General features: G+C 42.3%; 2 protein-coding genes and 1 long non-coding RNA gene across 6 annotated transcripts; 1 reads left to right on the plus strand and 2 right to left on the minus strand.

Annotated features, from left to right (window-relative positions):
• Positions 1-8,344: 8,344 nt before the first annotated feature.
• slc35b3 (solute carrier family 35 member B3) lies at positions 8,345-14,288 on the minus strand. 2 transcript variants are annotated; one of them, XM_063873979.1, is made up of 10 exons: positions 14,216-14,288; positions 12,874-13,110; positions 12,576-12,697; positions 12,244-12,398; positions 10,878-10,985; positions 10,702-10,799; positions 10,381-10,473; positions 9,961-10,072; positions 9,762-9,831; positions 8,345-9,247 (listed from the first exon to the last, which is right to left on the minus strand). In XM_063873979.1, exons 1-10 carry the CDS (start codon positions 14,282-14,284, stop codon positions 9,097-9,099), a joined length of 1,215 nt encoding a protein of 404 aa, XP_063730049.1. In that variant the 5' UTR covers positions 14,285-14,288; the 3' UTR covers positions 8,345-9,096. The 2 variants fall into 2 exon arrangements, with proteins under 2 accessions (XP_063730049.1, XP_063730050.1); XM_063873980.1 differs by lacking the exon at positions 14,216-14,288 and adding an exon at positions 13,804-14,047.
• On the plus strand, positions 13,792-156,967 carry LOC134858102 (uncharacterized). 3 transcript variants are annotated; one of them, XR_010164928.1, is made up of 5 exons: positions 13,792-14,240; positions 14,420-14,502; positions 23,450-23,555; positions 76,884-77,019; positions 156,879-156,967. It is a non-coding gene; the product is annotated as an uncharacterized LOC134858102 (long non-coding RNA). The 3 variants fall into 3 exon arrangements; XR_010164930.1 differs by lacking the exons at positions 76,884-77,019; positions 156,879-156,967 and adding an exon at positions 25,897-26,891; XR_010164929.1 differs by lacking the exons at positions 76,884-77,019; positions 156,879-156,967 and adding an exon at positions 24,927-25,054.
• An 834-nt stretch (positions 156,968-157,801) lies between these two features.
• Positions 157,802-224,594, minus strand: ofcc1 (orofacial cleft 1 candidate 1). Its single transcript, XM_063874057.1, has 23 exons — positions 224,580-224,594; positions 224,194-224,264; positions 223,651-223,826; positions 220,632-220,736; positions 219,911-219,994; positions 217,664-217,888; positions 216,909-217,006; positions 215,501-215,587; positions 215,177-215,238; positions 213,777-213,897; positions 209,782-210,024; positions 206,369-206,517; positions 206,065-206,179; positions 205,059-205,353; positions 198,773-198,864; positions 196,913-197,058; positions 185,496-185,747; positions 182,801-183,053; positions 182,138-182,301; positions 179,092-179,251; positions 163,109-163,306; positions 158,043-158,166; positions 157,802-157,905 (listed from the first exon to the last, which is right to left on the minus strand). Exons 1-23 carry the CDS (start codon positions 224,592-224,594, stop codon positions 157,832-157,834), a joined length of 3,309 nt encoding a protein of 1,102 aa, XP_063730127.1. The 3' UTR covers positions 157,802-157,831.
• Positions 224,595-288,358: the final 63,764 nt, after the last annotated feature.

The raw sequence follows: 288,358 nt of genomic DNA on the forward strand, positions 1-288,358 counted from the left end.
ATAAAAAGCAGCGGCGATAATGCATTTCACAAATGTTTAATTAGCCCGTATTAATCAAAGGCTTTCCTCTTCCCTTTCTCCTCCATCTTTTCCTCTCCCCTTTTCTTTCTCTCTTCCCTTCCCTTTTTCTTTTTGTGATAGATCTGCAGCATGACCCCCAGTTAATTGAAACCCAGGAGACTCTTCTTGCATAAAATCAGATTTATCTATCCATAAAAGGATTTCGTTAAAAATAGTCCAAATCCAGTGGCTCACAACTAAAAGCCTGCAGCTACCGAGGCGAGCCCGGCTCCAACCCCTTTCGCCCTCTCTCAGTCGCCACGGTGAAACAAGTGCTGCCTACTGCTAACTAGCTAGGGACCCATTAATTAATTGCAGGAAAACACAGACATTATGTCTGTGGGGCACATTTTTTTCTCCCCAAAAAGAAAGAAACTGTGTGTGTGTGTGTGTGTGTGTGTGTGTGTGTGTGTGTGTGTGTGTGTGTGTGTGTGTGTGTGTGTGTGTGTGTGTGTGTGTGTGTGTGTGTGTGTGTGTGTGTGTGTGTGTGTGTGTGTGTGTGTTGTCCCTCATCCACAGCTCTTGTGAACTGTCTCAAATGTCCCCCAGACTATAATAAGAGGAAACTAATGATGGGCCGTAGTGATAATGAAAAACCATGCATCCAACAAAACACTGATTCTGTGAGACAGGTCAGATGAACAGCTGGCAGAGAGACCGTCCACTCTGTCTTTTTACCAAGAAGCAGGAAGTGGTCCCTTACTGGTAAACAGAAATGAGTCTCCTGCAAATATTTAAGAGTTTAGGCAGAGGTAATTCACTCTGCACAGAAAGTTAATCGTGCAGTTTGGGGAACACATATTGTTTTAAATTGGAATGAACAACTCCAGATATGAAGTCATACATTTATTGCCTGCATGTTTATTGCCACAGTGGTCGTTTGGGACTGATAGTGGCCCGTGTCCAAATACCTCTGGATTTATAGCACCTCGGTCTCCCCCTTTCACTCCCCCATGGTGAACGAGGTGTTTGGATCAGCTCCAGCGATATTGGTGCTGCCACGCCTTCTTTAAATATCTGGGAAGCAGGGGAGGGTTCAGGAGCTGGGTATACTAATTAAAGCGGCCTGGGAGAGAATGCACAGGAAAAAGCAGGGACGTCCAGCCTGGGGGGGCCTATTATTGATGCAACACCCTGAGGACAAAGTCACATATGGGCCTCTCTATCTGTAGGCCCTCCTTTTTAATTCACTATCATTAAGCATAACCTCGCTCCCGTGCAACCACTGGCATTGCGGGAACACGATTACACTGTGACGTGCATGTGCCTGCTTGTGTGGATTCGTGTGGGTGCATATTTCTGCATTTATTTGCGTGTGTGCGCCTTGTTTGGCTCTGAAGTGATACATGATGCGGCTGTGTTGTCTCTCCAATCAGTGCTCCAAGCCTCCCCCCTTCTTTGCTTCTACAGGAAATTAATAGGCGGTTGCCACTGATGCGTTAAATTGCTTTGCGTTGGGCACCGCAGACAACTGGATTATTTATTCTTTGTATTCTCCATATTGGAACAACTGCCTTCTGCTTTGCTATTGTTTTTAAATGAGATCTTGTTTCCCAGTGCAGCGTTCAGAGATACTGTATGTAATTGTTCCAAAGCGTCACATAGTTGGAGGTTTGGTATTCTGTCGTCTGATGTTTGATCAAACATTTATTTCGCCTATTTTATGAATACCTTAGAAAATGATGCCCAAAATATGAATTCAAAAGTGATAACAAAAGGAGATTTGCTTCCAGTCCAACGTCTAAGTGGTGCCCTGTCAAAGGTTTATGGTTTCATAAAAGGATAGAAATGATCAAATCTAATAAGTATTACACATATTTTACTGTTTGCCAAGCGTGGATTTACTGGCTTTATATTTATGTTGGCATTATTAAAAGAAGTCTATTCTCAGTCAGTAGCATAAGCCAGCTGTCTGGAGCACCCACCGGTTAAAGTGTGTCTGCACTAACACAACTTGTGGACTCAAAATTAAGAACTCAATGAAGGGCATGACAGTTCTTCTCCAAATGAACAACACCCTCTCTGTGCACACATTAGTTCTCCATGAGACATTTAAAGACTAATGAAATCACATATTTTCAAGCACACCGACTGCCCTCTCAAAACTATTGAGAGGTTATGAGGCTAAGTGATGGTAATTCCAAATATATCCAAAAGCTGTACTGCAAAATGTGCACTTTTATAATAAACTTTATGATAATTATTTTGAATACATGTAATTGTTTTTCAAGTAGCTTTTTTTTCAGTGGTAAGGATTTGATGCAAACTGCAGATTGATCAATAATGAAGACGCTAATTCAAAGTCTTACCAAATATTAAGGCTGATATTTTATTTCCTATAATGGAGAAAGATAACGATTTAAACTCTTGTTTAAAATGCAGCATCTCAGTGCTCAGTGCTCTCAGTACCCATGTGGCTCTGCTCCTCTATATATGTAAGGTAGGAAGGAAAGAAAGCCTGCTGTTTCCCTCTGGAGTGGAGGTCTCCTCTCCCCCCGCTGGACCACTGTCACCGGAAATCTCCTTCAAGCCCCTGCTGCTGCCTGGTCTGGCATCGCCTCACACTGCCTCCGCACATATGCATGTCATGTGGTGTCAGCGCCAAGGTGTACTCTGACGTTATGGGGCCTGATGGTAGCATATTCCCCGCTGATAGCGATGATTGCCAGGTATATCGCTGAGTGTGTGTGTGTGCCCTCTTAGCCCGCCCTTCACGTTATGGGTCTTTGCCCGAGCTGACTGCTTTGCCCCCTGCTCCTATGTGAGTCCGCAGTGAGGATTCAACATGGCAGCTGCAGGTTTATGAGGCCGCCGACCCTACACCCGTGTTCTCTATGCTCTATTTCACCTGGCTCTCCATCCTTTTGCCCCCGTTTCTTAACCTTCTTCCACTAACCCTCCCATTTTTCCATGTGGCTGAGCTTGGAGTAGAAGGGGGTGACTCAAACACTGTGGCTTGTGTACAGAGGATCATGGCTCTGCGGATATTTTGCAACCCCCAGTTCAATTTAAGGAACGTGCAATATGGTATCCAATAGGGATGCACGATCAGGAAAAAAAGACTCTAGAATTGCCACGAGTCACGACATTGGAGGGAATAATCATTTGTCTCATCATCATTGAAAAGGATCTGCACCAAAGAAAGATATTTTATCAACACCATAAAATACGAGTTGTAGGTGTGAACATGCAACAACACAAAAATCCCTCATTCAGATTAATATTGAACTATATTTTGCACTAGCCCATATTACAAGTTTGATTAAATTACGATTAATTGTGCAGCCATAGATCCAACAGTACACACTATGATGTGCTATATACACAAACACCACACAGACATCATCCATTTGCTTGTCTTAGTGAAGAAAAAAAGACATAACATAGAAGGAACCATGATATGTAAATACATGGCATCCACAAAAGTTATTCAGATAAGGCCTAGGATGAGCTTTTTCCACTTGTAATAAAAACAGCACTGAGTAATATTCAACTTAGCTGTAATTTAGTATGACATTTAGTAGATTTTCCTCTCGCACACAGCGCAGGCCAGGCAGCACCCATGGGAATCTCCTCTCCTGGTACACAGTTAACATTCTGCATTTGTCCGGCACTCTGTAATTTATTGGATCTCATCTGTCCAGGCTTTGATTTATATATTGATTTGAAAAATAAATAAAAGTGATAGGAACCTGCATTGGGGTGTAATGATGGACTGTGTCGACATGCAGGAGTAGGGATATGAAACATTGGGAGGAAATTAGATATTATGCCCCCAAGACAACTGCAGCCAGCAGCACATTCATTATTGGCTGGATATTTATTATTAAGAATTTCTCTTCATGAGTGACTGCAGCGGAATATTTCGGCCCTGCTCGAGCTAACAAAACGGTGTGTGTGTGTGTGTGTGTGAAGGTGTGTGTGTCTGTACAGTATCTGTACGTGTTTGCATGCGCGTGCACAAATGTTTTCTGCCATGTTGTCAGAGGATGCTGACAAGCTGAATACAGGAAGGTATGGTTTGTCATGTGTTAAGCTCTTTATATGACACACACATATGCTGCTGTACAACCTCCTCAGGTAAAACTAAGAAATACACGCAGTAGTACATGTTTAAAACGCCATGATCTTGGTTAAACTATTCAAAATTAAACCCTCCAACTCCATATTTCCACCTGACAGGACCACATTCATGGAAACTGTGGGGTAGAAAAACACTAGACAGCTGTTAAACACCAAAGCTCCTTGCCAAGACTTCCTCCAGTTTTAATCACAGCACAGTGAATTTTAAACAGCAGTATAGAGGGGCCGCTGTCCAAGCCCCCAGAAATTGTATTTCATTTTTTTCCCTCCCACCTCTCCGCTCTAATCCACTTCAATTATGTTTCCTCCCATTTCTCCTGATCACTTTACAGCTCAGCAGCACCTGTGCTAATTGTGGCGGCGATGATCGCTGATATGTTTTGCATCCTTAAAGGAGTTTGAGAGGGGGACGACAGATAAACATCTCGCCCCGGGGCTTTTTGGAAAGCGTGGCTCAGTCTAGCAGATGGCCATCATATTATATGAGAGCTCCTCGCTGAGGCTGGGGTACGGGTGGGTGGGGTGTAATGAGTCCGAGGTAGCAGGAGGAGGAGGAAGAGGTGGGGAGGGGGGCTGATGTGGACAGGGAAGGATAAAGGGAAAGGAGGAGAGATGGGATGGGAGAGAAAACTAAGGGGAAAAAAGGAAATGGACAGACCATGGACAGAGAGAAAGGTAGAAAGGAAAGATGAAGAAATTAGGAGAAAAAAGGGCAATAGTTTCCTATATTTGGCAAAACATTCATATATGTTTTACTATCTAGCTGAGAGTAAGATGAGAAGATTAATCCCACACACACATAAATACAAAGATGTCACTAGGAGTCGGTTAGCTTAGCTTAGCATAAGACTGGAACCGGTGATACAGCTAGCCCAGCTCAGTCCGAAAGCATCAAAAGCAACCTTTCCACACGTCAATAGTTCACTTGTGTTTGTGTTATGTGTTTTACTTAATTACCTCAAACTCTACGAATAAAGATGAGTAAAAACTATGCGTGGTTGCCTGGTAACCTGATGGTGAAGACAACTCTAGTGTGCCTAGCAAAACAGTAGCATTGCCTCATAACCACAACACAGTGTCTAAAGGTTTCTTAAAAACATGAGCAATTCCAACATTTTTCATGAAAACTGTTGGAATTGGGTCTCAGCTCAACGCTAACAACCTCATCTTCTCTGCAGTCTTTCTGTTTGTTTGTGTGTAGGTCCTATTTAGCAAAGGACGACAGGGATTGTGTTTGTGTGTGTGAGAGAAAGAGCAGGTGTGTGTGTGTGTACATGTCTTTGTGAGAGTGGCCGCGTATCCCTCACCTAGCCACCTCGCTGCCCCCCCCTGAACCGATTGCCCCCATAATGAATGTGCTGCCAGCCCTCCCTGCTGTGGCTATCCGAGGCCCGGCCACATATTATATAGCAGCCCATCTGAAGTGGACCGCATATTATATAGCAGCCCATTTGCTGGGATGATGAGCTCCGGACACCTCCCATTATTTATTAGGAAGGGCCACAGTAGAGGTTGGATGGCCTAGAATACAACATGTGTGTGTGTGTGTGTGTGTGTGTGGTGGGGGGACGAACAATATGGTGGTAGTTGGAGAATGAAAAGGTAAAGAAAAAAGTACAGATGCTGGCCTTTCTACATTTAAACTCTTATTTGTTTCATCATACAGGTTTTTTCTGAGTCATTCACACAGTCACCGCCTTCTAAAAACACCTAAAGTCACTTCTGCTCAAAACGTTTGTGTAAAACAATAAAAAACAGCTGACTTCAGAGACAGGCAAATTCCTATGTGGCTTTGAAAAATGGCTGAAACCCTCAGCGTTCTAACAGGGGTCAGCCTGCTTTGTTAGGTGTGTTCTCCTGGTGCTAAAAGACAAATGATGTACTTTGCCTTGGGTCAACTGGGCTTTCCCATCCCATAATGACCTTTCAGGGAGCTGCAAGAGAACAGCAGTTCCCATGGCGATGAAGCAGGACTTTACGGCGCACGTCAAACCTATATATAATGGCAAACTAATGTTGTTACACTGCTACATGACCTCTCGACCTTCTAACGCACTGCTTTACCTTTCATCCATCATAAAAAAACGTGTTTAGCACGGAGTCATGAAAAAAAACACAAAGTGTTTTCCCCAATTAGAATCTGGAGCCAAACAAGAAAATCATTTCCTGTTTTCAATCGAGTTACATGCTCCCCATATGTTCAACACAGAACAACTTCTGTGTGTGTGTGTGTGTGTGTGTGTGTGTGTATAGTGCTGCACTGCCAAAGGTTCCCTGGAGGAGAGAGGATCTCTGTCAGTTTGTCATCAGACACAAGCTGTCAAATTTTATGAAATACCAAATTACTAATTGGCCCAGCGTTGGGTTTCCCGCCTGGAAGTGAGACTGTAATATCGAGGCCTCTATTAGGATCACAGGGAGAGCCACACTCAGCGGGCTCCTGCTGAGCTGGCAAGTCTTTTCCATTTCACACCATGATATGGCAGCGAAACTCGCACACATGAAGAGAGCATCAAGGACAAAAGACTCCTCAAATGTTTTGCTAAAATCTCTCCTTGATTGGGCGGTTTAGGTTTGCAACCACAGTGAGATTTTCCATTTATTTTAATATAGCATTTGATTGACCTCTCTCAGGACCTTCTCCTCTCACCTGTATGTCCCTCCAGAGGTCAGAATAAATGGTCAGCTGCCGCAGGGCATTTGACAGCGACGGCCAGGTCCAGGGTTGAAGGACGGTGTCTCAAATCACTCTGCAGCCCTGCAGCTTACAACTCATTAAGCTGGGGACAAGAATTCTGTCATATTCTGAGGATTATTACTCCTAGTAAAATAGCACTTTAATAATACTTTACAGTTTACCAGAGGTGTCTTCACTAATTTGTATATGAAGAAAACTTCCTGTACAGAAATTGGAAAAAGTAACTGTGTTTTTGTGCACCCTAAGCATGGAATATGTTGCTGTCAGACTTTATCTGGGTGAACTGATCTCATCAAATGGGGAGGAGGTGGCTCACTGGGTTGTTGCGCTGATGTTCGGATGGGGAGAACTGGTTCAATCCCCACTGCAGTCAGCATGTCGCTGTGACCTTGGGCAAGAGACTTGCCTTACCGAAGTTGCTTCTGTGGTGATTGTCCACAGTATTGAGTATATGTGAATGGATTTGGATAAAAGCGTCATGTAATGTGAAAATGCATTTAAATAAAACAGATATGAATCAGATTCCTCTAAATGTCATTGTTTTCAGATTCTACCCTCGGTTACGATACAGACTTTTTATAGTTATTTTAAAATATGAAATTCCCTTTCTTGATTTTTTTGTTGCTCTCTGTCTTGTCCAGGTCTCCCTTTACGGGGTTTCATCATTAAGGTCGAGCTTCTGATAATTTAAGCACACATTTATACGTATATTGCAACAGGATAAACAGTGAGCTAGGCATCACAGGTCCCAATGATTATCTGAATTAAATACAAAATGCACAGTGATATTTTTAGTAATGCATGGATTCAGTGCAGGTGAGCTCTGCAGGAAAGACAGCAATAAAAAAATAATCAGACGCATCCCGTACTGTTACACAGTAATGTGGATTTGTGATTTGTAGACTATCTCCAAAAAGGCCTCAAAACAATATCCTTGAAAGTGCCAACAGAGGAAACTGAAGTGCACTGCAGTAGAGGCAGGTGTTAGCTTCACATCATCATATAACCTGAATGGAGACGATGAATGACACACACACACACACACACACACACACACACACACACACACACACACACACACACACACACACACACACACACACACACACACACACACACACACACACACACACACACACACACACACACACACACACACACACACACACACACACACACACACACACACACACACACACACACACACACACACACACACACACACACACACACACACACACACACACACACACACACACAGAGGACGGATCCAAATGAATTGGACAGCCTCGGCACAATAAAGAACTCTGCTGTTTGTTTTCTGTCGAGCAGTGCTATCTTTTTTTCAGGACTCCTAATCAAACACGCCTAGGGCCACTGGATGGATAAACACACACACAGTTTGGCAACATTTCAACTCTTCTCTCAAGCGGTGCAAAGGGGAGAGAATAAGGGTGGGTTGACAAGAAACACACACACATACACACAGAGAAAACGCTGGAGTTGAAGAGAAACGTCTCAGTTTGTTTTAATGTAAAAAGAGTGGCCCTTTCAGCCAAACACATGGTTAACAAATGATGGCAGTTGACATTTTTGATGTATTGATGTACATGGGAGCAAATGTCTCCATATCCCGCGAAATGTCACCACATTTTTCATGATTTAGAGCACAGTCTGATATAAATCACCAATAAACTAGGAAAAAAGCCACTTTAATCGAGACAATGATTATGTGAAACTAAGTTCTTTCTGGCACATGCGGAGGCAAATATGCTTTTTTATGTTGATTTTTTTGCAGTGGGGGGGGGGGGAGACAAACATTCATTTCAGACAGGATAGGTAAGTCACCCTGCTTGCTTTCTTTCTATATTACAATTTTTCCAACGCTTCTAAGTGTAAAAGTAATTTCCAGTGCAAAACTGTGCGATTTGGTTAGCTAAGGCGCTGGCTTCCCTTTAGAGAGTCCTCAGTGTCGTCCTCCAGGATGGGAATGTTTCCGTAGGGGTTCAAATGACCCCCTTAGCATTGATCCCCTTGTGAAAAACAGTTATAGTTCCTTCAGATTGCTGCAGTTTGAGGCAGTTCTACACCAGTGGTGTACTGGTAGATAGAGAGGGGATACAGCAGCTCCATCACCCGTCATAGTTTCATAGTTTCACTTTTCCTTGGCTCATTGAAGGCTTGAAGCTGGTGGGCCAACTCAACATCTGAACAGACTGCCAGCGCACAACTTCCACTGCTCCCAGAGGTTCCTCCTATACGTTTTGTGAAAGAAATCTGACTTTCTTTCCCGTCAGCACCCAGCTCCTGAGGTCCTTGAAGGAGGGAAGCTTCATTTTATCGCTGTTTTTACTGTAAACATTCAAGAAGATGCCGAAGAGCACCAGAAGGCCGCCCCAGATGTACCTGAGGAAGAAGAGATTGGATATTTAAAAACATGGCAGAAATGATATGCAAAAAACAAGGTGCTAATGTGATAACTGGAACAAAGAAGGGCAGGGTTCAACTTGATGGTTTGGGAAACACTGCATATGCTGCTAATGAAATATTTTAGTTTGAAAAGTGGAAGCAGCGGCCATGAAACAGACTGCGAGTCCAGCATGGTGGAGGGCACACACCAGCTGGAGGGTAGATGAAGTTGGCGAAAGACACACAAAGTTTTTCGTATCTTGTGTGTATGCATGTAAAAAGTAGAGACAGAGCAGGAGAGGTAGAGCAGAAAACGACCCTTTTGACAGCAGACCGAGGGAGAGGGAGCGTGAAGGACATTGTGAAAGAGCAGGGTTTGAAAATGGACTGAGGACATGAAAACTCAGGGCAGTGGAGGCAGATCAACTTTTATTAGTCAAAAGAGAGGCCAGTGCAGACTCACTTTAAACTAGGAGGAAAGTGACCAGAGTCCAAAAGTGACTGTACTTACTGAAAAGAGAAAGGTTTGGCGAAGAACATGAAGGAGAGTACGATAGTCATGGCCTTTCTGCCCGTGGTCACTGCAAAGGAGGAGAAACACTTGTGGTTTTAGGTCATTATTAAGAAGAAATAAAAAGTTCTAAATATGGTACTATCTAAGTTAAGACACAACTGTCTCTCTAAACTATAATCACAAATCAATGACTGACCTGTCACAGCAACCAGTGCACCGAAGAGCTTGATCAAGGCGAGCACGAAGGAGATGCCAAAGTAACCCGTAAGAGAGAACAGGAATGCGTAACCGTACGTCTTCACAGGATGCTGCAGGGAGGAGAGGGGTAAAAATAATTGGATGGAGAAACATTCCTTTAAACTATTGTCCGCTAGATGCTGCAGGAACATACCACAGTAGGTAGAATATAACATCTACATTATTTCAGGAGGTTGAGTTGAGGTGGAGACACAGGGTTTGATAACATTAATCTGCACATCTTAAGGGAAGATTTTACTTGGCAAACAATCAGATAACAGCTGTATGTAGCAGCGCAGGCTAGCTGGGGACTTGCACCCTTACCGTGAGCAAAGAGCAAATCGGACATTATGTGAATGCAGCTTTATGGTACACCCACCTCTGAGCAGAAAGCCACTGCTGGCCCCAGCCCCCCCACACAGAGCAGGCCTGTCAGTATGTAGACGAAACCAATGGAGTATGAGTAGAGCACCTGTCAACACAACCATATCGGATCAGTCGGTGATGTCACACAGACAAAATTGCAATTCATTCATTCATATTCTGCACCCAACGCAGTATAGACCCCCCAGAGCATTCTGACACCCCTGTTGGGCCAGTATAGTAGAACAGTAACTATTTGTGTGAACTTAACCTGTGTACATTTGGACTAGACCTTGTATACGTTATCATGTACTAATATATGCTTGTGACAGTGTACCATTTCAGAGTTGGAGCCGTTGTGGAGTTTCATGGCCTTCTCCTGCACGTTTCCGATGGCTGCGTCTGCACACAGTGCCAGGGAGATGAGGAGAACACCTGTAAGCCAAACACACAAACTCAGACCACAGCACAATTTCTTTTGCCATACTTTTTAAGTAAAGATAGATAAAATACCTGTGACGTTGAAGTTGGGGGCCACTTTGCTGTCAGCTAGAGTAAACCAGATGAGACCCAGACTCATGCAGAGGGCAGCCGACACATCGGCCACATTATAGCGTTTACCTGGGACCCAAAGAAACAGCATTAAAGACTAATACCTAATCAGAAATGTAAACGTCTAACAACTCAGTTAATTTAAAAAACCTTTTACAAAGTCACACAGAAAAAAAAGACATAGCAAAGGGAGAGAATTTTTCCGCAAAGAAGGACAGCAATCTTCAACAGACGAGCCACCTCAGAAATTCCAATTTGGACTCAGGTAAAACATGGAACTAAAAGTTTTCTCACTCTTGGCAAAAGTTTCTGAAGCGTTGTGCACGTAACAAAGCAACAGAAAAGCTTTTGTGAAAGGTTGAGAGAAAGGAACAACAGAATGAAGGAGTCTTCCAGAAACAGTCTGACGGATAGATGCCTTGAGCTTGACAGGGGGACGCAGCATCAGGTCGACCGTGGTCTGCTTTGATTCCCTGACTGGCCTTTGAAGGGCCTCACATCAGATGCACCCCCACACCCCTCCCTGCATCCCTACTTTCTTTGCATTCTAAGTGAATAAAATCTGTTTTCCACTCGACCCCTTCAGGGACCCTGGTGCTCTCATCTATCCATCTAGAGCGAGACGCAAAAAAACTACACACAACCCGTCTGACGCTGAGGACGGAGAACAGAGAGCGGGCCGGGTGAGGATGAAAAGACAGACAGAACCAGAACAACGGACTCAAGATAAAAATCAGGACTCAGTGATGAAAGTGTTTTATAGGAATTGTGAGATGACTGGAATACGTTTTTAAAAGGTACCTTATATAAAGTGAAACTCTCTCGACTGATGACTACAGTTAAATCATCTTAGTTCAAATAAAACATGTAATTGTCCCTTTAGGTAATTATGTAAACAGAATCCCACTATCTTCTGAATTAGAAGTCAAACCTTCACATAAAATAAGCTGATGCAAAATCCACATCTATCATTTTTCTTAAGGATGACCTGAACTGTTCACGATTACAAATATGGCTCTAAGGGATTTCAAGAAAGTAGGTTAACCTGAATTTTAAATTCATGATTTCAGTTTTTCTTAACCTTTGAATCATGTTTAAGATTTTCCACAAAGCCAACCCAGAGATCACACCCCACCTTGTTCAAACCACACATATAATGGATCACATCAAACACCAGTGGAGAAGAGCCAAGAGCAGATCAAATAATGTGGATTAAAGACACAGCTCCCATATTTAACGGACAGAACAGCACATATTAAATCACATAGTATCAAGGATCAAAATCCTGCAAAAACCAACAGCACTGGTTGTTGTAAATTCAGCTCACCTTGTATAAACACTCCTCCGATCATGACTGGGATGAGTTTACAGCACTTGAAGATGACCTGTGTGGGGTAGTTCAAGTATCCCAGAGAGGTATTGGACAGGCCCATAGTACCCACTGTAAGAAAGGCTATCATCATATAGGTCTTCCCTGGTATCCTGCAACACAGGAACATACAAGAAATGAGAAACTAATTCCTTCATGCATTTTATTTACCTTTTTAAGAAGTTATATATGCTATCATCACTTATCCTTTCAAAGACGTCAGCTTCAAATGGTAAATAGATTATGTATTTCAAGTGCATTTCTGATTTTTAAGCAGGATAAAAATGTACCTTCTGCGTTTGTCCTGCGTGAGCTGAAGCTCCACCAGACCGAACGTGGAGTAGAATCCAAACTGGATCAGAGTGAGGTACCATCCGAAAGGCTTGAATCCTTCCACGGAAAATATCAACTCCTGGATTGAGGACAAAATAAAATAAATCATCACAAACAAGCATTCTTTTAACTACACAGAAAGGAGCACATCTAAAAAAACAGCACAGTAACAACTGTGGGACTACATTTGTCTGTATTTATATATGCAAATCCTCAAACCAAGCCTTAACAACAAAGTCTTTCTTCCTGTGTTACCTGCAGGTATCCATAGATGAGGTAAAAGAGGAAGACTCCAGCCACGCAGATCATGAACTGTGTGGGCGAGCTGAAGTTGCTCAGGTTTATCCCCAGGACCCTCAGCTCCTCCACAGACTTGATGTGGGGCGACATCACCTCCGTGGACGATGGGATGGAGATGGAAATGTGCTTCCGTGAACTGTTGTAGCTCACCAGGCCATATTTGGCACTCATTGTGTCTTCGGCTGCTGGGAGCTGTAAGGAAACATAATGTATTAGAGCACCAATTACACAGGACAACTTCTTTCCTCATAAAGTGTCCTTTGGATCAGGAGGAACAGAGGCATTGCAGCATTATGTTGATGGGTGCACGATAAATAGACATTCATTATACATATAAAATAAGAGGTATTGAACTTGAGCATCGAGGAAATTATGTAAAAACAAAAAATGATCAGATGATGCCACTCCCAGTATTATTTGAATGGCTTTTGTTTGAGTATGTTTTGCAGAAGAGTGACATTTGCCATGCATGACATACAAACTGTTGATAAGCATGCATTCATAAATAGGTTTGTTCATTCATAAATAGGACTGTTGTTTTGATGTTTTCTGTAATCACATACCGTTTTTAATGATCAGTCACTACCGGAAAACGCAGCATCATTATAAACTCAACATCAACAGTATTAGATTTGTAGTCCGGGGTATAAAGTGATCTACATGTAGCATGTTTAGTGTAACTATGACGTTAGCTACATGAAGCAATCCCATGCTAACGATGTAAGCTAAAGCTGTCATCGGATTAGCTGTCATAGGTTAAGCATCTCTGCACGAGTGATAATCATAACAATCAAGGTCATTTTATGCGCTGACTGTTATTAGCGATTACTTTAATCCCTGTCTTTCATTTGTCAGCCAAACAACCAAGCTGCAGCAGCTCATTACCTCCAACAGCACTTCCGGGATTCTTTACGTCAGCTTATTCTCTTCTTCAGAGGCAAAAATCATTTCCGCGGACGTGTTGGCATCTTCTGTCGCACATTACGACCGTTTTCATACTCCTCCTTTACAATGACAAGGAGCTAATACACACCTGAGGAGGTTGTTAGCATGCTAAATGCTACCTGCACTTTCAGCAGGAGCAGCCAACAACTTCCGGTCCACCGCGACCTCTGAACTGCGATGCTATTGGTCAATGCAGTCACGAGACAATGCTCATCATTAGCCACGGTAATAGTAAAAATAAGCGTCTAAAATATGTACAATAATATGTGTCAACGTTATGACTCATGGAATAGGACGTTTAGAAAACAAGTGTATGCGTTTAGTTAAAATAAATGAAGGCTGCTTGTCTTACCTGTGTTGAAGTATCCATCTTACCGGTGAGTTGGCTGTCTCGTCCGCCATGCACCTGACCTAAACACATTTAGGTGATGGTCGGTTTTCCTGTTTAGCAAGTTAATTCACTCCTGTGATAGGCTTCTTCACACATGTGTTTCTTACCTGCCAAAACCATTGGAGAATATTATTATTTTAGTGTCAACCTATCTCTGTTATTAAGGAACAGCCAATGGACAGTCAGCCAACAATGTGACCTGCCAAAACCCTACACAGAAGCCTGAGGACATCTCCAGTGGATAAAAAGTAAGTAAATATATTGAGTCAAACACATTCTTTTAAAACTTTGAAGAAGCATACATTTCATTTAAATGAGTATTTCAACTGCGTGTCACCCTAACTCATATTGTACATAATTAAGAAAGTATTTAAAGTGGACTATTTTTGTATATTGTGGTAATACAACTCAATCTTAGTCATGTCTTAATGTGGAGCCACTTCCATATTCACCTGTTGATGATATGCCATGGTGCTTATCATGTTCATATATCATCCTATATTGTGGTTAGGTATACACTGGAGAGCAGCTTAGTAGCTCATAATGATTTTATATTGTTCAAATTCAATCACGCCTACAACCTCCCTCCACCTCCCCTATCTCCTCTCCCCATTCCTTCCCTCTCAGTCTTTCCCATCCTCTCTCCTCCTTTGAAGTTGTGTCCATATAGGCCATTCCCCCCCATACATTTCTTTCCCTCTAAATCCTTATTGCATTATTCCCAACTCTCCCTTCCTCCATTCTCTTGGCCATCTCATATCCCTGTCTCTCCCTCTTTGGCTCCCCCTGCATAAGGCATGAAACTCTCCCCCCCCCTCTCATTCCTCTCCTCCCTTTTCCAGCTTTCCTTTCTCCCTGCTGTCCAATCTCAAATCCCTCCCTGTGCCTGCCTTGTTTCTCTCTCCCTCTCCCTCTTTCTCTCCCTGTCCTCTTTCCCCAGCCAGAGGTTAATACACTCCAGGATGGCATTATTTCCTTCCCGGCCCTCTGACAATATAAAAATTCAGAATGGACAGCTCAATCCCTCTTCCATCTCAGATTTGATTGTAATGGTATTGCCTCCTGTCCCTGGGAGGCCCCTGCCGCCTCGCCAACCCGGCCTTTATGACACTAAATGGCCAGGCTACAATTTTTCCATCTATTCAAAAAATTCTGTTAATAACTCATTTGGAATGAGACGTCTGCGGCCAGGTCTCTCACCCCTCTGCTCATAGGGGTCACAATATACACAGGAAAAGATGCAGGTTGTGAATTGCAAATGTAAAAGGTTAATTAATCTCTCTGAATTTACAATCCCCTTCCCCCGGTTCCCCTTGCACTTCAATTGACAGTCCCAAAGAGACAAAAATGTCATATTTACAACCAAATGCTCAGCGAGGCAGTGTGTCCGACACACTCTCCCCTTCTCCCCCTTCCAACTTTACAAGTGTACCCATTCATCAAGCGTGATGGATTTATGTAATAAAACCCATTTCCTTTTTCCCATACGATCCTATTAAATAATAAAATAATTATTTATTGATTATTCAAAAAGGTACATATGCGCGGGTAATGGCTTTGTACCACACCACTGGACCTGCAATAAATAAAGCAGGCAGAGAGAGACAGAGAGAAATAAAGCAGAGAGAGAGGGAGAGAGGGGGAGAAATGAAATGACTTTTGAACCAGTGAAATCTGGATCCAATATGGCCTCTTGCAGCGCGGATCAGGAAGGACATTATTCAATCTTCAGGAGGCTCATATGGGAGCGCGACCTATGAATGGTTTTGATATACTATATGGACCACAGAAATGAAAATAGACAACCGGGTGAGTGTCCTGCACAGAGCCCATGTGTCTCAGATTTAAGCATTTGTTGAAAACTCATCCTTAAACCACAATATGTGTTAATAAAAACAAAAAAGGAGGTTGTATTTTACAGACAGGGAGAAAAAACAACCAATAAATCACATAATACAAAGGCTTTAGCAATCCCTCTTCATTAAAACCCATTTAACTTCCAGTTATCGTAGAGATGAGACTCAGGAAATACCCATTTTAATCTTCAACAGGCTTCAAAGTGTTTGTTTTGGAGCGTTTAGCTACAGAACAGGCCTTCTCTGGGTTTAGTAAAGGCCCTGCTGATAAAATAACAGTTTTTTCTCCTTTAATATAAACATCCACTCCCTTCTAATGATCCTTCATATTATTTATTCAATATTAGTATCATAAAAAATCCCCCTGACCCCAGCCGAGGATCATTTAGAAAAAAGAGACAGTTTAATGTCAGCCAGATATTACTTTGAGGGCTTCTTAATAACCCATTTGTGTTTGGTCTTATCCGCGGCTAAAGTGCACCCGCTCTGCGTTGTCTTCTTCCTGGGCTTGTCTCGAGCCTCCTGCATGCTACGGAAAACAGATGCTATCTCGCCTATATTACTTCTCAAAGCACTCATATCCTTTCCCATGTTATTTTCTTTGATCTGCTAGGCTTGCTGCTCTTACATTTTTCTTTCCCCCCTCGTCTCACGCCCTCCGCTCCTCCACCACCACCTCTCCCCCCCTCCCCCCTCCATCCTCTATCCTCCCTGCCTGCCAGTGACCAGGGAGCAGACACAGACCGGTTCACGGTGGCTGTGGATGTTTGAAATTCAGATCATCTGTTCCCTGTCATCAGAGGGCAAGAGGTGCACGCTGGGTCGGACCTCTTTGGATTCAGCCATTTAATATGCCTTCACCATCAGAGGGGGGCTTCATATCAGCATGAGGGTCAATTTACATTCAGTAAACAGGCTGGTAAATTCAAAACAGGAACTCAAACTGCAGTTGAAATAATACAAGCAGCTCTAAAGGATATCATATCACCTTTTTAGGATCAGAAACCCTTTTGGCTTTTTTTACTTAAGTGAAGGTAAAAAGAAACCAACCCTGGTTTCCTTGTTTTATAGAGTTGACATTTCAAGTTCAGGTAAAGGAACTGGCAACCACTTCAATAATAAAATAGTAATTTAAACCAATTTTAAAAGCCAAATATATGCACCTCAAAATGTGTTGCTTTTGGACATCTTTTTTCTAATACTGAGGGCTTTTCTCAGATAAATGGATAATGAAAATTACCTTCAGACTATTTAATTTAGCTTTTTAACCTATAATGTATTTTTCTGATTATATAAGTCCAGTCTTCTTTTTTTTAGTAAATGAGAATAAGTTGGAATGAAACCTATGCTTTCAACCGACCAGCAAAACAGGTCTTGCAGTAACTACATTTAAGGACCTGCATTTTCCTCACAAATGATTACAGTTTTGTTTGTAATGGATTTCTGCCATTATTAGACAGCTGACAGTGTTAGAGATACAGTAAACACAGAGGAAATGAAGGTCTGCCTTTGCACAAAATCACTGCAGTCTTTACATTTAACTTCAGCCCTATTAATAACCATTTTAAATGTGTATGAACACCTTAGTTTAGTGCCTCTTAATCCAGCAGGGGAACAAGTATTCGCAGTAGCGTCAGTACAAACACAGTGACTGCACTGAGTGGAGTGCTGATGTGGTTGCTTGCATACACACAGATACACACCCACTTGTGTGAAACAAGTGTGTCCACACACAGGAGTGCAGAGGTGGCACTGAGGGCAGGAACAGGAGACTGGGGACTCTTTGGCTTTCTTATGAGCAGCCAGGAGGGGGAAGCATCTCTCTTTGCAAGTGTTCTCACAAGAAAAGAGAAAGAGAAAGTAATTAAACAAACAATTTACCAGGAATTGTGCGTCTGCTTATCCAATCTACCATACTCGCTTTCCCACTAATACTTGTAGACAGAAAATGGGGGGAGGTGGTTGTCTCCTCAGAGTGACGGTAAATGACACACATGTTTCATTGCCCATTCATTTAACCTGCGCTGTGCTTATGAAGGGAAAGGGATTGAGAAACAAATTACGTAGTCTCATTTAATTACGAGTTTTGCTGTGAGCAATAATCCTGTTTTTTCCCTCATAACCTTTAACTACTTAATGGATTTGAGAAGCTATTACCTTTCAAGATTTTAGTTTTTAATTATTTGGAGTATTGTCACAGATATGAAATGTCAATCACACACCAGGATTAGTGCTGTGTTTTCGTCTGAATATTATTTACTCATGGATTGACGCTGGGGGAGGTCTCTTTGTTGACAGGTTTTGCAAAAACACTGAAATTGTGCAAATATGCAAAAATGTGCTCTGTGGCCCAGTTAGCTTTTCACTTCCTTTTGCAATTACTATAGGCTCATCTTAAATCCATGAGGCAGTTATTTACATAGATATTAACGTTATATTTATGATAATGGCAAGCTGTGGTAAATCTCAGAGTGATATTAGAAATGCGCTTATGTGAGTCTTGGATCGGATTATAATAATGACTCAGTTTTAATATGTACAAACTCAATTTTTACTCTTCCTCCTTTGGCGTTTATACTGTAGGTGTGGAAATATAACCCAGGAAGTGTGTATGTGCCACAGCAGAGGACTTACCTCTTACCTTCATCACATTTCGGAAACACTTCGACCGAGTTTGTTTACTTTACCCTGGAGGACATCACAGTCCTCTGCCAACAGACCCACGTGCTGTGACATCAGGCCCGCATATGCGTACATGAATACAGCCTCAAATACACAAGCCATGTGAAGTGCGCTTGATTTATTTTGCCACACACTCCCAAGACCGTGTCGGCATGTGTCCTGATCTCCATTCAGTGCTCATATGGCTGCATTCTGCATAACTGGGGAGTAAGTGGCTCTAAAATATATATTAAAAGTTGATTACTTGAAGAGTCTAGGAGGATAAATGACGCACACCTGGAGCACTTCAAATATTCAAAATCTTATTCAAATAGAGGTTTTCACCCAGGTTTGACACGGCTCTCAGGCTGGCTTCTTTAGACCCCCCATAGCACGGGGGGCATGTAATCATCCTGAGAGTCTCTCTGGGTGTCTGCGCTCTCATAAAGCAGGAAAATGGATCATGCGGCCCAGGAAGGGAAAATGAAAGAAAAGGAGAATGAAATTACAGACCTGGCTGACTGCACAAATCATGCATATCATGTTTTATGGCTTGCCAGAAGAATTCAACACCTGTGGATCACCGTAGCTATAATTGTACATGAACGCACCGGGATGGGGGGGCAGGGGGGTGTGCTGTGGTTTGTGTGTCACTGAGTAAGAGTAAGTGCCCCCTCGTAGGTGTCTGTGTGTATGCAAGTGTGTTTTTCTTGGCATGTCCGCTCCTCAGAAACAGAGGGACGATGATAAAGAAAGTTACGGGAACGCCTGTTGTTCACTTCTTTAGTACATCCTGGGTGAGCCGCCCACAGCCCACAGGGCTCACTCACACAGGCTTCATTTACCATTGTAATTACCCTGTTTATTTACCCTACCTGCTTTTGGTGGTAAAACGGGGCCCAATTCATCAGATCAGGACAATTTGGCCTCGCTCCGGCTTTGCCATTTACTTTAATTAAATGAGGCAATCAGTGAATCATAAATCACTTTCGGTCGGACCACTGGCTCCGTTTGAACCTCTTCTTTTTAAAGTGACACGCCTTGTGCCAAAAACCTACAGTAGACACACCCAGGCGAGCCAGAAAGAACTTTGCATGTGGGATTCTCTTTCTCCATCTCATGCAAATCCCTTATTTATTGAAGTTGTTGGACACTTTAAAAGCAAAGATGTTTGAAGGAAGGCTTAAACCTAAATAAGAAAACGAGATAGCAGATCGAAGAGTCTCCCCCGGTCTCCCTCCTCCCCCCCTCCTGGATGCTGATGCTTGAGTCAAATTGATTACACCACTCCATCTGCATCATGACCGGCCTCCTCCTGTGTTTGCCGCCTCTGCCTACAGCACAGAGTTAGTGTACAATTACATATAGTTTAATATATCTGCCTGAGCACCTTTAAATAAGCATCACAAGTCCACAAGGTGATTTGTCTTCCAGCCCCATTACTCCATTGTACATCTTGATAGCCAGGGATCGCTCCTAGCTATGTTTAAGCATTAAATAGTGTATTATTATTTCACATAAATCAAGCTGAGATGTGAGGGGGGTATTCATAAATTTTGCATTTCTCACAGACAGTATGTTAAAGCCTCTCTCCGCCGCTCTCTGAATTCTGAGACTAAAGCAATTCTGCTGCCTGCACTTGATAGTACATTAAAGACGGGCATATCAGCGAGGTATATTCAAAACAACATGTAATGCAGTTTAGATTAAGTTTCAGTTGCTGTAACACATTCATCACACCACTGTTTCCATATTAAGTGCCCTCGCCTTTGCCGGTGATTCATCCGCACACATGCGCCATTACATCGGAGGACAGGTGTATTGTTATTGTCACGAAGAATGGGGCAAAATACTAATAAAAGTCCATTTATCATAATATCTTCCCAGTTAACCGTGCCTACTGAGTGTCTTATCTGCGCCGGGTGGGATTCAATTTAAAGGTGAATGTTTCCCGTCAAGTGCCCCTGAACCCCCCCCCCCTCTCCCTTTTTGGATATTAGTCTTGTGTTTGTGCAAAACGTCTACTGAGGAAATGACTTCACTCAGGAAACTGGATGTCAGCTTCACACACGGGGCAGGAGAGCTGCCAGTGTTTCAGGCAGGCCGACAACACGATCTTTTCTCAGCTCCGCTCTCCAGTTGAGTGTAAAGCTACGAAAAGTGACAAAGGAGGAAATTGGACTTGCGTTTGTTTTGGTTACTCCAAGGACACTTCGTTTCTATTTCCCCCGTCTTTGGCCTTGTTCTCCGATCGGCGCTGATGTAGAAGTCAGGGAGTTCAAGGTGTGAGGTGAAACCTGGAGCTTTGTCAGAGGCTAATGGAACGGAGGTTATCTTTTCGTGTCAGGGTTAATGATGTGTTTCTGTATGCAAGTTGGGGCCTTGCAAGGAAAAAAGGGTGTTATTATTAGACAAAAATCAATGCACAGTAAAAATGTAATACAGATACATAACACTGTGAAAAACAGTGAAGACAAATCCTAAAGTTAAACCAGTTGTAATGTAAAGAAAATCCACAGTATAAACTTTAATTATCCAGTAATATTAAAACAAAATCATAAACTAACCATCCTAAATTGTTTAAATAATGCAAAAATCTCATAAGTTTGACTTCTGTGATTTACATTTTAACCGTACGCCGCAATTAAACCTAATTTTCACTTTTAAAACATGCTTTTCATTTCCTGCACATATCAGTTATATGACCCTCTGGCCCGGGGGGGCTTCGGTGCTGCTACAAAGTCAGTAAAAAAAAAAGAATCTTGTAAAAAAAGTCATAGCAAATTGGAAATTGTCTAGATGCCAGGACAGTAAGTTGAGGGTTGGGGGGGAAGAGTGAGGAAAAAATGTCTTTGAACTAGTTTTTGCTTGCAGGAAATATCGCTCCTGGGTTGATATTCTTTCTGAAGTGCTTCATGGCGATGAGAATTAAGAAATAAAGCGCAGCGCCAAGTGATTCAGTGAGAAGATGGCGCACACCCACAGGTATTCTGTTCACATGACATCACCCTGTGTATAATTGACAACTTGTGTTTTTTTAGGTAGGGTCGCTAAGTTTATAAAAACCTCTTTGAGGGAGAGGGTGGCTGAAAAGCAAATGGATGGAATCAATCAGCAAAAGCAGTCATAACGTGGGAAATTAAGATTATACTCTGTGTTAAAATGCTTTAATTGATTGATTGACGTTTGGTGAGTCATTCTCTTCGAATCGGAGCCACATCAAGGCCCATAAGAACGAGATCTTATCTGTCTCTACCTTCATTCCTTGGAGCAACGCGTCTTCTGACCTTGACATGTGCAGGCTGGCTGCATGTTCCCCACTCTTCAGCTCAAGAACTGGAAACTTTTCTCCTGTCATCTCTCCGTCATGATCACTCTCCTTCCCTAGCTTACGCACACACTGACAACAATACCTGGGAGGATAAATGCCCAGTTAAATAAAACAAACAGGATCCAGACATGCTCCATTCCAGCCCCGTCCGTCCGCCATGGACAGCAGGGATCGCTGATTCCATCGGTGGAGAAGGAGCACAAACAACAGGCGGAGAGGGAAGGATTACTCACATCTCTGGTGATGAAGAGGATTTTAATCAAGCATCAGATGAAATCACCTTCATTGCTTCCTTTGTTATCGTTGATGATACCTTAATTTATGCACTTTGCAGCTTTATTGTCATGCAAAGTCAATGAACATGTATAGATAAAAGGTCCCAAGCTTCCCCAACAGTGGAACATAAAATATACTATAAAGAAATAGAACTAAAATAGTGCAAATGCAGAAAAATGTAAGTAAAACAAATACAAATATAGTTGGATAATATGAAAACAGGATTAAAACAAATACTGTACAGTGAAATACAATACTGTATTGTATTGCTATATAAATAATAGTGAATATAAAAATATATAAGTATGTGTAAACCAAACAGATTTGTGTTCTATACATGAGTGTGTTTTCACACAGGTGAGGAATACGGTGTTTCTCTGTACTGTTTGAGTAAAATCTTCCAAAAGTGTTCCTTGATTTTTTTAAATGCGTAAACCCCCCCCCCCTTCTTTCTTTCTCTGTGCTCCTTTCACTCCGATGTCCTCTCATGTTTAAACAAAGCGTCTGCCCGTCTATCATCCTACCCTGGGCTCTGGGCGGGGCAGGGCTTCCAGTCTTTTGAAGTGAACTTGTCGTAGGAAATCTGCATCAACGCGGCTCAGCACAATCACGGGATGATTGTTTGTGGTGCACCACATCAAACGCACTGCATTATGGGATGAACTTTTGTGCGAGGGCCTCTCGTCACCTGTAAACACACCTGCAGATGCACACACTCTTCTTTGTGTTCCTGCAGGGTTATACAAACTCAGATTCATCGTGCGGTAAAAACTAAAATACTTAAGAAATGTCATTTATTTACTTACAGATATACAGACGCAGTTGCACACAGCTGTACAGAATGACGTTTTAAATGTGTATTGACAAGTAACACCCCCTCTGAATACACACACACACACACACACACACACACACACACACACACACACACACACACACACACTCTGCAGAAACACAACATTAAGCGGTTTTCTCTTCTCTGTTATCTCCAGCTTCCTTTTTGCCCTTTGGTTAAACATTCTCTTGGCATGCATGATCTCATTTAACTTTGATTTCCTCTTTTTTTTCCAGGACGGCATCCTCGGTGGTTCCAATTTCCAGCCCATTCCCCAATTTTCAACCCCAATGACAGACAACACACGCTTGAATGGCTGTTCAGCTAAAGAAGGGGCAATTGGTAAGTGACGATTTTAAATGCAGTTTAAGATAAAAAGAAGAGTTTGCAGCTGATAAGGATTTACCCGGGCAGCGAGCAGGAAGCGCGGGGAGATACTGGTTTCAGTTTGCAGTAGCCGCACACCACATGTGTGTGATTTATGTTATTGCGCTTTAGGAAACACTGCTGCGGATTAGCTAGTCTGTCAGAAATGACAAACTGATTTTATGTCAGCTCATTATACGAAGACAATTATTTCTTTTGACATAATCATTTATGTTGGTAATCCAGCCCAAAAGAACCCGGATTTAAAAATAAATAGTTACTTTTTTATTTTCAATTTAAAAAACACCAACTTTAAAACATTGTTTCAAATGTTTTTACAAGACTGTGAATAAAAATAATAATAGGAAAGAAATGCTAATTTATGATCATGGATTTTAAATTATGTTTTGTTAAAGTGAAAGTTCCAAAACTAAAAAGTTTGAAGGAGAAGTTTTTATTCTAAATCTGATTCAAACATTAAAGTTATAGGGCTGTAAAAAAATATCAAAATAATATATTTGTTATTTTAAGTCATGTAGCACGTTTCCGTAAATGCATTAATTATAGGGACGGTATAATTCCCCAAATAACTGTGGTACCGACTCCTTAAAAAAAGGGGGTTCCTCCTTCTTTTAACTCTAAAAAATATCATTGTTTTTTGTGTCATTCTATTTAATGTGTGTGTCGATGGCGCCCGTCAGAATCCCAATATTTGCTTGATTTGTTCCTGATTAACCTCTCGCGTGTGGAGAATGTGTCCAGCATGAAGCACTTTTTCGCAGCTTGAAAAGAGAAGCTCATTGTGGAGCTCTAAGTGGTTTGTGTAATCCCCTATAACCAATACCATGAAGCCAGAGCGTTCTGAAAATCTGTTTTCAGCACATTTTGAGTAGGAGCGAACCTGGGAATTCTCTCCCTCTCTCCCCCTCTCCCCAACTCTGTCATGAAACACAGCACCCCATTTCCATATCAATCGGATTAGTTCCAAGACCAGGGAAGTAGGAGTAATGTAAGTAACCGTACAAATTTAAATATAGGACATCAAAAACATTGTTAGGCATTCATTTATTTTTGAAGCAGCCCTGGCTCTCCGCGTCTCTCCTTGAAGATGAGATGAAAATGCATCGGTGTGATTTTATTTTCATTTTATTTTGAAAGGTGCTGAGCTCCGCAGTATTTCAGCGTTGCATGTGCACAGTGGCGTCCCGCTTTTATTGTGTGCTTAACCTCATTTGTTGAAATGAATACGTCAGATCAAGCGAGTACACTTGTTCGAAATGCAACATCAAAACAATTTCAGGTGGGCAGCGTTCACACCAGATGATTGTTTTTGAACGTTTTCTGCAGAAGCAGACCGTAAAAACGTCCACTCCTGGTCTCCTGTGGTGTTGATGCCAGCTGGCAACACAGATATGGTTTAACATACAACTCACAATGTATTGGGACATTTTGTTTTTCACATTGACATGGTGGAGGAGAATAAAATATGCAAACTTTAACATTCAAATTACTGGTCTCCTTGATGTTCATTGTTTGACTTCTTAGAATAGCATATCTAAGCTAAGGAAGTGGTCAATAAAATGTCTGAAGTGGGGGATATTGAGCACAAATGTACCTTTTTTAGAGTCAGCTCTGAATGTGAAAACTCCTGTGTTTATACTTTTCTGAAAATGTATAAACACCCTTCTGGAAAATGTGGAAATAAATCCAACCAAAATAAGAACCCTCTAAGCAATAGGACTTCATTTTGAAGACACTTTTATTATAGTATATAAAATATTGTGTATTTAAATTTCGGTTTGCGAAATATCTAGAACTTTTTGGGGCCTTTTAAAAATCACTTTTTTTTACCATAATAAAATGACAGTTGTCATCCCGAATACATTTGTTTTGAGTTAATTCTACACAGCCTTTTACAGAGAGTGAGTGTGTGTATACATGAGGGTGTGTGTGAGTCCCAGAGAGATTATTCAGCAGTCTGAGACTTGCTGAGTGATCTGACCGTCCGGATGAGCAGGAGGTTAGATGGATGTCTGTCTGTGCTTCCTCAGCCCTTTACGAGCCGTCTGTGTGTAATTGAAAAACTAGCTCGGCTGTGTTGTCCTGGGATTTGTCCCTTTTTTATAATGCAGCTTCAAAACAGGAAAACCAATAGTGGGAATAGACCCAGAATGTAATTAATTTCGTGGGGGGGGGGGGCAGGGGGTTGAAGCTGGGGGGACTATTATTGCAGGAGGAAGAATTCTAATCAGTTGCAGATTCCTTCCTGTTTGGTTAGCGTGACCGTGGCCAATTACCAGTGAACTCTGTGTTACAGTTTCACTTCCTGTGCTACCCAAAGAATGGACTGAGGCCGGCGCTGCTGAGCCTGGCAGGATGGAGGGAGACAGAGGGAAGAGAGGAGTGGTAGAAGGGGAAAGACAAAACAAGAGACGTGAAGATGAGACTGTAGGAGAGTAAACCGAGCGGTGGAAGGGGAAGGAAAAAATGGAAGGGGGGGAAATCTCCAGCCAGATCTAAGGTGCACAGACATGAAGGCACATACGTCCCTTATCCAGCTAATATATAACATGACATGTGGTTTACAAAGGAAATGAAAAGGATTTCGCTGCTGACTTCTCTTGCAGTTCTCAGGTGAAGCCGGAAACTGCTGAGCAACAGACCGAGCTCCAGTCACACACGCATAACTCAATCACAGGGCCGATGGTATCGAACGACACAATTTGGCATTGCTGTTTTTTCCCCAAATCGAATTAAACCACCGGACTAAACAACTGAATGTCAATTGCTACGGTGCGCCTGAATTTGCATAAAGTCTTTTTTTTCCTTCAGTGCGTAGAAGTAACTTAATATGCCATGGTACTTCCTGGGAAATTCTCCATGCTTATTAAGCCTGATAATGCTTTCGCTAAAGGCTCTCCAAGCCAGTAGTTTACATTATATTACAACAACATGCCCACAACGTCAATCATGCTCTCTTCTCAGGACGTTGTGTAATTTCCACATCAGAAACAGGAGATGTGATAAGAGAACACCACACAGATTTCCACAGACAATCAATTACGACCTGACCCGCCAAAATGTTTCCCTTTGGCGTGATCCCGCTCCTCAGTTCCTTCTTTTTTTTTTTGCTTCTCCAGAGGGGGTCTATTCCCATAGTTTCCCCTCTGTAATAGTTTTTTGGCATATTACTCTCCACGATCCACCCCAGAGGTCTCCCATAATTCACTTTTGATATCATTGTTTAGTTGTAGAATTAGGGGAGGGGTTCACACTGGGAACAGGGTTGGCAGTGGGACATTAATTCATTCATGGCAGAGTGACGTGTTAGGCGTTGCATTGCAGACATGAATTATGGTAAGATTCAGTATTTATAAATTCCTTAATCCCTTAAATTGTATTGATTTTTGAATAAAGTTTTGGGTTGAATTTTGTGTTTTATGTAATTATTGCTTAAATATGTGCCTTTTCCATACATCATCAATGCTGCAATGTTTAATATTTAACGGGATGATAATGTTGATGGATGAAATAAATACCTGGAGTGATAAAAACTAATCAATATCAGACGTGACAAATTCCTTTTTTCCCAGTAAAATGTGCACAATCTGTTTCTCCTTCCCAAAACAAATGACACAACATTTATTACCATTTTCCAGCAAAGTTGAAAACATCTCAAGGGTACGGAATACTGTAGCTGCTACAAGTGGAATAAACAGTTTAGAAGATGTTTCAGGGATGATTCCCATAACTGGCAATATGAATGTGAATTCCCTGGGAAGCCAATTCTGTACACACACACACACACACACACACACACACACACACACACACACGTACACACACAGGGAAAAACATGAGAAATGGGGGACGAGTCACACTATTCAGTGTGAACTGGAGGGTCCAAGTCGCTAAACTAATCCTAGTAGCACACAATCCCACTTCCTGCCTTCGTCTTCTGCTGCAGCTGCCTGGAATCATTTCACAAACACAAGGTATTCCTGGAAGAATTGATTCTGTTAGATAGCGCATTGATCACACACCTCGCCTGCGGACAGAAGATGGCTTTACAAGCAATAAGACGGGAGACAATTATATTATTTTAGTGAAATAAGACAGAGTACAAGCAGCGAGTGCCAATGGGAGGAGGGGCGGCAGGGGGGTGGGGGCGCACAGGCGGGCCCCTATGCGGATGCCGCGGTGTGTTTGTGCTCCATCCTCAAGTGGCACGGTAATCCACTAAAGTTTCCTCCACCCGCTTCTCTCAATGCAATCAGGATGCGAAGGCTCACCAGTGATTGCGTTCATTTGTAAAAGCATCCAAGCCAAAATTGAACCCCAAGGCTGATAAACTATAAAGATGCTGATCAGATCGCAGCTAAGGAGTCCACACTTGAGGGCACAAGGTGTCAGGGCTGGAGCCAAAAGAGCAATGACTCTGTATACCTCACTCGGAGCCAGGCGGCGGCCCCGGAATACAAACAAGAGGAGAGAAAAACACATAAAAACGACAACAAACAGCAGTTGGATTTTTCATCCTCCAGCATCTTTCGGGGTGTGTGTGTGTGTGTGTGTGTGTGGGGGGGGGGGGGGGGTATTATCTGTTCCGCAGATTAGCCGTTTTTCAGATTTTTTTCCTCTTTTTATCGACTCCATTGGTAAATTGGGTGCATTTATCGTTTGAGCTTTAGCATTGTGTTATATTGATGAGATTGGTGTGGATTTCATAATGCATCTCCAGGAAGCCCAACAGAGATACTGTTCAGGGAGATCATATGTTTCCAACCTTGCAAAAGAACATTATAAGCGCTTTATAAGAATGAAAACGATGCATAACTCTGCAGTGCAATCCATTCTGTTTGTGCGGCACGATCCTTATTGCCACAACACTTTTCAGAAGTACTGTCTGCTTTGAAGTTATTTCTCACAGCTATTGCACTGTCTGGCGCTAAATGGACAGCGTCATTACTTTAAACACACATACCTGCCTCTGCTAAAGCACAGAGATTGAGGACAGACAGACAGACAAGACAGACAGACAGAGAGAAAGAAAGACAGGGAGGATCTGAGGATGTTTTTTTTCCTCTCCATCCTCGTGGCCCCAATGCGTTAAATGTCAAAGAGCAGTCAGCGGGAGAGACTGATTCCAGGAGGCGATGTGAATGGGACGATTGAAGACCCGCTTTGATTGACAGCTCTTCCTCTCTTGCTCTGCCCCGAGGGTGATTGACAATGTGGTTCATCTCACATTTTGTGACTGAGCTAATCCAGTAAATTCCTACCAGACGCAGCACAACTCAGCAGAGACCCGCCACTCCTTTCCCAGGTGGAGTTTTTATTTTATCTCTTCCACCCCAAAATAAATATGTTTTTCCATCTGTGGCACTGAAAACAAACCAAGGAGGGGGGGCTATAATTAAGTGTAAGTACATAATTAAGCGAGTTTAGAAAAGTGTTAGTTTTCAATGAATTAAAACGTAGACTAATTACATGTGGGAATTAGCCTGCTGTTGTGTTAGTGATTAATATTGTCATAGGTTACTGTCTCAATATGCTGCCAGTTGGAGATGGGATCACCTTACTGGAACGATTGATCTCATGCCAAGTTCGATAATTAATTGACTCAACAATCACTGACACACAACTATCTCACACTTCGTCTCGCACGCCCACGAGGTGCGCCGCTCGTCCTCTCGACCTTGCACCTGTATTTTGATGCGTGCACATTTCCCAGAAATCGTGTCCGCTGAACTGCAGCTGGCTTTTCAAAGAAGACAAAAGAGGGAAACAAAATAAAAATAATACGAGACGGAATCACCGAATTCTTCTACAACCGTGACCCACATTACCACAGCCGCCCAATAAGAAGAGGAATGCGAGGGAATATTTGACGCTTTCATTAATCATCATTCCTAAATGATCTCTCTGTGAGGGGACGCATTTAAGCGTGATTAATTGCCGAGTGGGCCTAATCAAGCAATGAATTACCTGCCTAACCTTTCGCAGGAGGTTGTTGTTAACCTCCAGTCGAAGCGGAGCTACGCAGAGTGGTTAACTGTGTCAAGGAAAATTAGGAAAAGTCAATAATGAGAATCAGTTAAAGAGCACATGTTTAAAAAAAGGACACCCCTTGTAATTAGGTTATCAGAGACCTTGAAAGAAGTTGAAAGAAATACATATTTATAGGCTTTCCACTTCGAGATGTGGTGAAATGTAGTGGAGAAGACATTACATACACACTATTGCTTGCAACAAACCTCAATATTTGTCAAAGTTTGAAGAGAGAATATGTTTTGAATATATAAAAACACAAACCAGGCTTTCAGTCTTGAATGCACATGCTGTTTTTATCAGAAATCCAGCTCAAATGCACTGCAGACAAGCTGAGAAAACATTTTCTGTTTTATATACAAAGTTTTTCTCCTTATTCGCGTTGTCATTTGTAATTCCTCATGCAGTTGGCCGCTGTTTTCCGTCCGTTCAGCGCCCAGAAGACAATACCCCAGTGTGTACAGATCATGTGTTTACCTTACGAGCATGATGAAAGCCCCGCCAACCAGTTGTGACAATGGCAGAGTGAGATAATAACCCGGCGAGATGATTCCAGAACGACTTGTACACGCATCAAGCTCGCACGGGGCATTGCACACTCTAAATGGTATGCGTTTGAAGTCGGAGAAGCGAAGGAGAGTGCTAGACGACGTCTGGTCCACCTCACTGTGTTGGGCTACTGTTTACACTCAGAATAATGTGAATTCATCCATTGTGTGGACACTTTGTATTCATGACATTCAAATACAAAAGAAAAGTGAGACCGGATCCTCGAAAAGGGAATAAATATTGCATTTGAATATACTCAGCATTCGACTTCAGAGCCAATACTCATTAGAGGCAAATATTTGTTCACATGTACAAATGAGGCCTCATAATGGCATGATTTTTATGCACAATTCAAATCATTCCTTCAGCCAATACATCTGTCACGAGGCTTTTTTTTGTTGAATAATTACAAAAAAAAGAAATAGAGAAACATACTAATGAGAGAACCTAACTTGAGGGCTTTGCCGCTCCACTGACTATCATATTAATGTATTCCTGTGTGAATTAAACGCATCATCAAACACCTAAGTTCCCCTCCATATTTTCCTCTGAAGACGAGGGCTGGACACCGGTGTCTACCTTGCCCTCTGCAAAAATGAAGGGCATTCTTCATTATCGCACCTCTTGTGATTACTTGTTAATAGCCCTGTGCTAAAGGTCCCCCCATTGAAATTTACAAAAACATTTGGAGTTTAGATTTTGAATAGTGACACAGTTTCGGTCAGTGATTAAGTCATTAAGATTTGTTAACGTGGATTTAAAGTAATGTGGTTTTTACTTTGGTGTCTCATTGGCTTTGTCTGTCTGGTTTGAACTTCGTAAATATTTGTTAAAATATGTTGTTTTGGATCTTCAAATAATAGCTTTACGTCAAGTTATAAAAAACAAAATGTCTTTATATATTTTTGGGTAGATTTTCTTGTGAACACCAGCCGTCACTAGTAGAATTTCACCTACTCGTCTTCTGCCTGAAGCTCCAGTGTAATCTGTGCCTGACCTTTCCCCACCTCCCTAAACCTCTCTCTGTTCCTCCCTCCCTCGCTCTATGCTCTCACCCCCGTCTCCCCCCTCCACTCACCGCAGACTGACAGTCATCACAGCTCCTTTCTCTCAGTGGCTGACAGCTTGAACTGGCTCATTAAGGCAAATTGGGAAAGGGAGACTAAACTGAGCATGCAGAGTTATTTCAGAGGCCGCTTTGAGTCAGAGCAAACATGCCAGCTCATGCTCCATATAATGGCTTGTCCGGGGGTTGAAGAAATATGTTCGATTTAATTATCATAATAGACCATTAGTGCTTCTGTGCTAAATGGGCGACACGGTGTGCCACAGCAGTTTACAGATACGTTTTGATAATTTGCAATAATAACTTCTCGCACAACAAAGGTGCAGGAAGTACAAAGCAGGTGGGACTAAAGTTTGAATATTTTTGAATGGATTCGCCCATAGCTGTTCGAGAGCAAAGCAGGCAATGTGTGATTGATCACGTCCCACAGGGGCGACAGCCAGCACGCCATTTATACACAACAAGCGGTGTTGGCGACACTAAACTAAGCTCACACAACCTATGCAGATTGCACAGTCTTTCATTTTCACATGTGCATGCTAAACCTGGCTGATAAACGATTTGCCTAGCAGCACTTCCGTCCATATTTTATCACAGCAGACAATGCTCGGTGGCGTTGCCAGACTTGGTGTATATCCAGTATTCAGGCGAAAAAACCTCTCCTCACCCCCTCAACAGCTTGGCTCCCATAATTAACTTCCACAGGACTGATGGGGCCTTAGTCACAGGCTACAGGAATAGAAAAGTATGAAAATGAAGAAGACATGTTAAAGAGCAAAAGAACACACACTCATACTGTACAGACAGAGATTATATTTGACAGCGGGAGGTCTTGGGTCAGTCAGGCTTGAAACTTATTCATTGTTGCGCAGATAACCTCCGTCGTACAGCGAGCTCCTGTTGAGGGCAGAAATGACTGAAAGGATTAATGAATGTTGAGACTTAAAGCTCTGCAGTTGCTAAACACGTCGGAAACGCTTAAGCCGTGGCACGCCGGCAACATCTTAAGCCAATATTCTGAACATGGCAATTTTGCCAAAAAATGTGAGCAGGGTAGAGCGTTTATCCAGAGGCAACGGTGGCTGGTATATCTGGAGCTCCATTTTTTGGGGGGGCTTCCAAATTTGAAAGTGTCAGAAGAAATAAACAAACACAATCATTCCTAAATACCTATTTCTTAGATGGAGGGTGTTTTCATTCATTCATACGTTTCTTTATACGTTTTAAAACCAACTTTTAAATATTAGTTTATACTTAAATGTACATGCATGTTTATTAGGAAGAATACAACAAGCTGCAATTCATCAAATGTTTCTTCAAAACACAATGTTACAAAACAATATCAAAAGTATGTACCAGAATAACAAGTAAATATACAATTACACAGTTATTGTTTACAAATGCATGCATTCACACACACTGATACACAGATGACTGACCTGGTCGTTCTTTGCCTGCACACACACACACACACACACATGTGCATACACAGACAACAGAGCCGCCTCTGCTCTTCCTCAGTCTAACCCTAACCAGACAGATCTTCCTCTGGAGGCCCCGGGTGACTCCTGCTCTCCCTCTGATTGGACGGATCCTGTGCGTGCTTTTTGTTAAAAAGGGATCATTAATAGGCCGCGTACGACCTCTGACCATCCCTTCAAATCATTAGCCGTCCAACTGATGGTTCCTATTTACCGTCCCCATAGGAGATCTTAAGGAGGAACACTTGTTATTGTGAGGATGTGCTGACACTGCAGTCTTAATATTTAGTTCGAGTCTGGACCCTTTTAAGTGAAACAGAGAAAATAAAAGCATGACATTTTAACTATGGCCCGCCACTTCCATGATAACACTTCAATAAAAAATAAGTGGATTTATATTAATGAATGCTTCTTGACTATAAAGTAATTCCAGGATAATATACCTTTAATGGCTAAATATTGTTATTAATAAAATAACGTGAAGTGCCGGATAGCCTTTTAGTCCAACTAACATTAATAAATAAAAGTGCTGAATTAATTTAGTTTGACTTATTTTTGAGGAAAATTAACAATACACACCAACCTAATAATAGAGTGTTGGTATTTTAGTCCAACAAACATAGATCAAATCAGTGTTAAATCTGTTCAGTTAGTAATAATTAAGTTAATCCTTTTGTTCGATGGTGTGACAATGCAAGGCATTTCGCTCCTTGAAGAAATTTGAAATTGAAATGCTATAATATATGAAGAACAATTTGTAATCCCTGCTCACGTTTGTGCTTGCATACAAGTGTCCGTGTGTCCATCCACACACGTGTACCATGTTAGTGGACCTGTGTGTATATAAATGAGATATGAGGGAAGCTCATTCACTAACCTATATCACTTAAATCTGGCTTCGGGGGAAACAAAGTCCATTTGTCACGTCACGCTTTTCTTATCGCGCTGCTCTTCAGAGAAAACAAACAACAAAGCGCACAAAAGACCTCGACAGAGAAAACGCTGCCTCATCCAATGAGCGTCTTGCATTAGATATGATGGGCAGAGCAGGAGAGCTGAGCCTCTGCTCAGGAAGAGGAGGAGGAGGAGGAGGAGGAGGAGGGAGATGTGTGATTAAATGCTCCAGTGTCACTGTGTGCACGGCATGTGTTTGTGTGCATAAGTGCATTTGGCTGTGTGTGGAGGTGTGTTAGGAATAGACCCGGAGCAGTGCCGCACAGTCCCGTGCCTAAATCATGTGTACAAGCTGTTTCCAATAAACTGTTAAATTTGATAAAGAGGTCTGGTATTATATTACCAAGCCCACAGGGCACTCGGACCGCTGCTATCATGAATACATTTTGCCTGATAATAACGCTGTGACTTCAATCGCTGCCACAGGAAAAACTGCTGCCCTTCTGGAAATCAAGTCGCGAGGCAGGGTGACACCTGCATAAATGGACAGGTGATGAGATTATAATATATTTATGCTTTCTGGGTCAGCGTTAAGGGACTTCTACAAGTGAGCGGGAGTAACATGAGGGACTGGAGGGCCGAGATGGAGTGCCACGGGGGGCAAATCCTCACCTTGCAGAGGAGGCCTTTTATTCATGAGGGGGAAGCTGCAGAGATATACGGGCAGCATTTGGTTATAAGTCATTGTGGGTATAGTGGAGCATGCATGATACCAAAGATCATTCCGTTATTTTGGAGGGTTTACAGCTTGGGGAATCCTTATGTTTACAAGATAAATGAAATGGAGCCTTAAATGAAAACAAATGAATACTGTTCCTACTGAAAACACAAATCAGCTGCGATACAATGATTTCATTTGGGTGAATTGACATTACAGGATTGCCTTTAGCCCTAACCCATGACTAATTTTGACACAGCGTTGTGTTTAGGGTTACTAATTCTTTTATATTTCTGTTTAATAATATGGTTTAGTCTTTTTGAAAAACTAAAACTGTAAAAATTGTGGTTCCCTTTGGAATGTTGAAGAATATCCATTTTTGTATGATTTTATATAACTAATAATAGATAGATAATTTGAGCTTGGGTTTATTCTACTGGGTCAAAATGATCTCACTTTATTTAAGTATAAACAATCAGTCATATCAAAACGATCTTAAACACTAAAATTAGGTCCAAATATCCAATTTATTCTGGAAAAAATGAACCAAATGTTTGCAAACTGGCACCAAAATTGATAAATGTTCATATATAATATCAGCTTTCCTTTTTATATCCACAAATATACAAGATCAAACCTTTCAAAACTTACACAGATTTGGAAAAACATGCACACACAGACACCAAAACACGCAGAAAAAAGTCTAATCCTTCTTTCCCAGGGTTTAGGAACTCATTACTGTGTTGGCAGCGTCTGTTACTTGGTATTCCCGACTGCACCGGTCTGTCCCATATCTCTGGTCTCCATACTGTATCTAGGTAGCTAAGAAGGTAGGCAGGTGATGAATGTTCAGTAATTGTAAGAGTTCAGTGGTAAAAAGATTCAAATCCATGACAGTGAGAAATGGAGGAGAGCCCCGGGGGAAATTTCAGGCTGTGAGGAAGTGCATCCAACCTGTCTAAATAACAGATCACACCTTAACTTGGTCACTTGCTCAGAACGTGCTCTCTGATATTAGAAATGTGCCTTTATTGCAAATGAGCTTCGCTGAGCGGTCCGGTGCAGCGGCTTGATCGTGTTATACAAGAATAAAGTACTAACCTAGTGCACACAACAAATCATTTAGGATGATATAAATTGAGAAGAGACTTCAAACATGGAGTGAACATGAACACAGAGTTCTCAGGTTCTCCTGCTGCTGCTTTGAAGGGGTTTGAGGTTTACTCACTGTACACCATTTGCATAATTATGAGATGTTAGAAGGGCTGCTTTGTGTTTGCGGGGGTGCACCCGAGTCCCTGCATGCATACACTAGAGGAGGGGGGAGTTTGTGTAAGCATCAGTCATTGTTTTAAAAGTGCCTCTCAGGTCTTTGGAAATCCCAAGTCAAGAAAATCAAGACCCAAGTCCCTTTGTGAGTGTAATGACACATGTTTTGATGCACATGTTTAGCATACTGTGGCTATTCAAACTGCCGCTCAGAACTGTGACATTATATTCTTCAGGTTTCTCCCCTGCAACTTCATTGTTTTGCTCAGAATCGTAAACGTTAAAGACGCTTTTTGTTTTGGATTTCCCTTTCCTGTAGTGTGGTCTTTAGGATTATGTGCATGTAAATGGTCTGCAAAGGCAAAACTCCCAAAGTCTGGCTGCTCCAGACTGTACACAATACAGTGTTATTCCTCATCCGTGATACTGCACAACGATAACCAAGTGTGGTTGAATAAAACTCCAATAATATTGATCTTAAACAATAATCTGCACCTTATTTAGACATGCAGCTTTAACCCACGTCCCGATAGGCTCAAGACAAACACCCCACTTATTAAAGTGAATGTCAGATTTGGCTAGCATGCCTCGGATTCTGACTGGAGACTATAAAAGTCGAAATGAAACGCAACAAAGAATGGGTTTTGTTTGGCAAGCAGCTCAATGAATAACAGTCTGGTAATTATACTGAGCTGTGATTATTATCAGCATTGTTATCAAGGATTTTGTAAGATCAGTGTGTGATCCACGTGTGCATTTTTCCCCCGGAATACTTCCCCCCCGTGCCTGTCTTATAATCTGCCTGTCAGTATTTCATTCACCCTCCGTTTGACATCGCACCACTTAAGCAGTCAAACATGCCGTATCCCATCCAGCGTGGAATGCCAGGAAGACTTTTTGAAGCTTTTGAAGCAAAATTACTAACAGAAATTAATTGAAGCATTTTCTTCACCCAGTAAGAAGCGAGTGAGCAGAACTCTGAATGGCAATAATAACTGAGCAGTCAAGCTATTTTTACAAAGCCGGAATTATTTTCTATTTTTATAGCGATTATTATTTAATTTGCCCATCAGCATTAGGAGCTCTATTTCATCAACAAGTGGCTGTCACTAACTGTAAAACCTTTTCAGTGTCCTACTTCATGTGTTCTCACAGATGATAAATACCTTCTGTGGGTATGGTACTCCCAACAAAGTTTTATAACTTCATCATCAAGAATGCTGCTTTGGTTGCATAAATCATCAAGGATGCTTACACTGAGCGGGGCCCGAGGCTATTTCCCAAAGCGTAGGGATAAAACTTTTCGCTAATAATACAGGCAGCTTCATCACTTAGTCACAGCAAACCTGACATCAAATGACAGGATGAAGAAGTTTGAGGGTGATCACGGTTGTCGATACAGGAGCGCACACCCCCCCCCCCCCCCCCTTTAGAAAGGACGCAGATCTGCAAACAGGATGGAATTCGGAGAGACAAAAACAAAAACCTACTGAACTACTGTGTGTTGCCTCAAGCAACAACTTTGCAATAAACTAAGTTTAACTCAGCGGTCAGACAGACAAAATATAGCAAGAGGGAACATGAGGGGTCGTCTGCTTTACTGGAAGCAGGGCTCATAAAGAGCTGACCTTACCAAACAACAATAAATGAGCACCCTGTGTCCACTTCCTCCTAAGATAAGCTGGAGAAATACAGACCGGACGACTGGTATTAGCGGGACAATCATCGGGCCCTTGCGATATTAATGACATAATTACTGCAGGGAGACAGAATGAGGGAGAGAAAGGGGGAAACAGTGAGTGTAAAAAGCTAAAAATGAGGCAGATAGAAGTGTTTTAGAAAGAGAAGATGGATTGACATTCCCTTCAGGGGCTTGTATAGAGAACATTTCCCCTCTTTTTTTGGGTGGCTGGACCCTCCCTCATTCTTAATTGGAGTCCTCGCTTGTATCCCACCGTCCCGTACTCTGGTGGCGCCCCCCAAGGTGCAGGGAATTACCGTGTCTGCCTCCCCTCCTCTATATTTAGGCCATTTAAGGTTGCGCGGCTTTAAAAGGGAAAGTCAAAAGATGCCATTCTTCATGAATGTCTGAGGATATGAATAGGGTCGCCGCTCCTCTCCCTCCGTCCCCTCAGGACTTCACCTTTTCAAATATAACAAATGCCTCAATTAAAATCCCTTTCAAACACCATGCTTATTTTTCGATAACAATCGTCCGCCGCTCCCCTTTAGTTCCTCTGGAAGGGGGGGGGGGGAGGGGATGTGGAGGGCAGACGATGCTCCTGTGTAAAGAGAGAGGAAATGAAGAAGAGGAGACAAAGATAAACTTGGTAATACGGAGAAAGAAACAGAGAAGGGGAGAGATAGCCAGGTAGAGGTGTGTGTGTGTGTATGTGTTTGTGTGTGTGAGAGAGAGAGAGAGAGAGAGAGAGAGAGAGAGAGAGGGGTGTGTGACGGAGGGATGGATGCAGGGCCTAGAATGATGTGAGCCAGCAGATGGCAGGGTAAGAACAGTAATATGGCCAGTTCCACTCTGTCTGTCTGTAGCCAAACTGCAGGTCAGTGGGGAGTCAGCAGCCTACACACACACACACACACACACACACACACACACACACACACAAGAAAACATCCATGCTTAAAACGGAAGCAGTACAGAAGTATATGAATTATATATTAGCAAACGCACATTTCCCAATATGTTCCCCTGCTTTTGCCAGTCATGTCTTTCCTCATGGGACTTATTTTGGACATTTATTTAGGCGATTAATGTATTCTTTTCACACATAAAGTGATTTTTCCCCTCCTGATAAGTTAGTTGAAGTACTTCCACCCTGGTCGTTGAAAGGGGTTGCGGGTGGCGTGCCTGATGCCAGTTAAAGCTCTAATGGCTACAAGACAGTTTGTCGCCATTTGAGGCTCAAAGGGAAATGAAACTAATGCTGAGTAATGCCTTCTTAGGCCGTCATTAGCATCGGAATAGGGAAACGCATGAGGGCTCTGTGGAAGATGGCTGGCTTTAATAAAGGACTACTTAAAGACGGCAAACAACAGCAAACACGTAAATCTAAAAAACGTGGGGCCCCCGCTCGCTCGCTTAAGACCCGTGGACATTATCAGCATCTCGAGTGTACGGTGGTGGAGATTAACTGCCTGGTGTTGTTTAGCTTAGCTTCATCTTGGCTCAGTTCGATTAAGCTCTGGGGAGGAAACCAAAGACAGACTTTTTCCATTCAGTAATATCGACTAATTAATAATTATGTCAATTCCTGCTTCCAAGCTTTTGGTTACATGCTGGTTTGCAGCCACGATCACGACCATGTTTTTTTTTGGCGAAAGCATTCTGTTTACTGTGTCTGAAAACATGCCTCCCTGCATGCAAATACACACGACTAAATAAGAGCGAATGATGGTTTACTGTACATGTTGAGGATATTAAACTGGATCCGTCACTGTTAGCAGCTCACAGGCAGCCTTGTTGTGGAGAGCAGTTTGGTTTTCATAGAGCGCTCCAGCTGTTTCACATAGAAGGACATCAAGAGGCTCAAAGCTATCGGTGCCTTTGCTAAGAGGCAATATATTTGAACATTCTCCCTCTCTGTCTATATGTGTCTGCCTCCCGCCCCCGCTATTTGTTTATACTGGTCTCTCCCTCACTCTTCCTTCGCCAGTCTAAACCAATAATGTATGATATCTTTATCTTGAGAGTCACGGTAATATCATATAGCACACAGACATCCCCACTTGCCTTTTGGGCTTCTCTGCCTCCACTCGGAGCAGATACTCATCGTCAGGAGCGTCTCCTGACAATTTCCAAAATGCGATGTAATGGTTTGTTTATGATTATTTTCTGTAGAATTTGTCCCATTTCTTCTGACTGATGTTTATAGAAGAGCACACTGGCAAATTGGATGGTGAAATCCCCTGTGATTGTGTCCCTTACATATCCACCACCATGCCAGTAAATAAATCTCTCCGACTCCAATAAAATATCTTATTTCTTCACTATGAATCATACAACATGGCCCGGTCTTTGTTTCGGACCATACTGTGAGGCTGCAGGCTGTGGAATCTCTCAAAGAGAATTGTAAGATATATAGAGTAGGACACTGGTTGTTAAACACTGTCAGGGAACAATTTCTCAAACACAAAAATGATATGGCAAACTCATTTGGAGCGTGTATGTTAAATGATGCTGCCTATACTTCATTGCTACATGTTGAGATTATTCCCTTTTGGGTTGCAGCCGTTGCGATCAGTAGTCCTTTCTTTAGAATCACCCTTTTTAACCTAAAATATGGTATCTTTCAATGGCTGATAAAAGGAATAATCCTCATAACAAAGAAGCTGATAATCACCCACACCTGTGTTGGCTGCTCGTGTATTGTTAAAATCCCCCCCCCCCCCCCGTCTCTTCTTTTTACCCACTCCAGCATCACTCTGACGGCCTCATGTTATCCTCCTAAACCCAAACAGCAGTTTACTGCACTGCTTCTCACCTTGTCGGGTCACAATGCAGCAGGCATGTCGAGGCAGACCTCTATTTAAAGATGGTGAAAATGTTTGGGTGGCTCAACCCTTTCAAATTAAATGGATGGCATCCCAGGGAGGCCTATCAAAAATGATTAAAAAGGGTGGAAGACAGCATGTGTGTGAAGTGTCAGGACGAGTCGGCACAGGCTAACCGACCTGCACCGAGAGCCAGGAAGCTTATTAGCATTTCAGCGCATAGCAACCTGCCTAGCCCCGAGCACTGATCTTAACACGGTCTGTCCAAAACCGCTCTCTCTCTCTCTCTCTCTCTCTCTCTCTCTCTCTCTCTCTCTCTCTCTCATTCCTCTTTCTCCTCCTGCATGTGCAAAAAACATTCATGTCAAGTTGGTGGTTCACTCGAGTCAGGAATGCTTCTGTGCCTGACAGAGAGTGTTTGTACACAACACTCAGAGAAGTTTAATGCCGTCCAAATACCGTGCGGGGAATAAGCGTAGGTGATTCTCGGTTATCAGATCGTGGCACCAGATTGAAAGAAGTGTTGAAATACATTTAAAGATGTGGTTTTGATGAACTGTCTGAGGTGGAAATTGAACGTGACACAAGCTCATTAAAACTGTCAAATTCCTGTCGTGTTTGGGCTCAGCAGAAACGTCCAGCTTTTATAGAGGCAAACATATTCCCAGGCAAATTCAAAGTGCCACTGCCAACTTTTTCCGAAACATTCATTTGGAAGACCTTTTTACTATGGCTGTGTGTCAGACGCATAAAGTATGTTTAAGTTTCAGTTTGATCAAGTGCTGCAAGAGTATTTCAGTTAGAAAAGACCAGTCAGCCGCTGCAGGCTAAAACCACTATCTGGACAAAAAGTGGCACTCTCTTTCATTTTTAATCTCTGTCATTCCCTTTTCTCATCTCACCGTCTTTGTCTGAGTCGGTATTGACTTCACGACTGGGAAAAAAAAGAAAAGAAACTAGGCTGTAACCTCTACCGCCAGACATTCTTCACACAAAGGAAGTAAAGCTGAAGTAATTGGTATGTTTTAACCGTGGCGAGGGGGTATGGAAACTGTATTTCATCTCTCTTACTTGGTGATATAGCATCCATAATTGACTACACAGATTACTGTAATCAAGCTCAGGCTAAAATAATAATGCTCCTGTCAAATATCAGGTGTCATACTGAAAATATATGGCTTATAGACGTTATTAACATCACTCCTGAGTCACCTTTTGAGAATAAAGCAAAGAAACGTGACACAATAACAACCATTATGTCTCAGAAACATAAGCAAAACCCTGCACAGTATTCCCCCCCTCCTTTTTACCCTCCATCTCCCTTTTTTTCCTCCTCCGAGATGCTAGATCATCATCACAACTGGACCCGGACGCTTAATCAGTCACTGGGGCGCGCCATGTTTCGATATCAGGCATTTCATATGACTTTATTGACTCTGAGTTCTTATGCTCTTCTTCATCCTGACAGTATAAAGAATGGGCTGACGGCGCTCTTCAGAGATTGGAGGCCATTTTGAGGCTGAGCTCGGTGCTCAACAATGTGACTAATGGGAAGCCCTGGAGGACTTTCAGGGGTATCACTCAAAAACAAAGTTTGGAACAGTGAGAAAGAGTCTTCTGTTTACAGATGCATCGTCACAACAAGTTATTGAACATTTGAAACGTCCGATGCAAACAAGACTCAACTTTTTGTAGAAAGGGGCTGCTTCTAAAATTGATAATTAAACTGTCATAATGTGCGCTCACACACAGCGGGTATCCTTTGTCCCCAGACTAGCTCGTCTCACTGAAGCGACCTTGGGAGGGGGAGCCCGCCTGCCTACCTTATAGCTCCCAGCCCTCCACAAGCCCCCACAGAGCATCTCATTGTCTCAAATTAAAGATAAGGTCTGCCTACTCTGTGTACGGCAGCTACCCTACCTTTGGCATGTGGTCGTTGCTAATTACTTTGAGCTGTTAAGGGAGACATATCTGGGGAGACAGGCAGGAGGGAGAGACCTACAAACCCAGTTTAAAAGGAGAATCTGATTTTCCCAATGCTCCCGGTGGCTTTGTCTGACCTGTTGGGTGTGCATTGTTCTCTCACGGTGGATTTTAGTTTGGGTTGTACCTGTGTTTGCAATCATGCTGGAAAATTGCATCATGCGTAAATAAATTGGAGACGATGTATGAAGTGATGGTAGTCATCATCTGTTGTATTTGTCAATATGTCACCCTGAGGAAGCTGCTGGAGTCTCAGTCTCTCCTGTGACCTGGCCCCGATGTTAGTTAGCAACCTGGGAGCATTCAGCCGTCATAAATAGGTGTCATTTTCTGTAAAACAATATCTGTGGCTAAACCTGCTCTGGGTTGTGATTATTGAAAATGAAGAAAGAAGAAAGAAATGGCGAAAGCAACCATTAGTGAAAACAAAACAAAAGTGGCGTTAATCAATTTGAAACAGCAAATTAGCCGGCATAAATCATCGGCAGCGCCGAGGCAGGCCGTGGTGGTGGTGTCAGGGATCTGGTTTAGCGTACTCGCTGCCTGGTAAACTGCTCCATTTAACTCCCCTCCGACTCCCACTGGCTCATTGCTAAATAAGGATATCAATTAGGCTAAAGCACTCAGCAAAGGCTCCCAAGTTAACCATCAGCCGAGGCATGAATGGATCTTTGGGGATATTGACTGCTGCGGCAATAGGTTTGTAAGTGGGCTGACCAAGGGGTAATTAAAGCAGCATTATCATGTTATGCCGTTTATGGTTCTTCTGCGGCTCTATGCTGTCCATGCAAGCAGGGATGCAAGTGAGGGATCATTTACTTGTTTATTCTTGTGATTTAAATGTGTGGAAAGGTCAGTTCTGGGTGTGTTTGACTACGTATCTTAAGGATTAGTTCTGTTTTGTATCCTCATCAAAAAATCTGCATCTTACCTGAGCTGTTTTAAAACTAAAAAGTCAACATTTTAATGGAAATGTAATATATTCCCATTCAGTTTCTATGAAAAATGTCTTTACATGATGTGAGGAAATCACAAGGAGTGAGCTCAAGCCTCCCCACTTCAAGAGGTGGCCTTGATGTATGTGCAATTACAGCATAATTGCAGAGATAATTACTGTATGTGCAAGATTAATAACTTTATTAGCTAAAAATGGTTCACTTTTTAAAAGAGGGAAATCTATACGTCGGTCTGGCAGATCTAAATTTGCTCAAGAGAGTCAATTAACGGGTTGATTTTGTGTCTCATTACTCACGTGCTTCACCTTGGAAAGGCACCTTGAGAAGCTAAATTTAAAATGTAAAAAAGGTCAGGAAGTCCCAAGTACAATTAAGCCAGGAGTTTCTAAAGAATTCCATCATTATTGAGGAAATGATAAGTGTCTATTTTGGCCAATCTAACGAGAATCCTACTTTGAAATTAAAAATCTTGTTAACTGTCGGACCAGCCCCTTCAACATATCTCAATTACCAGAGGAGCTAAAGTTAAATACAGGCTGCACATTTCCTCCCCCAACCTCTTTTATATTGGTTTTCACTTTGTTTTTGACAGGGGGGGGTGGCACTATCAAGTGCCTGTGTTTTGACTGAGCAAGAATCAGCCCTTAAGCTCCTTTGAAACAATAATAACTTCTCCTCTTTAATTTAGCCAACCTAGCCGTGTTGCACCGTTTGACAGGGCTAGATTTGTTTGATCAAGACCTATTAACCATTTCCATTTTCTTATTAAATGCATGCTGCATAATTTGTGATTTTTCCAACGTGATGTAATTATGATGTATCATTTCCCTCAAATAAAGGCCCTGTCCTCTCTTGGTGTTAATTTGAGCGTGTGAACTTTATACTTTGAACTAATTGGTTGCTGTCGAAATCCCCTGAATGTGAGTAATTCGATCAGGTATTCCATAACCATTGTACAATTTAATTTGAGTAATTTAATTGGATTTGACTGCTCATTTCTGGGCCACTCTCCACTCAGTATTCAAGAACTGCAGAGCTGCAGAGGTATCCTAAGGCAGACACACACACTAGCTGCCACCAGTCTCTCACACCAACGGAGCTGAACTTCCCACAGTGTGTTGGAGTGCTAGCTAATAGAAGCACGAGTAAGACATAGTGATGTCATTATATTACAGAAGTAAACAAAGGAATGCAATGGAGGCGTTCTAGACAGGGGGGAGTATGTGTGTGAGAGAAACTTCTTCTGGAAGGATTTTAGCCTTTGCAGACCATTTACATGCACAACAACCTATAGCACCTCTACAGGAAAACCCCAAAAAGCAGAAAATGGCTTCTTTACGATGCATCATTAGAGGTGATACTCAAAGATAAAGTGAAACAACATGAAAGGTTAGCATCTTTATTACTCGGTGGTCAGCCCACACTATTATCCGTCATGGATCCGAGGTAATAAAAACATAATATGTTTACACACTTTTCTGTGCTTTACGCTAAATCGGAGGGATTGCTCTTCATTACTTGCATTAACGCAGCCAGTGACATCTCCTTTCATTGCCTTTTTTAACCAATTGAGCGTGTACCCTGCGCGTAATGTCATTCACACTGCACCACAGAGGACTTTATCTGTCCTCAGAGGGTCAGCCATCTTGCCTCAGTGATAGCCGAGGCCTGGAGACTTTGAGGTGGCAGAGAGCAAAAGCAGCAGAGACAGGCTCCCCTGACACCCTGATGTGCTGGGAAAACAGAGCAAGGGCCGTGCTGAGAGACAGAAAGGGAGCAGATGAAGAGCAGAGGAAGAAATGGAAAGAGAGAATCGCAGATTAGACAGAGAGATAGGGAGGGAGAGAGAGAGATGCCCATGGGCGAGACTGGCGCTGTCTTGCCTGGGCCCTCCTCCCGGTGCCAGAGACAGGGATGACGCTGCCACTCTGCATTAGCCTTATGTAGTATTCATAGCAGCAGGTCCTTCTAACACAATTTGTGACCTCCACCCCAGCAGAGGAATATTGGAGTTTAACAATGGCCGGCTCTGTAGGGAGCGAGCGCGTCGAGACCCCAGCGAGCAACTTCCCCGTCTATTATTTCTCTTTTTATATATTGTGTAGAATGTGTCTTTTCTGGGAATTCTACAATAAAATGACTGTTATTTATCATTACCAACCTCTTTATCATTTAGTCAATAAAAGGCCTCTCACTTTCTCTCTCTCCTTCCCTCCATCGCAGTCTGGGAGTCAGATATCTGTATTAGTCCCCCCCCTGCCTCGGGGCGAGCTGTGTCAAAAGCTAAATCATGATCAGCTATGGCTTTCTGGCTAAATTGTGTATGAAGGCCCCGGGCGGGAAAAGGTGCACATGCTCATTATTGGAAACCAAGAGAGAAAGAGAGTGAAGTTTGCACACACACGCACTCGAGCATGTGCGTGCAGACTCACAAACACACAAACAGAGGATAAACTGCAACAGCAAACATATGCTGAGAGTACTTTGGTCATGAGGATGTCCGCTAAGGGCTCGAGTAATGACGTGAATCCTTTGACTTTAATGCAGATCAGGGCATTAAATAGTTTCTACTGATTCAAATACTCTGTTATAGATCGAAACAGCCAAATCTGATGATAATAGCAGCTTACAGTGAATGCAAGTTTTCATTAAGACTCAGAAATTACAGGCCTGTTTAGCATACCCTGCGATGACATCACACATGCATTTACTGAAACCGACCGGATTCATTTTAAGCCATTTTTTTTTTTTTTGTTCCAAAGAAACTGAGCGTCACTGCCCTGTTTACGGTTCTTTGATATTTGATCCAAGTGTTGGAACATTCCCTTAAAGAGGTTTTACTTATCAGCCAAGTATCCCAAGGAGTAATTCACCTCACTATCAACATTTCCAATTTTCACTGCAAAGGAGGTACTGTAGTGGGCCTTCAGGTTTAGCAGCAAGGTGCCGAAGTTGGGATGGTAGATGGGCAATTTGACTTTAAGTCAGGTGACTGGGGCTTTTTCTAGAGTTATAATTAAGGCTTTACTTTTGTATTATAGCTGGGGAAACTTTGGAGAAACCAGATATCAGATGTATTTCTTTTAGCATTTGAATTAACGATTGTTGTCTCGTCAGGAAGAGTATTTCTACTATTGTGCCAAAATATATACCTTCTAAAATAAATGGCCCACAATAACTAGAATGATACTTCCCTTTATATATCATCAAATGTTTCAGATGTCTCCTGAAAATTACATTTACACTATATACACATTTACAGCGGCAAGTATAAATGGAGGCTGACAGTGACATGTTTGCTGGCGTTTACTTTATTTTCAGCTCATATCGATTAAAGCAGGATTCAACTTTTTCTGATAAAGTTCAGTTCAGCGCTTATGTAGCCTAAGCCCAACAGTGTGGGACATCAAGCATGTGTCTTGGGCATCTTGCTATATCTATATGCTGTATGTAAACCTTCTCCTTTCTTGGTTGACAGGGAGTCTAGACAGCAGTGAGCCATTAGGTTTTCTTTCAAAACATCACTTGGAAAAGTTAATTACAATTTCTAATAGACATGGGCTGCTTAGACAGACTCGTACAGTTGTACACTTTTTCATTGAACGTTGTCCAGATTTTTAAATAATCCAACCCCATATCTGTCAGACAGTGATACATACACACTCACACAGCATTATAAAGTTTCCAGGTTTGTTGAGGCCAGATGCAGCACACGTGTGCAATGGGAAACATCCACTATGATCAGTACTGTAACTTTAGAGCCATTACGCATCAGCTAGCTACAGTACAGGACTTAGTCTCCCCTTTAGGACATTATCACCTTGTCCAGTCCTCTGAGGGCCCTCCTCTCCCCTGTGGGCCAGCGCTTCCTGCTAGCGCTAATTAATTAAGAGGGCAGGTTGGCCACAGTGGAGAGCGGGCCCAGAGCCTTTTCATCTACCAGCAGACAGGATGCCTAGAGACTTATCGCCTCCTCTCCCAATAATGTCGCTGCACAGCCTAAAGAAGTCAGTGGAGATTTAGGAACCGGTATGAAAACTTTACTGTGGGAGGAATTAGCGTTTGCAACAAGACATTCCTTTTCAAGTCTTAAGCTCGCTATAACTACCTGTCTGCGTTGCGCGTTATCAATTGATTTTATGTCTGTAGTTTAATAATATTATAAGGACACCCACCTCTATAGACCTTACTGTACGCAGCGATACCTATAACCTAGACCTTTATATTACAATACACCACTTAACAGCGCTACATCATAGCATTTGCACGTGGTTCTCGACACAATATAACAAAAGTGTCGGAGGGAAATAGAGCTGGGAAGCAAGTGAGGGAAATAATACGACCACATTTAATGAAAGGTTAAATTTTCATTTACTCACTATTGACTGAGCTGAAGGGGCCATTATTTATTGTATTGGCATGATGTGGCCCATTAGTGCTGTATTGGAATTGGTTTGGCTTCTTTCTCCTTCCCTTTCTCACTGACTCTCTTGTTCAGCGTTGTGAGATCGCTCCAAGCTAAAGTGTGAGGAAAGACCTCTTTGTGCGTGTGTATGCGATTTCACATGTGTGTGTGTGTGTGAGGGAGACATAGGCCATGCGCAACTCCTCAAACTTTCCCCCAATGAATTCCTTTTGTTCATTAATGCATCTTCACATATCACACGGTGATTCTGTCATCGATCTGTTGTTCCCACGATCCCACTGACACATCAATGACAATCTAATTCCATTCAACGGATGTTATCGGCCGCTGTCTCCGCAAAGTGACAACACACATTGCGGCCGTGCGTAACCTAATAAAAGGGTGCTCGGCTCAATCCAGATTAAGTCACAAGACACTGTGGCTCCAGCAGCACGGCACGGCACATTCATTTAGAGAGGCTTTCTAATTAGGGTCGGTGGAAGGGAGGCAAGAGGTGTGAATGTTGCTTTGTTCGAGTTCATACAAACCCAAAGACCATTTATAAGCATCCCGGTGTACACAAGACATTATTGCAATAATGAGGCAGCATCTACATAATTCCACGCTTAACAAGAGGACCCTGAGGCCAAACTTTGCCAAATATTCAAACTCAAGATCAGGTCAATAGCTCTCAGGGTAATAAGGCTGTTTAGACCTCTTTTACATTCTTGGTTAGAAACTGTTCATTTAATCAGAATTGAAAACCCTGATCTGGAAAGTCAGGAGTGGTGTGACCTTGCTGTAAGTCTTGCTCTTTTACAAAACGCGTAAATTGCTCAATTTATTATATTAAAAATTAATGCACTATGGAAATCAGTAGAAATCAATATGTACAATTACCCTAAATGTGCAAAATAAGCCCCACCACTTAAGGCATGTTACTCTTGGTTTTAGAAAGCTAGCTAAGATTTTAAGTTGTTGATGTGTTCAAAGGCCCTGTAAACTGTGGGGAACATGATCACACATCTATACGGTTTCAAACTGTAAAATGTGGATGGAAAGTAGGTTGCTTCTTTTATAAACTCCATGTATAGCTAACATAAGGGGTCCTACCTCAAGGGTGAACATGCTAGAGCCATTTTTTGCTCAGCCTTTCACTTGTGTCACCAACTGCCAGAACATGAAACCGTAGGCATCATTTCCACTGCCGCTGTTGGGTGCCATTGAGCAATTTAATATTTAAGCTTGAAAGGAATACCTGTAGTGCTACAATCTAAATGCAGTGTAAATACAAGGTGCAGCTTCTCAAAATGAACATTTATGATAAATGCTATACTACATTTTTGCAGCAGAGTAAGAGTAAGTTGGGCCTTCTACATGCAGTATGTGTGAGTTTGATCAAGGAAAGTCAAATAAAAGCACTCTGACGGAGGGCACCAGATGGCCTGGGCTTTAGACAGACTGGCATGGCTCGAACGACTCCTCAGTGTCACATTCACATGGACATGCGTTCACAGAAAAGCTCATTTAAACAGGTACACAAACACACATTCTCAGCAGGGTCACCGAGGTCAATGTGCTAAGAATGGCAATGCCACTGTGAGTGCCATCTGGCAAAGCGGGGTCAAGGTTACACCTCCAGGAGCTGGCTGAGCTCATTCAGAGAACAGTGGTACATTTTAGTGAAGGTTTGCTCTAGATTTTGCGGTAGTGGAATCTTAATTGATTTGCATCCTGGTCTTAAACACATTAAAATGCACCCACATGTTCACCTACACAGAACACATACCTGAATGCTCTTCAAATCTTACGACACTGTCATTTCCCCTTGACACGCTTTCTTTCCCCCCGTTTCCTAAACTCTACATAAACAGCGTGGGGCTTTACAGCCTTGTTTTGTGTCTGTCGGCGCGCTGTGCCAGCATCCGACACAAGCTCCCTGCCACTTTCACAGGCTGTAAACATCTGGGCAAGGCCTTTCATCTGGTCAATGTGGCAAGGGGACCCAGGGGCTCTGGATTAGCGCCACGATAAAAACAGGCTCCTGCACTTGGTTTAGCAAGCTTCGAGCCCGGCGCTGTGACAAGCTCGTGTTTAAAAAAAGCCACAAAAAAAAAGGAAAAATCTTTACAGGCCAGCGTCACAAATTAATAGTTTCCTCCAGAAGGCAAACTTGTTCCAGAGTAAGCTCATTAATTTAGCGTTAAAAATGGCCAGAACTAAGAGCTATTATGTTCCTATTTATTTTCCTTGTAATTTAACGTCATTTTTACTGTTAAAAATAAATGGTAGTACATACTGTGTTTGGTTGTAGTACTGGAGGAAAACACGATTTCTTTTTTAGGTTATTGATGATTCAGGAGATTTTTTATATCAAAGGCATATTCCTCAAGTAAATATGAACTCAAAAGAGTGAATATACTGTAATTATACATCCTGTCAGGGCGCCTCTCCGTTATTGGATTGTGTAGGAGTGATAAAGATAGAAGACAAAAGGGATGACAAGCAAAAGTCATGAGACTCAAAACACTGCGATCCCATAGCATGCACCCCAGCCCACAGAACCCCCCCTCTGCCCCGGCTTTTTATTTCTAAACTTCACAGTAAATCTTCAGAAGCAAGGTGTCAGTCAGCACCAGTGTCATCACAAGAGATGATGTCATTCATCTACCCATATATGGTCATATGGACGCTGATATGTCTACAGTGTGTTTTATCTCAGTGAAAGGGCAAGTGATTTTCTTTCACCGCCGTGTCATGGTTGAGATGGACTGCGGTTCAACAACATTAATATTTAAGGAACCCTGGCAACCGGTCTCACCCTCATTTATTATTTGGGTGCTTTCTGACACTCACAGATTGTTGTCCCTTCCTCACACACCATCGAAATCTTACCCCCATATCGTGAAATAGCAGAGATGCTCATAGTTGATAGAATGCATCTATTCCTGATGGAGTTAGCTCTGATTCCTTACTTGATGAGCCTTTGCCCGGGTGGGGACCTGCAAATATGAGCTAATAATTTGCTATGCATTTGTATTAGGCAAATATGGACCGAGTGAAATAGCAGGCACAGTCTGTAGAGGTAATTGTCCCTCTACCTGCTTGCATGATGATCAGATGATTTCCCACTTGAGGATTGCCACATGGGAACATTTAGAATTTGTTTCCGTCGTAGTTTGAAATGATGTTCCCATATACAGCACGTGTGCATGGATCTCAGCGGCAGTACACCTCAATCTCACACAAGCAGACTCGCATACCTGGAAATGATTTTAAGGACTCAGGGGAATGTGGCCCAGCCAACACCCCAGCTCTGATGAAGCAGCCCCCTGCCCCTACCCTTTCCTTCAGCCCCAACCCTGCACCACCTCTGTGTCCTGTTTCTGAGGCCCCCTAATGCATCCCCAGACCCCTTACCCAGAGCCGAGGCTCTACAACATGCTGGAGCAAATCAAGTATTGACCTGCAGCAGTTATGTGCTGTAGAACATTATATTCTCATCCGGGTGGCGTGCTGACTGTAAAGAACACTCTGTTTGCCGTGAAACATGGCTTTGCTTATGCGCTCTGCTGCACGCCCAGGCGCCCACGACGCTCGTACATCAAGCGCCGGCCTTGTCGCTCGCTTTATTGAGAGGGAAAACAAAGGGTTGAGCCGGTTGGAATCATTTTTTCTTGGGACGATTTTTCAAAACAGCACCAAAAGCTTTCCTTTTGGGGTTTCGGGGTGGCCAAGGAGGAGAGCATGGGCGATAAAATTGATGAATGGCAGATTGATGGATTTCATTCCCTCACTGAGGAGCAAAACAAGAGAGATGCACATACGGTTTTTTATGTTTCTAGAGTTGGAGAAAGTTACTTATGACAGATGGAGGCACTTGCTTGCACATTTCCATACACAAGGGATAATAGCAGGTAGTTTTAGGGATAGTACCTGCAGAGATCTTTATTTATTGAGCCAGTTGGACAAATGCAAGGGACAGGAGGACAGGGAAATCGTGTCTTTGGGAAATCATCTGTATAGCCTAAATGTTGACATCTGTCTTTATGTGCAGAGATCTCAGACATGCAGGATGCAGTTATATTCTAATTGTTATTCTAAACCTTGTATAAATAGCGGATATATATAAGTGTTTTTTAACATTTACGGCGTTGCAGCTTGGCTAAAACAAAAAAACTGCTTACTTACCAAACTGAGATCGCACACCTTATTCAGTCTCAGCCCATCAAATCACACACAATCAGCAAAGCTAGCTGCACTACACAAATACAAACATTGTTCAATAAGTTTGGAAGATTCCCTATTTTCAACCCATATCCATGGTCCAACCCAGCTACTCCAGACCCCTGAAGAAGCTTTTAAGAGTTGACAGGAAGAGATGATGGGCAGTAGCAAAAACACAAAAATGACAGGCAAAATGTTGGAGAATCAGTCCATGCATGCACCTACAGATTTAAACATTCACCGTTACCTGCAGCTATACAAAGGATGGCATCTACCAAAATCCCAATAACCAGAACTGGCATAAACAAAAGCGCCAAACCAAAGTAGCATCAAAAAGATTCCTCCAAAACAAACGAGCCAAGCAACTACCGAGCCGAGCTCACCCAGCAGCCACAACTTAAATGGAGCATACACAGCCAAATAACTGCAGCCATGTCCCTCTAATTACCCCTCCTGAAACTCACTAATCTCCACACCTCATTTGTTAAAGCCCGCCTCAATGACTGCAAAAAATATGTAAGACCAGACGAGTTTAAATGTCACAAAAAGCATGTATATTTAAAATGCATTATGTTCCCTTAAAATGAATCTACTGTTGCAAATTAGCATGTGAACATAGTTTCTATGAGACGTTGTAAGAGCGGATTAACAGTATAACGTTTATTATACAGTATGACTGAGAAATATATGTTATACCCCCTCAGTTTGGATATTATTGTTATGTAACGGCCTGACAAACACTGAACAACAGGTTGGTAATAAATGCAAAAATATGTAATTTTGAATTAATTACCTTTGAATAAAAATATCATTTTTAATCACAGCCTCAATATTTCACCCCTGCGTTCTGTCTCCCAGTCGATACGAGGCCTTAGACTTTAATAATGAGCCATTAAACAATGTGTTTAGTAAATTGATCTGTGAAGAAACACACAATCACCAACAGCCACTAATGAGTTCCCATTTGTCTCAGAGAGCGGGGAAGAGACACAGCCCTTCATCCCTCTCTTTTCATTTATTCCGCTCTCTTTCTCTTCCGCTTTCTCCCCATCCTCAGAGTCCTGTTCCCCATCGCATCCAATACTAGCTGTTTCTGTCCATAGCTCACCATCGCCTGCTACATTTCTCCCACCCTCCCCCCTAAAGGACACAGGTGACTGAACCCATGACTGTCCTGGCGTCAGAGGATGATACATAACAGCTCAGCCTCGAATGACAAATCCAGCCGACACAGGGCCGAGAAGAGACATATTGATTTTTCAATGATTAATAAGTGGAAAATAATTGTGTTTCATTAAGATGGATGGAGTTTCATTTAGTCCTGTCGACTCTTCTTCACTTCAGCGCCAGGGAGGCAATCAAATCTACCGCAACCTGTTAGCCTGCTATGGCAACAAGGCCGGCCACATGTGTTTCTCCGTATGTGTGTTTGTGTGTTTGTGCGCTGCTGGGAGAAGGACAGCAATGTGACGGGGAGATGAGAGTCTATCTCTCAAAGGGTGCACATTCACTGGCAGCAACAGCAGACCCCATAGAGAGATCACATGTCGACCACAAGAGCTCAACGTGAATATTTCGACAACACTGATTGTGTTTACATGCATTCAGATTTCCCTCTTTGAACAACATTTCCCCCCTGGTTTTAGGTCAGCGTATTGGAAATATCAACACTTGGTCAGAGTAACCCTGCTTAGCTCATGCACTTATTATGGGAAACTAGAAACCATGGATGGGGATGATCTTGGGGAATCAAAGAGCTTCTTTCTGGACTCGCTCATCATTCTGCGGTTATGCAGATCACAGAAGAGGAAGAGAAACCAATTTCCTCACTGATAGGAGTTTTAACATACACTTAAATGTACTGCAGCTATGGAAAGTGGAACAACTTCTCCCCTCTGTCATACTCACGGCTCTAACCTACTGATTGTTGCAAGACCAGGCATGCTGCTTCCCTATGGGAAATGTGGGACGTCTCTAACTACAGGAGATAACAAAGGTTGATTGAAAGCAGATAACCTATAAAAGTACTCAGATAAGCAAATGTGTAGGCTGTACGTGCATTGCATTGTGGGTACATTTTGATACGCTTGTTGTGCAGTACTTAGCAGGTGGTAAATGAACAATGGCCGCCGGCCAAGCGCTCGCAAATTTTGTTAGTGGCCAGTGAATGTGTCTAACCTGGTTATCAGCTGTGTTGTTGGGAAATCATATGCAAACCCTGGACGCAGTGAAAAGGATAGTGTTGCAGCTGTGTATATTTCCAATTAAAGATGATTCTACATGAAACTTAATCCGACATCTTTTAAAATATGTTATTATTTAGCCCTAAAGACATTGTAATTTTTCCACCCTCGTAAGATAATTATGTCTTTACAGGGTACACAAAAAATAGTGATTCCCATTTCATTTATGAATGCAACACCACAAGAAGAGGTTTGTTAACTGTTTGATTGCGTAAAGATATTGAATATATCAAATTACTTTTCATGCAACCTCGATAAAGATCTTTAGAGGAATTTCTGTAGTATTAAAACACATTATACAGGAGATTGTACTGAAGGGATTTTGAATAATTTCAAACAGGCCTCCTCCATGAGACACCTTTTGTTTTAATGGAGGACTCACTGCGCATGTAGACATTTATTATGGGACAGATCAATGCAAATGCCCAAACTACTCTACATCACCCACTTCCTGATCAAGTGCTACATTTTGTCCATTGAATAAGACGTAATAACATTATCCTGGGGGATAAAGCCACACAAGATAGGGCCTTGTTTTAAATGAAGGCATCAGAGCAGACGGGGTGGTGGGGGGGAGGGTTGTCGCACCCTGGCCCTCCATCCCAGCATCCCTGTGTATCACTTTAATGTTCATATAATGACATCCCCTCCAAGTTTGTGTCATGGGCCATCAACAATCATAATTGTAAAGTGATTCATTGACTGATGTTGTCAACAGTGCTACTGTCAAGAGAAACTGATACCAGAGAGAGAGAATAGGGCCCTCTAATGAATATATCAATAACCAGTGACAGGTGAAGGAGTACTCCTGACGAAATTTCAAATAAGCGCTAACACCTCTCGTTGATGCCTTCATTTGTTTTGCTTCTGTCGAGGCGAGAGAGGAGAAAAAAACTCAATTTACTGCAAAATGTCTTGTTATAAATACATTTTTATTAAGATTTTTCAATTATTTGCAACTGAAAAAAGAGTTTGAATTGTACATTTCATTTCGCATGTTGTCTTTGTTCCTAGTGACAGTTTATTCTACTTAACAAGTGTCCGACCTCTCCACTCTGTATGTGCATATACTCATTTTGGATGCCATGTGGCAGAACAATAAGCGACACCCCCAGACTCTCTGAAACAGTAGCTCACTTCAACATTCGTTCATATCAAGGACACTATAAGTTCGCAACTCAAACTGCTGGGGGACCGATTTGTCGTCTTTGGCCCTGTGTGAGTGTTTGTGTTTGTCTTTGTGTCTGTGTATAATCACCTGCACACTTCACGGAGGAATGCTAGTGATACATCACCCAAATGAGGTCCAGTCGAGGCCATGATCCATCACCTAGTGGTGTCTAGTCTAACAGCCGAGGTAATGAGAAAGGAACCTATGCAACATTGATGGGGCGGGGGCGCAGACAACTCGTGGACAATGGTATTGATGGCTGACCATCACTATTAACAGCTATTTTGGGGTTTTGACACGGAGAAACGAATAGACTTGGTAGCCCATTTTGTTGTTTTTGGAAAACATAGGAAAAACTCCCCGTAATAATCCATGTGACCGAATGTGCAGATGTCCACACACACACTCTCCACTCTGCGTACACCCGCCACCCTCACCCAGACTGAGGAATAAAAACCTGGACGAAATGCAATTAAAGGGGCACTGTGGTGCACCATTGTCGCATCGCGCCGGGCTACCTCTCTCCGCCTGCTGCATTAATAGGGTTTCAATTGCCCGCGCCCGCTTCTTAATGGCTGATTTATTTCATTTTAATACCCTTGTCATGTGGAAAGGCCTCAACTGTGGGGCGCATAATAGGGGGCCATTTTCTTCTCTTTCTCTTTCTCCAGCGGGAATGCTTGGCTCTAAAGATCTCCATTTGATATGTGGGCCACAACCCTTTTGACTAAGGCAGTGGGGGTGGATGAGGTTGGGTGGATGGGATATATTTTAATATAAGAAGTGTGAAACATAAATATACACAACTACTTACTTCTGAAAGATAACTTGCATGCAGTCCAGGGGACATTATGGTTAACCTTATTACTACACAATCAGTAAAAGAGGCCGTACTAATTCCATCCTTGGAGTTTATTATATAGGTTTCAGTGCATGTAAATGGTCTGCAATGGCTAAAATCCCAAAGTTCCCTCCAGAGTTTCTTCCCACACACCCTGCCTGAAACGCCTCCATTGTGACATCACTATGTAATACTCCCGCTTCATTTGGCTTGTGTTGTACGTGATAGGCTAAGATGGGGACTTTTCCGAGTCATCTCTAAACAGTTGACTGATCACAACAGAGCTGGGCCAGCTAACCAATCAGAGAGGACTGGGCTCTGGTTTCAGACAGAGGGTGGAAAGAGGTGCTGCAGCACAGGCAGTATGATAAAAATAAAGAGCTTTCTGAACATATGTCTCATTAGAAGCACAAAATACAATTATGAAGCTGGAGCTGAGCGTAATATGTCCTCTTTAAAACAAGGAAACTAACGTACTGGAACGTAACTTTCTTCATGTTTGCAGTTAAATGTAGGAAAGGGCTTCCCGGAATAACTGCCTTTGTCCTTTCTGTGTTTTGTAGAACAATGGCAGGCTTTCTCCCAAGAGAAACTCAATTGACTGGAACCTCTATCATTTAACAGACTATTAATTGACTAATGTGCGTCACATCGCTATGCAGCATAGGTAGATGAGGACCATGGGGCCCTATCAGAGTGGATTATGGGAAATTAGCTGAAGCGGCGACAAAACAGGCGCGTTCCTGTCTTCTCTCAGCATCACAAGAGCGCACAATCAGCTGTGGCAGAGCGGATGTTGCTGTTCGAGATTATTTGCACAAAGAAGATTATTCTAATCACTTAATTCCGGTATTATGAGGCATCTGCTCTGTTAAGCTTTATATTTCCATTTCCCCAGACAACTGCGTGCAGACGAGACTTCATCAATATCATTACTCACTACATTGTTTTACTCAAAGAACGCCTGTATGATTAATGAATAGGCAAAAGACAGTGTACAGCCATAATTCTCACAAATCAATTACTCATGCTAAGGAGGCCCGTGTTGCAGATCAGCCGTAATATAGTTAATCATACACTTTCAATGGGATGCATTGGAGTCAGTCATTCAGTGTGTGGGTGTGATAATCAACACTAATGTATTAAGTGTTTACTGTATGCATGCGAGGGGAATGGTACAGTCCATACGTACGAGCATGCTCTGCAGAACATGCAGCTTTTTTTGTTGTTGAATACGTCCATGTAATTGCATTATGTACATTACATGTCGCTTTCCTTGGATATAACACAATAAATGAAGAAGACAAATGCATGTTCACTCAGATCCTCCTCCCCGGCACATGCTGTTTACAGCACCCGGCTGTGTGCTGCAATCTTGAATGTTGCCATTAGCATAAGAGGCTTTGAATTTGAATGTCTTTTTTGGCATCAAAGCACAATTGTGGCGATAAAAAAGAATCCCAACAAAGTTCTGTTAATTACAAACCAGTTGTGAATACATGATGCAGATGTATCACACACACTGACACTGACACACATCTTCTTACAAATGAACGGCCGCCCCAAAACATCAATAAAATCATTATTTCAATTATGCTCCTCAAGGTGTCAAATGAAGTATATCCTGATTATGGAGCTGGGATCCATCCATCTGGGCTCACTCTTTATTCTGGCCTAACGGCTCTAATTAGCTTTCTGTCCATAGACCAATCTTTCATTCATCAATCGATTGATTTTCCTGTCTTCATTACTACCGCGCTGACATCGTGGCGCTGAGTTGAAGCAAAGATGGCCAATCCTGTGCAAAAGGTTAAACATGTTAAGCTTGGCAACTAGCGGCAGACAAAGCCATTGTTTGGGACGGGTTTATAAATGAATATGTCATGGCCAGCTGTTTCTTTTTTCTGTCCGTGGGGTGCCATTTAATAATCACTGATTGAGGCAATAAAGAGACAATATGACTAAGTTACAAAAGTCCATTAAATTATTCAAAAACATGGCAATGATTTCAATTTCTAGGTAACAATTTGCATTCACTTGGCTATATAATATGACTCACTTATGATGTAAGTCAACCAATGGCCTTATACAAACCCTTAAAGCCCCGGGAGGCATCTGCACCTCTGAGGATTAAACCAGTGTTGTCTGGGCGGTGGAGTGTTTATCCACGTTTCCGTAATTTCACCGCTATATCCGACAATCGTACTTTTTCTTTATCCGTTTTGTCCTTATGGAATCCCTTCGTTGTGTCCTCGCCATGCTCCACCCACTGATGCGGTATCGTGCGACGCCAGTCACGGTTCAAAGCGGAGATTACCTTGGTTTTATTTAGAACAAGCGGGTAAACTTTAGTACAGTATTGACTTCTGCACTGAGCCTGCCTCGCCTGTCAACGTGAAAATAAACAGATGTACATTTTCTGTTTATAACTGCTCTGAAAGATGGATTACAGCGTACAGATAGCGGTAATTATCGGAAAACCATTAACATTCCGACACTATTCAAACCCTTAACACACAGTCTGCATCGTACTTTGGACATGGGATTTAGGATCTACAGTATACGGGGAACATGTGCTGAGCGGAATAAACGCTCGCTTAAATCCACTCGCCTTGCCCTTAGGTTATCTTTATCCTATATTTATTTTTGTCCTCATTTTCCCTGATTCCCTATGTCTCTCTTTCTTCTCCAAACCTAGGTGTAAGGGTTTATAGTAATGCAGAGTGTATGAGAACGGCTATAGCATGCATTGTCCCGGTTTGACAGCGCCTCAATAGATAATCTCTGAGTGTCTTGGATTTCGTTCAATCTATTAACCATAATGGCATATATTTAGTGCTTTCTAACTTCGCCTTGGGCTTCTGTCACCCAAACACAGCATTGAAAGTGGCAGCATGTTAAAAGCAAAGGAAAAGCACGCTATCTGGTTGCTTGTGAGACCTGAAAAGCATTTTGTTTACATTGGAGGAGAGACAATTTATTTGTAATTCGCAGCAATGGAAGCACTAAAGCTCCCAGTCTTGTGAATGTAGGCGTTTTTCGAGACAAACTGATAAACCCTAATAAACCTAGTTGACAGGAACAGTTTGAATGCATGGTACTATTGTATACCTGCAATGCACGATAACAAAAGCAGCCAGCATCAAATGGTAGGATGAAAAGCTGCAGTCTGCATGCACACACTTGAGGATTTCCTGGAATACAGAATCACAAAATTCTCAGAAGCTCAGCTTTTTCTTACGCTATCCCACTCTATCTGCAGACATGAATACTCACAGTAGGCTCAGAAGATCTCAATACACTTTACATGGTACTGTAGAATCAACCTGGTGTACACTACAGCATACAGTGCAAAGAAAGGGGAAGGGAAGTAGATGATTCTTAATATATAACCTACATTTTTCAAATCTTGTGGATTATTTACGGGCGCTCTGATTGATTGGTTTGCTGAAATATTACACTGTTAATTCACATTACACATATCTACTTCTACGGGTTATTACATTTAAAAGAGACCTGCAGAGAGTGGGTTTATATGCTCTTTTTTTTTTAAAGCTGGCAGAAATCAAACACAGGTGAAAAGTGAATCTTTAAATGGCGGTCACAGATAATGGCATCACATATTAAACATCTGGCAGCTTCAGGTCATAAATTGAATTAGTGTTAATCCAATACCTATTCTATCTGTGTCACCTACACACGCTAAAGAAAGTGAATATATGATATTACAGTATGTTTTGTTATTATTTGAGTTTGATAATAGGAACAGAATGGTCCCAGGGTCCGAATAAATGGACAATATAATATAAAATACAGTAAAAAAAAAAACGTTTTAAGTGAAATACATTTTCTCCTTGATTATAGTCACAGTTCTAAATGTTGTAGATTCTATAGGAATGTACAATATAGGATTTTCAGTACTTGGTTAAAATAAACAAAAGAAAGGATAAGGAAATTATTATTATTTATTATAATCTTCCAAACTATATCATAAGTGTATTAAAACATTGCACTTTGTGAATTATCTCACACCGCCGTCACTGTATATAGCGGGAGCAATGTAAACACAAAACACACAGAAAATGTCTTCCTTTCCTTTCTGCCCTCCCCATGTATGCTAAGAGCCGTGGTGTTGCGTGATTAGTGGCAACTATTTACAGTAGAGACGTTTGCTAATCAACCCGAAGAGTTATGCTGCAGATCTGGGACCAATTATGTCCACACACCGAGCCCATATTTACAACACACACACACCTATATAGACCCTAGCATACTTCCACACACACACACGCACACACACACACACACACACACACACACACACACACACACACACACACACACACACACACACACACACACACACACACACACACACACACACACACACACACACACACACACACACACACACACACACACACACACACACACACACACACACAGTTAGGAACACATCAATTACCCGGGCCAGCATTCTACATTTAATCTTCTTATTGGATCCTTGTTAATGTTAACCACTTCCTTCCCCTGCAGTTTATTTTGCTTTTGTGCATGTGGCCTCTGCACCCAGCAGAGTGTGCATGGACCAGACCATCCATAACCTGCAGAGACACACAGACAGAGGGACAGACACAGAGAGATTAGTTTTTTTGAAAGCATTGTTGCAAACTGAAGGGTACTTCTACATTGAAAATATTTGTAGCAGTTTTTTAACCCTAACCCGCAATCACAATCACAATTAGCTGAACGTGTTCACCGCTCGAGCTACCTTTATTACACTATTAGTGATGAAGAATGACCAGGCCAGGTTTCCCAGAAGAACCTTGCTAATATTGCCTCTTTACTTGTGAATAAGGAAAGGAAACAGTATCTTTAAGGCAAGAATCCGTGTGAAAGGTTGCCCGGATTTTCAGTATTTTGTTGGTTGAGCTCAGAATACTGATAGGATCTCAACTACACACCAAAGAAGTGTTGCGTTACAAAGAACCTACCGTACCTAGTTTAAAAGTATTCCCTCAGACTCACTTCCTGACCTGCCCTCCCTGTCGTGCTCCCATTCATTGCACAAAAGTTCCCACCACTTATCAAAAAACCCGACCGCTTAACCCCTCCTCATGGTGCAACATTTTTCCTTTCTAATTACATAATCAATGGCCTTTTAAAGGTACAACCGAATCACCATGATGGCGAGCCGCTGACCCTCTCCGCGAACCTTTGAGGCTTAGAAAAACGAGATTTGTACCAATCAGGCAGAGCTGACGCTTGACTTGGAGCTGCGGACAGAGAGTCAGGACCCCTAATTAGGAGTTCTAACCCCTTACTGACAGACAGATTTGTTTTTGCCTCACCCTGTGTTTGGCCAAGATCTGCTGGGACCCCCACATCAGCAGACATGCGTCGGGAACTACCAGCATCCCGCGATTGGCGTTCATTAACTGACTTGTTCAAACAAAACATAATCAAACCCCAAATGCTGCCTCGGTGTGCAATCCAAATAATAGAAATAATGGGTCTTTTCCTCCCCTCTTTACCCCCCGAAAACCAAGGAACATGGCTCATATAGCAGGGATTCTTAGCTAAACCTAAGATAATAGGACAAAGAGAAAGGGGAGGAATAGTCAATTTCACTTGAATGTCAAGTAGATTTGAAGGCTTCTTTGTATACTTTGTTAAAATAATGTCAATTGTAAAAGGACAATAAGAGTCTACATAATTGACTCGGTGCATTTGGTCTCAGACATGGGAGGCTTGTTGGGTAAAGAGTGAATCCAGGCCGTCAGTGCTTCTTATTAGGCATCTCTGGTATTTTCCAAACAGCTGCCTTTGATTATTCGCAGCAGGGGCTGCCACAATACTGCCATGAGATAGCATCAGCTGCCTCCAATGATGCAGCCAGGGACAGGCAACAAGGACAGGATGCAGATGCAAACACACACACACTCAGTCAGAGGGGTGTACGCACACACACATGTCAAGCAAAGACAAAGGCCAAGTGGCGTGGAGGAGGAGGAGGAGGAGGAGGAGGAGGAGGGGATGGCCTGCAGTGGCTCTTCAGGGCTTCCTGTCTTTTTTTTTCTGTCCCTTGGGGCCAAAGATACTTCCCATGGCTGGTCACGCTCATCCGGACCATTTCACATAGACTCCAAACCTTATTTGATGTCGTACATAACCCCAAAACCAGCCAGACTCACTTCCCCCTCCCTGGCAACTGTTTTTATTAAGCAACTAAGTGATGTTTTTTACGGAAAGTGCTCCTATATTTCCACCATCAACCCCCCATTTGGACATGAAAAGCCAATCATTTCATATTTCAGCATCAATTACTGCATTTTTAATACAATAGGCCATGATAGGGTTTTAAGAAGGCACAGATGTCTCCATGGGTTGCCTTTCATAATGTCTGATTAGAGATAATTTAAGGTGAGTTAGAAATGACGATAATTGTGACTCATTGCTTTTGCCTCGAACAGCCACGTCGAGATAAACAACAATATTTAGGAACCCGATAATCAATCGCAGCGTTAGATTATGGCGTACAATCTCCATTACAACTAAATTGTGGTTCTAGTCTGATTAAAATGCCAAGGTGAGGTATTCTATCACCATCTGTTGAATGGGGCTAAATTGAAAATAGACTTGAGTGAGTGAGCGGGGAGGGGGGGCTGCTGTTGATGTCTGCGTGGCGCTCGTAGCCTTTTCCATTTGGGATCAAACTGCGATGGAAGTTCCCCCCGCTGCTCGCCTCTACAGCAGGTGCTTCTTGGTGTGTGCCGCTCTCAACTCAACCCCTTTTACCCGCTGACATTTAGCAGACACACACATTCTGATCCCCCGCTGCCACGCTGCCAAATATTGAAAGGCAACGAGGAACATAAAGAGCACGTATTTACTTAGCGCTCGGCAATGACACCGCACGGGGGGTAGAGAGGGAGAAGAGAGGTTAGGAGGGAGAAAAAGTCAGCAGGGATGTATCTGTATCCATAGAAACCTCAATCAAATCCGATTTGTGACCTCACCATGTAGAAGAGTTCAGGGCGAAAAGCACTCAGCCATCAAGCCTCTCCGTTCACAAGAGCCATTTGGCGAATAATCAGTTTGTTATTGGTCTTAAATAGTGCCTAATTAAAACAGTGACCTCGGCCAGGCACCCTCTTCCTACACCTAACCTAAACAGGAACAATCTGTTTAATTGCAGCTGAGAAAAGAGCAGATCTGTATGGAAGGGGGGGGTGGGGGTTGGGGGGGTTAGGTGGTGAGAGGTAAGTGACCCTGTGTGAAACAAATGAATCCTCAGGGGGAATCTGGCTCAGATGGATATTTAAACGCAAACAGTAGTCAGTCCACTCGCAGCGGAGGGCCAGAACCACACGGCCCCCTTCGGTCCCTGCTGAAATCCTATAAAATCAAATCAAAGAATCTGACATTTTCACTAACCAGAGGCCCTGGCGCCGGTTCCGCTACAATAACATATGGACTAACGGGACAAATTGAAATGAAAGTTGTAAATGAAGCTCACGTTTTAAAATGCCTGGGATCAGAGAGGGAGGCGGGCAGCCGAGGCGAGGAGAAAAAGAGAGGGAGAGAAGATTAGTGGTTAGGTGAAAATGTTTATTTTCACACTTCAAAGTTCCCAGCTCAGTGTGTGTGTGTGTGTTTAAGATCAACAGACCTTGTGATGAACAACCTGTTCCATGCTGGAAATACATTCTGTGAAACACAACAGTCCTCTGTAGAAACCCTGCAAAGCACTGACTGGGGAGTATTGAATTACAAGTCGACTGCACTGTGAAGCAGCGAGAGAAACACACTCTCACTCCCCTCTCAGAAGATGGGACTTTTATCTGCATGTCCCAGCCTCAGACACAAATCGAGGCTTTTTATCTCGGCTGGGAAACCTGCTGATTCAGTTCTGCAACAGCTGAACCGCATCGTGATGGTTACCACGGTTTGCTGTGTGTGCAACAACTGCACGGCAACCACTTAACAAATGATTGGTGTCACTTTTTGAGAGAGATGCACGTGTTTTCTTTTACCTGAGTTTTGATATTCAGGTAGTTTTTAAAACCAAAACACAACTATTTAGTGTTACATTTTAGGACTGGAAGCATTCTTTCTGCAGCCATGTATTTCCTAGATTTGTTGCAATGAGTTTAACACTTTTGGAGTAGTTTGAGATTTATAAATGAACCAAAATGTAGTAATTTTCTTAGCTGGCTCAAGGCTTTAGAGTGTCTTGACTGAAATCTAAGTTGAAAAATGTTCTTTAAAAAGGGACAGGAGTGTACGAAACACTCAAAAATAGGACATTTCATGCAGCATTTTTTCACATTTATTATGAAACAAATGTATTTTAAATTGCACATAAAAACAATGAAAGGAATAAAGACAGGTTGTATTTTCAGCTTCTTTTTTTTTACTGGACTTGGTCATTTTGGGGACTACATTTTGCGACATAATTTTGGTTTACTTGTCTTTTTAATTAGAACTTAATTTCTACACTAAACCATACTCTTTTAATATTTATATCAGACACATTCTCAGTGAATGGTACACATGTTGTCAGTTGTGGAAAGAATTGGGAAAGATGACAGGGGTTAGGCATTCAAAAGTTGATGATAAATGTGTATTATCTACTCTGCTCCTCCTCCTCTTATAATCAGAATGAAATTCTTTAAATCTACTGAGCTCTTCTGAGACTTGGCCTCGAGTGGCCTTTGACATGTGATTGAAGTCACAGCCGTCTGAGCCTCCAAAGCTCTGTCTGTAAAACCCTCGTCTGAAGCACCAAGAGATGGCAGTATTTCACAGAATATGTGCAGCGACAGGGAGGGGGGGGGGGGATTATCAGCAGCTCTGCTTACAGCGTCTTCTGTTTGAATTGGAACAAAAAGAAGAAGAAGAAGAAGGTCTTATGAGAACTTGTAAAGGAATATCTAAGGAGCATATTGTCATTCCATACTTGTTACATCTCTATATGTCGCTTTTTAATATTTACATCTCCCTGCTGGATCGAACAGCGCTACTGGCCCTCGGTTCCTGTGTGTGTTTAAAAAGATAAAAAGAGTGAGATGTAATGTTGACGAAGTAATATCACTTACATCGGAGTGGATTTATTTGTAAAAACAGACAGAGTCATTTCCTCTGTGCTCGTCAGGGATTGATGTGAAGAGTGACAGGACTGTAATCAGACATTACGATAATTTAGAATCAGATTTATTGCCAAAAATAGAACTTAAATAAAACAAATATTATAAAATAAATAATATTAACATTAAAACACACACAAATAAAGAGAAATATTTACACAAAATGAAATAAAACCTAAAAAGTACAGTAAAAATATGAAAAATGCTCTAAAAAATAAATTAATAAAATGTTTAATTTAATACCAGTTTTACTACGTTACAAAAATATCATTTTTTTAAATAACAGAAAATTAACTTAATTATATTGAAAATAAAAATAATAATAATAATAATAATCATCATCATCATCATCATCATCATCATCATCATCATCATCATAAATAGCCCTTTCCTGTTGCACTGCACCGATCACATTAACAGTGATATTAGATTTACGCTCTCTGCTCACAAGTCAATATCATCCAGGCTGGCGACACACTTATTTGTGCCCTTGAATGAGATGCTTGTGAAGCGTGTATTGAGAGGCAGCTGCTCAAATGTTGGGGAAGAAATGGAATCTAAACAAACAAGTTGCACCAAATGTTTCGTCAGCTGTCGGGACGCGAGAGGAGGGTCACACAAAGAGACGAGAGACTTCCTCCTCTGCGTCTCCCTGCGTGCTTCCCAGGAGCCTGCCAAAGTTTGTGCGAGTGTAACATTTTCACCGAGTCAATACATGAAGAAAAAAAGAGATTCTGATTCCAGCTCCTGGCTAGTTTTGCAGGAGCATATTTTATAGAACTTTATGATAATCAATTGCAAATTTAGCACAACAGACATAAATTGTACTATGATATTTGCATCTGTGGCTCTGCAGTATGTAGATGTACACTGTATGCATGCATTTGTGTGCCTGCCCACATCAAAGCGTCCGTCAAATGGCATCCGATATGATGTGCGTGAGTTCCTCCTTTTGTTTCCTGTGCACCTTCCTGCGTGTGTGTTACAGTGTGTGCAGGGTAGAAGTCAGGCTCGGGCCTTTGTAATGAGCAGCCTGGGTTCTTTCTGGTTCAGCTGCTCATCTCCCTTATTTCACGCTGCGCTGCTCTCCAAGTCCAGTGGCCCAGTCACTGGAGTCCCGCGTCTCCTTTCTCTCCCTCTTTCTTTTTCTCTTACTCTTTCCTCACCCCTTCTTTTATCCATCTTTATTTTCCCCTCTTTCTTATTTCCCTTCCTCTGCGTTGTTGCACCTCAAATCTGAGCAGCTTTTTTTGGTGGGGGGGGGGGGTGAAGGAGCATGCATGAATGGTCACTACTGCTCCATACCATTCATTCCACTCAGCGAAGGACTCCTCCTCACCTCCTCCTCTTCCTCCACCACCACCTCTGCAGGCCTCTGTGGGGCAGAGGGGGCTGCGCAGCTTTAGTGTAGAGTGGTTTTAACAAGCGCGCACACACAGAACCTGTATCCCCCCTCCCCTTTCTCCCCTGCATCTCCTTTAAAAGCCCCTATTTCCGGTAATCTCAGCCAGATAGTTTTGCTCTTACATGCTGATTCACCTCGCTCTTTGATAAGACCCCGTACAGATAAAGTCACTCAGACGAAGGTATAAGGGGAAAATAATCCTCTCTTCATCCGGTGCATTTGCCCACTGAGGCTTGGAGTACAGTGTGTAAAGTGGCGCTGCCGCACTATAGTCACACTTTGAATGAGCGCATTGAAAAGATGAAGGCACGAACAAATATGGAGTATTATTAGAATAGTAATAAAAGAGGGGGGAAAAGCGACTACGCCTTGACTTATTTTCCTTCTTTTGATGAGGGGGAAGAAAGGATGTTCCACAAAGGGTCCAATAAAAGCAGGCTTCCCCGAGTGGAGGCAGAGCGACGTGTTTTTGAACTCGGGGGAAGAAGGCTTCCAGTCCACTCTTTCCAATGGGTGGGAATGTGTCAGGCACTGAAGTGAAGGTGTGCTAAGGAATTTAAAAGCGTTGTGAGTTACATTTCAGGGCCAACTTCTAACAACTGTAACATTATTTTTCAAGTTTTTTATTTGCCTGAACCTGACGGTAAGATTTGTATTAGTTGCTTTCGACAGATATCTCGGTAAGTGTGCTCACCTGACCGCCCGTGGTGGTTAGTTCAAGAAAGAAAACGTGTGAAAGGAATTTATTTCTTTTTAATTTGGCTGTCATTTTTTTCTGACTTACATTTTTGTTGAAATAATGATGGGTAATCTTAATTTTGGAAACAAAAAGCACAATGACAACCTGTTAACACACAATAATCCTACCAAATGAGTTTAATCTTTAAAATAGACACACATTTAAAGAGAGAAACTTTAGTATTTACCACAAATATTGTTAGAATAAAGAACATATCGACAGATGAAAAGCACATATAGTTATTTATCAATAAAATGTGCTTAATTTGACCAGCACACTGAAGTGAGTATTTGAGACTTTGTCACTTGCCTTGGATTAAGATGATACATTTTGACAGTAGTAGTGTAATATATTAGTAATTCTACATTCGTAAAACTTGAGTCAGCGCTCATTTTGCAGTGTTACGCATCAGAAGTGTTATTTGGGTGCAGAGCTCTTCACACCTTGCTCGCTGTGACAGCGCTCCTTGGAGAATGAATCAATTTACACCACACTATGGATATTAAAGCAGGTGATAAATATAATCGTCTCTGGCGATCACCTTCCAAAGTAGCCGTGTAACTGTTTTCAGCGGCGTGAAATCCTTTATCAAGCCGTCGCTGGTTGACAGAAACAATTATCCAGAGAGGGAGGTAAATGAATAAAATTAGCACTCGGAGCCCCCTTGCACATTTGTGCCCGTGGCTATCACCATGCGTTGACTTCCCAAACTCTTATCGTGAGCTTCGGCACCAGAACGGCTTTGTATCGCAGAGTAACCCCCAACCATTTCACAATAGCACTCCAAACACACACACATTTAGCCTCACACTCCATGCTCGGTTTAATCATGTGGCAGTGGCAGTTCATAAAGGACTATTTTTTGCTGTGGAGGACCAAAGTTGCAGTATACATGTGTGTGCGCTTAGGCTCAAAACACAGAGGAACTTCGGTTCACATACTTGACATACATTTTTATTGCAACAGGAAACACTTAGGCCAAATGCTCCCATGTTCAGAGGTGACTTGCGGTTTCCAAACTGGGCATTCCTTTCCGATCTCTGCCTGCGAGCCCAGAGAGAGACTATTAAATGAGGTCATAATTGTTTCCCCCCACCCTCCTTACCCCCTCCGTCCTCACCCCCTCCTCGTTCACCGGTCCCCTGCACAGCATTTCCTGTTAGGACGGCAACCAGACAGCCTTTATTTACCCCTGCACTCATTTCCCTAAATGAATACCGCTTGCCCACATCTATGGCATGGGATCTTGTTTTGTGAAGCTAATAAAAGTTTGGTAAATGCGCCGCAGTTTGTTCCAATGGCAACAGCTGACGGGCGAGGTGGTGTTAGCTTGTTTTTTTGTAGCACTGTATCTATCAGCAGGGAGGATGTACAATAAATAAAACACCTCCTCCAAGAACCATGACACCCTTTTCAGATGGGTCAAATCCAAACCAACTAATCATCAGGTTGAGGTACAGTTCTGCTGCAGTGTCTCTGGTGATCTTAAGTCTCCACCAGGACTTTTCTAATCATATAAAAACCCTAACCCGCTCCGTAACATTACTAGCTGCAATTTACTGCCTCTCGGTAAGTGTGTTGTCTCAGACTCCCCTCAAATGTGTTGAAAGTGCTTCATCCTCTGGTTATCTTCTTAACTCCTCAGAAAATCTAATTCGTCTCTGGGCAAGCATTTAAATGCCTAATGACTGATAAGTGCAGCTTGGACTGTGTGTGTGTGGTTCCTCCTTCAGCTGGATTGAGATAAGAAACTTTGCTGAGCATTTTTTTCCCTCTCTCTCTCTCTCTGGCGTTGGGGGGCAGCGATAACTCCCCAGCTCTTTATTCGCTGCTTATTCTGCATCATTATGTGTAATCGGCCTAATAGAATATGTCAGGTTTAATACGCTGAGGTTCTGGCATGATGAAACCGCTTTCTGCCTTTTGTATAGGTAGCTGACGCAGAATGACATCCATCATGGATGAATCTTCGGAGTAAATAGAGGGTTTCATGTTGCAAAAATGAGAGTATTGATGCCATCCTACATGCCCTGTAGCCAGAGCTGAGAAAAGAGGGAATGGTGAGAGAAAGCGCGACAGAGAGAAAGGAATCAGGATAAGCGGTGTAGGATATCCAGGGAAAATACTATTGCTTTGGCTAAGCCAGGAATAATGACTTTATTGAATTTGACTGTGGTGCATTACGCTCTTGCATTCTTGAATGATTGACTTCTCTCTTTTAATGTTTTCTTTTCCCCTTCTTATGTTCCCTTCCCCTCCAAGACATTCATCTTTGGACACACAGAGACTTGAGAACAACGTTTCTCAGAGGCGATCAGCAATTGACCTTGGGCTTTCTCCGCTTCAGTTCCAACAGAAATTGTACTCCACTAATTGTGTATGAAAATGTACTTTGAACTCGGTGGGGAACTTTAACTTGATTTTTGCCCACAACCGATGCCCCGGCATTAATGATTTATGTGTCAATGTTTTGAATATATACATTTTTTATTCAGTCTCTGACACAAGTACAGTAGCTCATCAAAACTCCGGCTCTCCAAAGGCGACGCCTCTGTTTGAATAGTTTAAAGAGAAAGTGCACTATATTCAATTTACTTCTTTTTGTTGATTGAAATTCTCTATGCACACATAAACCGAACTGTCCACGCTCAATCGCTAACACACTTTGCCACACAAAGCACACATCTTACACACTGTCTCAGTCCCCTTGACACATTTGCTCGAGTCCCTAAACCGTGACACCTAGGACCGTGCTATAATTACAAGGCAGATGAACACATGGCGACAAAGCGGTCTCAGGAGGGGAGCGGAGCGACGGAGGTAATGATCTCTAGAACAAAGAGGCAGACCTGGGAGAACAGGTTCGCGTGTGAGCCACAGGGCCGCGCGACACCACAGGCATGACCTTGGAGAACTTTCTGGAACACTCCAGACTCTCCCCACGAGCTCGCCTTGCAACGTGTTTATGTGCAAGTGCGGCTCCACTGGTGTGTGTGTGTGTGTGTGTGTGTGTGTGTGTGTGTGTGTGTGTGTGTGTGTGTGTGTGTGTGTGTGTGTGTGTGTGTGTGTGTGTGTGTGTGTGTGTGTGTGTGTGTGTGTGTGTGTGTGTGTGTGTGTGTGTGTGTGTGTGTGTGTGTGTGTGTGTGTGTGTGTGTGTGCGTTCAAAGGCAGACATGTCCTCGGGGGAGGAAAACCCTAGAAATTGGTTATTGTATCACTCAGGCTATTTACCTATTTTGGGGATTAACATATTTAATTCCCCTTCTTAATCCCGTTGGAGTTAATGCCCTCGCATTTCCAATTATCTGACTAAGTGTAACGCAGAGGGAGTCAGGGCTTCCTCTCTTGCCTGTAACTGGGTTTAGCATGCAGGTCGCAGAGCTGGAGCTACAGTGTGTGGTGTCTTCAAAGACAACTTGTTTACGTGATGGTTTAATTGACTTACCAAACTGAGCAACTTTTATAACTTCATTTAATCTAGCAAGAATGAGGTGAAGTCAGAGAGTAAGCTCTTATTTTTCACTTGTCATTATTGCTGCTGTGGTGCAGAATGCAGTAGTCTGTTTGAGGCTTCTTGCCAAACTGAAATAACTTGTGTGTGTGAGAAAGCCCGGCATAGTGACCGTCTTCAACACTTGGTTTTAGATGTGTATTAAAAACAACAGCAGCGTTAAAGCTCTGGACTTTCCATTTATGACTTTGTTGAAAGAGGTGAGTATCAAAGACATTTGAGGGATGTCACAAAGTTGTTTGATTAGAGATCGCTTGCTTGAAAGAGGATATATTCTGCTAATGTTCAAGTTCATATGACTATTTTGTGCATGTCTCCATGCTTTAATGTTCAAAAAGCTCTTTGTTTTCCTCATACTGCCTGTGCTGCAGCTCCTTTTTTCACCCTCTGTCTGAAACCAGAGCCCAGTCTGCTCTGATTGGTCAGCTAGCCGGCTCTGTTGTGACTGGTCAACCGCTTAGATAGTGATGTCACTATGTTACAGAAGTAAACAAAGGAGACCAATGGAGGTGTTTACATGCACAAAAACCCATATATACACACTACAGGAGAAGGAGAACTCACAACAAAAACAACAGGGCCCGAGATAATTTGAAGTTACAGTCTGAGTCAGCAATGCCTGACACTTCATCACGTCTGTATAAATATCTAGCATAAACAGTGTTTCATGCCAACATGAGGATGGCACCAACTCAATAGAATTACAAATATTCCCACTACATTTTTGCCAAAATGAAAGAGAAACTATGGAACATTTTGAAGTTCGTCCTTGAGGATATCATTTTTAACATTGCGTAATAAATAGGAACTTCTCGTTAAAAATGTGCAAAATCTTGAAGTACTCCCCTACAAGTATCAAGGAACTTGTTCTTGGTTATCCAGCAGTGTTTTCAATCAGTCCCACCTGGTTCCCAAAGCTGGGCTGAGTCACACACAAACAAAGCCTTTCCACAACACACAGGAAACACATTGTCAGTGTGCAGCACACACAGTACATCTGCACATGCAAACACACACACACACACAGACACAGACACACACACACACACACACACACACACACACACACACACACACACACACACACACACACACACACACACACACACACACACACACACACACACACACACACACACACACACACACACACACACACACACACACTCACTCTGTGGATGTAATCACTTGGGTTGGTCTGCTCAGTGTCAGATCCCAGCGAGGAAGCGTGGCTTTTAGCTCCCTCTGCTTTTAAAGCCTATGCCTGTCTGTATTTCTGTAGACATAACTTTGAAAAAAATCCTCACCAATCACAGCGTGTAACTCAGATGAAACATATGGTTAGGATAAAAACAACATAAACACATAGTACGTGTTCTATGCTTGTCCTAATTCACCGGACGTGCACAAAGCGCTTCCTTAATGGACAGTGTGTGCCCCTTTTTATGCGTCATAGCCTCGGCTGATGAGTGCATTCTTCATTAATCCCATAATTACCCTAACGCTGCAGAGCAGTGTTGTGAACCTTAATAAGATGTTTTTGTATGTTCTCTCACCTTCAACATAATTACGGCGGACCAGTTCCTGCATGCCGAGTGAACACGGACAGCATGTGCATGTGTCATGTCCAATTAAAGTCCCGAAGTGTTGCATCATTTAGGATCCATTCTGTTTAAAATATCCCAAGCGAAAAAATGAAATGTCAAGCTTGATCTAAAACATGCTCATGCTCTCATCAAAGAAAATTTAGAGACGATTTGTCTCAGCCAATATCAAAAGGCCATTCAGTGGCTTCGCCATTACCCATAAGCCCTCTATTGTGGATGAAGACGCTCGCTGTCACAAGACTGCAGTCCACTGGCACCATCCACAGAACCACCATCCTGCTACCAAAGCATCAATGAATGCATCAGATTCATAGATGTAACATAAAACGGCATGACATACCAACTCGTGGCATGTTGGCGAGATTCTCTGAATGTGTGTGTGTGTGTGTGTGTGTGCTCTGATAAAAAGTGAGTCGCAGTATACTTTCACAAAGTACAGGAAGTCTTGACAAAACAACCGCTCAAACTCATCGTTTCTCTGCCTCTGCCGATAAAGCTGTATATATCAGACCTACGACTAACACTGTGGCTTCCAACAAGTGCAAAATATATTCTTTAGCTGCCACTGCTATTCTTTCATTCATCTAAAATTACACCGGGTCATGTAAGGTGCATGAACAGCTATGTAGATTCACCGTCAACCTTGTACACTGAAAGGGTAGGAGCGTGCTCTTGGCTGTTGAACGGTGAGAATCATCGGGGATCTACCTTTGGAGAGGTCAGGACCATGATGCATTGTAAATGTTATGTAAGAGAACAGTTGGAGGCAAATGGTTCAGCGGCTAGTAAGCTATCGTATGAACAGAATCAAACTTTTGGAAACTTGTTAAGTTGAGAGAGAATAATCATTTCTTTGACTTGTACTCGTCATCGTACTCCTAAAACAAGTTCACACGTTCTTTCTTTTGAAATACATGAAAAGTGTTTCTATAAAGGCTCTTTACTTACTGAGACAATTCCTACAGAAGTCTAATTTTGTGAAACGTCTTGATTCAATCTTGATTTTTTTGTAAGAGGAGAGAACAAACAACATTTTTTTACAAGGAGACAAGCATCCCAATCACCCTGGACAAATCCTCCTGCCTCCCCTCCACATAAAGGTCTCTTTATCTGCCCTCTGGAGTGACAAGGCCAATCCAGCATCCCTCTCCTCCATCAGCACTTGTTGTACTCCTGAAAAAGAAAAGCCGCAGTCTTTCATTCGACAAGTTTGGGTCTTCCTCCTCCCCCTCCTCCTCTGATCCCCCTTCCCATACTCAATTCGGCGGTGACAATCCGGTCATTATACCATCCTCACCCCGTCTGCGGATCCCCCCCTACCTCACCCCACACTTCTGCGCTGCCCTCCGTCCTCTCCCCTCCCCTTTTGCCGAGCCGCTATGAGCAATATTACTTTGACCCCGGCCCATCAATCTGCTTCAATTGGATAATGATCTGTAATCACTTTCTTTCAGGGGAGTCTATAAAACGAGCCGGGGCCTCAGCACCCCTCCTGAGAGGGCTCCTTCTGTTCCCTCAGCCCCCCCACACATTTGATCCAAGCGTTTCTCCTTTCAGCTTCCAGGCCCCCACTAAATACCCTCGCACATGGGCAGCCGCTGCAGCCGGCCTTGTAAAGGGAGCGGAGGGGGGGGGGGATTGATGGCTCCGCTGTTGATTTTTCATGGCCCCCCGCTCCAATGGAAAGGGGCTAAGAGGGACAAGGTGGAGCCCAGCAGGAGGGAGCGGGGGACACAGGAAGAGGTGAAGGAAGGAGAAGGGGGTGTGCTAAGACCCCCCTCCCCTCACATTAAAGCTGACCCTCCATTAGGTCGTTTTGTACGACAGGCTTGTAATCGATAGAGCCTTATAACTGAACAGGAGGAGCGGCGAGGGGTGGGGTAGGACGGCGTTAGGGTGAGTGTGGGGGCAGCGGGGGCGCGTCAAGGGTGTCAAGGAAAGAGTAAGAGGAGAGGGATAAAGAGAGAGATTAGGATAAGGTTGATGGACAGGGAGAAAGAGGCAATGAATGCATAAGTAAATGAATGGAAGGAGAATTAAGCCGTGAGCCTCACCTCTTCCCACCCTGTCTTAGACTCGGCTAAATTAGGTCTCAAGACAAATATAATCCGAACATGGGAACAAAAATCTAAAATCATAATCCAGCTTGCAGATAAAAATCAAGAGTAAAAACTAATAACAATCCAGCACTGCGTTCCACTTTCTATTTTTCCGCCTTCTTTCCTCCTCGGTTTGTTTGGAGAGGGAAATGACTTAATGTGTGTTACTGTATGAGATCTTAAGTGGTGTTATCACATGTGGAGATAAGATCTGAGAGGGGGGAGAGCCAGCACAAGGGGCCTGTTTTCACAGCATATTGCACATTTCCAAGTCAAAACTGACCTGGCGCGCCACCTCGGTTAACAGTTATCAATTGTTCCGAGGGGCTTCTATTGTGACGGTCGGCGGGGCAAGCTGCGTCTCCCTTCGTGTAAAACACACGTGCATCACAGTTCAGGAGGCGAGTGGAGCAGCTTGACCGCAATTTAAAACGCCATCAGTTCAGGGGGGGCTTTTGTGTAATCTCTTCTGCGCTCTTGAATATACATAAAAAGGCTGTAGAGTTTTTAAGGGCCATACAATAAATTGATGAATGGTTTATTTTCTCTCTGGCTCTATGAAGTGAGGGGCCCGTCTTGTATATCATTATTCCCCCTCCACCCATTCTCTTGCAAGTTTAGGGCTCTTACATGTGGAGCATATGCCTTTTGAAAGGATGGCACCACGCAAGGCAGGCACAGATGGAGTCACCCTCCCCGTCAATGGGCGGACAATGGGAAATGGAAATCAAAGTTAAAGGGGTGCATCCAGCCCCATTTAGCCCACACAAAAGGTGCTTGTAGGAGGCAGGGCATGAGGGACCGAGGGAGGGGAGGGGTGGAGGAACATGTCCCGGGCCACTAGAGTCCATCCTCAGCTGGCCTCTCCATCACCGAGTTGATAGAGACGTGCTGACACGGCGCTAGACACCCCGGCATCGTTACTTTGAAACTCCCTGTCGCACCGCCTGATGAACGGAGCCCGGCGATAATTGAATTCTTGTATTTGTTTTTAACGCCCGGCCACAAAGCACAGTTTGTCACCTAAAATTGCGTCTAACACTTTACAACGTTAAATAAAAATGTAGCAAAGAGTGCCTCAGCTGGCCTTTCTCCATTTCCCGAAGGAGAGGGGAAACGCTGACACGGCGACTTTAGACTGAACACAACTTGAATGCATATAAACTTTAACATTTACAGCAAATGGTTACTTTGGTGCATTTACAAGATATCTTAGAAGAGGGAAGAGGGGAAGAAGCTGATTCAATGACCATTTTTATTCTGGGATTGTCATTGTGACACAAATCAAAGTTTTTTAATACTAATAAATAATGATTTTACACCTTCCTGCAAACAAGAGCACTAAGTGACTGTGTTAATAATATCAGTGTTGTTGATTAAACTACTACAGTGTTGACACCCCGTTTGTTTATCATTCATGATATCCATGACGACCAATTAGTAAATAAAGCAGAGTTAATAGAGGAAGTAAAATAAACCAGAGGAGGAAGTGGTGAGCCGTCCATCCTGTTGTTGTGGTGGAGGCTTGCTTTGAACGCAGCGCTGATGTGACCTATAAAACAGTGTGTGTCGTTTTAAGAGACAGTGATTTCACTCTCATTAAAGATAACTACACTCTACTGTACACAAGAGCACGACACCTCCGCTTCTAATGGTTAAGTTCTCCGCATGGAGGCTCATTTTTCCATATAAGGAGTAGATAAAGCTCAGCAAAGTAATTTTATTTTTTAATTAAAAATAAGTCAATATTCGTTATTTGTTGTTGAACGGAATTACATTTCATGGAGACCAATAATGACTTGATGTCCAAGTTATGACTTTTTTCTCATATTTAACTTTTGCAGTGTCATTAAAGAAATACTACTTTTTTTGAATCATAATAAGAATATTTAATTTAAATTCTGAACGCTGCTCCGTTTTAATATAAAGCACATTTAAATAAATTAAAAGGTGGAATAAAATGTATTCAAAAATATGGCGTTAAAGTAAGTGCAATAAAGACATCAAATAATAATAGGTAAATATATGTAATCAAGTAATTTGTCCAATAAAGATAAAATAAAGAAAAATATAATAAAAAATATGTATAAAAACATGAGAAGTCAACTGTGCACTTTGTACTCCAAGATAACACAAGTATATTACAATATATACAGTGGAGTATTAGTATTAATAAGATTTTAATTCTATATGCACAGTTTAAAACAAATGGGCTACTAATAAAGCCAATAAAGCGTGGGCAAATCAACAAAATGACCACTTAGTTAATAATGAAGATTTGACGCTGCATGATGAAATGTATCCATATGTGAAGTGCTACAGTAAAGTGTTCAGGCTTAATTTCCCCCTCTTCCCATCGTGTGAATGCAACCCTCCATGTGTTGAGTCTTAATGACAATAATCCTTCATCTGATCTGTTTGTGTCTTGCAGGGCTGCTGACAGTGGGGTGTTGGCGTCTGTGAATCCTGAAAGATGGCAGGCCATAATGAACCTCGGTCCGACCTCTGACCTCCTACCCCCGACACCATCACCCGCTGAGGGCTGCCACAGAGGGCCTGTTTGTGTGGTAGGACATTCACACACACACACACACACACACACACACACACACACACACACACACACACACACACACACACACACACACACACACACACACACACACACACACACACACACACACACACACACACATTCACAATGCCCTCCCACGATCACTAACACAAAGGCATTATAGATTTAATTATCCATAATTACAAACAAAATACTGTTGCAAGAGATGATGTCACTTTTATCATGAATCAACATCTCCTACCTGCTTTTGAGTGTCTCCAAAAACTAAAACACATTTGACTGCTGGTTATATCTGTGTGCTGGTTTTAAAATTCAGAGTTTTCCAGAGATGATTCACCTCAGACGGCCTTCTGTTGGCCTTCTGTACTGTAGCGTAGGTAGGGGCTCCACACAGCTGCTGATGTGTAATACCCTCTGACATATCTCTGCTGTCAATCTACCATATCTCTAACGCATGAGTAATTCATGACTGCAAGTGTGAGATCAGCCGTCCATCTTTTCAATACGATATTTGTTTCCACTTTATATCTCCCTTTTTTTGGCAACTGGATATATTTGTAATATAAGTAGCAGAACAAAACTATGCTATGAATACAATTCCAAATATGTACATGGAGAACAAGGAAGTATTGGAATTATTGCAACCCTGGTAAATACTACAAATGTATTTAATCAAAGCAACATTTGTACATTGAACTTAAATCATATTTCATCAGTGCATGGTAAAAATGTTTGAAAGAAAAAGGTTGTTTTTTTATTCACAGTAAACTAAATATAAGGAATTTATTTTTAGATGATTTTGGCAATTTAAAATTAAGGATTTGTTTCTGACATTTTGAGATAATGTTTGCAGAAATGTCTCGCGAAATATGTACAGAAATACACAGAATACATGCAAGCTATTTCTAAGTTTTGATCTTTATTAGCTTGCTAGCTGTGTCTTGAATCACCATAAGCCTGCACTACAAAAGGATGCAGTATTTCTCCCTCATTATTCTTTAGTGTCTCTCACACTGACCACATTCTCTCTGTAGGAAACATCTGCAGCTACACAGGGCTTATTGACAATGCACAATGTATAAATGAGGCCCCGTGTTCACCGTACAGCCAGGGTCCTAAACAAGTGCCCCTCCTTAACCTCACTTCAGCTGCTCTGGATAGAATATGCACCCGATTATAAAAAGGCAGTCCTGTGAAGCAGACTGACCACAGAGCATCTAGAAAGACCTTATAATTGTATGTTGTGTTTACACATGCGTCTGTGTGAGTGCACTCGTGTCTTCCACCTCATTGATCCCAGCAGACATCTCCGGAGCAAGAGTAAACATCCACCGTAAGCCGCTAGACTTCACCCCGTATGGACAGCGTGAAGGATCAGCCTTGGCTGTTAAACGGTCAGCATGTGATTAGTTTAATAGCCTGACAATGATTGCTCCGGCGCCTGGATATAAATTATAAAACATAACGAGACTTTGGTGCTTATTGTAATGGACTTCCTCTGTAAGAGCAACAGATGTAGCCACGAGTAGTGGACACCAACGTTTTCAGTTCAGTTTTGGACCCGGTATTGTCCCAAAATGTAATATCGCTCCTCAAATATTCAAAGATGTTTACCTTTATGTTAGGGACAATATTTCGACATTGAAAATGACTATATATTGCATTTATTGTGCACATATCTTCCACTAGGTTCATATTTTTCTGCGAAATCTGGCATTTTTGTTATGTGACTGTTGAAAAGACCACTTTTTGGCCCAATCTGGTGTGTTTTGTTTGTATCAGGGGAATAACACTAAAACCCTGAGAACACAGAGACAATAATTGACTAATTGATCCAGCTTGTCAAGGATCCAGCCCGCCTCCTCTCCATGAGTATCCAATCAATCCAGGCTCTCGTCCGAAATGGCATGTCCCATAACAAATTACAGCTAATGAAATAACCATCAGAATGTCATTACATTGGCAGGCCCTCAGCATTATTACCCAGCATGGCGGTGTGTGTGTGTGTGTGTGTGTGTGTGTGTGTGTGTGTGTGTGTGGGAGAGAGAGGTGAGTGTTCATAAACAGGCCTGGTCCTGGTCATGCTGTTATTATCTTGCATGCTATTTAACACTCGAGTCGCTCTGTGTGATTGACAGGCCTGATGCAGGATCTCTTTGTCGATCGGGATATGAAAATGGTGATTGAGGTGTTTTATTGGTTTAAAAATGTTGTACATATCTCACATTTTCTAGTCATAATTGGTTCCTAAAACTTGGATCCTTGTCTCCTGGAACTCACACTCACTTAGCTCGTTCCCATTTGTTTGCACCGAAAATCTCATTTAGCTCCGTCGTGTTCCATGTACTGTCGATGTCCCTCCGACAAGAGACCGCCGTGGCAGCCCGCGCTCTCCACGTGAGTCCAGCCATTCTCCTTCCATTCCGAAGCCAAATCCATCGCTTTTTCTCCCAATGCCTTCCTCTTCCATCTCCTCCTCCACCACCTCTACCATTCCAGAGCTGACGGCAGATGGTGTTTTAATAAAGTCCAGTAGGAATAGGACTGTGAGTAAACAATGCAGCACATGCCAACTCAGTAATTGCTGGGCACTATTACAACCCCTGTGTCTGGCAAGGGAGGGAAGGATGAGAGAATACAAAAAGAGGATGAGGACAAATCAGGAATGAGAAAATAAGAGGACGAGGGAAAACCAGAAAAGGAAAGAAGCAAGAGATGGAGGGAAAGAGGGGGTATGGAAGAGGCGGGCAGCATACACACCTAGCAGCTGGAGCCAGAAAAGCGCAGCTGGTGAAGGTGCAGGGAGGCCACAAGGAGGGGGGGAGCCGAGCAGAGCTGGGATGGGCTAGTCAAGGCTGTGCTGGGCTGGTGGAGGCCAGCGGCTGCAGTCCTGGGCCTTAAGCCTCCAGGCTATGGGCTCAGAGCCCAGTCTCTGAATCCCAGGCCCTGCTCTGCGGTCTCCACTGCTGACACAAGGCCAGTGCAGTCCCTTGTCCAACCCAGAGTCAATGGTCAGACACATTCTGGAGGAGTGAACTCAAGCGAGACCAAAGTTAAAGCTCCTGTTCCATGCAGCTCTAATGTCTGTCCAGAATTTAATATGAAAATGATGACTGCAATAAAACCTAAAATGGCACGCTCAGACTTTGAACATCAGCTAAATGGCTTTCCACTGATATATTATAGTCTTTTTACCCAGTTAATGCATCCTAGACCTCCAAAAGCAACCTCCTTACAGCTGTAGATCCAATGCACTCCTATATCCTTATTCCAAATAAAAGGTACTATGTTGCATAAACACAAAATCCTTCCAGGTGCCCGACTTGCTATTTGATCCCTATTCATCGAGCCTTCATCACATACGAAAAAGGTCCTTACAAGTCTGCAGAGAATTTTCCCATGATGCTCCACTATGCCAATCGCCTCCAGCGGTGTCAATCAGAAACCATCTCTCCACAAGTCTGACAGCTCGGCTTCTTTACGTCACACATCTGTTTGGCTCAGGTATGTGAAGCTATAGATTACCAAGAAGTGCAAGCAAAAGCATGGCACCTCAAACAAAGCCCTTAAATTAATCTCAAAGTTGGCATCAGCCTCCCCCCGAACAGAAAAGGTAATAAAACAATAATATTTGACTTTTACACGGGTGAAACTTGATGAAACACCTCCCACAGCTATATAGTTAGTGGTTCTCATCAAAGACAATTAAGGAAAATTACTTTTATTTTAAAGCTGAGGTTAAATGACCAGTCTCCTTAACCTTGAAGTTCACCGTCCGCATGAATATTGAATGATTCTTAACCTTCTGTTCTAATGCTAATTGAAGCGGAGGGGGGATATTACATATTTGTAATTAGGGGCTGTTGGATAGGGCTTAAGCTCTGAGCCTCATTAGCTTAATCATGAGGACTCTATCAATTATGCAGGTGGAGGTATGGTGGTGATTTCAGAAACATTCTGCTGTGTTAGAAAACTTTTCCCCCCCTGGAGCAATTACAATGACGAATTCCTCTTGGACCTTGTCATTAATTCCAATCCCATTGACGGCACCTTTTATCCTGTGCATACGAATATATGGGAAAATAAAAGATTATGTTTGCAGCATCTTACAAGAACTCAGTCGTTATATGAAGCTAATCCATATGGAAGCTAAAACAAACACAGTGCCCGAGGACATCACCCAAATACAACATCAAACGGCGTCTTGACAGGTTACTGATGAGCACAAACAAGACTTCGTGTCGAAACAGAACTTCTCCCTTATGACATCTTGAACCTCTGTCCAACCAAGTCTTCTCACATACTTTCAGGCCTTGAAAAATTTGCCTTTTACCCCTGAAGGCAGAGACACAGAAAGAGTGAACGACAGAGAAATCGGCAGCTCAGAGAGAGTGAAATATGAGCTAAAGCTCGCTAGTTCCTGCAACAAGACGTCTTCACCATAAGGACACTCCCAACGGACCTGCCATATTTGTTTGAGTGGGCATACACAACCACACAGCACTCCTATCCTGTACTCCAAACTTCTGTCAGGCCTTACCTCAGACATCTTCCTTTGCTCCAGTTTGCCAGCAGGTTTGGGTTCACACCATTAATCTTGAGCAAGAAAGCAGGAGAGGAGATGGCGGAAGGGAATTTGCGGGAGGTGGAAGAGGTTGGAAAGTGGGTCAGAGGACTCGGACCGAAGCGAAGGCAGCTGCCCCTTCAGCACCTCGGTGTTCCTCCAGAATCTTCCACATCGCCCTCGCCTCCTCTGTGAGGGGTGTAGGTGACAGTTGGTGAGGGACCTTTGAGAGGTCTGCAGATTGGCTCGGGCTTTACTGTACCAGCCAGGGCCTGCATGCAGAAATGTTTCTAAGAATAGGAACGCTGCTTCGGAGAGCTGTCTTTCGGCAAGAGACGTGAACTGGAGAGGTCGAAACGGTCTCAGTTGTACACTGCTATTCTAAGATACTGTATGTCATGCTTACTTACTGACATACTTGTGCCTTCTTATTCTCAAATGACAAAGCGGAAAATATGCTGTTTTTCCTCTTGCCTTAGACCTGCTTACATAAAAATGGCTGATAGTCTTGGGTTTGATCATTATGATTCAGATAGTTTTAATATTAAACTTGTGAACATGTGGGAAAAGTGTCAAATCTGTAATTTCAGCTTTGAGGGCAGCATTGTAGTATTTTTAAACATGATCCATTTGTATTCCTTATTGACATTTTATGGAGAAAATTGCATTTATTAGTGAAGAGTGACTGTACCCTGATAATCCTACACTTCCTCTTATTCTCCAGAAGAACTCAAATAACACTCCATCTTTCACCACAGAGAAGCGGTGTTTCCACGTCAAGGGGGATGGAAAATATATAGCCATAAATGTGTTAAAATATTGCTTTTACAGCCCATCTATCACAGCACAATTTCATGGGTCGCCTTTTAAAAAAATAATTTCATTCTTTGACCTGTTACGAGTGGAAGCGCCAACATGGGTAGGCTTTGAGTTAAATTGCAATTGTGACTTCATGGATCACATTTTCAATTACCTCCGAAACACCGCGTGGTGAGTGAGAAAGAGGGAGAGAATAAATCATGGAGGCAGCAACAACAACTTTATTTACTGGGACAAGTGGTATGGAAAAGTGAGATTTAATGAGCTATGTTCAACGGCAAGAAGGTAATGGAGTACAAGCAGGAGTCTCCAACAGACAATGACTGGCTGTCGATTGACTGCACACTGTCACGTTGTGCTTGTGTTGAAGGCTTACTTCAGTTCAATAATGCCACAGCAGAAAAACACTTTGTACACATTTAATGCTGGGCTATGATCCTGTTGGAGTTTGGATGAAGCTGCGTACATTGTAGGAACAAAAGAAAGTAGCTTTACAGTGTCTGGATAAACAAACATAGCATACCATCTTTAACTTAGCCCTAAACAGTGAGCTGTAAGGATGTCCCACGTCCCTTCATCTTCATCAAAACATTTGTTTTTGTATGGAAAGAATTGTTTGTGTCTTCCTACTTTGTCTCCAAGCAAGACGATTATACTTTTATTATATCCAGATGCACACAGACCGTTCTTATTTTGTGACTTGGTCAATATTAAGGGAACATACCTTGATTTATTGTGGATAACTGTCAGCGGGGGGCATCTAAGATTAATAGTAAACATTAGAGACAAAGATTGTTTTCTCAAGGATTAAGAGGATGTATAGTTGCACTGTATTGTCATGAGGTAAAGCCACTTAAATTTCAATTATAGAGGCTTTAGTTTGGAAAATGGCCCCATTAAGGCTATGAGTTTTAAGCTTTTCCTCTACAGATATCATATTTGAGATTACCCTCAAGGCATGTCTGTGTAATTAAATGCGAAACAGTGACAATTATTTGGAATATATAAGCTTAAGTAACAAAAACACAACGTTGAAAGCAGACGGAAACATGCAAGATCTGTATTTTATTACCTTACTGACCCAATGACAAATTAGCAGTGAAAAACAAGTTTTATTTTTGTCGAAGTTAAAGGATAAAGAAAGACAAGGATTGCACCAATAAGAGATCAGAGCTGCGTCGTATAATTACAGGACTCAATCGCTGAGGTAAGCCGTAAAGCTGATGTTGACTTACCGCATAACCTTTCAACTGTTCAATTCCCCCTTTGCTTTCGGAAGAGCTGAAAACGTAGCCGCCTTTCTCCTCGGGGTGAACTGTCTTCACAGGCATTAGGGAAGAAAAAGGAAGAAAAGTCGCTCCGTGATAGATATGAGAGCGCATCTAGATCCCTTCATGGCATGTCTACCACATCCTGGGGTGAAGAGGACACAATGAATAATTAAGTGGGAGTGATAGCAACTTATCCACCGAAATAATATTTGACAAAACTTTATTCATGTGTGTTTTTCATCAATTTCAATACAACAGTTTTTATTTGACGTGCAAAGCCTGAAGGGGTTATTTGATTGTATCACTCAAGTGCCATTTAAAATGTCCACACTTTGTAATTTTGCTTTTAACTGCCTTCCTTAACACCTGTGACAAACCATTTGAACTATTAGCGCATTAGTGAATCAAACATTGCTCTTCCAAAGCGTCTCTGTATTTTAAGCATAATGAGTAATAGCGTTGATTTAAATAATTATTACCTAAAATAGAAGCTCAGTGTTTTGGAAACAACTCCTCAGTTGTCCCTAACCGTGTTTTGTCATTGGCTGTTGTCAATGCCAAGCGAGCTACATACGAGCTCAGAGCCTCTGCCATATGGATGTAATTTCACCGGGATGATATTTTTTTCTTTTTACCGCAAATGAAATAGAAGATTGAGCTTTGAGGGTAGAAAATAAACCCAGAACTGATCTGCATTACACCGAAACAAACAAGAGTGAAGTAAGAAAACGAGGTAGACAAAATCTGAATGTAATGGTTGTGGAGCTATACACATTTCCTTTGATTACAAGGTATTAGTGTCATCCATGGGCCCATTGGCAGGAAATGCTGGGCTGTTCACCACATTGGAACAAACACAAACGTCAATGTCTATTAATTCAGTTATAATCATATTTGAATGGATCTCACTGCTCTGCCATATCTGTCTTTCTCCCTGCAGTTTTGACTGAGAGCTCTCAGGGAGTCATCGGGAAACCACACAACTGGATTGTGTTTGTTGAACATATGTGAAGAAGTTGTTTACATTAACAAAATCCGGAATCGATAGGGCTGATAATGACGCGAGATATTAAAATAGCAATTTTAAAACACTGGGAGCAATTTTACGTTAAAGTGTGTTTAATCATCTCAGCCTAAACCAAGTAGCATCCTGCAAAATCTCTTTAATGATTATGGAGATGTTGCTTTGGGGTCCACATATCATGTTCTTGGCTGTATATGTTTGTGTCTTTTCCCTCAATCATGATATGTCTTTGAAGCTAATCAATACAGAGCATACCCTATACCCTGGAAAACCATCAGGAGGCATAAAGAGACATAATGTAAAGATCTGTTCTGAATGTTTGACGGTTGACATGTCACTTTTTTTTACTTAATACACATTTATGTAAGAAGAAAAGCAAAGTTAAACTTTGGTTTTGAATGGACTTGAACAATGGCAATGTTAGCTCCTCAAGCGGTATAGAAAATAAATCTAAAAATAAAAGCTTTATCAATTGAATGTTTTATTTTTTAAGACCATGATAGTGTGGAGCATTTATTATGTGAATTGCATTGCCTTCAGCCAAATATAGAGCACAGTTTTAATACAGTGTAGGTACACTCTACTCAAAATTGCCATAATGCTCAATTAGACTTCAGTCATCACTTCTTTTCCATCTCGTTTTGGTAAAAAAAAGAAGCTTATCCCAGGTCTAAAATGAGCCTAAAATGCTTTTCTGTGAAAGGATCTTGCTAACCCTAACCCTAGCCTTAATGCTTTCTGTAAAAAAAGACTAAATAAATAAACTGCTTGGATTTTAGAGTTAATACAGTTTACAAATGTACATTTTTTTTAAGGTTCAAACTTGTTTTGAACTTGTGGCTCTGTGTTACACCCCCTTACATAACTCAGGCCCACTGTAACCGGTCTGATTGAGATTCAGCAGGTTGTGTGAGGTCCCATTGGATTTTGGCATTAATGTCAACTTTTATCCCAGGATCCTGTGCAGACAGACGAACGAGGACTCATTGAGACATTGTTTCCATGTATTATTAGGAAAAGGCACATGTGTCTTTCGTTACAAAGACAGTCTGTTGCATTGACCTTTGGCTGCCTGATGTTCTGAACCATCATACTCCTCTCTTACATTACACCGGGGACAGCATAAGGAAAAAAAAAACACTTCAGAGCTGAGTGTCAGAGTTGATTCAGGAGGGCCATTTTTCAGCTATGACAAAATACCGCTTTGCAAAATGGAGACCAGGGGTGCAGTCAATAAATGTCCTTCAGCGGTGTTGACAAATCATTTGAGTGGTGGCACGCGATGCCACAGAGGCATTTCTGAAGCAGTGCAGCGTAGCCTCTGTGTAGCCTCCCTCTCCCGTCTATCCTCCCAATTAATCAGACTTATCTTCACTTCCATCACTGCTGTCAGTCACACTGCCTTCACTGCAGTGTGTGTGTGTGTGAGAGTCTGTGTGTGTGGAATGAGAGATATAGAGCATGAGTCTATGAGCTCATGCACATCTGTGTGCAGGGCCAGTGTGGTATGGTGTGTGTGTGTGTGAGTGTGCAGGCAAGCAAAGCGTTAAACATCTGTCTCAGCTCCATCCACACAGACGGACTGAGAAGTGTTTTCTGCTCTTACTAAGACTAAATGTTTAAAACGTTGTCACTCAGTTTCCTTGCAGTCATGCTAAAGGCCCAATGTGTGTGTTATTTTATGACATGTAAACAAACACCAAAAACAAAAGTTATGTAACATTTAGATTTCAATTTCTGTGTCAGTGATTGTAAGCATCGTGCAAAATGAGTGAGATTTAAAAGTAGAGGGTTAAACACAGTGTGTATTAAGTTAGAAAAACATCTCACAGTTCATTGAGGAAATTGAAAAAAGCAGGATTGTAAAATAGTCCTAGTATAACAAATTAATTTCAGGTTATTTTAAATTCTAATAAGGCTTCGTTTTTGGTTGCATTTTGTTCCTATAATGAAAATAAATAACGGATAATTCAAAAATAAAAAAAGGAAATGCCCTCATTTAGAATATCCACCAAACAGGTTTTCTTTGTAGTTAACCTACTTTTATAAAGGTCCAAACAAAACTGTGGATACAATGCTAAACTTTTTCACCTATGCACACCATAAAACAAGCCCCGTCCATGATGTATATCTGGATGTGAAAAGAAGTCATTTTGACATAAAAACCGAGTAAGATAAAGTACAATGAAACTGTCTGATCAGTACAGTTTCAGTACAGACATTTATTCTGCAGAAACCGCCATGGGACACTTCGCTCATTCTGACAGTTTTATGGAATCTTTTATTTTGATAATCCTTGTATTGGTGATACCTGTCAGAGCGCACTGTATAGGAACCAGCGAGCCCCCTCAATCACTCAGCTAAATCTCCCTGTCTACACAACATTGGCCCTGTGATAAGAAGGTGACACTGTCACTCCAGCACACACACACACACACACACACACACACACACACACACACACACACACACACACACACACACACACACACACACACACACACACACACACACACACACACACAGCCTGATCACATAAATACACACGTGCAAACAGCCTCGGAGGCGTGCAGTGTGCATAGGCGTTCAGCATCATGCTAATTTTCATTGTTGTGATAAAAATAAACAGGTCTGGGGAGCCGAATCTGAAGGCCCGAGGGTCACGGCGTGCTCGACTGACAACGGGGGTGGAGGGTGGGGAGGTTGGGTGGGGGGGGAGGGGTGCGGCGGGGGCTCAGACTGAATTACCTTGATCCAGCACGACAGCCTCACATCACTGTCACCAGCCTGTTTGGAAGGGGCTTGATGGGGCTGTGGTGCTAAGTTAGAGTAAGCCGACTGCGATGGATGTGTGTTGACAGTGTACTGTATTCAAGGGCACATTGAAATGAGCGGGGAAATAGGGGGGAAAGTTTGCTAAGCCGTGTGTGCCATAATTATCCCGGGCTGTCCTCGTGCCTCTTATCTGCTGGCTGGTGGTGATTGTCAGATGAGTGAGGAATCGACTGTGACATTATCTCCGTCTCACAATAGCCTCCAAATCTCACAGAAGGTGCTATGTCGGAGCAATTTCTGTAAACTTCCTCTGCATGGGCCTTAATTAGCTTTCTCTAGCTTAATAATCTGATTAAATTATTTTAAATATTTGTATTTTACACGCGTTATCTTTTCAGTTGCATCATCATGCTGACAGGTGTACTTCAAATTCTGAGATAGTACACATACAACCAATATAACATTCCTTTATTTCATGTAATAATCAAAGTATACATTTTTCTTAATAAATTAGTCCCAAATATTCAACATATACATGCTTTTAAATACAAAAAACATCACATTTGAGGCTCTTACTCCTGCTTGAGGTGTTTTGCTTCACAGGTGAGGTGCCACGCTCGAGCACTAGGTGGTGCTTGAACACAGCACTCACACACTCACACAACTACACACACACACACACATACCTTTTTTCCTCCCCTTACACACACACTATCATCAACTCCCATTCTATTCACTCCAAGAGAACAACAAAACACCCCCACCCCTCCTGCCCTTACACACAAGCGCACGCACACACATACAGACACACACAAAGCAGGCGAAAACATGCACGGCTCCACTTACAGACCTCTTCTCTGTTCATTTGATATTCATCAGCTTCCCTTTCACCCCTCCCTCCCCGCCTCCCTCCTTCCTCTCCTTCACACACACACACACACACACACACACACACACACACACACACACACACACACACACACACACACACACACACACACACACACACACACACACACACACACACACACACACACACACACACACACACACAGATACCCGTCTCTGTACCTTACTCATCAAGTCTCAGCTACACGTGTCTAAAGCTATGATATCCCTCTAATCATCTTCCCCTTTCTCCGCTTTCTCCTTTCACTACTGATAGCCAGGGGTTGGTAGCATGCTCAGTGTTTCAGGGGCAGGCGACCAGTTGCAACACAATACCTGTGAAAGCACAGACTCAATATGGACACACACACACACACACACGGTTTCCTTGCAAATATGCCTAAATATTATTCTGATAAACTGCTTGGACAACCTATAAGATATGTGTATTTGGTCTCTTGTGTGTTTTTGTGTGTGAATTGATACAAAACGAGCTACTTACAGAGGTAAGTCATTCTTTGCTGTTGGAGTGAAGTGGGACATTTTCTGTAAAACAGTCTTATAATACTAATCAGACAAAAGAGCAGAGGATATCTTGATAAACAATCATTATTCATGTATTATAATGAGTCTGAGTGCTTAACAGAACACGATGAGATGCAGAAAACACAACAAAAACATATACATTTTTACTTTTATCAGCATTTGAAGTGTGTGTATGAACACCTGACTTTCCACTGGCAAGGGTTTAAGGCTAGGCCTGGTTAAAAAAATACAGATTAATACATTTTTGTGAAATAGATCTGGTTGCTAATGTTAGCTCAAACAGCTCTGATTATGTTTTATTAAGCTGCACTCAATAAAAATACAGTAAATACATTCCCATCACTACAGTTGGAGGGTTTAATATATATATGATATAGTATTTTAAGACTTTGGTTCATTAAATGTGCCTCTGATGACTGTAATACACTTGATTTAAAATGATATTACTTGTTTTTTTTAAACTCAACACATAGCAAAGGAAAGACTTTGCACCTAACACAATGTCCTTGCACTACAGTGATTGTTTTGAGGATATATTGTGCAACTTATAGCAGATAAATGTATAGTAACAAACCTTTTCCATTGTCTGTGATGCATAGCGTCAGCAACATGTATATATAGAACTAATGATGTAATAAAAGCACACATGTCTTTGTAAAAAAAGGTCTAAATTCCATACAGTGTGTGCATGTATGTGTTGTAGCAGCAGTGTGATCGTACCAGAGGACGGACCGCTGCAGTCCCTGTGTGGCCTCTTTCTCATGCTAACCAGCCAGTGTTTAGTGCCGTGTGTTGTCTGAACCAGGGGCTACATGGGGTCTGTGCATGTGTGCATGTAGTATGTGTTCAGCGCACACATCTGCACGTGTGTACTTGCTCCCCATGGCCGTGTCCTGTGTGTGCACGTCGGTGGGTCTACGGGGCAGCTGCGTGAGCATTCCTGTTGACGTTAAGCAGCTAAACAGTACCAGCTTGCTGGGCTCTTAACCTCCCCTCTCAGAGAGAAGACCTAATGAAGTCCTGAAAGGCTTCCTGACTCCCTCATCTGGCTTTGTTTAGGCCCTGCTCTCCCTCCCTCTGCTTGAGGAAAGCCATTAGCCCATTGAGAAGACAGTCACACAGGCCCTGGAAGACAGACCTGCACTGTTGGAAATAAATAGGTTGCTTCAAGGACCTTAGTGGGACTAGAAGGGTGCTTATAAGGTGTCTGTGAGACCTTAGGCCCCTTTAAATGCCTTCTTAACGGTTTTAAACTGTACATTTATGTCTATGTGCTCACTATGTTCCTCATCTGATCATGTTGGAAATATACAAATGCCTGCAATATATACATACATATATTTATTGATACAATAAAGCATACGGTTTATTCTAAACACATTTAGGCAAACAAGACGATAAAGAGAAGTCTATTAAACATTTGAAGATATCAACTTTATTAATTGATCATTATTATAGGATGTATAAGGTTCCATTTAAGTCAGATAACTTGCTCTGTGTTTCGCAATATGATATAAAGCAATATTTTCAGTATCATCATGAAGTAAATCCTGAGAACTGTATTTGTTAAAATCCCCTCAAGAACTGTATTTTGGGAGTTCTACTACAAATGGCCGCTCCACCAGAAACAGGGATCCCCAACATTTACCACCCCGATGGCAGGAAGAGGGGGAGAAACGATGGCAGGAAGAGGGGGAGAAAGAGAGCGATGGGCATGGGTAGATAGATGGAGAGAATAAAACAAACGAGAGGGATCATTCTGTCTTGCTGAGGAGACTTCCAGTCCCCCCTCTCCTCTTTGCACACATGTAATAGCACTTCATTTTAATTTTATAGCTTGTGTATACTCAATAGAGGAAAATTGTTTCTACGTGGTTATTCCAGTCTATTGAGAGCAAGGCAAGTGAAAAAAGAAAAAGGGTGGGGGCACGGATGGCAAATAAAAAACTGCGGCAGTTAAAATTGAATTTGTATTCACCAGGAAGTGGGTTAACCCAGTTAAAAGTCAGGGAATCCAATAGCACGAGCTGATATGTGATGTCGAGACAATCTCCTTTGGGGAGCTAAGGCGCTTGGCTCATATGCTGCCTACCCGGGCTCATAGCATGTTTTCAGGTAATAATAATACATCATATTGCTTAACGGCATATTTATGTAAGAACTCAGCGAGAGGAGGCATCCGGAGTGCCTTGCTGTTGTTCTTTGAAATCACCTCCTTCAGATATGTGCCACTCGCTGTTGTTATGTTTTCTCTTCCTTATCAGTTTTGCGGAGACGGAAAATTCTATTACAGAGCGTATTTGGTTTGTCACAGTCAGATGCCTTCTCTTCAGGTTGCGTTCGGTGGTGGTGGTGGTGGGGGGGGGATTTTTCCCCCTAGATTTCTCTTTTTTTTAAGAGACTGTATTCCCATCACCCCCCATCCTTCTGCTGCTAAAGACATGTTTTCATCAGAAAAAGGCAGAGTGGGAAAATGACAAATCTCTCGCTCTTTGTTATTGGAATATATTGACTGCCCTTGGTTCATTGACTTTTTATTACAGGAGGTAGCACAACTGTCAGCAAATAGGGAGAAATTTGTTTCAGCCATTTGCTTTGGAACATTTGAAGCTGATAATTTTTTTGGACTCCATGTACTCACGTTTTTATGTGTGTCAGCAGCAGGCAGGTTTTGTGTGTGTGTGTGTGTGTGTGTGTGTGTGTGTGTGTGTGTGTGTGTGTGTGTGTGTGTGTGTGTGTGTGTGTGTGTGTGTGTGTGTGTGTGTGTGTGTGTGTGTGTGTGTGTGTGTGTGTGTGTGTGTGTGTGTGTGTGTGTGTGTGTGTGTGTGTGTGTGTGTGTGTGTGTGTGTGTGTGTGTGAGTGTGAGCTGCAGCTGTAAGCAGTGATGGTGGCTGCTACAAAGAAAAGGAGGAAGAACTGGAGACAGAGACTAAGGCAGGGAGAGACAGCCAGACAGGGAGGTGGTTTCGGTCTACCAGGAACACACAGCTCTACCCGCCAGCAGTCTGTCAGTGGTGGTCCCCTCATCCAGTCTGCTGCAGCATCTGCCAGAGAGGCACCAGGCTGAGCGAGACCCAGATCCTTCCACGGCCCCATTTCAAGTCCAGAGCCCCATCAACTGCCTTTTCCTCCAGGCCTAGCTGTCTTCTTCTGCTCTTCCCGCCCCATACCTCGCTGTCTTCACACCAAGCCATGTTAGTAACCCTGAACCAGGGCCCCCAGGCCTGTATCTATTCCCTGCATACAGCCTCAGCCTCTGCTCCCTGCAGCCCCATCTCCTCATATTCCTCTGTGTCAGGCCCAGCGTTAGCCTCTTTAGACCCCCCAAACACAAGTCTGTCCTCCGGCCTTTTCCCGTCCCGTCATAAAGGACAGTCTAGAAGTGAAGGAGTCTGTAAAGTCTATGGACCTAACCATAGCAGGGTTTTTTTTAGCCTGGTCTAAATTTGACCTTTTCATATAACAAAGCTGTTTTAAATTCAATGCATTTCAGTTAGGGACACAACAATCCATACAAGCTTTAGATATTCAGAGCTACTTCATCTATTGTCGATAGACCATAAAATAACGAAAACTGGTTAACTTGCAAGTTAAAAAGTGACATCCCATTCCAGGCACTCTGATGTGTGTTTTTGGCCTGTAAACCCTGCTTCATATCACATTCCCAACAACAAATCCTCTTCCTTACCGTAACACAATGGCAATCGGTCAACAGCTGTAACTGTAGAGGCCTAAAACAAACAAACATACTGATATTTCTTCCTCTATCTTCTATTCAGCATACTTTTCAAGGCCCCCCTCAATGATTAATAACCTTTAACCTCAGACTAGACCTGTTCTTTTACCCCCTGCATGGCTCTCCACCATTCCTCCCTTCTACCCCATCCCCATTCGCTCCCCATTACCCAGCCGTAGCCATTCTCCTCCAGCCCTATCCCCATTTAAAGCCCTTTCTCTTTCCCTGCTGGGGCTGGAGAGGGGCCGAAGCCACAGCATCTCCCCATCCGTTAGCCAGGAGCCAGAGATCCCAGCCAGAGATGCCATCTGATACAAGTCTATCATAATGAAGGTCCAGCATGGGGCTAAATGAGTTTCCACCTCAGCCGCGCGAGGGGCTAATGACAAAACAGCCTCCCTGTGCTCCTTGGCCTGCCGCTAGCTTTAATCAGGGCATATGGCACTTGCCTAAAATGCTTGGCTATGAAGAACAGAGGAGAGGATTTGGGAGGAAGTGTAGAAGAGACACGGAAAGGTCTCAGAAGAACATACACAACATGACAAAATGGAGACAAAGGGAAATTGGGAGTTTAAAAGTTAAAGTATGTCAGAAAAAGACTGTAAATGCTACACAGTGTGTTACATTGAAGACCAATGAAAGGTATTACGTATTTGTGGCTATTATTTAGGAACCACTCAAAGCCTCATAGGCAGGTATGTGTGGGTGCCTGAAACGAGGCGGAAATCCCTAATAGCTTTTATAGATTTATATTAATTTGCAGGATTTAATGTGCCTTAAATGGCAGATGATCAACAAGGGAAACAAAAGTGCATTAGTGCCCCAGTGGCATAAAAACGAGTGTGGAAAGGGGTGGGAGCTTAACAAATAGGCTACTCCATTTTCATAGCCCACTTTATGGCTTCCCCAACTTATCCAAATTAGCTTAAAGGATTGATAATTCTTCACTAATATAAAACTGTCACTGAGCCCCTAAACTGTGACTTGCCCCTTTTTTTAGGTTTTGTCAAACACTAAATAGAGGGCTTGGAAATTAAATTGAAATCGCATAACAAGGCTTTCTTTTAATTTGATTAATTCTTTGTTGTTGTTTTAGATCCCCAGTGAAGACACCCATGACGTTTCGAGGTTATTTGTTCCACTGTCTAATGACAATTTTCTTGCACAATAACACCAGTTAAAGAGCCGCCTCAGAGCGAATTTTTTTTTCCTGCCTTGAAATCACAGACAAGGCTAAGCCAAAGGGGGACTAATAAACCTCACCCTTAATTCCACAGTGAGGCTACTGCTCCGACTGCTCTCAGTAAAACTTCCTTACAGTCCTAATTGTATAGAGAGGGATGATCAAAAGTTCATTTAGCCTCTTTGGCTCCGAGGTTGCAGGCGTTTGAGGCAACAGTCATTTTTTAAAACTAAAGAGGTATAAGGGACTTTATTGAACCGAGTGACTGATGACCTCTCACTTTCCAATCTCAAGGCCATTAAAGCTGCACAACATTTATTAGACGTAGCCGGGGATGTTTTCACACCTCAATGAGAAATCCTTAATCATTTCAAATAATCGTTCTCTGTGTACACAAAGCAAATCATTCCACCCCAGTACCCAGAAAACTAGTTTGCTCTGAAAATGCATCAGGACACTTTGGTTTCTCTGTAAGCTCGTGTACTGTAGGATGCTTTTGGCAGCGAAAATACAGTCAGGCTGCACCAGGCTGTACTCAGCATGGAGAAAATGAACCTCTGAAACCCATGCTGACAGTTTTGGTCCCTACTGTTCCTGATTTCCACAACACCATAACCAGTCTTGGCAACCAACAAGCCCCCAGTACAAATTAGCCAGCCGTCAGCAGGGTGCAAGGATTGCTTTTCCATGACAGGAAAAAGATAGAACGAGGCGCAGTTTATCCAGGCGGAGGCCTTTACAGACAGTTTCTTGGACTTCACGTCGAAGCTCCCAGTTGTTTCTTCCGCTTTCTCGTTCTTGCTCGCTCATATCTTTTCCTCAATCTCGAGCAATCCTTCCTTACTCCAAACATCGTCGCCCAGGTTTCCCCTCAGAGCGGGGGTGATTGCTTGCAGCTGGGGTGCATTGAGAACATTTTAATATTATGCAGAAGATTAGAGCAAACTAACTACATTATTCTCCAATTACACTCATTTCATCCAACTGATGTCTTTATATCCTTCCCCTCGCCTCGATTAGCCTAATGTGAAAATGGAAGGGGGGAATGCGCTTAGGACTGTACCGATTGTTCCTTGGCTGCCTATTATTTCACTGCGCCATTAAAAGCGAGGCGTCTTTTATAGTGACTGTAAATAAAACGATTAGGGGCACATCCAGCCGGGTGCTCGGGAAGATTTCATTTCAGGGATCTGCTTATCAACGTTCTTGGAAGGTTTGGAAGGATTGCGAGGGCCCTCCACATTCGAGACGCTACCTTCCCCCACCTCCGATGCACAATGGCTCCCTGTATCTCTCTCCGGAGCCGCATTACAGTAGAAAATCTCACACTTGCTTTGCATCCTTGTCATAAAATAAATAAATCAATTACGTTGCCGCACACATGCACGCCTTCTATCACAACACGACTTAAAATCATTTCGTCTCACATGCCCGTAAGCCTGCTTAATATCCCGCCGAGCATGCCCAAATTATTAGAAAGTACATGAGTGACAATTGTTAGCCAGTGTTGCAGATCCGCACGGGTGTGTTAATGCTACGTGCCTGAATGTGGAATAGAAAAACCTCCATCACCTCATAAACCCCTCGCTGAGAAGGAAGCTTTTTTGAATTGTGGGTGTTCTACACAAAGCAAACATCATGGAAGAAGATCTCAAACCAGAGAGATCCAACAGTTTATTATCGTAAGTCTTTGTTTTTTACATATGCAACAAGTCCAGAAGCCATATTAAGAAGAATGGGGCAACTCCTGCAACACTTTTTGGAGTGCTTTAGCCTTGAAACATGCACAAAAGACTAGAAAACGTGATATTTATGAACCATCCGTCAGGAATTATTCAATTTAACAGCGATCTTGCCTTCAGCACGATTAGTTTGTAATGTACCGGCAAATATTGCATGCTATAATAGACCTTAAGGAATAAATAGGAGTTGTTTATGATAGGTGGTTGGAAATTGGCCAACCTTGTGAAACTCAAACTGCTGTTCTTGAAAACAGCTACTCCAAGGATAACATAATAACCCATTTACTGGATTCATTATTTGATTAGCAGTTAGTTTTATCCAAGCCAACTTGTAAATGAATATGAACACAGTATATTTATACAGTATTTGCTTTTACATAAAGTACATTGTGAGGATGGACTGCATTGATTTTCCAAAGAACACTTCATTTCTGTGAGTAGAGCTTATGGATTGTACAACCAAACTTTGCATGCCCTCTAGACTTTTCTATCATCTACTATAAAATAAATGTACTTAAATTAGCTTAGGTGTCCGAAACAAATAAGCAAGTATAAGTATGCCAGAAAATCTCTTGCCTTCTGCATCTTAACTATCGTGTGGGAAAAATCAAAGGCCATGGGTTCCTGGTTTGCATGGTAGTGATATGAGCTGGACTACACATGTGTCTTGTCAGGGTAGATGTTGTTAAACAAAATCTAAAATAAAACAGAAATGCATGTGTTATTATTATATCAACTCATTACATGCTGCGCCCCATATTAAGCATTGCTGTGACATTACATTGAAACCCCTTTGGGCTATACAGAGGCACCCTTGTAATGTTTGTTTTTCTTTTCTTTCCCTCTCTTTCCCCCTCCTTTAGTTTCTTGGATTGACTTCCCTTTTGTGTTGGATAGCAGGGACGCACAGTGTTGATTTCAGTTGTACGGCGGTTGTTTCATAGCTCGCAGCGTGTTTGTCTATGGTGGCATTCCTCAATTCCATTCAGCACACAAGAGGATCCCCTCAGGCCGGGCATATCCCAGCGTCCTCTGCTTCTCCGCCGTCCCAGAGATGGACCAGGCAAACATCTGATCTCTTACACACTTGTGTGTCTGCAGATGCACACATACGCTCATGCAGACCTATGGGCATGTGTACATGAAGACACACACATACCACAAACCACCATCTCCACTCTCAGGACTTGCTGCTGTATCGCATTGCAGTAAATCCAGTTAAGGAGCACTGTGGGGAGAGAAAATAACAGATGAAGTTACCAGGTCTGGAATGGTTTGACCTAAGCTGTGTCATCATGTACCGATGCCATTGTCTGATGAAATGTTTGAATATGACGGATCTACAGAGGCTTTTAGCGTGTCAGCATTGGTTATTTATTACAGTGAAATTTTCCACTTACAAGATCTGATAATGGCTTCAGGTTAGCGTCTTCTGCTCAGACATTTTTCTCCCTACATGACAGACTAATTTATGAAACAACATGAAAAAACATCACAAATCTAAATAAGATTTGAAAGCATTTTTAGCTCATTTCAGTTTAAAAAAATGGTTAAAAACAAAAATGTGTTTCACTGTTTGGAGGATGCGTTCTTAAAAAGCTCGAAAGATAACGTTGTTTACTCAAAGTAAAACTACCCCGACCACAATTCCCTTTGGAGCAGGAGAAACTGATGCTTTGACCTTTTGCGAATGAATCTGATCAACGTAGAGCACTTCAGGTAATTACGCAGCAAACCTGCTTTGACAGGAGCTATCTGGACTGAATTACTAACCGTGTGTAAGAGAAAAACAATGCATTTCAGACTCGCTGTGTGGATGCTATGGTCCTCTGCAAGGGGAGAATGCAGTACGATTTAAAAATTCCTATGTCACACTGCCATAAATGTCGTCTGTAAACCGGGATGGATGAGGCCTGGTGGGGATGAGGAGTTGTCCATTCCTCCGTTCCAAGGGAAGGAAAGCAAGATTATGGAAATGAAGAAAAAGGACAAAGCTAGTAAGATAGACCACAAAAAGCAAGAAATGGTAGCAATGTTAAAATGGACATTAGTCCCTCCTCTGTTGGAGCTGTGAGTGTTAGAGGCCCTCACAGCCAGACCCCTGATTCAGATCTTTACATCCATGTGGTTTCCTTACAGAGCCCATGCAGTGGAACCAGAATCACTGTATGGAGCTAGCAGCGCTTCAGTGGATAAACCTTAAAAAAGGAGCCCAGGGGACATCATGACTGACCAGAGACAACATTTATCCTCCCAGTATCATGAGCTTTACAGAAACATGAATGTATTTCAGGCGGTATAGGTGAACCCCCCCTTGAAGTCTTGCTTCCACTGTGTAGTCTTGGTGATGATTTTTACACCATATTGTACAGAATTTAAAACAGTTGTGCAGTATTACTATGTACTATATATCAATACGGATTGTTGAATTTGCTTGAACTTAGCCCATAAAACAGTTAAAAAATAAACGTGGTGGCTCTGAAAAGTGCTTCAGATGTGTCCAGATAATACCCAGTACCCAAGTTTCACTAGCCATTCATATTTTGGTCTTTCTTTTGGTTCTTTTAAGTGCCCTGGCTTTACAGCAATGCAATATTAAATTGCTGGATCATTCTTTTGATCTTAGCATGTCAACATTTCAGGAATTGATTTTAGAGATAACTAACTTTAACAGCATTGGGGCAATCATTGCATATCTCCATGTCATATATGAGCCAATCTGCTGCTTTACCATGTTATTTACAGGTAGGGTTTCAGGACACTAGAGATCAGCATAACTAACCTGAATATTAGTGTCAAGACACACTTAGGCTCTGTTTACTGTCAGCATTTAACATTTTATCAAGATTTGAAGATTTCCAACAGTTTCCAGAATGTTTTAAACCAGAACACGTCGGTCGCACTTGAGTTATTCAGGTTTTGAGACACTCATCAAACCTGACCTAAACAGAAGGCACAGTTAAAACCTATCCATCAAACTGTAATGGTATGTTGTTTGGGGAATGCATGCTGGTTGGCACACCGTAAAGTGGGTCTGTAATGCTATTTCCTGAAGGATAAGTGTGTGGTTGGATGTATTTATAGTGGAAACTTAAGTGAAATTGACTACTGCAGCTCACCCCTCTCTCTCAGATGAGTTAAAAACAGATCATATTTCCACAGGTGGCTGTTACACGAACTCACGCTGGAATGTCGGCCGACATAAATCTCTGTAATTGCATGGTATCGATCAGATAACTAAAGCTACAAATGGTGAGGGAGACGCCCTTTTTTCTTCACTCCATACCATTTTTCATTCCTTTATCTGACACCAAGAAAGGAGAGTTAATCACTGCGCATGCACACACACTGGCACACACTCACTTACACACACATGAATGCTGATGCACCCATGTCTAGCAGAACTCCTGACAGTTGTCTGGAAAAAGTGAGGGCGTCAAAGATGTGCTTGAAATATCTTTTGACTGCTCTGACTTTGACCGCATATATTGAAAGTATTCGACGAGACTCAGAGAGGCCGATAACATCAGTGCCCTGTAATTGATGGGACAATGTCAAGACTTTCAACATCCGTAAACTTGTGCACAGCACAGTGTGACGACTTCACTGAGGAAAGAGAGACAAGTCTTTTCATCCAGACTGACTTCCATGACATGTGCTCTGCTGTTTGCTCTTGCGTGTCTTCCCTCAACTCTACAGAACACAAGGATCAAATCCTAAAAAACGAATCCAGCCACATGAAGCATCTCGGGCATTGTAGGGCTGTTTGTCTTCATGTCTGTGTTTACATTTAGGAAGGATATAGAGTACATGCAAACTACATAAGGTATGTCTTTAGGACTCCTATCGGGGAGGGTGTACACTTTGAGATATCTTGAACCAATTAACTACAGTATCAGCATTGCTTGATTTTCAAGATCTGCCAGAATACAGATAAACATTTATTGATTTTCTGCCTTCTTCTTATAGTCAAATCATTTCTGACTCTTTTATTTTAATCCCCACTTCATTCCTATAATGGCTGTCAAAAATCACCTCCATTGGACGTGTTATTTCCTGAACATAGTGACTAACATAGATGACTTTATATTACTGGCGCTCCTATTGGCTAGTGCACCTACACATTGTGTGTGATAGGCTGAGGAGTGTGACACCTCTGAGCGGTTGACTAATCACAACAGAGCCAGCCAGTTAACCAATCAGAGCAGACTGGGCTGTGGTTTGTGACAGAGGGTGAAAAGAGGCGCTGCAGCACAGGCAGTATGAGACAAATAAAAAGCTTTTTGAACATTAAAGCATGGAGACATGTCCCAGGAGAGACACTAAATACACATATGAACCTGAAAACGAGCAGAATAGGGCCCCTTCAAAGTTGAATCCCAACCATGTCCTTCCTGTTTTGAATTAAGTTTTGTTTGTATTTTTTTACTCTATTATCCTATCAACATCCAGACTGTTCAAGTAAGGCGTGACATGCAAGCTTTTTCTGCAAGAGGTAACAAAGAAAATTATAAAATCACCTCACCACAATCTGTATACAATACCTGAGCTGTAAACAAAAACAGTTTTGTCTTTCAGCTGCGTACACCAGAGTCTGCGTGCTCTGTAAACACAGTGAGACTCTCCAGTTCACTCCTCTGAACTCTAAAACTTCAGGTTGCCAAAAGTGACATCACCAGCCGCAGACACTGATCCATCTCTCGCCTCGGGGGCTCGGGAAGGGGAAGAAGGTAGGATGGAGGGCGGGGAAAGAGGAGGTGGGAAGAGACAGAAGGGGGGGTGGGGGTTGAGGTCGGTTTGTGGAGGGGTGAGGGTTATAGGTCTTCTCTGCCAGGTGTGCTTTTCACACAGACACACACATCCTCTCCTCTTGCATGGCGGTGTCGGCGCTGGGGTGAAAAATGACGAGGCTGGACACTGGAGCCGGCATGACAGAGAGCTGCTGTTGCACCGTTCCCACACATGTCAGAGCGGGGATGAACGTACACTCATCCAGATCACTGAACTTATCTCTTACTAGAGTTCACTTAAAGATTACACTTATGGTGATGAAATATAATATGTAGCTATTGAGGGATTTGGATTTCTATATTTGCCTTTGTATTGTTTCACATTATGCCTGTTTTGTTTTATTGTTAGGCATGCCGAGTTAGATGTTACAACGTAAAAGAATAAACATATATGTTACTCAGTATTTATATATTATTAAGATTTGAAAAGAGAAAATGTATCGATCACCAAAGGATTAAATCAATACTTCTTCACGTTTAGGTAAACCTCAGGTATAAGGTCTACTTCTAAATCTTATTTCTTATTCCTAAGAAAGTATTTGGCTGAATAAATCAACCCATCCAATACCAAAACCAACTTACTCATATTTTCCGTAACTGTACTTCAGGGCTATTTGCATATTTTCACTTGTGCCTGTAATTGTTTACATTTGTACATACACAAAGGCTGGTCTATTTAAAGGATATAACTGGATTTTAGACTCACACAGTCAGATTTAGAGAGAAGTGTAAGGCAGTGCAAGCTGCAAAGTGAGTATTGTCTGCTAATGTGTGTCTTGCAACTTTTGATCAGCCTTTAATCAGAAGCAGAAAATGTGTCTCCAGCTTGTGCTAATGAACAGCCTTTACAGTGATAGGACAAATATCCCTGGGTCACCATGGAATAACTTCCCTGCCATTAATTACAGCTCAGCCGGGGCATATCAACTACTAAAGATTATCTGAGGATACAGCAGATTATCTCCGGATGTAAGCTCTTTGGGAAACATAAATATGCTACTTCTTCTTTTCCTCTTTTTCAGTCAGCCCGCGCTTTGTCAGTGGGATCAGGGCTTCCTCACATGGTGTCCATTATCGTTAACTAAGTAAATGATGACCAGTTGAGACCACCAGGGCAGCTTTTGCACCGCCAGCGCAATTCCTTTTTAAAAAGAATAATTTTTAGCAGACAGTAAATTTACATTTCCGTGCTTCTAAACAATCTGATGCTTCTTTGTTTGGAGAAAATTGAACAGAAATGTCTTGATGGCAGTAGGTAGAATGCCAATAGAGTTTCTGGTCTTGGTTCACAGACATTCCCTTATTGTGGAAACTTTCTATACTTGTATAATCGTTAAATTGCAGCACAGATGTGTTATTCATTTATTTTTGCAAGGTAATATTGTTTCTGCAAATGAAAGCTGAGCAATTATCATATTTTCATAGGCAGTACTGGAGTATTTTATGTAGTTTAGTCTGAGTTTTTCTATATTTCTCTTTATTTTATTCTCATATTTCCATGGACTAAACTGCAGGTTGCATAAGGAACTACTCGGCACTGACTGAAAAGGCAGGTTTTTCTTTGTTATATCGTGAATAATGTGGATTGTTTGTAAAATATGAGTTTTTTTCCATGATAAATACGAATCTTTGATTAATACATCTTTGAATGGTTTTGAATGCGATTACGAGGACTGATTTCTAAACAATGAGGCTTTTTTTGATTGAGCCCTCTAAATATCAAGTAAACACAAATGCTTATGACAAAACAACAAAGCAACAAAAGAAAGACCTGGAAGCAGAAAGTACACAATCCCTGTCGTCCATGTGCTTTAGATTGTATATTTATTAAGACTGGATAATAGCACATGTCTCTTTAGCTCTGTTTGCAAAAGGATTACAAAAGACTCGACCCTGTGCATGATTCAAACCTCGCAGTTTATACGCAGAAGCTTTCAAAGACATGAATTGATTTCCAAATACCACTCATTAGTTGATTGTGGATTTTAATGCTTAATGAGTGAAACTAAAGGGGAAGCAAAAATGCAGTGCTTACAATAAAAAATGTCGGCAAATGAGAATAAATTAACAGTTATCAATGCTAATAATTTCCCTCCAAACTTTTACCCACATTGCTTGCTGTGCATACATGTTTTATTTAGTATCCATGTTCTTTTATTGCTGAGTTAGAATTACCGCCCCGCCATTTACATAGAAAAGTGAATCTCGGCATGAGCTCATCAGCTAAACATCCCCTCTAAACAAATGGCGAGGCTGTATCCTGAACAAAAGGCGTCTATGGTTACATCTTCTTCTTGGTTACAGAAACATGACACAGTGTTTTTCTTGGACACTTTCTACTGATTCCCGCTCCCCAAGGGCTGCGGTGTGATTTGGTAATTTGTCCACAGCTACCTTTTAGCATTTTTACAACTTTCTGAAGGAATGCCGTCGTACAAAAGGCCTGTGTAGCACTATACAGCACAAAAAGTCTCTAGAGGGTTATCATACCCATGCTGCATCAGTGTGGAGTTACAGTAACACTGAGGAGGTTGGGTTACAGGGATAATGACAGCCAACGCTCTTTTTAGTTGCCCTCATGTTCAAGGAATTCCCCTATTCTGGGGATCATTGTTGAAGTGTCTTGCACTGGTGTCGCCTTCAGATAGTGAAACCATATACTGTATAGAAATGCCTAAAAATTACCTACAAAATAATAGATTATGTAATTTAGAACCCAGAGGTGTATTATAATGAAGACAACTTATTCAAGCCCTGTTCTTAAATATGATGTGTTTTTGGAAGCCACAATTGTACTTTTTACTGAACTACAATTCTCCTAATGTCCTCAAAACCTCATTTATCCAATTTTCAGATCTCTTTTGTCAATCTTTATGTTACTTCTTGTACTTAAGGCCAGGAGGAGGAATACAATCAGAACAATGCAACACATCTGGTCTCATCTCAGTCCGTCTGCGACAGTGTGGGCTGAAGGATCTTGGGTGGAGGGGAGGACCACGGGACAAAGAGACAAGCTTGTGCTGTGGCCATTACCCATGATACCCCAGTCGGCTGATCCGTCCTGTCACCCTTCTATACAAATCCCTCTGATATCTGCTACGTGCACGCTTCCACTCGGAGGCAGGCGGCGGCCTGAACTTGCTCTGTCACTCCGCTGTACCCGGATTCCTACAGAGGAGGCCCCCACGGGAACCCTAATCGCCAAAGCAAAGGGTCATCCATCAAGTCAGGCTCAGTGGGGACATTAGGGGAAAAGGCAGGGGAGGGATGAACATCATAGGGGAGGGAGAAGTAACAGGGAGAGACAGTGGGAGGAGGGGGGGGGGACTGACTGAGAAAGAAACAGATTCAAATACAATGGAGAGAGAGAAGGAGGCAGGCTCTCTGTTTGTTTAGGGTCTGTCATTGTGTCGCCGCAGTAAAGGGGTTACGGGGGTGTCTCTCGGACACTGGGGGCCGCCGTGCTCGCTGATGGTCCTGCGACTGAGCATATGTCACCAGTCTAGCGCGAAGGAGGGAGCTGCCTCGGCTGGGGCACACGTCATTAGCACCATCTGTGACAGTACCCATGAGGCCCTGGTGCGCACAGATACACTGGTTTAGTTTTTTCGTGAAGGGGGGGAAAATGAGGCAGGAAGGGGCACAACTTGTGTGTACTATGTCAGGGTCACTGCTGCTCAACTAGACCTAGAACTGCTCACCCCCACAGCTGCAGAAAACCCGAGGTACCAGTATAATGTGTGTGAGGGTGTGAATGTCAGTGTGCATTTCCGCACGTTTGCGAATCAACACAGTGTCATGCGTACGTACCAGTGGGTCCAGGACACCAGTATGGGAATGATTACAGCCCTTTGGGAGGGAGGGCATGACGGGCCCTGGGTCCGCTTGCTGCAGCCGTGTTGAGTCCAGATAGAGGAAATGCTGGAATAATAAGAACAGGAAGGGTAAATGGCCTATCAAACACACCCCTCTCTGACCTCCCCTGAGCCCGGCCGACCAGGATGAAAGATCCAGCCACTTTCTTCTCCTTAATGGTTTCCTCGGTAATCAGCGTAGCGGAAGTGCTCCAGTCCGGGGTGATTAGCCAGGGCTAGGATTCGTTAATCGCCCCGGCCCCGTTCTCAGGCTTTGAAAAATAAAGGAGGGAGCGGGAAGGAGGGAAGAGGAAGCAAGGGTGATAACAGGGCCCGTGTTTAAAGAGAAGGCGAAGGGGGGAGAGATGTTTGGATACAGGAAGATGTGGGAGGGCCACGAGCTAAGAAGTCAGAGTTGACGCTACTTGAGTTCCTATAGATTTGACCGAGTAGTTGCTAAAAAGAGATCCACAGAAAAAGAGATGTAATGGTGTAAGGTCAAGTTTATCCAGAGAGATCATAGGTTTCATAAAGTCAAGGACTTGATTACTGGAAAAACAGACAATCATGAGGTGACTGCTAATCTGTGGGAAACATGACCCCCCAGACAGCAATTACTCATGGCAGGGGTTAGCATTAGGATGCTGGAAACAAATTGGCATTCACCATTTTAATACAGGATGTGTTTTTGCCTCGCGTCTTCTTTCGATCTGTTACCTGAGACTTCGTAAAACAACACAATTTCAATGTTTGGCTGTGGAGGAATTTGTTTTCATCACCCCTAATTCTGCCGTGGCTTCCAGTTTAAACAATAATGAAATACTCCAGCAACAACGTATCTTAAAACAACATGCTTATATTCCTTCAATTCAAACAGATATTTTTCATCAACAGCTCACGTAACTGTTCACGTAGATGCTTCAGAATTACTGTTGAATTGTATAACTGTAGTATAGTCTTTCAGGGTTGAATACATTTGAGGTAAATTCCTCAGACGGTAAAATGAGAGCCTGTCTGTGGGCTGATGGTGACTGATGCTGGGGTCAGAGCAGTTACCCTAACCACAGAAATGGCAGACTGCATGAGTCACAGTTACAGGCAACACTCTTTGTGTTCCTACAGTTGCGACTGCGACCAAGCTCTTTGGCCCCGGCATTTCCTCCTGATTTTTATATTACAAACATCTCTAACCAGTTTAACCAAAACTACTATTGGAAGATTGCTAGAAAAAACCCACAAATTGTAAGTATCATAGTACAAAAATAAGCTTGAAAATGTGCATTTTTGTCAGCAAAGCTGCGGGGAATAGAAGCCTCAAGCCAATAATAAATATATTGTTTCACTGAAGGTGCTGATTTTTGGTTTGGAGGATTTTACATAAAACTAGCCCAGCATTTTTATTAACCACATACTTACATTTTAACAATATGACCCGTCCAGTTAGTAGCTGATGGCGGGCCCTAAAAATGCGTCGGTTAATACCTTCAACAAAACAATCAATATAATGAGAATAAAACCATGATTTTAAAGACTGTTGGTAACTATTATTAACAAATGTTGCCCGATAAGACCGACTGATTAGCAAAGTGAACTAATGCCAGAATGGAAGAATTGAAAAGTTTATTTTGGCACTTCCACTCGTCGGCCTCAGGGAGCGTGCAGACCACCTGACACATCTTCCCAAGCTTCCTTGTTGTGTCATAAATTAAAGGTCTGCGGAGAAACAGAATCACCTCAAGGTTCTCTGCTGGTTTTCTTTGAGGAGCCACATTCCTATACTGCGACCATATCTGTTTTCGTTTGCTAATATTCCCCTGCTGCTGCTCAGTTTCCCCCGTCCACGATGACAATGTACAGTGGCAACATTCTTCAAACATACCTAAATACACAAACACCCAAGCCTGTTTGACAGTGTCGAGATTGCTTTCAGGAATTCCCCTCCCGAGCACTGATCCTACCTTGGTTCCCACCCAGTCAAACCCGCTTGTGTCTCATATTGTGTTCCCTGCTATTTTTCAGTGATCGCGTTACAGCGGTTAGTTTCCAAAATGTGAAAGAGCTTACATACAGGTATCGTATATGTCCACTTACGCGCCTTACAATAGCTGACCCCACCTGGGCTTTTGTCTTAGTTGCTACAAAGATTTGGCGTCTCACAGTGCGACTTCTCATGTGTCGCCCTTTAAAAAGTCCCCTGTCCATGTTTTTACCGCAGTACAACACCTCAGGCGGCTCTCTCACGCTGTTTTAACTAAATGTTCTAAACGTTATGCATTGTAGGGTGTATGTTCTGTAAAATGATTCATATGTATTACAAATAATTGCAAACTAGAAGGTTTTAAAAGCAATAAAGTCCATTAAGCAGTGGATCGATGGGTCCAAAAACACCTTTCTGGAAGCCTTTGTTTGTGTACCATTAACCTGTGCTTGCGTTAGGGTTAGCATCGTGCCCCTTCGTAGTTTTTTAAATCAAAGCTGTGATCTTCTTTTAAACCTGTACAGTGTTGAGGTTATGTGTGACTACCATTAATTGACACTTTTGGCTAAATATTGTATTAGAACGAACAGAAAATATGCAATAACTTGCCATTGTGTGCGGATTTGTTGCACAGCTACACTTAAACACTCTGATAATTACAGAGCATTTAAAATGCTCTTAAAGGATTGCTTTCACTCTTGTCTCTACTACCTTTAAGTCCCGGGGGCTAAGCAGGTGTGTGTCTCTAAACACATTACTCTCATACCTGCGCACACCTCCAGGTCTTGACCTCAACCTACACCCCAACCCCACCCCTAATTTCAGCCATAACTTGGCTCATTTTGCTAACAATACCCAAATTGCTTATATGAACATGTCACATTCAATCAGCTTAATGTCAGGCTTATGCATTACAACATTTCCCAAAATGCCCTGCAGCTGACAGCAGGTGATGTGAAAGGATATCGCTATTAGGCTGCTGACATTTTTTCATAACTGAAGAGCTATAACTTCTTTGGTGACCAAACGTGTAAGTTTCCACCAAGGTTCCCACCACAATCAGCGTGTCTTTTGGAAATTAATTGGTACTGAGGAGTGTTTGTAAAAGTCCCACGGTGCTACTACCCTTTGTCACCACAACGGGTGGAAGAAAGGTGCACGGAAAGCAAGTATGAGAGCAAGATGAGAGCTGTGCAGAAGATTGGACGAAACAGATGAGACAGAACAAAAGATGGTCGGCGGGGAGATAAGGAGGCAGAGCTCGACAGACAGACACACCAGGCATTTCTGTCTCACCATCCCGTAGTCAGTGAGCTGTCAGCGATCCTCCCCGCCTGCTCTATGGGTACAGCCCCGCGAGCGATGGCATTTCAAATAGCCTTATAAATCAAGAGTTATGTTATGTCACCCTGCCACTGCCATTAACACACAGAAGAGAAAACCACCAAGTTTTTTTCTTTTCTGCAGCACATAAGGTTTTATATGACTCTGTGCATCCCCTCCTGAACCATTAATACTCTACATCAGGCTCGCTCTCAGGCCGAAGCTGAAATTTGGGAAATTTATCCTCATCGTGCGTCCGAGACTCAGGAAAACTTACTAGCACTCAGAAAGCGGCCCTTGAACCATTTTGCTTCCCCTCCTGTAGTTTTAGAAATACACTCCCCTCCCTCAACAATTACCAAAGAGATACCCTTGAGCAAGGCACTTGACCTCCAATAGCTGCAGTGGACCTGCTCACTGGCCAATGGTGTAGACTGCGGTATCGCTTGGCAGTTAAGCTTGCATTTGTTGCAATTTCTGTGAAAAAACATCCATTATTAACAGGAATAAAACATCCACACGTATGTTTTAATATGCATTCAGGCTCTTGTAACTTTACATTTATATTCAAAGCCTCCCCTTTTGTTTGATACCTTCGTTTGACTAAATGACTTATTCACTGTGCCAGAGCGACGCCGCTTCCAAACAACTTACCTTAATGATAGACAGATGGCAAAGGAATTCATTGCTACACCACTGTGCCTCGTGTCACCTTGAAAACTTTTTTGCATGCCCCGTACGACCCTCCGCACCTGCTGCAAAAAACAATTTCCCCCCGCGAAGCAAGTCATCCGTAATACACGTAAGTCACGGTTGCCGGGGTTAAATATAGGAATCATGCATAGAGGGGTAATCAGGAGTTTTCATCGCAGGATCCCCGGAGACTGATCCCCGGTGTGTGACATGGCTGTCAAAACACTGACAGATTGTTTTACCAACACACACACACACACACACACACACACACACACACACACACACACACACACACACACACACACACACACACACACACACACATGCACACAAAATCACATTGACAGATTGTTTTACCAACTCCATAGGCTTGACTGACACCTATTCTCCTGGGTATCCTCCCAGCTCCCCTCTTTACGAGGTAAATACAATCAAACCATTTTGAACTGTTTTGTTATTTAATAAAGAACAGACTTTTCTTCAGGTGACACTTTGAGTTGCTGCTAAATCCAGGCAGTGACAGTATTCAACATTGTATTTGCTTTTTTTCCTAAGTGATGGAAAATGCTACTAAAGACAGATTTAGCTGTCATTTTATTTCAAGATCCTTACTATTTTTACAATGTGTAACTTTGTTGCGTCAAATTAAATTCATGTTTCTTAGCATTAATGAAAAGCGCAGCAGCCAGGTGCCCTGTTGGATTTTGCCATCATTCCATTAGCTAAACCGTAAGCTTTTGAACATGTCAAAAATGTAATAACCTTATTAAACCACAGTGACATATGACAGTTAATCCTGTTGCCGTATGCCGCTATGGAGAATGTATTGGTTAAATGCTTCCTGAGACAGATGCTACTTTGAGGCTAATCAGTAGTAATTGATGGTCCAATTGGGTTAGAGTGGCCGTGCTCTGGCCAGTGTCTTTGGCCTAAAGCTGTAAGCGGGACGGGCACAGGAAAGGACACACTGAGACACACACTTGTGTTGGCCATGCCAACTGCTTCTGGATCACAGCAGGAAGAAACAACACCTTGAACCTTGCATGATGGGAATATGTGAAGGCACTGTACGACACTGTGCATGGTGATGCTCTCTGAATGGTTCTGTGATGGGTATTGTGTTACAAGCAATAGTAGTTACTAGGTTGACCCTAACCATTCTGTTTGTGGGAGGGAGAAACTCCCTATGGATGGATCTTTTGGATTTTAGCCTTTGCAGACCGTTTACATGTACAAAAACCTATTTAACACACTACAGGAGAGGGAAAACCCCAGACAGCCTCACAGGGACTCTTTAACCAGCTGCGTTATTGGAAATGGTAACCATAAAGCATAATTTAAACAGAACTGTATCTTTCTTATGTTGTTGCCTGCCCCATCGTGATGCGGTTTCAAAGTAAGGGTAATGGGTTGTAGTTTGTGATTTTGAGTGAAGTTTTCTTACAGAGATAAACACTGCACTGCACAATACACTGACATGGGGCATATTGAACCATGTTTACCAGCAGCTCTGATTCAAAGCAACCAGAAAAATCCCTCAAGACTTTTCTAAATGAATAATCTGTGAATTAGGACATGGAAAAACACTCTAATGATGCCCAGCAAAACATTTGACATCTAAGCCCGTCATGTTTTCCGAATGGCCTTCAGACTTCTCTTTGTTGCATTATACATCAACCCTTAGCCTACATATTACATTTGCAATCCAGGGGCAAATATTTTCAATTGTGTGTGGGGGGGTTCGTGTGTGTGTGTGTGTGTGTGCGTGTGTGTGCTTCAGCAATTTGATACCACAGCACTTGAGAGTTATCACCGGAGTGGCCGTAAGCTCCGCAGCAATTCATAATTGTGTTCTCTCATCTCATATTGCAGCAGCTGAAGTTTTTACTTTATTTATTTTCTCTGCAGCGCACACATTACACACGCACAAACAAATACACACACACACACACACACACACACACACACACACACACACACACACACACACACACACACACACACACACACACACACACACACACACACACACACACACACACACACACACATAATCACATAGATGTCTCATCCCAGCACTTTTTTTTGATGATACATTAAATGGTGTAAAGTTGCATCTGTGTGCACATGTATGCATGTGTGTTTGGAGCAGGGTCCCTCCACCTGTGCTGGTTGGAGTTAATCCGGTTAGGTCCCAGTCTCGTCTCCGCGGCTGAGCGGTGTGGCGGAGGCTCTTCAGTGCCCTGCGGGGGCCCGAGGCGCCTCTCCAGCCCAACGCCTTGGCTTAAGCGTGGCGCGGTAAGGAGATGAGGCCCCGCTCGGCCCTCGTTACAGAAATTAGATGGATTAGGGAGTAAACATAACCAGCTTTTTATATGATCCTCGGCTCAAAGCAGACACAGAGAGGAGAAGATGGAGGGGAAGGGAGGGGAGGGAGAAAGAGAAGGCGAGATTCCTCCTCTAATTACTTCATGGGTCACTGCTCCTGCAGGCAGATGTCAAAATCCAACACTTTCTGATGTGAGGAGAGCGCTGCAGAACGGAGAGGATGGAGTAGTGAGAGAGAGGAAGAATAGCAAGAGCATGAGGAAACGGGGAGAGTAATGAGAACAGGAAGAGGGATGAGATACTGGAAAATAAGAGGAAGAGGAGGTTTTTTTTGGGGGGGGATGGTTAAAATAGTGAATTGGAGAGAGTGGGTTACAAAAATAAATGAGGGCGATGAGGAGGATAAAGAATGGATGAAAGGAGAAAGTGAGTGGGGATTTAGAGAAGCATGGAAGGGAAGCGGGGGTAGAAAGCTGGATTGGGGTGCGGGGGTGTAACACGTTGTCAGGAAAGTGGGAGAATGTGGCGGTGATGACACAGATTGGTTGTGGAGTGTTGGTGACCTGGGATGGCCTGTGTCTGGCAGAGCGGGAGCGGGCGAACACAAGGCCCTTCAGATTTGCCACATGCCCCCTGGCTCACTGAAGAAAAAAAACCTGAAACGAAAAACTGCCAATGCCACGTCAGAGTTATGCTACGGCCATTTAGTATCAGAGTGATAAATACCTACATGTCAACATTTCAGAAGTTCTGTGCTTTTCCAAGTCCAACCGCAAGCATGTTGACTTAGACCAGCATCTTTCCTGACTCTACTCAGAGGTGGAAGAAGTACTTATTTTCTTAAGTAGAAGCACAATTTACAAGTTAAAGTTCTGCCTCAAAATGTGTACTTATGTAAAACTGTAAGCATCAGAATATACTTTCAATACCAAAAGAAAGAGTACTAATTTAAGCACCATATGTTTTAATTGATACATCACGTGTTGCACTTAGTCAATGTGGGGTTTATTTGGACTTCTTTTTAAACTACTGGGTAGCTTAACCTATATTAATATATCATAATAGTATTTGTTGAATTCATAATTTGTTATAATAATCACATCCACAAAGAAGTAAAGTATAAGTACCCAAATGTTTTACTAAGTATAGCACTTGAGTAAATGTACTTTGTTACAATCCACCACTGACTGTACCTAGTTTTTCATTCATTTCATGTTAACTGAAGGCTGTGATGAGATTCACACACTGCAATTTGCTATCAAAGGGAAGTGAAGGACTTCTAAGGATGTGGGCTATTATTGTTTTTGATTTGATCCGTTGATACTTCAGTGCCAAGACAACTCAAAAGCAGCTGGATGGAAACTGCAGAACCTGCTCAGCTGGCAGTCAAACAGGAACTGTGATGTACAATGAGCTGCTCAGTACACCCATCCATCCCTCCGTTTGCTTTTCAAAGCAAAACGTTTCTTTTAGAACTCAATCCGTCTGCCTCTATGCATCGTGTCTGTCCTCTTTCAAACTGTGTCTCGGTTTTAGATGAGGAGAAGCATAGATATCAGTGGAAATGCTGCTCTTCCAACACCTCCACACTTCTCAGGTTTTACTGCAGGTGTCGAGGGAAGTCTTGAATGTACAGTTAATCTAAAGCCTCTTATATCGTCTGGTTCCCCGTCCTTTCATCATGTCTGGGTGATTTGTTCAAGTCAGTCCATACACCAGTTCTTTCCTTCTTATTGTGTATCAGTGTCTGAATAAACAACCAGTTAAGGATTCAGCGAGGGGGGTCGTGGTGGGAGGTTTGATTTGATTGAAGCACCTGCCTCATTAACACGACTGTCGTCTGTTGGAAGTGGTTTGTATTGGAATCTAACTATGCGGTAAATACGTAAATAATAGGCCTTGTACAAGTACACAACCTGTGTTTGTTAGGGGGGTGTTGTTGGGTCAGGGGTATGCATGGTTCTCTAAGGCCAGATTCAGGCTGATTCGGTCTCAGTAAATATGTCTCACTTCCCCCTCAGTGAAGCCGGCATGCCCTCAGGTCCTGATTGTCGGGCTGCCTGTGTCAAAGCAATGCACCACCCAGGCCTATATAAAACACTACAATGAACGTACACACACACACACACACACACACACACACACACACACACACACACACACACACACACACACACACACACACACACACACACACACACACACACACACACACACACAAATTCACACAAACATCATATGCATAGCTTTGCACGCAGGTATGCAAACACCATGTGTCCTCCCAAGGACCTACGTCATAGATAGATAGATAGAAAGATAGTAGCGAAGGTATAAGCAGATGGAGATCCCTTCGGCAATGACTTCTAAGCCCCGGTCTCCAGGGGACTGCTGGGATTTTCATTTCATTGGGCCCTAAATATTCATCACTTTGCCTCTACTCACCATGTCTTTAAACCTGTTTGAGGCATGGAGTCTCCCAAACTGGCAAGCCAGCCAGGAGAGGTGAAAAAAACCAGGGCCTGGGCAGACCAGCAAGTGGGTGGATGAAACTCAAACACACACGCACATGCATGCACGCACACACGCACACACACACACACACACACACACACACACACACACACACACACACACACACACACACACACACACACACACACACACACACACACACACACACACACACCAACATAGCATGCAGAGCCAAGAGGAGCCAACAATGTGCCTTTGTTTTAAGGAAGGCTCTCTTATTAAATCAAATATCAGGGCCGTCTTTTAAGCCAGCCTTTGTCTGCGTGTTCAGCTCATTCCTCACCGGCCTCTCGGCCCCCGACGGCCTGCACGGGATTGTTAAGAGAACCCATTGACATCCCTGGATTAACATATATTAAGGGGTTAAATCAAAGTGCCATTATTGTGGTTCAAGAGTGAAAGCGACCCGTGGGATGTTATGCTTCCCACTTGAAGCTATGAATGGCTAATGCTAAACAGCACTTCATTATCGGAGCGCGCTTTATTGACGCTGCCTATCAGAGCTGGAAATCTCCTCTTGAAAAGCAGTTGAGGTTAGACAGCCTGGATCTAAGCAGGTTGAGTTCATACTGTGAGGAGGCACCAACTTATTTATAGATAATAAACACCATTCAGTTTCAGTGATGGGATGTATTTGTAATTTACCATAAAAGTCCCAAGCACAAATAACTTAGTAGAATAGTGTTTCTGTAGCATTCACAATACATATTCTGTAGATATTGCTTATTAAAAGACTTGCTTATGGAAAAATAGGAGTGTACAATTTAACCCAACGCACCTAGTGTCCCAGGGACTTAACTTAGCCTTTATGATTGCTTTCACTCAGAAGTGTGTGTGTGACAGTAGGGATGTGTGTGCAAAATGTGGCCACAGGTATACGTGACAGTATAAGGTGACGGGGATTTCCAGACATCTACCCTATTGACATGGATTTGAGGATCAGGTGAAAGATACCGTGTTGTCATCCCAGCAGAGACGATCTGGTTACTGCAACAACACAAATTGTGCATCAGTGATAGAAAAAGTGGGTAAACAGATACTTTTACTTTTCCATTTATGGAATTAGGATAGACTTCCTGAATTGAGTGACAAATGTAACCCTCAATTCAAAATGGATACCGCATTTCCACAGATGCATGACTTAACTCCACCAGACTGTCTTTATAGGGATTTTCCATATGAAGAACTTGTGGATAGTACCTGCTGCTGCATTTTTGGCATCACCACAAGTGAGCTTAAGCAGTACTAGAAGGAGAACTTAAACCACTGATTCTCATTAGCCTTCGTTAGCTTTGTATTAGCTTATGCTGACAGCATGGTGTAATATCGAAATGTGTGTGTATGTAGGCATGCAGGAGTGTGAGTGCAAGGCGTCCATCTCCTGCTTGCCGTGCCATGTCTGTCAGAGGCGCGTTGACATTGATGAGAGCAAACTGGATGGAGACGGCGTCCTCCCCGTCAGACGCCTCATCATTATGGCTGCAATCCTTTTGATCATCCCTCCTTCTCTCCTTCCCTCTCCTCCTGTCCGTTTGTCTGTCTCCTTATCCGCTGTCTCTTTCGCACCGCACATAAGCAGATGAGCGGTCGCCGTTATGGCACATGACACACACCCTTCTGTCTTTTGAGTTTTTCCATCTCGCTGACCCCCTCCACCGCAACACCCCCATACTACCTACCTCCTCACATGCATGCGTGCACACACTCCCTGCTGCCTCTCATCCCTCTCTCTCTGACAAGACAGAGCATGGAGGAACTCCTGCTGCGTCACTCAGCTGGGATGCTATTAGGGTGATACTGGTCACATTCACACATGCATACGTGGTAAATAAGTCATGTTTTATCCCTATTTATGAAACCAGGCTTTAAAGCAGTAGTTTGACTTTTTGCGAGCACTTTTTTCTTTGCTAAGAGGCAGGGCTATAATACATCTATTTTCCATTAAATATAAGATTACAGCAATTGGCCATTAGCGTAGCTTAGCATAAACAGTTGAAGCAGGAGAAGACAGCTTGCCATTCTTTGTCTTTGGGTAATAACATCTGCCTACTAGCTATAATGACATTAGACGTAGCAATTTGGATTTTTTTAATATTAAAATGTCCCTAAATGATTGATTGTACACACGTGGGAAAATGTACACTGCTACATTTTCCCACGTGTGTACAATTGTTGGTTGCATTTGAACCTGCTGTGCTTGTCTCTGGTATTAAAGGAAACAAAGTGCTCTGCATGAAGCTAAGCCTTAGCTAGCTCGGTGTGTGACACCTGTCAAGAGAACCTGTGGGGTCAAAGGTGAAATTTACTTTGCTTCCCATTGAAGGAAGCGAACAGGTAATGCGATCTCAGTGAAGTCACAAGGTTGAGATTTGGAATCCATTGTGCAGGCAGCAGGGAGCGGCGCAGAGCAGAACTGATGAGTGTGCGATGGAATCTGTCATGTGTCAGAGAGCAGCGCCTTGTAATTGTGTTACTTTTGAAACACTTTCAAAAGTCAAAGAGCGACAACAAATGCGGCTTCCAACACATCACAAAAGACCGACACTGAGAAGGCAGATAATTAAATGAGGTCATGGAATATTGAGACAGTCATGTTATAGACTTATTGCCATCTTCCAGGCGATGACAGCTTGTATAATGCACGGCAATCATTTTTCATATCGGGTTTCAATTGTTTTAGGGCTTTGCCTCACTCATTGACAACATTAACTATCAGATTACTAAACACTTTTTTGGCAAGAAGTATGTGAAGTTTAATTGTGGATTTCAGCAATTGTCGGAGCATTGAGTTTGAGCTTTTGTTATTGAGATGAAACCAACCCCTGAAGTCCTCGCAGTCGGAGTAAACAAAGCTAATAAAACATAATGCGGGCCTGATGAACCTGCATTATTACCTTGTTTGCGTAGCAAATCATTAGCAACAACGATCATGTGTCTGAAGACAATTTTTAAATAAACGATACAACTGTAATTAAATAAAAGTTCAAAATGTGTTCATAAGAACTTGATTATATTTCCAAAACTTAAATGACAAATGGAAAGTCCTATTTTTATTTAATTGAACTAACTTGTAAAATATTTTTCAGGTGAATCCTTTCTAATGTGATTTTTGGACTACATGTAATTGATTACACCTTGAGTAGCAATACATTACTTTAAGTGTAAAGCAATGTATGTAACTATAGTAAAGGGTTTGTTATTAATTCAATGAAATATATAACTTTACTCATTTATTATCCAAAAACTGAGGAAAGTTTGGCAATTGTTTTTGTAGAATTCCTAGTGTATAATCAATGTTTAAATGACTCAATAAGGCTTTTATTTAGACAGCCAGCTGCTAGTTAGAGTGTTGTTGAACAGGTAAGAGCAGTTTGTAAAATAATCAAGTGACATATGTAAGGACACTTTGTTTTAATTCAATTCTTCAGAGTTAAAGTTTATCCTTCCGAAGCTCTTCCTTGCTGTGTCACAGACCGAGATCATGTGACCCGTGAGATGAGGAAGTGTTGACAGAAGATTCCCTTCAAATACACACATACCAAGACACACACACACACAATCTTGTGAAAGGTGATATCTTGTGAAAATCCTTGCAGAGGAAGTAAGGATTAGGGCGAAAAGGATGGACAAGAGTAATAAGAAGGGGAAAAAAAGGACAAAAATTGGAGAGCAAACAGAATTCATGCTCTTTTCTTCCTCTTTTTATCCATGCAGTGTGTCTGTATCTCCCTCGCAGCTATGAGGCAGCAGTGATTGTCCCACATTGGTCCCAGAGTCCCCGTGGTGGAGGCCCACCCTACAGCCATGCCCCCAGACACAGAGTCTGATGAGGAGCACAAGGCCACGAAGGCTTACCCCGAAAGCCCAGGGGAACACACACACACACACACACACACACACACACACACACACACACACACACACACACACACACACACACACACACACACACACACACACACACACACACACACACACACACACACACACACACACACAGAGCAAGAAATACATGCACAAAGGCGAGCAGGCACATGCACAATCGGCCCGGCATGTACAGTGCACATATGATCACGCAAACAGACAGATCAACACAAAAGCAGGTGGGCGCACTCATTCACTGGCACACTTACACATACACTGGCACGGTATCAAAAAACATAGTAAAGCATGGAACAACACAAACACACCCGCTGCTACTTCCTGGCACAGAAACTCGTATCGCATCAGACATGTACTCTCAGAAATAAGCCCGGTACCAAATCAATATTCTCCGTTCAGATTTAATCTTTATTTACACATATGTCACAACAGGATTGACATCTCTTTTACACCGGCCAAAGAACATTACAGGGGAACTGGCATGAATGAAAACGATACAAGTTCAAACATAAGTAAAAAAAAAGCTTTTGCAGTTTAGTTATTTCAGCACTATTGGTTTGGAAATGTAGACGAAAACAGTTTAGTATTACTTTCTTGATCTATGTGCAATTCTAGGTTAGTGTTGAAATGGATATGTCTTTTATTGACACTAAAAAGGAAGCAAAATCAGACCAATTTATTTAGAAGTATTAACATTTTCAGATATTTTCACATCCAAACCACAGTGCCTCAGATTGGTGCCGAAGGCCTTCATAGAACCGCAAACAGTGTGCACCTCACTGGGACCAATTTTTGAATTTCTCCCAAACAAACCTGAACCAGCAGAGAAGAATGAGGAGTCATCTGCTATTGACATGAAGAGCTTAATCCTGCCTAGCACTAACTAGCTCTTCTAAGACTGCACCTTTCACCTCTGAGTTGGCTAACTAGCATCACTGCTGCCTGTTGGCTACACACCTGCCCCAAAAGCACCTAGAGGCAGAGGTAGGCCCCATGAGGACTTAAACACACATTTATGTATAAACCTGAGTGTGTGGACTCGGAACACACACACACACACACACACACACACACACACACACACACACACACACACACACACACACACACACACACACACACACACACACACACACACACACACACACACACACACACACACACACACACACACACACACACACACACACAGACTGCCTACACAAACACAAGTTTACATTCGATTCACTGTCCTTTTGTCAGAGCTGTTGCAATTATAGCTACCAAACACACACCTGGTGCTGGAGAAAACACCCGGCGCTAAAGTAAATTAGCAATATTAGGAACGCGCACTCATCATTTGCAGTCAATTTCCTGTCGCTAATGAGATTAGAAACAAAGCTGTCAGTCAAGAAACAGTGGCAAAGCGTTTCCATTTGGCTATTTTCTTTTTAGCCCGTAATCATTGGTTTAATAATCATGAAAATAGCAGGATATGGCAGCGCTGTTTAATTACATTCTGAATATCATGGAGTTTTTAGTCACTCGGAAATGTCATTTCGTATGATATTGGATTAATATTAACAGTAAATGAGGTACGTAATATGAAATTATAATTTCCTCGTGGGTATGACAAGGGAATAGGATAATAACCACAGCACAAACAAACCGTTTTAATTGTTATGATGAGGGTTACACAAGATAGGGACTAGTATTGGATTGGAAATTGCTTTATGTTTTTGGAGTTATATTTAGACAAATCAGTTTTATACATGTCAGAAAGACTACATTTTTCCCCCCTCTCCTCATCCCCTATATATGTTTTGCTACCCCCCCACACCTTCTCCCCTCCCATCTCAACCCCCCACCCCCACCATTCCACCCCCCATTCCCTCCCCCCAGTGGGGACTGTCAGTGTGGATGGTGGCGGTGGTGACCAGAAGAGGGCAGACATACTGTATTTAATCTCATATCCTGTTATACATCTCCTCTATCTCTGCACCCCCCCCCCCCCCCCCCACATCTTTCTATCTTTCTCTCCCTGCCTCTCTTTTTCGTGTAGTTTAGAGGAATTTATGTGACTGACCCCCACGCACCCTCACCCCCTTCACCTTCAAGATGTACCTCATCATTGCTGCCTGGATACACAGCGCAGGAATATGTGTTCATTGTCTTAGTGGAAATAGATCCTGGTTCATTGTTGGCTTTTAATTGGCTAAGAAGATGCTGTTTTTTAAGGTGTGTTGAGCTTTAACAGTAGAAGCAACCAAAAGGAAAGCAATCCTGGAATTCATCTGAGATTCTGAATCACTAGGTTTTGGATTTCTACACTTTTCATTGGAACGTGACGTCATATTTCTACAGACTGGCTTGGGACAACAAATAGCAGATTGTTTGTTTGTGTGTGAGTGCAGCCGACCCCTGACAGGGTTGCTCATGCTCTTACTCATCCAGGAAAGGGCAGGGCCAGAGCCGGCGCTGGACATTATTACATATCGATCTAAATCCTTCCTCCTTTCCTCTCTGTTTTATCTGATCAGACACAGCCACAATGGCCGCCCTCCCTCTGTCTAGCTCTGCTCTTTTTCTGAAACCTCCCTCTGGTATATTTTAGATCCTGGATGCCTGAGGCCCCTGCACACCTCACTCTTCCCCCCTCCCTGCTTTCCCCTTAGTGCTAATGAGTCGGTGGTGCTAACAGTGCAGGGCTACCTAGCATGCTGATGAAATGTAAATGGGCAGTAATGAGCTACGCATTCATAGCAAACCTTACTGTCCCCTCCCTGCCTCCATCTTTCTAACACTCCATTGCTGATGGACAGGCCCCGCTCCCAGGGTGGGCATGTGACTGACAAGGCCTGGCGCCGGGGCTGAGGGGACCCCAGTGGGCCTCTGGAGTGGCCCTTCATGACTTACCGCAGGGACAAGGAGAGCGGCGGCACGGGTCTCGCTGGCCGTTCTAAACTGGTCCATTAATTACATCAAACCCTTAGAGAAAATTAACAGGCAAATTTAATAACAGGGGGGAGGAGGAGATTTGTGTGTGTGTGTGTGTGTGTGTACACTTTCTATCCACCCACTGCTATTGTAAAGGAGGAGCGCTACGAGCTTATTGTCACCACTGACACTCATCAAACAGGGGCTTCTGACACTTAAGGTCAATGATTTAGGACCCAACAACAGGTTTAGTGAGGGCAGTAAATCGGCACATCGGATGTAATCGTCCCTCTGTAATTATGAGGCCTTAAATTCTTTAATTGGTGATTCATGACGAGCCATAAATGATGATTCTCCACATGGAGGTTTCATGATATCTGAAAGGCTTCATTAAGAAGCATTTGACTTTATGTTTGGTTTTAAGGGAGGGTGACTCATCAGTCATCCCAGTGATGAGGAGGGCATAATATAAAAAGATTGGTTGTAATTGTATTTCTTTTGAGCAATGTGTAATTTCTGGATCGTCAGGTAGATATGTACTTACAGTTTTTGTGTAATTTTGGGATATATCTCTGATTATTTTATAAAGTAGAAAATAAAACTGATGATAAAGCGTTTTTTTTGTGTGTGACATAAACAAGGACGTCATTGATTATGCTTACCACCATTAGGAGATAGCCTAAAATAATTGTGTTACACAGATAGTTAGAAGGTTTTTGGGGGATTTTGAAATACTTTTTTATACATAACAGCTTATGGGTCTCTTGTGTGGCTGTTCATTCATAAATCAGGAACTCTACTTTACTCTCATTATCTAAATGTGGAAACTTTTCAAACTAACCAATTTTTTTCTGTCCATTGGTTTCAAATCCAGACACTATGTCACCATTGAGACTTAGCTTAAGCTAAACTAAGCGAAGTTACAAGCTATACATCATCAGAACTGTCCCATATGAAAGATTAAGGTTGGAAAAATACCAATATTCCCAGTCAGCCAGCATTAACCTAAGTGTGGAGTACTATAGTAAACTAACTGCCTACTGTGACTTTTAGGCAAACTGCCCAAATGCGGAAGAAGTATTCTCATGCTATCTCTGATCTTTATTCTGGAATCTCCATCGCAGCTCACATGCACACAACATAAGGCATGTGTCACCGAGCAATACCAGCGTACTCTGGGAGATTTGCAAAAGGAAATTCAGATTTGAGTGCAAATCCCTCGGCGCAGTTGTTACATTTAAATGTTGTGTTTTGCACGGCGTACAGTATCTCACTGCTCCTGTGTCTCTCTCACTGCACTGTTCAAAGTTAGATATGCTAATGCAGGAAGTAGTTCTGCTGTTATTCCAATGCACTTGCTGTGCTGGAAAAGCCATCATCTCGGGCATATAGTGTATCAAACTCTTGTGTATATGGAAGAAGAAGAGAACAGTTTGGGGTAGCCGTGGCCCACTTCTTCTTCTTCCCCTTCTCCTCTGTATTCCCTCTTTCTCTGCGGTGCTGTCAGTCTCCCTGGGGTCGGATCAGCGCCGCCGCAATAGGTAGGCCGAGGCTATCAAAGTACACTTTTAACTTTTTAAGACTTTGCAGGTTGGCTTTGTTCTCCTTTTCTCTCTGTTGTGCGGGCTCTCCTGGGCCCTGGGTTGGGGAGTCTCTCTGGGTGCTGGCGAGTGGCTCTGGGCTATTAAAAAAAAATGCAGGTTATCTACTGGGAGAAGTGAAGGAGCCTTTCAAATTGAAGTGAGAGCTCACGACCAAAGAAGGAGTGTGGGGGGGAGGGGTATTGGTTCGGTGACGAGTATGCATGTATACAGGGCTGGGAGGGTAACTTTAAAAATGTAATCCTTTACAATGATTAGTTACCTCTGAAAGACTTAATCAGTAACCTAATCTGAGCAAGTATTGTAATCTGATTAATTTCTGTTCCTTTTGGATGACCTCATTATTAAATGCAATACAAATGAACAAAAGAGAAATATCAATAAGAAGTTTTTAACTAGAATTCTGACCTCATTTCTTGATAGATTCACACTTAGCCTACAGAACAGTACAGTTTACATGAAAATATCAAATATGCTCCTTTTAGCTTTTTATAACAGTGTAATCCTGATAGTAATCCGCATTTTTAGAAATGTAACAGTGATCTGTCTTTTTAAATGTAACTGTAAGGGAATACAGTGCCCTCTCTTTTGTGTCCTGATCACATAATCCCGATAGGTGTTTCCGTTTCTCCCCCCGCCTGCATGAATAGTATTTGTAGTATATACAGGGGTGTTTATAAGTGTGTGTGCAGAGGTACATTAAAATTCCACTGAATATCTCCAATGGTTCAACACCTTGGTATGCTTTGCAAACCGCAAACCTACCCCCTGTGAATGCACACATACATGCGTTCACACAAACACACACAGACACCCGCTTCATCACCCCCCCCTCCACACACACACACATCTGCTGCATCCACTACTACCACGTCCCCCACCAGGAGAAAAAAAGAAAAACCCCGGGCTCAAAGCCTTTGGGATGATTTGATTAGCAACGATATCTGAAAACGGCCTCATCGTGCTAACAAGATTAAGCTGAGGCCCTGTCTGTTTTCAGTGCAGGAAATGTGCTAGGTGATTAAAACTGGCTCTCTCCGCTGGAACAGGAGCCTTAGCCGGCTAGTGGGACCGTTGCCAGGTAACAAGACATGACTGCTATTTTGATGTGGCTACATACGCAAAAGGCTAAAGCTACACTAGACTGGTTGGAGATAAAATGGGAAAACATTTGTCCCTGGCCAGGAAATACAAGAAGTGAAAACGCCTAAGCACAGGGTACACAAAAGAAAGAGGAACTGCAGGGAAACGCTCCAGAAAAGCTCCACTATGTGATCATGGGACATTGGACCATCAATACATAAATTTTTTTAGGTTTAGAATGATGTCCTTTTATACCAAGAGTGAACTCCTTGGAGCCACATTTTGAAAGTTACTCATTTATTTTAAATGCTTTAATTTTGAGACTCATTAAAAGTGTGTCAATTAATTTAAATAAATGCATCTAAGTGTCACAAATAAATACAATTGGTGTACATGGACAACTACAAATGTCTTCTCATAAATCAACACGGATACCGATGGAGAAAAATGTAATTCAATATTTTACTTTTTTCAAAAACTGATGCTCAGCTGTGTGATTTGAATATAATTTAAGTTATAAAACGCACAAACCGGGGTTATCTGCAGCAATTGAATCATTTGTGTAGACTCACAGGCATTTTCCTAATGGTTTTTATACTTAACAGCTCCTAACAGAGTCTATTTTTAACCTGATTTGCTAGAGGTTATATTATTAAACCTCTGATGTGATGTTTAATATGGATTCAGATTGCATTCTGAACAGTGGAATAATGTCCGTCTGCAAAGATAGGGAACTCAATTTAATTTAGATTTTCTTCCATCAGTATGCTTGTGCTGAAAAGAAAATTATAGTAGTAGTAAATATTGAATTAAACCACTGGAAGGGTTTTGGTGCGTTAGAGCATAAGTTATACTTTAACCTCAAAGTATTTTTCACTTTACTATTCCATTTGAACGCGAGTCAAGCTGCAGGATCCCCAACTTTCAGTGTACAATGGGTATTAATTCCTCACTCCAACACTGTATTTATTCAATTGGATTATGTATGCATGGAAGGCCTAATGAGGGCTTAAAAATGCAATTATTGCTTAAGCAAAAAATGTGACTTTTTTGATAAATGTTTCTATTACCTAATAAATGGAGAATCAACAGACTTAGGAAACTGCTTTATTCAGGGCTTGAAATTAGCCCATCAATCATGTGCAGAGTTTGTTAACTATTTCTCTCCTTCTCGCCTCCTTCCTCTGTTGCCCCATCCTCGCGGGTCTGACAATATGCAAAACGAAAGCAGAGAAAGGCGGGAGGGAGAAAAAGAAGAGATTGCTTATGATAACCCCTTGAAATACAATGAGGCAGGGAAATCATTGGGGGAAGATACTTACATGCAGGGTATGATATCCCTTAACGACCGGACTATGATAATGAAGTCCATTTATAATTCATACAGGCTATAGGCACAGGTCAGTGGCGCGATGTGTACAAGGTTAATCAGAAGCAAGAGGGTCATGGAGCGCCAAAAGGTCGTCCTGACTTTTTATGAGCCTATTGATTATGTTTTCAGAACAATGAATACCACATCGTTGCATATGTGTGTGTTATTGTATTGATTTGGTGAGTTCTCATCCATATGTGGCCTGCAAATATCTAATCGACCCCGATAAATGGGCTGTTACAATATTCAAGACATGCTGTGGGTCTGACCAATGGGAATGCTTCCTATGATTCATGTGTAAGCCCTAAAAAAACTAGTTTCACTTAAAAAGACCCTATTGTGCTTTTTGGGGTTTCCCTTTGTAGTACGTTATATAGGTTTGTGTGTATGTAAATGGTCTGCAAAGGCTAATATCCCCCCCGCCTGAAATGCCTCAGTTGGACTCACTACATAACGGCTGTGATTCTATTGGCTAGTGCATAACAGAACAGAGCTGGCCAGCAGTTGTGGCTCTGGTTTCAGACAGAGGGTGAAAAGAGGTGCTGCAGCACAGGCAGTATGAGAAACATAAAGAGCTTTTTGAACATTAAAGAATTGAGACATGTCCCAGTAGAGACACTAAATACAAACATGATCCTAAGATGAGCAGAATTGGGTCCCTTTTAAAATAGAATACAAGAAAATCAAGCCAGTCAAAAAACATTGACAGTTTTTTGCCCTTTTTAAGTTTTCGAGCAGATTCCTAATCTGACACAGAAATCCAGAAATTAAAAGTCCCACTTGCGTTATAGAATATTATTAACAACGTTTTTTTAACACTAAGAAAAATAAGAATGATCCCAAATACATTATCTTTCCTTCTTTCTTTTTAAGGCGCACACCCAAACACACACATACACACACACAGCCAGTGTGAGATAGGGACCACACCTGAGGAAAAGGTGGGGGGGGGTTTGAACGCAAACTGTACCATTTTATCCTGTTATCACGTATGTCAGTCAGTTTGGATTAGCTCCTATCTTTGGCCAGGTACAGTCATCTGTGCAGGGAAAATAAAAAAGCCATATCATTTTTATTCCTTCATCCAATCTAAATGAATGGAAAGTGGCCGTTCTTGTCTGAGTCGATTGGGAAAATGTTTTGATCGGGCTGTTGCGGGACAGATGACACCAACGCACATCCGCCCGCCTGTACATCAATTCAGGCGAAGGGAATATTCAAAATATATTCATAGAATGTTCAGCGCTATTTCAGCGAGGGATCACACAATATTACCTCCACACGGTGATAAGATAAGGTATTTTTCATATTTCCATGTATTTTCATTCATTTTCTCATTTTGGGGAAGGAGGAGGAAGCGTTTGGCCCCAGGCAAGATTAATAAGCATTTAAAACGGTTTCACTGCTAACCGGCAAATCACAGTGTGTGTTTCAGAGTATTGTTCACCACTGAGTGGCCATGAATGACATAAATAGATTGCCCTGGTATACTTCCCCAGCAAGCTATTGAAGGCAGGAACAAATAAGTAAACAAAGCACATGTCCTTTACCTATAGAAATATTCCACATGCAAATGCAGAGTGGCACACACATGCATGGAATCCAAACACACAGTATACACACACATATATTCCACCTCCCATGTGAGCTATAATTAAATGAAAAATTGCCTTCCGGAGGCTTTTTTTTTTCCTCCTCAAAAGACAGAATTCAAAACACTTAACCCCTATTAGATACCAATTGACAACGGAGCCTAAAATGGTTGCTGCAGCCGTTGGCTAAGACCAAGTTAGTCTCAATATCTGGCTGCAAGCCTCGGTATGTGGCTACAGGCTAACCACCAGCAACACCAACCAGCCTCCCACCAACACAGATCTGCTAAATAAAACAACATGCATGCACATACCATGCACAGAAAGGCAGAGATGCACACAAAAGCACCTTCCTGTGCACCATCACACATGAGCGCACACACACATCACCAAACTTGTGCCCGAGCATTACAACTGTAAAGTGGTTTAATGGCTGATGTTCAAACAAGCAAGCGACGGCGCCATAATTGAAGCCCTCCCCAAATTGTGTTTTTATTTTGCTCCCCAGTTCTGAAATATAATCAGTTTGCCTAATTTTATTGCATTTCCTAATGATGCTCGCCCAGAGCAATTGTTCTGTGTGTTCCTTAGCAAACAGCGCGTGTCAGCTCACTGAGATTAATCTTGATTACTTTAGCCCTTGATGAAGTAGGCTACAATAATGCTTTAATTGGGGAATATTACCACATACAGAAAAAAACGGTGATAGATAGACCAGGAGATGGATGTTTGACTCCAAACTGCACTAATTGTAATGCTGTTTGGAGTGATTAACTCTGGATGGATCAGTGGCTGTGGCGGGAGGCAGAACACAAACAACAAACAGGGAACCGTACATCCATAACTGTGGTGTGCTGCCGTTATCGTTCTCATTGTTCTGCTGACAAACATGATCATTCACATTTTATTATCAAGACACAGATGATGCTTTGTTATAGTCGGTGTCCTACAAACAAAAACATTTACTGCTCTTTATGTGTTTTCAGTGCTTCCATCTGATCCCGTATGTGAACATGTACAGTATATTATGTAAGCTGCAACGGGGCATCTGCTGAATCTATCTTGTTCAATTCTAGACATTTGTTGGTTTATTTCATAAGTATTTCTGCCATATTTCGGGTTAGCCAAATACCAAAAATATATATTGTGTATTTCCTAAATTTAGCATTGCGCTCTTGTAACTTTTTAAGACACACCATGGACAGGTAACAAAATTAGGAAGCTATAATTTGCAACAGAACCTAAAAGAAAGGCATTTTCTTTAAATAAACATTCATATTCTTCCTTGGCAAACTCTGAGTTCTACTTTATCCTTAACACATCTTGAACAGTCCAGTTGGTGATCCGGGTCGGTTAGCAGCTACAGTAATAGCTCGAGCAGCTAGCTTCAAGCAGAGATGAGGAGCGTGCTACAGAGGTCTGCTAACATCACTTCTTCCTTCAGAGACCCAGATTTAGTTTATCTTCAATCTTGTATTCCTTAGCCAATTCATTGAAGGCATTTGAGAACGAACAAGGGCACGACAAAAAAATATATACACTGACAAATAACCAAAAGTGTGTTACTTTTTAAAAGTTTTAGGTTAGCCTAAAACCTAGCCTCACAGAATGCTTCCTGCATTTGTTAACGTTACTAGCTCTGAATAAGAGTCACATTCTATAAGGTCTACCGTTGAATTTTGCAGCATGAACTCTTAAAGAGAGACTACTGATCTAATTGTGCTTGTGTCGCTAATCGCTAACCCATATCTTCTTCTATCTCACCTCATTACCTTGACCTGAAGTATAATGAAGCCCCGAAAAATGCAGGTCCGAGGCCTGTCATGTCACTGCTTATGGAGACTACAGTACACACCCCGGGGGCAACACCCAAATCTGCTCATGCAGCTCTCCTGTTATTTTGCCCCATCTTCACTTGTGCGGTATCGTACGTGACACGGGTGAACACACACACACACACACACACACACACACACACACACACACACACACACACACACACACACACACACACACACACGCTGTACAGTAAAGTGCATACACACACAGCTGCACGCCACACTAGCCGAATAGCTGTATAGGAGAGACCCAATGTGCTCGGTCGGGACAGTTGTCTTACGAGGTGTCGTACGCTGACTGGACATATGCTGACCCCTTCTGATTTTTTTTTTTTTGTGCTGACTTCCTCGTTGGTGCCTCTTTGTGTCACGGCTTTGTGCTGAGGTTTGTTTAGCAAAGGGTGGAGGAGGTTGGTTGTTGTGTATGAGAGAATTTGTTTCGAACACTGTGCTGTTGGTTTGTGTAAGCCGTTGTATTGTTTGATGGAAAAAGTCATGGCTTCTCACTTGTTGAGCTTGTGAATGAACACACACTCTAAAAAATACCGCTCCTGTGCGTTTATATGTGCAGATAATAGTCTTTCAAACACGAACACACACTTGCGACCCCTTTACCCCCAGCTCACTCTCCATCCAGTCCCTGTGAGTGACACCTGACAGAATGTGTGTGACTATCGTTAAAGGTAAACACACACACACATGCTCACACCTCCACAGTGCCTGTCACCTGCTCACGCCAAGGCCGGTTCAAGAAGGCATGGGCGAAGGAGGAATGGGGACAACATCCTAAGCGTGTGGGCATTGGTGCTGTCTCGTGAAGGTGTGAATCTGTCTTTAAAGAACATCACAGCTTACACACACATCAGGATACACACTGGCACGAGAAATGCATGCACACACAGGGCACAAGCTGATTTATTTCCAGTGTTAAGGCCCTTATGCTAGCTTATATCTGTGCCACAGTCCTTGTTTGGGACTAGGAGGTCACACAGTCTACTGTTCATCACGCCACGTCAAATCCTGCTGCAGCGGGGCTCTGCATGTCAAAAAGGCCTTTCTCTGAGAAGCCTGACAAGATGCAGAAGGATCAGTCACGCTGTACCGGAAAGATAACGTCACCAGAATCTGTTACGACATATTGAGGGGGGGAGGAAAGAAAAAAAAAACCTGACACGTTCCACAAAGGCTTGAAACAGGAGCTGTACAGTTATTTGGTGATATTAATGTATGACGACAACTAGCAACAAAAATCAATAAAATGTTTTATGACATCTCCATCCTCCCTGGCCGCCGCGTCTGTGATACTATTCAAACGGGAGCAATGATGATAAGGTTTGGCCAAGGTTCCTATAAAAGGAAGGGGGGGAAGACGAGGATGATAGAGGGGCCCCCAGATAGCTCGCTTCAGGCCGTCTGTGGTGCCATAAGCTGTTGTTTTATTTCCCGTTTTGTGGGTGTAATCAGAAGAACAAATACAGGATGTGTTTGGCAGGAAGGGCTGAGGGTTATCCCCATCTCTGAAATCATATAGCACATAATCTACATACTGCGCGCTCGAGAGGAATTATTCCGAAATGTGTCACGTTGGATCTGTGAGGATATGGCCAGAGGTGAAACCTGTGTGTGAAAAACACAAAATACTATATAGCAGCACAAATTATAGGGATGCAATAGCATATATTGACTAAATGGACCTCTGAATTACAAATGAGAATAAGAATTGGGAGGCCATTTTTGGTTTACGGTTGTCAACTTGGAAGACGTACTTGTTTCTTTAATCCGTGAGTAAACGCAGTAAACACTTCAGGTGCTTCATGCATTTGGCCATAGTATGTCTATATGGTGCTTATGAGTGTGGGTTTCTTACAGAATTAAAGTGGATTTGGTTCTAATCTCCTGGGTTTACTCCACGTACAGTCCAACAGCAGCTTTGGCTTACAGGATTTTTTGACAGTCGACAGTCACCCCTGGTTTGTCTCGTTGAGAGCATGCTGAGCTTCAGCAAGACAAACCAGGGGTGACTGTTAACCGTCACACACACACACACACACACACACACACACACACACACACACACACACACACACACACACACACACACACACACACACACACACACACACACACGAGCACACACAGAAGCAGAAGGAGAGCCAACTGTACAGTAAATAAACCTGCTTGTCATAATAGTGATGAGAGCCGACTCCATTATGTTCTTTTGAGTTTATTTCTCTGATTTACCGCAGTCAAAGCGACGCGTGCCTGGGACGGTCTCCAAGGTTGCTGTCAGGGGGAATTTAATGTCCTTGGCTTTAGCGTCTTTCTGGGAGCCTGTCACATCGGCTCAGCGCTGACTGGCACACCAGCCGGGACCCCTGGCATTGTGAATATTAATAGAGTATTGATACCGCCAAAACACGGGATCTTCATGTCTCCCCCCTCTGCAGGACTTTCACCCCCTTTTGTCCCCCCTTTCCCCCTCTCTCCTCTTTTCCTATTTTCATTGATTAATTAACGTTTTTACTACCTCTCCTTATCCTCAAATTAATTATGAATGAATAAAAAATACAGGTGTGTTTATTACCTCAAGTATAATCAGAGGTGTGTGTCACACACCCATACACATTGTACCAGAGCTGTCTCATAAGTCACACCGTGCATGTTCCTTAATGTGGGCATTTCTTAAAAGCTGTGACTCAGAAAAACCTGGAGCTCGTTCAAAAATCTTTCTTCATGTTTCCGACGACGCAGTCACACCAGCCAGGACTGGCCTGAGCCCGCTGCTTCACATACTAATATTTATTACTTAACCGATGCTGGCATCCTTTCCCAGGAATGTTTGGATCAAATAGTGACAATAAGGTGGAGCATTTAAGCATTTATTTTTGGAGAGCGTCATTAATGTTTAACGTGCCCAGAACCCAAAGTCTTAGCCCTTTAAGAAAAACACAACTAAAGTATGCTTCCCTTAAACTTGTTTTTAAAACACATTACTAATTGAAAGGTAGTATTTTTTAATATATACTTAGATTTAAACGTGAATAAGGAACTTGTTGTTGTGGCTGGATTTTTTTTTTTGCAACATACCAAACAACTTTTCATATTTGATTTAAAACATTGTTATATAGTGCTATATTTATTATTATATTTGGGTGACACATCAACTTTTTTCCAGTTGAATCATATGTGTTTCTCATCCATTACAAAATAAATAAAGAATAAATGGTTAATAAATCCAATTCTCATCGCCCAATCTTTATTCAACAGCATTTTTTTTTTATTGGGGGCCAAATTATTCATAACATGAAGTGAGTTTATTTTCCAGACTTAAATTCAACTTTTTGTCTCATGAATTCCAAACTTTGCAAACAGTCATTATGAAACACAACTTCTCTTTATAATATTGAACAAAATGATGAATTCCAACATGCTTCATCACAAGGGGCATTGATTTTCATGTCAACATAATTATCAAAAAGCGTCAGACTAAATTGGCCTGACAAGATAGAGAGTTCATTATCAGCCGAAACACTTGGGAGTGTGTTTCTCTAATTAATTTTCTATAATGAACCCAATGTTTTTGTTGAGCTCGTAAATACCTCAATGACGCATTGTTTACTGGGAGACTTCACTCCCAATCCTCTGGGTTTTGCGTGGGAAGACAGTGTAGAGACTATTCTGACTGCCTTCACCCTGGATTCAACATGGTGGAGGTTAGAGCTTTAATCCGAGGCTCTGGTTTCTCTGTCACCTCAGAAACATTTTAAACTTCTTCCAATTTTGGTCAGATAAGTGCTGTCCCCTCGCTGTAACTCACCGTACAGGGCGGCGTCGGCATCAGAAACTATTTTCAATAATTGATTCCGCGCCCTAATTGAACAGCACGACTGAACGACATAGCTCATTACTTTACTCATTAGTTAATTATCGGAGAAGTAGGACAAGTCAATAAAAGTGAAGGCAGTAAATTCCGATACTAATTAGCCGCGCTTCCTTCAAGACATATTTAAAGGCAGATTAGTTACCTGAATGTCCCGCGATGGGATAGGAGGGGGCTGGTGGGGAGGGGGTGGGACACTAACACGAGAGATGGCTGAGGTTAGGAGCTTGTATCATTAAAGTGGGAGTGATCCTAGTTACAGCAAAGGGATGGAACTCCCCCAAAAGACAGCTTTCAAACCACATAGGGATTCAAGGTTAGGAAAGAGAAGAGTGGGGAATAAGTACTGGGGGGGGAAGTAAAAAAAACAACCAGAAATAATGTGTTTAATAATTCATCATTGTTAGGGTTCCACTTGTTATTCTCATATAAATAAATTCACAATTCAAACGAAAATCGACTAAATAATGAACAAATAAATGAGCAAAATGTTTTTTAAAAATACAATACAATGAGACGTGATATAAAAACCACATTGTGTGTGACTCGTCAGTAATATCAGCTGGTTTTGTGTCTTTGACATGTTGCTCCGAATTGATGAATGAGCAGAATTGATTAAAACAATCTATTCCCTTTCATTATGAGCCTCTCTGCCGCTATTTGTTTTCTTGGCTAATGCTGCTAATAATAACCGTTTGACACATTGGGCCCACAGTGAATAGCCGTGACTGGGTTCATGCACTCCTAACAGGAGGGGGGGGGGGATTTTGCAACAGTAGTGCAGATGCCCTGTCAGCCAATCATAATGCAGCCAGCAGTAGTGTCTTTTTCACATGCAAATGCTACAATGTGATAATAGACACCTGACATGGAGCATGACTGAATTATCTGGCCTGTTTAATCAAAGGCGCTCCTCATTGAAGCCCCCCACCCTCTGTTGCTACTATTTCTGATACCTTCCTCTTTCTCTAGTATTTCATCGCCCTCTCCTTTCTCCCTGATACTGCTTTACTCTACACCTCTTTCAATGCTTTTCTGTCCTCCTTCCTTCCCATCCCCTAACTGGCCCTCCCTTCTCTGACTCCCTCCCTTTTATCACTCAGCTGTTTTCACAGTCATACATTATCACTTTTTCCGTCAATTGGCTTTAACCGTGCTAAGTTTTGTGAGGAGCCATTGGCGGGGGCCCCCTTGGGGACAAGGAAATGACAGAAGGCGGCCTTTATTTACCTCTGTGGCCCCTACCGTGTCGTCTGCTTAATCATGTGGCTAATCGACAACACTGTCTCCCCGCTCGCCCGCACCCGGACAATGGGGAACCTCATTCATATTTAATACAATGGAGTGTTTAAGTCATTGCACGCGTCTGAGGAGGAGGATATTGTGTTTCATTGTGAAGGGCTCCACAGGGACCTCCTCCCTGCCCACCCAGGCCTCCCTATCTGCCCTCCTCCTCTCAACTAGCATATGCTTGGCACTCCCGGTGTTAAGCAGGCGGGCCCCGGCCCTGTGCAGCTGGCTGGACGCGAAAGGGCCCCGGCCTGGTATCAAAGCGCGGATTCCCATGATTAATTCAAATTCTGCTTTATCGTGGCTTAAGAAAAATTACCAAGACAAATATGTACTCCACTGGAGAGTGAATTACGTGGGGGTGTCTTTAATAATGCAACAGGGCGTATAATAGGGCCTCTTTTCCGAGCACTAATCTCCTCGCCACCTCCACTTTAGAAAGCATAGTGTCAGATGCTGGGCACCATGTGCTGCCTCTGTTCTCTAACAGCTCCAGAAAGGGGATTTAACACATTCTGTACTGTATTCGTTAATGTGTCTGTTGCTACTTAACCACTGATAATGGCATTTCAGTTGTGGAGCTTTGATTGGTTGAAAATGTAACTCTAACCCTAACTGCAAAACACTTCTACGGATGTGAGCAGATGAAATCTTCATGTACTCTTTCTCCCTGTCAGTTTTCTCTCCCTATCTGTCTCTCTCTCTGTCTCCTCTCCTCCCTGTTCCTCTCAAAGATTAACCAGGGTCATTAAGGACACCGAGAAGGTTCATTTCGTCGTTACGAGTGGCAAATTAATCATGGGGGGATGTCATTTAATGACACACTTCCCTGGACTGATTACTTGTGTTCTTGCTAATTACATTGGTTAACTACAGTGCACCTATGAAGGTCCTTTTGGTATTTGGTCTCTCAGGTCCACGGGCCTCCTTAAAGACACACTCGCACGCTTTATTTTCTCCTCGGAGCAAATTAAAGAACATAAAAGAAACAGCTGTGTACGGCGCGGTGCCTCGACGAGCCCATTACCGACACGCCTGCCTGTGCCACGGAAGGAACTTTACTGTGTCCTATAACCTCCAAACGAGGGCACGCCGCCTGCCGCAGTTTTACTGTCGCAGCGCTGCGGCGGCTTCCCTCCTCATCTCTCACCGCTTGTCTAAATGAGAAGAGCACAAAAGCTCAGTGTCATTAAAAAGCTCCACCATTAGGATGGGCTGGCTTCATTTGTCCTCCATTATTACTGAAGACAGACGCAGAGGTGGGGAGGGGGCGCTAGGCAATAGAATACAGGTTAGACACAGAGCCCAGTTAATAAGGGAGGGAATCTTGGGGCAGGTAAGGGTCAAACTGGACACTTCCTAGCATGCAGCGAGGAGCCATTCATCTGAATGGAAATGTCAGCAGAGAGCATCAGGTCAACAGCTCCAGGCTGACTTGGACCTGGGTGTGACTCCTGACACTCAGCAGTGGACAGAGGCCAGATAATGGGTTTAGGACCCTGATGGTTATCTCCTCAACTCTGGCTTGTTTTCATTCCTCTCTTCCCCTGCCCCTCCTTCCAACCCCCCCGTCCTCTAATGACAACTGAGGAGGGGTTAAATGGTCCAATTCCACAGAGATTTTTTAGGGGGAAAGATACGTGACAGATGCAATCGCAGTAAACGTGTCGCTTCATGGAAAGAGCAACTCAGAAGCGAGAAAGAAATAGGAATGTTGTTTCCATGTGATGTGCGTCACGACTATTTATGGGGTGTGTGTAAACAACTCCAAGTCCACCCTTTTGACTATCATGGTTATTTAATTATTTTTTTATCAGATCTTTTTTTTTCTCGCTCAAATGACCTGCTGGCCACGTGCACTGATCCGAGACAAAGTTAGTTTTGAGTGCAATTGATTTGTTTTTATTGATTTATCTATTTTCAATCATGATCGTTTAAAATATTTAAATGGCTTATCAGTTGGAGGGAAATTGCAGTAATTTAGATGTGACTGGAATGACATTTGATCATTTCAATCAGAAGATTTAATCCCATGGGGAGAAAAAATACTTTTCCGACACTTTTTTTTTTTCAGGAATGCAACCCCTTTGTGTGGAAAACAGCAGACAAATATCCACATCTTCCTCATGTCAAAATCTGTCAGAGCATTTGGAGTCCTTTGATTTTTCCTTTTTTCTTCCTCATGCTCATATTGAGACGGCTTAGAGGAGATCCTGAAAAGACCTTTTGAAATGGACCAGAGCTGGCAGTCTGGCTATTTGGTAACCCCCTCCTTTTCCTCAGCCTGTTTTACAATCTCATTAAATCGGCCCTTTGTTTTGCCACTTTCCAAGCTCTGATCTCTGGCTTAGGACGAGTCAAGAGGCCGAGACAGTTTGAAAAAGGCTCCCTCCGCCACAAAGGGGCCGCTTGTTCCTAATCATTCCCCTCTTCAACGCCACCCAGACAAAAAAGAGAGGGAGAGAGCAAGAGGGTCATTCACTGGCGCGTTATCGTGAGAACTTAATGAAAGTTTTATAACTCTTGAAATGTTTATGACCTTCCCACTCAGCAGCTTGTCCCGGCAATTGATGACTGATTCTGACAAGAGTCCGTTCATAGGTCCTATCGGCTAAGGAAGGAATAATATAGAGGCGAAGATGATGTAAAATACTTGGCGCTGTCAAAGTGTACTTCATTAGACAGAAATGATCTCAAGAGAAATTAGAAAATTGTCCTATCTTTTTACTCTAGGTGAGTTTAAAGTGTGCCATCAGTATTTTACTTAGCTGTTTGGTTGCTACAGGGCGGCACATGGAGATATTATAATCTGTTTGGCAGCCCCGGCCTCTCTAACAAAGTCTTCCTCCTCTTCCTTGCCCAGCAGCTTTCCAGCTCTTGATAAATACGGCTCTATTGTGGCCTTATTACGCAACATTCCACTCCATTATGTCACTATGTTTACATGGTGTAAGAAAAAAATAAATGGAGGATTGAAAAGGCCACAATCAAAGACAGATTCTGCTGCTGTTCCTGCATCATGTTCCAAATAACACATTCAGAAGTGTTGCATCAAAGGCAGAATTGAGCAGTGAGTGCAGCCTCTTCCACTCACTAGACAGTAGTTACTGAATTACTCCTGCAAGGACTTAGCAGAGATCCATCTTGGTACCGTGAACCTGTCATGGAGCAATGAAGGGGAATCCAGCGCCCATCTGAAACAAATGACAAAGTCTATCGCCCAAGGCCCCGCTCTCCCTCTTCTTAACAGCTATGCTGAGAAGCCATCACTGTCCACAAAATATGATAAAACCCATGCCATAATAGGATTCATAAACATGCCCAAATACAATTTGCTGAGATGTATTTCAGGAAAAGACAATCATTTACAACTTCTGAGGGGGATTTAGAATAAGTATGTTTGTATGCAAATCCGGCAAACACGTTTTATGTACTGCGCTCCCACAGATCATGAAAGCGCATTAGATTTATGGCAATGTGTGTGCATAATTGTGAAGATGCTAGGGTGGGGGAAAAGAGGAAGAAGAAGAAGAAGAAGAAGACGACGAAAAAGAAGAAGGAGAAGAAGAAGTCTCAGGATTTATACTGAGACCTTTTCGGGGGGTTTTGATTAGTGTAGAATGAGCCCAGCTTTCATGCCCCCGACATGGAAAACAATCGCTGCCACTTGGCTGAGTCCTGGGCATCCAGGCCCCCATTGCTTCCACATGGGATGCCGCCAACATTCGCTTTTGGCAATAAAGATAGCTGAGGACAAAAGACAGACAGCAAGTACCTCTTGGCAAATTCTTATTTTGCAAGCAGGCCTTCTTAATATGTAGTTGTGTTTTTTCCCTTAAGAACAAGATCATGTAGCAGTGAAATGATTAACTAGGGGACATGTTTTGGGGAGGATTGTTTTATAAGTGAAGAAATGAATCCTTAAAGAAGCCCTTAACATTGCTATGACGCCTCTTAAAGTTGTATAGATTGGATTCAACTCCAAGGCTTAAAGTACTTAACATTTGGTCAAGGGAGTTAAGGTTTATGAACAAAAGTAAAACTCTTTGACTTTAGTCCAGTTTGGTCTGCCTTCCCTGTCATATCCCTGAAGTCTGACACTTTACGGCTTCCCCCTGTGTAAGCTAGTAACATTTAGGGTCTTATCAAATTCTCTAGTAAAGAAACTGAGGCGTCCTGATTGGCCTTCTATAAAGATGCCACTTTAAATAAAGAAAGGCCTAAGTCTAATGCCTTTATGCTACCTTGGCCTTATGCAAACACCATTAGAAACTTTAATCCAATAAAGTCCAATTTACAAACTCATTTATTACCAATAAAGCAGAGGAGAAACACCTGCTTCATGCCACCTTAACCTCATTTTGAGATTTGTTTTCCTTTCTCTCCCTCCTTCTGTCTGCTGTGCAATGTGGCATGCATTTGCGCGTCTGAGACAGCAGCCTCCTCTTCCTCCATCTCCACCGTTGGCGGGAGAGAAGAAGGAAAGAAGCGGGGGGGATTGTCCCAGGAATCTGGAGTTTTTTGGAATGAGAGTTCAAAGGAACTCCCCGCAGCCTATATAAACCACCCTCAATTGGCACAAAGAGGAAACTCAATTTGCAGGGAGCTGCGCTGTATACTTTTTATAGAGGAACTTTTAGTCATTAGGCCATATACTCCATCTGACTCAAAGAGCCAGGCGACGCGGCAGGAGGCCGCAACGTGCTTCTTCCACAAAAAAGCAGCACCCCCCCCACCTCAGAGAAGAAAAATTCTCTTAATGAGAGCCCAGTGAGTTCCTGTGTCTTCAGACGCTGTCCTGTTTGTTCAGCAAAGCAGGGGGATCTGTGTTAACCCTTCCACAACGAAATCTGCTTAGAAGGTGTAATCCTATCTAGTATGCATGTAGCAGTCTTCAGGCGGGGCTGTGCAGGAAAAACAGCCAAAGATGCTGTATCAAATTAAACATACGAGTGAAAAAAAGCACACTCTTTTGGGCAACAATCAGTCGGCATTCAAAGAGAATGAATTTCCTCTGAAATCTACTTTAAGGTTGTCATATTCATTTGAGTCAAATGGGATTTGAGAACAAAACAGTGTTTGAAACACGACAGAAACAGGCCCAATAGTTGATCTGTTTACAAAAACATTATTCACTGTGCGTACGGTGGGACTTTCATCAAAGCAAGTCCATATTAAATAGAGAGAGATCATTTTAAATACAGAGACATTCATTTGAGTATTATTGATTTAAATATATGCCTCACAAATGAAACAAAAGTCCAATTTACAATACATTTTTGAGCTAGGAACAACGGTAGTTTTATTTATGATGTATCTGTTGGTCAGGTCTTTTGTAGTGTCGGCCAGTCATGAGAAATATACAAATATTATTTGACGTTTACTCCACCACAGATTTTTACTCCACCACAGATTTTTCACATGCTCAAAGCAGCATTTAACAGAAAGTGATGTGTTTCGAAAGTAAGATATTACCTTTCAACATAACACAGTTTATCCAGGTTTTAATGCTTGATCTTAGTTGATTCCATCCATCTAAATTCTTTGGTACAGAATGTACGAAATTTGGGTTGGTCCCAAGGAAAAATACATTGTCCTTTTGTAATGAATCATTTAATAAATGCTTCTTTGTAGACTACAACCATCTGTAAATGTCATGGAGCATGACTTGTTTCATGTCTATATTTGTAGGTTGCAGTGATCCTCTTTGTTCCCAGTTTTAGACTCCTTCATAACATCATCTTTCATAATCTCCTCCTCCCCGTGTCCACCTGGGTTCCTGCTAACCTTCGTGAACTTTGACCTTACCACACAGCCCTCGCCAGCCGTCATATTTGTCTCTTTGTGTCCTTTGTCGCCCTTCTCTCCCCCCCAGTCCCCCCTCCCCTTCACCATGTATGGCAGATTAATGACAGCTAATAATATCTGATGTTCCTGGACATTGCGTCCGGTAATGAGATGCATTCCCAATGGGTAGGCAAGGTGTCACCACTAACAAATTCACCGTGGCTGTGTGCAATTAGCCTGTAAAAAGGCTGGGAAAATACACTAAATCAGTATCGGCCAAGATGGATGAAGCGCGCTGGAAGAAAAATACCCCATTGTTACCAAACACCCAGACGAGAGAGCGAGGGAAAAATGTCTCTTTTCCTCCTCCACATCCCTCTCCTGCATGTGGACAGGTTACCTTTATGGAAACATTATTCCTTGACTGCTCCCTGGCAGGAGTTCATTACAGCTCAGCCGTACGTTGAAATATTCTGCGCAAAATGTCAGCGTATGTAAATGAGGACTCAGCCCTCATTCGCATGTCATGTTTTGTTTAAAAGTTGTTGCAACCTTTCTTTCACTACTTATTTCTGCCTTTCATTTCGCCCTCCTTATCACCAGTAATTCAGATCACGTCCAAAATTATAAATATCATAAAAAAAGAAAGTATTATTTGATCATTTAATAGAAATATGAAGAATAAACCATGTTATCATTTACCCTCAAAAGGACATTCATCAATTAATAATGTCTATTATTTTGCAGCTATTTAAAAGCTAGGGTATCCCAATGTGAAATATGATGTGATGACTCTCCCACCAACATTCAAAAGAAGTTAAATTAAAGCCCAAATAATCGATTTCCTGTGTGATGTGGCCATATTTATATCTGTACTAGTAGGCCATATTAAATCATGTTCAACAGCATCGATCCCTGAGGGCAGTTTAAATATTAGTGAGCATTAAATCAATATCAATGCAGGCTGTTGTTGCACTCTAAAAAAAGGACGCTGGCATGATTCAACGTTTATGCAAAACAACAGCTAAACTCTGGCATAATGTCTTGGCTGGGGCCATCCTCAGTGTTCCGGCCCTGTGGCTACTCCGACTGATGAGAATGGATAGAGCTTCCATTCACAGCCATCCATGAGTGCCCAGTGGCTCAAAGCATCCACCAGTAGCCCAGTCTTCCCCGATGTGACGGCTAGCTCAACTAAGCTAAAGCTAATGCTGCAACACCACCCACTTCCTGCTGCAGAAAGTTGATGTTCACACTCAGAAGCTCTTCTGCTTTCCGAGGCAGATTTATGGGGGGCTTTGAGGTAAATCATTTCCATCGTTGGGAGCTTCATGTCTAAATGCTTGTGTTGTCAAAATGTATTATATGCAGACAATGCCAACTAGTTCACCTAGAGCTGTGAGGAGAGGGGATTCGGTGCATTGTGCCTCAGAAAGGAAAGCTGCAGTGCTGCCATATTCAGTTTCTAGCTCTTGCTTTGTGCCCCTCTGTACCCTCCCCCCCCCCCCGAATCTGTGGGGGCTTTATCAGCCTAATGAAAATTACATTCACACCCGCGCCACTTCTGCCTATACAGCCTACATTATGCAACAGATGAGCACTGGGGCCAGGGTGTCTAAGTTTGATAGCATTTCTTAAGCAGGATCAAACTGGAAGCGCGGGAGGAGAATTGGCAGTGATGTGAATTTGATGAGTTCGACAGTAAAAATATTCACTTTTCACGTATAATAAGAATGACAAACAGGTCGGCGCTGGTAGATTTTTGGAGAGTTTTTGGGGGGGAGGAATCTTCTTTAGCAATATCATTACTTGGGGTAAAATTGATATAAAAATGAACTTTTTGGAATAATTGACTCTGTGCTCATAACGAGAGGGGATCCCGTCATTTGTTATGAGCCAAATGTATGCTACAATATAGGAAATCCGGTTAGGAGGAAAGTGATGAGTTTCAGGAAGGCACCGAAATCTACATGCAAATGCATAATAATCACACATCTACAATATTGCAGTGTTAAGAAAAAAATACCTTGAATTCAATTATCATGTGGGCTGGAATAATCATAATGTTATTGGAAACTCAATTACGGAGGCAAGCCATGTCTGGAAATTAGCTGAACTTAGCTAAGGCAAGTCAGCCCCTTGAATTCATCAAGTATGGATTATCACAATATTACATGTTCACTTTGATTCTGCTGTCCAAAGACAAACATTCACAGTCACTGCTGCACACTCCCCACGTTTGTTTTATTCATGAACTGCGCTCTGATCTATTATACATACAAAACTGATTCTATGCTGATCGCCTCGGGCTAAGAGGCTCAGACATAGAATTAATTATATTATATACACATGCATGATAATTGTGTACGATTCGGTCAAACACAGAGGTATTTCTCTATGTGTGATTACCATTGTTGCTTCGGCGGCAATTATTTTCATTATTGTTGCTAATATTGTTAATGTTATTGTTTTCTCATTACAGCATTTCTCTGGGGCTTATTTTTAAGATATTAGGATGTATGTGACCGCTACTCTGGAATAAATCATGGCGTTGGCTGACGAGGCCCATGACATTAATACATAAATGGCACGCTCATATAGCAAGAAAATTACTTTGAAATTAAACACCAGGCTAGCACAGGTCGGGCACAGGAAATAGAGATAAGGGTGCTAATTCATTAAAAAATATTAATGAAATATCCCCCTCTACACAGGGCGCGCGGAGACAACCATACTTTTGAATATTGCAGCGTTAAAAGTCTTTCCTCTGGCTGATATGAAGGGTAGATCTTTCTTTATTATTCATATTATATTGGTTGATACTCTGTTTTCCATGCCTGAGCATGATTGAAAATATCATTTCCACTCTGGGTACTGGGAGCGTCATGCATGGGTTGGCTATCAAATTCCAACACACACTGCACGGTCCAATAAGATTCCACCGGAAGATTGTCCAAAGACATTTACATTAAATAAACCGGGTTTATGCAGAGTTTACTAGGAAGGGAGTCTTGGACCTATGGAGGTCAATTGCATGCCTGGGTGGCATTTCTAATACTGTATTGGGTATGGGCCATGGAAACGCTGTAAGGTCCTTAGTGATATTTGCATAGCATGGGAATGTTTGGATATTGCTGTGGAAGACGAAGCATGCAAAACAACTGAAAACATCTAAAGCAATGAGCAATATGAGCGCAGAAAAAATAATTAATGGCTGTAATGTTTTTTCTGCATTCCAGGGTCAGGGATTCTAGTCATCTGTGTGTGATTGCCTTTGTGTGTGTATCCGTAAACTTGGAGAGTTCCTTTCAGTTCACACTGTCACCAGCCTTTCCCCCTGTTCCCCCTGCACCGCTGCCTGCCACGGCTGAGCTGGGGAACATGCAGCCTCGCTCCGAGACGACTTCAATCCCCTATTATCAGGAGAGCGCACATTGCCGCTCACAAGGGTTTAATTTATTTGTGCCTGTTTCAGCCCAAGATTAAAGTTTAATTGGCGCTGACTGGCAGCTCCCAAGTTTTGACTAATTCTCCTTATCGGGAATCCTTACCGAGTAGCTGTGGGCAATGTGAGGCCTGCCTGCCTGCCTGCCTGTGTGCATGCGTGGCAGCGGTGCCCACACACACACACACTCACACTCACACATTTACACAGAGGCACACATGCTGTCAACAAAGTAATCCCTTATTTTAATTGGTCGATACCTGTGACTACATGTTGTTTTTTTACTTGTGTGTATTCTAGGTGTGTGTGCAGGTGTGCATGTTTGCATTTGTTCGTATGTTTGTGTTTGAGTGGTAATACACGTGTAAGCCCCATTTGTCCTTGGCAAGCACCCAAAAGCTTCTAGATTGTTTGCCATTTAGACATGCATTTTATTATTTACTCTAGACTTTATAATTAATTTGTAAAGGTGGAACCATCTTGCTCTCGTGCACACAGCTCTTGTTACTCCAAACACAAGCTGTGTGACGCTAGCAATGTCTATGAATGTGCACATGTAGGTAAAACGTCAAAGGCAGTGTTGCATAAACAACAGAAGAACGATGCCGGGTAAAAAAGATCATCACTATTGGATTGTGGGTTGATGCGACTTGTGCTGCCACATTTTCCATGAATCGTTCTAGCATAAATCATTATAAAGTGCATTACCGTAGAGGGATCGCATTTCCATAAGTGTGTGTTTATGCCAGAGTGATACACAAGCGTAAATAACACCGATAATCTCAGCCTGTGTTTGATCAGCCAAATCTGAGTCTGAGGGTGCAATCATTTGTGACCTGTAATATTAGTGGCAGCTATTAAAAGCTGTGGAGGATTTGCAAAGCTTCATTTAGTCCGTCGGGGAGATGTGCGTGAAATAGAGTTCCTTTGGTCGTAACTAATGTCTCTAATTCTAATGAGCGGAGCTTCTGTGTTGCAGCTACATGCTCCTAAACTGGGAAGCACTGCATTAAAAGAGAGGAGTCGTGAGGGCAAATGGACCCGAGTTCAAAGTCATCAGCTTGATCAGGCATGCAGATGTACATATGGTAAAAAAGCCTGTATCAAAGGATTCAACTGATGCACTTTAGTACGGGTGGGTAAACACACGCTGACTTTTATCCTTTAAAAAATGAACTGGAAGTGTTACAACATTCGCCATGGCGACTTTAGGGAAATTCATGTATATGACTTTGATACTGGGCCAGTGTAGAATAGAGAAATTACAGATGTATATTGGAAATCAAGGATTCAAAAAAGGGTAAAAGATACAAGTTTGAATGTGAATGCAGGAAGAGTGAGAAATAAAGGAGGGTGACTGAGTCGTTCTGGCTATTTGAAAGCAGTGTCTCACCTGCCAGAGCAAATCTTGGATATTGCCAAACTCACAGGTAGCCTGGGTGCTGTGTCCAGCTGGAGACAGCAAGCTCCCCTCTCATGCAAATAATGTGCTAATACACCGTCCCTGAGAATATCAACGGGCCGGGCCATTCAATGGAACATGCCACTGCTGGAATAACAGGGACCAAGTGAAAATATTCATATTATAGGTCATTTTCATGTTGTGTTGATGCAGAACGGAATCGCACGCTATTTCTTTTTGTGCTGTCTAAACAGTTTTGACATTTATAAAACCAAGTGTTGTGAATTCCCTCTGTGCTGCTTTAGAACGCTGCCCCTAGAGGACAATTACCTGTTGCATCAGCCTCCTGATTGGGTTAATTGGCTCCAGGTGTGCTCAGGTCTGCCCAGGTGCAGGCGGATTGCTTCCGTTCAGTTCACAGCAGACAGAGCTGACTTCCAAGTGTCCAACTCCCCTCATACGTCACTGACTATGTGAATTGTTTTATGCACAGTATTGTTTGAATTTGGCTGTGCTTGTTTTCCTCACCTGTGGATAGTTGTGTTATGTATTATAATTGAACCATAGACGTATTCATTTGTTTCTTACTCTTTTATGAAGTGGCTCTTTAGAGGTTCAGCATCAAAACCAGTGGAAACTATTCACAGACTTTCGCTATCACTAAACACTGTTTTTGCAGAGAGTAAGACGATGAGATTGATACCACTCTCATGTCTGTCTGTTAAAGGTAAAGCAGCACCAGGAGATGATTAGCTTAGCCTAGCATATGGGTTGCGAACAGGGTGAAGAAGCAATCCTGGCTCCGTCTAAAAGGATTTATTATTGAACATTCTAAAATCCTTTAAAAAAATCTATCTTTAATAGGTCAGGAAATCGTTATTTGGGTTTTTAAAATGTCGAATTCTTGATTGGAAATTTGACAAATACCTTGTAATAAGCATCAAAAGTCTTTCTGTTTTGGTTTTGGAAGAGATGGTTAACTTGTTGGATGTACAACTTGTGAATGATGTGGTTGGGGCGGTGTTGATGAAACGTCCCTGGAGCATCCCGCATATTTTGAGACTCTTAGCTGTGTGTGTGTATGTGTGTGTGTGTGTGTGTGTGTGTGTGTGTGTGTGTGTGTGTGTGTGTGTGTGTGTGTGTGTGTGTGTGTGAAGGGCTGTCAGTGTGCTAAGATGGGGGAGGTAGTCCTTAATGAATCCCCCTGGTCTGAGGGTCTTTAATTGACGGCTGCTAATTTCACCTGACATTGCCGAGGCGCCGCTGAGCACGGCCTGGCCACCGATCGGCACGCATCAGTCTCAATCAGGAGGAGATGCCCCCTCTCTGGCGCTCACACACACACACCCCACTTAATACAGGGTCAGGGCTGGTATCAGTGAAGCGTTATCCCCAAGGAGAGCACCTGATCCTGACCGGGAGGAGACGGTTTTGCTGAGTCTAACTCTTGCTGACCTCCAGGTGCTAAATACTCTGACTCCGTTGTCGCATCTGTCACACCTGAGGTAGAGGGATTGTGGAATTCTCCAGGGAAAGGGATCTTCTATTCTCCCAAGCAAAAACTCTTGATAACATCACCTTGGCTTACTGCCACCTTTTCGCACACCACCTTGACAACTCCTACAAACATTGTGTGTACCACCTGAGGAGTGGCAGAGTGGCTTCCTCTCAAGCTGAAGTCAAGCAGCACCAAACAACAACACCCAGTAGACAGATGGTGTCACACTGCTGAGCTGAAGCACAGGGGAGCCAAATAACAGGGCTGCCAGTTACGGTATAACACCATCCATAGGAAATGTGTCCTGTTTCGTGCTTCAGTATTCAAAGATGGTTTCAGTGACTTGGCTTGGAGAAAGTGCACTCCTGTATATCACAGGGACACGTGTTGGCAGTCTCTGCTGGTCATCTGTGCCACAAACTTTAATTCATAAGTGTGACAAATGCACACCATCTTCTGCCTTCATCATCTCCCATTGGTCTTTTTTTATTCAGCCTCTTTTCCAAGGTCTCACTCGAGGGCACGGAAAATGTTCCTTTCTGCCGTCCAACTCTGATGAACAGAAATCGAGGCGAGAGATGTTTACAGGACGAAACAAAACAAGAAACAATGTTGAGAAATGGGCTCCGCAGTTAGTTTTTGCAAAACAATTAATGTTGCTTGCGGTGGGCAAAAATTGCCCGCGGCCAAAACCCATCTCTCGTCCTCCTCAGCTTGTGTATGGAGTCGACGTCGCGGGTTTCTCACTGTGTCAAGAAAGAACATATTCAAATGTGTATGGCTATTAAATGTTAATTTGCACAACAGATGAATGTCAAGTACAGCGCTTCATCAACAAAATGCCCCTCTGTTTCAGTATGCAAAGAGCCGGGCCTTTACCGAGGCGAATGAGCAAATGATTTTGGCATTAGGAAACCTTAAACCCATTTATTTTACAGTTTTAAAAGTTTCTTGTTTGTGTCGCATTCAAGTAGCGGCTCTGCTTAAGAGATGGAAAATGATTTCTCCTCAGTCACCAAATGATTAAACCTTTTGGCTTGTATTCAACATTTGAACAGTGACTATCCAAACAGTCTGCTGTGCCACTCAAGACGCCTGTTTGTCCTCTGTATCAGTCTTTGTTTGGACCTTAATCTCGAGCACACAGCTTGAATTGGCCACAGCTCAGGAGTGACTAATGTGGTTGCTCACCATCCTGTTGACATGGAAGAGTGTTGAACCATATTGACAAATGTCATTGAGCAATACAAACCAAATCACTGGAGATAGAACGCTTTAATACGGCGAGCTTAGAGCGCTGAGAGATGGAGATTATCAAAGTGAACCTCTCAACACATGATTTAGAAATCCAAATCCAAATGCAAACAACGCCTGAGATCCAGTAATGCTTTATGGAGGCCTCGGTTATTGTATGTAGTGTTCTCTTTGTCGGTGATTTACCCGGGTCGGCGGCAACAAGGACCGTAATATTTACTTTTGAAGCTTCTTGTTTTCTGTAACTTTAAGTGAAGACACAACATGTGGATAGGATGAGAAGGTTTGATTGTGAGTTCCCTATGAAAGCGATGCAGACAAATGTTGTGTTTAAACATCCAAATGATGCATTATCTTATGGAAAAAGTAATCATTTGCATTCATTTCCAGAACAGAACTCTGAACAGTGAAAAAATGTGTAATCTCATTTATTTTAGTCCAATAATTTTACATAAACAGAAAAAAATAATACTCAACAGCAATTAAGATCAATTTGTGTTTTATAGAATATTAAATACATCAGGCTATGAATGATATCTGAAAGAAATCATTGTTACAGTAAAGATAGGAATAGAACTGGATGTTGGTGTATGTAAATAGTACTGAAATGGAGATCTCTGGCTCAAAGTATGAGAAAGGAAATTGTTTTTAGAATCTTTTGCCTTTTTATGATATGGTTTTTCGTTTCCTACATTATATACTAAGGCTCGGGCCTTTAGCTGTAGCTCAGCCATGAAGCATGGTCCAGATGTGAGTCACCCCTCTTTTCTTCCACACTAAAGCCCCTCTGTCAGGAGTGCTCAGGTTTGTTCAGAGCGTACGTACCTGACAGCTTCTCCCAACCACGTCTGCTCTGGAGACGCAGCACAACCTCACACCCGGGACTCTGAAACAGAGACCGAAGAAGGAAGCGCGTTCCTCGCCTCGCACCAGAGCTTGAGCTGATGCCGCCTGACACGGTCAAAAACAAAGCTCAGTGTTTCTCCGCCGCTACGTTAAGCATCGAGTGTCAGGCCTTACCTGCTTCCTGTTTGAAGGCTCCACTGAAAGCCATCGTGACGACGCCACCTGGTCAGTGTCAGCCGGAGTCAGTATGAGCGGTACAGGAGGAAGGGGGGGGAAACCTGGAAGAAGCACTCTGCTGTATCGCTGCAGGAAACTGTTGTCCATTCTCACAAATATTGATTATTTAGTTCTAAAGGAGAAACATGCTGTACTGTTGGTACATGCTAGGTTGTCCGAAAGACTGACCTTTGCTCTTAATTCAGACGATTGTGGAATTAAACATTATTTAACACTTGTGTTGGGACACGCAATGGAGGTGAAAATAATTGATTCCGAAACTTTTATTTTGGCTGCATTTTTGTCATATGGCTTCACACAAGGCCATGTATAATGCCTTTAGGGGGTTTATGTATGTGTCCTTTCATTGATTGAGCTACTGGTGCATTTTGAGAAGTTACAAACATTCAATGAATTCGTTGTCAGCCAACTATTTATTGATCAGAAAAGTTGTACAAGCTCGAGGAATATTAATCAGAACGGAGAGCTAATGTCAACATGTAGTGTTTGAAAGATAGTGGAACAAATAAGTATCTATTTGAGTCTTTTCTGCTGGACGTGTTTTCTGACTTAAGAAAACCCCACTGGAATAGAGTGGCTAGTTTATACGCAGCATCTGCAGCACATCTACGTACACACTTAGAATGTGCAGTGTGATTAAAGTAGGACATCAGGAGTGCAAAAGAGATGAAGAGCAGAATGCCTGTGTGTGTTTTCAGCCTTCGCCCAAATTGAGGCCACACTTTTAAGGTCAGGAGAGTGCGAGGAAGTGCAGCGGCTTGCAGAATGTTGCTGGCACTTAGCTCGGCGCACTTCTGAACCTCGTAGACGTCTGTGGCAAGGTCACCGCAGGAAGCATAAATGGGAGTTGATGGCTCCGTTGTTCCGTGTCATCCGCCGTGCTCTCCACCATACTATTTGGGGACAGCACTACTGAGCGCAGCTGACATCACGTACATACATGCACACAAAGGAGGCAGGAGATATTAAAAAAGCGTGGCAAAAATAGAGCCTGGCCCGTCATTATTAAGACACATGCTTCAGTTAGCCCACACAATGAGATGATGGGATATAATTCATGCATTTTCTGTCGTCAACCCGGGAGAGCTTTTCATGCTGGCCTACACAAACACACATCCTTGTGTCCGAATGCATTTTTTTGTGGGCTAGTTTTTTCATCTTTTTATAAATGCAAAGGGATAATGGAAATTCCTGATGAGAGGCCAGAGTGGTCCTGATCCTCCACTCACCCTTTTTTCTACTCAAGACTTTTTTTCTACTCTGCGAATGCATTGTTTTACTGCAAATTATAACCATAAAAAAGCCTCTGATCCCCCATTCTGTTAAATTAATAGAATTACGCAAAAAATGTAATGATAGCAATTAAGTCTTGAAAATGCAAATTTTATAGTCAAGGACGATTACCTCATTTATAGCATGTGCTGGAATGATGCCAGACGAAGGTAATTTAGATCCGGGTTGCTCACGGTTACATCATGATGAATATGAGACGAGCGGGGCCTCATCACGCACCTCCAGTCGCCCAACTCTCAATCAAACAGAGAGGTCGGGGCGGAGTTTAGGGGAATGAGGGACATGCGTGCTGTCAGGGACAACCCTTCCGCGGGGAGAGAGGCATACATCAGGAGCAAATGGGAGTGGAGGGGCATACAATCTGCAGGTATTCTCCAAAAGATGGTATTGCATTTTCAAATGACTGCAAAGGGCACGTCTGCGCTGACCATAAGCTTTAAAGGCCTGTTCTTGACTTCTGTGACTTTACAAATATTATGCATTCCGACTCCTCGACAGAGAGAAGCTGTAATGTGTTTTACAACGAATGCTGACATTTTGGGGGGAAATGGATTCTAACACAGGTTTGATGGAAGCCTCTCAGGACGGCTGTGCTCTCTTCAGCGCGCCCTGTTAACCTCGTAATGTTTATTGCCCGAGATTAAGAATTCACATCCAAACTCCACGCCCAAATGACATTTAAATGCAGGATTTTTAAAAGCGTAACTGCGTTGGGCTGAGTAGAATACTCACATTAGTTAATTATTCCAGAAAGGCAGCTGTAATGGCATGAATCTTTTATGGAGGTCTGCCTGGTGCCATGATCTCTAATAGCTTAACATTTCACTTTAGCACTCGCTCACCCTCCGTGCTAGTACACTTTTTCTAATTAACAACTGTTTAACATGCTGGAGTGTGATGCAGGGGGCAGCATGGCACCAGAAGTCCAAACACGGAGCACCTCTTGTTTTAAAATCCCTCCCTCTGTCTGTCATAGCAACAAATCACCAGGAGGAAAGTTTAATTTTGTTATGACAATTTATTAAAACTAATTTCAGTGAGGTTTCATCCTCATGAGGGTGGGAAACGTCCCTCCTATCAGTCATATATGTCCACATATTACCTGATTTAGCTGGATTCACCCCCAGGGAGATTTAATAGCAGAAAAAGCACTGAGATAAAATAAGAGAAGTCTCCCTCTTGTTTCCTTTAAAACTGGAAAGCCATTTAACTAACATCTCACCCAGGTCTGGCTATTACACAGTCTATTGACACACATTGCACCCGGGCTGGACTCTTTCTCAACCCCATCCATCGGTCACACAGATTGTCCCCTGGTAGGCAGGGGCCTGCGCCGTTAATGGAAATGGGGCGATGCTGGGAGCATAGAGCCTGGAGAAGCCTGGATGATCCCTCAGGCCATGGCTGCCACGGGATGAAATAGAGAGACTATTACACTGGAGTTGTAAAGCCCCACACGCTCCACGCACTATCATAATAGAATATTGATTCTATCAGATGCCAGGCCCAGGCCTGTCCCCGCAATGAAGAAAAGAGCACTAAAGGTCATTGTGTAAAAGAACAGAGTGGGGGAGGGACAGAAGAGGAGAGGTAGAGAGGAATAGAATAGAGGACAGGAAAGAGAGTGCGCTGTACTGTATTTCTGTAATAGCCCAATGTGTCATAGAGCCAACGAAACTATTAGAAAAAGTAAGGCCTCGTAGAAAGGCTGCGTGAATAAAGTTGAACCAATCTTTACACATTTCTGCCTTTCATTCTTTTCTTTTTTTTGCATTGCCGCATCTGTCTCCACAGCCATAAGTAACAAGGAAGCAATTTCAACCATTAATTGTTGATCAAGGCGGTTGGGAAAAGCGCCAAAGGAAAAGGATGACAAATAAGCGCCCACCACGCGAACAGCAGTACAAATTACACCACAAGCAGGAGACGTTTATGCTTGATTGGAGCAATTTAATGTTTTCTTACAAAAAAAAAGCTCGCAAATCCTGGGAGGACAGTTAAGGAAATGACTTTTTAATCATCCAAGGAGCCGCTGCGCCTTGTCTCTCCTGATGGCCCCATATTGAAGACTTAGAGCCATTAGGAGACGGAGTTCATTGGTGGAGGCCGTTCTTACCAACAGTTGGACTTGTGTTATTTAAGGAAACAACTTTTTAGGGTGCAGACGCAGAAAAAGCCTCTGACACAGACCTAACACTGTTATAGTTATATTATTATTTAAAGGGGTCCTATTCTGCGCATTTTCAGCTTCAAATTTGTATTTTGTGTCTCTCCTGGGACATCTTTATTTTTCTCATACTGCCTGTACTGCTGCCCCTCTTTTTTTACCCTCTGTCTGAAACCAGAGACCAGTCTGCTCTGATTGGTTAGCTGGACGGCTCTGTTGTGATCAGTCAACCGCTTAGAGATGTCCCGCCCCTTAACCTATCACATACAATTTGTTAGAGCGCTAGCCAAGTGAAGCTATGTAGTGATGTTAAGGAAGTAAACAAAGGTGTTCAATGGAGGCGTTTCAGGTGGGGGGGGGGATCTTAGCCTTTGCAGACCATTTACATGCACCAAAAACCTATACAACACAGTACAGGAAAGGGGATATCCCCAAAAGCACAATGGGGCCTCTTTAATATTGCATATAGACAAATCAACACATGAGAAAACATTTGACAAGGAAATGGTAACTCTCCTTGTGTAAATGTGTTGTAAATATGATAAATGCAGTGTGGTTTTACCCATGTATCTGAATACCCTCGAATAAGGCCCAACAAAACTTTTGGTGTAGCAACAAAAGCCTTTGCAGTTTGTCTCCAGCCACCAAGTCAGGGAGGCATACACCTAACCAATCCAGCGTTACACGCACAATACATTAGGAGATTGACTAATCTTCGCTGTGACATTATGGCCTGTACAAACTTCATGATGAATTCTGTTTTTCCAGGGCCCCTCGGAAAATATATTCATGAAATTTCAATGTCCGATGAAACAAGTCATCTTTTAACCAGAGCTTGACTGTGACATACCATTCCTCATTTTCTATTCCTGGGCGAGGCTTTATTTTAGTCAAATAAATATCCATTCGTCTTGTGTTGCTTTTTTCTTTCTTCAATTCACACACAGCCCCGGTAATTGAACAGTAGTTGTTGTCGGGGGCCCTGGTAAATGAAACTGCCATTGTAGCATCAAAAATAATCAATTTGATGAGTCTTGTATACACACCCATACTCAAAGTAATGTGATATTGATCTGGAGCTTTGATATAGTAGCTACTCCTCTTCTGCACCAGAATGATTATTGGCTTTAGACAAATTCCTGCACAATCTTTTATCCCCCCCCCCCTCCCCTCCTGCTCTGCCACCTCTTTTGTCACAAAGCAGCAGTGCCAAAGCTTCAATTCCAATCTGCAGCCCAACTTTGTGTGTGTTTTAGGAACACGATAAAAGACTATTTCCTTTATTGCTAAACAACAGCAGGAATACAATTTGACCCGATCAGTCTGCATCAAAGCATTTTACACGCGACTCAATTTGCATCTAAAAGACATGCAATTTCATATTGTACGCCGCTCTCTCTGTTTCACCTTCACACACATACAAACACACCCACACCCACACACACACACACACACACACACACACATGCGTACCTTAAGTTATTATGTTTCATAGCGGTGTGAGGCATTGCGGGATGGCAGCTCCGAAAATCTAATACATTATTTAAATCTAAATCACCCTCCCCTGTCCGGCCACGTTATGGATGACAATGACGCTGCTTCTGTTTCTGTAGCTCTGCTTTCTCAAAGAGAGCAAAACAATCATACGTGAGGAGTGATGGGGTACGGGATGATGGATGAAACTCAGGGCTTTGGAGACAGAAAGGTGGATGAATGAAAGGAACAGAGGAATGGGAGAGATGGATGATGTGAAGGAGGGATGAGGAGTGAGAGGCCGCAGAGGAAAGATGGCAGGCCTCCATAGCAGACCAGTGTGTATTGATTGGTGCGTGTAATAAAGAAAGCGAGACACTTGGCCCCAGAGAGGACATGGCTCACTTGGTGTCTGCTTCAACAAGAAGTGTGTGTGTATGAGTGTGTGTGAGATCTTAAGCCACTAAATATGCCGATGTGTGCATTTTACAAACAGAAAGGCCTATGGGTGTCTGCAGGGGTGAATAAATGAAAAGTATGTGTGTGCGCACCTGTGTTTGTGTACAGTGTGCAATAGTGTGTGTGTGTGTGTGTGTGTGTGTGTGTGTGTGTGTGTGTGTGTGTGTGTGTGTGTGTGTCTTTGCGCATGCTGCAGGCTGCATCCCCTTTGCGCCGTGCATGGAAACACCTCAGACACACACCAATAACCGGGGCCTGCTCATGGAAAAATCAATATGCTGGTGATAGAAATATGCGAGAATGTTCTCTAGGTGAGAGATTGATCTGAGCTCCACCGAGGGTCTGTCCAAATCCAAGTAATGGTTAGGGGCCAGCGACCTCCAGATCTCCACAGAAAACAATAATTATAACCACACTGAGCCTGAACTACGCATAAAGGCTGCGGTCAATGGCGGCTAAATGCTAACACTGCAGAGGTGGAGGCTCGGCAATAAGAGAGACGGCAGCTTTCAACAATGATCAGGTCTGCACAGTAACTGTAGATGCTGTTTTCTTAAAGGGCCGGTCACCTAAACGTAGAAAATCACACTTATTTATCTTATCAACGTCTAATGGTGCATGCAGATTTTTATTCCACCAGTTATTAGATTAGATTTTCGTGGAATGCATTTTGTGCAGAAAACACTCTTTTAAGGACTATTTCTTTGGTAGTGAGTAGTCAAACAAAAAACTAGAGGAAAAATAAACATATTTTTTGTAAATTAGATGAAGTAACCCTTTAAAAAGACCATTAACTTAACAAATATTGAATTTAATGCTCTGAATTTACTGAAAGTACTTCATGTAAACTTTAAATATGAATTGAGTCCGGTTTGAAATACTTTAACACCAACTAATTATAGAACAATTTAACTAAAGCAATAATCAACACACACATTTCTTCTACTGAATACAATTATTTTAGAGGAGGCAAAATGTTTTTTTACATGTAAAATGTTGACATGTTTAGTAAATAATGCCCACATCAAAGTAAATATGCTAATATAGATCCGTATTGTTTTGTTATTGCTGGATCGGCCCACGGAATATCACCTAGCCAGCCTATCATCAGCACGGCAACTTTTTGAGTGATGAGTCTCCTACAGGAACCAACAGCTGTATGTGCAAATCATGCATATAAATCAATTACTGGGGCCCTATGTACTTTAAATGCACCCATTAATTAAGCAATGTCAGACACAATGAACCGTGAAGTTCATTACATTTTTAGCATTCAAACCCCGGATTGTTTGAGGAGTGCATGAGAGAGAGGGAGATGGCTTTACCTAATGATTAGCCCCATAGCTCAACGTCGGGCGGACGCCAGCAGGAAATTTCAGGAAAGCTGTTGCGAGACAGAGCGGCGGCGAGCTGTCTCGTACCGGAACACGGGAGGGTTGATCAAAAGCAAAGCAGGGAACAACAACAACTGATCGATGCTACTTCTGAACTTTTAGCATAAGATAACTCCTTTCATACGTGGTTTGAGGGTTGTTTTTTAATCTCCTCAGTTTGCCTTTACTATCAGCCAGTGACGTTTATATGCAGAGTGATCTTGAACGAAACACGCCACATACCACATACCGCCTGTGTCTTTTCATCAGAGGCGTTTTTTATTCATCCAAAAAGTGTCTTTAGAATCGTCTTAATCCTTAGAACTAGAAGCAGTGAGCAGCACATGCAGGTGTTTGTGTATTCATATGTGTGTGTGCCTGACCTCAGTGTTGCTTTGTGCCAGGCTGTAGTTTGGTTCAAGTTGCTGTGAGATGACAGCAGAGGTTGGGGGGAGGGGGGTGCAGAGAGAAGAAGCTGGGCCCAGCTGCCTGGCATTAAGCAATGACCTCTGCATAATGAAAGATGGCGACAACATTTCCCACTCATTACAAGGTTCCACACTGTGACAAGATTTGCATATTCATATATTTTTCCCCCCCACCTCCCCTCGCTTTTTTTTTTCACCGCAAATTATTTTTTTCCTGTGAGCAGGACATCTGCCTCCCTGACACTGAGGAAAAATAAATAAATATGTGTGCAGAGAGGCACATGATCCATCCAGATGCCACAGAAATATGGCACGATGTTGACATCCTCGCACACCCCGACCGTGTGTTTTCCACGGCTTAAGCACCAGGAAATCATGTTCGGGGTCAGTGGAGAAGAATACAGCGTGGGCAGGAAACCTGACAGAGGTCTGGAATGTATTTCTGCTTTGCATAATATTTTTCTACAGCAGTGACATAAATGCCACCGTTACACTGGTGTTGCAGGTTATGCAGCGCTGGGACTAAAGTCTATTTCCTTCCTGCTGAAATGAGTAGACCGGCTCTTCGATGCAGCTGGTTTCAATTCAATTAGATGTATACACAAACAGTCTGAAATATAATGGAGATTTGTGAAATTGGGCATCCAAATATGCTTTTGGAAGCTTGAAAACAGGGGCCCAGACACTAACAGAGAGTATTTACACGCAATATTTCTAATAAAACCTAGAATTGGAGAGTTCATGTAATATACAGAAACCTTTACAAGCTCGAGTCACCTACAACTTACCAAGCAGCATTAAAAGTTATTTTCTAAATTGAAACAAAATAAATAAATATTGGTCTAAAATAGGAAGGATGAGAGTCCTTGTGAAATTAGCTGAGCCTAATATTTGCACTGAGGTGTTTTCTTTGTATGAAATGATTAAAATAAAATAAGTTATAATAACAAGAGTTATACAAACACATTCCAGATTTTAAATACCAAAGCATACATTGTATATTTTGTTACATGATAAAATAGTTCAGAGGTTGAAGTAGTAAATCTTTAATATGAAAGATGATATTTCTCCGTCTAGTGAACACACATTATAGCTGAATGTCATCAGGCGTCTTTGATGGATATTAGTTTGTAGGATTTCTCTGATCCTAAATGCATCAGAGGGAGCTCCTCCACTCCTTACAAGACATAATTACATTTCAACATCAAACAGAAAGGAGCCATAAAAGAAAGTTGGGTGAATAGAAATGTATGCAAAGACAGTGAATGTACAAAGTTCTTGATCAAAAGAAAAGCGTTAATGGTTTCCTTTCAAAAAAACAATCAGGGGGAAAAACAAAACAGTGAAAGTGTGAATTTGAATCCCTTTTATATAGTTGGTAACTTTAATTCAAATGAATCAGGCTGCGCTGCACCCGCCAACCGCGCCAGAAGAGTCGCCGATCTCCGCGTGCAGCGTAACGATCACCGCAGCACTTCTGAATACAAACTGTTTTATGTGAACACCTCAAGCTGAGGGCTACATAAATATAGAATTAGACAAAGTGTTATTTTTTTCTTTTTATGTTTTATCCCCCCCCCTCTCTTCTCTCACTCTCCAGCAACATCCCCAGGTTGGGTTGGCTTTAAGCAGATGCAGGCACTTACTTCAAAAAGTTGCAGCTCCCTTATGATAGCTCTGCAAAAAGCTTCTCTTTTAACTTAAATCAGCAAATGTGTGGAGCCCAGACCTGGCGGCGTGTTTCTCTCCCCCAGAAATAATTGCTCCCAGGGATCAATTTGAAATTTAAATCGCGGTGAAATGGTGTTTGTCATTAACAATCAAATATTTGAACCATTGAAATACCTTTCCCCCCCCCCCTGCCTCCAGTTGGAGCGTATTTTACAGGGCATTGTTTTGATGATGAAAAGTTGGTGTTACTCAGAAAACATCAGAACAGAGAGAGAGCAGGAGGGAGAAAAACACTCATCAAAGATAATAGATGTATATAAAGGTGTTGAAATATCAAAACAGCAATATTTATGCTTTTAGACACATCAATTTCGCTTCTGAGACCCACGTCTTGTTGCTAGAAGAGAAAGACGGACATGGAAAAATACATAGTGGGAGAAAAGGTGGTAAAGTAGGACGAATGTGGAGAGAGGAGAGCTTCCTGTCATCTGTGAGAGGCAGCGTCTCTGCTTAATGTTCATTAGGGCACTGATTGAATTGGGGGGTGTAGCACTGTCACTGTTAATGGAGTGATCTCTAATTGGAGCGCATTAGCTCTATAGGTTCTGGCTACTGTCAAAGGCAGACAGAAGGACACGGTGCGGCACGAGGGTCTAACACATCCTGCCAACGCTTAAAGAAATACACCAAATTAAACAAAATGTCATATTCTGTTTGGGACACGGTGGAGACAAACAATATGTAAACATGGCAACATTTGAATCACACAGACTGCACAGCTTTCCACTCTCTGTAACAACCCTGCACAGCTTTCCACTCCCTGTAACAACACTGCACAGCTCTCTGTAACAACACTGCACATACGTTATTATTCAGTGTAATCTCATATTACAGTTTTTGGGTAATGTGCAATATAAGTGCTCTATATTGAAATACATTTTGTTATAAGGTATTTTTTGTGTTCCTTGTGATTTCTGATCTAATTTCTGGCCGTTTCTCTCTTCCTGTTTTGCAGACTTTTGGACCCACAGAGCTGAGAGGATCTGAGACAGAGGTGTGTGTGTCCACCTCGCCCCCGGGCCATGACTGCGATGGTTTGAAGAGCAACTTCAAGGCCAAAGTAAGGTGTGTTCTGATAATGGCGGGCACAAATGCCCCCTCTATCCCCATCCAACAAGACCCAGCAGTTGATCCGTAATGGCCGCCCATAAAGGAACATCATCATCAATGAAAATGACAGGTTATTAAGATCCGATTTTAGGAGGGGGGCTATGGCTTTAGTATGATAGGTTAGCTATCTATAAAACCTTTAAAGCCCGGCCCTGGACGACATCAGTCCCGGTTCCCATCTCCCCGCGCCCTGTGCCAGAGACACATGCTAATAAGCTCACAACCTTTAATTAAGCAATATGTGTAAGTAGGCAGCCATTATGGCCTGATTTGTGAGCCACTTCATTACACTGAGCACCGGCTAGCAGACACATATTCAATACAAATCAAGCTGGCCTGAATATTATCCCCTTTAATGTGAGGCCAATATTGATATTTTATCACTCGTGTTCTGATTAGTGACTTTATAGAATCTTCATTTTTCAGGCAGAGCTCAACACCTTCATTTGTAGCGTTGCTGAACAATCTTTATCAGGTTTCAAATAGTTCCCTTATACTATTGGTTGTATTTTATTTACCTGTAGAGAGATGTGTTTACAATCAGTCCCATCATTTACATTCCAACTCTATAGCACCTTTTTCTTTGCCAAATAAAGTGAGAAAGTGCTGCACAAATATATCGTAGCTTTTGAAAAGTAACCAGATATTTTATACCACATTTTCCGGATGATGGCAGCAATACAGCGTTAGTGAGCACAGTGAGACGAATACAGTTTTTCATATTTTAATTCAACAGTCAAACAGACAGTTGATGAGATAACTCACATTCAGCCAACTATCTTATCCTCTGCTTCGATATCATTGGCTGAGGTCTTGCAGTGCAAAACTGGAGCCACACCCGCTTCCTCCTACGGGCTCGACGCGGTGAAACCCTGAGGGAGCGAAAGAGCCGACAAAACTGAGTAAATTCTGCTAAACAAACATCCGCAAGTTTTAAAGGTGAAAAGGGGTCACATGCTTGTGAGACGAGGAGAGGAGGATTACTGATTGTGTACTCAAATGCACTTACGCCCAAATAGCTTCTTCCGTTTTCGAAGTTGATGTGAGGCTTCCTTGTCCTCTCTCTGATTGGTGGATCCCTGGCTGGGCACCATCAGGGTTGCGTTGTCCATCCCTTCCATGTCACCAATCACCTTAAGAAGCATGCGAGAGCAACAATAAATGAACAAATGTTTCCAGCGGCCATACGCATCAAGCCACTCAGAGTACAGGTTGCTGACAGTGAGTGAGATTGGCAGGAGAGCCATGGTGTTCCTCGAGGCCCGCGAGGAGTGTTGTCATGCACAGTCTCTACCTCTGTCCCGGTGCTTAGAGTCAACTTGGAGGAGAAGCAGAAATGGAGACTTTATATGACACACTCCCTCCAGTCCCAGAGGGGAAACAGCTCTCACAACTCCGGGTTGGCCTACTTATGTACAGGGATATGAAATACAACTTAAATCTCCCCGGTATAAGCCGTGATAAAATGATGGATCGTAAATGTGTCTGTAAACTTGAAATATTTCTTCCATAAATATATGAAAAAATGATATTGTGGTGCATAAATAACGATCGGTAATGTGATAGAATGATGGGTTAGGTTACATTCTTTCCACACACCTTCAGCCCTATATTTCATACAGCATCAAATAAAAGTAGGCTGGCACATCCCAAAAGTTGCAAATTACACAGCAATTGAGCAAACTTGAAAAAATGTGCCACAGAGTGCTTCCTTTATCTGAAACTAGTATAAACTTGCCAGATAATTACATGCGGTGTACTTTGGAGAAGTCCTCCTGCTCAGCAGATATGGCTGCCAGGGAGGCATTAATCTCCTCATGCAACATACAGTATGAAGCCAAGGACATCCCCCCCCCTCCTCTCTTTCTGTGTTCTCGTATGTGTGCAGGGGAGATAGCACACACACTTCCTTTCCTGTATAAATCGTATTCATATTTTGAGGGCTTCCGATGACCTCACGGCAAGTGAAGCGTGGGTCCTCAGCTCCGCAGCGGCAATCAAACGTGCGGCAGAGTAATTACAAAAGAGGGGAAGAGGGAGAGTTGATGCCGTTTGTCAATTAATGTAGCTGTAAGGTGTTTTTTTTTCCTTCCAAATGTAAACTTCTTAATATTCTCTGCATCATAAATTAGGTCAATATTGGTCCGGAGTCAGACGGACGCCGGGCTGAGTCATGCAAAGACAAAGGGGTCCTGTTAATGAGAGACTTGATGGCATATTATCATGATGAGGTGTCCCTAATGAATCCCTATTTCTGATCTGCTCTGATCATCATCTGTCATTTTTATCATCAGATTTATCAGCTTTGTCACCGTAATTATAGAAATCTACAAACTATAAGGGGATATCCTCTCCTGATTACACATGCAGTCTCGCTGCTGATAATTAAATACGATACAGTTAAAACCCCACTATGTGAACAAACTGCATACCTTTTGTTTTTCTACAAATGGTTGAGCACACCCCGCCCCGAACAGGGAGAGAGAAAAAGCTGAAATTGCCGAGAAAAGTGTTTTTATTTATACAAGTCACTGGAGATGCTCATCATCAGCGTTTTTTCCGAGCCATAAATAATTTGCGGAGAGAGGTAATATTCAAGCTGGCAGAGCTTTAGTTGTGCATCTTTAATGGAAGTTTTACAGAAGCCTAGCCAGTTCTTGCATATGCTGCTGCCTCCCATATGGAGGAGAGGAGACAAAAGGGGCACAGTTGGCTTGTCCTATCTTTTTATAAGTCCATCGACACTTAAATGCTAGCCCCGGAGAAAAAGCGACACAGGGGGACATAAACCCACTGTGGTTTTAGGAGGGAAGATAATGACTTTGCCTGCATTAATTTCTTCATCAGCCATCTTGTTTCCTCAGACAGAGTGGTTATGAGGCCCTCTCTGAAGGTCCTAGGTTATATAGATGCATTTCCCTGCATAATCTCGGCCCTAACAGTTGTTGTCGGCAGTGCATTTTGCGAGTTGGCAGCTGGGGAACATCTGTTTATAGGTAATGAGTGTTTGAGAAGCTACACCTCACTTTACCTTTAATGTGTTTTATTGGAGCACACTGATGGGAACGCGGCTTTAACTTTTTTCTATTGTTGTGAATCAGCCAGAAGATTCCTTCAACATGGTCACCATTAGGAGCAGCGGCCCTGGGCGACGCGCTTGATGAGAGCATATGATGGATCATTAATATTAACTTCTTTAAACAGAATACAATATGCAAGTCAATAAAGACTTCATTATATGTTTTACTGCGCACCCACAACTCAGAATTTAATCCTCCCTCTTTGTTCTTGCCAACGTGAGAAGATAAAAAAGCAACTTCGATAATGGCTGAATAAACAACGGGAATATTTCTCACGAACCCTGCTCGATTTCTTGCCCTCCAAATCAAACAGGACACACCTCGCTATTGCATGCGTCTACAGCTCAGGGCACTTCTTCCAGGACCTGCTTTTTAAAAAAAGTGTTCGTTTAGACCTATTTTGGATTTAAATTTGTGGGTATTATGGAAATACTGGCCCCTGGAGCTCTGGTCATGTTAGTCTAAGGGAGGAGCGGGTCCTTCGGGGCATCGGTGTCCGGGACGCTGCCTGAGAAAACACAGCTCTGAAAGGGAAATGAGTAGTCAGTCAATATTTCCTCATTAAATGGAAACTATTAAAGAGGATTAGTCTTCTAACTAGCTGGAGAAAAGAATCATCACCTTAAGTGGCAGTTTACTACCAATAATAAAAGTGATAAACGAAAAACCCCTAATGCATAGAACATGTTTTAAATGAAGATGTTGAAACACAAGTCATAATAAAACCTGTGTGGAAAATGTCAGAAAACGTCAGCATTTAAAATAAAACAAATGACATTATTTTTTCATTGCTCAAACTGGATTCATGCGACGTAACCGCATCACCATAAAACATGCCACAGTTCAGGTAAGTGAATAAAGTAATAAGCCCATACAGGAAGACCCATAAAATTGCTTTAAAATGTCATAAATCTAAGAGCAGACGGGGCCTTCTCTGCATTACTGTGGTCACCGCGTCTCTTCGTGGAGCCTTCGTCTATTTCATTCTTTATTTTCCATCTATTTAATTTTTGCAGAAGTGCCGGGGTGGCTCTTATTTCTCTCTGAGGAGCTGTCACCTTACATCTGAAGGCCAGTTTGTACACAGCGCCCTGTCGCAGTGTGTGTATCGCTGCCAGAATTATATAAAGCGCTAATAAAATCAGCTCAAGTGTTCTTCCGAGTGGTGGGGATGCCCTTTGGTGGTTCCCGGATCTTGCTCTATACATAAAACCAGTCTATATATTCAGGGGAGGATTAGTTTTGAATATGTAAAGTGGGGGTCCGCGCTGCGAGGCGAAAGGGAATGGCATAGTGCTCTCTCGGCGATGCTGCGCGTCGGTGTTATCGCTCCCCACTACCAGCGGGTGAAAGAGGATGCCACCGGCGTCTCTGCTACTGGAGGTCCCTGCCTGTTCAGTTGCAAGGAACAGACAGCAACACCCAAGGGACACAGTGTGTGAGAACAGAGCAACAGAAAGTGTGTGTGTGTGTGTGTGTGTGTGTGTGTGTGTGTGTGTGTGTGTGTGTGTGTGTGTGTGTGTGTGTGTGTGTGTGTGTGTGTGTGTGTGTGTGTGTGTGTGTGTGTGTGTGTGTGTGTGTGTGTGTGTGTGTGTGTGTGTGTGTGTGTGTGTGTGTGTGTGTGTGTTTTCCAAGGAGGGTAACACCTGTGTTTCACTTAAGATGGCCTCGATGAAACTCCCTTCACAGTTTAGAGAATGGAGAGTCAGCAGAGTAGAGGGGAATTGCAAAGTGGATTTTTTCTTAATCACGATGTCGAAAACATTTAGAATAAATAAATGGTTTAGTAAATAGAAACAATTGAAAAATCTGAAAGAAATTAAATGGTATTCTGTCAAACATATTAAAGAATACACTCTACAGTAATGGTGTAATATGTCCAAAAATCCAGGAAACAATAGTCAAAGTATAGTATGTGATATACAGTATATGATTTATGACATACTTTACTCTCAGTGAGCTAATATGTTGTACCTGTGTGTGTTTTCAGTGTAGTAAGTGTGTCGGCACCTGTATTTTCAGTTTTTGCTGAGAAATTGGCACCTTTTCTCACAGAAGTGATGATCTGTGAATCTTTGTCAGAGTTAAGGAGTGTGTGCCGTTTGGCTATGAACAATCCACCCAGATGTCTCATCTGCTATGCACAGGTCTAGAGGCTACAGGCACACACACACACACACACACACACACACACACAAACACACACACAAACACACACACACACACACACACACACACACACACACACACACACACACACACACACACACACACACACACAAACACACACACACACAGACAGTGCGACACCAGTAATAAATATACCATGCTGTGTGTTTACTCACATAAGCTCACCATCACTCAAATTATGACGGAGGACCATTAGAACGCGAAAGAGCCTCAGAGCTAATTGTTAGCGCACATAACCCCCTCCTTCTTCACTCCTCTGACATTCAAACTTCAAAATATTAATTTGGTCGGGATGATCCAGGTTGCTCTTGGGCGAATGACAAAATGATTGAGGAAAGGAACGACTTCTTGCCGCTGCAGAAGGAGTCACAAACACTACTTTTAATTATAGGCAGCAATCTGTGGAGCAGTCTGTTCCTGACCTGCCTGTTGGAGGATTAGGAGCTAAATATAAGTGGGAATGAATACAGTTACAGTTGTTCAGCCTCTCCGGCCACACAGCTGTACTCTTGTCTTTGGATTGTTCTGGAAGTAAATTAAGGAACGAGTATCTGCATCATTTTTGGTCCTTTCCCTGTTTTACTCTCTTCTACCGAGAAGGGGTGGTTGATAATCTCCGACTCACCTCTTGACCCTTTTTTCCTCACTCCCTCTTTGTCTACCTTCTCTTTATTTCTCTTTATGGCAAGATGCAGCCTTAGTGAAATAAGGACATTGCTAGACCTAATACTATACTACATAAACTATACTTACTAATTCATGCTTATTGTTTTAACGTTTTGTATACATTTCGGGGATTTCTTACCTCAACTATAGCCCCGTCCGGTTGTCGGAGGAAGTGCCTGTATCTTTGTTTCTTCCCGCTCAGGTACAGGGTGTACACTGCCACATGGGTGCTGGTCTCTCCGTCTGGAGGGGGTTGTACCTCACTTGGGGGGTCAGTTGGGCCTGCAGGGCCTGCCAAGGGATCCTCTGCTGTCCAGATATAGTCGTAAACTGTAACCTAATCAAACAAAGACATTCAAAGAGATTATGATAAATTGATGATAATGAAAAACTCCTGAAGATCCTGCATACAAATAAGGTTTAGGGTTATATTGGATATGTGCATATTAGAACTGGCTTGAACCCAGTGAGCTGCTCTTTTTATTCACACAAAACTGCATCCACCAGATAAGCACCACTGGTGCATCGGCCTCTAATTCCCAGTGACTCCTATGGGGCCTGATCTGCGGCAGGTAAGGAGACAGGTTGTGTTTGTGATCATGCATACATATGTATAATCCTGGTGGCAAGCTTGTTCATGACTCTTTGTGTGTGTGTGTGTTTGTGTGTGTGTGTGTGTGTGTGTATTGGGGGCTTACACACCTGTAATGCGCTGCCCTTCTGTATTAGGGTGAGACACGGGGAGCAAGCAGAGCGTGTAACGTGTTATATAGGTCATGTAACTCGGAGTCATCCATGTGTGAAGATCATGGAAGCTCTTTCCCCCTCTGATAGTGTCTGCTGGGGAAGGCTCGGCTGTGTGTTGATCACGCATCAGGCCGGATCTTATACGTTATTTCAACTTAAAGGCAAGGAAACTTTGTATATCCCTATCAGCAACACTAAATTAATGAAACTGTTTGAGAGTTCCTGCCAGAGGTGGGACCAAGTCACTGTTTGGCAAGTCCCAAGTAAGTCCCAAGTCTCAGCAGTCAAGTCCAAGTCAAGTCCCAAGTAAAGACAGAGAAGGGCAAGTCGAGTCCAAGTCCAAGTAACACCAAAGCCAAGTCGAGTCCAAGTCCAAGTCCCAAGCTTCTTCGAGTCCTGAACAAGTCATCATGTACTCTTCACTTAATAATGCCATTATCAGACTAACGATCACACAATTTCAACATATCAACCTAATCTTCAGTATTTTTTTATACATACAGATTAAACTATGCATATATTTTATATATCTGTATATACGCATGCGCCCAAAGACCTTCAAAGTATTGTGTGTGAATGGTGGGTTAGAAATGTATGAGCACGGAAGGCACCACTGTCATCCTAAAGTTGGTAAAGCGCCTTGACTAGTGAGGCATGGACTGTGTGGATGCATGTAACTGGCATTGATGCTTCAGTGGATGCCAGTTACAGTAGGTCAACATTTTGCTTAAATCACAAAGACACCTAATATTTCAATAAAACAATGTTTAATCTGCATAACAATTAAGCAGCATGACTACACACAATGAAAGGTGCTGGGGGTAGGCGCTTGAGAGACAGACAGACAGAGAGAGAGACAGAGTACACCTCCCTAATCTTAGTTATTTGTGTACTGTATGTGAGTGTGTTCGTGTGTGTGTGTGTGTGTGTGTGTGTGTGTGTGTGTGTGTGTGTGTGTGTGTGTGTGTGTGTGTGTGTGTGTGTGTGTGTGAAAATAAGAAGATGTCTGATGAACTTAAGATGAATAGCATTTGTAAAGTCAACTTTGACAACAGTGTGTTCAACATCTGTGCAGAACTACAATATCTGTGCAACAGAAATCAGTACAGTTGAGAGAAAAATACGGGTACAGTCATCAGGAACATTTATTTTTCTCTGGTTGTGCCTCCAAATGTAAGGGTGTGAGAGAGAGAGAGAGAGAGAGAGAGAGAGAGAGAGAGAGAGAGAGAGAGAGAGACGCAGACCAGACGGACAGCTCTCGACTAGGCTTCCCTTCCGTGGCACAATTGCATCTTTTCCGTAGATGAAATCCGGGGAAATCGTGAATATTAATGAGGGGAAACCCGGGGATTATCCAATCACGCTGGTTAGGTCCCTGATCCAATCCAAAAAGGCCAAAATCCACCACATGATTGCATTGCTCGCACTTGCCTGCCGGCTCTCTCACTTTGCGGTCTTTGGGGCTTCGCAGGTTCGCATTGCAGGGAAGGATGTCCATGATCAGGAAATTTAGCTTTTGACTCGAGGGATGTCAAGTCATTACAAGTAAAAGAGGCAAAGTCCGAGTCAAGTCTCGAGTTAATAGTATTCAAGTCCAAGTCGAGTCGTAAGTCATGCCGAATTTGATCAAGTCAAGTCTGAAGTCATTAAAATCATGACTCGAGTCTGACTCGAGTCCAAGTCATGTGACTCGAGTCCACATGTCTGGTTCCTGCTTCAGACTTCCGGGCAAAGTGAGGCTCTAATGTCCTGTTCTGGGATGTGATAATTAGTCGCAAGTAAAATTGTGCAAAAAATAGTTTAATGCAACACAATGGTGCAAGATATGACCCCCCCATGACGTTGTTTTAACTCTTAGTCATAAAACATACAAAGCACCCATGGTGGAAACGTGCAAACAGTCTGTACATGCATCTGCTATAGGGAGACATTTGAGCCATGATGCAAAAGTTATCCAACACCCCAGACTCATACCAGTGAGAAAATGATGGACACACACACACACACACACACACACACACACACACACACACACACACACACACACACACACACACACACTTGGAGTAATGACGAGGAGGAAGTTTTCCAAGTAGTTTCTTAAATTCAAGGTGACCTCCTAATTGGCTGCGTAATTATGATTGGTCTAAAAATACAGAAAAGGGAAAACGGCAAACTCATTCAGAAGGCCGTGAGTGGCAGGGTCAAGCTGAAGGAGAGCTTTAATTTGGTGTTGTATCGCTGTCAACCCACACTTATAAACGGTTAGCCAAACACAACTCTAGGCACTTCACCGAGAAAACAGTGGGAGCTATTATCGCACCGTAATTAGAGACGTTGCATAAACGGCAAAGCAGAGCAGAAAGGACCTCATTGTCAAAACGTCAAAGAGTCACGAGTGCAGAAAGACGAGCTAAGAACATTTTAAGAAGGTGTGTGTGTGTGCATGCAAGGTGAAAGTAAGGGCGCAAGGATGCATCTCTTCAACGCTAATTAAGACGCTCATTAGTGAAACCGCCTGAACTGGGTCTTGCCTCCAGCCTGGCCTCTGTCCACACTGGAGGAAAGTGATTACCTGAATCCTTTAAGTAATCAGCACCTCTGCTAGCCAGCAATCAGTCTGTTTGGATAGTGTGTGTATGTTGATTTGCTGCTTTTTTCGTCTTTTTTTAGGAAATACAATAGTGTGCAGGAACTCCTAGGATCGTTTCCTAAATTCTGGGACGATACAGTAAGAAATCATAACCATTTAAAGTCACGAATACGGAGAGAACTGACACATTGTCCCGCTGTGCTAGCCACAGGAAGTCCGGTTATTACCCGGTGAAGGCCCAACTCAAGGGTTTCATAAACCAAGCTGTACAGGGGTGATAGAAACACCATGCATTCAGCCTCCTCAGTCACTCTGGTTAACACACCTGCTTGGTGAGCATGTGTGTGTTTTTTGGCTTGCATGAAAATAGATTTAGCTTTATGTTAGCCATGCCACCATCCTACACTAATTAGCACGTGAAATCCAGCTGACAAGACTAGACAAAAGCTTGAAAAGGTGTTTGTGTGTTCGGTATGGGTGATGCCATTTCATGCAATGCACCATGGCTCTCAGGACGCATCACCGCCGAGACACAAAAAGGCAAAGAGCATTAGAGGGGCCTGTCTGCTCGACACTACTCTGTTCTGGTCTGTTGTGTTGCGTTATGGTGCTAGCCTGGCTTCTAGCCTTGGTTGAGTGCTCTCTCCACTCCACCATTGTTCCATTTGATAGCACTAAGTGACTGATTTAGGTTCAATGCGTGCATGGAGCAGACAGGCCAGCTGTGGGTTAAGCAGATAGCATTCAAGTGAGCTAACCCAATTCAAACCCAATCAAGCCGAGATTTATTGTTGGGGTCTGTATTTAGAAATCTGATAGAGTCTGCATCAGTCCCTTGACTTGCATCAGGAGAGACGGGCCTTATTTCTTTTAGCGGAGGACTATAAACGGCTGTTTTCCAGCAGGGACATACATTTCAGGATTTGTAGACATTACCGCAAATGCACAGAGGATAGGAGGGAGTGACAGGGGCACAGGAAGTGGGGATGACACAGCTGCAGACATGGCTCCATGGTTCACAAATAGTCTGTCTTTCTCAGAGAAGATGCGATTTCACACCAACCGAATGATAGCGCACGGCGTATGAAAGCAACATAAAAGCAATCAGCACCTAAATACATGTGCCTGTGGAGAGCTGTTTTCTTAAAAAACGCACTGACATTTCATGAAAAATGCCTGACCTGCCAATCATGTTTATACAAGTGTGTGCAAATATAAAGTCTGTCAAGAGAGGGATTTATAATTATTTCACTGGTGTTAGTTTAAGGCCGAACAAATAGGCAGCACTGCTTCAAAAATAAAAAGGATATTATTTTGCGTTATGTTTAAAAGGAGGGCCATGATTTAAGTTGGAATCTATCCGCCTACTGCCTGGATTTGCTTTTCTATAGTACTTTTTCCATTGGAATTTGGAAACAAATCAGGTTGCACTACTTTTATATCGTGTGAATTAAACGAGGTTACTGGTTTCATGTAACGGAATCGAGTCAAGTTATTTCGCTTACTGCTAGTTCCCTTATCCCCTAGAGTTTTGGGAAATGTAGCAGCCATGTAGATGTGCTGAATTAGGATTCAAACCTGCAACTAACAGCTAAAATTAGGTAGACGGGTTTTAAGAATGAAATAGTATTCTCCATTATGTTGGACATAACACCAGTCACATTATTTTAAAACTCTATTTCAACTGTCTGGCATGCCCCCTGCTTAAAATCAAACACTTCCCATACCTGACCCGATGCAGAAAACTTTTCAAATCCTAATTAAAATGGGAATCACCCCCATGCAAACATTTGAAAGTCACCCATCAAGCCACCATTTTGAACACACTACCAGAAGGGGGGATGCATCAGCGATTAATAAACACAAACCAACAAGGCCCCAGAGTGAGTGAGTTATCCATAGCCATTAAATATTAAGCTTTATGGAGAGAGGGAGTTTACATGTGTGCTTAAATGCATCAGTGTATGATGTATGATGAGAACACACACGTGTTTCGCTGAACTGAAGGGAGGAGAGAAGGAGAAGTCTCCACGGCCGGGCAGGCTGAGCCGGGCTGGCGACTGTCCAGGACCGGAGCCTGAGGCGTGGGCACGAACAGGCCTGTCGGTCCCCCTGATCCTTTAATGATTGATCCAAACTAGATAACCATCATTACCATTCGTGCACTCTCTCTTCCCCAGGTCTCCCTCCCTCTGTCTAATTTTACCTTTCATTTGCATGTTCCCATGGTCTAATTAAATCTTTCCTCTCTTTCTCTCTCCTTACGTCTCTCTCTCTCTCCGTGTCCATTGGTATGAAAAATAAAGCAGCACATTTTTGGCACATTATTATGTATGAAATGTGAGAGAATAATGTATTCCAGTTGGTTGAAGTTCTCTAGACCCTGTATGTAATGAGCACAACAGAAGTGGACTTGCTGCACAGCCTGTGAACACCATACCTCCCTTCCCTCCCCTCTTAAAGACAAAAGCCTCCCTCCATACTCCAGCCGCACACTTCAGTTACCCTCCATACATCCATAGGTGGGCTTTGGTTTTCTGCCACTGCCGTGATCATTTTGGTTTGTAGTTCTGTCCCACTTGGCTTTAATTTACAGTGGGGAAATAATTAGAATCTCACTTTTACGAAGAGTGGAGTGAAAATGTAAACAATGCTTCCCTGCGGGCGGGTGCTTCATCACTTTGACAGGTGCATTTGAATTTGCCTGGGTGGCGGACAGGCTTGGTTATTTATGTGTCAGTCGCACATGGAAGCCCCGGCTGGGACTACGGTTGGGACTGAGACTAGGGAAGAGATTGGAACTCTGTAGAAGAGTGGGAGATAAGTTGAGATTTGGGAGGAAACGAAGGATGGTTCTGGACATGGTGCATGGAATGGGGCTGTGGCGGGTTCTGGCACTTTAAGAGGGCCACTGTGTATTGGGATTCGATCCGGATGAGGAACTTGTGTGTAGTTTTGGCATTAGGATGTATATGTTGCTTTACTTGGTGCTAACTTTGGAAATATATTGAGCAAAAGCTGTGAATGGACTTGAATAAACAGGCTGGTACCAGCATGTTGTAATAACTTAATCAAGTAAAGGTTCCTATGTAAGAAAAGGGTTTTTTAGCAGATAAATCCTTTGATTTGATGTGCCAAGTCACCTGGTAATTACTGTTGCCCAATTATCTGTAATTCTAATTGATGTTGTGGCTAAAGATTAATCAAATCTGAGTCATAGAGCTATTATATTATTCCATTGAGAAATTTGATATGTGTATTTGGGCAGTTCTGGTATTTATTTGAGGAAATCCCGGCTAGCCCCCTTTTAAGAGACAGTCAACTCCATGGAAATGGAGGAGCTTAATGGTGTCCATAAGGCCTTTCATTAATGAATTATGCAAGATTCTGAGGGAAAGGATCACGTCTTGCTAAAATGTTTGACCAAATATGTGGTCCTAATATTCATTCTGATTTGAATGCCTTTATAGAACGTTATCAACCACTGTATGGAAGCTCCTGTGTCTTCAAACAGACCAGGACATACATTTAAATAGCCTATTTTTCTCTATCTCTGTATTTATTTATGTGTTACCATCTGACTCTAGATTTGACACTAGGTTTCCATAGCTTCCAAACAAAAGGCAGTCATAGCACGAACATGCAGCGGGCACACTCGCACAGATAGAGCATCGATGATTATTGCCAAGTGAGAGAAGAGGTAGACGTGGTTGCTTCTTTTGTCCACAGATCCACATGCACACACACACTCATCTACGTGCTCACACACACACACACACACACACACACACACACACACACACACACACACACACACACACACACACACACACACACACACACACACACACACACACACACACACACACACACACACACACACACAAACAGACAAAGCCTCACACAGTGCGAGGCAACGCATGCGTGCATCTCCAGTGCCTGCGGGCGCTTGGGGCTAGGCAGCAGGGAGAGGGAGGAGGGGAGATGGAGAGGGGTGGGGGGGGAGTGTACACTGTGCAGAGGCTCTCTAAGCTATAGAGGGTCAATCCCTCCTCTCCACCCCCCCACCACCACCACCCTGTCTGTCTGTCAGAGCTGGCCCGGGCTCAAGGCCTCTTTGCTGAGCACTGGGTTCACTGTACGTAGGCACACACATACACAGACACACAGACACACACACACACACACACACACACACACACACACACACACACACACACACACACACACACACACACACACACACACACACACACACACACACACATACACTTGAAATAACAGTCACATATACTGCAGTACAGATGGACAAGCTTTGTACATCAGGGGTCACACTGCACAAATGCACATGCTCATTCACAGAGATATTAATGCACGCACACACACACATACACACACACACACACACACACACACACACACACACACACACACACACACACACACACACACACACACACACACACACACACACACACACACACACACACACACACACACACACATACACACACACACTGGCTCCACATACAAGGTCAAGACATCATTGCACATGGCTGGGAACAGACCAAACCACAGAGCATAAAAGACCACCGACATACATGCATGGATAAGCCAAGCAATGTCAGCCATTAGAATGGAAATAGATATGCTATTATTGTAAATTTGGCCAATATGTGGACGCTCTGCGTATATAATTGGAGCAGCTTGAAAATGGCATGGATGCACACTGTCTGCGTTGGGCCTGATTTGGCTGAATCAAAGGTCTGTGTCTGGTTAAACGCACCACTAGACAAGACAGGCCACCCATTCATATTTGCATGCAGGGACACACATAACGCACACACGGGTACACACACGGAGTGACAAAAAGGCTTGTACGCTACAGTAGCTCTCATACACCCTCCTCATTACAGAGGCTATAAAGCAGAGATCGTAGGCTATAAATATTCCAACTTTGAGTGCAATAACGCAGTCCATCCAAAAGTAGCACAGACCAAATTGGACTTTGAGAAAAAAGATAAACAAGCAACAATGACTATATTTACATTCAGAAAAAAAACTTTAAAAGAGATTATGAAGTGAGATAATATCTCTGAGTGCCTGAGATAATCCAGAAAATGAGATATGCATAATTCACTGTTACTAATCTCCTTTGCAGAAAATAAAGCCTACTCCCAGCCTACAGTAAACAACTCCGACAGTAGCCCATCGTTCACTTCCACACCATGTCTGACTCACTCCGGGCCCTCAGGAGATCACTTTTCTAGGTTTGTTCTGGAGCGCATTGAAGTTCACCTGCAACTTTATTTAACAAAGGAAAATATGTGTGCTCAGGGATAATAAAGAAGGACGATTAAAACATTCAAGATAATAAATGAATCACTCCACCTGCAGATATGTAACCTTCATCATGCACACATAAGCCAAAGTAAAACATGCAAACTCACAACCTCTGTTTAATTTAAGATATAAGGAATAGAACAGGATATATACTGTATACATAAAACATGTGCATTCATGCCTCTCATGTAACTTGTATTTGGAAAAAGTTAAATCATGCAAACAATCACACCAACAGTACAACTAGTATTCACGCCAGACTAATTCAGTGAGGACTTGCTCCCCTCTGGTGATCCTTGTAAACACATGTTCCTACTTAAAGTGTATGAAACACATATTTTAAGACGTTTGCTCAAAATTCCAGAAACTCAGGCTCCGTATTAAGATGCTGCAGACAGATGTCAAAGTTGAGAATTGCCTTTGATATCCCAAATTTAACTTCGGAGAAGCTTCAACCTAATCAGGCCTCCCAGGCAGGAGGTGATAAGTATCCGAGCCAATAACCCGAAATGAGAGTTAGGGAATTAGACGCACACACTCATGCGCACACACACACACATACTGTCTCTTTAAGGTTATGAGTGAACCCCTTATAAAAAATAAAAAAAGAAGCCCCTCCAAATGTCTAACTCTCCTCGGGATGTCATGTGGGGCTGTTAAGACGCGACACCAGTCACGATCACCAGACCTTCCTCATCCCCTCCGGGCCACAGGAAGCGGCCAAGGTCAAACTCTTTAAAGGAGAGGAAGGGAGAAAGGGGGAAGAAGTGACTAACGACGGACAGTCACAAAGAATCAGATCTGTCAAGTTAGGCTGTAAAACCTCTGCGGAGTCGGATTCAGAACACTTTATTTAACTCGGAGGAAATAGGATGTTGGGGCACTTGCAACATGTTAGAATACAGAGTAACAATGGCAATACAAGTCCTTAAAGCCACTTGGACACAGCGTCCTAAAGGCTTTATATATATACTTTAAGTGAGCATTATATTCATCGTTGCCCCATAGTGTACGCAAAGTTTTTCTGCATACAAGTCATGTAACAGCTCTTCTACGTTGGATAAACCACAATGACAGTATATCCAGACGCAGGAGGCTTGTTCTTAAAAACCTGGAGCTTAATTCTGATTCCGTGTGTCGGGGCCTCCTGCTAAAATCTTTTCTCACTCTTCAAAAGTCGAATGTGTTGCCTGATGTTTCGCATTATGGAATGGCTAGGGAACAGGCCAGGGGTCTGTAGGATGGAGGAAGGAGGGGAGGTTGAGGATGAGGACAAGGAAGGAGGAACCAAAAAGCATCTCGAAGTGGTGAAAACCTGCCGTCAATTTAACTTTCTCCAGCTGGACATGTTTTGACAGCTGACAGGCGAAGCCTCATATTATGAAGAGAGTGAAGGAGAAATCTCTTCCTCACTGACAGTCACATGAGGCAGGTGTCCGAAACATTCGAAGATCACAATGTTTTGAAATAGCCTCCAAGAATCTTAGCTGGATCCTGTTCTGTGACACCGGGTCGAACATGCTGTAGGCGGCTAACTGAAGGCACTTCCTTGTTTTGCTTTGCTTTTTCCTTTTTTTTTACTCCCTCCCTCCTTTGCCTCTGAAAGAAAAGCCTGCCCAGAACCAGGCTTTGGTAGATAATGACATCCTCTCCCTGGATTAATTGTGAGGGACACATTAAGCAATGGGGCTGACACTCCCTGTAATTAAACTGTTCACACCGACGAGTTCGTACTGGAACGCTTTCTGCTTTTTCCCTCGATGTGCTGCTAAAGCTGTTTCGAAATGGGACGAGACATTACAGTGCTGTGTTTGGGAGAAAAGTGAGTGCATGACCTTGTGAAATTGGTGGGATCCGCCTCTGTTCACACCGAATAACCACATCTTCCATAATATAAAACTCACATCTCAAGTTGATACTCGCACTTAATCAATCTTATGATGTGATGATAAAGTGATCCCCATGTCCACTGAGGCAGCCAACCTGTTTGTTAAACCACTGAACATCATTAGTAACCATGCAGCAGCAACCAGGACAAAACACTTATCTGATCCAGAAGTACCAAACTGCAGTTCCTCAAACGGCCACTTGAGGCTGGTTTCAAAATCAAGTCAATCCCCATTAATCCCCTTGATATTTGATACAAGATATGCTAATAACTATACCTGTGTCCACCTCCTCACATGGCCAGGTCTTTGGGAAAGCATGCATGGGCTCGTGTATGCCTCTTGCTCCAAACAGCAGGTGATAAACAGAGGTCAAAGAAGAGGCACGTGTATCAAAAAGAAAAATGCTGACTTAAACAAAGGAACAGACAAATGGTGAACAGCTCGCCCCCCAAAGCTCATTTAACGTAGAGCCGGGTAAATGGTGATTCCCCTAAAAGAACAGTTGTGCAGAAAGTACTTATTTAAGCAAATACCTTCTTTCAAACCCCACATGTGTGAATTGGGAAGGAGATGAGATGTGTCTGATCTTTATCTGCTTTTTCACCCTCCTTTTTTTAACCACTGTGAACCGCTTTCACACATTACTGCCCAGCAAAGTCTGTGACCTTTTCAGGAACACAGGCATGTAGCTCTGCAGTCATATCTCATATTGAGCTCCCTAATGCTCCGACTGTGGATGCTGTGCTTGCTGCTACGTCGCTCGTGTCCTTGCCTGCCTGCTCGCTATCGCCTCGGGCCATCGGGGCCCACAGCGCTGTCCACTAAAAAAAAAGAAAAAGAAGCCATCCCCTGTAATTGAAGAAGCCACTTTAATGTGACATGCACATGCGGGCGTGGAAAGGTTTGCAAGTATACGCACTTACAAATGACAGTATACTAACATGCGTAGATGTGCACGAATACACTCTATTCATTGCTGTTTGGTGGAGGTTATGGGGGGGGGTTGGGAGAACTCCGGTGATCCCACGGATACACACACTAACCATAGACCAATAGTTGCCCTCTGACTCTAGACGACCCCTCCTGTGCTACTGAAGCACTTAGCTCCTCTCCTGGTGTTCCTGTGTTGCTGTTTTGGGTTCCTGTTCAGGAGCTGAGGGTCCTATTGTTGTGTGACAGCGGTTCCTGTGTATCATGTCACGGCAGACTGCTCCCTCTGTCCGCCTTCCTCTCTAAATCTTCTTCTTCCTTCACCTGAGTTTAGATTTGTGTCTCGGATGGCCTCATCCTCACTTTACTGTAGTATTTGCACCAACGTGAAGTGCTACGTTTCTTATCTTTAGTGCAGAGAGTAAAGATGCCATGCTTTATTGACCTCAAGAGTCTTTCACTTGTGATACCATAGCTGCCCTGTATGTCACCTTAACATATTCCTAAAATATTTGTACAGTTCCTTTCTGCCACATGTCGGATTTGATGAAAAGTGAGTAAAGATGCCATGCTGACTCATTTGTTCTGATACATGGAATTATTGTAAACTTAAATGGCACTTAAGAGGGCAAAGACCTGCCAAATCCAAGGCTGCATTCAAATGCCCCTAGGATCATTTTGTTTCCTGAGTTTGAATATGATTCTTCTGTCTAAGGTGTGTTCATGGGCTTAGAGTTGTCATGTGGAAACAACCTCCTTGGCAGAGGTAATCATTAGAGTAAATAGTAGTCTAGGGTTAGGGATAGGCTTATTTTGTCTAAAAACGAGAGGCTTTACAGAATATTCCAGATTTAACTTTTCAATAAGATTGAAGCTCCAAGTGTTATTTTTTGGTGTCAAGATGGCGCCGGTTTGGCTTTGATCAGGTGGTTCCATCATGTCACTGCTTTACATTAAGATGGAAAACACATCTTACATGATTAACAGCTAGCCTCCCAGACTCAGGTTATCATTAGCACTCCAATCTGTGCTGCTTGACTCTCAACAGGTTTACTCCCCACCAACCACGCTGCTGTTACAAAGCACCTTGGGTGTTCCCAAACTCGCCGCTGGTAACCCATTACCTAGACATACGGAGACAAACGGCGCAAAGGTACGCAAATGTTGATGCAATCAGGCTGGGAAAACATCTCCAGGGCCACCACTCAAACCCCCTTTTTCCCTCCTTCCCCACTTCTTTTAATCTCTCCCTCTCTCCTTCAATTATCACAATGTCACTAGCTCCACCACTGGGAAACTTTTAGTGAATTAACAGGAAAGGAGCTTTGCAGCCGGCGCTACACTCCGTCATTGTCATAGTGGTGGCTCTGACAAAACAGTTTGCGTACCTGCTTAAGTATTACAGAAATTAACACCTCCCTTCCAGGTACAGTAATCAACGGGGTGACGGGAGACAATTAATTAGGTCCATCTGCATCACTGCCTTTACATAATTAATGGGACTCATTACTGAACTAGGATGATGTGGAGCTAGCTAGCACACACACTAGCTTAGAGCAGGATAGTACTTAACACGGTATGGAAGTGAAGACTTTTAATTGTTTCATTTTGGACACATTTCCTTCTGGTTGACTAATTTGCGGTGTGAACAGCAGTTAAATCAACTGTTTTTTTGATTGTATTCAAAGCTTTTGTTAGCCTCCATGCTAACCACCTTAACACACAGACACATTGATTGTGTTAAAGGACAGCTGCCAAATTACAAAAACACCAAAGTAGGATATAAGAACATTCATTAATTATAAAAATATACCTCAAACATTTCTTTAATTGAAACAAACTTGGTATTTAAAAGATGCTACGCTATGTAAATAGCAGGGAGGTAAGTCTTTAGGAATTTCAATCATGACAAATGCCATAATTGGTAGTTGAGCTAATCCCCCCTCAGCTGTAATCCACAACACTTGAGACTAATGATCTTTGATGGAAGTTCATTCTGTTTCCTTCCTTCCTACAAATCAAATTAAAGAGTACGTGGATCTGTGACTCATCCACACTCTTTGCTAAAGCTGCACTGCTGACATCTCAACCTCAGAGTCATATTTAAGCCTCGAGGAGCTCAAATGGTCCTATGGCATGCAGGAATCTATAATATAAAGTAAATTGGCGAGAAAGTAAAAATTAAATTATGTTTAACGACCGCCTTGTGAAAATTACAAGTTTGATAAACATAGGCCATTTGCAGGTTGGTTATTGAACGTGGATCCTCTTTTTTTTGTTTCAAAGAATGTGCTGACTTTAGAGTTACAGCATCCGGAAAACAGTTTTCAAACTTTGATTTTGTTTTATGTGCCTCAGCTATATGCTTGTTATCTTGCCAAGTGTACAGTTTTGAGAATAAATGACATTGGGAAACAATTTCACCATGAAAGCCAAAATGTATAGCCTGTTTTCTTACCTTAAATTACATACTGCTTGTCCCATCGCTGCATACTTCACCCTTTATTAAGTACTATTAACCTTAAAAGACATTCAGTTGTGATACTTTAGTTGCTTTGTATTGCACCTGACAAACAACCAGGATCAAATTAGTCTAAAACATTTTCTTTCTGCAACATATCTGATTTGTTGAAAATGTCACATCCTTTTAAGAGCATGCTGTTCAATAACTTTCTAGAATTGGCTCAATATCAGACGGCTGCTGTTCCTGTGAGCACCTTGTTTTCCTTCTCTTCATTCCTCCTTTCTCTCACTCAGCTAATGAAGGCCTCGTGGCCCACTGTTATTAAAATTACGCCCTTGCCTCTGATATTAATTGGGTCCGTAATAAGGAATGCGTCGGATTCATTATTTAATTGCAAGGGCATATTTGGAATACAGTTTCTGAAATGTATTTTTAATGAAAAACACTACATCCTGACCTAATCATATCAACCTTATTCTATCTAATTAAGGATGCAAAAAATCATTAGAGTTGCAAAATATTAGCTTCAGCTCTGTCGGGCTGCTCCTTTGCTCGCCTTCATGAATATATTTTTTTTCCTGTCTATGATAAATAGTTAATGAGGGAAAAATGACAAAAATTTGCATGAAGGCAAATTAGTCTAATAGGGATATGTCTTTGCTGAGTTAGGAAAGTGACCCTTTTCACAGGAGAAATTGTTCCAATAATTATGAAATAATGGCACGGCCTATCTTATTTTGATGAAAAATGGTCGGCTTGAATAATGTAAAAATCATAAAATGCAATAACCCTAAATTTTCATCATGCTGGAGAATGTGTTAGCATTTTATCAGTTTAATAACGGCAAATTAAGGATAATATGAAGTATGCTGTAATTGTTGCTGTGGAGGGAGATATGCAGCAATGCAGGGATGATTTAGCCGAGCTACCACAGCAAGAGGCCATCAGCGGCTAAATGAAGCATTTTCTTAATCACAAACTTTGGGGGTGTAATTTCTTTCAAAGTCTCCAAACATTGGGAGGTTCAATTTTCTCCCAATAAACAGATCCATCACCATCCCATTAGCAGTGGTGTAGTCCTCTCTGAGGCAGGACTGCACTTCATTAAGGCTTCAAACAGCACTTCATTTTTGCAGGACGATATTGAGTGTATATGATTGTTTTAAGGCCGTTTCCAGTAAGATAAATGTCAACAATATTCATCATATTTTGTCTTTTTTATCCCAATTCTCTCAATGAATCTGAATCAGGAGAACAGGAAGTGAGGTCACTTGTGTCGAAGTGTTGGTTGCTATTTTAGCTATTTTTGTAGACACCAACTGTTGAAACTGCAGTCAATCATTCACAAATGTTTGACTGATGTTTCTGGTTCCATTTCAGCCCTTCACAGCAGTATGAACTCGTGCGAGCAAAGAGCAGCGGAGTTAATGAACATGGAGAACACCGAGCGATGTGTTCCACTAACAAATTCTGCGGGATAAATTAAAAGGTGGGGCTGCAGTTTGATCGCTGGGTTCCATTTCCCTTATCTCAACAAGTCACATTTTCAATCACTATGCAAAGATTTTACATCAGGTGTAGGCCCGGTGCTAATACACTGCCCTTCCCTGTGTCACCACCATCGACCTACACCGGGCTGTCAAACACCCGACGGCCTCTCGTGAGAAGTAGTAATTTCATGGGGATATGCATTTATAGAAACGGGAATCCTGCATGTCCCTCGCAGTTGTCTAGAGAATGCCCAGTGTATCATATGTCTCCCAGTATGTGTGTTGATTGAGCAGTCTTACTTTAATGAAATATCTTCGGAAATTGGTTTCCACAGACTAATCAGGCAGCCCGCTAGCCGAGTTTCTGTTTTGGTAATTATCTTGTACTAATTAGAATGAAGCTAAAGACCTCTGAGATGAATTCTCAGCTTTCTGAAATGTAACTAAAGAAAATGTAATGATACAAAATGAGCCTGTTCTATACATCTCCTCGGACGTAATATCTTGGTTAAAGTGACCAGATTGGATGTGGTATTGTAGTTGTGATTCCTTTCTACACAGACCAATCCAACAGATAATGATAGTGACCTTTTGACTCCTTCCCTTCTTAAGAAAACCTCCAATAGCCCAATCAATCACCAGGCGTTTGAGGAGTAGGCTGCTTACCTTGCGCCTCTCCCCGTTGAAGCCTCTCCATTGCTCCGCCTTCTTCACAATGTAGCTCAGTTCCTGATTGGACAGCTCTAGGTCTTGAGGAAGGAAGTAAGTTCCCTCCTTTGCTGTGAGGCGCTGAAAGACGTCCAGCATGCGGCCATCGTTGTGGAATCTGGAAGGAGAGAGAAGAAGTGATGAGGGGGGGAGTCGAAGCAATGACGCCATTCTGAATCACAGCCCTGTAAAGGTCACATGGGGTCAAATGCCAAAGCCAGGAAACACAAGCATGTTTGTGTTGTTTAAATGATTATAATCATGGCTAACTAGCTCTGTGGCTATCTCCTAGCATCATGTCTTTTTTTTCATATTGGCTGGCTTATATGGAGCAGGTCAAATCCCACTGATCCCAACAAGCTGGAAGAACTTCTATTGATTAGACACTACAAAAGTCTAATACATCGATACAAACACAATGAGAGAGCAAAAGGAATCAAACAAATTGGCATGTGAGTAGGAAGCACTTTGTAAATACAAGCTGCAGTACTGGCTGTGTGTCTGCGCGGTGGTACATCTGTTACTGTGTGGGAGGCAGATCCTGGGATAGTCTTCAGTGTTAATGCCGAGCTTCAAAGATGGCAGATGCAATGGACGTGCTGGTTGCAGATGTGTCTGGAGAGAGACCGGCCTGAGTCACAAGAAAACGTTCGGCGCAGCAGAAGGCGTATTGATTCATACCTCCCGATGAGCGCACACCACACAAGGGTGCACGCTGCCAACCCCTAAAAAGAATCACCATGTCTGTAAACAAATGCCTTGGCTGACCATCAAAACCAGCAGACCTTGTGCCCTTCCATAGAGATTCTATCCTGTCAGAGGGTAATCAACTCTCAAATAAAACCAACATCAAGGAGACAGGGATTTATACGAGGAGCTGGTGCGGTGCTTTGAACTCAGCATCATTCCCCATCGCTCTTGGGAGAAAGATGTTTGTAGAATTTTTGACCTCAGACACAGGAATAGCATGCATTCATTTTCATCCTACACTTGAATTGCGCTTCTCATTCATTTATGCGCTGTCTTTCTTGGAGGAATTTGGCATCTTTGCATCTTTGGGCTTCAAAACTGGCTGATTTCCTTTGTGTTTGGAGTGCACTGAATTTCTGTATATGTGACTTTAAAGGGGGATCAACCTTCATGGTAAGGCTCTTTTTTAGTGTAGGGGTCACCTTAAGGACACGTTAACTAATGGAATACATTGGAAAAGAATATTCATAACGACATTAGCAGGGTGGATAGAAATGAAACTGTATTTTTGTATGGGAAAAGCATTAAAACTTGAATATTTATGCAGTGTCTTTTATCTTTGACTATGATATTTCTATTCTTTTGGCAAAAAATTAAAGGAATTGATCCATGAGTTCTTTTGTAATGCTATGGTTTTTCAGAGATACATACTGTAATGTACAGATATAAACAGTACATGCACACTTGAGAAGCACAGGACTTGTGTAAAGGAATGCAGATGAAGTATCTTTTTAGTTTTTGAACCTCGCAATCATTTGAATGTAACTGTGCCACAACCACTGGTACATCACTTCTTTGTATCTATGAAGTTTCAAACAGTATAAAGATGTAAAACACATCACTGATGTGTATATTTGCAGCCAGTGAATAAAGGCTGCCTAAAATGTAATTAAAAAAGGATAACAGTCCGTTCTATCTATACATGTAGCCCGAGGCGTTTTTTTTAGAAATAGGTCACGCTCTGTGTCAGAGCCCCCTTCCTTGCAGCCAATAGGAAACTGTAACCCATAAAATTATCAGCCTTGCTTCAGCCTCGTGGCCTACATTCAATTCAAACCCGCGTGGCGGTTGAGTGGCAGAAGTCATTATTCCCGGCTGCTGTTTTAATATTGTCCATTTAGCCGGAGCCCGATAAGCGTCCCGCTTACTGAAATTAGATGGTACCCTCTCCTCGGCCGCCAATCTCAAACTGATTAATTCAATAAGGGCTTTCTTACATTTTGAGCCGTTAATGGAATTTGGTCCTATATGGGGGTGGGAGAACACACCTTGGATGAATACTGAGTTACATTATTCAGGCATTTATCCCCCGCCCCTCTACTTTTTTACTTCCATGCTGAAAATAATGATGTCCTTCTATTATTTAAAAAGTGCAATAGTCATCTCTTAAGCCGGGAATTTGGAATTAGTAGTTCTGCAGTGCATGTTTCAGTCCGCCCTCCCATTGCAATGCAGTGCCAATCTCCTGTCATTTTCTGAAACGGAGAAAGGAGATAATATTTGACTCAACACTGACTAAGACCTCCAGTCACAGCAGCTCTACAGAAGATGTGAAGGCTGGGTAGAAAAGAGTCTGAGGTGCTAAAGTATTACACAAACCTAGTAAAGTAAATGCTTCAGCATGGGGTGACTCAATCTGCAGGACACGAGTGGAGAACACAGTGTGTGTTCACCACCATGTAGATGTCCATTTCAATATGTATGAAACCTGCAGTGATACCAACCATGAACACATTCCGCCTAATTGGATAATGTAATGGGGCTATACGTTCACGCTATATCAAAACACATCAAACTTTTGGATTGAGAAACGCTATTACATTTTCCTACCAATTGCAGAGTATGGTGTTTCGTAACTGTATTTGTAGTGTGTGTGTGTGTGTGTGTGTGTGTGTGTGTGTGGATGTGTGAGGTTGATGCATAACTGCATGAGTAATTCTGTGCGACTTTAAAATCAAAATGGATTACATCAACATTTGTTTTCATTTTCAGTTTTTTTTTTGTGCTTTTCTGTAGAAAGAGGAAATAAGTGGTGGACGAGGTGGATATGGCACGAGGCTGCGGGGGTGGATGGTTGGGAGTTATTTCTGAACGGATGTTTGAGAATAGAAGGCCACAGAAAGGGTCTACCTCGTCATTGGCAGACTTTCCATATGGGCTGTGTCTATTCACCAATATCCAAATACAGCCCAGATTTTCAGTCACTAGAATGTCAGAGACAGGTTAAACCAGATCGCCTTCCTGCATGTCTGACCTGAGCATATTGATGAAGAGGATGGTGCCGGAGAGCAGGAAGATGACTGCATAGAGGAAAAGAGTGATGATCACTCCCGCTGCACCTGATTGGTCAACTCTGAAGAAGTGCCAGTAAAGCTTGGCTGCGTCACCCACCGGTGTGTCTGGGCTGTAGGCGAGACGCTGAGCAGACGGATTGAAAGAAGATGAGGAATAAGACAGACATAAATATATAACTGTTATACAGCTGGACATTTGCAATATGGTAAAGGTCTTGCCTGGGACTAGTGATCAAAAAGATCACATGATGGCTCAAGGACTGAACACTGGTCAGCTGGGGCTCCTCTCACTCTACATCTGACATTGCTGACTATTTAAAATGATACATAAAACAACCTTTGGTTTTATTTTCTGCCAAAAGAGAGTAATTATAAGACACCATTCCATTGCCATTGGATTTGATTTGCCTCATGTCAACAGTCCAAATCAATCAAACTCTCCGTCTCTCTAACCGTCAAAATCAAATCCCCTGCTAAAAAAAGACACCCACCCAACCTTGCACATTTTCATTCTCACCCGACGCCCTCCCCCTCTTTTTTTGTAATCTAAAGTCACTTTGCCAAGATAAAGTGAACTCCTATTTAAAGTGCACAAGTGTCCAAGTTATTTTTAAGTGACTTACCCCGAGGACGGCGTCCACCGCAAAGACCGCCAGGGGGTCGAGGACTGTCCACACTCCCTGAGCCATGATAAACTTTGACGTGAAGGAAGGGAGTGAGCCAAATATCTGTTGACAGCCACATCTGATCAGAACCAGCAGGAACATTACTGCGTTCAAGGTCAGGGGACCCACCACCACCATCGCCAGCTCCTCCCGGGTGTGCAGCAAAGCACTCTGGTACACGAGGTCCACCGTGTGTGCGTGGAACTGGAATCTGGCGGGAGAGGAAACGGAGGCGTGTGTGCATGTGTCAATATGCATGTAGTAGATTTGTGATGCTTTGTAGCCCAGAGGCAACTGGTAGCAATTCACAAACTATAGTTGGTGGTTGATTCAATCATATTTAATTAGTTTGACGACAATTAAGGTTGTAATCGGCTCTTTCCTACTACATGAGGCCCTTACTGGTCAGATGTGATGAGTTTATAAGATACTCTGTGTATTTATATCAAATTAAACTGAAACATGTATAAAAAACAGACACTACAACAATATGAACACCTGAGAGCTTTTTTTATCTAGACTCCCCATTTACCGCAAGCCTCATGAGTTCCTTAATCTTCCCATCAGTCAGGAGGAGGTAGAGTCAGTGGTGGGGAGAAGAAGTCCAGTTTTTGCTCATTAATTTCCATCTGATTTGCTCCAAGAGTCAAGCGTCTCTCAGATTCTGTCCATTAATCTGACAGTGGAGGTCCATTGGTGTTTCATGTGAAGCAGATCTACTAACACACGGATTCAACCCTATACGATCCCGTTAAACCCTCGCTGAATGACCGGTACAGACGGAAACGCTTTCTTTTTACTCTGCAGGTTTCTATTTTTCCAGTTTAATTGTATTGCTAAATGTAATTTCAACAATGACAGGGGAATCTTTCATTTACAGACAATCGTGATTTAATACAATGAAAGTTTCCAGTTCAATAAATTGTAACAGCATTTTGACATTGGCAGCATCACTCCATATCAAATACTGACGGCCATCATTCCGTATTAAATCAGATTGTGTATCTCTTAAATGTGATGTGTGAAATTTCAAAACGGCAGGTGGTACTTTGCTATGTAATGGATTGAGCATGTAACCTGCTATTCCCAGGACATGTGGATCTCGATGAGTGGTAGGATGTCATTTTATTATAAATAAATAGTAAAATATTTTTTTTAAATGTGAAGCTACAATTAGGGTTTGTATAGAAGATAAAAATAAAACGAGCTCATATTATATTATATTTAACACATGTTGTCAAATACCCAACCTAACAAAATGATATTTGCACTAAATAAAGCAACAAATATACTGATTGATGCATAAACAGTCTATGAATATAATACAAATATAGCACTGACGGGGCATTTCTGCACTCTTATGTCAGATTTTGAGCGCAGGATTTGTACTGTAGTCATTTTAGACTGTTGCATTATTGTGTTAGTATACGAAAGTGCAAAAGAAAGGAGAGAAAGGAGTTCTCTAGGTGACTGAAGGAACATTGGGGCCAGAGACTCTGTAGCCCCGGGACACACTTTGCTGTCCACTGATGTCCAGGGATGGATTATGGGAAAGCAGGAGGCAGAGAGGAGGAGAAACAGAGAGGGAGGGAGGCCTGTCATCACACCCGCCTCTGAGACTGTCACTTGGCCTCTCTCGTCGGGCACCACCAGCTCTGGCCATGGCATGGAGAGAGAAATGCTCGGAGGGAAAGCAGCAGATTTGGACATGTGGAAGTTGTCATCCGATGTTGACCCCCTCTGTTTTCGCAATTTTGTTTTTTCACCTCCCATAAACCCCCTCAGTCCATTCTCTTTTTTTTATTCTGCCGCATTTTTCTTCTGTCAGCCATCACTTTCCATGATTTAATGCGTGATGTTTGCACCGCCATGTTATTGCAATAAAAGCCTGCCTGTATGCATGTTTGCAGCCAGCTCGTTTTATAGTGATGAATTAAATCAGCACCACATGCTATTGAGATGTGATTTAACAGTTCCGTGGTGTCTTATTGCTGTTCATTATCAATGCTGTGTAACAAATAATAAAAATAAATTCCTTCCAAATAATGTAGCCTTTTGGGACTTGAAGCTGTGTGGTGAAATCAGCAAACTCCCCCAGCAATGGTTTGTTAATATTGAGAGAGTCTTGTTAAAATGTTAATGGGGGGATTCCAAACAGATGATTTGGGGCGTGTGTGTGTGTGTGTGTGTGTGTGTGTGTGTGTGTGTGTGTGTGTGTGTGTGTGTGTGTGTGTGTGTGTGTGTGTGTGTGTGTGTGTGTGTGTGTGTGTGTGTGTGTGTGTGTGTGTGTGTGTGTGTGTGTGTGTGTGTGTGTGTGTGTGTGTGTGTGGTGTGTGTGTGTGCGCGTGTGCGCTCGTTTGCCACACACACATTCAGACACAATGCACATCTTCTTTCTCTCATTTGCTCTATAACCCCTCCACATCTCATTTACGAGCATGTTTTGCATGCGTGTGCTACGAGCTTTCACGATGTGTGTGTGTGTGTGTGTGTGTGTGTGTGTGTGTGTGTGTGTGTGTGTGTGTGTGTGTGTGTGTGTGTGTGTGTGTGTGTGTGTGTGTGTGTGTGTGTGTGTGTGTGTGTGTGTGTGTGTGTGTGTGTGTGTGTGTGTGTGTGTGTGTGTGTGGGGTGATATCAAAGGAAGCAAACTCACTTGTTGACAGGAACTGCTATGGCCTGGAGGTAGAGCCATTGGCTGCAGTAATGCAGGTAGAGCCTCACAAACCACATCAAAGCCAGCAGCAGCATAATGAGGCCGAGCTGCCGAACGGAGCCACGCCAGCTACTACGCGGCTGTTGTTGCCCCGGCAACGGCAGGCCCAGCTCGGACGGCAGCATGCGCAGGGCCAGGCGGGCTCGCTCGGACAGGCGTGAGGGGCGAGACGCAGGTCCAGGCAGCGCTGATCTGTTTTAAGACAGGGGAGCATCTGACTCCTTACTCTCATCATAAGTTGTATTCAAATAGCTCTGCTACACAGCATCTATGGAACCTGTGTGGCAGCGTCAGTAAAGATTATATTCGAAACAGGGGACATGTTATTTAAATAAAGGTGGGATACAACACTTGATGTTATGTTTATGTATCTACGTTTGAATTCAGAGCAAACACTTCCTTGACTATGCATTACACAGAGCAGTGTTCAAATGCGCTTTCTTTACCATCATCAGATGCATGCAATGAATAATAGGTAGGGAAATGTAGTATTCAAATTGACACACATCCACACATGCACACACAAACAGATAGGAATCCCTTCCAGCAATGCACAGCTTCCCTCAGCACCTCTGCCTCCTCTGTGCCGCCCTTTGTCAGGCATGCTCAGCTATTCCCTTTCATATACAGGGCACAGATGGAACAGTGGAGATGAGTGGAACAGAAAGCAGAGGAGAGGAGAAATCAAAAATAAGCTACAACGGGCTTCCAACAGCCCAGCCTTAAAAAGTCATACAAAGCTGTGTGTGTGTGTGTGTGTGTGTGTGTGTGTGGTAAATTAGTGTTTATTGTAACGACGTGCACAGAAATCAATTGACCATAGTTTGAACATGTCAACACAAGCAGACACGGATGACCCAATCGGCTGCTGGCAGTAATTAGACGCAGGCTAACGTAGGTGTGTACAGTAGCACTACGGTTAGCCTCACAGAGTGTGACTTCAGGCCGTAGCCTGTGGACATCCCTGTGCCTCTCCACTGTGTCCCAGAGCACAGTTGGAATTCACTTTGTAGTGTGTGTCTAGGGAAATTGGTACACTGCCTTAAGACGAAAAAACAAGAAAAAAGGAATCAATTGTATTGCCCCCCCCCCCCCCTTCTCTCCCCTTACCAAATAATTAGGCTAGACTTGCATCAAAATGCAGCATTGTGTTTTCTCTCCTTGCGTTGCTGCTGAGATATGAACAGCTGCGTTTAAAACAAAAGGGATCATCTTTCCTGTTCCTGTGAGGTGGGTACACACAGAGAAGGGTTTATCAAGTTACTGAGAGGATGCACGCGGTGTAGTGTGCGGTACTCGTGGGAGAACTCATTCAGAAAACGCTCAGTCAACAGTTTGGGGTGATAAATATTCATCGCTCAGCTGAAATAAACTCGAGCAGAGAGGATCAACATCTGGCATAAAAGTCAGATACCGGTCAGTTCAATGGCTGACATTTTACATACAGCATCTGTACAATGCACATACATACTCTATAACGCTAGTGTGAGGTCAGGCAGATGCTGTACAAGAGAATGTATGCAGCGGGGGGTGTACACTTAATACGGTTCCATTACATGTAAATGAAATCATCTGAAGGCATTGTTTACTGTTTTTACCATGCTATTAATGTTACATGAGAACAGTATGTGGTTCAGGAACTAACTGGAACAGACTGCTCTTTATTATGGGATGCCTCTGCCTCCATACTAATGAACAGCACTGGCAATGAAGATAACTCCTTACGTAACTACTCTGGATATTTAGACGAAGTGAATCCAAGGAGCCATACATGATACTTTTAATACAGTAACATAAAACCCAAGAACACTGTCCTTGCATCTTGTCTTGGTATCACTTCCTGTCTCTGTGTTTCCCCACCCTTTTGTGATTGCTTGCCCCGCCCTGATTCTATCCACCTGTCACCTCTCGGCCCCTGTCATTGTGCCTCTCCAGCTGTGTCTTGTTCATGTGATTAGTTTCGGTGTATTAATAAGCCTGTCTTTCCCAGTGTTCTTTGTCAGCTCCTTGTCAGTGTCCCCCTGGTGTGGTTCTGCTCACTTAGCTTCATTAGCATTCATACCTCGGTTTTATAAAAACTCGCCGATGGTTTATTCGTGAATCCGTTTTTTTTTTTGACTGCGTTTGCCTTCCTTACCTCACTTCTGAAACTGAAAATGTTCTATTCCAGTGTCAAATGTGAGATTATACCTGATTTTGAACTGTAATGCAAACCAAAAGACCATAATGTACAAGAAACTGCGGTTCTGCTTCTCTTTTGAGATTTTTACTATTTTATTCCAAGGTTTTGTTACCACTTGCTTCACTGTGTGGTATGAAACTGCTTTCCGCCTGTTTGCAAAAGTGGAATTACAGAGTAGACAAAAAAGCAGCGTGCCACAGACACAGGCAAGATGCTACCCTGTCAAGTGGCATTAAACGGGAACAGCAAACACAACCTGACGCACATCTTTCATATAATGAAGATATTGATGATGCATGAAAGAGGAATATTTTTAGCCGTCTTCATGTGGCGGCCTCTTCCAAAGGAAACTGGTAACATGATGTGAAATCTGTTATCACCACTGAATTGATTTCATTATGGCACCTCCAATTACAAAAGTACAATGCAGGAAAAAGAGGGGAATGCAGGGGGTGGAGGTGTGGGCTTTTTTATCTAGCAGGATATTTCACAGCTTGTCCCCTGAACGATTGATAGCATGTGGCATAACGGCCCACAGAAGAAACTAACCATTTCAACAGGCATGCTTTGGCACATAATACTATATTTTTTAATTGTATGATTGTGTGAAATCTGGGCCAGGAGCTGTTCCCTCATTATCTCAGTTTTGATATGTCTGTTGTTAATTCCCACGTCATCAAAGCACGTCGCGAGAGGACTCATCGTTCTCCATAAACCTTGCTACAGAGTGTCAAAGCCTGTAAATCAGATTTAACTAGCATTTATGTGCCAGCCATTGGAGCAAGAAGCATGTCCTGGACTGGTTTTCCCAGGCTGTGTCCCTTAATGTTGTGCAGCATGACATAACAGGAGCTTAAAAATAGCACAGAGTGAATATCAAGTACAGACAAGTATTAAACCTCAAACACGGCATGGGTAATGAGAGATGGAGGGGCGGGGGGGAGGAGAGGAGTACAGGGGTGTGTTTTAAATAGCAGATTTATAGCGAGGTGGCTCCGGGGCCGAGGAGAGTGAAGGTAACAATCCCTCTGCAGGGCCCTGATGGCTTAAACCCTCCAGTCTGAGGCCACTTAAAATATTGGACTTATCCCTTTTATTTTGAGGATTAAGTTATTTTCTGTCACTTTCTTATTTGGGCCACCGGCATTGTTTATAAATGCACGCGTCGGAGGATGCCTTGCTGTTGGGGAAAAGACACAGTGTGGAAATAGACTTAAAAGATTGACGGATAACGTGATTGTTTTCTTAGTGGCCCAGATGCACGAGTGTTGTGGTGATTATGGAAGTGAGATTAGCTTAGGTGTCAAGAGATAGGACTGAAGATACCTCATCCTTTGTTTACATTTCATTTTTGAAGAATGCTTTTGTTTTGGATAGTGACAGTATCAGTCACTTGTCCCGAACTAGCTCATTTCTGAGGCGCACATATGCTACATTTGAGCTATTTATTGTACAGTACTACAACATTATACCAGAATGTGTAGGAACTTTAAGGATTTCAATGTTGTTTAAAAACAAATATCATCTTAGCAGACCAGATATCTGATAATAATAACCCGACTGTGTGAATTCAGTCTTTAGCAAGCAGTTGTGATTGTTCAACTGGAGCGCTAGCCAATGGAAGTCCGAGTGTAACCTAGTGATGTCAGTATGTTACGGAAGTTTCAGGCAGAGAGAAACTCCCTATGGAGGGGACAATAAGATCTTAGCCTTTAAAGACCAGTACATAAATAGGGCCTCTTTAATAAAAAAAAAAAGTCATATCAGAGCTAAATGCCACATCAGCTTGCCAGAAAACATGGATATTGTCTTATATTTGCACCAATAAGTCAACCCACAGATAGTAAAAGGCTAGCCAGCGACACACTTTATTAGCTATGTTGCATAAACATGCACATCATAGATCCTCTGTGTGCCGATCCAAGCTCACATTATGTACAGACGCTACAGTCACAGAGGCCTTAACTGCCTCTTCATTGCATTTATGCAGAAGCACACACGTTTACGTAACAATTGGCATGGCAGGGCTTTGCACAGGTGGGGAAAATATAATACAGGAAGCTATGAAACATCACAAATAAAACTGCTCCCACAAGATGCATTAAATGATAATCATTGGTTACCAAGCTGGTATCATTTTCCAAATCACCTCGATTGTGTGTGTGCATAAAAACAAGTTGAACAGAGCAGCAGTATAAGCCCGCAAGGCTTTCGGATAATTGAGTCATTTTTATATCATCTTGTGAGAAGTTTTATTTATACTGGAAAAAAAGAAATACAAAAGAATGCTTCCGATTTAACTTTCTGGAGCTCCTTCTCTCTTTTAATTGTATTTGTTCCAACAGCAATTACCATTTTGGGGGCTTTATAAGCACAGCTTTTTACAGAGACCCTGGCAAAGGGAGAATACATATAAATGACTTTCATTGACAAAATAGGAGCACAGTGGCAGGTTTTTGGGGAGTAGTTAAAGAGAATTATGTAATAGTGACTCAGCTGCAGTACTGGAGTCCATCATCATGTAATTAAAACAGAACGATGCACCTCCAAATTATCAGAATTATTTGCAGCTGACACAGAGTGGAGGGGAGCACAATCAGAAGCAGGAAAACATAAATGTTCCCTTTAATTAGGAATCCACGTTTGACTAATAGTTGGCTGCTCATTTTTACAATGCAGGGGGGGGGGGGGTTTGGGCGATGGAAAAGGCCATGATTGCTTTGTGCTGTTGATCAGCAAGCAATGGATTAGATGCAACGCTGGCACAGAATGGCAAGCTCGTAAAAATGTTGCACTGATGATTGTATCATATTTAATGTGAAGCAGAGGAATAAACAGTGTCAAGGAGGGAATTACAGGAAGGATGTGTATTTTATGTAAACTTCCACTTGGAGTTCTCACAATTAATCCTCATTAGTTTAGAACAGAAGGAATGTATGCAATTGATTAAAAATCCATTAAAAAATTAGATATTTTGCTAATGTTTTGGATTGGCGCTAGTGTTTTGGGTTTCTGGAACACTGTTTTGATTGAGGCAATAGGAATATGGCACACCTTGATACTCAGATAGGGGGCGGAACTTTCTAATGAGCTGCAGGTGACATAACAAATCTGAATGGTTTGTTGAATCTCGTGTTTTCTGAGAGAAAAGCCTATTTAAAACGGGTTGCCTTTATACAGAGTGGGATGCTCAAACTAAAGCCAAGCTAGTTGTTTCCACTGAAATAATATTCCTTGTTTAATGGCAAACCTCTAAAGCTACCAGCAACAACACCCTTCAAGAACAGAAATTGGATGATCCAGCTCTATGACTCCTGCACTGGCCAAACAAATCCCTCCTATAAAAATGTGTTTTGGCCTCCCCATACACCTTGGATCGGTTTAGATGTATACATGAGGTAGCCGTTTCACTGCCATGCAACATGTGGCGTTTTTATGGAGCGCCCGACTTAGCACGAGAGGGGATTAAAACATGGAAATGGCAGGTCCCTAGGTGCGCCATAAACTAGGGGTGGAAACATTTCAAATGCAGATGCACCTGGGATCAACAAGCACACAACAGGACTTCCCATGCACTCACACAGCTACTACAGCTACCAAGCAATGAAGAGCAGGTTGTTTTCCCCTCTTAAAACACTTTTTTTGGGGGGCAGTGATGCCAGCAGATGTGTAATACATGAAATGATTAATGCAGGACAAATAATAAAAAGGGAGATCTATCTATTCATCAATTTGGGAGAGGCGTACAGGGAAGCGTGCTGCAGAGGCTGAGTATGGGCCTCCAGAGAGTTGCATCAGTATTTAAATGGATTTCACTTCTCTGACCTTGCCTCGTAACTGCAGGACATTGTCACCAGAGAGATAGAGACAGAGAGAATGAAAGATGAAGGAAATTACAGGCAGAGATAAGGCAGACTAACTGGGAGAGAGTGAGAGGAAATAATGAGGAGCAAGAGAGACTAAGTATATGTCATATGTGTGAATTCAGGTAGCAGTTAAGTTGTGACCGACCAGAAATCTCACCCAGAATCATAGAGCAGACAAGCCACATGAACAGGGTTGAATGGGCCTTTAAACAGCCGACGGGCAGACGGGCTCTGGGTTTGTTTGGCTCTGTTTTCTGTTATAATTTATCAAGTGTCACTCTTATCTTGAATAAGCTTCCAAACAAACAAAACAGCAACTGTTCTCTTCTGAGCAATTATCAATCAGGCATGCTTTAATTCCAAACTGGCAATGGCTAAAACAGGTCCTGATTGCTTCATGCTCACACACACACACACACACACACACACACACACACACACACACACACACACACACACACACACACACACACACACACACACACACACACACACACACACACACTCATTTTAGAATCAAATTCTGATTACATCGGCATCTACCACTTGTCAGTTGTATTATTAGAGCTGCCAGTCAGCTGTGTTTTCCTAAAAAGTTCCTATTTATTTGCACGGGGCACAGTGCATTAGTGCATGTTTGTGCTACAGTGCATTAGCTAGCATGTATCTACGTGTACAAATCCATTTTTAGATTCTCCTCGAGTTGTTTGTTGTCTTTTCAGATCTTTTTTTGGGGTGTTTATGTCGGTCTTGGGGAACGAGTGATTACAGATGAAAAAATAAGAGCGTGTGGGAAGTGTCACCTCTGGCCTAGGTCTCTTTTGCTATCACACACACTCACAATCATGAACAAATCACACGCAATCACTCATGTGCTCTCACATGTAGTCATTTTTCCTCTATCTGAACCCCCCCTCTTTACTCCTCTCTCTTGTGTGTGGGAAACACATTTCATTTGACCCGGACCACCAATGGGACTGCACTCAGCACTGACTGACAGCCACATCACTGCAGATTAACCAATCATATCGCAACGTTAGCCTGTCAGGGATCTGACAGCTCTGATTTCCATAAAGGAAGTTGACTGTGTACGTCTGAGAGATCCGGAGTGACCCAGGGCGCGTCTGGCCGCAGAAACCCTAACATGTGCACTCGGGTTGGGTAGCCAGGGGCCTTCTTTTTCACATGCACGCTCACACGCATGCAGACACATTCCAGACCCAGGGGTGAACAGCACTGCCATCTCCACCCACCTCTCCTACCAGCGTTACATCAGAATTGATTGACCTTTGCACCGAGATGTGATTCGGAGCCGCAGTGTGCAGGGGATTGACAGCCTGGAACTCGCTGTTATTTCAGGTGTTTTTCCCCCTGTCTGTTTCTGCAGGGCGATCCCTCTTACCCCTCAATGAGTCTCTTCTTTAGAGGAGGAATGACACTGCAGGGTGCATGTTATCAATGTTTTCGGCACGTGATCCTGCAGTGAACGATATAACTTGTATGCAAACAGATGGAGGGCACAGAAAGACGGAGACAGACACACAGTGAGTGACTGCTCTGATAGGCTCGGGTGGGGGAAACGGGCGGAGAGGATTGTTGGTCCCCAACGAGGCGAGCTAACTGGGGGAAATTAGGTCAGTGTGTTCCCTCTGACTCCACAACAAGAACAGGCTGTGCGTGTGTGTGTGTGTGTGTGTGTGTGTGTGTGTGTGTGTGTGTGTGTGTGTGTGCGCACACATGCGTGTGTGTTTTGCCGGTGCACCTACAGCCCCACATGGCTGTGCTGTAGTAACACACCGTGCAGGTCTGTGCGTGTTTGTGTGAATGTGCTACCAAAGGTCAGGCTGGATTTTTAATACAGGTGATGATTATTTCCTCCACTTTGCTTCGACAGCTTGAATCCACACTTAATAGGGTTTGATAAATAGCTCTGAAGCTATTTATTTTTGACTCATCACCCTTCTAATTGAAGCAGAAAGTAGGATGTAACTAATCATAACATCATCACTAGTAACAAAATACTTCCGAATAGAAAAGAAAAGGAATAAAGGTTAAGTGACATTTATCCCCAAATGGCATTTTGAAACAAAAAGCTTTGGGGACAGATGGAGTCAGTCATTTGGCCTCCGGAGGATGTGCGTGCTCTTTTTTTACTCTACCTCCCACCCAGATTTGTCTCTCTTCATGTCTCCTGATCAGGACACATACTATAATTGATATGAGATTTAGGGGGTATATTTCAATGTAATTAGAATCTTGATAATTGGACTAATTAGATCTAATTGCTACGTGAGAATGACTTTGATTAAAACAGGTTTCTCTCCTCAAAACCAGAATAAAAATAGTTAGGTGAGATTGCTAAAACTCAAAGCTAATTGACAATAAACATTGATGTATCAGAATTCAAATCTATATAAGTAACAACAGGTATGACCAAATGCAAAAAGCAACAACCTAATAATACTCATTTTGAATTATATAACCCTAAAACTAAGTAAAATGTCTCTAAAGCCTTAATGCAAGCTAGCAACAGTTAGCTTTTCTGGGTAGACTTTGTGAAAAGTAGTGCTAAAGTAACCTCTAAGGTGTAAAATGAATTCACCTTGAGTATGTTTACCTTTCCTATAAGTTGTTGCCTCACCATCCGTTCGCATTAAATGAGCCCTATCAGATTACAATAGCTGCATTGAATCACGTGCTTTGATTTTGCTCAGTGCTATTCTGTGAGAAAAAAGGTGGTTAAGTTTACACTTGTCGACATCAAATGAGCTGGAAGGTCGGCAGGAGCCTTTCATGCATGTTCAAACAGAGAGCAGCAGCAAAGAACTTGTAAAGAAAAACAAAGAGAAAGAAGAATCATCCCAGGCTCATTCTCACCTGCCAGGAATTGACTTGCAACTGTCAATACTCGCATTAAACACTGCATTATTATGTTGTCTTTGAAATTGTAATTTACTGTTCACTATTATTGTGATTCCAAATAAGTCGTTTCAAAGGTGGATAGGGGCTCTTTTGATGTTGTCAGCCAGTTACTTCAATAGAATAATAAATAATAAAATGTTTAACTCCAAAAATACAGAGAAGCTGACCCTCAGAAACACCATACATTTATAAAACATATACAATATGAGATCATATTCAGGATAATGCAGGGAGCTAAACAGTTCCTACACAATAGATTATTTGTAGTACATTTGCAACTGAAATTAGAAAAACAATAAAGTGTGCCAAATGTGTGGGATGGACTTCATAGAACCAGGGTTTTTTTAAAGTTAATAGACAGTTGATTTCTTGCCATGAAGTTAGGTTCAGGGTTAGAATTAGGCAGATACATACAGGTTATTTACCAGTGTTGTAACTTTTAGTACTGATCAATCTGAGGCTCTGTAAGACATTCCTTTACATTTCATGACTGTGGCAGTGTGCAGATGAATGCTCTGTGTTAAAGCCTTGTGATTCCCAGACTATCTTAACTGAATCTTACTGTTTCCAAGTGTTGCTAAATAATGCATGAGCATCTGATTTGCACATTCGTGTCGGGACGGCCTATAAAAATCTCAATGAGCTCGATCTCTTGTGGCTCAATAGATGGCAGTAATATCCCTCAATCACTGCAGTATGAATCCTCATCCCACATGAAAACGCATGTGTGCGCACGCATACTGTACACAGTGGAGGCACAAACACACTCCCACACACATGCACAAATGCATACAAAGATACAAACAAAATGCCAGAAGAGATGGAGATGACATCATTACGGCACATAAAACAGTACAAAAAAAATCAGCAAACAATCCCTTTCGTCTGTCAGTCCTCAGGTGATGTAGAGAATCCCAGAGTAAGTCAAACAGCACAGTGGGAGAGACGGGTGAGGGAACGACTTGTATGCATGACTGCAGTGTCTTTAACTTCCCTGTGAAAGCCGGTATCTTTCTAAAGCTCTGATTAGGGGAGGGCAAAAAAAAAAAAGACGCCTTTAGCTCAGAGATACTGTAATGTGCGTGCGTGTAGAGATAGAATCAATAGCAGCAGCACCTTCACAGGGCATCAGGGAACCGCCAGGGCTGCAACTCAATACACTCCGTACCTATAACTGACAGAAATGTCTCCTCTCACGGAACCCGGGCGACCGCTCAGAGGTAAAAAGCGGCACTATGAATAATCGGGAAAACCATTTAATTGTGTCCCTTTGTGCGCAGCCTGCCCGGGTTTCTGTGTTTCGTTTTGTGTTCACTCTCCCTCAAGATAGTCCCTGTGTCGTCATTTGTTGGCAGGATACGCTGGTAATCATTTGAATTCCCCCAGTATGTTCAGAAGATGTCAGGGAGTAGTCTCTGATCTTGTTTAATATGTGACCAGCAGCTATAAATTACCAACTCCCAGAAATGAGGAAACATGGGTACTTTTAAATCTCCAGGGAGAGCTCTCTTTCTGTCTCCCTCACACACACACACACACACACACACACTCCTTCCCTCTCCCCTCTAGTGTAGTAGTGTGTGTGGCAATTCCCTCCCCTTAATTTAGTTGAAATAAAAACAAATACCTGTGAATTTTTTGGTTGAATAAGCAATTTTGCTTTTAGCCGATGCTCTGACAGTGCTGCTACCTTGTTGCGTTCAACACGTTTTGGCCAAGGTGTTTTAAAATGCCGTGCTTCCTGCTTTGTTTGTATTTCATATATCGCTGTTTTCTCATTAAAATCAAATGCTGTAAGCCAAGACGAAGAAGAAGAAGAGAGGGAAACACATTTTTCCTAACCCTCCTTTGTTGCGTTTTGTTGTGCAGAGGAGCCGGAAACAAATAAACCCCATCGTGACATAATGGGTGTAGGTTGAGCAATTGTTTGGTCTGGCTATGCAATATTGTTACAAAGCAAATTAGTTTAAAAAAAGATTGATTCCTTTTGTCTCAAAAATGTAAATCACTGAGGGGAATTGCATGTTGAAATTAAACATTTCTGCATTTGATTTTACAGGACATCTAATGCAGAAATGTTTTGTTGTGTCATTTCTTTCCAACAAACTTTGTGACTTTGGGCTGGCTATGAGGCTCGGAAAATGTCTTCGCCTTTAACTTGTTTCTGGTTGCAAATGTATACAAGATTAACGCCATAACTCCATTCACTTTGGGTTTCCCTTGGATGCCATGTGACTACTGTATCTGTGTCGTACAGGAGGTGTTGGAGGCACATGTTGTTGTCAGCTGCTCATCACTATCTTTCGTCACCCACGTTTTCCTTTTTTTCCCTTCCCCACGTCGGAATTTTGCCAGACTCAGGCAGGATAATGAGTGGTGAGACTTACTGTAGGGAGAATGTATACTCCTCCATCTCCTCCGTGGAGAGGTTCTCCACTGAAGGCTGCATCTTCTGTTTGTCTGCCTGCAGAGGCGGTGCGCTGCCGCTGCTCATGCTGGGGCCGCAGCTATTTGTCTTCTTGATTGGCTTCTTCTGTGAGGAGCAGAAATCGGGGAGAACACATGCGGATGTCATTTGTAATCAAAGCAGGAAACAGGCCTTGGAATTTATCTTGGGGGATGCACACGGTGACAGTGACAGTGTGCGTGGCACTCCGGAGCCTCTCCTATATCTCAACCGCGCCTCAATTGACACGAGAACAAGAATGACGGCGAAATCGCATACGGCACGCCATCATTCAAGTTGAGTTCATTTGGGAAACGTGCGTACAGTGGCGGTGGCGTTAAATATGTGATATTGGAGCAGCTGGAACTGTTTTTTTCCACACAAGTCGTTTACTGTCATCGTCATAAACACAGTCAAATGGAGTTAGGAAGTGGGGTTTTAAATATTTCACTGAGGTACTTGGGAGCAGATATTATTTGTTAAGCCGCCAACATGTTAACGGCTTGCTTTCCCTGGCCCTGTCAGCCCTGCCTGTGTTGCCCTTGGGTGGGCTTAGTGCCTTTCTGCTTGAAGTTGTGAAATACTCACTGATGTATGTTAATGAGATCCACAGTTGGAATAAGCAACCTCTCCTTTTCTTTCGCCCCTGTCTCACTCCATTTTTCTCACTTTCCTCCATCCCTCCGTCTTTCCGTGTGAGATAAACTGGGCCCAGGAAGTAGTAAATGGGCAGGGCCCCATAAAAGCTCCATCCGTTTTCATAGGGCAATCTTTGCCAAAGCAAGCTTGGATTCCAGAGTGATGATCACAATAAAAGGGTGGAAAGAAGCGGGAAAAGAAGGCAGGGAAGGGAAAAAAAAGCAGGAGATATATAAACCACAATGTTCTCCGGTGTCTCCCCACAATAAATTTAATGCAATACCTTAAGAGCGGATTCCGTATATAGCTGGATTCCTGCCCTGTGGGCAAAGTGGTCGCCTGGAGAAAATTCATTTTAATTAGGCCTGCACTGCAGGTTGAAGGGTTGAAATCTGATCCCGAGCGCTCCCAGGCTGGGGCAGGTTGGAGATCACTTCACTTAATCATTAGACAACTGGGTTCAACAGCACGACATCTGATAGAGTTAGCAAGGTTTGAAAGAAAGGGGGCCATGAGGAGAAGGAGAAAAAAATGGTCTTCAGAGGCTGCGGAGAAATAAAACCTCAGATCAACAAACTCATTCATTTCACCGGTCATCGCTGATTAATGGTGGACTGAGGAGCCTCGTGTTCAGGAGGAGGTTAGCGGGAATAAAGGCTTGGATAGAGGAAGGAGGCGGGAGGGGAGGATCTGAGTGTGGCAGAGGGAGGCTTGATGTTCACAGGCCTCTCACTACCTCAACAATAACATTGCAACAACAAAAGGCCGCAGCGGAGGAACAATAGCAGCAATGCCAGATCAGCACAGAGTCATTTTGCAATTACCACTTCAAAGTATGGCAGGTAACATGCAGGCTTTGATTAATTTAGCTTAAGTCCTCTGTAGCACAGGAAGAGGCGTGTTCAGAGCGGCTCGGAGAGAAAAAGGGAGGCCTGGCTGGCGTTGCTGATTTCACAGAATTGTAGCTGCTTTGGCTTGTCAAGCAGATCAAAACTGGCTTTGAAGGCTGAAAAATACCTGTTAGTGTGAAATGTATTTTGACAAATCTCAGATAATAAGCTAGGGAGGTGTGTGTAGGGGGCGCACAGAGGGGCGGGAAGGAGAAGGCAGAGGGTGCTCATTTCAAGGGTGGGAACAGTTTCCCCTTAAATCACAGTGCTACCTTGTAGTGGATCCCGCCCTCTGCTTTCTCCCGGCACGGATCACTCCTCTCTCCCGTGTTTCCAGAAATGGCTCCCGAGGAAGAATTCTTCCCTGCAAACCCCCCCACAAAATAAGACAAAGTAATGTGCAGTGAGTGTGAAAAAAGTACAAAATGTTCGTGTTTGTTTTCTTTTTCAAACCACATCTGGCAATCATAGTAAGGATCAAGGGTGGCGGAGTGGTATTTATATTGCAGAATCCAAATGATTGCGAGTATAGACTAGTTAAAAGTACTGATGCAATGTATAAAACAATGAAATCAGTAATAGGAATTCACAAAAAAACATCCAAAATATGAAAATGCTTTACAATTCTAATAAAAAAGTTTGCATTTATTTACAAAATATTAATTTCCAGGTTTAGAATGAGACAGAAAACTGCTACAGAAATGTTCGATATTAAAAAACTCGAGTAAGAAAAGCATCAAGTGTGGCTATTTATATTGCGAAATCTGAATTGATCGCGAGTATAGACTTAAGACTTGTTAACAGTATAGACTTGTTAAAAGTACTAACAAAAATAAGTCAGGAAAACTGACCACACATCTTTAGCTATGAACACAACACTACAATACAAATCAAAAAGCTAATTTACCTACAAAACATCCATTTAAAAAACAAAGCAGGGTCTTAAATGACTAAAGCCTCAAGAATAACTTCTTGCAGTACCAAAAAATCTAATAAAATAGGTATTGCATTTTTGAACACGCTTGATTTTTGTTGTTCTACCATAAGACAGGTAAGCATGTTTTTGTATACTTTCTGGAGGCTGGTTTTTCTCTGCACAGGAAGAAGTAGAGTCTGTCTCCTCAGAGGTGAACCTCTCTTTCCTCGCTCTAATGTACGCAATTAGAAACGATGAAAAATCTCAAAAGAAATTAACTTTGGTTGTAACACAATTCCCCGTTCTTCTTTTCTCCGGAAAATGACTTTTGAAGTATTTTTTAATCCTCACCCTCTTTTTTATTTTCTCTCTCGATCTATCTCTCTCACTCTTTTTTCTTTTTTTCGCTGTAATTTAAATGGTAAGCCGCCAGATGTGTGTCTCATGCTTGAAGAGTCGGAGATCTGCATTATTTAGCATATTAACATTCACAGAATTTAAAAAAGGGTTCCTGCATTGCCTGGAGGTTGTAATTAAGTAAACCTTAGCTTGATACATGTAAAAATCTCACTATGTGAAACTTTTTCCCCCCGTGGAACCAGTCACATCGATATGATACATATGGAAGCCTCCGCGATGATATAATTTTTTCCTGCTGCGGGATTAAATATATCAGCAGTAATAACTTAAATAGAGGCGACACATCAGAAATCCTTCCGACAGCTAAAAGGTACTTAAATGGCAGGAGGAGTCTGCTATTTTTAAGCCGCTCTGAAATCAGATTTCATCCTAACACAGCTGTAGTTTTTAATTACCGTCGCGTTGCTGGTAAACATGTGGAGTGCCTACAGTTACAAGGTAATGGGGTTATATTTTGTTCTATTCCAGGAATGAAATCATTTATATTTCTGCATTTTCATGACGTTACATAACTCACTTTTGTGTCAAGATTTCAATAATCTCACATCATTTAACATATTGTGTGTACTCAGTGTTTACCATTTGTCATGTCTCGAACTTTAGTTTAAAAAGAAAAGGACTGATGAAGAAATGTCAAAGATGAAATAGCATTTAGAGAGTAAAGGAAGAAGGATCACCTCAAGAAGCACAACGTCAGATCCACTTTTTGGTCAGATATACAAATGTTATACATCATTTGCAGGAAACATTCTCCCATAAAAAGAAGTTTAGACGTTTTTCTGCATTTCCAAATTAAAAACATCCATATTTAACAAAGGAAATAATAGTCATATTTTATTGCTAATGTAAACAATTTCAAATGTAAAAGAAAAATGTGGGCAAAGCAATTAAATACTTACCTTATATTCAGGATGCGTTTTAACCAAAAACAAATCTGTGTATTCTACATTTCCATTTTTTAAATTAAATTCATATTTGGCAAAGTAATATTTTATTGCTATTATAAATAATACAAATAAAAAGGAGCAGCAAATAATATATACAATGTGTTGCTATGCAAACATTATGACAGGTCAAAGTGGCCCATTGCCAGCTGCTTTTACACACACACACACACACACACACACACACACACACACACACACACACACACACACACACACACACACACACACACACACACACACACACACACACACACACACACACACACACACACACCTCAATCTCTATTAGTAACAACAACAACAGCAACAGTGGACTTGTCGAAATGGACCACCATGGACTAGGATGCTTTCATAGACTGCACATCCACACACACACGCACACACATACACACACACACACACACACTCATTACATCAGGCCCCACTTGCTAATGCGCAGACGCTGTGGAACCGTGGTGAGCGCGGAGGCAGCATCGACAGCTTCGACAGCTAAGGGCTACGTCTGTGAACTCGGAGCGCTGGAGCTGCCACAACTCCAGCCTCTGCGGGCACTCAAGGCCAACAACAAACTCCTTGTTATCCCCCTGCGCTCTGACACACACACACACACACACACACACACACACAGATCCAGAGCACTGCACCCACACACAGGACGGCGTACAAACAAAGATATTCATTTGTAGACACTTGCATACATGCACAAACATTTTCCAGGGTAGAAACACAAATGAGTGTACCTCACAACTCAACACTCCTCTTTCCTCTCCTGCTTGCTCACGAACACAGGCCGAGGAAAAAGAGAGGAAGCCTGGGGGCCGCAACACTGTTGAGACCCCATCACTGTGTTGCCGGTGAGATGCAACCGAGGCTGTACGGCGGCTCTCGCTCACCTAGGCCCCTAATTGCCTGATGACTGGTCCAAAGTTACAGAGGGATCGAAGGTCAGTGACTCACGGATTACCCCCGAGTCCACGTCCGGATCTCGTGTTAAGGTTGCTATGATACGGTGAGGATTTGGTGTCGCTTTACACAGGAGTTTATTTTCCTGTAATCCATTGCATTTTAATGACAATAACAGACACTAAATGCATACTAATGTGTAGAAAACCACTTTTTTCACTGTCAACGCTGGAGTCTTTCGCAAATCTGTCTTTATCATTCGCACAAAGGCTGGTGCTCTGTAGAGGAAAGACTTCACCTCTGGGTGTATTTGTCCCACATGCAATCTTTTAGGCTCCTTTACCACATACCCTGTTACACGTGTATTTCTGCAAATAGGCTTCAAAGGGTTGAGTCCATCCTTTTGGAATTTGGACATTGTTGGATTAATCGTCATGATGCAGAGTGCGACTGATTGAGAGGCTGTGATGTAACGTTGTGGTTTAAACAACTCTTGATGACTGGGACCGGCCCGGAGGGAAGCACATCCTGAAAGTGCAGGGCAGCGCTCCAAAGAAGACATTAGATGAAGAATCCTCGAAATCTCCATCGGCGCTCAAGGGGATGGAGTCTACGATGCATTTGTAAAAAAATGGAAGCAGCAATATGGCAATCATGCGCGTGCTCATAGTGATCCTCTAAAGGCGATCATGAAACAAGAGGCTAATCTAATTAGTCATTTGGGTTCAAACAAACCCAGTCTAACTGGATCATTCAGTTAATGTGAAAGGTCACTTAACCCAGCGTGCCTGTAGCTAATCGCTACGTTAAAACACCAAATGCACTCCTATGCTTGGACGAGTAAATTAATATGGCAAAATAATCCGAATAAGGAAAGTAAATCTTCAGATTTCTCGATCAGAACTTGTCAGTGTTATTATCTGGGATTGGGATGTCAGGTTTGGTTCTGTAATAGACACCTCACCGTGCACTGTGATTTTTCTACAGGGATTAATTAACTTAAGGCCTCAGGAATACAAACTTCCAGTCTCACTGTCAAGCTCTGCCGTGTGTACGTTATCGCAATGACAAGCGGTCTCCGTATACTTGTCCTGATTCTGAGACAAATGGGTAATGAGGAAAAATCCCGGTGTCACACGCACGGCAGAAAAAGTGATCTCCACACATCAGAAACAGAGAGGCATGAAATGGGAAGTAAATGTCTACTGACTTGACAGAGGGCTGAGGAAGGGGATAATTTGTTCTTTTTCTCCTCGCAGAATTGGATTTCCATTTTTTTGGCTGGGTTAAAGTTGTCCGTCCGATCGCTCCCTTCAACCTTGACGTAATCTTCCCATCTGAATGCCATAATTCGCTCCAGAGGTAATACAAAATGAACAGATCTGTATGCAAATGAGGCCCAAACGTCAGGTCGGCTTAGGGAACGGGCGTGGAAGAGGTGTTGTGCCGGACGGCTTTTGATCCGTTATTTCACTTACGGATCGGGTTCACTTCCCAAGCAACCTCCTCATCTGGCTGCGAGAATGTGTGTGTGTCGACGTCCGTGTCTGTGTGCGAGCCGGGGTAAAAGACCTGGTTCATTTTGCCTTGTGTAGAAGAACATAAATCTCACATAGTGTGTGCCTCCCTCCCTTTCCTCTCCCTCTCTGGAAAGGCAGTCAGTTCGTTGGGGACACTTCCCTTGTGGGCGTTAGGATCTCTGTGGGGGGTCACAGGTCAGTCGGCGGAGGAAGCGACAAGCTGTGAAATGTAAAAGACCAATTTCTTCCACATGTTTCAGTGCTGGGAGAACACTGCCAAGCTGTCAGTCGGCATCACGTTTAAAATGGGCCAGGGTGCTACCCAGCAGACCTGTCACAACTCATTTGTAATTAAAAAGCCTGTGTGATGTTTAAAGCAGAGCACCCCAGAAACTTTTGAGGACTGTTAAATAAAGATGAGCTGTGCGTGCAAAAAAAAAGAAAAGGAACAAAAAAAAAGTGGGATGTATTAATAACAAAGAAAGTAGCCGGTAGCCTTTGGAGTAGATCAATACCAAATGAGTCTGGATCTGATTCCTGAGGAAGGCCAGGATGTTGGATTACTTACTTATATTATGTTTTTAAAACGAGGTAACGGAAGCTTATTACTATTAACAGAAGTCATTAGCCACCTTTAGATGTGGTTAGGATTGTGGTATGACCTCGCCATGACTGACAGAAATGTTGTCGAGCCACATCAGAACAGTGTATCTGATGGACACTATTTCAGTCACATATTGGAGTGTATCCCAGCATGCACTGAAAGAAAAGCAAACTAACAACAGTCCATCAGAACTCAAACATAGAAACATAATCATAGTAACACCTGGCAGTGCAAGTCTCAAATCAACCTGAGTTGCATATCTTTGGACCTTGGGAGGAAACCAGAGAACCCGGAGGAAAATAGAAGAAATGTGGAGGGAACATGCGAGCTCCACAGCCGACTCTCTGTGAGGAAAAACCAACCGCTGAGCTACTGAGCAGATGCTACAGTAGCTCACCTGCTATCTAACCATGCCTCTAGAAAATACGGTAATCAGAAAACATAGGAAACAAGAGTATTCCAGGGATAATGGAAGAACTTCTAAAAGGAATGTATGACGCATGATGTCCATCACATGCAAAGTGTATTAGGTCCAAAAATAAGGGCGCATTATCTCATTAAAAACCATGCAACCGCAAAGTGAGAAAATGTATATTTGAGGATAAAAAAATACGGAAATTTGAGAGTTAGAATATGTTGTTTGCTTTAGCTAGATTGGGCGATACATATTTTATAAAGCTGCATGTACTTTGAAAGATGCTAATACTTCTGGAATGTGCTGTTCCAACATGCAGCCAGGAGAGTTCCACAATGGCTAACTTTAGCATTAGCATGTGGATCATGGCGGGTATATATTTTCAGTTCAACAATTATAGAAGAAAAGTGAGCAACTTAACACATGATGTCATTTAATTAGTTTATATAATGCTTTCTGTGTCGGCGTGCCAAACATTGTTTGTTTACCTACAGCGTTTAAGTGGGTGGTTGGATTATCGAATCACATTATCTGAATGTGTAACAAGTGTTGTGCTTCTTGCTCAAACATTTGCCTGAGCTGACACTAACTCCACATTGTATCTGTTGGATTTTTGCACTCAATCAAACTGAGAAAAAATCATTTGTTTGATATCGCTCCTGTCTGTCAACACACAGTGGATCAACACCACCCAACCCTCCCCTGGAGCACATTCACCTCAGCGGAAGGCTAAGCGAAGCCTGCCACTCTTCTCTTCCCAGTGCTTGTGACATTCTGGTGACATTTCCTCCCCACCGCGGCATAGTCGGGGGGTTTTAACATCGGACCCCTACCTGGCAGAGATGAGGAAGAGCAAGCGGAATCAGCTGACAGGTAGAGAGGAGACCCCCGGTGAGAGAGTACCACAGAGGGCTCTCCTGCTCTGCTGCTGGGGCCCGCCTGCGCCTGCTGCTGGGGGTATAACTGGGGGTGAGGACGGAGCTGCGCCTCGGACTGGATTGGCAGTTGTCCTTGTGGTTGGTCAAGATGGACCTCAGGGGGGGGCATCAGAGGGGGGTTGGGTGGGGGGATGGAGAGGGTGATGCAGCGCTCTGGAAACCTAGATGTTCCAGAAGGGAGCCGCTTTACCTGAAACAGCAAAGACAACCAGTGTGTTTAAGGTCCACATATGGGTTCAATGAACATTAATATAAGCACTTCATTTTGATGTCATCAACGATTATGATCATATCCTTCCATTGCATCACCATTTTTTGCAGAAAAAGCAGCATGTGTGTAATTAAACTACAGGTGTTAGTGTTTAACCTGCAGACAACTATTAGTATTTGTCATGATGGTCTAAAAATAATTCAATTTAGATGTTATTTGTGGCTAGTATGACTATTGCACTCCCTATTGTTAATCAAAGAAGTTCAAAAATAGGGCTATTAACATCATTCGGAATCAAAGCAGTAATGATCATACCGTAATGCAAACAGCATGTCACGATGGAAGGGACACATACAGAGACAATCCGAGACAGAAAGCTTTGTTCTGGCTTTTAATTCAATTAAGATGTTTACTAATCTAATCAATGCATCACCATAACGCATCCGGAATCAGTGGGTAAAGATGTGGTTCCTGTTTGCTCTGGGGCCGATTGCTTTTATCATAGAAATCCCAAAATCAAAACACTGTTTAACCAAATCCACCATCCTGCCCCCCAAATAACAGCATGGGGTCAGTGTCCACACACATGAGAATATGATATAACCTGCACACGATTAGGAATATAACATAAAATAAGATGATACGCATCTTCAAAAGAAACATGCATGCACATGTTTCCCGATCACACACCTGAAAGAACAGGTTGCACAGCCAGTGGTCTAGATCGGAGGAGATGACGGCTTCAATCTTTTTGAATTGGTCCAGGCGTGTGTTCGGCTCCCCCCTGAGCAGAGGGGTTTTGAACCTGGGTCGATGACACATAACCGGTAATGGTCACTTTACAACCAGATGTATGATGGGTGAGGTAGGGGTCTGAGTATAATTAAAATGCAATATCAGTTCATGTGGTGTTTTGAAGGAGTCGTAGTTTAAAGAGCCGTCATATTAAGGAAATTACACATTTCTTGAGGACCAACAGCTGACTTGGACGCACCTGCCCTGGACCAAACCGAGGCTCGGCCCGCAAACAGGAAATGCCCCCCACGCCAGCACCGAGCTGATGTGACTGCTGTCCCCTGGGAGTGCGATCAGCTGGAACACCAGGACCATGGAGGGGACGACCTCACAGGCCGCGGGAAGGATCTGCAGACACACCGGAAGGCTCAAAGTCACTCACATTTCCACTGAGTTTAACTCACTCGCCTGGAGGCACACACACTAACGTATGAACACCTGAGAAAGGCCAACACGGCATATACTGTACTATGGGAATCAGCAAGCATAGACTTGCTCGCAACCACGAAGCCAATGACAAACAGACAGGAGGTATCAAACAGAACAGGAGCCCTCGGGGACCTACTTAATCTACATCCTAGACTTGGAACCTCTTTTAACTTTTTTCCGTGTTCTTTAAAGAGCCTTCTTAACTGCCACTCTTACCCGTCCAACCCATTAAATTGCCTAAAAGGAGATTTTGGGTCATGATAAAGACAGTTGGTATCAAAAATAGGGTGGAGGAGAACTGCCGTTGTCGTGTACAAGCTGACAGTTATTTTGAAGTGAATTTGCGATGGTTTTAGGCCACATAAATCAAACTGATGATATTAGGGGGCATCTCGCATGAAACTAAAAGTGTTAGCGGTTAGCAGTCGACGGCAAACATTCTTATTTACCCAGAGAATGGTGGGTTTACTTAAAAAATGAACTGACAGTGAGGTGTGTGCCACTTCATCCATCACTGGGTGGAAATATTTTATCCCTTTATTAGTTGTAATGGAAAAACGCAGGGGACTTGTTTTAACACATAAATCATGTGTATCCCCCGTACCCCCCCTGATAATCTGCTTTTGGTATGCACCTGTGATATGATGAGTAGTAGTGTCTGAGTCAGGACACAGATTTATGGCATAATATCACGGATTATGGATATTGAGGATATTTCATATTATTCATTTACTGTAAGAAATACGACCTGCATAAATAGTCATTTGTGTGCGAGAGCAGATGTGTGTGAAGTGACGCACATAGATATGTGTGTGTGGGAAGTGTTGCAGAGAGGTTTGTGAGCCTGGACGATGTGCTTCAGAGGGTTTTTTTTCACTTCCTGTTTGCTGAAGGAGCTGCTTCAACCATTTAAATGGGTTTGATTCAAAACAGAGTGATCATTTCACTGGAGTCCCATTATACTTTTTGGGGTTTTCTCTTTCCTGTAGTGTTTTATCATTTTTGCGCATGTTAATGTTCTGCAAAGGCTAAAATCCCAAAGTCACACCAGAGGGAGAACCTCTCCCACACTCTCCCACACTGCCTAGAACACCCCCATTGGAGTCCTTGGGTTACTTCCATGACATATTGAAGCATGTGTCCAAAAAGGAATTAGGAAAACATATCATGGTTCAAGATGACTCTTTGTCAAAAAATGATCCCACGACGACCAAAACATAGGACAGGAACAAAATTCACAGTAAAAACAATCACCGTAAACTCCTCAGACGTTTTCATTTTTCTTCCAGCGTTAATATTACAATTTGGGATTTTAAGCATCCTCCCATTCGGTGCAAGAGTGCACAAAGACATTGGGCTCTTCAGATGTCGGGCCGACTCCTCTCATGTGTTCCCACGTGCCTTGCATATTCAAGACATCTCCAACTGTACTGCACTGTTTCTGTCTGAATCCAAAACCCAGACACACAAAGCAAAGGGGTGAATGAAAAAAAAGAGGAGAGAGAAGGAGGAAAGGAAAATAAGCTCCTGGCTTCCTCTTACCATCACTAATTCCTCATTTCCTCTTAGAAGGCACTGTAAGCACTCCTGAAATCGCACGCTACAGTGTGGGCAAGAGGAGAGACGGAGAGAAAACATCCAGGCTGATCCTGATAGTGGTGGAAACGCTGATCAGATTTGTCTGTCAATGAGGACAACAACAACAGGTTTGTCTATATAGCACAGCCGAGGGTTTGGGAAGGGAGGAAGAGTGACATGAGGCATTTACCGCGCCACACTTAAACCTTTTTTTACCTCTGAATCAGATCCCAGGTCCGCATTCAGTTTATGCCAGCTTTTACCCCGTCCTTTATGTTGATGGGAGCTGCAGACAATATTATCAGGATGCTGTAGCTCCGTGAATACGCCCACCAGCACATTGGCAGTGTCCACATGTGCTAAATGCTCCCGCTAAGGCCTTTAGAGTTGCCATCAGAACACTGAAGAAGCCCTTCCTGAGCCTGTACAAAACTCTATGAGGGACACTGGATTTAGTGCCTTCTGTTTTAAGGTTTTCACTTGTGAATCTTGCCTACTGTGTGCACACCGTGAATAAACACAAACAAAGAGATCTAATCCACTGGTCAATATCGACCATCCAAAACCAGTATGTAGGTTTTTAAGATAAGCTTCTATGGAGGATGTCTTGAAGTGGTTGTGAAATGTGCATAGATTTATTGTAATCTGAGGTTTTGTTTTATGAAAAAGACTGAAAATGAAAACAGGTTTAGTCCTTGACTGTACATTGGGAATGGAGGTTGAGATAATACTCATTTTAGTCAACTTCCTCCTTTTATCCAGTTCAGAGGCTCAAAGGCGTGCAGAAAAGACACTAAATGTTTCACTGCATTTGTACATTTTCATTCCAATAAAACATTACTTCCTTATATAAATGAATAATTGATCTGGGGTTTGATTTACATGCATGGATTAAATGTCATGTTTGAAAAGTTGTTGTTTTATTCATACGGAGATCCCGGGAGAAAAACCTAGAGGCTATGCGTGCCGTATTTTCATATCCCGTCTTTTACAGCAATATAACTTCTCATAACCCTTTCAATCTTCACTGCAACTGATGAAACCGGGGGAAACAGAAAGAGGAATTTTGGAAATAATGTGGCAAAAACAAAAGACTAAAAGCGAGCGTAGTCGGTTCTGTCATATTAGCAAAGCATGTTTTATTGTTAGCTTTTATCTGAGGGGACTGTTTGTTTTCCAGATTGCGCTTTACTCAGACTTTCCATTGAATTTCACATCAAAGGCTTTGTCTGTGTTATTGAAAGTGAGTGTGTTTTAATTCAGGTTCCCTCAATGTCAAAATTGCTTTTGGATAAGAGATATTTTATATTTATTCAAATATTTTTCTGGAAATAAAAGAAATATTCAAAGCAGTGTCCCCAAGCATCGCATGAATAAAGAGGTGGTTATTAAATGAAATTGCAGGGTAACAAATCACAACCTGATTCTGTCCTTTCCTTTTGTGTATGAAAAAGTGTTAATGTCGATACAGGAAAACAGCTTTACATTCATTTTACTTTTTGCTCAAATTTCAAGCATTTTGTCTGAATCTAATTAAACAGCAAGGCATTTCTGATCTTGTTCTTTGAGTTTTTAAGAAATGTAATGTTCTGCTTTTGTCCTCACCATGAACAAGCTCTGGTTCACGTTCAGGTTGGTGTCGCAGTAGCGGCCCCGATGCTCGATGGGCTCCGTTGTCACCGCCCGTTCATGCCGCTCCTTCTTACTGCACCAGGCAAGAGCTGGACCCCCTAGGCGGCTGTGAAGGGCCACACTGACTGTGTAGAGGCCCCTGGGCAGCTTGTCTCTGGTGGATCTGAGGCAACTCACACACACCTCGACCGGCTGAGGAGCTGTGCTCTGGTCCACCTGTAACACACAGAACATGAGCTTTGATAACTATATTCTATACATTTTCTTCAACGTCAACTGATGTTTTACAGTGATACAACGAGTGGAATATTAACAGGAGAGCTGTGTATACACTGTAAAAATTGCCCAACCCATTATTGACTGTGTTTTGAAAGAGCATACACATACAACGTAACACTTGTTATGGTCTGTAAAGCACTACATAACTCTTGTATGGAGTGCTATGTAAATAAAGTTGACTTGCTTAGAGACTTTGTAACTTCCCTCCTTATTTGCTTACATAGTTAGCTGTTGTTGAACTAAGTCATCTGGCTATCACTTCTGGTCCTTAGGGTTAGGGTTAGGGTTGGGACTCTCGGTTATGATGTAATGGACCTGACCATGGGATAAGGAGGTGTGACTTTTAGCGTAGCTCAGTGCTGTCTTTACCCCAGATGTTGTAGGGAAGCCATCCAGTTGTTAGCAATCTTGATATTCGTTTAGCTTGTTCTAGCCCAGCCAATGAATATAATATTATGACTTGTGACAGCAAGGCCACAGTGTTAGAAGACAGTTTTTGGGCGCGAAGAGGCTGTTGTTGTAGCTTTGACAACCTCTAAATGATGATTTCTAACCTGTGTATTTGTTTTTGAGGGAGGAAACTTCAGGTGCGTTTTTCTCAAGAGAAGTGTTTTTATCCAACTGCAGTGAAGCAGTCATGTATGTAAGACTCCCCCCGTACAGCTGCAGGCTTCTATCCGATGATCTCCATTCAACCATTAAGAGGTTAAGTGCCATGCTCAAGGGCACATCAGCATTCCTTGTTATCGAAGTTGAGAGCGGTATTTATTTCCCCTGGCCACACTGCCCATTCAGATGAAGGTTTCAAAACGCCAACCTCCTGGTAACGAGCTCGTCCCAACAACCTCCAGGCTACATCAGCCCACTTGTTGTTTATTTGCTTGTTTGTTTTTGGTGACATGTGCCTCCTTTTTAGGGCTTAGGATGAGTAATAGGGTTTTATGAAACATAATCAGAGAACAATGTAAATACATATTCACTCTCTTGTCCCCTATGGCATCTGTTGAACAGCACTAAATGAAAGTCAATCTGGCTTAAACAGAGCCACTTCTTTTATCGCCACTTATGTTTTTAATCTTCAGTAGCAATGTTGATCTGTCCGTTGTTGGCTGGTTGGAAGTTTTGTCTATCTATTTGTTCATCTAATACACGCTATCCATTCCTGTCCAATATAGGGTTGCACCAATCCAATACTAATATGGGAAATCGGCAGATAAAGCTTGAAAGGTCATTCAGAGACAATTTGGCCATCCATTTTGATTCTACGTTGACATCGGATGGCAAGTGCATACTAGGAGATGGAGCACACATCCAACATGTCAGCTGTTTGTGGAGGTATTACAGATTTACTACTCCAACATCTATACTACTTGCCATATTTCATGAGGGGTGCAAAAGCGAAGCAATATATAACATAACCAACATGATGAAGCACCTCCAGAAGCATGAAGCCATGCAACAAATTCAACAAAAGTCTAACTGGTGCACAATTCATATTTTCACTAACAAGTAATGATAGTGAATGGATGTTGTATTCTAATGTGAGGAAAGCAATGTTTAGGTATACACACGGTGAGGAATGAAGCGTATTATTAAAAACTGCTATTGAATTGATTACTAGAATCGGCCGATATCGAAACCCCAGATATCGTGTACAGTATCATCCCCTGTTATCCCACCCAATCAGTTTTAAGTGCAGGCATTTGTTTCCCTTTGATACTCTAGGTTGTATCTCGCAAAGCAAATTTGTTTCAGTTGACTAACTCACTAGTTCAAGTTTTAAATGTGTCTTCCAAACCCCAGTATTGTCACCAAAACAACCTGACACACATCGACACACATTCATCTCGCCCCGGTTCCCTGTGCCCATCGCTCTGCCAGTGTGTGAGGGGGGGAAGGTGTGTGCTGAGCCCTGCAGTAATGCCCCTGAATGTCCCCACTGTGAGCATCTTTGCATACCAGAACAACAAAAACAATTTAGGCAGAAGTGAAATTAGTATAATTGGTGGCAAAGCGGTTTAGCCCACACATCTCCAATTTAGGAGGAAGTGATGGAGGCCTCCAAACCCCCACACTGGAAAGATGTGGAAAGGAAGAGGAGGAGGATGATAAAGGAGGGAAAAAGAGGCAAAGAACTAAGAAACAACAATGCGGTCCAATATAAGGAGGTATTGTTATTATCTGGTGCTTTGCTTGTAAGAGAAGGGCGAAGGTAAAAGGTGAAGTGAGCCAATTTTCCGTATCAGAGGTGGTTTGTTTGCCCCGAGCCTGAGTTGTGCCTAAAGTGCCATAACATTACAGCACTCCTACAGATGAGATCAAAGGCTCGAGCGAGGGATCCTCCGTGGTTTTTCTGGCAAGCGGCCGTCCTCTCGCTGAAACATCTTTTCAGGGCTTTCCACACATTGACTGATCACACAAAATGCACTCTTAATAGAGACAGGAAATGCCACATACAAAAACTTCCTTTCTTTCTAAGTATGGGCTAATATTCAGAGATTAAGCTTTCTCGTTAATTATTTTCATTTTAATTAGTAAATCTTAATTAACAATGAACATTTACCCTTAAAAATTTTGGCTTTGGAATGAAGGAGGGGGGTGAAGAAAGCAGAGAATAAATATGACAATCTTTTCGGGACCTCCGGGCAGGATTACTGATGCAGGCTGCCTTAGTTATTAAACACGTTCTAAATTAAATGCCTCCATGAATTTTGCACAGATATATATTTTCATAGTTTTGCATGCCAAATGTGACATTTTATATTTCAGATTCATCTCGCTGCAGTAATTTTAGGGAAATGTCATATAAACAAAGATTTTGTCATTTACCAAAAGAAATTACTATGCGTGGCAGGTTTGGCCATTGCTTTCTCTCACTCTCTTTCTCTAGTTCCCTCTCCCTCTTTTGCCCCCTATTCTGCCTGTGCCGGTTGTTTCAAGTCAGCAAGCCATAAAAAATCTTTATCTCAGTGAAACACAGCAATTTGGGAGATAATCGAATGGTGACTGGGGGGCACAAACGCCAGTCTGAGGAATTATACCACAATCTCCCCTGCATTTACAACCTTCCTCAAAGCTAGTTGTCACCCTGGAAGGAAAGCCCCCGACTGAAGATTCATTACATCTTTAAGCCAGCACGGTGGCATGGCAGCCTCATCCCCAGATGCAACACAACAGCACACTCCTCCCACAGCTGCTGATGCTACCGCTAAAGCTGCAGCTTCCTTCTCTCTTTCCCACTTCTCTGTTCCCCTTTCTTCATCTCCAAAGACTCCTTTTCCCTCCCACTTAGATTCCTAAAACCGCAGATGCTATCCGCACAAAGCAGGAGGAGAAAATCTTTATACTGTATCAAAATAATGCGACTGAATAGTTAGCATACAGTATAGGAGAGTTTTTGCTCACGCTGCCGGTATGTGAATGTGCCTTTGTGTGGGCATACAGTACCCATTAGTGTAATGAAAGGAGTGAGGGGAATGTGAAAAACATGGGAGATAATTTCCTTATTCCCTCACAGGTCCCATTCGTGGCATGATTTCATATAATTACATCATTGGAGTGTTTTTGCACAAACAAACCCTGCTTTTTTTTCAGGATCGATATCTCCTCCTGTGATATAAGCCTTCAGGAGATTAAGAGCTATGTCACTTCCTGTTTGTGTGCTCCTCAGAGCGGCTAGCAGATCTTACCTGCCACTGGGGTCGTGACGCCGAAGAGGAGGATTTTGGGAGCTCTGTCATCTGGCCGTATTTGGCCATGGCTTCCTCTTGGCCTTCCCCCAGCGCTCTGAGTGACGGGCTTTCAATGGTTCTGCTGCTACACACACACACACACACACACACACACACACACACACACACACACACACACACACACACACACACACACACACACACACACACACACACACACACACACACACACACACACACACACACACACACACACACACACACACACAAATACAAGGAGCTAACCCTGTTAACAGCCACCTGCATTTTGGACTCTGTTGTTCCACTGTGTAGCCAACAGCAGCTCAATCTAATAACACCCCAACAAAACACTTTCCACCGGGTCCCTCTCTTTCTCTCCCTGCCTATCTTGCCGTTTCAATCTTATCATTGGTAATGTAATAAGCGGCTGCTTCGCTCTGTCTCCTCGCCACCTCTCTTAATTCCTCAAAATAAAGCAATATCACAGGAGCCTTGGCCTGCCTGTGACTGGGGATAAGATGCTTGTAAAGGGAGGGATAATTCAGCAAATAAATGCTCGGCATCAAAGGCAGGCACTGGGACTCTCTTCCCTTTCTCTCCCTCCTCAGTGTTCGCCTATCAAAAGTATTACATGTGCTTTCATCAGTTCACAACAAGGCACAATGTGCTTCCTAATGCAATTACTCGACCTCCATTAAATCAGAAACAGTGGAAACAAATGAATTACACATTTGTTACAAAAACCACAAGTCAGCGCCGCGTCTCTCCTCTTTATTTTATTTTCCTTTCATACGCGTAGGGAGAGAAAAAGTGGAATCATTTCTCATTAAATTTCAGGCAGATGTAGCCTAAGGTGATGCAAAGAAAGTCTCCCATGCCTAATAGCCACCCACCATTGATATCAGAAGGAATTTACAGAGTTCAAGGCTGTCGAGAGGAGGTCATCTCGCTAAACTCCAAACCACATTCATCTGACAGGGTTGGTGTCCGACTACCACCCACCCATAAAACAACCAAACATAAGAGCAGATACTGATGTGTACAGTAGTTTGTGATTTTATCATGTCAGCGCCGTAATTACTAAAAACTTAAACATGCTAAGCTGATTGCCCGGGGGGCTGTGGCTGCGAGATCTGGTGTGTGATCTTATACCAAAGTGGATGGACCAAAAATTGATGCGCCTCCAAGCCCGATGACATGGACGGATTTGTGCGCCCTCGAGCCAAAATGCCCACAATGCAATGCTCGTCGCCGGGAGAAGCCATGCAGACGACATGTGAAATGCATTCCTTCTTGAATGTCAGTGGGAATACAAATGCTTTTCGCACAATTACAGTCATGTGACATCAATATGGGGAGAAACATGGACTCACCACTGCAGCAGCGTGTTCAGTCTGGGCTGCGGCGCATCGTCACGCTCTCTTTGTGAATGAGGCTCCTTTGAAATATTAAAGTGGATATGTTAACAAACACTGTTAATGTGTTGACAGTCCTTATCAGCTAATTGACGGTTCAATTTAAACCCCATCACTCTACATGATGATGATTTCTTTATTTCTCTGACTGAGCGTTGTTAAATATTTTTAAAAGATGAGCATTTAAGCTTTGGTAATATGGGGGAATTGCTTGATGATCTATAGGTGGTTATTTAAAACTAAAAAGCAACATATCCTTCTTATATACATCAGAGAGGCCTTTACCTTAACATTTCCAGCAAAGAAGTCCATTAGCTCCTTCTTTCTCTTTGCCCACTCACTCCTCTTCAGCGGTCCCTTCTGAGCCGTCTGCTGAAAATATGTGTAAACACACATGCACACTTTTTTTGGATGCAGCTTTACGGAACAGTGCAGTGCGCCATAATGGCAGAATTAAGCACAAGGAGCAACTGTAATGCAATCTGCAGGCAATCGATACTGAGCCAGGCCCTAAAGACATGTAGCGTTTGATGAGTATTTCTGCCGGTTTTACATTCAGTCAGCACATTCACACTTCCCATTCACATGCATTGACACTGCTAAGTGACAGCGTCTCGCCCTGTAGAGGCTTTGTAAGGCAGAATAGAGACAGAAGAAAAACGCTATTATTTTTAAAATAGATGTGAAATCTCTGGTGGGTAATGTGCTTTCAATGGGAGGTGGGTGTGGAAACAGTAGGGAAGCGCATACATATTATGGCAGAATAAGATAACACTGATCCCAATACTGATACAGTACACAGTAGATGCCGCTGATTATCCAGTAAGGGAGGATGAGTCAACTGTTGCTAGTGAGACATTGTTGAAGCATTTCTTTCCCAATTACGTTTACTTTCTATTCATATCATTTGATACTCCTACTCTCTTTTCAAGCAAGATTATACCTAAAAGTACAGAGGATGGAACTTCCTCATTCTTTTTACATAGGCGCTAATGTTTGGGTTTCTATGATTCCAACACAATGGAAACCCGATATTCTTGTATCCTCTCCCAATTCCGATTTATAGAATACAAACACTTGTTCTGAAAGGAGCTTCAGATCTTACCGTTAGTTCACAATATCCCTACTCCCCAGTTGGGAAATAAAAAGTAGTCACGCTCTATTTTTCCTGAAAAGACCATAAGACGGGTAAAGAAAAGAAAAACCTGCTTCTGTGAGAAACAAATATGCATAATAATGCAAAACAAAGTTCAAAGACGGAACAAAAGTGTCTCCACAAATAAGTTAATTGTGCGAGGATATCATATGTAGCGTAGATTATACAGCAGAAATCCGTGCACTCGTTCTGAGCCGAGGATGAATGAGTTATCTAACCTTGAATGCATGTTCTACAAAAAGCAATTTCAAATGAGTGCATTCAGCAGAGATTCAGATCACTGAAAATGAAATGCAGAACTTTTCTAAAGGTGTCAGTGGGAAGAAAAGAGGTTGGGATCAAAAAATGGAGCAAGGAACAAGAAAATTGAGAATGTAACACACATACAGATTCAGACAAAACAGATCAACGTACACGCACACATGCACACACTCTGCGTCCATTAGCCAGAGCCACTGATACACAGCATAATGGACATGGCTGATGTGCTGGTGAATATGGGATGATGACACAGACATTCCTCTTTGTAGCCCTGACCTGCTGCAGTGAAAGGCTGCCAAGCGTGATCATGTCAGGCCGCACACGCTCCCTCAGCTGCTGGGCGTAGTGGGGGATCTCCTCCTCCACTGTCCTCACTGCAAGAAATAATACAGACCTTATCATATTTATCCAAAAATGAAATGCTACTGTGGCGTTATGAATAATTCTTTGAATATTGTCTAACATAAATCTATGAATTAAGTATTTTTTTAACCTCCATGAATAATAGAGTGGAGGAGTCATGACGTCCTTTGTAGGCCAGGAGGTAAGCATCCAGAGACGTCACTTGGCTAAAAGTAATGCGAGTTTTGTTCATTTTGTTTTGGAATATTGCAGAAAATAAGCTCTACAGTGTTTTGTATAGCATCCTCGTATTTCAAAACCACTTTATATTTTGAAGCGTAAATTAAAATGGCTTAATAAAAAAACGAACAACGTGCTTCACCACGGCTAAGCTCAAGGTGGCTTATGTTCGGATGATGTTCAATAGCCTGATATAGTCACTTTTTACTGACGTGTTTCATGTCGTACAGACCCTGGTTCAGGCTTTTCACCACCAACATGTTCAAACAACGTTGACTTGGCGACCAGGGAACCGGAAGTGCTATAATGCTAGTAATTTCCGGGTTTTATGACTCATTCCTCCACCACTTAATTAACCGCTATATCTTTAATGATCAAGTTACATCATGTTTACAGAAAACACATTGCACACTATTAAATTCAAAACATAAATAAAATCATAGCATTACCTTTTACAGCGCTCTCTCTGTCCATTACCATCCTCCCTGCTTCGAGTCCAGCCTCTCCTCCTAGCCCAGCACTGGCCCCAGTCTGGGTTTTGGCAATGGTTTGGGTCTTGGAGGGTGTGGAGCCCGAGGCTTCACCGCCACCGTGGAGCAGCAGTCGCCGCTGAAGGACTGGATCACCCGCCTTCACCTCCAACACCTCCTCATCCCTGGAGGCTAGCAGCGTACCTGGAGAGATATGCATCGGCGGGCACACACACACACACACACGCATATATGTACTGATGGATGTGCATATTTACCACATCCAGACATACACTCACAGAGACTGTATACAGACTCATGAGTGTGGACAGTAACTCACACACATACCCAGTGTGAGCATTCACAAAATAAAAGCATGCTATCTCTTTAAAACCTTTTTATACTTCAAACTAAAAGGACCTAAAGTCTCATTCAACACAACTTAATTAGCCTGCTATGCTAGTTTTTTGCTAAAGCGTGAGCAGATGTTTGTCTTATAATGGAAATATATTATACTATTTTAGAAAATCATGCAGCATCGCTGGAATTTCATTCAAAAGTTTTTAAGGGCCGATGTAAAATAAGGTGCATGAGGTTGAACAGAGCTCAGAAATGTAGTGTGTCAAGAATTGAAGGAAGCTCTTGCTATGAGTTAATTTAAACTGGAACACCCATAGAAAAGGTTTTCTTCCACACCATATTTGAACTAGTTTCTATTGGACAGCCTAGAATCAATTACTGAAAGCAGAGAAGCATCTTCTATAGCTAACCTGCTTGCTGAGCGTCTTTTCAATTTTGCTTCGCCGCCTCGTTGGTGGAAAGCAAAAAGGTATTCTTCGAGCATCTGTGTATTCAACGTGTGCAGTCCAAGATGTGCAACAGCCAAAGCCGTTACCACTGCCTAATGCTTTTCACATAGAAGCTGATATCAATACCTCACGCCTTACAGAGAACTAGAATGAATAGAGTACCAATTCTGTTTTCTTTAATCTCCAAGCCAAAGCAATAGAATGTATCAAGATAAAAAGGAAGAGCTGAAGATCTTAGACAGACGGAAGGGATTTCTCCAGGATGTTTTCTTTCTAAGATGTCTACAGCACTGGCCACTGTCCATTTCATTAATACTTTGTCGTATTCATGCTCTTTCTTGTGAGATGTGCTTTGTAGCAGATTGAGACAAAACCCTGAGAAGCAGTCACAAAATGTCAGGATCAGAACTGACATACACTGAGCTGGTTCTGAAGCTGCAAAAGAAGACTTGCCTACACCGGTGGGAGGCATCACACAACAGCATAAGGTGATTGTCTTGAAGTCTATTGTGGCTTGGTGAAGTGCTTACTGGCAGTCGCCGCAATTGGACTCCAACAGTACAGAAGTAAGAGCTCTCTCTCTTCCTCCTTCTCTCCCTTTCCCGGTCTCTCAGCCTATTGCATGGAGGAACTGTTAATCCAAGATCCTCTTTACTTTCTGTGGGATTTCATGAACATTCCAAGACAATGGACGGGGCTGCTAATCTCGGTGGTACAGCTAAATCCAAGACAATGGCAAATAATACAAGCCGGCTAAATTCTACCGTGTTGAAGCGGGCCTAAACCCATCACTTGTGCGCTGGAATTACAAGAGAGATGTGCGTCACGTCAACAGGATCTGGTGCGACTGTCTTCCCCCAGAACAATGCTAAGCTTAAACCACCTCAGTGTTGCCTGGTTGGCTCCATGCTCAAATGAAACTGAGCTAATGAGAAAAGGCACGCCTACTGTGACACAATGGCTGTGCTTGGAAAGCGCTGAGTATAAGTGAAGGTCCGTTTCTCGTCTTACTCTTTGTTCTGTGTTCATGCTGCTTTCAGTGTTTGTGGAAAATGTAGCGTCTTATTTTTGTCTGGGTTGTTTATGATATCACTGTCTTGAGCTTCTCTTTAAAACACTGTAACTTAAGACTGCAGTAGCTCTATTGTTGGTGCTGAGGTCACTGTTTTAATGGTTACGTTGGTAATCTAGTTTGAGGATGTTAAATCACAAAGTGGTTCTAAAATATGAAGAAATAATGATTACACTTCATCTTAGCACCTGCAAATGTAGGAAAGAATATGCTTATATTCAAACGTTCTATAATGCGATGGATTTCTATTTTTCTAATTAGGTTATTATGTTTATCCATTGCTATTTTGATCATATGTTTTCTTATAGCCAAAATACAGGACTGAAGTTCTTCTGGGATACATACCCGGTATATTTATGAAGGTATCGTCTTCGTCCAGCAACGCAGCCATTCTCTGATACAGCCTGTTTTCATCAGCGTTCAATATTGCTACAAGTCAAAACAATTATAACGTGAGTGCACCCTTAAAAGAAAATTACATGCATGTGTGTGCTTCAAAATTACTTTCTACGTATTAGACAAGTCAATCTAAACCACATCTTAACATGCAAACCAGAGAAATTAGCCGTGGCTGGAGAGGGCTGAAAATCAAGTGTGTGCAGAGGGGTAATGGAATAGGAGCATTAACATGCCTGTTAGCCGGCCTGTCATCATGTGATGAGATTTAGTTTGGCGAAACCTTTGATATTACACGGCAGTGATATCCAAAAGATACAGGTGAAATGGCTTCTCCATTAATAGCCATGTTTCATTATAACATGCATATTACTTTGCTCCCAAGAGCTCGCTTTTAATAGGCCTACTTTGGGAGGGGGCTGCAAACTATTGATATGGCTCTGCGTGTGCCATTTGACAGAGGGAGAAAAAGCCACGGTGGAATGAAAGCTGACCAATGATACGTGACCTTCGTCAATGACAGCGGGTTGGATAGCCAATCTAGGGATGCCATCACTTGGTGTATTTACATAGACGGACCTGGCGCCGCAAATGGCAAACTGCTACCAGTGATCTCTCTCACCTCACTTTAATGAACCGAGGAGAACTATTATGACGGAGAATGGCATACTTAATTCCAGCTCATCTTCAGCGCTGACCCCAGCCGTCCTGCAATGCCTTGGGTCTGTCTGCTCCGCCGACGACGGGTCAAAGTCATTCTGGGCGCGTGTATTTCCTGTGGAAAGTGCGAGAGGCGAGAGAAAGCGGGATTGGGGGTTGGCGAGCGGGGAAGGGAAGAGGGGAGTTGTACAGGTTCAGGTTAGTGGTTATTAGAAGCACATGAAGCGAAATGTTAATTTTGAAACCCACACTGTGGAAGGACCGGGGCAGCTATAGCAGATAAGGCAGAGCCGAGATGAGACGGGAGTACAGAGGCAGAGAGGGAGAAGTGGGAAAGAGACTCGGTGCACCTCTCCGCGCCCTGCAGTGCTCTGGGGCCTAATTAGCATGCCGCAAAAGGTCACGGCAGGCAATCTCTTAAATACGACTGCCATATGTTTGCCGTGTTCAAAAGGAACTAATGAGAAAGTCTACAAGCTCAAAAGTACCTGGAATTTCAAAGACAATACCTTCTAAATACTCCGAGGTCAGCGGCCTAGAGGACTGGGCAAGTTTGGAGGAGCAGATCCAAAGGAAAATAACCCGAGCCCATGTCTCATTGACTTCTTATTAGCAATCACTGACCTATGGGTATCAAGTCTGCTCCACAGAGTTTATGGGAATCCAATGGCTCCGGGCCTTTTTCTATTAAGGGTACACCCCACCAAGCAGCTTTTTTAACCCCAAATCATTCTCATTACAGGACTTGAATATTTCACTCCAATCTAAATTGCTTCACTTGTATTTCTCAGGTTGTGGGGCAGGAAAAAAATGGCATGGTGTGTCAAATCATGTTATATATTCCACACAAGGATCGCCTTTATAGAAGTATGGGACACAAATTAATGCGAGTGTTTGCATAGGAGCTCCACTGCCCAGTGGGCCACCGCCCAAAAAAAGCTCACTCGGATTCTTCCGTGCTCAAAGGAAAAATCTGAGGTTTTAACACTGGAAGTTAAACAGTCAGACTGAAGAACTTATTAAACACGGAGCAGCCATATCACTACTCAACGGAGCCATAAACTGAGTGTGGAATTCACACGTTGAATCCTTCTTGATTGTTCTGAAAGAATTTGAACAATGTCTCCGCAAATAACTCTGAGGTTATGAAACCCTTTTCTCAAACACAAATTTGCATAATGGTATTAGCGTCCACGGATTCTGAATCATATCTGTGATTTACCTCAATAGTCTCCAGTTCATCTCCCTAATGAAAATTTCAATTCCCTGTTCTTACATCCACATTATCAATAACTAGCTGCACAGCATGAGAGAAAATGAGAGATTCTTTTGTGGTAAAGGCCAAAAAGAAGTGTCACAAACCTCGGACAATGTGACATTTTGGTCGTCCAATAACAACACTAGTCCCTGGATATTTAAACTGCCTAACGAAAAAGGGTTGCTTATTCTGTGCTAAAGATGTATTGTTTGTGTATCCAAAATTCTGTGCAATTATCACAAAAGAATTGGTAATAATCCTATAAAAACCAATAGCGTGTGATATATGTGCACGACACAGCCCTGTTCAAGCAAAACCTATTTATGAAGTGACATTTTTCAGTTATCATATGACTAAATTACTGAATGCATTTTGTGGGCTTTAAGGGTATGGGAAGTAGCCTGTTTTGCATTTTTCAATTAGGGAACAACAAATAGAAGAGCAGAACTTATAATCAGCATGTCAATATGTGCTTAAAAAATGTTTTGGGACCCAATTTTTTAAAGAATTTAGAAAAGATGTTGCGGGCACATTACCTGGAATAGTTTCAGCCAAACTTCCTGAATGCCAAACACTTTGAATTCTTAGTGATTTTAAGACTGTATTAATTCCAAGACTTTATAACTTAATAACTCTACCAACAGTTTGTTCTCTTCTTCAAGCAATATCTGTTTTACCCAGAAAAACCCTCAATCAGTCAGTGGCTTATTGTCTGACCTTAGAGAACTGAACCTATGCTATGGAGGGAAAGCCTGACACTTACCGTAAAATACGGAGGAAATTCCTACATGTTTTTGGAAAGGCACAGGATAGGACTTTGTTGAATTGGTATGTGAGATATGGTTGGATGTGATGTAGCTTCATAAATTACTGTTAAAACATTTAGACAATTTCACATGTCATTTCACATCATTTTAAATCCTGTATTTGGTTTTAAATCCCCAATGATTTATTTTAATATCTGTATATTTATATTGTCTGTACTTTATTTATTTTTCTCTTCTCTTATTTTTTTTGTGTAATGCAAATAATAAACTCTTTCCCAAACTAACATACAATGAGTCATGTGTAATTAATCATACATGTTTATGGTCTGTTTTTAGTGAAATAGTTGTTATCATATGCTGGCCTGTCCCACACACTGTTATAAGTGTAACCCTGCCTCCTGTGCTCGGACATTATGACAATAATTGATAATAATTACGAGCCATGCACACCAAAAAGCAAAATAAAACCACGTTAAATCAAGAATCCTACATGTGACTCATCCCTGAGAAAAACTGGCACGCTCGCAACCTTGAACGCATCCTAATTTACCATCCCATTCCTCAAGAGTTCTCCCTGACATACTGAATTATAAGGGGGCATATTCGTATGCCTGATTGGCCTTAAGCCGTGTTTCGGGGGCGTTGTGAGTACACCACACAGACAGCGGATCGGCTTGGTAGCGTAGTAGCGTATGTAAATGCACTCTCCTATGACTCCAGCCCACCACAAGGCATGTAGCCGAGAGTGGGAGTCAAGGCTGATTGTGTCGAGGGTACTTCTAGATAGAGATAGAACACCCACTACTGCAGCGGTCTCCAGCGGAGGAAGAAGTTATACGAGGGTTGCTTGTTAGGACACGCTTGCCTTGGAATGCAGGGACCAAGGGCCCCCCGAATGGAGAGAAGAGAGAAAAGAGAGGAAGAAAGAGGGAGTGAGAGAAGGGTTAGATCAGGAACACATCTACTGTCAACAAATTTGAGGCTAATGAAGAATGAAGCTTCACCTCTTTCTTTGGCAGGGGCTTGCAGCTCCGTTTTTTTTCGGTGAGCTGCAAGGGTGCTATCTGGCCTGTCACCTCGAATTTCTCTCCCCAGCCAAACCGGAGGAATGGAAAGCTCGCTGCTTCCTCCTCCATCGAAGGCTGGGTTTTCTATGCCAACCAGAGTGGCGCTCTCGTCTCTCCCTGACAAAATAAGTAGAAACATAAATAAAATCCCAAACACTGACATGAAGGGGCAATACAAGAGTTAGGTCAAAGCGACTCCTAAAGAAACATTTAAACGCAACAAAATGCTTCTATTGGGGAATTTTCTGCCCCTAGATGCTCAAGCGCATCCTCTTGGAATGACACTAAAACACAATTAGGTTAAAATTAAATCAGAATCTTGCAAAGGAGGAGGAAAAAAAAGAGAAGAAGAAGAAATGATTAAAATAATTACAAATTGCGCCCTGACAAGCAAGAGCAAAATTTAGCCCAGAGCCATTTGTCTGTAATTAGTTAATTAATCCTTACACAAATTATGAGCAATAACTCATCAAGCAGGACTCACCCATCAGAAATTCAGCCGACTTGGATTTCTTCTGCTTAGGTTGCTGCAGAGCCTTCTGCTGTAACTTCTGGAGGGAAATTGTTAAATGAATAAATTAGCTGCAGAATGAAGATCATCATTTATGATCCGCAACTAACGCAGTATTTTAAATATGGGACGACACTAAAATGTCATTTAATTTACATCGCCGCTAAAGGGGTCAAGCACTAATTGAACAACAGGAGTGGAAAAGAATTTAATCATAAATAGATAAGAAAAGTTGACGTGAATGTGTAATGAAGGTCACATTCAAATACTTCCTCCTTGCTTTTTATTTATTTTTTTACAAGAATGGGCAACAACAACAACAACAACTCTCTCCTGGAAAATGATGCTTTTTTACAGGAGTTGTTTCCATATGAACGCATGTCTATCTTTCTATTTATCTGTCTATTTCTACATGCTATGCCGACACTATTTTAACTTGTAGGTGGTCTGCTTTGTCATGAAATGGAAAAATTGTATGAAAGCAAGAATGTCTTCCTTTGAAATCAAGACCAGCTCTGCAGTCCCACATTTCTGCGGACAAGCAGAACAATAAGAAGGCTGAGGTAAAGGCATAAGTAGTTGTTTTGTTATGGATATGTTTACATAAGGATGCACCATATAAAAGGAGCTCTGTGGCTCAAAGCGTATGGAGCTTCTTAAAGCATCGTTTTATGCAGATTTCAATGATGAACTGCGCTCATGCCCATGAACAGCATGTATTTGTATACAATATTTAATTTCAAAGGCAAAATCAAGGGGCAGAATGGGTGGGGGGGCTTATTTCAACTCTAAATGACAGAGCAATTAAAATAGAGAAGGACTACTTCCAGACCAATCTGGTAAGAGGAGTTTTGTAAATCTGTTTTTACATTCAACAAGCCCTACAGCAAGACATTCATTTATACTACTGAGATTAATGCTTATCTAATTGTAACTTATTTAAAAACCATTTTCATTTCGACTGGGTACCAATCAGTTTTTCTGAGTTTCACATACTGTGAGACTCAGCTGTGTTTTATTGCCTTTTCTTATTTTCATGTCATCAGACACACCTTTCTGAAGGACAAATATTGTTTGGTAGCTCATTCAAATTATGAAACAATTATGTGAAAATGAATCAGGTCATTTTACTTCATAAAAAATCATCATTTGGTTTGTATTACACCAGGCCAGTTTGAAACTAGAGCTGCCGTTTGAATAAGATACATGACATTTGCTTTCATTATGGTCCTTATTAGAGCCTTGCAAACAGTTCTGAATTTTATATAAATAACTAAAACATATTGATACTGTAAGATTGTTTTTCAGTCATTTCACAAACCATACTGCCTACACTATTGTAACAACTCATTGTTATTTTTGCCTAAAGTAATTAATCATCAAATTAAAACAATGAAGGAGGATCACGCTCAAACTATTGCTTTGCCCTGAGGGCTAAAGGCACTTTGGGGGATCAAAGGAGAAATCACATTAAGTTTAATCCTATACACATGCATTTTGTTTATCAGTAATTACTGCACGGAATAATCTACAATATCATCTTCCTGTATATTAATACATATATATTATCGGCACTAGGTTTTGGAGATGTTTCCTTTATATTTGTCTCCAAAAGTTTCAATGGTGCTTTAATTCTTCCTGTTATGTCATTTTCATATTACTGTAGTTCGTGCTTTTGCTCCAGGCTCTGTTGTTTTGGTGGTATTTCTCACTATGCAAAGTAAATTAGCTCCATGTCCTGCAAATGTCAATAGGTCCTATGATTACTGATTTATTCTTGCCTTTAGTGATAAAACTAGTAAACACACAAGGGAGAGTACGCAGAAGGAGCACCGTACACACACCCCAGGCCTACAGCTTTGGGTCATTGTCACTAAAAATCTAATCCTCACAGCGCCATGTGAGCCTCTCTGTCTGGAGAGCTAAGAGAACATGCCTGCTTCTCATCTCCTTCCTTAGACCCCACTGACATTGACAGCATGCTCCTTGTAATACAAGGACTGTTGTTTAATGTGCCATAACCGGATGGAACATGCAGATGTTGCATTTCTAAAACGATGAACAACAATTCATTCCTGAGGAGAAATCGGGGAATAAACTAAAGGTAGGGATGTGATAGCCGCAGAGTAAAGTGGTCCAGAGCTGGCAAACATTTACATTTCCCTGTCATAGATATGTTAAATTTACATTTCTGCACCAACATCATGTGCCAAGAAATGTGGGTGTATTACAACAAGCAAATACAGTAGGAAAACAAAAGCCCCTGATTTTATTCTCTTGTCATCTGAAGGCATCTAGGCATGCCCCCTTAAGCCGTCACACGTTCCCTGTGCAGCACAAACTGCTCACTGTGCAGTCAACATGAGAAAACAATCATTTATAACTGGTGACGAAAGAAATTCATGACTTCCTTTCCCTTCCTTCTTTTTTTTTGTGTTAAATGTGATTGTTGTCAAAAGGAATTGAGCACAACAATGCCTTGTTCAGTTCTTGTTGCATTCAAAGGCATAGCTAGAAGGGCTTGGGGAAGACCGCTCGCTGCTTGGGGCTGGTGGGCACAGACCAGCTAGAAAGTGAATTTTGCATACTGTACGGATCATCGCCCAGTTCAGCCCAGTCACATTGAATCTGCCGTCAACCAATTGTGCTTCATGAAACCGTCAACCCTCATTTACGTCTGCCTGTTTTCTTCCCCACGCAGCTGTAAACAAGGCCCCGGTTTTGAGCTGTGTCTTCCTCTGTCCCTGCGCGCCGCCTGCCAGGCGAGCGCAGACGCAAAACCCTCGTCTTCACAGAGATACTTGAAGCTACCGTTTCCAGACAAGCACCCTGTGTGCTGGAGAGGAGTAAAGGAGTCAAGGACAAGAGCGTTTCTGGAAATGACAACAGTTTTCAGAGCTTCACTGACAGAAGAGATCGCTGCACACGTTTACTTTTTCCTTTTAGTTTTGTGCTTTAAAGATCCATAATATTAGGTGTTTGAGTTCCCTACAGTGGCATTGATCAAAATTAAAATGCAGAAATAAAGTGCATTAAATAATCTTGTTTTTATGTAAGTGTGATGGATTGTAATTAAATAATACTGTAATTAAAATGTGGCTAAATCCCCCCGCTGATCAACAAACATATCAAAAGTGTTTCAGTTTTTATGTTTATAAAGTATTGTTTTTATCTATCAGTGGAGTAAAAGTGACCATTTAATAAAATGTCATAAGAACAATGAGAATGTCTTCAAAGCTTATTTATTTAAATCACGTCAGATAAGGTTAGCATTTGGATTCAAAGGCACACAAAGCCAAACCCTTAACACGTGAAAGCGTCCTAATTTATAGAGCAGAATTATATGTGCACGGTAATTGTGACCCACCAAACAGTCTCTTATTAAACAACAAGCGCGTCAGTTGGTGTAGACAGAAAACATAATTAGTATTCAAGCTTAATTAATCTACGCTGGCCCCCTTTAAGTGAATTAGTCAATTATTTATGCATGTGTGCTCCTTTGATGCTTACAGATTATGTATGTTGCTGGGAAAAAAAACTTGAAAAATGACTTTGAAAACTTTCCACCATAAAATGTCACTACAAGCTTAGAAATATCAGTGAATACCACGAATGCTAAGAGAAATAAAGTGTGAAACTTCTACAAATTCTCATAATTTTGCTAAATGCCAGATATGTCCGTACCAGGGAGGGAAAACATTGCGATTCATTGTCCAAAATCCAGAGCAAAAGATAAAATAAATGAGCCAAATATGTACTTTTTGTGTGCCCTAATCCTTGGAATGGAAATCTAACGCAGGTCGGATCAAGGTCTTTCCTGGGATCATGGGAACTCCTTGGGATTTTCAACAGCCTTTTTGTTTTTACCCTTGAGAAACAGGCACTGGCCTCTGCAACCCTCAATCCCCCAGTGAGAACCGAGAGGCAGCGCGGAGGAATGCTAAATGTCAATGGTCAGACTGCGCCAGCACCTTCAGTGAGGGAGACGGAGGTACAAGGCCTGACCTCTTTGTGTTGCGCTTGCTGCGAGGGGTCAGAAGTGAAACTGTACTCACACTACTAAAGGTGTCCATCTCCACAAAAGATCATCGCCGGCTGACCCTGATCTCTGAACAGTGGCGAGGCCTGCAAAACAGAAAGTGCAAAAGATACGGTGAGGAATGTGCCAAAACACAGAAAAGTGAAGTGCACGTGAGGAGAATGTGGTATTGACACAAAACTAAAACTTGCCTCATAATTTAAAGTTTGCTGATATGATTAGAGCCAGAATTTAGAAAAGAGCTCTCCTTATTTTGCAGCTTTAAATCCTTCATGCCAAGCAGCGTTACACCATCCCTCCCTTGCTTGTGTGTTTAAACCTGTTATCTCTGCAATGCATCTCGCAGAATAAAAAGGACAATAAACCCCATTTATTATCACAGATAACAAATTATTTGCCCTGATTATTCAAATAGTTTATTCATTTACATCTGGTACAATATCATTTGGTGTTTTTATCGCCTTTTTCCTATGGTAATTCTCATGGCTCGCACAAGTTTCTGCTGAAATAGCAAAACAAACCCCAGGCAAAATGTGAAAGATTATCCCATACCATGCGAGCTAGGATGAAATGCTATACTTTTTCACACTGAACACTGCTCCACTGGGTGTGATTGAAAAACATGTAAAGCTATTGAATCTGTGGTTTGTATATGTGAGGGGAAAATGACTGTTGTAACAAGTGGGCCAGTGTTTTTGTAATTGTTTCAAATTACACTCGGCGTAATAACTCAGTGAAAGCAGAGCCAGTGTGCGGTCCGTACACATTAACTAGTCAAAGACCACAGGATATCCACGCACCTTATCGCAGCCCACTAAAAACCTGATTGTGTAAACAACTGTGGAGGAAAAACTCCTTCCCTGTGATTCCAGCTGTGTCTATTTGTGTCCAATAACGCTTATCAGCAGCCACACAAAGGAAGGATAATACTTTCAGATAAAGAGGTACTTTGCAGCCTTTCCTTTACATGTGTATTTTATTGATTTGAATAAGGCCTGTTTTAGATTTGCTGAACTGTTTTTCTGGGTAATTAATTGGGATGTACATGTGAATGTTTTATCCAGGCTGTAAATTGTGATGCTGATATACGAGTTGTTAAAACTGCACATCTCCTGCCAAATACTGGCTCCCTAACCAATAAAATCGCCAACTTTATTATTAACCATATAAATGACTGACTCACTTAAGGTTCAGGCTCTCTGTCAATGTTGTAACCAACCCCTAAAGTCTGACGGCTTTGGTGTAATATCAGGACTTAAGTTAGTATATGAGTTCACTATCATTATCTCACAGTGCATGGATGGAAATATACAGTCCTTCCCTGCAGATCTACTGGTTCCACTTCCTGTTTTGGTGTTTTCCCTCTATTGGAATTGTTTGCCCCGCCCACCAACCTGTGTGTGATCACCTGGCTGCCCTCTGCAGCTGTATCTCGTCAGTGTGATTAGGGTCTGGGTGAATATAAGCCTGTTGGTCACAGTGTTCTCGGTCAGTCTCTCTTGGTGGTTCCTGCTTTGTGGTCATGCACGTTGTCTTTGCCCTCACCCAAATAAAAGTGTTTGAGAATCACTACTTTCTTTGTTGTGCCTTAATGCTACAATGTATTTAATGTTTAGTCATATCCCAAAAATATACAGCAAAAACATGTGTAAAATCAGACTGTTAGCCCACATCTAGACCAATCACTTTTAAGAATACTTCACAAAAGCAAGTTTGTGTGAGTAACACAACTCTGCTGCCTATTCTGGAGTTCTTCTGAGTTTGGATTCGGCCTGCTCTGTTTTCAACACAAAATTGACATCAGAAAAGGACCTAATAACATCAAGCAGTGAGTAAACTATTTCCATATTAATTACACCTGCTGTGTTCAGTGGTTGGCCAATGGTTTTTCTGTGAATGTGTGCCTTTATGCTAATACTAATGCTAGCTGTTTACCGGTGTTTGTGCTGCCACGCACACAATGCCATGTTGCTAAGCTGGTTTATATGCTGCTGTTTGTTTGTGAGCTGTGTTTGTTTTTACTTCATGCTGTTGGCCATGCTGTTTAAAAGTTAGTAATTAGTGACACTGCACAGGGAGGATTGGTGGGCCCTCACAGACTTTTTCTGGTGTTCCTCTGAATTTGCTTCCTGTGTTGTCGCCCTCTTGAATTGTTCTTCAATGTGTTGCTGCTGCTTTTTGTATCAACTTGCCTGTCCCTTAGTTTTGGGTTTTCCTGTTGTTTGTATGTCTTTGAGTTCGCCTTAAGTCATTTATGCCTGCCTCGATTTTGTTTCTGCTTTTGGTTCCTGCTTTCTTCCATACCCTGTGACAACAAGTACTGTTAAAGAAAGCAAGTATGTACATTGCACCTCTAAAATACCATGCTACTATATTTGCCCTCTGCTGCCCTGAGAAGGAACATCTCCTCTAGTCAGCTAAGCTCAATCAAGTCTTGATCCAGAATGACAACAAGGGTCTGTGTTGCTCTGGACGAGGCACTTCCCCTTTTCTATGGCATAGTGCGACCTGAAATCTTTGCCTGACATTCTTTTTCTCCTCCTCGGACATGGATAAGGGATGTAATTCAATAGTCACCGAGGGGCCGGGCACCGTGCACCCAAGACTGTTTTATTAGCTTGTGGACAGAAGTCTTTTCTTAATGTTTGACAACAGCCAGTGTCCCTGCAGACATGGGAGTTCCCACAGCTGACAATAAGGGGAGAAAAAGGGTCTTTCTTCTTCGCTGGTTTTGCATGCATATTTAGTCTAAATGTACTCTTTGCACTTACAGAGAGATGTGTCAGCAGTGAAGTGAACAGTGGAGCATATTATCAGTAAATTCAAGCAACTCTTTCACATGTTTTCAATAGGAGTGAGTACATTTGCCCAGGTACATTTCAAGAAAGAATTCTAAGAAGCTTTATTCATTTGATCGCACTGGATTTTAAACCAAATACTGCAAATAGCTAGCACATTATATGAGTAACTGTATACATACATATTGTATTTGTTTAGGATTAAGAGGTAATTTACCTTGCGAGGCCCGAATTCTTCCTCTTCATGGTCAGCTACACCTCAGTCGTCAAGGTGATGATGACGCAGTCCCTAACAACACACACACACATATACAGGAAGTCTCAGGTAACCTCCTCATGTTCACTTTCACTCCCTGCAACGAAAAGTGCAAGAGAAAGTCTGAATTAGATTACACCCCTCACAAATGTAGATCTCGGTTTTCGTATATTACGAATTAAAGTTGGCAAAAAGCAAATATTACTGCAGGATAAGAGGAGCTGTGTGTCATTTGAATTCAGGTAAGGAGAGATATCTGTTACAGCATGAAATTACCATAACCGTGGAGTTGTGCCAATATAAAGTTGAGAAGTCCTATCCAACAGATGGCATCGCTGTTTGTGTTTTAAATGCGGTTTCATTATTAATGAGGAGTGTGGCGAGGACAATGTCTCACCAGAGCCGAGATATTTTTGGTAAAACGGGTTTCTTTATCACCTTTCAGGACAGATTACAATAACCATCAAGATGAAGTGCTGACACTGCTTTGTAAACATCAATTATGCAGTATATGACAATTCACAGTTAGTTTCCCTCATGCATTTTTTAGAAGGAAACTGCAGACAACCGTATTTCTCAGCCAAAGACAATACAACAAACTGCTGTGAAGAATAGGTGCACAATACCCGGCGGATCCGAACACACATAAAGTATATGAACACTACAGAACAGCAGCTAATGCATCCCATAGAACAAACAGACCGCTTTATCATTGTATGACTGCAAAGCCGTGCGGCCATTGGTGGCCTTTTCAACTGAGGAAGAGAGATTGCTCGTTTGTTTTGGCAGTGAATAGTCCTCATTTGTTTAAAAGAATGAGTTATTGTTTTATGTTTTGCAAAGTTGTTGATCAGTGCTGTAGATGCATTCAAATGACCCATCCTGCAATCTGTCGTGCAATGCTGAAAACAATCAGAGGTTGATAATACATCATTAATGCACATTTGAATCAATACAATGCATGCAAAATGGATCCCATGAAACTTCTATATTTGATGATTTTTTTGCTCATCAAGCTGCAAAAATGTGATCTAAATACGATGCCCACCGATTTGGACCCCCCATTACCTGGCGGAGCTGTCGTTGATCGTTTACGCGATTAAATATAGACCTAAATCTCCATCTTATCCAATTAATTCTCTGTGCAGGCATAAGAGTGGCTAATGATGTTATCTTACCTAATTAACCTGTATAGGGATCCAACTCCAGGACAGGGGATTGTTCATCCTTCATCCAAGTGTTCATTATTATCATTACAATCATTATCATAAAGGACCTAACTTGTGATGTTGGCCGTTCCATCACCATTAATCTAGATTGAGTCCTTTTTATTTTTTTTTTCATTTTGGGGAGGGGGATCCTTTGGGGTCATTTTTAATTATCGCTAAAAAGGAAGGGAATTCTAGCAATAGTTGTGGTCACAGCAATCACTGGAATCCCGTGAGGCCACATTACTGGAATGTGATTTGAGTAATCATGACTGAGGGGACATTTCTGATTCGGCCGTGTTTAGGGCCCTGAAAGTCCTCCCAGTTTTCTGTCAGCTTTCCCATCGAGTGTCGGCTTCAACCTATTAACGCAGCAGACTTGGAGCAGATCAATAGCTCTCATTGGGCCATGTGTCATTAGTTAATCGGATATTGATGAGGGTATTGACACGCACCTAATTAATCTCAGGCCCGGCGCCGGCTTTCATATGTTTCCTTAATTATGCACTTCATCTTAGTCCCTAACATCAGCAGGCTGCCGCTTCCTGTTCGACAGTGAGTAAAAGTTAGCTGTCAAGTCTCACTCTTAAGTTATACGTTTATTTTTCTTTCTTTGCTTTTTTGAACTTTTACATACTGCAGCAGTTTAAAAGAGTGATTGTGGATGCACGTCTGTTTACTGTTCCAAAGACAAGATCGATGGTGAAGTCATCTTCTTGACAGAGTTTCTCAAAGAATTATTATAGGTAAAACTTAAATGCAGCTAAACGAGATGCAATTATTACAATATTTTATCACCGGCACAATCAGAAACCATGTGTATTTTACAGGACACATTGTTATAATGAATACAAATTACACAGTTGAGTTTTTATAAAATGGCTCACTATAGTTTGCTTGGTCAAAGTGTCTGTCTCACTTTTGTTGAAGCTTTTTAGTTTTTTATTTCAAAGCATATTTGTGGTAAAAACTAAATACAGTTTAACAAACAGATGCATAAAATTGCACTCAATTACATTTTTTAATTACCGATAAAAATCTAAATATTGAAACATTTTAAATTGTGTATTATATTTATTTATGTATTTGATATTTAATGCACATCATGCAAAGTCTCTCATTTGTGCCCGGTCAGAGTGTATACTGTCCCTGTACCCTCACTTTATGTTGAGGCTTATCTTTTGGTAAACTCTTTAAACAATCTTTATTTTACAGTATTTACTTTTGTATTTAATAGAAATAACAGTTTATTTTTTACACAAAGAGTCTGTATTGGTTGCTTGGCTGCATTATGTCTATACTAGTGTGTGTGTGTGTGTGTGTGTGTGTGTGTGTGTGTGTGTGTGTGTGTGTGTGTGTGTGTGTGTGTGTGTGTGTGTGTGTGTGTGTGTGTGTGTGTGTGTGTGTGTGTGTGTGTGTGTGTGTGTGTGTGTGTGTGTGTGTGTGTGTGTGTGTGTGTGTGTGTGTGTGTGTGTGTGTGTGTGTGGATGCATACATGCTGATCAATAGAGCTGCGCATTAGGGCGCTGCTGTAGATGAGAGAGCACCTGAAGGTGACCCTGACTCCTGGCATCACCACAGGGCTCCAATAAGCTGCTCCTCCACCGCTGCTCCGCAAAGCACAAATCTCCAACTTTTAGCCTGCTGCTGTTGGTTTGATTATTGTTTATAGATACAGCCGAGAATTAAAGTATGGCCCGCAGGCAGCATAATTATTTACAGCTGAAAACTCATATCATTACCAGCATGCTCCTAATTGCCAGAAGTAATATCAATGTTAGTTGATTAAGTGTATTTTTTTCATCTTCCCTCTCCATAATGTGCAGAGATTGTTTTCCCTCAGCATATGGGGTGACGCTTTATCTCAATACAGCTGTTCATCTGGCTTGACTTCTATTTTTTTTTTCTCACTGTTCATTCCAAAATACAATATTGCCAGATCTTCAGAGGGTAGCGATCGATTGCTCCACTTTTTGTAGTTTGCTCACAAGGTCAGAGAAAACACAAGAGACTCACCCTTCATTGCTCAAAAATAATTTCACCCTGTAAAGATTTTCCCTAAATAGATACAGATGTGACTTACAGAGTCTCGAGTTTAGACTCAAGGTGATGTCAGAGCTTAAAGGGAAAGGCTAGTGGGCTGTAAAGCTACCTTTTTTAATTCACAATCAAATGATTAATTAAAACAAATGTTTATATGGCCTGGACCTCCCTCCCTCTGCTATGTCAAAATATTTCATCTTGTATTTAAGGCAGCAAGAAAGATGATGCTATTAATAACAGCGCCTGTGAAGGGGAAAATACATAAACCTTGAAGGCTACTTTGTTATTCACATGTAGATTACTCAAACATGAGTGTGGCACTGTGGCACAAGAAACATATTTTCTTGGACCTAGGCTTACAAATGTAGAGCTCCAACAGAGAGTATACGTTACATTTTCAAAGGGTAGAGGTCAAATAGTTCTTACAGACACAAGTTTTTCATACTGTATATTCTCTTTAACAACACACCTGCATAACAAACAATGTATTCTCTTCACCATCACTATTGACACGTCGTTAACGCTATTGCTATTAACAACAGCATGTGTTGCTCCTGTTTACACGAGCAACAAACAAATACAGGAGTATTTATCTGGCTGTACTCAGGGATGTCACTAAAAGCAGTGGTGGAAAGTAACTAGGTACATTTACTAAAGTATTGTCCTTAACCACGCTTGAGTTTTCCCCCTTTAAAGCTACTTTATACTTCTACTCTGCCGCATTTCAGAGGCAAATATTGTTCTTTTTACTCTACTACATGTACTTGTACTTTGTAAAAACACATGATATGCTCATATGGTAAAATACAGTACTGTAATACTACACAGTATTTCAAATATGTAAATTTGGTTCACATCGGAAAAAACTACAATACTAAAATGCTCTTCCATATATAAAATAATAACCATAACACAGGGAAAGATCCAGTCTGAAAAACACTTGAAACTTAAGGTACATTGAGCAGATGATACTTTTTTTAATACCATAGTATTTGTTGCTCTCACACATGTGTAGATCTGTCATGAATCTTGTGGAGCATTGTTTTAACTGGATTCCGTTCAGGAGCCAGTTAAAAAGTTAGACTCTGACTTTTTGGGTATTTTTATCACTCTTGCTTTGCTTTTGCTCTGACCACAGAGTGCATGCAGCCTTGTAAGAGTGGGAGTGAGTGACACTGAGAAAAGATTCATGTTAATGTGCTGTGGAAGTCAGCTTGGCTTGCATGATGAAGCATAAGTAATCCAGAGAGAGAGAAGGCAATACTTCTTCTCAATGCATCATATCTTGTGAGAAAAAAAACTGACCCCCAAAAGATTGTGTCTATAAGGCAATGACAGGAATCCATCGCATGCTTCTACAGTTAAAATTGTGAAGAGGAGCGGAATCATTTTTAAAAGGGCAACGCAAATAGTGATTAAAACCGGGCCTAGGGTCATCATTAGGGCATGATCTCAGAGGAACGGAGAGCAGGGGGGGGGGAGTGTTGGAGAAACGTCTTGCTGACCAACAAGGGGCATCTCGCATGCAAGTGACTCCTCGATGACAAAGATTTATTATGCGCGTTGTGTGACAGGCAGTGAATCTGCCCCTTTGATGAGCATACTGACTGCGAGTTCACGCATGAAACGCTTGGGGAAATTAGACAATTGTCGGAATGAAACTTAGTGCTAAAAATAATTTTCTTTCTTTCTTTGCCGAGCAGTCTGAGATGCAGTGATGTCATCACACAGTGAAGGTCTTGTGATTCCTTTTTAAAGATCAAGTGGCCCCAGGCACTGGTGTGTCAGTGGCTCAAAGGGTCGGGATGTATAGGATACGATATGAAATACATATCTGAGATATCAAGCGGCAAGTGCGGACAGAAAACGCACTTAGATGACAAATGATGCAAGCACCAATATGTAAATCTAGGTTCTGAGTTTGTTTTTCAATTGATTTTATTTGGGTAATCCTAACTACTTGTATCAATAGTTATTATCAACATTGAAATGCTTATCCGTGACAAGAGTGAAACACAGCCACAAACAAGTGTTATCCTCAAATAAAGACCAGTAATCACATTATCCCATTATTTTCTAAAGATTAAGGGCTTGCAATTCGCTATTTCTCTCCTTTAAATAATAAAGTTAACAATTTAAGTGGGTGTTTTGCAAGCCCACGTAATTCAATTAGTTTGCAGCTCTGTTCATCTTATTCGACTTGACAATGAAACTTATGTTCCATTTCTGTCAATTGCCGAAAAGCATGGTGATTATAGGCGCCCCTAACTACTTAACTGTTCAAATTCCCTAGAGGTGGTGTAATGACATTATGCGTTGTCTCTGTAATGGTGGCTTTTAGCCTGTTCTACTTACTGAAACCTTACTGTGTTGTGTTTGTCCTTGCAGGTCAGTTTAAATTCATGTATTCCTAGAGACCAGTGAACATTTGACATTGTTTGACATTGATTAAGACATATTATTTTAGTTATTCTGTTCAATACCCTTTCTATTGAAAGCTCATCTCAGCTGGACACCTTTTGCTGCATGATGCTTTAATTAGGCTACTCACTAACATCTAGCGGTTTGTCCATCCATGTTTTTTTAAGTAACAGTCACAAAATAAATGGTCCAATATGCTGTGCTTACATGGATAAACTGTGGATTAAACTAGTAAACATTACAGAGAAGCTTTAAAAGTGTGTTACCCGGCAGTAAATGCTTATTAACCAAGGACTCACAGGGATGTAAGCCTGTGTAAATTAACATACCAGGAAATAGTGTTTGCAAGTTGGAATCCTGCCTGAAATGAGATCAACCCTGATTTCCCAGCTCATTGACTAACCCACATCTGTCTTAATATCTAGGAGAATGTTTGAAATGTAAATGTCTTCAATGACCAACTCCACTCAGCTTGTCTTCAATGGACATGCAACGCTGACCCTTAGGGCAGTAGCAAGCTCATTGGACTATTCATGGACTGCGTCCTCAGGTTCGTGCCTTTTAAGTTTTTTAAAGGGTGTAATGTTCACTCTGTGAGTTTAACCTGCATCTCTTTTGAACTTTTAATGATCTATTTCCTACAGTTAATGATTCAACGCTAAGTTTACTACTGTGTGTGCACTGACATATTAACACACAGGCAAAGCAAGGACACTATTGGATGTAGTTCACTGAGGTAACTGTATTTCCCTGTTTGCCTCATTTAACCCATAGGATGTCTCGTATTTCTACATTTACATTTTGCATTTATGTCTGAGGAACTTCCACACATTATACACCCTCATGTTATTGCTATACAGCAAGTTGAAGAGCACGTGAGCTGTACAGCATGAGCTTTAAGTTAGCAGGTTGTCTTTAGCATTCGCTAGCTCGGCTGTAGCTTTGAACCAAGTCGGTGTAAACTAAATAATTCACTTACCTTTCAGCTTTTGTTGTATATCCAACACTTTATATTGAAGAAAATAGCTGCAACGTTTCTCCATACAACCTGTTGAGATAGCTAGCTTGGATTCCAGCTACAGCTGACTGCTCCATTTAAACTCCCGCAGCACACCTGGTTGATAATATCTAGTAAATAGGAGAAGCAATTTCCTCTGTATTTTGTAGTATTTCTTCCCTTTTTTTTTGTTTGTACTTGTCAACTTATCAAACTTTTTCATTTTCCTACTGTAGTGGCTCGCAGTAGTTCCTAAAGATGTTAACTGGCAGTGCACTGGCAGCATAACTCATTTGCATATCAGTGACGTCATTGAGCATTCATTTGCATAAAAAATAGTGTTCACTCATACTCATACACTCATAGAAATGTTTAGCCAACACACTTATACAAAGGGGGTGAGATAACAGCACAGATAGACAGACATCTCAAACTCCTTTCAAGCAATCTCATTGAAGTATGTGATAAGGAAAATAAAATTGTAAAAATAGAGAATTCAAGATAAAAAATAAAGGAGAAAAACATTTATTTGACAAATAGAACCGTTTTTGGTACAGCACACATACAACTGAATGCTAGTGCCGTTGGATTTGTAGGAATGCGGTTCATAAAGCCAGGTAATCCCTCTGACTTTGTGAGTATACAGTGTGTTTGCTGTGAGATTGAACAGCATTATTAGCTGCTCTGTGGAAGTTATTTAACTAGAGATAACACGTACATAAAAGGCTAAGTCAATGTAAATGCAGGTGATGCATGATGTCAGTGTAGCTTGCTAATTCTTTAATCGCTCGCGTCTTATTAAACTTTTCAACGCTTCTTAGAGATCTGACTCCCTTTCTGTTTAAGGAACTGATGCAATGTTGTTTGGGTTGCAAAGTAAATTGCACTTGTGACAATAGATGTGCTGATATGGTGTACATCTTTAACAATGCATTGAATTCTGTTTCTGTCATCACAGGGTTTGGACTGACAGGGAAACCCTCTTTAATAGATGCCTTTCACGGGGCAGGTAATGTAACTGTCTAAGAGCACTTGTACTGCTTTCTCAGTTCCGATAAGTCCTGAAATATAAGAACTAGATTTGAAATATACTGTGCAATATGCATGCCATAATCAAAATAGATTGTTCGGATTTGGAACATTTCATTGCTTATGTCCTTTCAAACCACTTTAAATGTTGAGCATGGTGCACCTTAAGCGGCTTTATCTTTGAAGAGAATTGAGGTCTGGTGCTTCCTTTTAGATATTTGTCATCTCTAGATTCTCTGTTAGCCAAAAATGCAGCCAAAGAGAACTCAAAGCTGAAGGCGATCACAGGCCCATCCTCACATGAGCGAGCGTTTGGATGTGGGCCCGCGTGCCCCTCTTAGAGCTCAATATCTGCAGCACATGAAGTTATAAAGAAGACAGAAGCAAAGCATCCTCTGTTGTATAAAAGTCATACATCGCTCGCAGGCACCGAAACACAAAAGAAGTTGAGCCGTGAACGTATTATGAAACAAGATTGGAGAGTGGCAAATTGGTAATTAGCCTCTACGTTGCAAATGAGCATTACAGTCTTGCTTATGACTTTCCTCTCTGGTCCCCAAAGCCTCTTCTATTAATTTAGCTCTGAGGGGCCATCCATAAACAGGCTGAATAAGCTGTTAGCCTTAACGACGAGTGCAAATGAAGGGCTGGCTAAATATGCTGTAGGTAAGAGAGATAGCGAAACATCCAATACTCAAATTACAGTGAGTGGAGAGGGGAGAAGGTAGGAATAAATTAGTTTTCGCAGGTATTGTGTGAATCATGCACAGTTCTCGTGTAATTTCATAGAGAATGTGCTGTATCAATTTAAAAAGAATGCTCAACAATTTGCATTTAGCAGGAAACACATCCCTGCCTGATCAAGTTAAAAAGTTAGGTAAAGTCAAAAAATAATTGGCCATGTTAAATGTTAGTAACCCCTTGCTTGTATTTCCCTAATGAGTTGTACATACAAAAAAATAAGATCTAATCTACTGGTAAGCTTTCTGCATTTACCTGCTTGGCACCATATGCTCGTCTGCCATCGTTTGTCACATATTATGTTTCGTCTCCCGGCTTTAATGGAAATCCTCTGAACTCATGAAATTCTTCCTCCCCTCCCTCATGAGGTCAGTCTCCTGCCTCAGAATTCATTCCGCCCTCTGGTTGTCTTGCATAAGAACCAGTACAGCCCATTACCACCAAATGAAAAGGAAGTAAGACAGAAACTTCCAAATTAATTTACAGTAGAACACACCTTACAGGTAACTGACTTGAGTTTGATGTAATTACTCCAGAAACCATAAATGCCGGTAATTGAGAAAAAGCCTACAGCATACAAGGATAACGAATGGCGAGATAATGGAGGCAGTGAAAGTCTTAGCTATTCAGATTGATGTTAGGGGGAGAAATATCTGGCTTCTTTGAGATGGGCAATTCTCGCAAATACACCTCACCAACACTGGTAGCCCGGCGCCTGCCCTCCCTTAAGCATTGCGCTTATATTCAGATGAGCCGGCCATTAGCTCTAAGTGGTCTTTAGCCCCAAATTCTGCCATTTCACAAATTAGCCAATTTTAGACATTAGATGTTAGCCAGTGGCAAGGGTCAAAAGGTCAGCTGTGGTAAATATGAGGTGCAAACGTGCAGTTAAGGGGATTAATAAGGGCTCGTTCAAAAGCACTTATGTGGAGCGTGCAGCACGTTTACTGGAAGGGAGAAATGGGTGCTGGCTATTCAGGATGAGTGACATTTCAGCTTTTAAAATGTTGTGAATATTTCACAGTGACTGAGCTGTGTGCTGCTGTGACCTGGATGACACATGATTTAAAGCCATCGCTCTCTCTCTGCTGTGGCCTACATTGTGTCCTAAATGTCCGCTGCATGGTTTAATGCAATAGACAAAACAGCATAAAGCTTTTGCCCTGCACTAGAGTGGAGAGAGATGCTTGTGAGTCCTGCAAAGTAGACTGGAAATACAGAGATTGAAAAAGGGAGAGAGCACTCTCGCATCCCTGCCCTTCCACTCCATCGAGTATGCACCAGGGCAGACGGACATATGGGTGACGCTACATTCTTTAAAGAGAGTGAAGCAAATTCCTGACCCTCCCCTCCCGCCCCATCCCTCTCTCCCGCCCCGTCGCTCACAAATTGCCCGTTCGAATGTCAGCCCTCCTCTTTATCAAACAAGTCCATTGTCTGCCAATTCGTGGGGCACTGACAAGAAGAGGCTAGCAAGCTGTGGAAGCTCTCGCCTGTGAATGAGCGCGTGTGTTTTTGAATATGCTCGCTAGCTGTCATATTAGCAGTCAGCCTCTTTAACATGGCGGCACACAGTCAGACGCACAGCCAAAAAAATCAATACAACTTTGCATGGGCCTGACCCACATACAGTGAGGCCACTGGCTGCGTAATAGAGGCTGTTTCATTATTCTGAAAGCTAGTGTATGGTGAAATTTGTGCGTGTGCCTACATGCACTTGTGATTTTTATGCATTTGAGCAAATGTGTTCATCTATACGTTTGCACGTGGTATGAGAGGTTACGTTTTGTTGACTTGGCTTAGGATGAGTGCACGTTTCTTTGTGAGGATGCACATATAATAATGCATATGTGCGAGTGTGTTTGTGTGTGCAAGTTTAGACGTCAAGTTCGAGTGGGTGTTGAGTTCACACAAGCCCTTCCTGCTGCCTGACTTCACTGTCACTGATTGCAAGCGACGCAGAGCTAATAAAAGAGCAAAGCTAACTGTCAGCATCGATTAGGCTGGCTACACAGACAAGACAAAGAGGAGGGAGAGCGCGGCGGCATTAGCTATGGTCATTAAACAGGTTGAGTCAAGGAGGAGACTAACCTGGTTTATTAAAGGGGTGGAGGGCAGCGGTACAGAGCTGCTTGCTATACTTTGCCAATCAGATTCTGATGTAGTGCTTTCATGTTTGGACAATGGAGACAGATTTGGAATTTCACACAAACTCCTTGCTTGTGTTGTTGAATTTTGTTAAAGTCAATGCCCGTATCATTTAAATATGCCTTTATTTACTGATATATGCAACAGATATACCACCCGGTGTGGAAACCTGAAAAAGTTGGATGATTTTCAACAAATATAACCTATTATAACAATGAATTACCTGTATTTATATGGTTTTGTATTGTTTATTCTTTTAATTTATCTTAGTTTCATAAAACTCCAACTTCCGCAAAAATGTGTCTTGCTGTAATTGAAGGTTTACTCACTAGCTTTTCTCGGCACAACTGCGTCTCACATTCTTCAAGTGCTTTGGTGGAGCTCGCTTAATTGTCATGGAGTTTAGTGTTGGGTTCAGGTGTGTTTCTTTTGTAACATAAAAAGGAATCACCTTAAAGAAATGAACTGCTGGTGAGTCAGCATGAGTATTCTGATTTGCCTGCATTGTGAGCTTGTTTGGGCGTTTCCGTTTAATTAAGCTATCTCTCCATCACAGATTCCCCTGATCTTCCCTCTTTAGTCTGTCATAATTATGATAGTGATTGATGCTATTTCTTGTGGTTGTATGAACAAAAAAACTCCCACCCTAAGATCTTTTTTATGCCTGGTGCCGACAGTTACATGCTGACAACCTCAACTATAGTGCTTAATCAGACATGCTATTTGAATGTTTACCATCTCACATGCACCCTCAACACAAAGACAGAAACATGAACACACATTGACTAAGTTTCAAAATGTCTTTCAGTGTCTCATTTCCTGAGCATGTACCTGTAAATTTCATGAAAGTGGGGATTAGTGCGTTTCCTCTTTTTACCTTTTAGCAATATTAGCTCTGTGGCTGGCTGCTTCTCGGGCCAGCGGAAAGGTTACCTTACCATCACCCCTCTTCCCTTCAATATCATGCATACCAATGACATTATCTCTAGATAAATCAAATCTGAAACCCACCCATCTGCTTTTTTAAGATTAAGAGGGTACAACTTCTGCTTGCAAATGTGCTACTGTGAATTGGAGAGGTTGTGTGGTGGTTTTGCAAAGAAGGCTTCTGAAGCAGGAGCTCCTGGCACATCAGCACTTAGGGAAACATTTATGAGCAAAACTAGCAGCTACGTTTCATCTTCAGTGGCCTCTAGAATGAAATGTAAGCCTAAACCCGAATCTGTCGATGACAGCGGGGATTATGAGGGAGACATGATGTGAAAAGAGAAAGAGCGCACTGAAATGCGAAGCAAACAATCAGATACTGTATGTTGTTCTCATTGACAGCAGATGCCTAAGCAGTGCATTTGCATTGTAATGATCAGACCTGGTAGCCTGCCCAGACATGTGAACTCAACCCCAACCTTCAATACCCACAGTTCACAGGATTTACGATGATGCTACATTTTTGTAATTCATAAATGTGTCACAGGCCAAGATTGAGCGTTACAGTTTATTGCTTGTTTGAATTCCTTGTTGGTGAGTTTCAGGAAATGCCAACACCTTTGTTACGAACATCCTATAACAATATCCTAATTGTGACGAAGTTATACTTACTTCAGTCCAAACAATGGTTCGTTCAGCAATCAGAGCAGACTGGGCTCTGGTTTCAGACAGATGGAGAAAAGAGGTGCTGCAACACAGGCAGGATGAGAAAAATAAAGAGCTTGTTGAACATTAAAGCATGGACACCTGTCACAGTAGAGGTAACAAAAACAAATGTGAAAATAAACATTCAGAGAAAATGAATATTTGTTTCCTGACTTGAGCCAGTCCTGCAGAGTGTAAAAATAGGACGAATGGATGTATAGATGGATGGAGGGACAGATGGAGGTAATTAAAAGTAAGGGGTGACCTGAAAGCCCAGACAGGAGGCAGTAAAAACAGCAGTTAGAAGTGCATGTGGGAGTTCTTCGGAGGACTTGTAAGTGAGATGTAAACGGATATCCTTCTTTTAAACTTCAGAAATGATATCATGACCCTGATCATTTTGATTGTGTTATCACAGTCTGATGGCACAAATTGAATTTCTGTATTACTTTGAGATACAGTGCCCAAATTCACCTAAAAGCTACTAATAATAAAAAGTCAGAATCAGAATAACTCAGATATGAAAACTCTGTACAGTGTGAAGACTGCGTAACAAGATATAAAATGTTAAAGATTGTGTTCCTCCCGAGGCAATTTAGCCCAAATAAAAAGAATAGAACATTTTTTTAAATTAAGACTTTGCCCTTCTGTCATTTATACATGCACATATAAATAAATCTAAAATGTCGTTTTTCACTTTGATTAAAAATGAAGCAAGAGCAAAAAAAAGTCCTGCACAAGAACATTTTGTAATCCTTTTGTTGCATGAGCAAAAAGTCAATGGGGGTGGATGAATATTTTAGAAAAGCATGCGTGTCAAGTAGAAGTCGGATCTTTCTTTCTTATTCTGTTATTCGTTTCCTCACATATTTGAGGTTTTTCTCTATTTATAGATCTGTTTTACCCTCTTATAATCTGTACACATTAGCAAATGGCATGCGGACATCACACAAACAAAAGTCCATATGAAATGCTCATGCCTGAGAAGCAGGCACATTCACAAAAAATACACTCACACTCGTATAAAAACAAAAGTGAGTCAGACGCACAGACGTGCACACACAAAAACCCAAAGCCTGTTTTTCCAGCTTGTGTTAGAAAACGACTGCCAAGAAGCAGGGGTATCCCACAAGCCCTGTAGCCAGGAGACTGAGCCTGATAACCAGATTGAAACTTTCTCTGTCAGAGCGTGTGTTTCTGTGTGTGCGCAAAGGAGAAGGACGTTATTTTTTTACTATGTGCAGAATATAAGTCAGAATCTCTATCCCTTGTGTGATGGTGTTCAGGTAAACACAACAGCTGTGTTTTCCTGATAGTTCCCTACTTGTGTTTCCCACATGTGCACTACATGTATGTTTCTGCTTGTTTTGTGCATGCACAGGAGTTATTCATGTCTCTGCTCCCTGAATCCCTCCCACCAACCTGCCTTTGAAGGCCCAGTCTTATTGCGCCCCTTTCCCTCTGCAGGTCACCCTTTTCTGGGAAGAGGTTGGCAGTCTGCCCCCTCAGACTGGCCTCCTCGGGGGTCTCCTCCAAAAGCACCTTAGGAGGAATTTTTCTATCACCCGCTTTTTCTATTAAATGTCCTGTTGTAAATTGATAATTGCAGATATGTCACGCTTCATTTACTATTTGAAAACACACTTTTTATAAAGACATTCAATAATTGGTTGGTAAAAATATACTACATATGTTGAAGTAGGAAAGTAGTGAGAGTTTCTCGTGTTCCTCCTTAAGTCTGTAGCGCATGCTGTCTGGATACCCAAGTATGTCACATGACATGCATATCCAAATAACTGATCTACTTAATATAAAAATGATAATTCATAAAAAAACAATGTAATGAGCAATACTGCAGCAAACACAGTGCAATCAACAGACAGAAAGAGAATGGGACTGCTTACTCGTTTAGAGAGCATGTAATAAAAACAAAAGAGAGTCTAATTGCTATTTTGCTCTTTGGCTCTTTTTAAGGACATTCCCACTGTTCCAGTCGAGTAGCTGCCTTTATCAATGCACAAATCTTTCTGATTTAGCGTAGCTGCAAGCAACAGAGAGAATGAGAGTGAGGGAGCGTCTACAGAAGAAGAAATGTTTCCCTGAGCCATCAGCCATAACTGACATTACAGGTTCCCCCTCTGATTAACTGTTGTCACTGACTTTGCGCAGCCATGAAATGCTATTTTATTTGGTATTAAAAGACCAAAAGAAACTGCACAGTATGCATTGGCAATAAAGTTCCCTACTGTGCACTTGTTCACAACAGAGCCGGCCCATTAACCAATCAGAGCAGACTGGGCTCTGGTTTCAGACAGAGGGTGAAAAGAGGGGCTGCAGGCAGTATGAGAAAAATAAAGACCTTTTGAAAATTAAAGCATGGAGACATGTAGAGTAGAAGCACAAAATACAAATGTGAACCTGAAAATCAGCATGGTAGGGCCTCTTTAGCAAAAACACGGAGGCCATTCTCTGAGCATTCCCAACTTTAGACATAACTTTCTGACCCAGAAAAAACCTGTTTGCACTTTTATGCAGTTAAGCTTTGCTGGTACGGTAACACAGGCACAGCGATTCAATGGTTTCAAAACTTTTTGCCAACATCTTTTTTCCATCTTTCATCTTAGTTTTTATACCTTAAAGCCTTTTCTCAAACTCAACCTTAAAAGCCCAATGATCCATTATGTTTGCAGCATTTGTCAATACAATGAACAGATGTGCACACATGCAGGATGCAAAGTACACACTCACAATCTCAGAGCTGAAAACATTACCAACAGAAAGTTTTTGTACTGCTCCGCATGCTCAGCAAATCAATACAATTATCTTTTGTTCTTAGGATGTGTTTTCTTTCCCCAATAAAAATCGAAATGTATTTTTATAGGCCTAACTCAGAGCGGCAAAATGTTCAATGACAACACGGTGTCTGGGGAACGAGGGAAGTCTTCGTCCCGGCAAACAAATACGTGCATGCTATTTTCTGCTCCTCCAAGATCAGATATTTAGGGCAAGGTGTTCACAGTTTCCTCGTGGGACTCTCGGGGGAGTCATTTTTTTGTGCTTCTTCTCCGGGATGAGATAAATGAAAAACCTTTTGACTTTCCCTCCAAGGAGAGAGTGCAAGGGAGGAACTGTGAGCTATGCTGTGGAGAATGCAGGATGCCTCCAACGGAGAGTCAAAGACAGAAGAGGGGAAAACATTAATAAAACAATCTCTTCTCATTATAATACTGTTCGGCTTTCTATTTTTATTTTGGAGCCCGCATGTCACTTCAGTTGGGAATGATTTGCTGCAACACCCTTTGCCACAGTGGCATATTAGTAGCATGTTTTTGTCATTACTCAATGTCACTTTTTCATATATTCCATAATGTCATATATCTGCCTGTTTGAAATAATCATAATAACAGTTGCATTTTCTTTTCCTTTATCAAGTCAGACTTAAAGCACATAGTTGTATTCAGAATATTAACTGCGCTGCTGTCAGTGTAGCAGCATGGTTCCCGAGCAATTCCTTGGAGATGTTGATGGTTCCTTTAGCATCATCACCTGGACTTTTGTTGAACTCTCTCTTGCTAACTGACTGTTGTCACTTTGGGCATCCACCCCTCCATTTCTCTTGGTATCATCCTTCTGTTTTTCTGTCTGCTTGGCTGTCAGTACATCACTCCATCAGTCTGCAACCAACAGTTCCCCTTGATTGAATGAGTAAAGAAACCAGATTTGAGTGTGCTGACAAGGCTGAGGTGATGAAAAAGAGGTGCGAGCTTGCGCCAGGCAGTTGATGGATATGAATATGGTCCTTTAGGCTTAGTTTGACTCTCTGAACTGAAGTCAGCTGAGAATGTAGATGGATAAATTGATAATGGAAGTGAAGTTATGTAACACTAAGGTGCTGTTTGCATGTGGCTAATGTTTTTGGACTCAGCTGCTATTTGTACAGTAGTTAAGCTATGTTTGGCAGAGGGTGCATTTGCATGGTTAGGGTTTGGGTTAAAGGAGGAAAAGCGTAACATATGAATTATTTGGAAAGTCTTTCATCTACTGTAAAGATGGTTTGTTTCTCAAATGTAAGGGTTTGGGAACGGTAGGGTTGCTTTAACCGCTGACTACCATCATACTGTATTCCATGAACTGCTCTATCAGTGTGTTACCTTTCTGAGTGTGGGTGTGTGTGGCGGGTGTGTGTGGCGGGTGTGAGGGATGCGGGAACAACAAAAAGGTGTGGCGTCATTAACAGGCCTGTAGCCACCTGCCAGAATCACAGATGGATAACGTTGGGCCATACCTGAGTGTGTTTTATATGTGTCACCTGACACTGGGGTTATTTCAGTGAAAAGACTGACAGTTGACTCTAACTCAAGATGAGCATTTGTGCAATCTTCCCACCGTGTTGGATGACACACACAACCACACACTCTCTTTCTCCATTTCCACAGAAGTTATGCGTCACCTTCACCTGTTAGTCACCGGTGTATCAAACATGCTGCATTGGGTCTGCTATGATTCAGATTTAATATTCAGATAAATAATTCTGGCAGTATAGATTACATTAGTGTGGCCTTGCACTCAGTTGTGTTGCAGTGTCAACACAGTATGGGAATAAAAAAATTAATTGAGCATTGAGTCAGCATCATTTCCCATTTTGTACACAAACCATCGTAGTGAAAATCATGAATTATCTCAAAAGTCGTGCAGTGCCTTTATTTTGAAAGGAACTAGCGTTGTGTTTTTTTTCTCTATCTCATAAAAACTGTGAAGAAAGAGGGTTGAGCAATAGCTACCTTCATCATCTTCATCAAAGTGTCCCTAACCACATGTTGAGAGGAGAGAAAATCCTTTAAACTTGCTCAAGTGGAGGTGTACGTTCAACTTAAGGCAGGGCAAAAACAGCATTAAAAAAGCTCAATGTTCCCCGGTAATACAATCGCATCACACCAGTCCCTAAATCTTTGTCAAGGAAATGCAATTGTTATAATGCGTTTATTGAAACTTGGGCAAGGTTTTATTTAATCATGCCGCGCTCTAACAGCACTGGCGGTAGATGAGAAAAACACACAATCTTTCATCACACCATCATCCTTGGGAAATCCAATTTGTTGCTGTTCCTCCTGCCCCGCTGCGCACCACACGTGTGATTGCTACATGGTACAGCTCAGAACATGGAGTAAACTCTGTTAATGTGGGTTGCATGTGTTTCTTTCTCTTTAATGCTCTATAGTGTGTCACAACGGTTTCATTTTCCTGGTGATCATAAGAGTAATTCAGTGTGTTGGGAAGGTGGAACGTCTCTGCTGAAGAAGTGTGTGTGTGTGTGTGTGTGTGTGTGTGTGTGTGTGTGTGTGTGTGTGTGTGTGTGTGTGTGTGTGTGTGTGTGTGTGTGTGTGTGTGTGTGTGTGTGTGTGTGTGTGTGTGTGTGTGTGTGTGTGTGTGTGTGTGTGTGTGTGTGTGTGTGTGTGTGTGTGTGTGTGTGTGGTGTTTGCACATTCAGACTTAACTATATAACATATCACCTTTATTGCGCAACACATCGAGGCAAAAAAAAAGTCTTCTGACGACTTACACATTACTACACATTCTGAGTGAAGAAGAAATGGGAAATAAATATTTGAATTGAAGACATGCAAATCTACATTGCCACAATAACCAACTGTTGCACATTCCCTGATCGATGTTGCTCTCCGTTCCTGAATGACCACGCTAGAATTGTGGTTCTCAAATAACAACAGAAATCAAAAAGCATGTCTAAAACAATCAAGTTGTAGGAAAATCTTGCATGTTTTCTGCTTGTTCACTCAAGAGCAACATTAAAACGTTGCGTAATAGGGTTATACTTCCACTTCCCAGCACACACTGTCCAAGTATTAAAAGTATTCACTACTTTCATATTCTTTTTTTGTGTAAATGTTTAGCAATCATATTTTGGTACTTTGTTGAGTAGCCTTTGAGTTTTAATAGACCTGTGCTGTAGGCGTCCTCTCACTGGCTCACACACACAGCCGCCTGTCTTATTTATTAGAGTACAGGAGTTGCTGACAGCTCGCAGGTCCGGGGCTTATGGTGCTTTGGGAGTAAAAGCCTGGGTGATGACGGGGGAACGACCCGAGCCATGCTCTCGCTATGACACCTTCCAAATGTTCTTGTGGGTATTTGCTTGTGTGTGTGCTGTGAGATAGACAGAGACTGTGCTCACTTGCATAGGTGTAAAGAGTTTTGTAACCAGTAATCCGTGGGACCAAATAAGGACATTACAGGCATACATTGAAAATGAGGGTGAAGTAATTCAGGTTTTGGCTGTTTGACAGCGTTCCTTGATAAGCATTCTATTGTCTGAGAAGATGTCTGTAGTGTAGTGCAACTGTCATTCTACTGAAAGTACATTTAGTCTTTTTTTGCAATAAGAAAAATAAGAAGTTTAGAGGAGTGTCTATACCTGTATATTTTGAATTATTTATGATAATATTACACGTATCATCAATACAGGTACATTGTGCCAGCCCTAGTTTGTAGCTGTATTTCAGTTTGGTATTGGAGACGAGTGCATGGATGTCTGTTGGTTAACTTTCTGGGTCATAAAATGGAGTACAGACACAAGCTGCTTGGCTTTAGAAGCCACCACACCCTGGCAGTGGAAAGTGTGGCGTGGGTGTGTGTGGTTATATAAATGTATTGTGAGGGCTCCTCACCCCTCCACCTGCCAACTTGGCATGATTTTCTCCCTCTCTTCTTTCTCTCATAAAATTTGCCAGATGTTACAGATTAGTCAGCATTTCACTTTGGCTCTAGTCTTGAGTCAAATGCCATCACCCCGAGCCACCCCTAGGTAACCATAAAGGCTTGAGGTTAACCAAATGGAGGAGGGCAACAAAATACAGTTGGGCATTGTTTGCAGATGGGAAACCTTATGGTTGTAAACCAGAGAGGCTCTAATCCAGCTGTGTTTAAAGCCATTACTGCGATGTAGCCTCAGAGAAAAGGAATTTTACTCCAACATTTCAGCCAGTCGTGTTCTGCTCAAAGCTTCATGATGTGGTTGACAATATGTTGAAGGCAAACTGAGGCGGTTGGAAACTCTCTTCATCGGGGACCAATGTGTGGCGTGTGGAGGGTGACTGACAACTCTGACCTACAATGTTTGTAAGGTGTAACAATATATTTGACATCTGTATTGACTCTGTAAAGAACTTAGTAGGCATCAGTTCTGTGTTATAAACTTTTAACCTTTACATTCAAAATTGTCCTATCAGACAACCTGCAAAACTAGAGGCATTGCGTTATTTTTGCCCAATCAACGTATAGTCTTTGTTCACAGTAAACCGTACGCAGTATAAGCAGAATAATACGATACGTCTTTAACTCATAAACCTCTTAATATGGGAAGATGGATTTCCACAAATTTGAATATCTTTTAGTTTTTTGTGGAAAGCTTGGTACCGCAAGTAGTACTTATGTAAAGGTAGCAGTTACAACACATGTGGAGAAGTAGATATTTTATGTAAATGAGTCATGGTCACACTCATGTCTTTCTGAATACATTTGGAGCATTCTGGAATTGATATAAAGAGATGTCACCTTACACTCTAAATTAGACAAAGTTGAGTGAGTTCACTAACTGTACTAAAAAACAGCATCCTGGGGACTTTTCAGGTACTTAGCTATGGTGAGGTACATGTGTGGACACACACACACACACACACACACACACACACACACACACACACACACACACACACACACACACACACACACACACACACACACACACACACACACACACACACACAAAAGAGAATCAACCCACTCTTCCACCTTATTAATCCCCAACCCAAAAATCACCACTGTCAAGCACCGACCCAGAGACACAGCACACCAATGTATTGATGCTTACACTGTTTGTAGTGTGTGTGTGTGTGTGTGTGTGTGTGTGTGTGTGTGTGTGTGTGTGTGTGTGTGTGTGTGTGTGTGTGTGTGTGTGTGTGTGTGTGTGTGTGTGTGTGTGTGTGTGTGTGTGTGTGTGTGTGTGTGTGTGTGGTGTGTGTGTGTGTGTGTGTGTGTGTGTGTGTGTGTGTGGTGTGTGTGTGTGTGTGTGTGTGTGTGTGTACTGCTGAGGTTACATTGCAAAACAGGTTCAGGTCAAAGAAAGTGTGTGATGTTCAGTGTATAAAGTGTGTATGTTTGCACAACTGCAATAATGTTACATGCGTATTTGAGTTAAAGTTGTAACGCGTGTGTGTGTGTGTGTGTGTGTGGTGTGTGTGTGTGGCATTAAGGTGCTTCAGATGTTCTGGAAGCTCAGGCCCTCTGGCTTCAGCCAGCTGGAGTTCTCCAAATTAGCCCAGCACTTCATTATGCAGCTCCTGTCTCCTCCTCTTCCCTCCCCCCCCCCCCAGCTCTATCCCTTCTCCCACATTCTCACTTCACTCTTTTCCCTCACCCCCTACCAAAACGGCTACTCCTTATTTTATCCTCCTTAATGAATGTCTTTCCATTCTTGTCATCTCATTTCTACCCTATTTTTTTCATTTTGACTTGTATCTAATTCTCCTAAGTCACTCTGTAACATCAGTAGTCCACACAATCTGCGTGACTTATTTCAACAATTCTTCCTCCAAAGCAATTTTTGGACAAAATCAAATAATAGGAAACTGATCACAAATGATAACATATCAAAACTTAAAAACTCCCTTTCCAGTCACACAATACTCGTGATGGAGGATCTGCTTGCCCAGCTCTTCACCTTTCTACTTTGCTCTTCTCCCCCTGCTCCCCTTCTCTCCCACATCTCCCTCTCCTCTCTGACTCCCCTCTGCTTAAGATATTTAGCTCCAGGTGAAACAGCGAGTCGACCCTTATGTTGCTTCTGTCTGTGAAGCTTTTGTCCTCTCCCTCTTAATTGCACCGAGGCTCGATGCTGTGTGTGTGTGTGTGTGCGTGCGCGTGTGTGTGTGCGTGCGTGTGTGTGTGTGTGTGTGTGTGTGTGTGTGTGTGTGTGTGTGTGTGTGTGTGTGTGTGTGTGTGTGTGTGTGTGTGTGTGTGTGTGTGTGTGTGAGCCTTTGCTTTTCATCTGTTGCCTATGGTGCAATTCACAACCCCACTCCCAACAGGATACCTGCAAACACACACACCCACACACACACACGCATGATGGTTGTTAGCAGGTGTATGTAGTTGTTGTTAGCATTAGCCACATTAGCCTAGCCAGCCGTACCCCCCGGTGAGTCTCTGTCTCAATGGAAGCATGGGATTTCTTTTCATTTGAGGGCCAAAGGGAGGGCCTTGGTTGCGCACGCATACAACATACACACACACATACACACACATATATTGGAGGGCCTGAGGGAGGGCCAGTAACTGAGCCACTAGCCAAGGGAGCTGGACCAATTACATTGTTAGGATAAATGTAGCGTCGGCTATGCATGGATTGTGGTACTTAACAGCCGGCGCGAAAAAGAAAAACCCTCCCTTCCTCCCTTCTTTTGCCTTCTCCCTCCAGTTTGCCAGGGCCTTTTTTTTTTTTTTTTTTAAATGGAGGGGAATTTAAAAACAGATTTATGGGTCAGTTAAATATAGTAGGCAAAACTGATTCCCTAACCAACCACCCCTCCTCTGAAACTCCCTCCATCTATCCCTCCCTTGTATCAGCGCCACCCTTCCATCCCCCAGTTTTGTCTCCTCTTCCCTCCCTTTGGTCTTTTATAAAATGATATATCTCTTAAAAAGGATGGAACAGTTCCCCCAGTGGAACGCTCAAACACAAATTGACAATCCGGGCCTTATGGTTTAATAGGCACCCTGTATCTCTCTGTAGCTCCCCTCCCTTCTTTCTTTCTATCTCCGTCTCCCTCCCACCTCCCTCTCTCCTGTCTCTTTTTCTCCTGACCAACAAGGACTTATTAAATGAAGCCTTAACTAAATCTGAGTTAATGAATTATTCTAACACCTACGATGTGATTATTGTAATTAATGGGCCACCGACGTACCTACCTTCCACCAGGTTTTCTAAATGAACATCTCGCCTAATGTCTTTCTTTTTGACACAGATTTAAAGCTTCCTCTGTCTGCCTTTCCCTCCTCTTCAACTTACAACCCCAAATGCATTGTGGGATATAAATCTGGGTCTAATATCCATTTTCCTTCTCTTAGGAGAAAAGAAAAACCCAAGAGTATTTATATTATGGTTTTAATAAAATCGAGAGCACTTAAATTAGTGTTAAAAGGATTAGCATGATCTTAGCGGGTACAGTATTATGCCAGTTCAGGTTTCTGTGGCGGTGGTGACCTCACATGATTTGCTTTCAATTTTGTCAACAGGCTTAAGTCCATGCGATGTTATCAGGGAATGTTTGCATTTGGATGACAAGCGTCATTTGGCAATCCAAAATGTTTGTTTTAGGGGCGAAGACAACCCCTCCTCTGTAGCATTGCTATTTTGGATATGTTTTTGCTGCTTTTCCTTTAAAAATGTTCTGCAGTGAGGGAGGGGGGGTTCACTAAAAATGTGTTTACCTCACCATACTGCGAGTTTTAAATGCAACGGTTAGCAGGTTTTCAGCGGCGTGCATGGAGGTGCGAATCTCCCTCCTCACCACACGCTAGCCTGCAGCGCCAACACACAGACATGCACACATACTTTTAACACACACATGTGTACACACACACCACTGCCTGCTGCTGCCTTCTGCTAATCCACAGCACCAGCACAATCCACTTTCAGGGCTGCGCTTCTGCAACCGCGCCAAACAGGCCACAAGTTTGGTTCCCTCTCCAAGACACACAGTTTCCAGGGCCACGCTCGAGATTCTGTTTCAGCAGCAAAACACCAGCACCCTTCAAAAGTTGTATGTATAAAAGCAGATAATTTGACAAAAAAAAACAGCTCTCCTGGTGTCGGCGTTAGTTCACGATCCTCGGCCAAGCCTTTCATCCTGGAGCCAATGTGTATTGGGCAAACATTGAGTGTGCTTTGATTTTCTAACCACTTAAGAAGATTTGGTCATGCTTAATCCAGTTTCTCAGTCGAATTTCCCTCCGAGGTGGTAATTATGGATGAATAAAGTGTAGACTTTAAGTACTGCTGTTGTAGCTGTTGTTATAGACCCTGCATCGGGTGTAGTACCCTCCTTGTTTACTTGCAGGTATATTGAGGAAGTTAACAGCCACCCTGAGATAATTCATGCACAGCAAATGTGGATTAAGGGCGCATACTTTAGGTAGGTATCTGTTGTGATTTTTCTCAGTTCTATAAAGATTTTCTTATAAGACGTCCTGTATGATTTCATCTGATGTCCCTCTCATATTAGTAACTCATGCAGATGGTGAACAGCCATGATGTCTTTGTGGCAGTATCTTTTTTTTTAAGTTGAAAAGGAAGGCTTAATTTTTCTGACTGTTCCCATTTTGGTTCTGCCACAATGTGCCGTTGGGCTTAGGTTTGTGTATATACAGTATACATATGATGTACATGTTAATGACTCTGACAGTGGTGTTACAAGTACAACAACCAGTGACATAACTGGCATGGTGCCTTCACGGGCATCAGAGCTTTGAGCACTTAGTTTAAAGGTCTTATGCTTCTAGGCTAAAAGGAAGGCTTTAATATTGCAGGCTTCATTTCTCTGTTGGATGACATTCCTGTTGAGCTGCAATCCATCACTTGCAATCAGATTGTAAATGGGTCTGTGGTCAGGTAAAAAATTACGACTTGCTTGTGTTGTTTTGTCTGGATGTGTTCCTGTGTTTCAACAGGTGTATGAAAATAGTGTTAAGATTTTTTATTTGTAATATCCCAGTTTAACACATTCTGTACACAGAGTATTTCATTAGCTGTATCAAATTATATTTAATAGTTTTAGTGTGTTTGCGCTGTATTTGTCATTGTATAGATTCTAATAATCACTTGGTCCTGTTTTATAAAAGAATAACACATTTTTTGCATCATCCCACAGAGCATAATTTCTTATTTCTTTTTTATATGAGATCTGCCAAACCAGCAGTGCTGCATCTCCCAGGTATGCTCATTGTGTGGAGCTGTGAGGGGTACAGGGTTGACCCGTGTGGACCCTCGACTGGTCTGTGTGCTCTGAGCCTGCAGCGAAAAGGCAACCAGGCACTGATGAGAATCCCTATAATTGGCCCAAACCTGCACACATGGCCTGGAGCTCCTCCACTCTACATTGCCAATGAGAGTGGAGGATACAGATGGAGAAAGTGAAGCAGAAAAAGAGAGCTGACCTGACTGAAGATGCGGCTACATATTGGTCTCTGTCAAAGGATGTAGTCTGGGTTTAAAAAATTCTAAGTAATGGCTGGAAATGGAGCTGCTCACCTCAGTTGAATAATGCTTCACTGAGTTCTTACATTTCTTTATCCGGTATCTGTTTGTTTCTTATTCTACAACATATTCTTTTCAGCACAACACTTCTTATCCATCATGATCCATGCATTGCGTCATTCCCTCATTTTTGGTGTCGGTACACTGTGTGTATGGGGCACTACTGCACGTGGGCCTGCTATCTCCCAGCCACACTTCTGGGGCTGGCATTGGGACAGAACATCCTGAGGGCCCTAACTTTCCCCGGCTCCCCAACCCCTCCTCCCTCTCTCTCTTTCTCCGTCTGTTAGCCATCCAAGAATATGCCAGTCAGGTCCTGGGCAATCTGCATGCTGCCCTCCTGCCATCTTCCACCTACTCTCTCTTCCTCTCCCTTTCTCCGTACACCCATTTCCTTTTTCCTCACCTTCTTCTTTGCATCTCTGTGTCCCACATTTTCTCTCCGCGTAGCCTCCCTGCTCCTCTCCTCTCTGGCCTTTGGCAGCCACTGTAAATCCGCTGCATGAAGTGGTGTCTGAACGTAGCTCAGGACCGTATGTGTGGTGGCGCCCTCTGGACACGCTGGCACGCTCGCTGACAGCTTGATTTGGACCCAGTGTAGCAGAGAGGAACAGGCTACTATGTGAAATCTTGTAAATCTCCATATCGGGGTGATATTTAACATGTTTATTTTGACAAGTTCAACTGAAGGTGTTATTTTAAAGGGTCATTGTTTGATGGTTATTTCACCCAGAGCTGAATCAACATTTCATTTGGAAATTTCTTTCTAAACTGGGTTAATTTCACTTTCAAATATCATTTCTATGCCCGGCTGCCACTAAATTTCATGATTTGGATAATTTCTCATCCGCATTCAGCTATTTGAGCTGAAGGCAGCATAAGGCATATTCCAGCACCTTTGACTACTATGCATGGAAACAACTACACTGTATTCCTTTGTATACTTCTGTGACTTATTGACATCACTATGTAACACTGGCACTTCTATTGGCTAGAGCTCCGACCCATTGTATGTGATCTTCTAAGGGGCGGTACGTATATAAGCAGTTGACCATTCACAACGGAGCCGGCCAGCTATCCAATCAGAGCAGACTGACTCTGGTTTCAAACAGAGGGTGAGAAGAGGTGCTGCAGCACAGGCAGGATGAGAAAAATAAAGATCTGTTTGAAAGCATGGAGACATGTCACAGTAAACCAGAAAATTAGCATCATATGGCCCCTTTAACGTTCCCACATTTGGCTTGTACCTGTTGCTATGGGAAACCAGAAAAAAGCTAATATTCAATTAAAAGCATGACCTAAAATATACTGATTTGACTTTCAGATGGTTATACTACCTCGATAATTGTTACATTGTTGCTTCATATTGTCTGTCTCTGGAGGAAACTAGTACTCTTTTCTGATTCAAATTACCACAACATTGAATGCAAGAAGTGCTTAGCTTTGCTTTCTCTGTATTTTTTGGTTGTTTTCCAAGTGTAATCAATAACCTATGCTGCGCACACAAACTTGAGGCCATTGTCAGTGGGTGGGATGAAAGAGTGGACGGACCGATGGGCAAATAGCCTGTTGTTATTGAATGATATTGATTGGCTGTGTAATTTCACTGTATAAGGATTGATGTGACTTCACTGTAGGCCACATCTGCATTGTAACAAATGGGAGGAAACACAACAGCTACTGTAGCAGGACCTCCTTGGAAAGGGGCCTGATTAATGCAGACTCCTCCAGGGGCCGGGATGGAGGGATGGATGGATGCTAAAGAGGAGAGCCTGGCAGCTAGCTCCTAATGCTACGGGGAGAGTGACGAGAGGGAGGGGAGAAGGAGAGAGAACGTCCGGGGGCAGGCATGCAGGAATACACACACACACACTACACACACACACGTGGGGAGGATTTTGACTCTTTAATCTTGCCCTGTGTTGCTTTGATAAGGAAAGAAATCCCCCCCCTTGCGAGGAAGATAGAGCTGTTCTCCTTTTGTCTTTAAAGTTATGGGCATATTTATGCATGAGCTGTTTATTTGTGTCAGGCTTACAAATTAATTTCTTCGAGTCCTCCAAAAAATAAAGTGTGCGCCCAAGTTAAATGTGACTTTGCAGAGTTTGGAGACAGAGCGTGTCAGTGCTGATGTCTGTGTATCGATTGCATCCGCCTGCAAAGAATAGCTTCCTTGGCTGCAGCGATGAGTATTTAAGTATACAAACCCACGCACATTCACAGATTCACATTCCTTTGAGTCTTTCAATAAAGTTTCCCAAGAGCATATGCATGCCAAACCTGCAGTAGGTCACTGGATGTCGAGTGCACCACAGCGCTCATTCTTCCTTCCTTCCTCTTAATTTCCATCCGAAATTAAATGTGCACTTGCAAAAATTGGGGCAGCGCATTGAAAAAATGACAGGATCACATGAAGGAGAAACTCACTATCCAATACTAAAAAGTCTACTTCACTAACCCCTCCTTACAGTAACGCTTGATTTTCAAGTTGTTTTTTTACTGTTGACCCATCAACATAAAAGCAAATGTTCTGTTTGTCAGGCTTTCATTAAAACCTACAAATCAAAATGTTCCCTTGTGGTAACTCTCAAAGAAACACCCGGGTACACTTAAACAAATATTATGTAGCTGTCAGAGGTGCGGAGTTCTGTTTGGAAGCTGCTTTCAGGCTTTGAAGTCTCTGACCTTTTGGTCACACACCAACACAGAACTGGACTGTCAAGTTGCCACTGCGTTCTGCCACATTCCGAAATGAGTGTATTCACTGGAGCATGCAGGCACACTCTTACATAAAGATGCTCAACCTACCATGCAAATGTGTAGCAATAGGGAAAGATCATTTAACATGTAAAGCAGGCTACAGGTTAAAAAACGATAAGGGGAATAGAAACAAGCTTTATGATTACATACATACTAAACTTCCAATGGGTTGTCATTGTAAATTGTTCTTGATTAGAAGCATGTACAGGTCAAACCAGTATACCATTCTGGGTGGTCTTAGAATAGAAGTGATTACAGCAACCGAAGGAAAGAAAATGTCTGGGAAACAATGTTTCCTGCAAAACAATATTAGTCTTTCGTCTATTAGTACAACTTCATCTAGACAGGGAAATTGGACAATATGAAACAAAGAGCCGGAGGTCAAACTTAAAAATACAGCAACCCACAAGAACATTTTCATGTATAAATGATGAAAATGCTGCTCAGTTCAGATATTTAAAGAGACTTTTTTTATCTGTTAGTACAACTTAAGAAAGATAGGAAAATGGATGTCTTGGAGCCATGGGGTCAAATTGGGGCCCTTGCTATAAAGATTCAGCCTATGTACAAATATGTAGTAACATTGGGCCCCCTTTAGCTTACCTGGTAGAATGCTACTTCTTTACTTTACTACTACTTTAACTTTACAGTCCATACACACACACACACACACACCTACGCATAAAAACATAACCCTGCTGCATAAGTATGTAGGTGTGAATGTATGAGGAGGCCTTCAGACATCTGTTTATGACTGTGTGCTGGCATTTTATGTCTCTTTGGACCCTTTTTTTCTCTCCTTCTTCTAGACAGTTACTCATGCACTTAATTTATGGCACACCTGCAGAGTGTGTGTGTGTGTGTGTGTTCATTTCTGTGGGTCTTACTGTGTGGTAACTGGCAGGCTCACGGTGGAACTGTTGATGAAGGAATGTGCCTCGCTCTGACTCACCTGATGATTTGTGTCTTACTTTGTGATCAGCGGGCGGCGGGGAGATCCCACACAATAGGGAGGCGTTGCGCAACACACAGCAGCAGTGTCCCTTTAGTTCAGGGGTTACGATTTAAAGATGGGAATTGATCCGTAAACAATCCTGGAGAAAATATAAGTTTGAGATGTTGCTAGAGCCAAACACATTATGAGGTACAGAGGTAGAAGAAGTATTCAGATGATTAAAACCAGAGATACACTATTATTGTCAAAATAAATCATTACAAGTATACATTTTTTTAGAGATGTTCAAAATAGTTATAGCTGTTCAATGTAGAAGAGTAAAATTACATTATTTCCCTTTTTCAATGTAGTGGAGTAGAAGTATAGGTAACACTAAATGGTAATACTAAAGGAAAGTACAAGAACAGTACTTGAGTAAATGTACTTAGATATTTCCCACCTCTGATGTATCATAAAAAGTGGACAAAAGCAGACGATCCTTCACCATAATACAGATGGGTTTCTAGGTGTGAAATGAACAGTATCAAATCAAACATACAAACATGTGAGACAGCACCCACCCACACTAACCCGCACGCAGTCCATCACCGTCCTCAGTATGAGCCCCTCGTGAGACTCGCTGCAGGACGACGGCGTTACACACTAACGGTATAATCACATAATCAATGACTATAGAGTTCAGTCCGCTGCCCTTTGCTTAAGACGCACGGGCAATGGGAAGGAGCCGGGTGGGTGGTATTTAAAGTTCACATGTGTAAACGCTTTGTTGCCCGGCCTTAGATGGATGGACGCGCTCATTTACATTTCTTCTTCTTCACACTGTCTTCAGAAGTGTGCATGGTCTACAGAGGATCACTCCAGCGTGCTGCCATCTTCCTCTTTCCCTTTTTCACGCATACTTAGATTTTGTCTGTCTCTCTGCATCTGTCTTGCTCTTTCTCAACCGTCAGATGTGTAAATACAAGCCATGCTTCCAGTAAAAGCCTTTAGGCTATGGAGTACACCCTAATTACGGGGAGTATTATTTAGAGGACAGTTGTTTGAGCGGTTATGCTTGGCTGAGGTTATAGATAGATGGATAGATAGACGGATCTCCACAAGAACAACATTTTTGATATATATGTAAGTCACGGATTTAAAAAAAAAGTTTTGACCTAAAATAATCCTGAGAAATTAAGTATCAGACTTCAAATCAGGCCAGAACCAGATTTAAAGCCCTTCTTTTATTGGGTGAACATCTGCAAAAAGATTGACTATTTGGTGATAGGTGTTCACTGTAATTATCCAACCTCATCTAAGGCGATGTGTAAAGTTAGCATAATGGAATCCCTATTAAATGTCTTGAGGGGAATAAGAATGCCTGATATCTTGAGTCATGATTTACTCAAGTCAGTGTTGTTATAGCTGAGTAAATTCTGTGGCCGAAAGTATAAAAAAAGTAGAGTTTTTAGGTTTTATGTCATAAAATAGGTGACATTCTATCCTACAAGTATGATGTCAAAATAATATATCTATCACAGTTGGGCTGACTGTTTGCTGTTATGTCTGCTCGCCGTCTGCAGAAATTAAACCATATGTTTGTGATCAGCAACAACACATGGCACGAGCGTGGGATCCTGGGAAAGAAGGCGGAGAGAGACGGGGCCCATACATCCTGGGTCGGGAAGGAAAGGGAAAAAGGATAGAGACGACAAAACAGATCCCATCTTTATTAGAAGGACTCGGACTGCGGGCTTATGTGTCCTTTTGGGCTCAGGTCGGAGCTTATTAAAGGAATAGAGAACGTTTCCACCCCCTCTGTCTCACGAGACGGCAGGAACATTAAAGTACCTGAAAGGGATCAGCGTTAAAAATGGCTATCGGGTGGTGACAGTCGGGAGTAGCGTCAGTGCTACTACTGCGGGCCCCTGCAGCCATGTGACAGTGATGTGATCTAGTTTAAACAACAGCTGTTTATGATTCCAGGGGAAATTAAGAGCAAGATTCCCCTTGAGATGACAATGGCTCACTACTCCAGTTATCCAAATGAGGTGTCTCGGCGTCTCAGGCACGCTCACCTTGTAAAAACGCACTACCTTCCCCTCCGTGGTGTCTGATGTTTGATGCTTTTACATCACTTCATCTCTTTGTCTTTCTCTGGATCACAAAACAAACTGTCCAACTCGTTCCTTTTCTTGCTCTTTTGCTTCACTCCTCTCTTGTATCTTATCCCAGGTTCTCACAGTAAATATTGAACACAAGTGTTATTGCACAACAGTGGTTTTGTAGTTTTCATTTGTTTTGTTTTTGAACATAATTGCACGTTGGATGCATGAACATCACCTGTCGCATGCATGTTTGTGCTTGTGTGCACGAAGCCACCCTCCTGCCTAGCTTTGGTGCTGTATTGAAATGATTAGCGAGCTACTTTTTATGATGCTTGCCTGCTTTCTAGGCATGTGAATACGTGCACAGGACTTACACCACACTCCCCTCCATCCCCCAGCCTTACCCTCCAGCTATCCCTGCCCCGTCCCATAAAAATGATGCAATAGAACTAAATTAAAGAGGCTGAGATAATCTGTAAATGTAGCAGTATTGTGCCCCCTATAAATTCCTTTAGATTACTAAATCTGTTTAATACAAGTCTGCTGTTTTGTGTCACTTTTAACCCTTGTGAAACAGTTTTTATAGCACGACGCCTCGGGATGTATTAATGAACATCTGAATACCAGGTATTTTTGATCACATTTACACATGAAACACCAGGAAAAGTTAAATTTCCATTGTAAAATACAGATATTGGCAATATGCTGTGCAGTCCCTTGTATCTCTTGGCCATTGTGAATTGTTTTGATGTGGTTATGACTAACTGGCTGTGGAAGTTTGGCATGCTGCGGTCAAAAATGCATTGCTTGTAAAATAGGCTTTAGGGGAACATTTTTACAAAAAGTAGTTGTTCAGGATCCCAGTTTCAGTTACAAACCAAACTTTATTCCTAGTTTTCTTCGCTGGTAATATCGCAGGAATTATTACATTATTCTCCTCAAAGGAAATCACTGTCCGTGCTCTTAGTGCTCCAACATATGGATTCATAAACCCTGTTGGTTGTTTAGAATAGCCCCAAAACTCATAAATTCCAAATTTGAGTGGCATGAACCTTTAAATACTCACACCGCTCAGTGTTTTTGGGAAACCAGTTCACCCATGAAACCCTAGAGAGGTCCCAGCTTCCCGCCTCCCCCTCACATGTCTTTTACCAGGTCATATTGTTGCTGTTCCGTGTTAAGTGCTTGTACCAGCGGACACATGGGTGTGTTTAATTAAAGTTATATAGGCACCATAAATGAGGTTGCCATTATGGATAAGGAAACTTTATGGGAACTTAAAAAATTAAGCAGCTTCTTTGAAGTATGAACCACATCATAGCAAGGTATTGTTAAAGTTGTGAGAGTAGAAAGCATTCAAATGATATTCACTTTTTTCTATAAAACACCTGGGTTTGATGTCAAACTTTATTGTCCTAGTAGAAGTATTAATTGGTTATTTTAAAAAGATTATATAGGCCAAGTTAAGAGTTTTATAAACTGAAAAGCACATTGCTAGCATATGTATGTGTCTTTATGTATGGGAATGGGACATGGTGGAGCACCCTGTTCAATGGAAACACAGCCTGAAATACTTTGGGTTCAGTCACTTGAGCTTGAGGGAAGATGCTGTAAAATCTGAGTGTCTGGATTCGACACTAGTTCTAACTTTAGTTCCTTTTGAAGCCTTAACTCTTCAAGCTTCAATAGAGTTGAGATATGTTTGTCCAAAACGTAAAAGGTTTCTCTTTATGCAGATGACGTCATACCGTTTATTACACAGCTTTGTTACTCGATTCTTATCGGGCAAGTTCTGCCTTTAAGATGTTAACTGATGTTCATATTTACAGATCGCTGCTAAGGAGAACAGACTGTTGACTAACGAGGGTCAAGGTGGATAACAGACGTTAGTTTTCATACCTTAGGAATACTTTTCCTATTTTTATATTTGTGGAGAGCACAAAACTTGTTTTCATGATGGCTAAACTGTCCCTAGCAAAGAAAAGAAAAACAGTACAAGAGAAGGAAAGAGGAAAAGACAAAGCGCACTGGAACAGCTGAAGAAGACAGACAGGAAGTGAACAGTAAATGGAACAGCAGAAGAAGACAGACAGGAAGTGAGCAGTAAATGGAACAGCAGAAGAAGACAGACAGGAAGTGAACAGTAAATGGAACAGCAGAAGAAGACAGACAGGAGGTAAACACTAACGGGAACATGGTGTGGGCTCTCAATGGATAGGAAAATGTGAACAGACTTGGACAGTTACAGAAAACCAGTGCTGCCATCATTTTAAGTTACATGAAAGAAGGACACCTTCCTTATGCCTGTTATTTTTCCTTAATGACCGCCTGGCTGCACATTATCCCTTACTTAATGCAGTTGGAACAATACTTACAAAAACTAGAAAGTGCACATCATTATAAATATGTAATGCTGGCTGGAATGTTGGAAATGCCACAGAAAGAGACTGTAATCCTCAAGACTGATGTGAGAAAATAACATCTGCGCTAGCATTTCACTGAGCTGTGATTCTTGCAGTCTGCGTTTAGAGCTGAAGGCTTTGTTGTCAAGTTCTAGCCACAAAAATAACTCCTCGCACCAGACTGCACATTGGCCACCAGTACTCCCACAAATATGCACTCATTCATCAAATCAATGCATTCCCCTCCCATTCACAGAGATCTCCTCCAGCAGAGAACAGCACAGCCCAGCGCAGCAGCAAGCTAGACATGTCTGTTGGAGACTTCACAATGGTTCAGCAAGCAAACATACTTCCCTTAAGGCCCTTGGGACAAACACAGCATCAAGCGGAGGGACTCCAGGAGTGGTTGCTGCTGTCTTTTTTTCCTTTTGTCTGTACATGTGTGGGTGTGTGTATTTCTTAGGTTGTATTGTATTGTTTTGTTGTGTAAGTGTGTGCACTGCACTGTTGCACCTTTTTAGTGTTTCGAGATCATCCTCCAGGTAGTAATGATTAGTCTTAACACTCTTTTTTGGGACTTTATTTTTTTGCATCTCTTGACAACTTGGTGTATGTCTGTTATGTAACGCTGCAGCCACTGAAGGAGTGAAGCGCACATCACTTGTTTTGGAGAAAAGGCGTCACCACAGGGTTGGCTCAGTGAAGAGATTTTATCCTAAGGCACTCTTGCATTTATTAATGAGATTGTAGTTTTGAAAAATGAAATAAAACTGACGAGAAGATTTTTACATTTTCTTTTAAATATTTTACTTTTTTTTCAAGCCTTTGCGGATCTGTCTTCACTTAAACTACCACTCCCATGGGCATCAATTATCTTTCCTTGTTGATAACTAATCATTAATTATGTAATGCACTAGCTTTATAGCAAGGAAGTGAAGTTAACTAAGGGCACCGTGATAGTCAGACAATTTTTTCCAAATTCAAGTTAATTTAATGGGATTTGATTTCAAATCAACAAGGTTTTGGATCCTTAATCTTTCCTGTTCTTCCAGTGTAGTGGACGTGTAGCTATCTATGGCATGGCGTGAATCACTGAGAAGTGGAGTGGGGGGTCCACCTGGGTCGGTACACCACACCAAGCCTGCCAGAAAAAGTGGGAGGGGTGCACATTCCTCACCTTCCCCAGAATGGCACCTTCCAAAGCGGATCCCCTGTCTACCCGTTCCCCAGGCCCCAGATAAGAAGCTCATCCATCATCCACTGGGGCCGCATTAAATTTTAACTCTGGTTACCGAGTGTGGCCATTCAAACTTTTATCTCAAACCTTCTTTATCTTCTTTTCATTAAGTTCTCAAGCACTAATAGCCCTGCGAGTCTCCGCCGGGGTAAGGATGATGTTCTGAATAATGAAAGCTCATTATTTCTCCACAGAATGCTTGTTAATTCAAATGATGATATTAAAACTATAGTAGCCCTCAGCAGTCGGGTGATTTCTAGCATACTTTATCATGTATCAATATATACTCTGTTTGTCAAAACTGCCCCGAGCCTGGGCTGACATTCTCCTCCCGAGGAGTGGAGTGCTTCAGCAGGGCCTGCAATACTCTAAGGTGACAACTGGCAGAGTTTGTGCCTTTAGGAAAGTATGGGGGGGAAGGAGGGATGAAGGCAGTGATGGGGAGAAGGATGAAACTCAAAGAGCAGTCATTGTGCTCCCATGTCTATTCGACATTTTTCCATCATGCACACACAAATCCCCCCCCCTCCTCCTCCCACACACAACCATGCACGAATACACTCACATCTGTCATCCTCATCTGTCTTGGCTGATATGTGCACGTCAGCAGACATTTGCACATATTCACTTAAATTCATACACACACACACACACACACACACACACACACACACACACACACACACACAGCCGCGCACATGCACAGGAACACCCATGGCCATTAACCTTTAAATATACCACTCCAGTATTTTATCTTCAAGACATGACTTATGCCCGGGGATAATGATTGTGCATGAATTTTGATATCATTCCCTTTTTTTCCAGATTCCTCATAATTCCTCGTTACTCATGGACATTATCCCCATCATGATTGTAGAATAGTTTGTTGATCAACAACACTGTCAGAATAGGCCAGTTTTTTCAGAAATCAGGTGAAAATTTGATAATATCTATGAATTAGGAAATACTTTTATTATTTTATATTTTATACTTTTCTTACATTTTTGGAGCGAATATGACACTGCACTTCACAGTAATGTTATTCAAAGGGCCTATATGCAAATTTTCAGGTTCATATTAGCATTTAGTGCCTCTATGTTTACATGCTTTAATGTTCAAGAAGCTCTTTATTTTTCCAATACTGCCTGAAACCACTGCCCAGTCTGCTCTGATTTTGTTAGCTGGCCGGCTCAAGCACAAAGTGTTGGAGAGCGAGTCAATAGAAGTGTTACATAGTGATGTCATTATGTCATGGAAATAAACAAAGGAGTCCAAAGGAGGCGTCTCAGGCAATGGGGGGAATGTGTGGGAGAGACATTTTGTGATTTTAGCCTTTACAGATCATTTACATGCACAAAAACCTATAGAACACACCACAGTAGAGGGAACCCCCCCCCAAAAGCAAAACAGTGCCTCTTTAAATAATTGTCAGAGTGAATAGTGTGAATATGACATTTAGTCTAAAAGACAATTCGTTTTCTTTGCTCCCTAAGCAAAGTTAATCATGGTGAAAATAGCCTGTTGCTTTAAAAAAAAAGAAGAAAAAAGAACTGTTAGCTAATGGCTGGTGTTTTTAGGTGTCCTCAAACCAAATAATAGATAACACACATTCAAATTAGAAGACAGAAGGAGCAAAAAAAATGAATGAGTCAAGTGTTGAATTTGTCATTGCTCTAAATATATCTCCCTCATTCTATTACCTGAAGCGTAGCATTCATGTTTTGGCATCTCCTTAAAAAAATGCCTGTGGTTCCTCGCTTGAAATGCATATCTGGGGGGTGAATGTGATGGCAATATGTTTCAAATAGTGTGGAGGGCATATGTACTGTGGATTCCTCGAGAGAACAAACCCTGAGAGAAAGAGTGAGGCATTCAGAAAGGCCTTGGGTGCCGTAGATGACACACTTTGATAGGTGTGCCCCTGGACATGTGTTGTTAACACCGGTCCAGGTGCAAGCTCAAGAAAACATGATGTGGATTTTATTTACAGTATAAGTGTACCAAAATTCCTGCAACCTCATCTGTGTGCATGCTCCTTCAGGAGAGAGGTTTCGGTATATGAGAGTTGGAAGTCAAGAAGCCAGGCACTCGCACAGCAAAACATGACAACAAGCCACACAAGCCTGACTGGTTGGTTCACCCCGCTGCAGCCTGTAATACGCCCCCAGGCTGACCCAACCCGACTATCTGTAAGCTTCTGCTGCAGGCGTCAGGTTTCAAAAGGGAAAGCCTCCAGCACAATGTCACAAAGCCACAGGCCCTGGAGGCATTGAGCTGTGTTCACATCTGCACAGCACACACACACAGTCATATAAATGCATGCACTCAGGAGCTCAAAACAAACTGGCAACCCAGACCAAAACGGACACAGGTTCTAAAATATATTAAGTTTAACATTGTGTGTGTTTTATGAAATTGGGGGGAGGTTAGTCGAAGAAGAGGTCAAAGGTTAGGGGTCAGAAGTAGTCAAATTTACGACATCATGTTTGAAAGTTGCAACTTTTCGTACTTATTTACCTTTTTATCTGCCAAAGCACATTCATTGTTCAGCTTGTTAAGAGAAAACTTTTCCTATGGTTTCACGATTCCTGTGTTAAGAATGGAAAATATTAGGGGCCCTATTATATTCATTTTGAGCTTTCATAATTGTATTTAGAGCCTCTACTGTCACATCTTTACATGCTTTAATGTTTAAAAAAGTGCTTTATTTCTTTCTCTTTTCACCCTCTGTCTGAAACCAGAGTCCGGTCTGCTCTGATTGGTGAGCTGGCTGGCTCTGTTATGATTGGTCAACCGCTCAGAGATGTCCCACCCCTCACCCTATCACGTACAATGTGTTGGAGCGCGAGCCAATAGAAGAGGGAAACATTTCAAGGTTTCAAGGTTTTATTTGTCATATGCACAGCAGATACAGCGTATATGTTGGCAATGAAAATCTTATGTCGCGTGCTCCTCCAACAACTCAACATACATGGTGCAAAAGATAAATAAAATAGTGAAAAAGAGAGAAGAATATTTACAATATCAACAATACAGATTTGAGGATGTGAAATATATACATAGAAACATGGTGATAAAAGTAAGAAAGGATTCCAAATTGAGGTGTTTCAGGCAGGGGCAGAGTTTGTGGGAGGGAGGGAAGTAGGGCTCCTTTTAAAGAAAAGTCATTTTGAATTTTGAATTTCAAAAGCTGCGACAGAACAAATTTAAAGTCATTGTTATTTTGTTTTTCTGCGATCACTTCCTAAAGCAATGTTTCGCACTTCCTGAAACATTGCTCGGATGATACCTGTCCCGTATGTATATTGGGAAAAGAGTGGTCGTGTGTCGCACTCTTTCCATCGCTGTTTTTTGTATCTTGCTTTATGCCTCTGTCCTTTCCGTTGAAAGGCTTTTAAAGGAGCACAGTGAGTACTGAGAGAGTGGCATGCAGCCAAGGACAGTGGACCTGGGGGGTAGACGGCATTAGCCGGGAATTAGACACACTCGAGCTCACACTGGCACACTGGCCATCACTACTGCTACATTGGCCCCTTGGTTAGTCCACAGTGTACCGTGTGTGTGTGTGTGTGTGTGTGAGAGAAGTAGTAAATGCTGCCAGTTGCCAGCGGTGTTTTACTGTTCCCAGTATCTGGCCAGTCTCAACAAGCACAACCCATCACCGCACCGAAACGCTGCATCAATCTGTGATGTAGCGATGATGAAGAGAGATTTCTGCAGATTAGCAGAAATTTGGCTTGTCTTGTTAAGACACACACCTGGATATATTAGTCTAAAGTAATTAAGCCGGGAATTATTTGCATGATTCACCTTGTTTCATCCTGAGTTATCAAAGGCTTGTAATATCAAATATGAGCTTTGTCTGCTATTCGGTTATTTGAAATCGAACAAAGAAAGTGACTCACTTGACATATATCTCATGCTTCCACTGATCTTCATCTGTCTGTAGTCAAGCAGGTAATACCTTAAGTTGCTCAGGTGTCAAAATAAATCACGCACCTCTGAAGTAATTTGACCTCATTCTACTCTTTGTGCCGACATGTTGATAATATATTACTCTAACACACTAGTAATTAACTTCTGCCTGGAGTGTAATAAGAACCCTGAGGTACAGATAGAGGATGTATGCAAATCCCTACCAGCTATTTGTTAGTATTTAAGCCGTGTTTCCTTAATGCAGGATCACACTTTAGCACATATGTGTTGTAAAATACACTTGTCTTCCTTGACAGTTGTTTAATTTATTTTTCCATTGCCATAATCTGGTTTAAAAAGCGATTGCTCCCCCCATCTCTCCTCCCTGTGTTCTCTCTCTCCACACAGTATACAGTGTGAGTGAAACAGAGTGGAAACTGTTGTCCTACCTGATAATGGATTTGGTGGCCCCCCTGCAGGCATGCACCATTGGCAGATACTGAATACCACCGAGAGATCAATGGGAGAACGGGACGACAGAAAAGGAGGAAGGGAGGGAGAGAAAGAAGACGAAGAAGGGATGGGGCGGATAAAAACTGAAATCCTGTGGTTTCTCCTGTTCGAAAGCTGGGTTCGGTAAAGCCGACGCCGTAATCTGTTGTCAAGACACAAGGCCACTGTAATGTCTTCCATCAGCAAGTGGATTATGTGCAGGGGAATTGTAATTTACACCAGCTTCACTTTTATGTGTCGCTCGGCTTAAAAGTTAATAGCATTTAGCTTAACAATAGCCCAGCCACATCGAAACCGGTGTGCAGCGTACCAATCTACAAGTGAGGTGCCATTGAATAACGTTGTCCCAAACCCAAGACAATAGGGTGTTCCCGCTGAGCTAATTAGCTGACGCCTGCCTATCTACACGCCACACATGTCCATTGTTGCTGTCATTGCAAGAATCTCCGTCTCTCTGAATCTGTACACGCTATTGTCTGCTCAGGTTCTCTTCAATAATCCTATGTAACGCCTGCATGTTTTGTCTTTAGCTTGCTAGAGTCCTGGAGTGACATGACCAGACAAGGCTTTATACACCATATGTGTTTTTCTTTAAATTACTCTATTGTCTTGCAGGAATTATAAGCCTTAAGAGGTAAAGCCTCATGTTCACAACTTAAATAAAAAAACCTTCAAGGAAAATGCAGACTTATGATTTAAAATAAGACGCTGGCATATCTTAAAGCTATGTCTGAAAGATTATCTCAAAAACACACCCTGTTTTTGATTTGAGGCAGCAAGCTATATATACAAAGTGTTTCTATTTGACCCAGACAAGATGTAGGTCACAGTCTTAAAAATAGCGACAATTTGGAGGGCAACTCTGTGATTTTGAACATCCAATCTGTTAGACTATTGGCTGGGAAAATAAGTCATGAGATCTTTTAAAAAACACAGTGGTTTTCAGGATGCTGGGGTTGACCTCTCGAGTCACATTCCAAAAACACATACCACCTCTGGAGTAACAAGAGAGGGAGAGGGCCTACTTCAGATAATTTCCCAAGCCATGTTGCCCTTGGGGGAGTCAGGTGTGATGTTTTGCGAGGTGTCCTCTGTTCTCTCCGGGAGAAGTTGAGAGGTGAGTGTAAGGAATTATGAACAGGGTGCAGGTTTGGATTCACAGATAATCTGATAGCATGAGTTATGCATTTGTGATAATATGTGAAAGAACTCTTCCTTTGACAGCTAAAGTACCTGCACAGGTGACATGCACACCTGTCAATCATTGTGAAGTCTAATTGCGGCCTGCGGTTTCATTGCCAGAAATAGTTCTTACCGGGCCTGTCTTCCTATAGGGACCCACCTACATGCAGGCCAGGTGCATAGTACAGCTGAAGCCCTGACAACATCATGGCATGGAAAGGGAATTGTAAATCTTAATATATCACGGTCTACCATAAAGTACACTTTGGTATGCAAGATGCTTATTTGATGGCCCTGACTGTAATATGACCATCCCCCATCCAAGGCTGTCTGAAGACATTTATACAATCCAATTGTTCTAACCAATTAATTGGTTTAGTTCCAGTAATTGCTGTCTGGAATATGTCTACAGGCCCCTTTTTGTTAGAGTAGTGTAATGGGCTGAGAGGCAGGTTAATCAGAGGCATATACACGCCCTCCAGGTGGCTCCACCCACTCCCAATTGCTGCAGGTGTGGAGAGCCACACACATGGAGCTGATTTCCACAACAAGGCAGAGGAAAAGGCCAGTTCAGCGCTCAATTTAATGTCACCCTAACCCTGAGCCAGTCTATCCCTGAAGAAGTGTGTTCATTGACCCTTAAGTTGGTTAGCTGCCAAGCTAACGTGGACTTTGTTTATTTCTCAAATGATCCCCTGACTCTTTGTTTGATTGCTGCACTTGCACCTTTTCCCTGCTCTCTGCCCAATGCTGTTAATGTGCTATGTTGTTTTTCTGCACCCACATCACACTGCACATTGTAGTGGAGGTGGATGTTGAGTGATTCGACATTCGACCAGTAATTGATATCCTGTTTCCAGTGTGTGGTAAGGGTTAGGCAACAAAAATATTTAAGACTAACGTTAAAGGGAAAATCCTAGTGAGCTTTATATATGCAGCATGCTTAACTGTACATAGTACTTGTATATATCTGGAAGGAGCCTGCTGTAAATGTAAATAAAGGCCCTATTAGCCTTATTAGCTTCTGTCCCCCTCCTGCCACACCAAGAGCCTAATATGCTCTAAAGGTATATGAGGCGAATAAGTGCAGTCTTGAATAAGTAAAACTCCATTTCAGCACTCTGCTCTATTATTAATACCGAGCAGGCTGATCTTTGATTAAGCTACTCAAGTGTTCTTCCTGTGTGGGATTTTGATTAAGACTGAGCTGTGTCTTAGAGCAGGAGAAAATGGCGGCTTCTTCCTCTCTATCCAACTCGTTCTCTCTGTCTGTGTCTACGGTCGCCTCTGCTTGTAACAAGTTCTTGTTTCCAGTAAATTAGGGTTAGGATTAGTTAAAGTTGTCATCAAACAGGCATCTCTCTTTGTTTTCAAACCCAACCATTCGTACAATTAGAATAATTCCACAGATGCGTTCATACATAAGTCCTCTCTGTCCGTTCATTCAGTGGCACTCATAAAGCGACTTCTCTGTTTCACTCCATTTATCAGTTGTTTCTGGTATGCTTGCTAATTTTGAAGTGACAAGTTAATTGATTACTTTGACCAACCGAGCTGGTGTAGCACGTTTGACATCTCTCACTTCAAGACAAAGAAAAGGACCAGTGATGCGATGTCGCATGCCAGGACGAATATGCTTAAGTCACCTGTCTGTCCACAGTATGTTGTGTTTTCAAGGACCTCTTGTAAAATGTGCACTTCCTTTGAAGCAGCAGTTTTTTTGAAATCCTGTTATAGTAGATAAGCAAACAATGTAAATGTTGTTTAACTGAAAAACTAAAACTACTAAGACAAACAGTTCAGTTTGAGAGATAGCGGGTTGATGACAGAGATAAGATTGACGTTTAACATGGGAACTGTATAAACTATATTGAATGTCTGTTTTCTTGAGCAAAGTTAAATCTCAAACAATATTTTATTTTATTTTTCATTATTTGAAGAACTGTGACTAATAAATGTTTAGTAGAATCTGTAATTCTGCACAGAAGTGTTGACTGAGGAGATATCTGAATAAATCACAGCCCTCCATACTACTCATGACCAATACAAGGCATTGCTGCAAAAAGAGCATACAGTACAATAAGTCGATCTCCCCTGGATGCAAACAAAAGTTTTGTCAAAGCATTTAGCGTGATCAGTAGAAGCTCACGGATCAGCAGCCCACTACATGCTGGTACAGAGGCTGTGGAAACACATCTTTGTGCATGTGTGTGACTCGAAAGCAAGCGTAACAACGTTTCCCTTCGAGCCCGAGATTCTCTTCAGCTGTGATGCCAAGGTCTCTTGACGTTCATCGTTGCCTCTGTCGTTAATTTGAACGGCCTGTTTGTCGCACTGAACCACCAGATCAATCCCTCCTCGTGCATTACACACACACACACACACACACACACACACACACACACACGATGCAAAAGCACAACTGGGGAGAGATGTCACTTGTCTTCCAAAGTCTTTTTCTGTTCCTTGAGGTGCTTTGAACAACATCTCAGCGTGCGCCTGCTCCCCTTGTATCCTCTTGCACCCCATTTTTTCCATGATCCTTTTATGAACACCTCCTCACGCAAAGCTTCCTTCTCCACTTGGGGCTACTTCTGTTCCATTATGCATGGTGGCGGGATTAAAACTGTCGACGCGATGGCTTCCCCCCCTTTTCAGTGTCACGTGCATGCACCGGGCGTCCAATGGAGTGGTAGTGTGGCACGCAACAGGGCGCCCCACTTGGCCACCCACACATCTCAGAGAGTGGGGAGTATGTGTGAGGAGCACGGTATCAAACGGGGAACATCTGTGGCCACTGGGCTGTGGAGACCGGGGACAATGGTGGCCCCAGGGCAGCCGCAGAGCCCTGGCCTGTGCCGCAAAGGCTAGACACAGGCTAGGGAGCCAACCATGCACACACACACATCCAATAGGAGCACCAAGCTGGTGCAAACTGAAGCCTGAAACACACACAGTGGACCTGTTCATGGTAGGAACCTGGCCTGAAACATGTTTTTAGAAAATTTCATATGGGTTTAAAATATTGACCATTTTAGATTCAGGCTTGTCCTGCAGGAGCAAATTTGAAACAAGGCCTTGGCCATCCTTCGCTTTTCACATCACTCCCCTGTATTTACTTTCCGAGGCATACCCGCCATCATTGTTATTCCAAACAGCTACGTGATTCCATTTTCTGTTTCCTGTCCTGTCCTAATACTATGCAGCGAGAACAACTGAGTCACTCATTGCCACGCTACAGTAAGAGCAGAGAGGTAAGTGATTCTCTATAAGCTCCCCGCAGAGACACATCAGTGCCGTTTATTCCTACAAGCAGCGAAGATAACGCACACACACACAGACATATTAATGCCGTGACACACACACAAACAGTCACACACCATTTGAATAACATATTCCACAGCTGCTGCAGCTCTCAATGGCCTCCCATGTGGCTTTTGTGTGTTGACATGTGTGAAAAGTGTGGGCATGGAAACAGATGCACACGGACACACACTCAGAGCAGATCTCGTATGTGCCGCGATGTCACCTTGTACAAAAATCCCGCTCCACCTTGTCATGTTGTGGTATCCCATGTCTACTATCAAATGCCCACTGACATGAAATATGATGTGTGTGTGTGTGTGTGTGTGTGTGTGTGTGTGCGTGCGCATGTGCGTGTGCGGACCCAGGTGCATAGACCTCCCATTAGGGATCTGTAGGCGGGTGGTGCTCCATCTCACTCTACTAGGTCCCCAGTGTGTATACACACACGTGCACACACCTGCGTAGCACTAGCAGAAGCTGGAGTTGTGCCATGAGTGAGAGGAGAGCGCGGCGTTGCATTGAAATGTATTATCTTTAAAAGGTTCAAATATTGTGGATGAATTTTCCCTATATGTTGTTTATTTCTGATGCATTAGAAGAAGACATGTATTGGTTCAATTCTTCACTCTATTGGTAATACACACATCAACACGTGCACAAACAGGAGCAATACCTTCATTAGCGCAGACCACACACTGTATTTTCGTCTGAGCGGGACTTGAACCGGCAACCATTCTGTAGCAAAGCCAAGTCCCTACAGACTGATCTTCTGCCGCCGCAGATACACATTTAAAGGTTATTAAAGGGGCCATAGTTTGCTCATTCAGTGAATTATACTTGGGTTCTACTAGACTTTTTTTAAAGACACATTATTTTAGCGCCTGTAAATCTGCACTCCCACTGCACTGGAAATGTGACTTTCTTTTCAATATGAATTGCCCTTTTATTACATATAAAATTGTACTTGATCATTCCTTGGAGTCTATTGATCATTAGAAAATCAGGATAAGTAAATCGCTCAAGTGTCCACTGAAGACTATCAGTGCTATCAACGACATAGGGAGAGACGTCATGCTGGTGCTCAAATGGTTAAGAGCGCATGCTGCTGTCAGAGATATCTTGCGTTGCAGTTTCTGATTGACTTGTAATTCACCTCTGTATGTTTCCGCCCATTCTCACGCTTTAAGTGAGTGAATCCTCTCACAACTCGGAGCCTCGTGTTATTATTAGAAATACACCACCACCGTTTGACGGGGTGATTCATTTCACTTGGAGAAAACAACACTGGCTGCAAGTCATGTATTTGTGCATCCTGTTGGAGTATTAGATTTCACATCGCATACCAAATCACACAGACACACACCTAATCAGGGATGCACAAATACATTTTCCATACACACCCTTTTCACGCACAGTGCTGTCATTCAGAGGGTTTTTGACAAGTGATTCCGGCAACTGGCCTCCGGATAGGAATAAACAGCCTGATGACTGTGGGAAGGTAACCACAATGACTGATGATATGGAGAAGCTTTCATTACTGGTCAGTAAATCAAGTCAATCAAGAGAGAATAACTTCAAGCATTTTGTCATTTGAAGCAGGATGTTTTGCAAGTCAACCTATATGCCAAATGTTGTGAACTTTTCACATGAGTAACATCTTGGCTGTGACTTGATACTGAGTGTCACAAAACCTCAGCTGTGGAGAAGTGGTGTTTCTTGAGAACCAGTTGAAATGTTTCCTATAAAGGCTCCTTTTTAGGTGTATTAGGTAAGTTAATGTGTTAGATTCTATTTCATTCCCCCCCTTTGCTCAAAGTGAGGCTAAATACAAGGCACAAAACAGAAATTGTGCACTGTACTTGAAAACCAAAAGTTTTCGAAATGTCTTGTCAGCTGTTTGATGGGATTACTGAAAGACTGATGGAAAAATCATTGTATAATTTAATAAGTCATACACATCAGGAAGGGAAATATGAGCCCCCCGAGGACAGGGTTTGCTGCCTCTATACAGTAAATAACACACCTCATGCCATTTCATTTAACTGAGCCCAACAACTGATTGACGTTTGACCAATGCCATGTCTCTTTTGCTTTCTCCCCTACATTTATCCCACTTCCTTGAACAAAATGCAATTCTGATCCGTTCATTTATGCTGTCATTCACTGTGCAGCACCGATAGTTCACGGATTTAAAACATACCAACAAAATGTCATTTCTTTGACATCTTATAATACGAGCCTCACCTGGAGAGTGACAGAGCGTGATGGATCGACTTACAGACGCACACTCGTACAAACACACAGAGGAAAGACTTCAGGAAAAGTCAAGGGGAGAGGGTGTAAATGTAGAAAAAAAGAGGGAGGAAGGAGAAGGAGGGAGGGATGGATGGAAGGAGGGATTTGAGTGAGAGGGGTTTGGTATTTCTGTGGCCGTACACTTGTAAGCTCAAACAGTTTCTTCCCTCCGAGGGACAGGGTCCGTTAAGTGGCTCTCCAGAGCCTACAGTTTAGAAAAGGACCCAGGCAATACTGGACTAATTTAATCAAAGGTTACAGGCCCAGCATAGAAACACAATATTATGGCGATTGTACAGGAAAAAGGAGGTGGGGGGATGTGTCATTTCACCAGGCGAGGCTTAGGCCTGCTACTTTATCTCAACAGTGTGAAGGCTAAGTCCCTCTACAGTCTCCAACGGCTGGCACTAACACACATTTCCATTTTAGCTAGCGGGCCGGCTACATAGGTTGATAGCATAAGACTGGCTGGCCAGCAAGATGAGTGACTGTCAGCCATGGCAGTAAGATAAGAAGAGTGTCAAGGTTGTGTCTCTTTGTAAACTCTGTTAAAGCGCTGTGCTGGTTCTGGAAATAACTGTAACAAAAAAGGTTGCAACCACTTCCCTATTCAGCAGCTCTTACAGACATAAACATTTCCAGTGGAATTTTTAAGTTTAAAAAAAGGTCTTTGTCATATTATTCATATAATAATTTGACATTATTTGCAATATTTGATTTTTAAAGCTAGCGATCATGGAGTAAAATTTGCCTTGAAAAAACGTTGAACTTTATAACGCCAACAGCTGACCTTTTTTGCTCTTTTCAACTGTATTTTCTCCCCTTAAACTGAGAAAACGCTCATGTTTTTGGTGATCGGGAAACCCTTTATTCTGTTCTTTTGGATCCAAGAGTGGGCGTTTAGCAGCTGTGTGAATACTGGCAGCATTCAGAGAGATTGTAATCTGTTTAGCCCAGCTCACTGGCCGTGTCACTGTATAATAAACTGTCATAAGTGTCAGTGTTCCTCACCCCTAGGGATGTGTGTGTGTGTGTGTGTGTGTGTGTGTGTGTGTGTGTGTGTGTGTGTGTGTGTGTGTGTGTGTGTGTGTGTGTGTGTGTGTGTGTGTGTGTGTGTGTGTGTGTGTGTGTGTGTGTGTGTGTGTGTGTGTGTGTGTGTGTGTGTGTGTGTGTGTGTGTGTGTGTGTGTGTGTGTGTGTGTGTGTGTGTGTGTGTATCTGTGCACAGAAAGGAGGGGTTCATAGGTATTAGCTGTAGAGTCAACACAAATACAGACTATACTGGATTACAAAATTTGAATAAGCAGAACCCACCGACCACACACTCAGACATGATATCCCCAACTTGATTACAGCAATAATCATGTATCCAAAGCTCTGCTTACAGAACTAAGTACCAAACAGATCAGCATTAATTCTCAATCATAAATCCCATAAGTTCCATTCACATCCTCCTGGACAGCTGCCCACAGCCAGAGCGGGATCCATAGGCAGAATTAATACAATTGGTCTATTATGAGATTATGAGACATCCCAGACGCACACATGTAGCCATAAATACCTCTCGATTAAAACCAAACATGATTTGTTCCTGATCATTCTGCACGGGGGGAATGTGACTGAGTAGTAAACAAACGGGGTATATTTAGGGTTTGTTTCATCATTACGGCCACCAAACGGTTTGGCTGTTCTCTCTTTTGGGCAGCTGAGGAGGAACACGGACGGAGATTATGTTGTGTGTAAGCGCAGGAAAGCGACCACACAAACGGCTGGGGTTTATGGGAAAGGCAGTAACAGAATATAGTGTGCTCAGTTTATGGGTGAGAAAAGCGTTACACATGCACTATAGAATACATCACAACAAGCGGATAGATAGCTGAAATGTGAACAGCCAGTGCCATGGCCTTGCTTGATGGTGATGTAGGGGTTGGGTAGGGGGTTGAGGTGGGGGGGCTGGTGTCAGGGCTTTAGCCTATCAAAAAGAAATCAGCTCGCCGGCTCTCTGGGTGCAGAAAGGCGCATCTCGTCGGCTTTCACGGACCAAGATTGCTTTCACCTGCATTCCCCGGGGCGACGCGCAAAACACAGGCCTCAGCCGGCCTGCCAGTCACACACACTCATGCATGGACACACACACACACGTACATATACGCAGAAACACACACACATTCTCTATATCTTTCATGCCTGACTACAATAGAATCATATTAACTCGCTCCGTGCATTCCCAAACACACAGCATTACGTGGGAACGTTGGACGGTGCAGAAAATCACAATTATAAGCGCATACATTTAAAGAGCCTTTGTTCCTGCTTGCTTTTGTGTGTGTTTGTCAGCACATATAGGTGTGTGCTTGGTTGTAAATGCAGGAACATGCATGTGCCTACGAGTGTGTGTGTGAATGTGTCTGATAGCTAGTCTGAAAAAGTCTGAAAGCTGCATTCAGTTGATCTTCCAGGAGGTGGAAAAATGATGTCAAAAAGGCAAATCTGTATTTACCGGCAGACAGGTATCCTTGACTTGACAGCTATACAGTCATTATCTGCCTGTCATGTGTCGCCCGGGGCCACCCTGCCTTCTCCCAAAGCCCACGGTTCCCATGCATCAGACGCAGCCCTATTAGCTTACCTGTTTCCAATTCAAAGGCCATCGCCAACCAAAAAGACGCCAGAAGGACAAAACAAGGTGTCATATTTATGAATGTGTCAGCACGGGCCCTCCTGAAACCCAGGGCGCACCTTGAGCAATGAGCCTGACAACTCGACAGGGGCCTTTTCCAGTCAGGAGAAATGATACCTTCAAAAACCACTGGCGGGATGAAACCAGAATCTGTGCCGCAGCGACGGTGACACAAGGGGAAAAGGCGCTCGTAAATCGCCTCGGTATTATTCAGCCCTAATTAGGGGAAACTCAACCTGTTACGTGGAATAGGAGCGAGTGCATATCAAATGCTGGATAATGACTGGATGACTTTAGAAGTTGAACAGAGAGATGCAGGGAGGGGGTTCTGATGATTACCCTGGCGTTGACTCCTCAGGTGTGTGTGTGTGTGTGTGTGTGTGTGTGTGTGTGTGTGTGTGTGTGTGTGTGTGTGTGTGTGTGTGTGTGTGTGTGTGTGTGTGTGTGTGTGTGTGTGTGTGTGTGTGAAGTTGACATCCTCAACTCTGAAGAATATCCAGGTGCAGGCCCTGTTCTACTATGTCTTCATCTGCATTGTTAGTAAATGGTTGGGTAATTGCTGCCAATTTACTTATCCAATTGCAGATAAAAGCCCTGTGTTCTGCCAAGGAGTCACAATTAGACAATGCAAGAGTGTACCATTTTAGCTGGTGATAGGTTCCCATTACCTGCTAATTCAAAACCGCAAATCTGGAAATGTCGCACATAGGTGGGGCAATACAGTTTGTGTATGGGGGATAATGTTGCCAATTTGTAAATGGGCAATGGGGGCCGCAGTCCAGTCTGTGGGGCCAAAAGTCCTTCGAGCTACACTCCCCCAAGCATTCTCCTACAAAATGACCCCTAACATTTTACAGTCTAGAGTTATTTTTTAAGCACTTAGCCCTAATTTTAGCCAAATTCCATAGGCTTTGAGAGCTCACAAACAAAACTATCTCAGTCCACATATCCCTAAGCCACATATATTTGGCTCCGAGAGTTATTTATCAGAACTATAGATGAGTAGGACTACAACATTAATCTTTATTTATTTACTTTTTCTTTGCCGAAGTTCTCTGCTGGCTCCATCTGCCATCCTGAGAGCCAAAAGCATTACAGCCAGATCAATACCAACTAGCAGCTCAGAGTGTATATCATCAGCAGTGCCATTGATCTTTATCAGCAGTTAAAAGTTTCTGGGGCAAAAACAGGGCAGCTCGTTGCTTCTCTTACTCCTGTGAGTGAACCAGGCAATGCAAGACAACAGACAGACAGACGGACGGTATAAGGACCGCTAAGGAGTAAACGTTCTACATCACAAAGTTTTGTTTAGGAAAAAATCTTGATTTGATCTGCCCACACTTTGCTTTGTTAAAAAGGATATTATTTTAGTTAGACCACTTGTCTGAGCTCTGAATCTGTTTAAGTAGTCATTTTATGTTACTTACTGACTACTTGTCATTTGAATTTTAGGTCTAGGGAGGTGTACTCTTACATAGCGCAGAAACAGAGTTTGTTGCATCTTCACAAACACAAAGGCATACTTCAAACAGTACATAATGTAAATTCCACATCTATCTAGCCTATAGAAATATTTGGTTATTGTTGTTATTTATATATATTGTGTAGTTTTTGTAAATTAATTTGGCAAAGTAGACTGCATGTGTATAAGAAAAGATACTTGATAAGTAACATGAATTCTGCCATCAGTGTATCATCTCCTTGAATCAAGACTTGTTCTTTTAGTGCATATGTGCATACATCTACACATTAGTTCATTTCTTTTTGGGTCTTTATTGGCATGAAATACAACAGTGATGGTTGCCAAGGCAGAAAACACACACACAAACACACACACACACACACGCACACACACACACACACACACACACACACACACACACACACACACACACACACACACACACACACACACACACACACACACACACACACACACACACACACACACACACACACACACACACACACACACACACACACACACACACACACACAGACGCACTCTCTCTCTTTCAGTCGTGGGAGAATGACAGGTGTCCCGGTCCAGTACTGTGGCCCCTCTGGAAGACAAAGCAGCTGGTTGGGACCTCAGGCTGTGTGTGTGTGTGTGTGTGTGTGTGTGTGTGTGTGTGTGTGTGTGTGTGTGTGTGTGTGTGTGTGTGTGTGTGTGTGTGTGTGTGTGTGTGTGTGTGTGTGTGTGTGTGTGTGTGTGTGTGTGTGGGTGTGTGGGTGTGTGGGTGTGTGTGTAGACTTGGGGGGGTTTCTGCTCTACTATTGTAACTGTTGTATTTCAAGACTTAGTGGCAGTGATGTCAAACTGCAGTTTAGAGGGCTGAGGGTGGAGGTGGTGTTGTCTGGTGATGGGACATCCATCCAGCCATTAGCATATGGCTATGTGATAGGGTGGGGTTATTACGGGGCCATGCAATGATGACAGGAGCTGGGTTTGGATTGACAGTTGGAAGTAGTTTGATCTAATACGTCTATTTGATTACATGATAATAATATGAGCTTAGTGTTGCTACTTTTGCTAAACCTGCTCATTAAAAACAAAGGGTACGGCTAGCCTCGGGCTAATGATCCATTTGTGCCCTAAAGTACAACATTACATTTAAAAAATATATTTTCTCATCTGTAAATATAAAGAAATGTCATTATCAAACCATCTACAATCATTCCAAATATCAAAGATGTTATTAATGGAAATCAAAACAATCTTTTGGCCTTACTCTGCATACAGTTCCATATACGCTCTCTTCTTTATTGATTCCTCTATAAAAGGTTTCACATTAAGCAATTAGGACTGATAAGCAAAATGATATTTAATACTCAGTGGCATTTATCCATGTATTTTATGTCCTTGTTCCAGCTCCATGATGTCCGGGAATGAACTGTTTGTCTAATGTATTAGTTTATATTATAATCAATATTCATAACATCAATATTACGCTGCTTTAGAATCACAAGGAGGATCTGTTAAGGTTGCTGTGACATTGGTCAGCTGTTAAGGTTGTGTGGTGGATGACGTTCCATGCATTGACATATGATGACTCAAACAAAAAGCCTCTGAACTTCAGGGATGTGTGCCTCCTGGTAGGTTCTGTGTGTGAGTAACTCTTCTGTCACTAGTGATGAAGGCTGGAGCTTAAGGCAAAGTCCTTTAGAACAAACAAATGTCATTCATTAAGTCATATTTATCCGTCTGCCTGCCTCGCAGCTGGTCTATCTGCTCATGCTGCTGCCTTAATGCCTGTTTACCTGCTCATGTAGATGGATGGATAGTTGGGTAGATGGACAGATACACAGAAGGAGACACTAGCCTGTCACTCTGACAGCTCAGCTCTCTCTACAATCCCACTCAAGTAACAGATGCAGATATTCCCAGGCCCACGTCAATATAGACACACACACACACACACACACACACACACACTCTCTCTGCTGCCTCAAGAGGGACAGCCGCTCAACCGTTCTGGAAAAGAACACATCACACGCTCTCCGCTCGCTGTCATTTCACTAGCAGTGGTCCCAACAGCACTTCCTCTTGTCAACCAGCCAGCCAGTCACTGTGCCCACATGCAACTAAAGAATGTAATCATGTTTTATTGTTTATCTTTGCATTGTTGTTGAGGGCCGCTAAAGGCTGCAGGTTCACCCAGTCTAAATTGTTTGGTGGTTATTTGACTAGTTGCAAATTTGTGTGGGAATATGTAGAACTCTGCAGAAAACTAAAGTAATAATTACTGTGGGTTTTCATATTTGTAAACCAGGGTCTATGATGGTTGGTATAGCTTGTTAACAGGGTCATCTGAAAGGACGATGTATATTTGGAAATAGGTGCAACATAGAGTCCGTATATGACCGCTCACTAATAATTTGAGATCATATTTAGAAGGGATGTTTTTCATGTTAATGTGCAATTAAAGAGCCACAAAACCCATGCACCTAAATGGAAACATGCACCAAGACTCGGAGCAACAGTTTTAAAGGATAAAAAGGACATTGTGGCTTCAGCAATGTCAAAAGCATAGCCAGCTGTAAATAACAAAGACTTCTAATAAACAAAAACAAGGATATTATTAAAAGCTAGCAAGATACAATCAATGTGTCTGTTATAAACGTGTACGATTCAATAAAAATGAACAAAAGCATGACCTCATATCTATCTGTTTGGATGTAGCAGCTTACAGACGCAGGGAGCAGAGCTGGTAATGACTCTTTATGCAACACAATGTTGTGCAGTGCAGCTATTTGTGTGACCGTGTGTGTGTTTGCGCATTTCTGTGTGTTTGTGTTGTGTGCTGAGCTTGGCACCTGTTAACAGTGCCAAATAATGTGCTCTGTTGAAATTTTAATCACCTGCAAGTGCAAAACAAGAGCAATGCAATCAGGACCTAATTAGCACAGCAATTAACACCTCTCTCTCACACTCAGAGTGTGCCAGAGCTCACACGCTCGGCTCATGCAATCGCACATTCTCGTTTCATTAGCATTTATGCTTTGATTGAATATGTTTTATTTATCAGCAAACATTTGTTTGTTGTTGTTGTTGTGGTGGCACTGCTAGCTCTCCGGGTCCCTGCTGCCTGTTGCTTTTTATTTTGACTTTACATTTTTGATTATTCCTTCTTCCTTTTTCCCCGTCATAGTATTTATATGTAGATATGTGGCAGCAGCATACGTAGGAAGCCATTTCCAATGTATTTGTTTTATCAACCAAGGAATGTGTGCATTGATTAATTCAGATTCATTCTTTTCACTTAATTACCATAAAAGCAGATATTGAGTGATAATAATCAGGGGCAATATAAATAGAAATGTTCTTTAAAATTTGAATAAAAAAGGTTCTTTACATAAAGGAATGCCTCGAAAAAGTCCAACAGTCCCATCTGAAGCAGGTCATATGGACTCCGGTTGACTAAGCAGTCGGCCTGTCCCCGTTATCACTCTAAAATATGAATAATTACATTTTGATTGACATATGTGACAATTGATCGGTGACCCAAGCAAACAATTGATCACTGTATTTTGACACCCTGTTAGTCCTGCTGTAAAAATGCATATGCAGCAATAATCATGATGTGCAAAATCACGCATTTTATTTCATTAAAATGTGTGCATGAGACCTGACAAAGCACAAACAACTCCCATTCCCGCTTGTGTGTACTTACTGGATATACCAAGAGAACCGAACACGCGTTCAGAGAGTGTGTGACAGTTTTGTTTTAAGTGACGACCAAGTGGACGAGGTCACTGATGACTATTGATCAGGCCGCTGCTCAGCCGGCCTGGTCTGTCATGGAAGGGAATGGGGATAGATTTGTGTGTCACTGTCTGTCTGACCGCTGGCCTCCCGGGGAGCGGACGTGTGTGTTTTCGTTGGTGTGTTGCCGTTTGCATGTGTGTGTGTGTGTGCTGGCCTCATTGGGTTATCCATTACAGCCTGTCCAGGAAACCAATAAGCCTCACTTCAACTTGAGAAATATTAACTTTCCCCTAGATGGCAAGCTAATTATGACCAGGGAGCCCACACACCCAACCCACAGTAGCACTGCTGGGGAGTCAAGTCAGCCACAGTGACAACAACTGTTTGACTTATCTGTTTAAAGAAAATGCATTTTACCATTCTTTCAAATGGCACATGTTCTGCTATTTCAGCTGTGGCCGACAGGTGCAAATGCACTGCAACGGCCCGAAGGATTTTCATTAGCAGAAACACGCTGCAATTTAAAACGTCAACTAGTGCTCCGGGTCCGTTCCCAGATGTGTGGATCACTGTTTAGTGTCCCTGTTTCAGTTTGTTTTTGAGCTTCTTGCAGCCTTTATTATTTGTGTTGGCAGCATTTCATTACTTCAGCGCTTGCAGTAAACACTCACATGATGTTGGTGAAGATGTTTCTTCTTTGCATGTGTTTTGGAATTTGACTTTTTATATTTGCACCCTTTCTGAAGCTGCAGCTTTCCTAATGGAAATGTTTTGGGCTGTTGTAGCACATAGTCGGCCGCTGTGTTTTGTTTGAATAATTTGTGGATGGGAAAAGAGTATCTTGAGAAAAACATTTTTTGCATTCTTTATTTTTTAAGCGATATCATCATTTGCATGGCATGTACAGATGCCCAGACAATGATGAAGGAAAGCGTCTGCAGCAGACAGGAAGTCTACTCGCTTTCAGTGTAAGAGACTTTGTTAGCACTCCATTTATCTTTGCAGATGTCCAAATCATGGCAGCGTCTTTGGTGGTATTTTTGGGGAAATGTAATGTGCCAGGGCGCCGTAGATCTAATTTGATTTGAACAGATACTTTTAGTAGGCAGCGGTGACATCACTTCCCTCTCAGAGAGCATTCTTCGGCATCTGTGTCATCAGCCTAATTTTGCAGTTTCAACAGATGACTTATTGTAGTTGGAGTGTGTGTCTTGAGCTGAGGATACACATCTCGGGGTCAATCATAACTTCACTAATGTGCTCCCCGGAAAACAGAAACAAGTGTTAATGTAGGACAACAGTGCGCCTGAGCATTTAACCCCCAATCTCTCTTCTCAAATTATCTCATTACCCATCATTTACAAATTATCATTATGACCACTGCTGATGAATGTGGACCATTCTATTATGTGCAATCAGAATTACACACTTCACCACAGGAGGGGAGTTCATACCGTTTAAAGAGGAGAAAATCCCCAAAGTGTGAAAGCAGCGGTAAGATAAAGCGGCAATCGATGAGAGTGAGATGTTTTCTTCACCGACAGTCATCTGATCTGATGCCATTATGCAAGAACCATGCTTATTTTCAAGAAGAAAGGCGAGGGGAGGACAGAAAGACAGAGACTTGCGTATGCCATCAAACCCCCTAGGGCCGTCTGTGTTGTTTTGGCGTTCCAGAGCGATGCAGCGATCGGGCTGCTTGTATGACCATGACGCTGCCTCCTCTGCTCGGCCACAGTTCAAGACCAGGGGTTGGGAAGCTCCCTCGTTCTTTGACACGATTTTTCTCAATTTTCTGCTTGACTGTGATGGGAAACGTATGAAAGCACGCTCTGTGCGTTTTCCAAGGCTCGGTGCGTGGTTGATTCCCCCTCACAGATGGCTCTGTGTCGAGCGACGACTGCTGCCCAGCTCTCCCACAGATGGAGGATGAGGAGGAGAAAATGGCAGCGGTGTTTGAACCAACAGCCTTTTCTCGCTTCTGGTTTCTGGACTTGAAATGTCACATGTATGCGCGCCAGAGTAAACAGTTTCCAGCATGTGTTGGTGTCATTTTGACACATGGCATCTCATGCTTGTTCAATTTATTTTGCGTTTGTTTTCACTTGTTGTGATCCCGACATTAACTGGTTTTGTGAAAGAAGACATTGAACAGTAGGACGAATGCAAGAGAAGAGAAATCTAAACGGTGTCATACCCCTAACCCTATTTCGTTGTTTATGAACAGTTCATTTCTTCTAAAAATGTACCTGTTTCTCTTTGAAAGCCATAATTAATAAGTGTTTTCATATTTAGCACTTTTCTACAGTTTGGAAATTGATAGGCACTATAAATCGTGTCTGTCTCAGTGTGATTGATGATTCTCTGCCTTTAAGGTAAATTCCACGCTTGGAATCCTTTTACACTCATGAATCATCATTGAGTTCAGTTTAGATAGACAGATGGATAGATATATAGATTTTCACCTAGGTTTTTGTGGGACTTCACAAGTAACACTCATTGAAATCGTTACAGTTTTTATCTGCTTAGTGACAAATTCAACTGATTTAGAGCGAAGACACTGGAGACCTCTTTTTGGTTTTTAATTTGGAGCATATTTGCACTGGGGAAATCATATTCTTTGTCTCGTCCTCGCAGGAGACTTTGATGCTGTTTTTTGAGTTTACTAACAGCGCTGTATAACCAGGCCTACAAAGATGGCACATGAAACTAATGGATGCAGATTATTTTGTCATTTCACGCACAAGTTTGTTGGCTTCTGGTCCACGAAACAATCACAAGTTGTTTATCAAGCTGTGCATCAAGTGTGTATTCAACATTTCAAAGAGGAATTAGATTTACTTTTGCAATTCTCCATTTTCTTTACTCTTCCATGTTCTAGCGCAGTCTTTCATCTACAGCAAAGCCCGCCATCTCCCCTCAAATTATTTCATTACCTCAACTTGGTCAGCATATTTCCTGACCAACACTTCCTCCTCTCTATCTCCACCTACAGTTCTCCCCTCCCTCCATTTCCCCCCGACCTAACCCAATGAAACGCTGCATCAGCTATTATCAAAGCTTGATGAATTTAGATTTCGAAATGGAGTATTGCCCAGAGACAAATTTATCCTATGAGGAGAAAAGAAAAAAATCTGGCAGAGGAACGTGGTGTGATCATCTCGGGTGTCTGAACAGACTGGAATTTGCATGAGCACTCTTATCATTAGCATATTCATGATTTACAAATATAAAAATAATACAGATGCACTTTTTATTCCTTGATGTGAAAAAAGTTTGCCCACTTGCACAGGCAACAGTATACTGTACAGGCTCACTTAACAGAGGAAAGCTTATTTAGACGCCCCCCCTCCATCTCTATCTCTGCCTCTCACCATTGGAGGTAGGTAATTAGGAGTGAGAGCATGGGGGGAGGTGGGAGGTCCTATAATCTTTTGCTGAGAAGGCACCTTGTCCTCTCCCCTGTTTATAACATCATCAAAGTTTTGCCTCTGGGGGCCCCCGGCTTCGTTAATAATTTAGGTGCACGCTGGCCTCTCTGGCTGAGGCAGGAAGCCCTTACTTATTGAGTTTGTAAACCATGTGATGATTTACGAGAACACCTTTGCGTTCGTCACGCTCATTAAATAAAATACTCACCGTCTCTTTCTCTGTGGCCGGGTTTAATCAAGAACATGGAGGTAAACAGCTTCTCTGTAGCAAATACACATGTGCTCTGCAGGAAAACAGGCAAGAGATGCAGACAGGTAGATAAGTGGAGAGATCGAGGGTCAGAAAAAGAGGTGTTCATGAGGAGGAATGATAAACCATGTACACCAGGCCATATTTCGGACCTGTTGAGTTTCTTTCCTCAAAAAACTCACATTAAAATGTAATTTCCCCTATATTTTATCCACTCACTTATTATTTAACAATGTCTTTTGTAAATGAATTCCTCATCTTAAAGGCAATATC

Source organism: Eleginops maclovinus, chromosome 21 (genome assembly GCF_036324505.1).
Source record: "Eleginops maclovinus isolate JMC-PN-2008 ecotype Puerto Natales chromosome 21, JC_Emac_rtc_rv5, whole genome shotgun sequence".
Classification (NCBI taxonomy): Eukaryota; Metazoa; Chordata; class Actinopteri; order Perciformes; family Eleginopidae; genus Eleginops; species Eleginops maclovinus.

Excerpts from the sequence above, each read along its gene's own strand:
- ofcc1 (XM_063874057.1), bottom strand. Across the intron at positions 223,827-224,193 it reads GCTGAATTTCTGATGGGTGA|AGACGAGAGCGCCACTCTGG; the intron begins GTCCTGCTTGAT and ends TTTGTCAGGGAG. Across the intron at positions 219,995-220,631 it reads TGAAGATGAGCTGGAATTAA|CAATATTGAACGCTGATGAA; the intron begins GTATGCCATTCT and ends TTTGACTTGTAG.
- slc35b3 (XM_063873979.1), bottom strand. The coding sequence starts at position 14,284 with ATGTGTTTAGGTCAGGTGCATGGCGGACGAGACAGCCAACTCACCGGT. Across the intron at positions 10,986-12,243 it reads CGGAGGAGTGTTTATACAAG|GTAAACGCTATAATGTGGCC; the intron begins GTGAGCTGAATT and ends TTTGGGTCCCAG. Across the intron at positions 10,073-10,380 it reads CAGTGGCTTTCTGCTCAGAG|CATCCTGTGAAGACGTACGG; the intron begins GTGGGTGTACCA and ends TCCTCCCTGCAG.